Source organism: Xenopus laevis, chromosome 9_10L (assembly GCF_017654675.1).
Source record: "Xenopus laevis strain J_2021 chromosome 9_10L, Xenopus_laevis_v10.1, whole genome shotgun sequence".
NCBI classification, from domain to species: Eukaryota; Metazoa; Chordata; class Amphibia; order Anura; family Pipidae; genus Xenopus; species Xenopus laevis.
Window position 1 is genome coordinate 96,052,600 of NC_054387.1, and position 221,923 is coordinate 96,274,522.

At 38.3% G+C, this 221,923-nt stretch overlaps 7 protein-coding genes across 22 annotated transcripts; 2 read left to right on the top strand and 5 right to left on the bottom strand.

The window, feature by feature from the left end:
- Positions 1–1,586: 1,586 nt before the first annotated feature.
- On the bottom strand, positions 1,587–3,318 carry XB5745823.L (uncharacterized XB5745823 L homeolog; the record flags this gene model as incomplete). The annotated part of the gene is given in 3 exon segments (NM_001097906.1): positions 1,587–1,860; positions 2,619–2,841; positions 3,187–3,318. Coding segments are annotated over 3 exon segments (444 nt in total). The 5' UTR covers positions 3,279–3,318.
- Positions 3,319–8,423: 5,105 nt separating this feature from the next.
- LOC108702026 (hemoglobin subunit beta-2-like) lies at positions 8,424–9,734 on the bottom strand. The gene is made up of 3 exons (XM_018237026.2): positions 9,577–9,734; positions 9,048–9,270; positions 8,424–8,634 (listed from the first exon to the last, which is right to left on the bottom strand). Exons 1-3 carry the CDS (start codon positions 9,666–9,668, stop codon positions 8,506–8,508), a joined length of 444 nt encoding a protein of 147 aa, XP_018092515.1. The 5' UTR covers positions 9,669–9,734; the 3' UTR covers positions 8,424–8,505.
- Positions 9,735–19,272: 9,538 nt separating this feature from the next.
- hbg2.L (hemoglobin subunit gamma 2 L homeolog) lies at positions 19,273–21,092 on the bottom strand. The gene is made up of 3 exons (NM_001088028.2): positions 20,940–21,092; positions 20,134–20,356; positions 19,273–19,516 (listed from the first exon to the last, which is right to left on the bottom strand). The coding sequence occupies exons 1-3, from the start codon at positions 21,029–21,031 to the stop codon at positions 19,388–19,390; spliced, it is 444 nt and encodes a 147-aa protein (NP_001081497.1). The 5' UTR covers positions 21,032–21,092; the 3' UTR covers positions 19,273–19,387.
- Positions 21,093–46,591: 25,499 nt separating this feature from the next.
- On the bottom strand, positions 46,592–54,336 carry kctd18.L (potassium channel tetramerization domain containing 18 L homeolog). 6 transcript variants are annotated; one of them, XM_018234557.2, is made up of 8 exons: positions 53,913–54,097; positions 53,532–53,826; positions 51,884–52,078; positions 49,898–50,109; positions 48,400–48,593; positions 48,195–48,289; positions 47,590–47,692; positions 46,592–47,235 (listed from the first exon to the last, which is right to left on the bottom strand). In XM_018234557.2, exons 3-8 carry the CDS (start codon positions 52,044–52,046, stop codon positions 46,773–46,775), a joined length of 1,230 nt encoding a protein of 409 aa, XP_018090046.1. In that variant the 5' UTR covers positions 52,047–52,078; positions 53,532–53,826; positions 53,913–54,097; the 3' UTR covers positions 46,592–46,772.
- LOC108701507 (RNA-binding protein 44) lies at positions 53,607–90,671 on the top strand. 6 transcript variants are annotated; one of them, XM_041575944.1, is made up of 19 exons: positions 53,665–53,744; positions 59,215–59,577; positions 66,624–66,684; positions 70,060–70,166; positions 70,581–70,658; positions 73,511–73,565; positions 73,857–73,987; positions 74,908–75,980; positions 77,040–77,083; positions 79,528–79,831; positions 82,309–82,334; positions 82,665–82,743; positions 82,824–82,881; positions 85,159–85,320; positions 85,524–85,600; positions 86,070–86,143; positions 87,316–88,477; positions 90,172–90,302; positions 90,383–90,671. In XM_041575944.1, exons 2-19 carry the CDS (start codon positions 59,247–59,249, stop codon positions 90,504–90,506), a joined length of 4,077 nt encoding a protein of 1,358 aa, XP_041431878.1. In that variant the 5' UTR covers positions 53,665–53,744; positions 59,215–59,246; the 3' UTR covers positions 90,507–90,671. The 6 variants fall into 6 exon arrangements, with proteins under 6 accessions (XP_018091752.1, XP_041431878.1, XP_041431880.1 ...); XM_018236261.2 differs by lacking the exon at positions 53,665–53,744 and adding an exon at positions 54,215–54,347; XM_018236262.2 differs by lacking the exon at positions 53,665–53,744 and adding an exon at positions 55,695–55,942.
- Positions 90,672–95,810: 5,139 nt separating this feature from the next.
- Positions 95,811–181,416, bottom strand: rhbdf1.L (rhomboid 5 homolog 1 L homeolog). 4 transcript variants are annotated; one of them, XM_041577263.1, is made up of 19 exons: positions 180,721–181,416; positions 143,578–143,714; positions 136,865–136,995; positions 135,087–135,197; positions 125,770–125,983; positions 123,288–123,494; positions 122,596–122,718; positions 120,391–120,557; positions 115,781–116,035; positions 115,254–115,365; positions 113,633–113,707; positions 109,769–109,930; positions 108,734–108,837; positions 106,983–107,046; positions 106,797–106,891; positions 106,017–106,092; positions 104,705–104,805; positions 101,393–101,546; positions 95,811–96,663 (listed from the first exon to the last, which is right to left on the bottom strand). In XM_041577263.1, exons 2-19 carry the CDS (start codon positions 143,689–143,691, stop codon positions 96,244–96,246), a joined length of 2,685 nt encoding a protein of 894 aa, XP_041433197.1. In that variant the 5' UTR covers positions 143,692–143,714; positions 180,721–181,416; the 3' UTR covers positions 95,811–96,243. The 4 variants fall into 4 exon arrangements, with proteins under 4 accessions (XP_041433197.1, XP_041433198.1, XP_041433199.1 ...); XM_041577264.1 differs by lacking the exon at positions 135,087–135,197 and having other exon boundaries at positions 180,721–181,411; XM_041577265.1 differs by lacking the exons at positions 143,578–143,714; positions 180,721–181,416 and adding an exon at positions 140,275–140,592.
- A 26,731-nt stretch (positions 181,417–208,147) lies between these two features.
- mpg.L (N-methylpurine DNA glycosylase L homeolog) lies at positions 208,148–216,459 on the top strand. 3 transcript variants are annotated; one of them, XM_041577269.1, is made up of 4 exons: positions 208,148–208,251; positions 210,712–210,924; positions 213,917–214,088; positions 214,815–216,459. In XM_041577269.1, the coding sequence occupies exons 1-4, from the start codon at positions 208,198–208,200 to the stop codon at positions 215,177–215,179; spliced, it is 804 nt and encodes a 267-aa protein (XP_041433203.1). In that variant the 5' UTR covers positions 208,148–208,197; the 3' UTR covers positions 215,180–216,459. The 3 variants fall into 3 exon arrangements, with proteins under 3 accessions (XP_041433203.1, XP_041433201.1, XP_018091755.1); XM_041577267.1 differs by having other exon boundaries at positions 208,151–208,251; positions 213,917–214,121; XM_018236266.2 differs by lacking the exon at positions 208,148–208,251 and adding an exon at positions 208,263–208,451 and having other exon boundaries at positions 213,917–214,121.
- Positions 216,460–221,923: the final 5,464 nt, after the last annotated feature.

Here is a 221,923-nt window from a genome sequence, read left to right on the forward strand (position 1 = left end):
GCTGTGTGTGTTTGTGTGTATGTATGTAAGGTGTTAACAGTACAGCAATACATCTCTTCCATTTCAAAAGTGATGGCCCAGTCTGAGATAAAAGGGTCTAATGTAACCAATGACCCATCGTGGTATGTGCTCATTAGGTGTATTTGGGTGCTAGCTCCAGGTTTCCAAGAGGCTCCTGTGTCAATAAATCCAGTGCACTTGCACCCAAAGAATCTGGCACAAGTCATTTTGAGCTAGAAGTAGTGAGATCCAAATTTCAGCGCAACTTTCTGCATTTTAAAGCATGGACCTCAATTGTGTCAAATGCAACACCACCATTCAACCACTATTAGGCTAGAATTATTGGGAAAATGCTGCATTGTGAGTAAAAAACATGGCAAAACTGGACTTTGCACATATTTTATATATGTGTGTGTGTTTTTTTTCACTACATTGATGATATTCTCATTATTTGGCAGGGTAGTGTTAAGTCATTTGGTCAGATAGTGTCATATTTGCATGAACTTGTTTGGCTGGTTAAATGTACTGCCTCTATTTTACCAGTGAAAGAGTCATACAATTTTTAGTTCACCAGTGAAAATTCGCTGGCATCAATTTCCGATTTTCACAATTTTTTTGTGAAAGTGTCAGATTTTTTACGATTTTTTAGTGAAAACCTTCAAATTTCAAGATTTTTGAGTGAAATCCTTCAAATTTCAGACAGACCAGACTTAATACCTCGGATGGATACGCATCGATCCGCCATCAGTATGGCCTTTATATATATATATATATATATATATATATATATATATATACATATATATATATAGTGAATAAAGTACCCCCTTTTGTAAAATATAAGGATATTATAAGTTACCGAGGAGTTTCATGACCATATAAAAACACGAGGCCGAAGGCCGAGTGCTTTTATACAGGTCATGGAACTCCGAGGTTACTTCTAATATCCTCATATTTTGCAACTGGGGGTACTTTATTTATTATAATACACATGTTTCAGTGAGTCATGTGACAGAAATGACATCAGAACTCACCGTTTATAACTGATGACATCAGAACTCACCGTTTATAAGGATATAATTTACAGGATATTCATGGCTTTTGTGTATTATATATATATATACACACACATACACACATTACATGGTTTGTACAAAGTATACATAAGCCGATGCACCATTTCAAGAGTATTATTCTAGGGGGGAGAAAGACCATACCTGTAAGACCATATGTGTGTAAACTCCACAACCCTTCTCTGCTATATCTATATCTATCTGTTGTCCCTGAGTGCCTTCAGTAATTTTAACTATATATATATATATATATACATATATATATATATATATATATATATATATATATATATTCATATACACACACATTTCAATATATATATATACACACAATATATATATATATATATATATATATATATATATATATATATATATATATATATATATATATATACATATATATTCATATACACACACATTTCAATATAAACAGGCCTGCAAAATGAGGTGCCCACTTAGGGAAATCCACATTCCAAAATAAAAAATTAAGCAAAGCTCTAAAAATACATGTTTATAAAAATGAAGCATGGTGATGTTTCAAAAGTATGCTTGTTTTTTATATACATATACACGTATTTTACAAACTCATTTTATTTAAAATGATGCAACATGTATATAAAAGAATGCATAACCACAGTACAGTGCTTTATATCATTTAGTTGTATCCTTGGCTGAGGGCATCAACCAGAACAGCAACAAATTTCTCCCAGGCTCCCTGGACTTGAGGAGTAAAGGCTGATCCCAGTTTGGAAGCCAAGACAATGACCAGAACTTCACCAAGACGCTATAAAGCGAGAAAACAAATTATGAGGATTTAATGCACATTAACAATGTCATATCACACATCAGACTGAATTTTTAACAAATACTGAGCATCAGCTTTGCCTTCAGCTTCTATACAGCTTCTATACTTGCAGCTTGCATAAATGCTTAATGATATTTGCTGTCAGCCTCATGAAGCAAGGAGAAAAGAAATATACAATTTATTTTGTATGCTGTAAAAACACGAAACAGTCAAGAATAGGTCTTCCTTTTTAATTAGCATAAACACTTCAACTAAATAGAACTGAAAACTTTATTCAAATACAACGGTCTACTTGAAACTAAAAGTTGCTTTGAAGGTAAGCATTTTTTTTTAGATATAATAGAAACAAAGCTATGAAAACACTGTGAATATGCATCATTTAAAAATAGTCTTACTAACATACTTAATACATATAACTTACATAACTCCTTTCCTGACTTAAAATTATAGCCATATAATGGTGGTGCAAGTCACCCATGGGCAGATTAGTCTATTTCAGTCTATGAATCTATGGTCAATTAGGCCTCACACTAAGAGAACCAAATCGGATGATAAAGGCACTCATCTGGTCGACTAAAAAACATGTTTTGTTGGCTGATGACCACATACTTAGGATTATGGAATCACTGGCCTAGTAGAATTGCCAGCATGCCTGACTGGGATGTGACCAATTCTGAACAGAATATTCACTTAATTTTGGAACGCAGGCAGATTAACATGTTAAAATGTATACAAACCTTGAAGTTCTCAGGATCCACATAGAGCTTGAAGGCGTGGACCACACTGAGGTCATGGAGAGTTCCCTTCACATTGTCAAGATGGGCGATGGCATCACCAACAGCTGAAAGAACCTTCTTGCCATGGGCACGCACCTTGGCATTTCCAGCAATAGCTGTGACATTACTGAGATTTCCAAAACTGCTGAAGTATCTCTGGGTCCAGGGGTACACAACCAGCAGCCTGCAGAGAAAAGAACAAGCAGTATGAATATAAGTTATATGGACTGACATGTGTTATACCTTAGACAACAGATTATTTAAATAAAACAATAACTATATACACAGTAACCTAATCAGAGCTCTTTTGTAAGTGAATACTGACAAATGGAAAAATATGGCATGAATACTATAAGACTACAAGAGAATGTTGAGTTTAATAGGACATACAGTATAAACTAAAATGAAAGTACAACTCCCTTGTGCCCCATTTGCTCCTATTTATCATTCATACCTTTTCTGCATTAAACAAGGTGCAAAAATAGCAATGATTTTGCATCAGGCCAGATTAGAACTTTGATTGCATTACCTTGTGAGTGCATCATGGCCATCTTGCTCCTGGTTGACCTCCTGCCACACAGAGGTGATGGCGGCCTTCTCTTCAGCTGTCCAATGAACCATGGTTGCTGTTTGTGAGTTGGTACTGTTTGTGGTGAGACAATTGTAGGGCTCTGAACTACATGAGTTCCTCTCCTGAGATTTATAGGTGGTTGCGCTAAGTCACTCCCATGTTGGATTTGTGCTGCATCAGGAGAATGCTTTCAGCCTCATGCCTTAGTCACAACTGATAAAGCAATTCTAAAACTGACATTGCAGAATATCGTATCTGTTCACGTCAGTTTTCTTTCCTTTTTGACACTGTGTAACTAAACTACAAGCTGTTCTTAAATGTAACAGTTTTTCTAAATATATGGTTTCTCATACATGTATATGAAAAATACATTACATTTCTCCCTAAGCATTGGTACAGCCTGAATAAAGCAATTTTCCTTGCTTTAGCTGGCCACACTGAATTAGTTACTTTGTGCAGGGATAAAAACTGCATTATGTTTAAATGTTGATTAAACGCTTTAAAAAACATTTTTAAACTTGTCACGCATCAGAAGAAAATTGACATGCAAAAGTCTATTTTTTTTTGTACGGGAACTCGATTCGAATTCGATACGAGTTTTCGGGTCGGGACTATTTGATCACATTTTTCATAAATAACATAAATTTGAATTGTAAATAAAATCTAATTAATGAGAGTTATTAAAAATTACATTACTCTAAAATTTGACCTTTGATAAATAACCCCCTTAATTTCTATCTGTGCTAACACATATTTTCATTTCACTTAGTTAGGACTGACGCAAGGACAATGCCATGATGAGGCACGTCAGCTTATGAATATACACACACATAAATGTGTCTCTTTTAACTAGTGCAGTGCTGGGATGATGTGTATAGCATTTTTATTCAATTTGCAGAAAAACATGATGAATAAATTTAAGGCTTAACATGCTCTACAATCATTCCTGCAACCTTTCTGCAATAGAAACAAATATTTCAATATTTCCTCTTGGTAAGTAAAAGCTATCTAGTTTCTATAGAATTCAACGGGAAATGTCTCTAACAGCTTTATTTGTTAGATTTTTCACCTAAGTTTTCAAATAGTGTGATAGGTCAGAGGATAAAGCATCCAATGATGTGAAAACCTTTGACCGTTTGGGGGCAGATTCACTAAAGTTAAGTGGCTAACGCTGGCAACAATTCACCAGTGTTGCAACGCACAGGGACATCGCCAATTCACTAACAGGCGCAGATGCCAATTCGCTAGTGAAAGAGACCATTACTAGTGTTCGTTCGCACTCTTTCGCCAGGCAATTTTTCGCTCTGGCAAAGGGTTGTTATTCCTCAAATTCAGTAAAGTGCGAATTTTACTGAACGTTACCTCTTTCGTCAGAGTTGACTTTGCCACCTCAGACCAGACGAAGTGCTAAAAAATAGCTAGATCTTCCTCAATCTTCTGTTACTTACATCATATCCTGCATCATAAATGCATTAAAGTTAAAAAAACGCTGGTGACTTTTCCTTTTTGGAAGCAGAATTGCCTGCAAAATTTCTAACAAACTTTTTTGGGGAACCAGTTTTCTCCAGACATTTCATAACATATGGAACATTCATTTTACAGTGGGCTCATGTGTAGGGCATTATATTAACACTCTTGTCTTTTTTTAGGTTCCCTGGACATTTGTAATAAAAAGTGGTAACTTCAAGCATTTGCACCAACATTTATAATAAAGACCTCCATACAACTTTAAATTTCCCACCCTATTCAAATTGACCTAAGCTCAAGATCACTAGCGAAGTTTCGTAGGCGCAAATGAATGCTAGTGCATCTTCTACTGCCAAATTAACGCTAGTGAAAAATTGCCAGCGTTCAACGCCCAGGGTGCGCTTCACATATTAGTGAATTAGCGTAGTGTTAGCGAATTTGCACCTGGCAAAGTGGTGCGATGTGTTTGAAGTAGTCGCTGGCACAATTTGCCCTTTAGTGAATTTGCCCCCTGGTATGAGTTTTTTTTTGCATATTGGATTATATTCTTAATAAATCTATTATTGTTTTGTGTACCAAATAAATGTTTCATGTGTGATACTACCTAACATTTGAATTATTATACCTTTTAAAATCCTCTCTGAATAAAATTTCAATAAATTTCTCCCAAGCAACCTGAATATTCAGTTATATCATTTTATATGTTTAGTCAATATCATCTGCAAGTAAGCAAAGCCTGCTCTAAAAACATAACAGTTATCAAATATTATTAAAGGAGAAATACTGTGTAAAAAAACAAGAATGTATGACTGCATTATACTCCATTATACTCCTCTAAATATAGAAGGAATGTACTGTTGTGTTTCAGGCTTATTATTAAACATTTCTTCAAATATCCCCACTAGTCCCATCCATCCATTCATCGCTTCTGTATGATAGGAACCATCAGCAACCATACAGACCTGGTAGGGAACTGAAGCATATCTTTGCTTGTGTGGATTTAGGGCTGTGATTGGCCATTAATCAGAGGTCATGATTTTAGCTGTAGGGGAGTGACAAAGTTATAATTAACACAATGTGTTTTGTGGACATTGGTCCACCACAAGGTTAGCACTCTAGGAAATTGACTTCTCTCAGTTAGCCAGGCCACACAACCTTCTTAAAAGTCAGCATCACTACTGCACTTTCTCCAGACACTGCCTTTCTCCAGGCACAGACACAGGTCCCTTGGCACTTGCTTTATTTCTCAAGCTCAGGTACTCTCTCTCTCTCTCTTTATCTCAGGCTCCATGGGCCCCTAAGTTCCCTCACAGGCTTCTGAATACAGTCAGTACCTCCAGGTATTTGAGCACACCCCTTACACCTCAACAGGCAGCTCTACTCTCAGCTACCAATTAATTACATGACTGACAGGGAATATTAACTCTATCTGCCCTAGGCATCCCCTTCGACCCATATCATGCACCTTAAATGTACACTTCTCTGTACAGTGTGTTGGCTTCCCAAACACACTGTATCAATAGATATTTCTAGTTTTTGCTGATGATACTAAATTGTGTGGGATATGACATAATTGGAAAACTGGGTTGCAAACCAGAAAAGCAGGTTGATGTTTAGAAGTGGAAAGATATGCACATAGGTAGAAATAATATAAACGTGAGTTATTCACTAAATGGCAGTGTTTTGGGGTATACTTTACTGTAAGGGATCTGGGGATTTTTGGGGGTATCATTCAGTGGCTACAACAGCAAAAATTACGTTGTGTCTTGCATAATAAGGACATTCATGCAAAGGATGAAAACATAATTTTGACTCTTCATAGGTCCCTGGTAAGATCTTACTTTGAGTATGCAGAGCAGTTCTGGGCTCCAGTCTTTAAGAAGGCTATTAATGAGCTGGGGGGACTGCAGAGATGTGCAACTAAACTCATTAAATGGATGAGGGTAAACTGTAACGGTTGGGGTTGTTTTCTCTGGAAAAAAAGGGAACATGATTACCCTGTACAAGAACATGAAAGGGCATTATAGACAGATAGCGGGGACCTTTATTTTCCAATAAAAAGAATCAAGCCAACCCTTTAGACTAGAGGAACAGAACTTTCATTTGAAGCAACGTAGGGGGTTCTTCACAGTGAGGACAGTGAGGTTGTGGAATGCACTGCCGGGTGATGTTGTGATGGCTGATTCAGTTAATGCCTTTAAGAGTAATTCCACACAATATTAGAGTGCTCAGCCTAGTGCAAAATCCTTGAGGACCAGGTGCTCAGCAGTAATTAACCCAACCTGCCACAGGTCAGGAAAATACGATACAGAGTCCAATGACTGCAGCACACTAATAGTGTGATACAGTCATTGGACTCTGAATGCCTTTAAGAGTGGCTTGGATGATTTCTTGGACATACATAATATCCAAGGCTATTGTGATACTAAAATCTACAATTAGTACAGATATTGGTATTTATAATTTGCATATGTGAGTGTATATATAGGTCTGTGCTTTTGTGCTTTCTTACATTGGGTGGTATATCATTTTTGACACTGCAAGACCCTTGGTGCTGTCTTTTACCAGGCCCGGATTTGTGGAAAGTCCACTTAGGCCCGGGCCTAGGGCGGCAGGATTTTAGGGGGGTGGCATGCTGCCCAACCACACCCACATTGGTTCAAAAACACTGGGTACAATCATTTTTTAAATTTCCCGTGCGACAATCCCAATTGCTCCAGTCCAGATGATGAAAATTTGCAAAAATAAAGGGGAGGGGACAGGGACAACGAATGGCAGTGGGCCTAGGGGCATCCACTATGTAAATCCAGCCCTGTCTTTTACAAAACATAAAAAACAAGCATAAATCTCTCCACAGACATCTATTAAAGCATGGGGACATTTTAAGATAGAGAGAATACTCTTGAAACATCACCATGCTTCAATAAAGGCGAGTACTAGACTATAAAATGTGGTTTTAACATTCATGTTTCTTGATAACGGTCTCAGACCAGGACTGAAACCTTGATTTATTTAACGTGTTTTAAATTTTGATAATAAGACATTGAAGTTTTTAATTGTAATTACTTCACCAGGCTAGAGGTGGTATTTGGCATAGCAGCAGCTCCCCCCCATCAAATGCACAACAATGGGTTTGTGGGGTTATTGTGATGTCCAAAAAGACCAGCAACACCGGGATTTTAGTTATGTGTTCAGATACATGAATACAATGTTTTCCTTTTTCACTAAAATCCCGGTGCTGCTGGTCTTTTTGGTTGCTGTATGATATTTTACCGTACACCTGGGTAGGAGATAAAAGAAGCGGTGTACCACCCTGCTGATTATATATATATATATATATATATATATATATATATATATATATATATATATATATATATATATATACACACACACACACATTACCTGCTCCAAGACAATTGTCAATATATTAATATATCAATATATGTGTGTAAACTCCACTCTCCTTCTCTGTCTATATATATATATATATATATATATATATATATATATATATATATAAACACACACTTCAATGGAAGCAGGCCTGCAACTTTAGCAAAATTAGGTGCCTACTTAGGGAAATCCACATCCCAAAATACAAAAGATAACAAGAAAAAAAAAAATAAGCAGATATGTTTATAATAATAACTCTTTCTAAGTCCACAAACCTTTATTGAAGCATGGTGGTGTTTTAACATGTATAAATATAAACTTAACAACAGATGTATTTTACAAACTATTTTTATTTAAAATGATGCAACATGTACATAAAAGAATGCATAACCACAGTACAGTGCTTTATATGATTTAGTTGTATCCTTGGCTGAGGGCGTCAACCAGAACAGCAACAAATTTCTCCCAGGCTCCCTGGACTTGAGGAGTAAAGGCTGATCCCAGTTTGGAAGCCAAGACAATGACCAGAACTTCACCAAGACGCTGTAAAGCGAGAAAACAAATTATGAGGATTAAATGCACATTAACAATGTCATATTACACATCAGCCTGGATTTTACCAATACTTAGCATTAGTCTTGTCTTCAGCTTCTGCAGATGCCTTTTCTTTTTTGAGCTTGCATAAATGCTTAACAATATATCTGCTGTCAACCTTCAATTTGTTTTAAATCAGCATAAACTCTTCAAATAAATAAATGAATAAAACTGTAAACTGTATTCAAATACAAATAAAGGTGAGTTTTAAGGTAAGTTCTGTTTGGCTATGACCACATACTTAGAGCTAAGGAATCACTGGCCTAACAGTATGTCTGACTGGGATCTGATCAATTCTGAGCAAGTATTGACTTATTTTTGGAACAGAGACAGATTAACATGTTAAAATTGTTAATACAAACCTTGAAGTTCTCAGGATCCACATAGAGCTTGAAGGCGTGGACCACACTGAGGTCATGGAGAGTTCCCTTCACATTGTCAAGATGGGCGATGGCATCACCAACAGCTGAAAGAACCTTCTTGCCATGGGCACGCACCTTGACATTTCCAGCAATAGCTGTGGCATTACCGAGATTTCCAAAACTGCTGAAGTATCTCTGGGTCCAGGGGTACACAACCAGCAGCCTGCAGAGAAAAGAACAAGCAGTATGGATATAAGTTATATGGACTAACATGTATTATACCTTAGACAACAGATTATTTAAATAAAACAATAACTATATACACAGTAACCTAATCAGAGCTATTTTGCAAGTGAATATTGACAAATGGAAAAATATGGCATGAATACTATAAGACTACAAGAGAATGTTGAGTGGAATAGGACATATAAACTAAAATTGACCTTTAACTTTTCTAAATTAAAGAATGTACAAAAATAGCAGGTACCCTTTTTCGCATCAGGCCAGATTAGTACTTTGATTGCATTACCTTGTGAGTGCATCATGGCCATCTTGCTCCTGGTTGACCTCCTGCCACACAGAGGTGATGGCGGCCTTCTCTTCAGCTGTCCAATGAACCATGGTTGCTGTTTGTGAGTTGGTACTGCTTGTGGTGAGACAAGTGTAGGGCTCTGAACTACATGAGTTCCTCTCCTGAGATTTATAGATGGTTGCGCTAAGTCACTCCCATGTTGGATTTGTGCTGCATCAGGAGAATGCTTTCAGCCTCATGCCTTAGTCACAACTGATAATTTTAAAACTGACATTGCAGAAAAGCATCTCTGTTCAGTTTTCTTTTCTTTTTTTTAAACTGTGTCACTAACTACAAGCTGTTCTTAAAGGTAACAATTTTTTTTAAACATTGATCTCACATATGTAGCATACATTCAATTTTTCCCTACGTTTTAGTAAAGCAAATTTCCTTTCTTTAGGGGGCCACAATGTGACAATACGTAAATGCGCATATGTGGTTAAGTATATATGTGGAAAACTATCCCCAATTATAGGCTGTAGACTTGAAGAATCACATGCCCCCTAAGAGGTTGAAGTGTGACTAGTTACTTTGTGCAGGGAAAATAACTCCATTGTGTTATTTTTTTTTTTTTTTACCAATGCATGGTAACAGTACATTATGTCTAAATGTGTAAAACACTTTTTGGTATTACTGTTCCTTTAAATAATCAGACAAATATAAATATTTTTGCATAGAAACTATTCTGTCTGTCACAGACTGGGTTATACACCTTGCAACTGTGGGTGTGAGACCCTTGTTTTTCATACTTAGGGGCAGATTTATCAAAGGTCGAAGTTAAAAAAACTTCGAACTTCGAATTCAAAAAGACCAATCGAATGGAGGTCAAAGTTTTTTGGGGTCGAAGTGGCCCGAAGTTTTTTTTATTTCGACCTTCGATCTCCCAAACTCCCCCAATTGCCTCCGTACAGGTTCTAGGAGGTCCCTCATAGGCTAAAACAGCACTTCGGCAGCTTTTAGGTGGCGAATGGTCGAAGTCGAAGTTTTAAAGAGACAGTACTTTAAAAAAATTTGACCTTCAAAGTTTTTTCAACTTCGAATGGAAGTATGACTATTCCCTAGTCGAAGTACACAAAAATAGCTTGAATTCGAAGTTTTTCACTTCGAAACTTCACCTCAACCTTTGATAAATCTGCCTCTTAGGTATTTATTCTTGCATTGCCTTCCACATGTGTATCTGCATTGCCATCAGTCAGATGGTTTATCAGTATAAAATAACTATCAATATAAGTTCTGACTCATTTGTTTGTATAGGGGTTTAATAATGGTCTTCGGGCTTGTATATAAAGGATAACTAATATATATTTGCTGCTATAATCAGTGAACAGCTTAGGTGTTAAAAATGTAACCTTGTGACTAAGGATGCACCGAACCCAAGATTCGGTCTTTTTCAGCAGGATTCTGATTCAGCCGAATTCTTGTACCTGGCCGAATTTGCATATGCAAATTAGGATTCAGATTCAGTTTGGTATATTGGCCCAAATCATTCACCAAGGATTCGGGGATTCGGCAGCTACTTGTCTGCATGTTTCTCTATTCCATGGACACATGACATGGACCCAATACAGAACTTGAGGGCAGAGCCGGGCCAACTCGGCCAGTAGCCCTAGGCAACCTGGGCAGCCACGGCGCCGGCTGAGTGCGTGCTGGAGTGCACATGTGCAAAATTACTCTCAGGTGCGTATGTGTGAAATTACGCTTGAGCGTGCATGCAGAAGCACGATTGAGGAGAAAATATCAGTGCCAGTCGGGGAGAGACAGGACCGGACAATGGTGTAGCCGACAGCGCAGGTACGTGCCTGGCGCCCCCCCAGCTTTGCGCCCTAGGCACGTGCCTACTCTGCCTACCCCTAGTTCTGGCCCTGCATGAGGGACCCCCACTAAGAACCTTTATCAAAGAAGAGAAAGCAAAATTTCTCGACCCGCACATCACTAATGTAGTGTGCAACAATTTAATTAAGACCAACAGCCTTTAGTTTAGAAAGCAGTCATCTGTGGGGCACTGTATCAAACCAAATTCAAACAGATCACATCTACTGCTCTCCCTACTGTCTACCTCTCTACTTACCTCACCATAAAAAAATCTGATTTGTCTGATTTTTGCTGGCATGAGTAACTTGCAGCCGCCATGTTAGAGGGACCTACAGCCAATGCATGCCCCTAAAGGTGGCCATAGATGCAAAGATCCGCTCGTTTGGCGATGTTGCCAAACGAGCGGATCTTTCCCCAATATGCCATTAACAGGCATGGCTATATCGGGGGTAATCTGATTGTTCAGCCGTATGGCCGAACGATCAGATTACGATGTGCCATGGGCTCCGGCGGGATCGGTCGGGTCAAAATCAAACCTGACCGATCGACCAAACGACCGATCTCCACCTGACGAAAGATGTCGGCACACGCCACACACGATCCAAAAATCGGACGAATCCTCAATTCGTACGATCGGATCTGTGTGTTTATGGCCACCTTTACTTACAAATATTAGTGCTTGCAAAACATGCTGTTAAATACAGGTTTCTCGTATAAACACTGTGCCTTGTGCTGGATTTTCTATACAGAGCAAGCTAGAGTGTACCATTTTCTCTGCACAAGGGCTAGGCACAAAAGTAGAATCATTATTATTGTTTGATTCTAAGCTAAACATTATTAATGTAGTCAAAAATAAAAAGTGGTGTGTTGTTAGGCACATTACTACAAAAAACCCATTATTATTTAACAGACTTGAAGTCCACTTATAGTGTCCCTTTATTTGGCAATACAGTACTCCAAATAGCATCATAAAACTAAATACAAAAAGAATATTAGCAAGTTTATAATACAAGGGGCGTCCCCCTTAAATAAAGAGTATCATCCATGTAATCAGCAAGTTAGATTAGCCTAAATGACAAAACGTTTTAAACTGTGAGCTATTGCACAATAATATCAACAATGTGGCATAATTGTTTGCACAAGTTGTGAGTTGTAGTTTAACAGTGTGCGTAGTTTAACACCATAGGGTGTCAGCGAAAATGGTGATGATTTGAAGTTGATGTGAGTAACACACCATCAATATATGTCGTCTGAATTTTTGATATGTAAAGTTGCAAGTGCAGCATTAGTCAAAGAGTTGGGGAGAAAGGTGAGTGAGACAGTGTCTAATTTTGCGAAAAATGAACTGATCATTGTGTTAAGCATGTGACAAACCTGGTATGTGGTTTGAACCAAGCACTCCAATATATACACAATCAAAACGTATTCTTCTCTCCAGAACCTTAATGTGTGTGATACTGGCTGAACCAATAATTATCCTCATTTTCCCACATGGAATAACCGCGTGGGACATTATGCAAATTATGCTGGCATCCATCTGAATATTCATGCATACTGTTAAACTATAACTCACAACTTGTGTTGATAGATTTTGCCTGTGAAGCAGGAATTCTATACCACACGTAGTCATGGAGGAGGGTTGTGTAAAATATTATGCCTGCATATTAGGAATTTAGGACTATATAAAGGCATATCGGAGGACTTAAGAACACATTTTTGGTATTATTGTGCAATAGCTCACAGTTTAAAAGTGTGCTAATAGCTTTTGTCATATAGGGTAACCTAACTTACACTGATTACATGGATGGTGCATTTTGTTAAGGGTATGTCTCTTAATAAATGTTTAAACTTGCTAATATTGTCATTATATTTGCCATGTTTGTAGCTTATTGTCAAATAAAGGGGCACAATAAATCGACTTCAAACCTGTTTAATAGTGATGTTTTTTGTATTAGTGTGCCCACCAATACACCAATACACCACACCACTTCGCACCCCTCACACCACTTCGCCAGGCACAAAAGCTCTACTAATACGCTAATTCGCTAAAATGTTTCATCCCAGGGGACAGATTTACTAAAGGGCGAAGAGACTAACGTTACCGTGACATCATTTCGTTACTTCTACTAATGGGCGCTGGCATAACTTCTCTAGTGAAGGAGATAGACTCTAGTGATAATTCACTCCCTTATGCCTGGTGAAGTTGCGCTTTGGCGAATGGACGTAACTGCGCAAATTCACTAAGATGCGGATTTTACTGAACGATACCTCTTGCGCCAGACTTGCCTTAGCCACCTCAGACCAGGTGAAGTGCAATAGAGACTTCCTCAAAAAATTGTTGATTTTTCTAAGTCCCAAAAAACACTGGCGACTTTTCATTTTTCATGGTGATAGGCTGCAAAAGATCGTATATTTCCTAACATATGGCACATAAACTGTGTAGGGCAAATTAACAACTCTATTTTATTTTATTAAAAAAGGTTTCCCGGGCTTGTGTAATGTAATGTATTGGCTGTAACGCTAATGCAACTTCGCCAGCGTTCGGTGCCCTGGACGCAACTTTGGATTTTAGTGAATTAGCGTTGTCCTGGCGAAGCTACGCCTGGCGAAGTATTGCAATGTGAGCGAATCGGACGTTATCGCAAATTCGGCGCTTAGTGAATCTGCCCCCAGGTGTCGAACACTGGCGAATTTTTGCTAGCGTTACTTCGGCTGTGCGAGCATTCCATAGCGAAGATTCGCTAGCGTTCATTTGAGCCTACTGAAAATTCACTAGTGATCTTGCGCTTAGGTCAATTTGCATAGGGCGGGAAATTTAAAGTTGTATGGATGTCTTTATTATAAATGTTGGTGCAAATGCTTGAAGTTACCATTTTATATTACACATGTCCAGGAACTAAAGACAAGAGAGTTAATATAATGCCCTACATATAAGCCCACTGTAAAATCAATGTTCCATATGTTATAAAATGTCTGGAGAAAATCGGTTACCCAAAAAAAGTCTAAGTTAGGACTTTTGCAGCCAATCCCGCTTAAAAAAAGGAAAAGTCGCCAATGTTTTTTTGAACTTAAATGCATTTTCGGCACACAGGATATGATGTAAATGACAGAAGATTGAGGAAGCTCTAGCTGCTTTTTAGCACTTCGCCTGGTCTGAGGTGGTGAAGTCAACTCTGGGAAAAGAGATAACGTTCAGTAAAATCCACACTTGTGAAGTGAACTTGCGTAACGATCGTTCGTCAGAGCAAAAAGTCGGCGGGCAATAGAGTGTGAATGAACTCTAGCTACGGTCCTGTTCACTAGCGAATTGGCACCTGCGCCTGTTAGTGAATTGGCGATGTCCCTGCGGGTGGCAATGCTGACGAAAAGTCACTAGCGTTAGCCACTTTGCCCTTTAGTGAATCTGCCCCATAGAATGAATGGGAGAATCCTGCAGGATTTCAGTCCGAGTTTTTTTTTAGAAATATTGATTGAATTAATCAAATTACCCCATCAATGAAAAGTAGATCAATTAAAAAAAATATATATTTAGCATTGTCTAAGCTTTCCAGGGAATCAATTCCTTAGACCCCCAAAATATCAACTAGTCTGAATTATTGAATGTGGACAATGTTAATGAAGAAGATCGTTCCATGGTGCTCTCTGGCAGAATCCCAGGTCGGTGCCTTTTTCTGCTGATTGGAGCACCGGCCTATACTATGAGACATCTCAGTAGCCTCGCAGTAGATAGCCGGAAGCATCACTCACACTGATACAAATATTTCTGTTCAGAGTACAGACAAAGACAAGAAATCATTGCACTAATTCATATTACTATAGTCATGATGCTAGGACTATTTGTGCATAAGGCTACACAAAAATGCCCTTCACATTAAACAAACCAGGCCCAGCTGACAAGAGATCCTCTGCACTCCATCCATAATCAATATGCTGAGGACATTTTGTGCATTAAGCTAGCAAAATTGCTTTCCCCTTTAAACAAAACAGGGATTGTAAGAACGTATATTAAAATTGCTTAGTGGTTAGGACAACTTTCCCATTTGCTGTATTTATGTTTATTTTGGATTTTGAATTATATGTGTTTTCATAAATGCGGATGGAGAGGGCAGTTATCCCTTTGGGGAAAAAGATAAGCCTTCCTAACCAACTGTTTCTGGCTGAAGATCATTATATACTGTTTTACAACAATTTGCTGCAGAAGATGCCTGTATTTCTAAAGAACCCTAGACCCCACAAACCATATTTTCATGGAATCAGAACTCAAAGGATTTTACAATTTCTAGCTGCAGAAAACCTCTCTCTCTCTCTTTGTTACACCTAAGGAATACCTACAAAGCATTATGCAATTTTTTGGTTGTTATTGCCCTGCTTTGGACATGTGGTAAAAAAGATCGAGGAAACCCCAAAGTGGACAGGAAGCATAATGTCACATGCCCTGCTAAAAAAGCTGCCTAGTCACTTGGTTTTAGTATAAGTGCAGGCCAGCCCGATACATGTGGGTCGGTGGGTTCGGGCCAACCTCAGAACAACATTTGTGGGTCGCAGGTAGGTTCTGGTTCAGCTCTTCTGCCTCATCTTCCTGCCCCTGACCTTACACTGGCAGCTTCCTGCTTCTGATTTTAAAGGCATGGGTTTTTCTCGACCTGCACATCACTGTATAGGATGTATAATGGGCTTCCCTAGTTTTACTTTCATATTAACTAATGGGGGCTGACTATGTAGGGGAATAAGTAACTTTTGAAACAATTTGAAATGTTATTTGTGACAACACCAACTTGTTTTGTTATGGGAATGCCCTCTGAAAATGCTTGTTGGTGCAAATTCTCAATGGATGAAAACATAATTTTGGCTCTTTGTACAGTAGGTATCACGGCCGGCACCCAATACCAGAACAAGTGCCAAGCACCCTGGTCTCGGCTCGGCTTCACCAGTAGCGTGACCACCGTTGGGCTTCGGGAGGAGCCCTCAGCTTACTTGGGTGCCACCTGGACTTAACGAGGGGTGCAAGGTGAGATGTTCTGGCTGGCAAAGGTGCACGGCTGTTAGCAGAGTCTTTTGGGCCAAAGGTCACGGTACAAATGGAGCAGGCAAGAGAATCGTCAGACAGGCTGGGTCAAGGCAGGCAGATATCAAGAATCGTCAGGCAGCCAGGGGCCAAAACCGGGTAATCAAACAGATGAGATCAGGCAGAAAGAGTAGTCGAGATGCAGGCAAAGTTCGGATATCAGAATTGTCAGGAACAGGCAGGGATCAAAACCGGAAATAACAGATAAAAGCTTTCAGGAACAGACAGCACAGGGCTTCAGGAACCACTAGAATCAAGATTCGACGGGCACTGGCTGGGGGTCAGAATGGGCCAATTCGCGCTGGCGCAATCACGGCAGCGCGCCTGTACCTTTAAGAGGCACGCAGGCGTGCCCCGCACGCGCCCTAAGAACCAATATGGTGCCTAGGAATCTCGCGGTGGAGCATGTTATTTTATTACAGTAGGTCCCTGGTTGGGCCTTGCCTGGAGCAGAAGAGAGTGCAGAGACTAAACTGGTTAAGGGGATGTAGGGTAGACTGTCATTGTTGGGGTTGTTCTCTCTGGCAAAAAAATGCTTGCGAGGGGACATGATTACTCTTTACAAGTACATTAGAGGGCAATATAGACAGATGTCCATCTTTGTTTCCATAAAAAGAATAAATGCACCAGAGGCCACCTTTTTAAACTACAGGAACAGAACTTTAATTTGAAGCAATGTAGGTGGTTGCAGAATGCTCTGCTGGATTGTGTTGTAATGGTTGATACTACAATTAGTATAGATATTTATATATACTTTATTTGAGGGTATGGAGGGGTTGGTGGGGTATGTGTATGTATGGATGCTAGACTTCATTTGGAGAGGTTAAACTTGATGAACTTTGGTCTTTTTTTCAACCAAACTTAATTATGTAACTTATATAACTGAGGACCATGGATAATACATTGATTAATCCTCTCTTTTTGATATGAAAATTGTTCTGGCAAATAAACATTTGATGAATTTGATGAATAGCTATTTGTTATCAGATTTGATCAAACTTCAGTCCATACTACTGTGAATAACCTAGAACCTAGAAGTGTGAGTAAAATGTGAGTAAAGTAATTATAAAAACTTTAAAATAATAAGAATTAAAAAAGGGAAAAGGGTTATGAGCAGAGGAATTCAAAGATGGAGTGGTGGAAAGATAGAGTGACCAGAGGAGAAAGGAGAGGAGAAAATATAAGAAGCAGTGGAAAGAGGAAGCTGGAGAAATGGGATAGGATATCAACTAGAAAGATCTAGAGAAAAGGATTACAACCACCACTATGTAATGATAGGAACAATTATATTACTTTCCCAGGGGTTATTGCTACATGTTGCATAGTGAAAAAGTGCACTGGGAAAAAGGCACAGGTTACATGCCCTTGGTTTTTAGAAAAGAAAAATGTAAATAGCCTGATAAGTTATGTGTGAATGAAAACATGGTGGCTATGAGTACAGGCAGAACTTAGTGCCCAAAACACTCCAGGAATACTGCTGCTGCTTTCATGGAATCAATTTTAGGTGCAAAGTTTTAACCTATTGACAGTGCTGCGGATGCTTTTTCTACATTCTACACAAAAGAAACAGTGGAAGTGTGGAAAGCGTAGAGCAAACAGGAACTCAGAATAGAAAACATACTTTAGAAATGCAAAAAGAGAAGACCGTAAAATAAAGGGGTAGTGGAGAGAACAGAAGAAGAAGGCATCAGTCAAATAGAAGTAAGGTACATGAAAATGGGAATGAGAGAAGATTAGTATTAGAAAAATATATCTTTATGAAAGATAACTAGGGATGCAACAAATCCACTATTTTGGATTCGGCCGAATCTTTCTCGAAAGATTCGGCCAAATACCTAACCAAATCCGAATCATAATTTGCATATGCAAATTAGGGGTGGGAAGGGGGAAATATTACTTCCTTGATTTGTGACAAAAAGTCATGTTTTTTCCCTCCACGCCCTCATTTGCATATGCAAATTAGGATTCGGTTCGGCCGGGCAGAAAGATTCGGCCGAATCCGAATCCTGCTGAAAAAGGCCGAATACTGGCCGAATTACGAACCGAATCCTGGATTCGGTGCATACCTAAAGATAACCCTCCCCAAAAACAGAAAGAAGTGAAAAGAAACATGAAAGGGAGCAGAAAAAAAGATTAGAGAAATGTATATGTTTAAATGGTCAGAAGAAGACATAAGATTAGAGTGATGATGAATGCAGATCAGAAAGGTAGAAACCTTTATTATTTGGTAAATATCCCATCTTCGGCCTTTAACTAGTTGTTGAATACATCAGCCTGGCACGTGTATAACAGCCCAGGGGTTTTATACTGATAACGGAACTGCAGACCTGCTCAGATCATTGTACAAAACCAATCACATTTAGGCCACCACACTGCACACACAGATTTTTCTAATTGTGCAGGGATGATAATTTTTAAAATTAATGGAGATAATCAGGTACTTGGAAACCTCAGAAAGAGATTTTCCACTGAATGGGCCTACCGCTGTCTAATGTGGCTTCAACCCATGATTCTTTGCCAGAAAGTCATGCTTAGTGCATTGTTAAATATGTATATTCAATGTGGTCATATACAAAAACGCTTTACTACTAAAATGCCTCTTGTGTATTTATCATAAGAATCCCTTTTCATATAATGATAGTGTGAGCCCTAGCATTATGTAAAATATGTGCACTGTTTTATATTCTCGGAATTAAAATTGATATCAAGCCTTCCACAAAGAAATCAGTTTTTTCCCTCTAACTACAAATTGACTGCACAACAGGCAATAATATTCATAAGAGTGCTTTTTATTTCAGTTGTTGAAGCATATACAGATGACATTGTATCCATGGTCTTGGTATCATTGTATGCACTATGGCAGTGCTGACTTTGCCAAAAACAAAAAAACATTTAGTTATAGCCCTGGCTAAGACCATCAACCAAAACTGCAATGAATTTCTCCCAAGCAGCCTGAACTTTAGGAGTGAAGGCAGTTCCCAGTTTGGCACCCAAGACAATGACCAGAACTCCACCAAAACGCTACAAAGAAAATGGAGAAAACAAAAAATATAATTTAGACAAGGTGTTTCTCAATCTACAGTACTTGTAATTTTTCTTCACTCATTGAGTGAATGTAATATCCTTTGCAGCTCTCTAGACTGTTACCAGGCAATAACCAATTGGGGGGGGGCACATAGGATATAATGCTTCAGTTATTTGATTGATTATTGGTTATGGCTGATTGGTTACTGACTTGAAACAGGTTAGAGAGCTGCAAAGCAGGAATTAGTGTTCTGACTATTATGTTAGACATCCAGTCACTCCAGCTTTTATACATTTTTGGCTAATTTACTACTGTATATTAGAAACATTTTTTATTTTGCACAGCCTATCTATTTACCCAGTTTAATTTTTACACTGAATTGTTCCTTTAATGCTTAAAATGGCAGTGGTTTAATATGGGATTAGCTAATGCACATACTATTAGAAATGTAGAAGAAGAGACTTTCTTTATATATTTACATATGAGCTGTTAATGCTTTTATTAATAGTGGCAAGTATTTGCCACTTAACTCTGTGGCTGTTGTTCATATTCATACCACCACCTAAGCTGGGTCATAATGGAAAGCTAAATACACACATTTCCAATATCTTACCTTAAAGTTCTCAGGGTCCACAAACAGTTCAGTGGCATGGATCTTACTGAGTTGTTGGAGAGAGGACTTCACACTGTCAATATGGCTAATGGCATTGCCAACAGCTGAAAGAACCTTCTTGCCATGGGCTTGAACCTTGGCATTTCCAGCAACAGCAGCTGAATTGGAGAGGTTTCCAAAGTTACTGAAGTATCTCTGGGTCCAGGGGTACACAATCAGCAGCCTAACAGGAAAGAATTTAGGATTATAAGTACATTCATGCATTAGGCTATGGGACTATGTTTATAACTTTTGTGCAGGACACCAAATAATTTCATAGCTACATGATATGGATGTCTATGTCAGTTGCTTAATCAATAAAATGTGCTAACAGACAAATCTAACAATCCGACTAAGGATTGGCACATTGCAGCCCCTGTTGAACTACATTTCCCACTACCCACCACCAACAACCATCTTTTGCACACGGATTAGCAGACAGGCTGACTCTTGCTATGTATATTTAGTAATGTTCACTTTTAAAATGAAAAATTTGTGTACAATTGTGTATCTCTTAAAATCCCCCACTGTAGTCCAAGGCAAATGTGCTACATTTCTAGTAAACCATAGCATCAAAGGTAGGTAGCATTTCCTATTGATGGGTTGAAAGTGATTGTATGCTATATGTAACTAGACCTGGAGCTTCCCTTGATTGACAGAAATATAATTTATACAGCACTTAGGAGAGTTAATATACAGGGAATTTCTTGATACTAGTGCATAACCCTCTAAACCCTATAACCCCATTAAACTACTGTTTGACTTACCTGCCCAGGGCATCATGGCCATCATGTTCTACATTGACCTTCTGCCATACAGAAGTGATGGCGGCCTTCTCTTCAGCTGTCCAATGGACCATGGTTGCTTGTTGATTAAGGAGTGAGGAGCAAAGACTTCAGAGAAGAGAAGTAATGGGCTCTAAAAAAAAATATTTTAACCTTGTGATTTATAGGGGTGTAAGTTAGTGACGTATTCATATCATTTATGCTGTGTCACCTCATTTTTTCTGTATTTGTAACCAGTTATGACTGATAAGGGCTATTATCCAAGAGACCTTACCATATAATATAACATTTTGTCAATCTGTCATTTTTTTTCTTCATGTGTGCACTTAATTATGCTGATGTAACACAGCTACAATTTGGGTGCACATACGTTATCTATAGATAAGTTAAAAAAAGAAAGTATTCTGTGTGGCAGATACATTTTTAATGTAGAGATAAAGACACAAGTCATTTCTTTCCTTACACGAAAAAGAAAACTATAGCAACTTTGCTTTTGTTCAAGATGTAAGCCAAATAGAACTACTGCTGTTTCCTGAAACAACAACTAGTTGTTTGTAGGGTTAATAAATGGAAAGCTCCGAAATACCTATTATTCCATTAAATTTCCTTGACTGTTATTCCAGTTAGGCATAGGTCATTAAATGTGTTTGTCTTTGAACAAGTATATACCGTTATTACGATATTCTAGAAATATCCATTGAAATGTGGATCTATTTATAAGTAATTAAACATAGCATAGATTTGTACAGGGTATGAATGTATTGGACCTGTTATCCTTATCCTAAATGGAGGTTTTTCTGGATAAGGGGCCTTTCTGTAATTTGGATCAAAACAATATTAAAAAAAATATTTAAACATTAAATAAAACAAACTGGATTGTTTTGCCTCCAATTTTGGGATCAAGGTACTGTTTTATTAATACATTGAAAAAGGCATTAATTTGTAAAAAAAAAAATAATAATAATTTGATTAAAATTGAGTCTATGGGAGATGGCCTTTCCATAATTTGGAGCCCTCTGGATAACTGGTTTCCAGACAAGGGATCCCATATCTGTAGTTATATTGTTAGTTATTATTTACATATTTTCACATAACTCAGTATTATTCTCCCCAGCTATTACACTTATGGGAAGATTTATCAAAAGTCAAGTTAATCCCCGTCTCAATTTTGCTGGGAATTTTGCAGAAAAAAAATGGAAAGCCCAGGCCTGGATTTGTGGAAAGGCCTGGGACTAGGGCAGTAATATTTTAGGGGTGGCAAGGAGGACACCTGCAGCAGCTTGTCAATATGTGAGTATAGGGTAGTAAATTCAAAGTTGCAGCAATAGTGTGTTTGTTTGCTGCATGCAGAGTGATGTAATCGCATGACTACACTTGTGTGCACAATGTTGTTACGTCACTCAACCCACGGTCAGACAAATACACAATTTATCTGCCTGTATCCAATCACAGATGAATCATGCAATTTAATAAAGCCATCAGACAGGGGGCATCACAGCAGCTGGGCCTAGGGGTGCAAGAAAGATAATTCCAGCCATGGAAAAGGTATATTTCTAGGCTCCAGCAAAGTACCTATGGCCAACCACCAGCCCATCCCAGCCTTGGAGATTCTGGAATCCCCACAGCAAAAGTCAATTATGTTGCCATTTGCATTGAAGACAGACAGATAGTGCTGCTCAGTGAGTTAGTAGTGAGTAGGATTGTATAAAGGCAATATCTAATGCTTGGGGCATGGAATATTTACTTTGCATCCACTCATTACTATCATAACTAATAACTTGGTGTAAAAATATATAATCATTGTAACAACCTCATTAGGAACATCAATATGCAGCTTTAGTACCCTTGTTACTGATACTACCCCAAGGAATGCTTCCAGCATAGGTACAGGCCTAGTAAATAGCTTGATGAAGCCTAGGTAATAACTCCCAGGTTTCTTGTCTGGGAAGCAAATAAGCAGATTTGGCTTTGGATTTGGTGTAGGGTGCAGATCTTCAAGCATTTTTACCCTGGAACCCTGCATACCCCCTAGCATGAGGCCAGGACTGGCAATCTGGGTAATAACATGAATGTAAGATGGGGCTGCTGTAAGATGCCATAGACAGTCACTATTTAGTGGGCTGGTCAGGGGCTGTTTGGGATTCCATGTACTTGAAATGTCAGTGTCTATTTTAAATCCAAGTTCAGATCTGTACCAAGTAACTTTGTGAGTGACTCACTGCTGCACCAGTAAACCCAAGCATATTTGCAAATTGCAGAAGGGTTGCAGCCAATACAAAATAAGCCCCACTATGTGGAAATTATTTTCTGGAGGTAAATATGGAAGAGCATTAGTTCCATTTCATATCACTGCCAATAACTGATATTAAGTTTGAGGGGGATATAGAAACATGTGCTGAGCTATAGACAAATGACAGTTTTCCCGCATCTGTCAGCACAAGTGCAAAAGTTAACAGGGGAACTAAGTGGAATATGCAGGGTGGCACCTCTTTGGAGACATATACATTTAATCCTTGCAGCTCTGACACAAACTACTGAGCAGCCTGCCAGATATCATACTATAATATCATTATAATGGCTGGAAATAAATGTAGAGTAAAATACAAATGTTTTTCAAAAGAGCATTCTAAGCTAATTTTGAATTTACATCTCATTTAATACAGATTAGATAAAGTAATACTGTGACACATTTCAGAATTCTAGTACAATTACAAAATTGACCATTGACACCTAATAAGCCTTCCCAAAATCATGACTCTAAGAAAGTAATATGAAATATTAATCCTTCTGGGGGAAAAAAACTTGGTTCTGTAACACTAACAGCATTGCTTTATTTTCTGGAATGATCATACTGCAAATTGCAAATATTAGTTTTAAACTATTGCATGAGGCAAGCCAAGTCATGGGAATCCAAGTACTTTTGCATATAATGGGTGAGATTGCTCATTACGTCCATGATACAGTTTCATACACTGCAGCAACACTAGGTAAAGTATGGTATGTTCACACAGAACGTCTAGGCAATGGTTTAAGATATGGCACTGGTCCACTGGCCTTAGTTGTGGGGAACGGATAACTGAGCCTGAAGGAGACTTGGGATTAGATCTGGAAAGAATAGATTTTTGTTCTTTTATTTTCCAGCATTATTATATTGATTTCATAGATGCATATCCATGCTACACTTTCCTCCCCTTGATCACACAGCCCATGCAAGCCAGGAAGCATTAATTCATTGTCAATGCTAGAAAATGCACAGACAAGGTACCAAATGGAAAGATCAAATGAATTACTATTTATTTTAACTTTTATTTATTAAAGCTTTGCTTGTATCTCCACCACAAACATATATTTGCATGGTGGTTGGTGGTCTAATATTATTAATAATAATAATAATAATAATAATAATACAGGTATGCAACTGTTTGTCTCCCATAGACTCTACTTTAAACAAATAATTCAGATATTTAAAAATGTTCTCCTTTATCTATGTAATAATAAAACAGTAACTTGCCTTGATTCTAACTAAGATATAATTAATCCTTATTGTAGGAAACCCAATCCTATGGGGTTTAATTCATGTTTAAATTATTTTTTTAAGCAGACAAAGTATGAAGATTCAAACTGCAGAAAGATTCTTTATCGGGAAAACCCAGCTCCTGAGCATTCTCAATAACAGGTCCCGTACCTGTATAATACATAGCAACTGATTGTAAATTGAACTTTGCATATTCAATTTAATCAAGTTATGAATTCTTTAGCACAGCCCTAATATAAACAAATGTGATCTCAGAGTCTACTGGTGCCATAAAGCATCAATGCCTTATGTTATACACTGAAACCACATATGCTACAACCAGCCTCTATGGATGGATGATAAATAAAGGACACTAAGGCAAATTCACTAAGATGCGAAGTTGCGCCAGGCGCAACTTCGCCGCGCTTCACCGCACTTCGCCAGGCGTAGTTTCGCCAGCGCTCCGCAAATTCACTAAAATCCGAAGTTGCGCTCAGTGGTAGCGTAAGGTTGCGAAGTTGCGCTAGCGTTGATTCGCTATGTAAAGCGAAGTTACGCTATCGAAGGCTAATTTGCATACGGCGCGAAATTCACATTTCAATGGAGGAATACGTATCAGCACTACAAATGCCTAGAAAAGCTTCAAATCAGCAAATAAAAATTTTATTTTGCCCTACACATGTGCCCACTGTCTAGGTAAGTTGCCATGAGTCAGGAAATGTAGGGGGGAAGGAGGGGAGCCCCAAAAAATTTTTTAATCATTTTCAGCCTATCACCCATCATGTAGAAAACACGCCAGCATTTTTTGGGACTTAGAAAAAAAATTGACTTTTTTTTAAACAATCCCTATCTACTCTATTGCGCTTCGCCAGGTCTGAGGTGGCGAAGGAAGTCTAGCATAAAAGGTAGCGTTCAGTACACTGCGCAAGTTAGTGAATTTGCGTAGTTACGTCGCTAGTGAAAATTCGCCTGGCGTAAGGGTGCGAAGTAACACTAGCGAAACTACGCCAGCGTTTGTTAGTGAATTTGCACAGTAACGAAAATGAAAAACGCTAGCGAATTAACGCTAGCGTTCGTCGCTTCGGCGCTTAATGAATTTGCCCCACTGTGTACTACAAGTAACTATGGAACTAAATTCCATTTGCAGGTATACTAGTTTTCATAAAGGTGAAACTGTAAGCTGGAATTAATGTTATTATGTTTTGCTGTGTGCTCCATATTATGTTTGTGCATACACTAAACCCTGATTTATATCTATATTTTATATATTTATTAAATCCATATCTATATTTTATATTTATAAATATACACTTTGGGCAACATTAATAAGCATTGCCTTACAGCAGAAGTGCCCATACTTTACTAATGCCTAGCCATGAAACTCGTAAAGTGGGCAGCCTACAATATGTTCTGGGAATGCCTTCACCGTTTTTAATCATTCTTCAATAAATTTCTATTTTTTAATGGACGAATAATCGGCTCCTTTGGTGCTCCATTTTTCTTGTGCTCTTGCATTACTACCTTTTGGGCACCCCTGTCTTACAGAATGCTGGAACGTACAGGAATTTCATTAATTATAATGTGTGCTTTATCTTTTAAGAGAAATAATGCTGTTGTGTGTTGTTATAATAAGGATCCCTTTTATTATTTACTGTCTGTACAGTATCATCAAATCTAATATATTTTCCCAAAAGGGGCACAAAACAATATGGTATATCTGAGTGCTACTGTGTTGTTTATAACAGATAAAATAGACCTTATTCAGCCTACATGTATCTGTGTTGAGTTCCTTGTAGAGAATACATAATCAGAGAGAGCAGCGTTTATCTTAGTGGATTTTTGCTGATTCTTCTTCTGTCTGGATTTTTGCTGATTCTTCTTCTGTCTTCTATAGCTGAAGCTTATCTGCTTATGCACAGAGGGAACAATTCTCTTATCCCCATTGCAGACTCTGAGCAGTCAAGTTGGGTCAGTTACTGACTCATTTGTATAGAAAAGCCAGAGGGGGTTCAAAATGATGCGCTGATACACCAAGGGGCACATTTACTTAGCTCGAGTGAAGGAATAGAATAAAAAATACTTTGAATTTCGAAGTATTTTTTTTGGCTACTTCAACCATCGAATTGGCTACTTCGACCTTCGACTACGACTTAGAATCGAACGATTCGAACTAAAAATTGTTCGACTATTCGACCATTCGAAATACTGTCTCTTTAAAAAAAACTTCGACCACCTACTTCGCCACCTAAAACCTACCGAGCATCAATGTTAGCCTATGGGGAAGGTCCCCATAGGCTTTCTAGCCAATTTCTGATTGAAGGAAAATCGTTAAAGCGCTAAATCCTTCGACTTCGATATTCGAAGTCGAAGGATTTAACTTTGAGGGTCGAATATCGAGGGTTAATTAACCCTCGATATTTGACCATTAGTAAATGTGCCCCCAAGGGTTTTATTTACTAAAAATCTATTATTATTTTTTTCTGGTCGGGCTTTTTGGGGCAAAAACTCAAATTTTCGAGATTTATTATACCCTGATGCTGCAAAAAGCTTGAATCAGAAAATCCAGCATCTCAAAATTGTCAATGTCAAGTATAAGTCAATGGCAGATGTCCCTATCTCAATTTGAAGGGGGTGCTTTACTAAAACTGGTCAGGCTGGTCAGGCTTTTTGGTGCAAACACTCAAATTTTTCATGGAAGAATTTTTTTTTTTGAGATTTATTATACCGTGATTTATTATACCCTGCAAAAAGCTTAAATGCGACAACCCAGCATCTCAAACCTGTCGAGCTCATGTATAAATCAATAGCAGATGTCCCTATCCCAATTTAAATATATCATGATCTGCGCTGGGTTTAGCCTGATAATCCGAAAAATTTTGGGTTTTCGGGCAATAACCCAAAAAAATAAAGCAAGTAAAGTCAGAGAAAATTTTATGATTTGAGTTTTCCCTCGATTTTATTGAGTTTTTTCCCAACCAGACTTTTTTTAAGTTATTTTATTGATAAATAAGGTAAAATTGTGAATAGGAGTTTGGTCGAACTTTATTTAATTAAAAAAATGAGATAGATTTGGATTTTAGTAAATAACCCCCCAAGCGCAGTTATCTCACTAATAAAATGTTAAAACTACATTCTTTTAATGTCAAGATTTTGTGGTTCCATCATCTGATTTTACTGGTTACATGGCCAGAATGTTGCCACCCAGCAAAATTGGTAAAATATTGCACTGCATATATCAATAAGGGACAAAGCTACCAAAGCTATCTAGCAGATGTAATAATTATTGAATGGAGCATATCCTAAAAAAAGGAGACCCTTCTCTTTATAGTGATTTGTCTCCTTCTGGAAATCCCTCCCACGCACAACAAAGTGCCTGAAAATACCTTTCCCTCCATATAAAACATTTTGGGGCCGATTCACTAACTTCGAGTGAAGGATTCGAAGTAAAAAAACTTAGAATTTCGAAGTATTTTTTGGACTACTTCGACCATTGAATGGACTACTACGACTTCGAATCGAAGGATTCAAACTAAAAATCGTTCGACCATTCGACCATTCGATAGTCGAAGTACTGTCTCTTTAAGAAAAAACTTCGACCCCCTAGTTCGCCATCTAAAAGCTACCGAACTCAATGTTAGCCTATGGGGAAGGTCCCCATAGGCTTGGCTAACTTTTTTTGATCGAAGGATATTCCTTCGATCGTTGGATTAAAATCCTTCGAATCGTTCGATTCAAAGGATTTTATCGTTCGATCGAAGGAATAATACTTCTATTATTCTATTAATCCACAAATCCACTATTTGCGCTAAAATCCTTCGACTTCGATATTCGAAGTTGAAGGATTTTAATTCCCAGTCGAATATCGAGGGTTAATTAACCCTCGATATTCGACCCTTAGTGAATCGGCCCCTTTATGTGCGGCACACTGGCCTTATTGTTCAAAAATGCCTTCTTTCACAATTTCTATTCATATGGAAGGAAAGATATTTTTGGGAGCTTGTCACTCGTGGGAGAGGAGATTGTCTTTTTATAATTTCAGAGAAAGGTGAAATCATTTTTAAAATGGGAGATGGCCTTTCCGTAATTCAGAGCTTTTTGGATAACTGGTTTCCTGATCCCATATCTGTAATAAATAATGAATAAATAGTCAGCATATTAATGAATAAATATAAATTATACATAGATTATGCTCCATGTACTAGAAGACACAATTCTACGGGGACCCTGCCCCGTAGAATTTACAATCTAAGCATCTGACATTTAGCCAGGGTGCCCCTTAAATCATAATGTGGTTACATATATATTAAAATGTTATTATATTAGCTATTTTACAAATGCTGCAAGATTATACAGGGCAGGGAAATATAAACATAGCCTGATCTGAACTTATCGGACACTCGAGCTGGCCACTGCTTGATGCCCCCTGGGGTAGGAAGCTACACAGTTTAGGAACCCTTAAGCTGGCCATAGATGTTGAGCTTTTTAAAAGATCAGATCCTGATGGTGATACCACGATCTTCTCAGAACGATCGTACGATCGTACAAATTTACCATCAACTAAAAAGACCAATTTGCCAGGAAAACAAAGGGTAGCTGCCTGCTTGGCCCTGCAAACATAGATAGATTGCACTGGGACCCACAAAGATTTTTTAACCTGGCCGATCAATTTCCTGACAGATGTTGGCCGAAAAATCGTAAAATGTACGATCGTTCAAATCCCACTAACCGCATGATAATTTAGAAGGATTGGTCGGACTTCCCTAAAATCGGTCATTCGGCAAGAAGAATCATCGCATCTATGGGGGAACTTTAGGGCAAAGAATAATCAGATGTGCTGCATGCATGCTAATGGTCAGTAGGTATTGGGCCTGTTATTCAGAATCCTCGGGACCTGGGGTTTCCCGGATAAGGGATCTTTTCATGATATAGATCTTCATACTTTAAGGGGGTTATTTAACAAAGTCCGAATTTATGTCAATATTTTCTGCTACAAACTCCGATCAAATCCGCTCGGTTTTTTACGCTTATTTATTATTACATTTTCCTGAAAATTTGCCTTGCAGGAAAAAATCCGATTTTCGCGATTTTTTTCATCAAATTTTCACGTTTATTTCATTCGATTTTCATGAATTTCACGATTTTTACAGAATTTTCACCCGAAAGCTCCGAAAACTTTGGGGTATTGGATGAAACCCAGTACACATCAAAATATCATTGGGATCTTTCCCATTAACTTATACGCCGGATATTCAGATTTGGACTATTCCATCCTCAGGATTTAATAAATTCCAAAAAATTCGTGATTTTTTAAAAGTCCAATTTTATAAAAAAAAACACACATTTTTCAATTTGCATTTCGAGTTTAGTAAATAACCCCCTAAGTCTTCTATAAATCATGTAAATGTTAAATAAACCCAGTAGGATTGTTTTTCCTCCAATAAGGATTAATTTTTTCTTAATTGAGATCAATTAAAAGCTCCCAGAGTCCAGACACAAGCAATGGGCAGGCAGCATACATTATACAAGCAGGGTCAGACAGACGAACCTACCAAACTCTGTAAGGTTGTCCAACAAACTGGTCAAGTACACTGGTGTCAGTGGGGCTATAACGCTTTAAATTTCAATAAGCTTACACCAAGGAAAAAGAAGTAAACTCCCCTCCCTTCCGCACACCGACCCAATTATAGATGAAATAAGTGCTTATTGAAATAAATCTATTTTTAAATCAAAATGATATTACTATGATACTATGAACCGTTAGCAGTAAAGATCTATGCCTCTGAACGCGCCCCCTGTAGCTCCCCATGTTCTTTTCTGCTGATTCACTGCACAAGCTCTGTGCTGCTGTCACTTACTGAGCTTAGGGACTGACTCACAATATACAATACACATATAAATATATGTCAAAATATAAAGCTAATAAGTAATTAATACAGATAATTACTACATGGCAGCACAGAAACTAGTGCATCTAGCATCAGATTTTAACATTCAGCCTTGTAGCATCAGCTTATATTACAGACCAACCTCATTTTCTGCTGGATAATTTGTGACAACCCCTAAACTTAGCTTCTCAACAGCTGCTCAAAGCCCACTGAGCATGTGAGTGTCACAGACACTTTCCAAGATGGTGACCCCCTGTGACAAGTTTGAAGTCCTGAATCATTGCTGCTATTGAGAAGCTGATGAGCACTGACATCACTCACTCCATAAGATCTGCTGCCTAATGGACTGGCCCATAGCACTATGGCACGACAGTCACTGAGCCGAGTTGAGTAAAGGTATGGCAGTGAACTGGAGCAGTCGAAAACCCCACAGCATTCCAAAGTATTTGTGTGAAAGCAAATTTACTGATGTATTGTTAAAATATAACTTTACCAATTTTAAGGAAATATTTAAATGCACCTATTCCCTGTCTTACAACTAAAATAATTTTTCTACTACTTTTAGAAATAAATTATAAAAATGATTTACGTTAACAAACCTAATTTAAACTGCAGGACTCGTCTGCTGGCTGTGGATAAAACATGTGCTGTATGCAGAAGAAACTGCTGGAATATCTGTTAAACTAACAGAAGTTATGTAACCAACATACATTAATGAAAATTATTTGTAAATATATCTGATATAACAGCGATTGAAAGCAGTATCTGTTCTGACTATTGAAACAATGTAACAGAAGCCATCTGATTAACCGACCTGTGAACAAGCATGCAAGTGTTCAGAAAAGATAAGAATTGTATAAACGAAGTCCAATTTGCCTGTGAGTGAGGGAACTGATCAGGGATGCCTCCTATTGCACATAGAGTAAGATATTTACACTAATTAGTAGTGATGGATGAATTAATTTGGCAGGCACAAATTTGCTGCAAATTTTTGCGTTTCCCGTCAGCGAATAAATTCTCGAAACTGCGGTGCAAATTCGCAGGCGAAAAAGTCTACTGCGACAAATAAAAGTGTTGTGCATCAGAATAGTCTCGTGTCAAAATTATTCGGACGCCCATTGACTTTAATGCATATGGACAGAACAGTCGCACGTATAAAAATTGTCGTGTGTCAAAATAATTTTGACGCCCATTGACCATTGCGTTTCGTGTATTTTTTGCCGTTTCGTTCAGCCGAAAAATTTGTGAAACGGCAAAAAAATTGTGCAACAGTTTTAATACGTGTGACTATTTTGTTGAAATGCATTAAAGTCAAAGGGCGTCCGATTCGCCCATCACTGCTAATTAGACACAGACCCCCATATGTAATACAGTTGTGCGTGTGACATGAGGTTTTATGGATAATGGATCTTTCCGTAATTTGGATCTACATACCTGTCCTTAAGTCTACTAGAAAATCATGTAAACATTAAGGGGCAGATGTATGAAGGGTCGAATATCGAGGGTTAATTAACCCTCGATATTCGACTAGGAACTAAAATCCTTCGACTTCGAATATCGAAGTCGAAGGATTTAGCGCAAATGCTGCAATCGAACGATCGAAGGATTATTCCTTTGATCGAACGATTAAATCCTTCGAATCGAACGATTCAAAGGATTTTAATCCAACGATCGAAGGAATATCCTTCGATCAAAAAAACTTAGGCAAGCCTATGGGGACCTTCCCCATAGGCTAACATTGACTTCGGTAGCTTTTAGCTGCCGAAGTAGGGGGTCGAAGTTTTTTTTAAAGAGGCAGTACTTCGACTATTGAATGGTCGAATAGTCGAACGATTTTTAGTTCGAATCGTTCGATTCGTAGTCGTAGTCGTAGTCGAAGGTCGAAGTAGCCCAAAAAACACTTCGAAATTCGAAGTTTTTTTACTTCGAATCCTTCACTCGAGCTTCATGAATCGGCCCCTAAATAAACCCAACAGGCTGGTTTTGCTTCCAGTAAGGATTAATTATATCTTAGTTTGGATCAAGTACAAGCTGCTGTTTTATTATTACAAAGGAAAAAAGGAATCATTTAAAAAAAAATTAATAATTTGGATAAAATGGGGTCTATGGGAGACAGCCTTTCTGTAATTCGGAGCTTTCTGGATAACAGGTTTCCGGATAATGTATCCCATACTTGTATAAGTCACAAAGTTTGCCCAGGAGCAGTAACCAACAGCAACCAATAAGATGTTTGCTTTTAAACAGGAGACCTCTATATGATACCTGCTGACTGGTTGCTATAGGTCCATAAGTGACACCCAGCAAAACATCTGTTACCTAGCTGTTCTCATTTAAGTATACCTCCTTTGTGAAAAAATGATACAAAGAAATATTAACCTCTGTACTCTAACTGTAGCTAACACTACTACATCAACTTGCTGTAAACTGCACGCCACATATAAGTGACGTTCTGAAACAACAAGACCATATTCACGAAATAGACTTTTTTTTTTTTTTAATTTGACATACTTTTAAATCCAGTTTAAGAGGTTTTTCATTTTCAATTCAGTTGTTTTTAGATTGTTCACCAGAAATAACAACATTTTAATGGAGAACTAAACCCTAAAAATGAATATGGCTAAAAATGTCATATTTCATATACTGTACTTATTGCACCAGCCTAAAGTTTCAGCTTCACAATAGCAGCAATGATCCAGGACTTCAAACTTGTCACAGGGGGGTCACTATCTGCGAAACTCACGTGCTCAGTGGGCTCTGAGCAGCTGTTGAGAAGCTAAGTTTAGGGGCCGTCGCAAATTATCAAACATAAAATGAGATTAGTCTGTAATATAAGATGATGCTAAAGGCTGATTATTTGATTATTAAATTCTGATGCTAGTTGCACTAGTTTCTGTGCTGCCATGTAGTAATTATTTGTATTAATTACTAATCAGCCTTATTTTGTGACAGGTATATTCTGTATATACAGTATATATTGAGTGGGTCCCTAAGCTCAGTAAGTGACAGCAGCACAGAGCATGTGCAGTGAATCAGCAGAAAAGAAGATGGGGAGCTACTGGGGCATCTTTGGAGACACATATCTTCCCTGCTAAATGGCTGTGGTTGCCTTGGGCTCGTACAGAAGCACAAAGCATAATGTACAACATTTCTAGTCTACTTCTTTAGTTAGGCTTTAGTTCTTCTTTTATAACCCTTTCCATATTTTATTTTTCCAAACCTGAAGTTTAAAGTTTGAAAGGGAACTATAGCGAAAAAAATATATAATATGTTTTCTCATACTGAAGTATATAATATAAGTATATAATATAATCAATTAAAAATGCTGCATTGTTTCAGAAATAATCAAGTTTATATTGACTATTCCTCTCTCAGTATCTGTTTCTCTTCATTCTGTCTTCATGTAGCAGTTGGGTGTCAGATGAATGATCCAATATATCTTATAGGGGGGCTCATTTTGCCTAGCAGAAGTATTAGAACTCGCTCAAATAACTGATTCCAGTACAAACAAAATGTAACAAAATAACTGCCTTTTGCACAAATTGTGCGTGTAGAGAGACAGGATTTCTGGTGATTTTATTAGAGTGAGCTCTAATACATCTTTTAGGCAAAAGGATATAATATATAAGTGCTGGCTCTTTCTGAAAGCACATGACCAGGCAAAATGACCTGAGATGGCTGCTTACACGCCAATATTACAACTAAAACAAAATACACTTGCTGGTTCAGGAACTACATTTTATATTGTAGAGTGAATTAAATGCAGTGTAAACAGTATAATTTAGAAATAATAACTTCGTCTTATGCCAGACGAAGTTGTGCTATGGCGAAGGGATGTAACTACGCTAATTCACTAACCTCCGCATTTTACTGAACGTTAACTCTTGCGCCAGACTTGCCTTCACCACCTCAGACCAGGCGAAGTACAATAGAGTAGATAGGGATCTTCAAAAAAAGTTGACATTTTTTCTAAGTCCTATAAAATGCTGGCGTCTTTTCCTTTTTTAAGGGTGATAGGCTGAAAAAGATCGTAATTTTTTTTGGGGATACCCTCCTTCCCCCCTACATTTCCTAACATATGGCACCTAAACTATACAGTGGGCGCATGAATAGGGCAAAATAACAACTCTATTTTACTTTATGAAGTTTTCCCAGGCTTGTGTAGTGTAATGTATTTGCTGCTACATATACGTCCATTCAACTTTAACTTGGCACCGTATGCAAATTAGGTATCTCTAGCGTAACTTCACATTGCTTAACTAATTAACGCTAGCAAGCGGCGCCCTGGCGAAACTTCGCCTGACTAGCGCAACTCCGCAGGTTAGTGAATTTGCCCCATAGTGTTTCCTGCACTCTGAGAGTGACAAAAACACTGCCTTATAGTTTAAGGAGAACTAAACCCTAAAAATGAATATGGTTTAAAAGCCTAAAGTTTCAGCTTGTCAATAGCAGCAATGATCCAGGACCTCACTCTTGTCACAGGGTGTCACCATCTTGGAAAGTGTTTGTGACATTCAGGACCACCATCAGAAATCGCAGGGCCCCATACGACAAAATTTCCTGTGCCCCCTGAGCTGCACCCACCTACAGGTCCACCCTCCCCACCCCACAGTAAAAAAACAATATTGGTCAGGTGGCCAGGGCCCCCCCATTAAAAAATATTGGTGGCCAGGATCCATTGGTGGCCAGGGCCCCCCCCCCCACATTATGAGAAAATTGGTGGCCAGGGCCCCTTAAACGTCCATGCCTTCCCGAAGTCAGCAGCTCTCAGAAAGATGGGGGGGCCCAGCTAATCAAGTAAGTGTGGCGTGGCCGGGCCCCCCTTTACCATCGGGGCCCCCTACAACTCTCCCCCCTGTCCCCCCCTGATGGCTGCCCTGGCGACATTCACATGCTCAGTGGGTTCTGAGCAGCTGTTGAGAAGCTAAGCTTAGCAGAAAATTAGTTTGACCTATAATATAAGCTGATTATTAAATTCTGATGCTAGTCGCACTGGTTTCTGTGTTGCCATGTAGTAATTATCTGTATTATTTACCAATCAGCCTTGTATTAATTCTTAACTAATTACTAATCAGCCTTATATTAATTATTAATTAATTACTAATCAGCCTTATTTTGTGACATTTATATTCTGTATATACAGTATATTTTTTGTATTAATTACTAATCAGCCTATATTGTGATATTTATATTCTATGTGTACTGTATATTGTGAGTGGGTCCCTAAGCTCAATCAGTGACAGCAGCACAGAGCATGTTTCGAGACACAGATCTTCCCTGCTAAAGGGCTGTGGTTGCCTTGGGCTGGTACAGAAGCCCAAAACAGAATGTAAAAAATGTCTAGCTACTTCTTTAGTTAAGCTTTAGTTCTCCTTTAATGCATTGGAGTAATGCTTGCTTGGGACTGCCTACTGAATTTCTTTGAGCTAGCTCCATGGAAATTGCTGTTTTCCTTTGGCATGAAATAGTAACACGCAATTACTGTATAGTACATGACAAGACCCCTTGCAGATCCCCATTTTGTTTACTGCTGAGTTCAGGTAGAGCCCCAAAAAAGTAAAGATTGCACACTCAGTCTTGAATAAAGATACAAAAAATATTTTATTGTTAAACACTTACATAGTAGCAGGTCGCCCTACGCGTTTCGACCACCAAGGTGGTCTTCATCAGGGGCCAAATATTGTACAATATTATCCACCCCCCTTATGTTGATGTTCAATAGACGTCACACGCCGAAATACACGCGTTTGTGGGGAAGAAGCTAGCTCTCTAAGGTATTTAAACTGTCAACTACTTACAATCGTTCTGCCTTTTTATCCTTTTTTTGTATGTGTACAATATTTGGCCCCTGATGAAGACCACCTCGGTGGTCGAAATGCGCAGGGCGACCTGCTACTATGTAAGTGTTTAACAATAAAATATTTTTTGTATCTTTATTCAAGACTGAGTGTGCAATCCTTACTTTTTTTTGGGCTTGTAAATGTTAGGAGGGTTCTTTTGGGCGGCCCCTTAGGCATTAGCACCTCAGCATTTTTCCTTGGGTGTGCGCTTTCCAAGTTTAACTTCAGGTAGAGAACAGAGGGGAGCAGAAAGCCTTTCCTTGCACACTGATGGTGATAGATAGAACTTGGCACCAAACTACTATGAGTGTTTTGGCACTGAGGTTCACCTGTCATTTCTTTGTGGATTCTCTTACGGAGGGCAGTAGCAGACAACTGACATTTGTTGACAAAGTATTTAAGTTAGGAGTGTGTCAGTAGTTTTCAGATACACTATAGTCATACCATTAAGCATAGACAACCTGGCACATCCTCTGAGCAGGTGGAATCAAGCCGACTTTATTTAATGCAGGGTGCAATATGTCCTGGGATTTCCCTTGGGGGATAATTCCATTTCTAGTTTGCATTTCATTTGCTATAAGTGTGTGCCTGATTTTTTATATGATTTGCACTCTATAGGTGGTTTATATTAAACATTCACTTGGACAGCTGTTAGTAGTGTTCAACTAAAAACATCAAATTGCCGAGGAACCCACCCATCATGTCTGCATGGAACTATGATTAAGATACAAAAATAATAATGTAAAAAGGCAAACTGCTTTGATATGAATAGGTTATTGCCATGTTTCATACCACAGCATTCTCTGTCATTACTGGAGTAGTCTTGTTCTTTTTCTGACACTGCCTAACAATAATAATGTTTTACTGGGGCAGTAAAAATGTCAAATGCAAAAACATTAAACCAAAAAAGAAATCTTTTATTTTATTGGCACAGTGTGAGACAGACACTTACAGGGTTTCAGAGCTGCACAATAACATTGTTTTAGGACCCCTGATTTGCAAACGTTCAATGACATGCTTATCATTAATTATTTTTTATAGTTGCGTTATTTACCTTCATCTTCTGACTCTTTCCAGCTTGCAAATAGGGGTCACTGACCCCATCTAAAAACAAATGCTCTGAAAGGCTACAAATATATTGTTATTGCTACTTGTTATAATTCATCTATGTATTCAGGCCCTCTGCTATTCACATTCCAGTCTCTTATTCAAATCAATGCATGGTTGCTAGGGTAATTTGGAACCTGGAAACAAGATTGCTGAAACTGCGAACCGGGGAGGCTGCTGAATAAAAAGCTAAATAACTCAAAAATCACAAATAATAAAAAATGAAAACCAAAAGCAAATTGTCTCAGAATATCATTCTCTACATCATGCTAAAAGTTAACATAAAGGTGAATAACCCCTTTAATACTGTACTACTAAGAGCTTATAAAATGATTTCACACATTCAAAAAAAAATAAAAAGGGAGAAATTATGTTACTTATTACATGTACGTAAAACAAAAAGCCAATGCAACAATAGTTTCCTTATTGCTGATTCACCTTTACCTCCACCCGTCTTTTCATGTCTGTAGAAAAGATAATAAGAAATGCGTAAGACTCTGCCCCTATCTTGTACTTCTACTGAAAAGCAACACCCAATCCCACTCCACCCTGTTACTTATCTAACACAAAAACTAAGATCTCTCTGTGTTCAAAAAAGAGGATTATTCACTTTAAAATATATGTCAAAGGTAAACTGCATAAAAGAGTATGTGAACATAAAAAAACCAGACTTAAAAATGCAACGATTTATTTATTATACATTACACCATATATTGTTTAGGCTTATTTTAACATAAAAACGATTATGCTCTATGGTTTTCCTCTGGATTGTAACATTGATGTAATTCCAGTATTTAAAAAGGGATTCTGATCTCAGCCTGGCAATTAAAGGCCTGTAAATTTGACATCCGTAGTGGGGAGGTTATTTGAAGTCTTGTTTAGTGATCACATTCAAGATTTTGTTCTGTGGACTGGCATCATGCTTTTCTGAAGTATAGGTCTTGTCAGAAAAATGGGGTTTTTATGATGCAGTATGTAAGAAGTTTGACAATAGGGTTGCAGTAGATCTGTTTAGAGTTAATACACTGCCACATAAACCCCTGCTTTCTAAACCAGCTCTGTTTAGTCTTAGTCTTAGTAATGTTGTTTGTATGTAGATAGGAAACTGGCTACATGATTGGGTAGAGAAGGTGGTTGTTAATGGTACATTCTCTACTTGGAGTAGGGTTCTTATTGGGGTCCCCCCGGGCTCTGTATTGGGTCCTACTTTCATTTGATCATTAATGTATAGGGTATTGTAACTAATGTATCAGTGTTTGCAGATGACACAAACCTATCCAGCCCAATTAATTCCATCCAGGATGTGGCATCCTTGCAACACGATCTTGACAAACTGGCAACCTGGGCAGCTAAGTGGCAAATGAGATTCAATGTTGATAAATGTAAAGTCATGCACCTTGGATGTTAAAATATGCAAGCCAATTATACCCTTAATGGGACTGCACTAGGCAAATCCAAAATGGGTAATGATGTAGAGGTACTTGTAAATAATAAAATTGGCTGGAGCAAGCAATGCCAGCAGCTGCAAGGGCAAACAAGGTTTTTTACAGTATTAAAAGGGGTATAAATTTGGGGTAGGAGGGGGTTATTCTTCCTGTCTTCAAATCAGTAGTAAGGTCCCATCTAGAATATGCCATGCAATTTTGGTCTTCAGTGTTCCATCGCGATAGTATTGAATTAGGTAGAGTTCAAAAAAGGGCAAGCAACACAGGGGAGGGGGGAGGGTTTTTGCGCCCACTGGGTTTCCTTCTCCTTTAAGGGGAGATAAGATAACTTTGTATAAATATATAAGGGGACCAAATAATAATCTCTCTAATGCTATATTTACCAGTAGGTCCTTCCAGCTGACACAAAGGCACCCATTCTGATTAGAAGAAAGGAGGTTCCATCTAAATATTCAGAAAGGGCTTTTTACAGTGGGAGCTGCGAAGTTGTGGAATTCTCTCCCTGAATCAGCTGTACAGGTTGATATATTAGATAGCTTTAAGAATGGATGCCATTGATTAAACTATGATGCCACCCATATAGATCAATGGCCAAAACCCAAATATCAGTGGCTTCACATTGTGATTACAAGTTTTCAGTCTATGACTAAGGCAACATGCAGCTTTTTCACAACTACTTTGAGAATAGCTTTTGGCAGAAATGGAGCAAATATCTCCCGAAATGTTAGAACTCGTGTGTATCCAAAGTATCTCATAAAATGTTGGATAAAGTGGTAAGTGCTATGAACTTCAAATTTTAAATTAAAAGCATCCGTCCTGAAAACTGAACCACTCCAGTCAGTCATTGAATCCAATCAGTTGTTGAATCAGTATTCAATTACGTGTATGGGACCTGTTATCCAGAATGCTCTGGGCCTCGGGTTTTTCAAATAATGGGTCTTTCTTTACACTAGAATATAAGCTCTCATGGCCAGATTTGCACCATGTATTTTTTTACTCTGCTACTTCTGAGTGACCCACAAACAAGTCTTAGGACTAGGGCACATGGCATTTGACTGTATGTCTGTGAGGAATAAAGGCAGTGGGTAACTACCATACAGCAGATGGGGGAACCCAGTGTCTGAAATTTACACTACTGAGCAGCCTGTGAGCACTAGTGTCTGCCATAGGCACATCATTTCTCATGATTTGCAATGGAAAGTGATGGCAGATGATTAGAAGGCATTTTGAGCACTAGCAAGAGCATCACAGTGTCAGCAGCCATACGCCAAGCTATTTACCCATTTTAACACGCAGTTTCCTAGACCCATCCTGCAAACAAAACGTACTGAACTTATAAACCTTTACAGTAAGGCAACACACTATATATACTATATTTATTTGGAAATGTGATGTCCTGGAGAATTCAGAATGGATAAATATTGTTTTTATAGGAATAACTAGTGAACAGCAATTATTTTCTATATAAAGTGAATTTACAAATCCGCATATTTCTCAGATGAGCAGCTCCAATCTTCAAAACAGGTCTGCACCCAGATCTCTATGGATGTGCGGATTAGTGAACATATTATTACCTTTCATGCAGGGTCCCGGTGTATACCCAAACCACAGTAAAAGACTGTTGAGCTGAATATTTGAATATAACACTTCCATGCATTCTTTCCCCAAGCTCTGGTAATTTGGAGAATCTATCCATCATCCATTGGATCCATTATCCGGTAACCCATTATCCAGAAAGCTCGAAATTACAGAAAGGCAATCTTCCATAGACTCCAATTTTATCCAAATAATGCAAATGTTAAATGATTTCTTTTTTCTCTGTGATAATAAAACAGTAGCTTGTTCTTGATCCTAACTAAGATATAATTAATCTTAACTGGAGACAAAATCAGCCTATTGGGCTTAATTCATGTTTAAATGATTTTTCTATCAGACTTAATTTATGGAGATCCAAATTACAGAATGTGAAAGTGGTATGAAATACAGTCCTGAATAGAGACTGTCGCAGCAGGTCACTTGTAACACTTATAGAAACAGTTCCCTTTTTTCGATAGAAAAATAGCCATTTGCTATTTTAGATAGATCAAAATAGTGGGGCCCATTTTGAGAAACATACAGTATCTTAAATAAATATAACCTATTAGAGGATCATGTACAACTATTCATAATTGTCAGCATGTGGTGAGGTAGTTACCAAAGCCACCAGAGGCGTAAATACAGAGGAAGCAGACCCTGCGGCTGCAGGGGGGCTCAGGAGGTATAAGGGCCCCCGTGAGGCCCTAATTAATGTGCTATATGTTCATAAAAAAGGATAATCTCTGGGGGCCCTAAAATGTATTTGCTGTGGGGCCCAGTAGCATCTAGTTACACCACTCATAGCCACCTTGCAGTCCTGTATTCAGTTTCCAACCATCTGTTAGTCCAGGGGTGTCAAACCCGCGGCCCAGGATGGATATGAATGCGGCCCAGCTTGAAATTCCGCCAATGCAGGAAATGTTGCAATGTCACGCACAGAGAGAGTATGTATGCGGTGGCTAATTGTGTGCATGTGTGCTTTACATTTTACATGGGGTGTGCGGTTACATACAAAGGCAGGTAAGCATTCTTCAGTGGCATTGCCCGCTATGCTAGGGATATACAGTATGCAGCGCTTACATTTGTGAGCAACAATTTTCAAGAATGAACACACTAAGGGGCACATTTACTAAGGGTCGAAGTGAATTTTCGAATTTAAAAACTTTGAATTTCGAACAAATTTTTGGGTACTTCGACCATCGAATAGGCCTAAATTTGACTTCGGTTCAACTTCGAAAATCGAAGTACTGTCTCTTTAAAAAAGTTTGACTTCGACACTTCCCCACCTTAAACCTGCCGAATTGCTATGTTAGCCTATGGGGACCTCCTAGAACCTATAGCCAACATTTGGCTACGTTTTTAGAAGTCAAAGTAAAATCGTTCGATCGATCGACTAACTCGTTCAATTAGAAGGATTTCATTGTATGATCGAACGATTTGAATATGCCCAGATTCGATAAAAAAAAAACCTTCAACTTTGAATATCGAAGTAATGCAATTCAATGGTTGAATTTCAAAGTTTTTTGCACTTCGAAATTCGACCCTTGATAAATCTGCCCCTAAGAGTAAAATTAGAACCAAATTATCTGATGAGCACCTTGAGAATTCACTAAGAATTGCAACTACTTCCATTCAACCAGATATTAGTTTCTCAAACACAATGTCAAAAATCTCACTAGGTTTACAAAACCCTCTTTTCTTTTACTTTTACAATGAAATAAATCAAAAGCCAGCTTTAGTGTGTGTGTATTTCGAGTGTGGCCCCAGAACATTTTTCTTCTTCCAATGTGGCCCAGGGAAGCCAAAAGGTTGGAAACCCCTGTGTCTATTAATGCAGTGTAATTGTAGAGATTGTGTTTACTCTCTGCCTTTAATCCGTTTCAGTATAGATGCATCAATCCTCTTAAGGGCTCTTGCACACGGGCGTTTTTGCTGCGCTCCCCTGCTTTCCGATTTCTTCCGTTCAGGAATAACGGCACTTAATTATTGTCAAGGAAGCTGTACTCATACAGATGAATGTAAGCACCAAACGCAGGTAGAATGCAACATGCTGCGTCCCACCTGAGTTTGGGGCTTACATGCGTCTGTCAGTACAGCCCCCCTTGACAATAATTGAGTGCGTTTACACCTGTGCTCCCCTGCGGTTGAACAGAAGAAAACGAAACGCAGGCGAGTGCAGCAAAAAAAAATAAAAAAAGCCTGTGTGTAAGAGCCCTAAGGGTTACCACTTTCCCAATATTTACTCTTTAGATAAAGGGTGTAGTCTTGCTTTGATCAGAGCGGTTTTGCTCTCTGAGTGCTCTCCTCACCATTTATTAATGCAGTGTATTATATTAGTATTTTCAAGGAGTTACGCAGTTATTTTATGGAGTTATACAAGTTAACTTGGCCAGCAGGTGCTTTGTGTTCAGGTATGGCAGTGAGTCCCATATAGATAGGGGTTGTGCCTATCAATGTTATATATATATATATAGGAAGGGAAGTGCATTATGTGAAATGATTGCTCTGCCAGTTGCATAGAGGCAAGAAAGACAATGTATGATTAACTGTAAAGGTGAGAAACCTTTAACACATGGATTTTTATTCTGGAACACATGGATTTTTATTCTGGGTAGAGGCATGTGCCTAGGACACAACAATGAGGGAGGGGATGGGAAGGGGCAGAATTTCTCTAATTTCGGCATGTTGGTAAGTCCAGGATCGGGTGCGTGAGTCACATGTGCAGGGAGGTTTTTATTGATTGGAGCAGGAGCTTGCCTTGGGCACACTCAACACAAGGCCTGGCACTATTGTGCATTAAGTACCAACTTCTCTTAGCAGTAAAGGGGTAAAAAAAAAGACCATAAAATATACAGTACCTCAATTATTAGCCCTCAGTCATAATAATTATCTCCAAAAAGCAAGCCACAAGATGACACCAAATATGTATCCAAGGGTGTTGTGACAATACCCACAAAATTCCAAGATACATTAAAATTGTAACGGGTCTTTGGGGTAAATGTGGGTAGAAGTCTCAATTTAGTCTAAATATGCTCTCAAGTGGCACATACAGAGATTGTGGAAACAGTTTTTGAAGTCCAAAATGTACTGCTTTAATCACACGTTTGTAGTATTTAAAAATGTGTTTTGTATTATCTTGGTAAAATTTCATTTGAATGGGAATTGGAAGCTATTGTTTTAGCCATTATTAAGAGATGGATGGCACAGCGGGGGTAAATACACAAGTTACAGTGAAGTTGATATGCATGCCATTTCTGTATGAAGATGTTTCAATGGAATTATAATTCTAAGGTACCGATGGTGTGGCCCTGGGTACCCAAGCCCCACCCCTTTAATTTATGCAACCCTGGAAAACACCCATATGCTCATCACATTGATGGAAAGTTGAATAGGTACGTGGCCTGCATTTCTGGCAACAGTTGCTTATATTTATCAGCAGGGGGTACGTTATGCTATATTTATTTGTCACTTTGTATAATCAGAAATATGTGTGTATTTTACATACCAATATGAAAATGTTTGTTGTATAAAGGTCATAAGAATGTTTATTTATAGAGGGCTTTCTGTTTGTAGAACCCTCCCTCATTCTCCCCTTACTGGTTAATTTGTAATGTACAGTAGTAGTATTTTTGCTTGGTTTTTTTAAGGGCTCTAGTGCCATCTAGTGACTAATCTGTGCTACTGCACTTTATGAAATGCTGCAATGTGAACTGCTTCAAATGACAACTTACCAAAATGAAATCTTTTTTTTTTTTTTTTTTTTTACATAAAAAGGAACTTTAACAAGAAAAATCATATAATGCTTTTTCCGGCCACATAAGCTATATGTGTCTGAATCAGTGTTTCCTTTTCACAAAGGGGCGAATTTTGGACTCAAAAGGCTCCACCATGCTTTGCGAATACAACCTTTACTTAAAATCATTTATTTATTTGTTTGTTTTCTTCATTGTTTCAAAAATCTCAATCACAGTAAACAGCAATGTTGTGGAAGTGTTGCTCAGGCATTACCCTTCAGTCTTGTGTACGCAGCTGTGTGAGAGTATATAGAGTGAAAAGGGAGGAAGAATTTAGGAAGTGGAGGTTAAGTTCATTAGGTGAAATGATTGCTCTGCTAGTGGCCTATGGGAAGGAATTCTATAGATTCCATTTAACTCATAAAATAGAAATGATAAAAATTATATTCTTTTAACAGTACCTTGTACTTGCTTCTAAATAATACACCATTAATCCTTATTGGAGGAAAAACAATACTATTGGGTTTATTTAATGATTTTTAGACTTTAAAGTATGGAGATCCAAATTACAGAAAGACCCCTTATCTGGATAACCCCAAGCATTCTGGATAACAGGTTCCATACCTGTATTATGTTATAGATCTATGATGGATCTGTTTGCTTTTGTGAGGACACTTATAGAGGTAGGCAGAGGTGGCACATGCCTAGGGCACAATGGTGAGAGCAGGAGGGGGTGTTGTCCTGCCTTCGCCTAATTTCGACATGTCTGTAAGTCCAGGATCAGGTGTGCAAGGTACATGTGTATTGAGTAGTTCGGGTGATCAGGTTGCCTTGGGCACCCTTAACCTTTAAAATGGATGTTCATCTTTGAGATAACTTTTAGTATGATGTAGAGAGTGATATTCTGAGATAATTTGCAATTTGTTTCAATTTGTTATTATTGAAGGTTTTTGAGTTATTTAGCTTTTTATTCAGCAGCTCTTCAATTTGCATTAAAAGCAATTTTGGTAACTAGGGCCCAAATTATCCTAGCAACCATGCATTGATTTGAATAAGAGACTGGAATATGAATAGGAGAGAGTCTGAATAGAAGGATCAGCAATAAAAAGTAGCAATAACAATACATTTGTAGCCTTACAGAGCATTTGTTTTTTTAGAAGGGGACAGCGACACCCATTTGAAAGCTGCAAAGAATCAGAAGAAAAAGACAAATAACTATAAAAAATAAATAATGAAAACCAATTGAAAAGTTGCTTAGAATTGGTCATTCTATAACTTACTGAAAGTTACTTTAAAGGTGAACCACCCCTTTAACCATAGGCATGGTACTGATTCCATCTGAGTGGTGTGCATTTATTACTGATTTTTCTTATCAGTTACAGGATCAATGCAACATAAAAAAAAACCTAAAGTACAGCTACCAAAATATAGATATATCAAAAAAAGAAAAGAACCGATACATAGAACTGCACCCTTCCATCCATTATATCCGAGGGCTCATGTCTTAAAATAAAACGTAACTTTTAACATAAATTGTGAAAACAATGTGAAGTGTGACAGTGACACACTACAGGTATCAAACTGACAAACTATGCTGTGCCTCAGACACAAACCGGCAGTTAAATGTACCACTTAAAAAGCACTGACCCTCGGATCCATTCGAGTCACCAACCCCTTCACCCACATTGAGTCCCCTAAACTAAACTAAAATTGCTCCTGACGCTCTTTTCAACCGCCACTTGCGAGCTTTGTCAAGGGCTGCAAGTGGCGGGTGAAATACGTGTTAGGCGCAATTTTAGTTAATGGTTAGGCAAGGCGATCGAATGCAATCGACTACCAGGTTATACCTTAGTCTGCAATATAGCATATTTGATAAGTAGGTTGGTAACTTGATTGCAGAATAGCCGCATATCTATATGACCAACCCATTGCCTCCTGTTGATGTCCCCCTGCTACCAGCAACAAGCAAAAAATGTTTCTTGCACTGCCTTTGTAGCTTGTCAGGAATGCATCAATCTTCTTCTGGGTATGCTATCCCAACATCCAATATTTAATTTACAAATGAGGAGAGCACTTCACGGTAGTAAAAAAACACTATGGTTGTGTTTATTCAAAGCTACTATACAACATGTTTCTGGTCATTACATACCATTTCTCATACCCTTTTCTGCTACTAGCCTCAATTTCAATTGATGCACACTGGACATTTTGTTTCAACAATTTATTAAAAGTTATTAATTAATTTTAATAACACATGAGCCTAAGGATATAATGGATGGGAGGGTTCTTTTCTTCTTTTTTTGATATATGTTTAATCTACTTGACCCTGCACACCATCCTCTGTAATCTATAATTGATGGTTGGTGCTCCCTGATCTCTAATCTTTACGCACAATACCAAAATATAAAGTCACTCAATTATGGGCACTCAATCTCCATAATTATAACTTAAAAAAAAAAAAAAGCTACCCCCAAGATAACACCAAAGGTAATATTGATCAAAGGCTGTTGCGACAAGACCCACAAAATACATTACAGTTGCAAAGGGTCTATTGGAAAATTTTGTGTAGAGGACTCAATTCAGTCTAAATATGCCCCAAAGTGACATATACAGAAATTCCGGAGAAAGTTTTTAAAGTCCAAAATGAACTGCTTTAATGGCACCTTTGTAGTATTAAAATACATTTTTAAAAAGAGTGTTGTCTTATCTTGGCAGAATTTAATTTGCATGGGAATTGGAAGCTATTGCTCCATCCACTGGTAAGAGTTCACAAGCAGGTGTTGCTGTTTGGTTGAGAGAAGTCCTCTTCAGTTTAATTGCACGGCTTGATGATTTTTCTGATGTCAAACTCTTTGTGTCAACCTGCTTTTCCTTTCTTCTGTCATTCAGTTCGCTTTTAGATTCTGACAACTGTTTGTGCACTTGGTTAGAAGTCCCTAAGTCATAACTGATTTTTTTATATTTTGACTCCGTTCTTTCAAAATCTAAAACAAATGTAGCTGACCTCTTTTGTGTAATCCCATCTGTAGATTCTGATGTCGGCCTTTCCTTGTCAGATTTCAATGAGTTCTTGATTCGAATCTGTGTATTTGTAGATGGGCCAGAATACCTTATGGGTTTTGGACCTGACTTGGATGTCATTGTATTTTCTTCTTGTTCATCTGCATATTCTACCAGTCTCCTAGTAAACAAGAAATAACTGTCACATCTGGACTCTTTAATCCTAATATAGCATGAACCTTAATCAGCAGCGCCAGGGAGGGTGATGGAGATATTGAAAAAAAAAATCAATAACCAGGTTTACCTATTCAGACTAAATGTTTCTACATACGCTATGAATTTAAAATATATCGAATAGTTTGTCAAACTGGTGCAGTTATTTAAAAGAAGCAAAGAGAATATTACAATTATATCATTTATCCAATTTATTTTAGCAACCAGGCAGTGGATTGGCCAGTGGTGCTTGCACAGATGTACCCTGGGCAGGTGCAGTTTTATACTAACATGAGCAAATCTGTTAGCCATCATTCTGTACCTTCTTTTCACAGGAGCCATATTCTGTTCATTCCCTTGTATTGAACGTTCTTCAAGAGTCCAACACTCAATTAGTTCCTGAGGCACACGCCAAAAGCTGAAACCTGCAGTATAATAAGCTATTGTACTTAGTTTGCAAACTATAAGAAACCATATTAATTCCGAAATGCCATAGCACACAGAAGCAACAAATTGACTTTGAATTATATCAAGTGTTACATTTTGGAACAGAAATTCATGGCATTCTTTAAAGGAGAAACAGTACATGCATAAACTAGGTTTCTATTATGTTTACATTTCCATAAACAGGAATGAACATTATGGTGGTGAATAACCTCTGTGTTTTTTTCCCCCACTACTGATCCCACTGAACTACACAGGGTTTGAAAGTTGCTTGCACACTACATGTGCTTATCTATATATATATATATTTAGCGAGATGGTCAAAATGACCAAATATATTTTTGCTTCACATGTGGTTTTAAAAAGCATACTGATGTTGTTGCACATTACTTCCAGTGCTATCATAAGAGACATATAGTTCCAGCAGAGCTAGTTGCAGATAACAGCAGGTCTTTTCAGCTAATAAGAGAGTACTGTTCTTACCTCTTCCCTTCCAGGTCTCAAAAGCATCCATCATGTTTTTCAGCTCGGATACACTGTAGTAGCTGAGAATATACTGGATATTACCGCCCGCTTCCCTGACAGAACAAGTGAAAACCAATGAAAAATAACACCTCTTCCGTAAACTTGAATATTCCAACAAGAATAAAGACATTTGCATCAGGGAAGTATGTTTGGAGTCAGTTACCTTTTATACATATTAATATGATGAATCCTGTCTCCAAGCTGTTTCTCAAGAGCAATCTTTCCATCCTTCTTTGTGGCATACACCCCAATCACTTTACTCTCACAGCTAGAGCCACAGGTATGCAAAAAATGTAACACCCAAACTGTGGGTTTTGTGCAAAAGAGGTTATAGGAATCACAGAAATCAAGCAAAACCTGAAAGTACAAATACAAAAATGAGTAATCTGATGATCCTGATCACGGATGCCACTTAAATTTGAAATTCCTGCATACTAAGGATAGTAATAAAAATATAGAACCTGGCGTTTTATGGATAACTAGACATTAAGCCCGTTAAATTAACGGGCGCGAGACAGTCTGTGGGGCACATGCGCAGTAGCTTCGCCAGAGACGGTCCGTGGGGCACATGCGCAGTAGCGCAATCCCACGGACACAGGGACTGGACAGAGACACTTCAACTTTATTATACAGGATGGATCTTTCCATAAATTGGATCTTCATACCTTAAGTCTACTAGAAAATCATGTAAACATTACATAAACCCAATAGGCTGGTTTTGCTTCCAATAAGGATTAATTATATCTTATTTGGGATCAAGTACAAGATACTGTTTTATTATTATAGAGGAAAAAATGCAAATGATTTTTAAAAATGTGAATTATTGGATTATAATGGATACTATGGGAGATGGCACTTGTACTTTCCAAAAATATATTATTTTTGGGGGGGGGGGTCAATGTATTATTTTGTGTATTTAGCCCATAAAAAATCATTTCCAAATGAGTTGAATTTTTGTGCATAAAGTAAAATATTTTTCTGGTATAAATCCCTATATCATGAAAAATATAACTTTTTAATTGTATTTATATTTAGAGCTCTAAATCTTGTTCCAGAAGTGGAACACTTAAACACTCTTTAAAAAAGGTATAGTTTTCCTAGGTATATTACCACCCCCCGGGAGAGAGCACAAAATTTTCAAAAAACCTACCTGCCCTTATCACTCTGCCTGTCACTTAGGGCTGCCACCTCACCCCTTTAAAACCAAACAAATATGAAGGGCTACTGACAGGATGATTATTTATGGGGATTATATGGGATACGTGTACCTAATATCAGACAAGGAGACAACACTTCAGTCCACGTGTAAGTAGGCCTACTCATTCACAACACAATGCAAATTTCTTTATACACATATATTACTACAGAATATAGTATATTGCTTTCCTCTTCATCAGTCCACTGCTATAGCGTACATCTTTTGGTTTACCTTGAAATGTATGGCAGTGTAACTAAACCATCCTTTAACTGCCCTTTACTGAATCATAATGCATTCTTAACTTCGCTCTTTGGGCAACTGAAATGTTTGTAGAGTGTCACAATAAAATAAATGGAGTCTTTCGATTTTACAAAAATTAACTAAAATATTTGTAGAGTGTCACAATTAAATAAATGGAGCCTTTTCGATTTTACATAAAGTAAAAGCAAGATATCTGTAGCACCTTTTTTAACTCTAAGTTTGATTTTAATGAGTATGTCTCCATTTCATTTGCTAAGTGGTCGGTCAGATTGTAAGGATATGGGATTCCAAAGTAATCGGCCTCCTCCTGAAGAGCAGTCCTTGTCTGTTCATCCTCTGGAATCTGGACTTCCCCATGCAGGTAATCTAGAAGATATTTAAAAAGCTCTCCATTCCTATCAATAACGCAAGAACCTATATAACATAAGAACAAGACAAAATGTTTTAGAAATCTAAATTACTAAACAGTAATGAAAATAATTAATAATCTTTCTATTACTTCACAGAAGTGCAAAACTGCATAGAAATAATGAATATAACATGTTTTATGACAAAACGGTTTAGAAATTGATTTGAATACAACTACTAGATAGTAAAGAAAATAAGCAAGAACATGTATTACTTCACAGAAGTGCAAAAAGTGCATAAAAACTTATATAAAAAGTTTCAGTTTAAAAGAACTCTGCTGCAAAAAAACTGATTTAATAATGATTTCTGAATATGCCAGAGCTACTGTTCTGCTTGCATATTTCCTGATTAGCATGGACCTGTCTGCTTTCTCCCAGTCACGTGAGTTTAGTTTAGAGTCAGTGGCCTTATATAACTTAGGCCCAAGTAATACCAAGTGTTTGCTTTCAGGCACATTTCCATTCCTGAAATTTCCTATTGACCTTCCTGAATTAAGCATTTCAGCTTGAAAACACTCACATGCACATTGGGGGTTGCCACTTAAAAGGGACCTGTTACCTTTAGAAATAATTCCAAATCCTATAATTTACTTATACGTAATCGATTATGTCCTTCATTCTTTTGGAATGCACAATTTGAGCATACAGGAAGGTGCCATTTTATGGAAATGTATCAAGGCAAACTTTGCTTTATCCCAAAATCTATTTCTATATCTAAGGCAGGAAAAGATATATATGACTAACATTTAAGATTTTAAAGATTTGTAAGATTAAAGGGGTTGTTCACATTCCAAAGACTTTTTTCACTTGCTTTCCATGTTTTATGTTGGACCTCTTTCGTAGAAGCTTAAAGTTCTATGTCTGTCTGACAGCTCAGTAATCCAGGCGCAGGTTCTGGACGGTAACAATTTGCTACATTAGTTGATACATTTCTCAGCAGCATCTGTGAACAACTGAACTGAAAAAAAGTTTTGGAAATTCCTTTATTTTGAAAAGGATTTTTATTATTCAGTTTTTTATGTCTGGGTGATAGGTCCCCTTTAAGGCTATTTCAGGCTACTTGGGTGACCATACACCTTGTCTTAAGGTGAAACACAGGATATTTTGCCCCCCAACACTGATCTACCAGAGAACCACAGTGGTCAAGATGGCTTTAATTGCCTGCTATGACTTCCTATTGCAATTGTCTACATTTGCTTCTCACTGATAAATTTTGAGCCTGTGGCAAACACTGAGATGTGGACAACTCTTTATACTGAATTGTTGTTGTTTCTGAGCTTTGTCCACCTGTAACTGTTCATTCTTAGCAATAGGAAGCAATAACATGTGATTTCAACATACTGCCTCATGGTTCTTTGCTAGGGCAGTGGAGAAGGCAAAGGGTCCCCTGTGCTATTGGCACAATTCAATCCTGGCATAATATTGCAACCTAATGATTCATTTAAACAAGAAAAGGGGAGAAGAACAGTTTAAATTAACATTATCTTTCTAAAACGAAGCAATAAAATACATGTTGTTCTGCTTTAGGAGAATAACTTATCAGAGCAGTCAGTTATCTTGCTAACTGTTTGCTAAAAGTTTATTTTCAGGTAACTTTCCCTTTAATCATAGTTAGAAATAATTTCTCCAAGAAACTACAGACATGCACGAAAGATGCAGTTTTCCAATAGATGGACTTCCCAGCTAAGTTTTCTGGCTGGAAGTGCATAAGAGCCAAGTCAGATATGATCACCTTGTCACATGTTTTATCCACCCATGTTAAATAAAAGTACACGATTTACCAGATTTATCAAGTTTTAGTGGAAAACGACCGCTGAACATTGAAGACAGCATGGAGTCTTTAAAGCGGCAAAGAGATTCCCGCCTTGCTGTAAAAATGCAGCCTCCCACATTGAGTCGAAGTACATCAGACATTTCTTTAGACGTATTTCCTTCTTCCATCATGACATACAGTTGTCTTGATACTTCATGAGATACTGTAAATGTTAAAAGAAGACAAAACCTATCAAGATGCATTCTCTCTCGCTCTATATTTATTGTTTTCCAATCACGGCCATGCCAGTGAGTGTCAGCTAACACTTACTAGCCTACTGCAGCTCATCTTGCCACTAAAGAGATGCTAATAATAATAAATAAATGATCCTGTTCTACAAGTCCATCTCTCTCCCCAACAACTCTCTCTTACAAGCCTCACACAGGTTCAGTGTATGATTGATTAGGTAACCAAGTTCTCAAAACTGTATTCTGTACTTCCATGATCACTCATTCACTTAAAGAACTCAATCAGCCTGGTGGAAACCCCATGTAACAATAGAGTAGCAATTACAGCTTTTGCTGCGACACCCAGCCAGCATTAGACAGCTATTATTTAGCGCAGCAGGTATTTCACTTATATGTTTGTGTGACATATCTATCAGAATGCAGATTTTCATTTTTGTTGGGACAGTCGGATTCCTTTTAACAAAGACGACATAGGCGCTACTCCGGCATCTGAAAAACACAGGCAGGTATATGCCCCATCTGTCATAGGCTTATGGATCACTGTATTTTAGGGGTGCACCGAATCCAGGATTCGGTTTGGGATTCGGCCTTTTTACAGCAGGATTCGGCCGAATCAAATCCGAATCCTAATTTGCATATAAAAATTAGGGGTGGGGAGGGAAATCGCATGACTTTTTGTCAAAAAACAAGGAAGTAAAAAAAATTTCCCTTTCAGGATTTGGCCAAATCTTTTTCGAAGGATTTGGCCGAATTGAAAATAGTGGATTTGGTGCATCCCTACTGGTTTTAAGTCATTAATTGTAATGGGACCAATACCCAACGCAGAACTGCCATCATAATTAATAACACAGCTGTTTTCAGAGGGTCTCAGTACATGGGTAAAATTTGGGGTCCCGGGACCCTTACTAAATAGTGGGGCTCATTTATCAACACTGTTTATATTTGCCCATGGGCAGTTACCTATAACAACCAATCTGTGATTAGCTTTTGAAGCCAGCGGCAAGTAGAGCAATGAATGCAGCAATTTAATTGGTTGCCATGGGTTACTGCCCAGTGTTAATAAATGAGCCGATTATAAGGGCCACACTATAGCACTTTGGTATCAGAAAACACCAGAGAGAAGTGTAGCATGAAATGACATGTGCCAGGAAGAATAAATTGATACCATTGCAGGGAAGTTAACTAAGCCCATGTCATTAGGCGAGTTATACTAGTTATATTATGATATATTATGATATGATACACAAACAGGAAAGTGGACTATACTTTGCCTAAAAAAGCTGCTTGGCTATAAAGAAACCGGCACAAACGTAGTCATCACAAATCCAACGCCTGAGAAATATGAGGTGAGATATTAACAGGCGCTGTCCACACAGAGCTTGACGTCGCTGTGGCTACTAACTTATCCGTCATTAACGCTGCCCGTACCGAACAATAACGACAATGACGAAACTGCTGACCGAGATACCAGACAGGCTCCGGTAGGCCGCGGTTAGGAGTAGCGTCACCAGGGAGGCGCGGCCTAAGTGAGCGCATTGACCAATAGGAGCCTTTGGGGGCGGGGTTTAGTCGCTTCGGCGTGAGGATGGAGCAGTGAATTGATTTAAGCGTCAGGGTTTCTTTCGCCTGCGAAATCGGCAGGTACTGTTGGCACTTCGCAGAAATAGTTTTTTTCCAAGTTCTGTGGCAGTTATTCGTAACATTTGTAACATATAGAAGCGTTCTGAGGAAAAAAGGAGAGATGAGGCGGTGAAGACATGGAGGGCAACCATAATAAAAGAAACTTTTTTATTGATTTTGATCACTTACTAAAATAGAAGATGCAATCAGTCGATAAACGAGTATTAATCGCTGCTTTCCGATTGTGTAACTTTAGAGTTATCCTATGGATAAAAATGATGCCAATACCTGTAGTGGTCTGTTCCCGGTGTAATTATAGTGCTGTACATACCCGGGACCTTGCGTGTGTAGAACACCATAAAACTGGGAACAACACACAGGTCTTGCTATCTTTATTCATAGCATACTTACTACTGGCGAGGCAAATACCTTCATCACCATTTGAGTGTTTGTTGTTACTTATGCCGTCACTGCTCGTCGCTTCCACAAGGCGGCTGACGTGACGCGTTACTGCGCGAACTTGTGCTCGTGACGTCACGGTCTCGCGCGAACAGACTTGTGGCGTCGTAATTTTCTGTAAGATAGGCGGCGAGGAGCTTGCAATTAGCAGCATTGAGGGAACGTGTAAGTATAGCCGGGACTGCGGGCTGTTGTTGGAAAGTTAGACTTGTGGCCAATATGTGTTTAAAGTAACGGGCCTCTGACTCATCCAATAAATGTCTTATTACTTCTGTATTAATAAACCACGCGTCATTATATTTAACGTGCTGGCTTGGCAGGAGACCCTGCTTCACATTCCACCCACATTGCTGTAATAGTGGGCCGAAAATGTGTTTATTAAGAAAATGATGTACTTTTTAAATTTGCAGGTAGCTTATCCTTGATACACTTAGCATCGTTTATTTGCATGGTGTTAGGCTTCTAATTTATGTTCTTACACTAATATATGTGTGTATATATTGTAAAATATAAGAATATTATAAGTTACCGACCATATAAAAACACTAGGCCCGGTGTTTTTATACAGATCATGGAACTCAGAGGTAACTTCTACTTAATATTTTTCAACTGGGGGTACGTTATTTATTATAATACACACATTTCAGTTAGTCATGTGACAAATGACATCAGAACTCACCGTTTATAACTGATGACATCAGAACTCTCTGTTTATAACTGATGATATCAGAACTCACCGTTTATAACTGATGACATCAGAATTCACCGTTTATAAGGATATAATTTACAAGATATTCATAGCTTTTGTTTGTGTGTGTATATATATATATATATATATATGTATATATATATATATATATATATATATATGTATATATGCTGTTGCACTCTAGGGACTTTTGCAAATAAAATGAAATTTATTTAGATGGACGTATCTTGATAAAGACCCCAATATACACACATGTGGGCAGCACTCCGCTCTTAGAGTTTCGACTCGGGTGCAAGGTAATTCAATTAGATAATGGAGAAATGACCAGCAACACCGTGATATTTTGTGAATAGTTGAAAGTGTATTATAAAAATGTGATTTTTTTTTTTAATACACTGTCAACTATTCACAAAATATCTCGGTGTTGCTGGTCATTTCTTATACATATATATATATATATATATATATTATCCACAACTTTATTCATCATCATTATTAGCGATGATACACCCAATGCCTAATTCAAAGCCTGGCACTGCCATAGTCGTGGACTGGTCCAACCCCCTTACCTGTGTGATCAGCACAAGACAGTACACACACGTGTGCCAAATAAGTAGGACACATGCTGTTGATTATATATATATATATATATATATATATATATATATATATATATATATATATATATATATATAAAAAGAAAAATCCCATAACTGCTCATTCCGTAAAAAAATAAAACATTTATTCAAAATTCCATTTAAGAAAAGAATGATACATACTGATCCCATAGTACTCCGCCTTACGCATTCTTCCAGCAAGCACCACGGATCGATTTTCCTGTTTCTGTCTTCAAATTTCCTGGGCAAGACGCATGCACAGTAGAATGAAATATGCAGCTTTTAAGTTAACATTCGGCATTTCGCTTTACCGGGCATGCACAGCTGTGAGAAGAAAGAAGATCCCGGAAGATGATCGCTTCAGGGGGGTTGCTGGAAGAAACCCAGGACCAGTGCAGTTTTCTCCTGATAGGTGCACCAGCCTGGGGTTTCCGGTAAGTAAATGCGATCACTTGGGGGTGCCTAACTTGGTACCCCCAAGTATAACAGGACTTTCTTTCTCCTTTAAATCCAAATGTCTCCTTCCCCATTGGATAACAGCGACCCCAGCACATCATTTAAAGGGGACCTGTCACCCTAAGAAAAAATTTCAAATTCTTTTCTATCATGTTAGTTGAGCAAAATAAACTTTACTTACACTGTATTTATTATTAAAATTTTGCTTCCTTCTGTCATGGAATTATACAATCACAGCAAGCAGGCAGCAGCCATTTTGTGGACACGGTTATTAAGGGAAATTGTGTATCACCCCAAAATCTTGTGTATGCACCAGAATGGGGGACCTAATGCCCATGTGCAGTGCCCTACACAATTATAGAGCTTGAGGAGGGAAGGGGGAATGTGAGGAGAGCAGTGACATGTAGGAAGTGCTGAATGGAAAGTGAAAGTAATTGATTGCCCCTCCTCTATGCCACGGGCATAGAGGAGGGGCAGGTAATATTTGATTGACAGTTTAGATATTTAAACGCCTTTATAACAGGTATGGATGTTTTAATGAAAATTTTTTTTGGGGTTTCATATTTAATTTGCAAAGGACTTTCATTATGCAGATTTTTATGTGTAGGTGACAGGTCCACTTTAACACAATAGGGGCCCCTAACAACAAACCCAAATGCTAACAAACCTCCAGAACAAAACCTACCAGGCTTATGTCCCACATGTAACGTAGGGCAGGCAGAGTATGGCACACAAGGTAGCATAGGGCAGGCAGGGTATGACACACAGGGAGCATATGGATGGCAGAGTATGGCACACACAGGAAACATACGGCAGGCAGAGTATCTCACACACGGAGCATAGTGTTTTTGGATATTTTAGATATTCTTACCCTCTGGCTGCTGTTTTTTGTTTACAATATACGCACGATGCACTCAAATTTATGGATATTGTTAGTGTTTCACAGTCAGAAATTTAGTATGTATTTTCATATTAAGTATAATGAATGCAGCTGTGTTTTTTATATATTTAGTATGTATAGTTTAATGCATTGCACTGTCATTGTATATTGTATTCAAGCACTATTGCACTACTTATTTTCCCATGAGTATACTGTTGTTTATAAAATTACACCGTTTTGGAATGATTAGGGTACATTTCACGACAGGTAGTACTTGTATAACTTTGTATGTGACAAATAAAGGAATCTATGCCACAAAAATGTATGTTTGTGTGTATTAGTGTAATAAGCGTGTGTGTAATGGGACACTAATTGTATGAGGCTGTATGATGCATCTTCACACATGGAGGGCCTGCAGGAACTGTACGAGGCAGGTTGCTTTGTTGGATCTGGTGAGGGGGGCCTTCTGGGGGAGCAGGAGGCCAATAGTAGCCACATGCCTACTGCTTCCTATGTGTCCCCTGGGCAATCTCGCTTCAAGTGCAAACAGTTGCCCCATCTGCTCATTGCCTAGGGTGGGGGAAGAAGTGAGCAGCGTAGGCTTTAAAAGGGCTCCTGTGCTCGCATACCCAGAAGTACTGCGGATCGTAGAATCTACATTTTGTGGCACCTAGGAACTTTTATCCACAGAACGTCAATTCTAGGATCTGTGGCACTTAAAGGGTTAAGTCTGTGCAAAATTCTGTACTTGCATGTGCAAGTATACGTGGCGCTACACATGCATTTATACACCAATCCATTTATTGTGCTGAAAGGGGATGTTCACCTTTATTTTAAAGGAAAACTAAACTTAAAATCACTGGCAGGGTGCCAAATGTTAGTATTATAATTGCTTACCTAGTACCCTGGGCTGGTGCTCAAGTTACCAGAAAACTGGGCTGGGGTACTTCTTTATAGGCTGATCCTCCATAATATTCTACCTCTTCTGTCTTCAGGGTGTGAGGTGCATACTCAGTAGTGTGAAAAGCCTGGCTTTTTTTTTTCTAAGTTGAGCTTTCACTTTACTGTGCATGTGCCTGCCCGGAATGAACAGAAGACATAAAAAATTGAAAAAAGATGAGAGGACTTCTGCAGCAATACTAAGGGCTGTGGCAGTTTTTATTGAACAGGAGCACAAACTGGGATATCAGGTAAGAGATTTTTAATCATTGGGTGTGACTATCGTTTTGGCACTCGCAGTAATTTTAAGTTTAGTTCTCCTTTGAGTTTTAACATGTAAATGGGCCTATATTCTAACTATTCATTGTTTTTTGCCTGACCCTGGTAGCATTTTCTTTAGTCCCTCCTATTTGTTTTCAATGGTTTTTAAATCTACTCATTGGTTGTTATGGTTATTAATGCCTTAGCAACCAGATCGTTGAAATAAATGAAGACCAACTGCAAATTCTGCTACATATACTGTAATAAAAGTTAATTCAAATTGAACAACTCTTCTAAGTAAATTGTAAAGATTGTTTTCACTACAGGAACAAATCCTACAGATATGGGACCTGTTAACTAGAACCGTAATTTGGATCTTCATACTTTAAGTCTACTAGAAAATCTTGTAAACATTAAATAAACCCAGTACGCTGGTTCTGCTTCCAGTAAGGATCCATTATATCTTGGATAGACTCACGTACAGTAGAAACCCCATTTTACGTTTTTTAGGGGACCATAAAAAATGATGTAAAATCTGGGAAATGTATTATGCATAATATATAGGTGGGACCACAAAACAACAATATAAAATAAGGGAAAACTTAAAATCAGGGTATGTAAAATGGGAGTTCTACAGAGAAAAAGTAAATTATTTTTAAAAAATTTGGATAAAATGGAGTCTATCGGAGACGGCCTTCCCGTAATTCAGAGCTTTCCGGATAATGGATCCCATACTTGTATTTTTTTTTTCTAATAGATGCCTTTGCCATTCTTATGTGAGGTGCCGTATATTTGTCCATGTTTGTGATAGCCTACCTATTGGGTATTTTGGTATACATGACAACACAACTGAGCATTGGGAATGCTTGTATTTGTGTTTTTGCCCCTTTTATGTTTTTGTTTATAGCTTGCTGTTTTTTGTTTGAGGGATTGATATGTACCAGTCTTCTTTTATGAACATGTGTTGTAATATTTATTTAAATAGACATGATTATGTGCATGTTGTTGTTAATCAGCACTGGAGGCAATGTGCATTTTTATTGCTTTAATAAATTGTGAAAATAGTTTTCATGAGGGGTGTGTGCCCTCTGTTTTTTTTTTTTTTTACTGTATTTTATTGTGGACCTTTAATGAGCTCTCTCAACTGTGCTTCATCTGTTTGCATTGCAGGAGCCTGTGAGTGTATGGTTTTGTTTTAGGTCATGCAGCAGCCTGTTATCTTGAACTACTGCACCTTCCATAATGGAGATTACAAATGCTTTCCAGGGACACATGTGTTCCCTACCACCACAAGGAACATGGTTATGCATTTACACGATGAGGTTGATTCCTCATATCTTCCTGTATACAACCTACAGGGCTTAAGTAATTGCAGGTACACAGGAGGACTGCAAAACTGTCACCAGGTTTTCAATCCTGTGGCTACTGACCGTGCTACAGTAGGATGTTCTGTGACTTTTCCTACTTTCCCAGTTCAGGATATGTGTCATCAAAGCATCCCTGCCCAAAATGAGTTTCTATGTAGCAGTGCAGGTGAGTGCTTCTTTTATGCTGCAATGCAGGGTTATTTTGTCATTTGTATTGCAATACACATTTCAACAAGTGGAAACTAATATACGGTAACTCAATCAACTTTGCATCCTTTCAACAAAGCCAGACTGAAGCAGAATGTTTGAACTATGACTGAGTTTCTTAGATTACCCTGCTTTTTCAGAATAACAAAATTCAGTGCATGTCTCATGTTTTCCATAGTATCTACAGCAAGCATTGTCTTAAGAGTCAAGTGTTCTTCTTACCCTTATGCATTACCACTATTGTATCTAATATTTTTGTGAGTCTTACTGTTTCATTGAACAGCAAAAATCTCCCTGTGGTGTAATTTCTTTGAGTTTTCTCACTTTAGTAACCCTACTTGTGATTTCCTCACTGGGAGCATAGGGTTCACTCATTAGCTTTGATATGGTATAGTATGTAGGGCAGTGGCATCAAACAGGTAAAAACTCTTATGGAAGAGTAATATGTGGAATAATAGATATTTTCCCAGTAGAGCAGCCTGGAAACAGCAAGGACCAGTTTCCGGTTCTTACTACCGATTTTTGGCAGAAACTGTTGGTACTTCTTTTTTTTTTCCCCCCTGCAAATTATGCCGCAACTTACCATATGACATTCTACCTACATCTAGAATTGCTTGAATACAATATTCGTCAAGTTCATAACTTTTTGGAAATTAACTTCAGATTACTTTCTAACGGTCAACACTGCCTAAGATTTCTATGAAAATCTTCTATTGGCTCATCCCAACCAATCAAAGGTTATTACTTAACCACCACACCCACATATAGCCATGCTATTAAAAGGAGTTGCTTTTCAAAATACTCCATTATGTATACCAAGGAGTGAAGGGTTTTATAGTCTGCTTGCCATGGCCAGATCTAACATTAACACTTTCAGATCTGGGTTTTATAAACAACATTGAAAATTGTAGCTTTAGATAGCTTTAGACTTGACAGCTTTAGAATGTGACCAATAACCCAGAAGAGAAAATATATTGACGTGAGACTGAACATTATAGTGTTTTTGGCAACTGAATACAAATTGTCAGGCCCTTTCCAAGTCAACTTGCAGTCTGATATTTCAGACACTGGATGGTTGCTAGGGTCCAGAAGAAATAAAGTGATGTAAATATATCTTTAAAAAACAATGATACATTTGAAAGTACTTTTGTTAATGAAATTGACATTGGCGTAGTTGTAACTGCCTTTAAGACACTTGTATGATAAGGTGCATGTGTTAGAATAGAAGTATGAACAAGGGCAAAAAGGCTTTAGTGAAAGAGCATTTCCTCCAGTTCAAGGTGGCATAAGGGAAACCGGAAAATAACCCAAAAGCGGTTTCAGGTTGGATTTTAAAAAGTAAGCATTAGCTGCACTTTCAATGGGCTGTTAGCTAGCAAAAACATAGGAAACGAAAAATATATTGATTAATGCAATGTTTTTAGCGCAATGAATTGCATAGTGGACACACGACATGGGGCACTTAGCATACAAAATGTACAATATCGCATTAAATTGAATTGAGCTCATTGAGTCTTAAAAATAAGGGTGTTTATGTCTGTGACTTTATGTGATTGCAGTTAACCTATTGGATTTTTCTTAAATATGCCTAAAATTGTAATTTGATTTCAATTGCAAAAATTGCAGTAGAAATTACTCATGAATATATGTAATTTTTTGGTAAAATTTGCTCCTTAGCGTTAAATTTATAGAAGGTCAAGATCAAACATTTATACAACCTTCCTCTTATGTATATAAATAAATATTCTATTAAAAATTTGTACTAAAAATAATCGAGTTACTCACACTAACAGAGCCTGCACTCTGGTTGGGGAAAGCAATAGTATTTTTCCAAGAAAAGCCAACCATCAAGCACTCTGACCTCTACAATGGGAAGGACCTCCTAGTGTGGGTGGCCATGTTAGGGCACATACTCATAATGATAGTGTGTGATAGCTCTCTACTTATGCACAAGTGTGAGACATAGGACCAGGGTCAGATAGTAGCTCCAGGGTTCCCACATCGCTCTGTGTTAATAAGAACAGCATAGAATCGTACAGGCTGATATATTAGCTTTAAGTAGGGATTGGATGGCTTTTTAGCAAGTGAGGAAATACAGGGTTATGGGAGATACTGTAGCTCATAGTACAAGTTGATCCAGGGACTAGTCCGATTCCCATTTTGGAGTCAGGAAGGAATTTTTTTCCCCTCTGAGGCAAATTGGGTTTTTGTGCCTTTGGATCAACTAGCAGTTAGGCAAGTTAAAATAGAGTTAAAAGTTTGAACTTGATGGACGTGTGTTTTTTTTTTTTTTCAACCTAACTTACTATGTTACTATGTGTCTGTCGGGTGCACAAGTCACTTTTATGCCAAATTTCAGAAATTACAGAAACCAGACTTTGTTGTGTCTATTTTGCTTGGAAGTGCAAGTGTGTTAAATGAAACATATTAGCTGCAACTTCCCTGGTAACAGCAATAGCATAGTATTATGTCCCACAGGTCATTAAGTATCTACAAAACACATCCTAAATATGAATGCCAAGAGTCTATTGAACAATTTAATGCCCACTCTGTGCATAGGTTTGCCAAAGTATGGAGATGTACAGACCCCAAAATATACTTTCTGTGTACTAATTTCATGGTTTATGTTTCTTTGCTTTGCAAACATACTGGCTAATTTATGTGGTAAACCTGCAAAAAAGTATGTGGAATTAATAAATTAATACACATTACCCTGAATCTAGCATGGGTAAAGACATATTTCTATTCTAAAGAACCAATCTGTAATTAGCTGTTATTTAAGAAATTTGAAAAAATCACCTCAGCTTGCATTTTACCCCACATATCACATAGACCAACACCAGGAGTCTGCTGAACAGTTTAATGTCCAGTATCCAAAGTATATGCCAAGTAGAGACCCCCAAATGAAAATAGTGCATATCAATTTTCATGCAAAATAAGCACCTGTATGTGTTGTCAGACTCGCTAAGAGCAAGAAGACCACAGATAACCATATGTTTTCATAGAGTACACATTTCCCTGAATCCAAATGGGTTAATATGTATTTATACACTACACTAACTTTAGTGGTTTTTATAACTGTTTCTGAAAATTGCCTCAAAGCTTCCATTTTATTCCATCATGTGCCCCAAATATCTCAATGTACCAACATAAATCATTTTAGTTTGATGCACAAAATGCATAGGTTTAGCAAACTATGTGGCATGTAGATGCTCCAGAATGAAATCAAGTAGTCAAGAAAAATGCAGAATGCATTGCCAAGTGAATATTTCGACTAATGAGATATGTAGTCAAATTTGTTCTGTTGTGCAAACTTTATTTGCACAAACAAGCAATAAACCGCTATGCAGAAGCAAAAGTCTAATAAAATCACTAAAAATTAAACTTTAACAACACTGAAATAAAATAAAGGATTTCACAGGGTGGCTAGAGGTTAGGCATTAGATGCAATAGCCTTTAAAAGGAAGGAAAGGCTTTTTATACCCAGAATTTTAAATTGTATAAACAGCAGCAGGAAAGCAGTTAAAATAGTATGTGTTTAAATGTGTTTTTCTGAAATGCATTTTTAATTAAGGGGCAGATTTATTAAGGATTGAGTTGTTTTCCTCAAATTCGAGTATTCAAGGTTTTTTTTGGTCAAATACCGATTTTTCGGGTTAAAAAAAAATAAAATTTTTTCAAGATTTATTATACCCCGACCATGAAAATAGCTCAAATCTGAAAATACACCATCTAAGACCTGTTAAGGTCATGCAGGAGTCAATGGCAGAGCTCCCTTGAACCATTTGAAGATATTAATAGCCTTCATGGTCGAGTTTGTTTCCGAGGGCTTTGCCTGAAAACTTGATCAATTCGAGTGATTCAAGTTTTTTGCTGTGCTTTAATTATGTCCGTAAAATAGGCATCCCTGTGAAAGATATACATTTGAGAATGTAGAACAGAATGCTACAAAAGTGCTCATCTGTAAAGAGCACTGAGAGCTGCATATTCTGCTAGATACTTTGAACATTTACTTTGCTTTTTCATAATTGCTTATCATATTTCACTGAAATGTTTTAAGTTACAAGTAGTTCTCAATTAGAAAATGCAACAATAAAAACAAGCATTGTTAACACATGGTCTTGTGTTTTGCATTTTTTTAACATCTAATTATTTTTTATTTTTTTTGCATTTCTTGATAATGGTTAAAACCTGGTGATGTCGGATAGCTTGGTTACTGTCTACCTTGTGTTTTAGTGTAGTGCGTTTAGTTTCTGTTTAAATGGTTGGGTAGTGTGATAGACTTGAAAGTTAGTGTGTTTGCTGGCTACCTATTTCAAAATGTCTGCCTTCACATTGTCTATAATGAATGATAAACCTGTGTTGGTAGTATGCCGTTGGCTCTTCTGAATTATCTTGAGCATGCCTTGGAGGCTTGTTGTAAAGGTGGCCATTAATGCCTAGATCTGGCCAGTCTATTTGGTTGACCTCAGGACCTATTTAGATAGTCCTTTGGATTAAAAGTACTCATCCTTATGTAACATTTTTTTAGTTGGCCAAATGCAAGTTGCTGAAGCTTCCTTTTGTTTTGATCAATTGGGTGGTAGGGCAGTCATTAATAGCTCTATAATTTGTCAATTAGAAGAGATTTTGGAAGCTTTCTTCACCATCTGCTTTTTTTTAATTTATTTTTTTACATGTAAAGGCATTATAGTTGGCACTCACATTTGGGGTTGTTTTAACTATCTTTGTTATTTGTACTGAAGTTTGGTCAGTCTCTGTAAGTGTATTATATATTTCCAGATCCTTATTTTCCAATGCATTAGATGCCAGATTTACAGTAAAGTAAATGTAAAGAACAATTTCTTACCTATGCTTTTGGGCACAAAGGCAAAATTTCAATATTTTAAAAGCTTGGATAAATTGATACCACATGTTACTGAAAATATGTGGCTTCAAGAGACCCCAAAATGTGCATTCTAATTTTAATAGCTGACACTTTAGCCCCTTCAAAAGCAAAACTCTCACTGTGATTTATGTTTGATGCAACCTCTTAATGGTAAGATAACCCACTAAAACCATATATGCAATAACTTTTCTGAATTTTATGTTTTCCTGGAATGTGTGCTGTTTTGACATGTCCCCCTAGTGAAAGTAAAATCATAATCGTAAAATCATAAAGAAAATACACTGGCGATTTGAGATAATTGCCAGTCAACATGATATAGTGGCATTTTGAGTGTTTTGCTGTTTGCCCATGTAGTTCAAAAACGTCAACATAAAACTCTAAACATCGCCATTATTCCAGAAGAAAGTGGAATGACCTGCTGGATTTAGTATATGTATTGTCCAAGGTTTATGAAATTTTATAATCAGTATGCCTTTGCATGTGTTGGTTCTTGTTAAAAGAACAGTAACACCAAAAAATAAAACTGTTTTAAAGTAAATAAAATATAATGTAGTGTTGCCCTGCACTGGTAAAACTGCTGTTTGCTTCAGAAACTCTACTATAGTTCATAAAAACAAGCTGCAGTGTCGCAATGGTGGAAATTGAAAAAAGGCTATATGGCACAAATTAAATAGTAGATAACAGATAACACCATTATGTTCTACAGAGCTTATCTGCTGTGTAACCTGAGCCTTTTCTCCTTTGAATGGCTGCCCCATGACTACACAGCAGCTTATTTATATGAACAGGGATGCACTGAATCCAGGATTCGGTTCGGGATTCTGGCTTTTTCAGCAGGATTCGGATTTGGCCTAACCGAATCCTAATTTGCATATGAAAAATTAGGGGCGGGGAGGGAAATATTATGAATTTTAGTCACAAAACAAGGAAGTCCAAAATGTTTTCCCCTCCCACCCCTAATTTGCATATGCAAAATAGGATTCGGTTAGGAATTAGGCAGAATCTTTCGCGAAGAATTCGGGGGTTCGGCCGAATCCAAAATAGTGGATTCGGTGCATCCCTAATAGAATATACTTTCCACCAGTGCTAGATAAGTCCCAAACCTGGAGTCTGTCATAAGTTTTTATGAAAATACTTGTCAGTTGGTGGATATTGGTTAGAATACCGTGAAACCTCAATTTTACTTACCCTGCTTTTAATTATTTTTTTTTTACCCTGAAAAACGTCCCATCCACATACAGTATAATGCATTCCCCTGATTTTACACCATTATTTAAATAGTTCTTGAAAATCCTAAAATGGGGGTTTTTACTGTATCTGTTTTCTGGAAAAAGTCCATATGTTACGACTGACGACAGGCAATTTCCAACTTCATAGCAGGACTGGGCACTTCTCTTGTCAACTGAAAAGTACATCTTATGTGCCATGAGCCTTAAGCTGGCCATAGACGCAAAGATCTGATATCGTACGATTGCTGTCAGGGGCAGAACATTGCTGATCTGTTCTTTAACTAATCTGACTGGTAAGACTTTGATCTGAATGGTTAGTGGCGGGTCGGGAGTTGGGAAAGTCCGATCGTACGTTGATTCGTAGGATCGGATCTTTGCATCTATGGCCAGCTTAAGTCATTTTGATGAGACTGAAATATATATATATCTATATATATATATATAGATATATATATACAGAGCGATAGTGGGACGCACATCCATTCAAATGGACAATGTCTGGGTGCCAGTCGTAAAGTAAATAAATATATCCCAGCAGATGATGGCACACCAAAAAATGTAGCAAAATGCAAAAAAAGTTAAATTATATCGGGTATATATATATATATATATATTCGCCATAGGTATCCCGACTCCTTTAGGCATTGCTCTCACACAATACCCGGGTGCTGCTTCTGGGAATCTTGTATATATAAACAAATGCAGTAGTGCACTCATGGGCTTTGATTAAAACAGAATCAATGTTTCGGCTCACGTATATATATATATATATATATATATATATATATATATATATATATATATATATATATATATATATATATATATCTTCTTTTATTTTCTCTCCTACTAACATTTAGTGTTAAATCTTAACATTTTTTCCTAAAGGGAACTACGTAGAGAGCAAGTGCCAAAGTTGTAAGGAGAAGAAAAGAGAAATACTCAGCAGGTATCTGCTATTTTCTTTTAATAAGATTCTGTGTTACCTGCATGTTTAATATTTTGATCCAAACAGTGTTGTAAAATTAACTTCACATGTAAAAAGTTCTGGTGTTACATATAATGTGGATCACCATACGTTTTGAATTGTATACAATTTGGATCTCCATACCTTAAGTCTACTAAATATCGTTTAAACATTAAATAAACCCAGTAGGATTGCTTTGCCTCCAAGGCAATAAGGATTCATTGTATCTTAGCTAGTTAGGATAAAGCACAATGTACTGTTTTATCTTTACTAAAAGAAAACATTTTAAAACATTTGTTATTTGATTAAAATTGAGTCTATGTGAGATGGCCTTTCCATAAGTCAGAATTTTTTGGATAAAGAGTTTCCAGATAATGGATTACATACCTATAACTGTTGAAATAAATATTTGATTAGCAGGTGCTGGAGAAATTTGAATCACAGCACTGCAGTGCCATCTTTACTTGCTTACCCAGTTCCCAGTCAGACTTTTGATTTTGCTTTACACATGCATAGTAGCACAAAGTACTCAGTGATTTAACGCTATTGCACAGTATATTGCTTTTGTTATATGTTAAAGGAGAATTAAACCCTTTCTACTAAAATCCCCTACCCTACATAGACCCCCCAGCCTAGGTGGCACCTTTGCTAAATGCCCCTAACTCTTTACTTAGCCCTCGGTGCAGATTCAGAGCATCAGAGTTCACGGCAGCCATCTTCTTCTCTTTGGTAATCTTCGGGAAGTAAGTAGCGTATTGGCACATGCGCAGTTGGAGCAATTTTCTGTTTCGTGACAACTACGCATGCGCAGAAAGTCACGGAAATTACCAAAACACTGGAAGAAGACCTGAAGATTCCCAAAACAGCTGAAGATGGAGCCCATGAACTCCGCTGGGTAGAATCTGCACCGAGGGGTAAGTAAAGAGTTAGGGAGTTTAGGAGTTCTAAAAAAACATGCATATACATACAGTATGTATATACATAGTATATCACTGCATTGCATTCTGCTCTTGTAAGTGCACAAATACCACATAATGTCCAATGTGGACAGATAAGTTATTTCCATTAAGCATTTGTAGATTATTTAATACATTTCTTAGCACTAGAAATGTGATACACAATTAACAGCATGCCTGGCCTTTTTATACCTGTCATATCAGACTGTCCCTTCTTTTTTCTGACCCTGAAAGATTTTGATAAGAATGTGATCTTCACTGACACATTATGAAGTTCAACTATGATTTGATTAGTGATTAATGCAATTGGCCTGATACTCATGGAAATCACAATTTTTGTTTTCTTTTTGCATTAAACAAGTAGGACCAGCAGAAAAGCTTTACTGAGAATGAGAACATGAAAGTTTATGAAGATTCTGTGTAAAATACACATTAAGTGGCAGATTTATTAAGGGTCGAATAGTAAATTAAAATGTTCTGATTTTTTTGGTGTCAAAAAAATTTTAATCCCCCGACTCGAATGTAAGATTTATCACACCTCTACCATGGAAACAATTCTAATTTGAATATACAACACCTAAAGCATGCCAAGTTAATTTACAAGTCAATAGCAGATGTCCTATTTGAATATGTTAATAGCCTTCCTGAGATTCAAGTTTTTTCTGGAGGGAAAACTCGTTTCGAATTAGATTAGTATTTTCGGGTCAGGACTATTCGATCGAATATTAGACGTTCGCATTTTTTTCTTAAATAAACTCCCATTCGATTTGTGAGTATATTCAAATTTATTAGAGTAACAAATAATTCACATCAATTCGACCTTTGATAAATCTGCTTTGATAAATGCTCATTAAAGTGCCATTTTTATACAAATTCCAAGTTTTTTTACTTAGTTATACTAAGAATCCTGTTATATTCTAATCTTGCTAAGTGCTTTGCATCATCAGTTAGGAAAATCTTTTTTTTACCCATAAGCAATTCATTCATCTTTTCTAGTTAGCAATACATTATGGAGAGTTTGTACAAAATGAAATCAAAAAGTTTTTCTTTTGTTTTGTGTATGTAACACAGGTATCTTGGTGTTATCCAGAAAGCTCTGAATTCTAGGAAGGCCTCCCACAGATTCCATTTTAAGCAAATATTCTGAATTTTAGGAAGGCCTCCCACAGATTCCATTTTAAAGGAGAAGGAAAGGTTAAAGCTAAGTAACCCTTATCAGAAAGGTTCACCTAAATATACCAGTAAACCCTCAAAGTAATGCTGCTCTGAGACCTCTTTCAAAAGAAACAGCATTTCTTTCCTTCTGTTGTGTACACATGGGCTTCTGTATCAGATTTCCTGCCTTCAGCTTAAACCTCTTTGCCCCAGGCGTGAGCATGCTCACTTTGCTCCTCTTCCCCTCCCTTCACTGCTGTAATCTGAGCCCAGAGCTATAAGTGACAAGGGAGAGACTTAGGCAGGAAGTGATGTCACACCAAGTTAATACTGCAGCTTTTTTCCTAAACAAACAGAGTGCTTCTAGAGCTTTTTTTCGGTATGGTAAAACATTCTACAGAATAAATATAGCATTCTAGCTTGCACTATTGCAGCTAATCTATTGGCAATAAAATGCCTCCGTAGCTTTCCTTCTCCTTTAAGCAAATATTTGTAATTTTTAAATATGATTTCCTTTCTCTATGTGTTAATAAAATAGTATCTTGTACTTTATTGTAAGTAAGCTGCATGAAACCATATTGTTGACAAAACAATCATAGTGGGTCTATTTAATGTTTACATTTTTTTTTTAAAGCCTTGCGGTATAGTATTCCAAATTACAGAAACTCATTCTGGATAATAGATCCTGCACATGTAAAAGCTTGACACTCTGACTCTTTTTACCAGCAGCTAGTATCGGCAAAACAAATAAGTGACAACTGTAGGAACAGTTAAAATAGGCTTACAATTGATCATTAATGATTTTTTTTTGCTCCTGGACCTTTGTTTGGATAGAAACAGATAAAAATACAGGGATTAAAGGAGATCTAAAAACTGAAAATAATAATTTATATGACATCATGACACCAGTGTTCCAGTATATCTATAAAAAATTATGTTTCTTTTCTACTAGTGCATGTTTGCTCCCTCTTTACTCATCTCCTTGTTAGCAAGAGATCAACTATTCTTTTTGCTTAACAAGGTTCAGAGATGCAGCTAATTAGAAACTTAAATAGCGTGTATAGTTTAAGTACTGTATACTGCTTTAATAGGTAAACATAACATCACTGCATTTATTTGCCTGCTAAGGAAACCCATTTGAAAGCATGATACCCAGCAGATCCTGCCATTATAAATGTAACATTTGCATTATACCATAATACTAAACATTCTCATCAGATGATGGCATATGTTTTCTTATCTGTAGGCAGGTGGTTGACATAGTTAGACGACATGGGTGCCTTGAAGTCAACAGTAAGGAGATATTGGGATGGTATATAATGCTTTCTGAGGAAGACCGTAGAATAATAAAAGGTATGTGTATCTTTGTTAGTAGGAACATTCTGTCATTAAACCCAGGTTTACACTTACCATTGGGAAGGCTGTGTGCAAAGGTTTTTTTTTTTTATCCATTTTTGTATTCAGTTGCAGAGTACAGGCAGTCCCTGGACAGAAGTGCTCTGTGTTTTTGCAACCCTTAAGGCCACCAGAGTTCCCTTACTATCATGCTGAATAATAACCTGCATTTGAATGTGTTGCCACTAAACTTGTCTAAAATGGCCTGTTATAAATTAGGTCCTAAGTACTTGTGTCATCCTTGATATAGCTCCTAACAGGGACTGAAGTGCTGGAATGATTATTATACTTCCATTGCTCTAGCACACATACTTAATTTCCTGTTTAAGTGTGGACAATTAAGAAAAGTTAGATGATATTTTTTCCTTTTAGAATCTGGTTCCCTTCATAGATTTCTACAAGAAAGTACACCCCTTCTCCTAGTCAAAGACACATTGGTGATGCTTAAAGGTAAGGAAATAAACTTACTGTTTTGGACTCAAGGTCCTTGAAAATCCCCAGTTCTGCAAGTGACACATTTTATTTAGTTTTAAAAACATTTAAAAAGCGCAAAGATGCAGGTGGAAATAAATAGAAGTTCTGTCTGTTTCCTTTTACAAGAATAGCTTCTAAGCTAGTCTTAGGTGATAATTTTTGACCAATGAACTGAAAAACATGCACATAAAAATGATAACATCTTATTATAACTTGATAATACTGTTGAAAAATGATTTATTTATAAAATCGTTTTCACAAGTCCTGTTGAGTGCTAAGAATAAAGTGTCTTAAGTTATCTCTATGCACCCAGGCCATTTAGTATTAGAGAGCTGAAGTGCACCATCCTTACTGTTTGTGTCTATATACAGCAGGGCAAATAAGCATTGAACATGTCAACATTTTCCTCAGTAAATCTATCTCTAATGGGGCTATTGACATGAAATTTACACCAGATGTCGGTAACAACCCAAGTAATCCACACATACAACTAAATCAAAACAAATAAATCCATAAATTATGTGGAATAAAGTGGAATAAGGGAATAAGTATTGAACTTGTGAAGAAAAGGAGGTGCAAAAAGCCATGGAAAGCCAAGAAACCTGCTGAAAGCTGTCAGTATTTAGAAAGCAATCCTGTCCACTATCAGTGCAAACTAATAGCTGGTTTAGTCCTAATTGATGGCCTATAAAAAGGTTTCTCAGTACCAAGGTATAACACAAGAAGCATCTCATGATGTGTAAAAGCAAATCTCTCAAGACCTTCACAACCTTGTTGTTGCAAAAACATACTGATGGCATTGGTTACAGATGTATTTCGTAGCTATAGATGTTCCAGTGAGCACTGTTGGTGCCATAATCTGGAAGTGGAAAAAACATTGTTTGACCCTAAACCGGCTATGGCCACGTGCTCAAAAGAAGAGTTGTACAAGAGCCAAGGATCACCTGCAGAGAGCTTCAGAAAGGCCTTGAATTAGCAGGTACAGTTGTTTCAAAGAAAATAAAGTAATGCACTCAACTGACATGGCCTCTATGCATGCACACTGCTGAAGGAAAATAGGCTTGTTTAACGTTTGCTGCACACCATTTGGACAAGCCAATAAAAATCTGGGAGAATATAGTCTGGTCAGATGAGACCAAAATGTAACTCGTTGAATGTCATTGCACACACCATGTTTGGAGTAGAAATAGAACTACCCATCACTCCAAAAACAGCATACCAACAGTGAAGTTTGGTGGTGGGAACATAATGGCGTTGGGCTGTTTTTCAGCATATGGTACTGGCAGACTTAATATACCGTATATACTCGAGTATAAGCGGACCACAGAGTATAAGCCGACCCGAGTATAAGCTGAGGTACCTAATTTTACCTACGAAAACTGGGGAAACTTATTGACTCGAGTATAAGCCTAGACACAACTACAGCCCTCTCTCCCAGCAGCGCACATTCCACCAAAGCGACCCCCCAGTGATCACCCGGACTTCTTTGCAAAGTTGATGGTGACAGAGAATTGCCAAATGGATTACTGTGTGCATTGTCCCACTACCATGTGCAGAGGGTGCTGTGTGATATTGCCATCACGGTTAATCTTTCATATAACCAACAGAGGGCGCTGTGTGATATTGCCATCACTGTTAATCCTTCATATAAACCACAGAGGGCGCTGTGTGATATTGCAGTCACTGTTATTCTTTCATATAACCAACAGAGGGTGTTGTGTGATATTGCAGTCACTGTTATTCTTTCATATAACCAACAGAGGGCGCTGTGTGATATTGCAGTCACTGTTATTCTTTCATATAACCAACAGATGGCGCTGTGTGATATTGCAGTCACTGTTATTCTTTCATATAACCAACAGAGGGCGCACTGTTATTCTTTCATATAACCAACAGAGGGCGCTGTGTGATATTGCAGTCTCTCCCCAAGCGAACTGTTGGTATAGGAATTATTAAAAGTGACTGCAATCTCAGCTATTGCCCGCTGACTCGAGTATAAGCCGAGGTAGACTTTTTCAGCACATTTTGGATGCTGAAAAACTCGGCTTCTACTCGAGTATATACGGTAATTGAAAAAGGGTGAATGGAGAATGTACAGGACATACTTGAAAAGAATCTGCTGCCATCTGCGAGGATGCTGAAGATAAAACAAAGGTGGATATTTCAGCAAGACAGTGATTTCAAACACACAGCCAAGGAAACTCTCAATTGGTTTCAGAGAAAGAAAATAGCTGCTAGAATGGCCCAGTCAGTCACCGACTTGAATCCAACTGAAAAATCTATGGAAAGAACTGAATCATAGTTCATAGAAAAGGCCCTCTGAACCTTCAAAATAAGACAAGTTTGAGTGAAATAATGGGCCAAAATAACACCTGAGCAATGCATGCGACTAGTTTCTCCATATAGAAGGTGTCTTGAAGCTTTCATTACCAAAGACTTTGCTATTAAGTATTAAATAAATTTAGAGTGTTTAATGCTTATTCGCTGTATCATTCCACTTTATTACACACATCTTAATTTATGGATTTATTTGTTTTGATGTGTGGATTACTTGGGTTGTTACCTACAGCTGGTGTAAATGGGAATAGCCCCATTAGAAATATATTTACTAAGAAAACCGTTGACGTGTTCTATACTCCTTTTCCCTGATATACACATAGTGCCGTATGATATTATAGTACTGTAATATATTTGCAGTCTCAGTCAAATGTTTGGAGTTTAATGAGCTTTTTAAAAGTTTCCTCTTTAACACCTTCAACGGCTTCACACAGCAAGAACGGTGTGTGTGTATATATATGGTTGTGTGTATATTTGTTTATTTTTTTAAGGCTACACTTTCAAGAACCTGGAAGAGAACTCTGCAAAGGGGCACAGCTTAGACAAGTAAGTGAAGGGACTGATCTATCAGTTTGGCACTTGGGCTGCCAGTCTTGAATCTCTACTAATAGCATTTTCAAAATTGCTTGTTGAATCAGTTCAACACGAAAAATAAATTGTTAAATAGTAAGAAGTGTGGAATATTTTTATGAGCAATTTAAATCTTTACCCTTGTAAAAAAGATACATAATAAACACAATGAAATATTTCACATAATCTAGATTAAAAAAACAAACCAAGCAAGTTCAGTTTTAGAAAACCTTCTAAAAGCAAACAATACCCTCTTTTATTTTTTAGATCACGTCGGGCAACATTATACTGTGTTTGGTCTTGTGAAAACTGTGGGTTCAGTAACAGTTTTGATATGGCATTTTGCAAACGGTGCCACAATGCTGTAAGCGGGTTGGAGGAGAGCAGTATCGGAGCAGGTGAGTCACTTATCTACTTCCGGTAGTTTTCTGTTGTATGTTTGTATTACAGTACTGATTGTCTTTGTTCTAAACCTATACATTAAACACAATTATCATGAAACCGCAAGAATCTATCAAATCATTAGGATAAGCTTACTGCTTTCCAGGTTGGGCCCGGGTGCTCATGCCCCAGACCTTCAGCATAGGGGAGTAATTCACGACAAAAATAGCAAATAGGCTGGTACCAAACCGGAACATCCACAAAAAAAAAAATATGGAATCCAAGAGCCAAGAAATTAAATATAAAAATATATTGCTTTATTTTACATTACATCTAAAAGAGTGTTGCCTGACGCATTTCGTGTCACACATGGACACTTAATCATAGGCTAAAACCTGCTTTTTAGTAGGCTATGGCCCAGGGATCCGTAATTTGGATCATCATACCTTAAGTACACCAATGTGTTAGCTTAGTAAGGAAATCATTTTAAAAATTAAAATTGCGTGAAATATACTGACTGGAACATAGCCTTTATGTTTTGGAGCTTACTGGTTAACTCGTTTTCTAAATAAGAGGAACCTGAACTTAGTCTGTTTGATACCTCTGATTTTCTGTGTCATGCCCACTTGATAATAGTGTTATCTCCAGTATTTATTTTATAATCAGTGTAGTCTGTTAATAGTCCATAGTGGTTTCCCTTCTCTGCTAATTACCAGACAAAAAGTACACTGATATTTTAGATTATTTATAATTCTGGATAGATTTTACAGTGTACATCTTTAAATTACAGTGCAATGGGAATTCTGTCTTGTGCTACAAAGTACCACATTATTTTGCTCTTGTTAATCATAGAAAATGTCTACACTTCTAAATAAAAAAAACAATTGCAATCCAGTTTTGATTGCTGCTACTAAATTACAATTTTTTGTCTTGACAGATGACTTTGCAAATTCTGCCCGCAAGACTAATGACTGTGACTACAGATCTTCAACTAGTGTTTCCACCAATGTAGATAAAAATTTGGCACAAGAAAACAGCAAAAGCAAAGCTGCAGTTAGCGCTGAACTGACGTTTTGCACCAGCAAAGCAGAGGAATGTTCTACTGTGTCAGAAGAAAAGTGCCAAAGAGAAAGACAAAGTCCTACGGCCTTTGAGCTGAAAGAAATGGAAACCTGTATGCTAAAGAAGGCTTCCAAAAGCATGCAGAATAATGATGCAACTAAGTCTGTTCAGCTAATGGATGAACATAGGCTCAAAGAAAAATATGTCATATCTAATACTAGCAAGTTTAGTTCTATAGAGACAATTTATACCACAGTTGGCAAACTGGAGGAGAACCGTACTGATCTGCATTTAGATACCTGGGACTCAGAGAAGTGGGAAGAGATTATACTTGCTCCTGATTCAAGGTACTTATTACAGACAGAGTCTCATAGGGAAACCCCAAGTATCATCAGCTATTCAAAAGTGGAAAGTCTGGATATTTTGAGTGAAAAAGGAAGGACCTCTAGTCCTCATCAGTGCAAAGAGGATGTCTTGGAAGACTCAGGAATCACAGGAGATCAAGTGTTGTGCGCTGAATCAGGCTGCAAAGAATGTCATGGGGACCCTGAAAAGAAAGACAAACCTTCACTGCTACATAAATACCACACCGATTATATTGCGAAAGATGTTGGCCAAGAGTGTTTACCTGGTGACAACATTGATGATACTTTCTTTTCTGTTCAGAGTAGTAGCTGTTGTAGCATATGTAGCAACTCTAGTTTACCTTTCTCACTCGATGATCTCAATGATACTGAAGGTGTGAATGCCGAGGTGTCTGCTTTGAACATGCCTGGTTTGGAGGAAGTAAGAGCCAATAGTAAAAGAACTGTATCCTGCAACACAGAACCTTCATGGATATTAAACTATATAACCGAGGAGAAGGAATCTCAGACTATAAGCACAGAAACACAAGATGTTTCTGTAAATACTGATATATCACTAACCTTTTGCAACCCAATGGCTCAGGTAGGACGTTTGTTTATTTAATCATATAAAATGTTGTTTTTCAGTGTAATGTTAATATCTATTCATCTCCATTTCATTGCTAGTTCACCACTGTATCCCCTACACATGTTCTTCCTATCTCCTCTGATTTTCAGATTTTTCATCTATTTTCTTCCCTATTCTGCATCTTCAATGTCACTTCTCTTACCAGTATTTATTTTCATTTGAAAATGTGCCTGCTTCTGGCTGCCTCCTGCCTCTAAATTCTTCATCACATTCCCACTCTTTTTTTTAAAGTTCTGCTTAATCCATCCTCTTCTATTCCCATCAATTTTGTCACAGTGGCCTGCAATTCCTATCTTTCACCACTACACTATTACATTTATTTCTGCTTCTTCTAAAATAGGATTCAGTACAAATCATGGTGTGTAAAACATTGGAGAAACACACCACCCGTCAATAGCAACCAATCAGCAATTTGATTTCCACAGTCACCTACAAGTTAGAAAACAAAAGTAAAAGTCTGATTGGTTGCTATGGGCAACATCACCATTGATGTTTTTCTGTACTGTAGCACTAAGTTTCCCTAGACATTCAACTAATCCATGTTAAATATGTGTAATACCTAGTGATATCTGTGGTCTATTTAAAAAATATAGAATCATTAACTGTAAACCAATATGCATGTTATTCTGCAACCAATAGGAAATAAGCAAGGGCAAAGAGTCTCTACTAGCAGTGTACTATGCTGCGAACCAATAGTCCACAAGCAATGCACACCAAGTTCTTTTAACTTAAATAAAGCTTTATATGGTACATACATTGAATGCATGCCTGGCAACATGCTCTCTGAAAGTGTTTAAATACTTATACATCCCCTTTAATTCACCCTATGCATCTGTGCCTGAATGGAGATAGCAATCCTATATAGATTTTCTGGGTAAATTAATACCAATCTTCTTTATAAAACTTTAGAAAATGGTTGAATATTTTACAGTTCATGTTAACTAATGCCTATTTATACTTATCCCCGTGTATATGTGTAAAATGTTTTTTTTCCATATGTATTTTGTTTTATAGAATGTGCTGAATGAAGGAGCAGGTGATGGTTGTGCTAAAGTTGGGTAAGTAGAGAGGGAAAATAAAGCAATGAATTAGGCAAGAAATATTTTATTGTATTAAAGGGGACCTGTCACACCAAGAAATATTTCCAGATTCTTCTCTATCATGTTAGTTGAGCAAAATAAACTTAACTTACACTATATTTATTATTTGAATTTTGTTTCCTTTAGTCTTGGAATTACACAATCACAGCACACAGACAGGAGCCATTATGTGAACGCTGTTTTTAAGACAAATTGTGTATCACCCCAAAATCTTGTGTATACACCAGAATGGGGTACCTAAGGGCCCATGTGCAATGCCCTACACAAGTATAGAGCCTGAGGAGGTAAGGGGAAATGTGAGGAGTGCAATGACATGTAGGAATTGCTGAATGGAAATTGAAAGTAATTGACTGCCGCACCTCTATGCCTCAGGCATAGAGACGGGGTAGGCAATATATGATTGACAGCTCAGGTATTTAAACACCTTTATAACAGGTATGGATGTTTTAATGAAAAAAAGAATTTGGGTTCCATGCTTAATTTGCAAAGGACTTTCATTATGCAGCTTTTTATGTGTAGGTGACAGGTCCACTTTAAGCCCTTTAGCAATGGCGATCTCTACCTGCAAAGATGCTCACAGTAGCTCTTGGTATACTTTTCTGATGATTAACAACACAAGGTCTGGGCTTAGGGACCAGACCAACTATATTCATAGTAATTAATTCAGATCGGCATTATGTGGCAGCATTCAAACCAGGTCATTCTGCATTGTAATTGATTATAAGCCACATAGTATCTGCTTTTATGATAGCTGTCACCTAATGTTTTAATAATTTCTGACAACCTGTTAGCTTAGCTTCTTTGTAGCAGCACTGCGCATGTGCAGTGCCAATAGCACTCAAAAGATGGCCTAACAAGATCCAACAAGAGGACCTGCTATGGTCAATTTTGAAGGCATGGATTATAACTGTTATAGGGCCTCTGGACTCGTGCAGTAAATAACAGCATTTGCTAGCCACACTTTTATATCTGTTTATCATTTAATCTCTAAAATGAAATCCCAATATTGATGTATTTTGTTAGTGGTACCCTGAGGCTATTAGGACATGGTTTACATAAACCAAATATACTATATGAGTAATAAAGGCCACCCTGTGCCCACTACTATGATCAGGATAACAAATTGTATGGTCAAAGTAACCGACACAATAATTCACTCACACTTTACAAAGTATCACACACAGACTGCAAAACGTTTAGTGTGTTTTCATTAATGCAGAACTTCCTCAGGCTACAACCATCCAAAACAAAAAAAAGGAAAAATGTAGAGCACACAGCTTATAAAGTAAAACCACTGTTTATTAAAAACCACTGGTGGCTGCAGTGGAATAAAGGGGGAAAAAAAAGGAATTACCCTCGCACACACTGGCCTTCCGATAATTTTGAATCCCCGGTGCTTGGTGCTTGATGACAAAGGGGTTACGCCCAGAAACTTTGCATCCACAATAAACGAGCACGGGTTCTCACTGCTAGTATTACCCAAGTTGTGCCTGTGATTTTCTGTTCTTCTGCTGTGGAATAAACACTAACGCATTTCGGGAACACCCCTTAATCACAGGATTCCTGTAACACAGATGTTTATTCCACAGCAACCACTTGTGTGTTTTAATGTAACAAACAGTGGTTTTAATTTGAGCTGGTGTGCTCTACATTTTTCCTTTGTTTGTTTATCAATAACAGAAAAGAGCTTCTAAATATGAAAAGAGGATTTTAGGAGCACTCCAGAGCATAATAAACTTAAGTACAGGTATGGGATCTGTTATTCGGAAACAATTATCCAGAAAGCTCAGAATTACGGAAAGGTCTCCATTATAAATTATTAAAAAGTATTTCCTTTTTCACTGTAATAATAAAACAGTACCTTGTACTTGATCCAAACTAAGATATAATTAATCCTTGTTGGAAGCAGAACCAGGTTTATTTAGTGATTACATGATTTTCTAGTAGACTTAAGGTATGAAGATCCGTTATCCAGAATACCGCTGATCCCGGGCATTCTGGATAACAGGTCCCATACCTCTATAATAAAAGTGTGATTGATCTGGCCAAAGTCATCCCATTCCCCCATGTATTATATTTTATTTATTCTGTGCCTACATTTTCAAAAAGTCTGAACATTTTTAGTTACAAGTTTATGATCGTAAGACCCCACACCAACACCCATTTTTGAGGCACCTTTAAATGGACAGACTTCCATGTGGTTGTAGCACCTCCATACACTTGCCTCTTAATGGTGATTTTTTTACTTATTAAAAGACTTTGCTGGCTTAAGAAATTTCAGTAGTTTTTTTACACTTAATGTCTTTTTATATTACACATAAATATAAGGGAGAACTAACAGGATTAAATATGATGGGACTTAATATAGGGGAATATGTTATACAGCATATTTTCACCTTCAGTCTTGCAGTGAATTGGAAAGCAAAATCCAGTGATGCATTAATGCAAAGAGCAATAAAGGCAGAGCTGCAACTTCTAAATACTCAGCGTATGTTCTGCAGGCAGCTTTGCTGCAAAGCTCATCAGAGGTCTTTGGAGAAGCAATGTGCCCTCAGCCTGAATGGAGCACCGTTGGAACAGTTAACAGAAACGTCTCCTTTAAACTTGGTGTCTGCTCTTGCTGAAGTTGAGGAAATCTATGAAAAAATCAAGGCAAAAATACTTTCAGGAGTCGCTCTAGATGACATGGTTTCTTTGTCTGCTCAAGTAAATATCAGCTAAACATCTTTTATTCTGCAAGTTATTGCTTTTGTGTTCTAGCAGTGGTTTCTTTCAGTAGCTATTGGTATACAGCTTAATATTAGGTAAACCTCTTATATTTGCACATGTTTTGCTGTTGTCGTCTAGCAGTGGTTTATTTCAGTAGCTGTTGGAATATAGCTAAATATTAGCTAAACCTGATATTCTGCTAATTTTTTCTTTTCTAGTAGTGGTTTCTTTCAGTTGCTACTGGTATACAGCTACCCTGTTGCCCTTAAAGGAGACAGTGCATTTAAAGATCACCCTCATCATGTGATCACTTTTAGATAATGTATTGTGCCTGACTTAAATTTGGCATACATCTGCTATGTTTTAAAATGACATCTTTGTTGGATATCCCCATTGATCCTGTTTTTTTCTTATACATCAATTGGGAGTCCACATCTGATTTCCATTTAGTTAAGCCTAAGGGACTCGCCCCAGTTCTCAGGCGATAACATATAAGAGAATCCTTTATCCAAAGATAACTGTCCCAAGGCTTTTTTCCATAAAAAATGTTATTTTATTTAAATTAGCATTAAAATTCAGTTACAAACAACCCCACCAAGCCCACCTTACGCGTTTCGCACCCTCCGGCGCTTAGTCATAGGTGTATCCACACCTGGATACACCTGTTTTTTTCTTGTCTGTATTACCATTGAGTGGTGGGCATGCTCTTATTGGTTCTTCCATGGAAGCGCAGTAGATCATGAGTACCCAGTCACAGTTCTGCCTTTACACGAGAAGAGACAAACTGCAATACCAAGTCCGGTCCAGCTAGTTGCTTGCTGTCCACCAACTAGATAGTGATTGGGTGCCACCAACAGTCCTAGATGCCCCCATATTAGCACGTTTTGGGGGGAAATTTTTATTAATGCAGTCCAAAAATGGGGAAAAAAAAAAGGGAAATGGCACATGGGGTGATTGCTGGCATTTTGCTATCTGGGTTCCACCCTGTTGTGGGGGTGGCAAAGCGCTCAGAATTGCCTCTCCATTGACTTGGAGCTGTTGCACCAGCAGGGTTCAGGTGGTCACTGTAAAAGTCTATGCAGAGCAAGTTCTGAGCATTTTTGCTACAGCGTGCTGATCTGGAATCCACTGATAGCAAAACACTAGTAATTGCTGTATTTTCCTGCTCTGTTAAAGAAATATTTCTTCTATTTTTAGAGGTGTTTAATTAAATGGCAAAAACTTGTTCGACACAATATGCCACATCATTTTTGAATTAAAAGTTATGTCTGCATATTTACAAAATTATCTCCTATACACTTACTACCCTATCCTGCATAAAATCTGCATCAATATTAGCAGTTTCCACTTTCCAGCTGCATTTTTCTTCCGTAAAGGGTGACTAAATGTTTAAGAAATGATATTTTAATTTCAACCGACCAAGCTGTACCACTTCCCTCAGACTTTTGGACTCTCATTCATAGGGGTTGCCAACTTTGCCAGTGGCACAAGCCAAACAAAGGGGTAGTGATGTAAGGGAATGGGGCTATAATATCAGGCAGACGTTCGGTGCATTTTTTATGTGAAATCCAGACAGAGAAAATTGAACTGGACATCTCAAGAAAAGAAAACACCACCCAGCTCAAAACCAGAGAGGGGACAATTCATTCTTAATTACCTGTTTTCTCCTGGTGTAGTTTGGCTCCTTTTTAATACCTGGAATACTTTTTTGTGGAGCGTTTCCCATTGGGGCAACGAGGAGGAACTTGTAGGATAGTGGAGGGTTGACATGTTGCTGAAACTATTCATGTTCATGGGAAATGTCATATGAGCTCAGTGAATTAATGGTAATAAAATGACAGCATGTTTTAGAACTTTATCTTGAATATTGCCTTGAGATTTACATATGTTGTTTAATCACTTCTCACAAAACCTGTGCTTTTTATAATTCCCTATTTCTTATTCTCTTTCTTTTGTCTGTATTATGAGTGCATTAAAGGGGTGGTTAACTTTTAGTATGTTATAGAATGGTCAATTCTAAGCAACTTTTCTGTTGGTTGACAATTTTGTTTTTATAGTTTTTGAATTATTTGCTGCCTTCTTCTGACTCTTTCCAGCTTTCAAATGGGGTCACTGACAAATGCTGTGTAAGACTACAATTGTATTGTTGTTGCTACTTTTTCTTGCTTAACTTCCTATTTAGGCCTCTCCTATTCATATCCCAGCCTCTTATTCAATTCAGTGCGTGGTTGCTAGGGGAATTTGCACCTGAAATAAAAAACTCATAAAAAAATGAAAACCTATTGCAAATTGTCTCAATATCATTCTCTACAGCATACTAAAAGTTAATTTAATGGTGAACAACCCCTTTAAGTTGATTTTCAACTGCCTTACTTATTATACTAAAAGTCTGTATAACAGAGACACTGCTTATTTTACATTTTCTTCTCTGATGCCGATATCAACACATACAATACTTTTTTTTTCTTTTGCAGCTTACAAAAGTGGATATAGCAGCAGAGTGAGTACAGTGTCTGTGTATTTTAATTTCTTCCTGCGCTTATTGTCAGAGGGTAGTGTTTCAGCATTCACATTAAGGGTGATTACTTTTGCTCACAGTAGCTAACTAGATTCTCATTCATCTGTAATGTCAGTTATATGCCCGTACTCTGACCATATTCCATCTTCATTTCACAGATTCAGATTTGTCAGTAGCCAGGGCAGAGGTTGGCATAACATGTAAATCCAGTCTAGTTGGTGCCTTGTGACTTGGATGAAATGTCAATATGATATTAGATAGTTTAGTCAATTAACTGAATTGTTTCATTCTTTCCTATTCTTTCCTATTCAGGTCTTTGACAGGCAGTTTTCAGCCAAGTGTCGTAGAAGCGTTCAAAAGTATTAGTGATGTTTTTGTTGACAAGAAAGAGGTAACAAAATATGACAATTTCTGATCAACTAAATTTTGTTTCTGTACTGAAATTGAAATGCTTTTTTTGCTTTGTCTCAGGATACTTTGATAACCAGTTTGCCAGCTAAGGCTCAAGACCAAAGTATGGAACAGAAAAGTTAGTTGCTCTGCAATTTATTACAATGTTTTACTCTCACCAGGGGCATTTTCTGGCCAAAATAGTATTGTTTCACTCAATTGTTTGTTTTGCTATTATAGGTGCCCTTTAATTTAAGCACATATTTTATTACATAAGTAACACATTCACTATAATGTATTGTAAATAATGTTTCTGTACACATTAATGTTGTCCAAAATATGCTTCTTACAGGCGTCTGTGGGACACAGGAACCATGGGGCATATTATCCACTAGCAGGAGACAGGGCACTAGAAAAAGTCCCAGCTGCTATACCCCTCACCACTTTCTGATAGTGACATTTTTTCTAGTGTGCTCAGGTGACAATATTACTTCACTTACTCTCTGGAATTTCTAGTATCCACTAGTCTGGCACTAGGGGTTGACCCAGAGATCTCAATTGCGGAGTTCCTCTTTTCTGGCTTTCCCCTTTATGGGTCTACAGTGCTGGGGCCAATAAGTCCCTTGGAGCAGGCCACACAGAAATTCTTGTCTGAGATCCGAGATCTCCAGTGAAATGTTCTGGACCAGTGGAACTGTACCAGCTAATCCCAAAGACTTGGTCTCCTACCCAAGTCCAGGACAGTCGTCACATGGAGACTAAGCCCTACCCATTTATCCAACTGGGAATCTTGGTGACTCCTGCTAATCTCTGACACCATCCTTCATAGCTGGGGAGCAGTTCTCAAACCTCACATGATACAGTGGGCATGGTCCCCAGAAAAGGCTTGTCTTCCAATCAGCTTCCTGGAAATCTGAGCGGTCTGCTTGAAGCTTCTCCACTGGCAAAACCTGTTGGCAGGGCAGGCAGTCATGAACCAGTTGGACAATTCTACCACGGCCGAGTACCTCATTCACCAAGGGGACACAAGGTGTCGACAAGCCCTGAAGGAGGTCAACCGCATTCTCCAATGGGCAGAGTCAAGAAGGTACATCTGTCTGCAATCTTCATCCCTGGTCTAAAAAACTGGCAAGCTAATTTTTTTCTGTTGACAAAAAGTAGACCTGGGAGAATGGTCTCTGAATCCTCAGGTATTTCTAGCAATTGTAGATGGGTGGTGTCTCCTGGTAAAAGACCTCATGGCTTTTTCTCTGACCCTGTTACCTAGGTCCTCAAGGATTAAATGGGAATGGGGCATGGTGATTATTATAGCTTCCCATTGGCCCAGAGCTTGGTTTAATGGCTGGCCAGAAGCTAGTTTCGTTCAGAGCCTTCAGGGCTTTCTCTGGGACCCCTCAAGTCACAGGTATCGGCTCTCTTCATTATCTTACAGTGGAAGATAGCAGCCCTGCCAGATGTCTGCACTTTTCTCCAGGGCATTACTTGCTTACACGCTCCCTATAGGGATCATCTGCCACCATGGGATCTCGATCTCATACTATTGGCTCTCCAGGCTCCCCCTTTGAGCCTCTAGCATCAGTCCCCTTGGCTTGGCTTAACGGGAAAACTGTTTTTCTTGCCATTGCTTCGTAGAGTCTCAGAGTTGGGCATTCTTTCTTGCAAACAGCCTTGCTTGGTTGTTCATTTGGATTGTGCTCCTTCCTTTACTCTGAAGGTAGTCTCTATATATTCACATTAACAAGGACTTCATAGTCCATACAATCTGCCTCCAGCCTTGCTCTCCCAAGGAGGTTGCATTACATTCTTTGGACCCAGTCGAACCTCAATGTCCGTTCTACTAGTAGCAGCTGAACAAGTTTGTAGGGCCATCTACTTGTTTACAAAGTTCTACAAAGCCATGCTCTTTGTGGCATCTGATGGTCACTTTGGTTAAATGGTTCTGCTGGCCACAGTCAGTTGAACTGTGAGGCTCCGCTACTAACCCCCACATAGGGATTGGGAACAACTTTGGTATGGTCCCTGTGTATAAAAGACAGCTATAAGAGAAGAGGATATTTTGTGTTATTCAGTGTTACTTCCTTGTGGGACACAGGGCTTTCCCCCAGATTGGGGGGGGGACTCCTAGTTAATGTATATAGTTCTTATTCTTCATTGCTGTTAGTTACCTCTCTTTGGTAGACAAAATTGACACTATTAGGAAGTGGTGAGGTGTATAGCAACAGGGAGGAGGGGTCTGCTAGTGTCCTGCTTCTTGCTAGTAGATACTATACCCCATGTTCTCTTTGTGTCCCATAGACGTGTGAAGAGAAAAGGATTTATAGCTATGCAATAAAAGTTTTGGTAGATAAGTTGATGTGCCTGTTTAGTATATCAATTCTTAATACTAAAACTCTGCGTATGAAAATCCTCTGTCTAGATACAAGCCCAACTTCAGAAGTCCCTGAGGACTGGTTTGATGCACAGGAGAATATAACAATGGAAAGTCCCAAAGATTTGTCAGAATGTATCAAAGAGCTGAATAAAAAAGATGATGTTACAGAAAATGGCATTGTTATGTCAAGTGACTTAAATGAAAATGGTAAGGCCTTTGGAAATGGTGCATGGTCTGAGGAAATATTTTATGTACTATTCCCAGTATGCCATTCTCTTTGGCCAAATATTGTCAGTAATTTACTACAAGCACTGCCAATCTACTGATGTGTAGCTTGATTATCATGTAAACTGTATGGAAAGTTTAACCTTCGTTTTCCTGTAACTATTTTTTTCACTTCTTTTTTTTAGAAATGAAAAAGCCTGTCTCAACTCAATCAGGGTGTATGTATGTTCATGTTGGAAATATAGCACATTCTATTACAGAGGTAATACAGAGAATAATCTAATGATGGTATTTCAGCATATTGCAGTAGATAAAATACAGTCTAAGATGTTGCATTTCTGCAAGGGAGCTGATGGACAAAGTAAAAAAATAAATTAAATATCAGCCATTTTTTATACATGTGCTTTCTGTCCAAAAATCTTGATATGACGGCTAAAATTTGTAAAACAAGTAAGAGTCCCCAAGTTCTGCACATGCTCTTGCGCATTTGGTTAGACCAGAGAGGAAAGATACTGAATAAATTAAGACAAACACTGTTGCTTGTTTGGTGAAATATAACCAGAGTCCAAATGCTGCTTGTCCTTGTTTATTTATTAGAAATAACAGTAATCAATAAATGGAACACAAAAGCTTTCATTGGTTCTTAATGTTAGTCTGATGAACAGCACTGTCTGGAGAGGGGAGTGGGATACTCAGACCATTTGACTTTTTGTTTTCTATTCTGTTTATAGAAGAATTTGCTGATGTATTTTGAGAAGTACCATGTGTGCAAGGTTTACCTTCAGGAACTATCCATTAAATCCAGGTACTGTTATATGTCTACCTTACCATAAGAAGAACGTTCTATCTATATAGCTCTACCAGGCTATACAGCACCTGGTGCAATAATTAATGCTAAATCACGTGCCAAAGGCAGTACTCCTCAATGGAAGGCCGAAATGGAGCCCCCACCAAAAATCATATGTATTTTTGATTGGATGCCTCAACAATACCAATGGAGTAAGGACTAATTCAGTGTGTATATGTCTGTATATACATCTATGAAGTGTTTTACAGGGGTATTCACCTTTAACTTTTAGTACGATGTAGAGACTGATATTCTGACACAATTTGCAATTATTGTTCATTGTTTATTATTTGTGGTTTTTGAGTTATTTAGCTTTTTACTCCGTAAGTTCAGCAATCTGGTAGCTAGGGTCCAAAATACCCTAAATCCAAATCACCACTCTGGAGAACCAGTATACTCAATCAAATAATTCTTTATTTGGTAGCACTACATGTTTCGGATCTATCTGATCCTTCCTCAGGTGCCAGTGTTCAGTGAACACTGGCACCTGAGGAAGGATCAGATAGATCCGAAACATGTAGTGCTACCAAATAAAGAATTATTTGATTGAGTATACTGGTTCTCCAGAGTGGTGATTTGGATTTATGAAGACAAGGAGAAGTGGCGGCTCCTATACTCTGTTGGAGGAACCAAACACAATAAGGATAAAAGAGGACCTTTACCTACACCTGATCTAACCATCCAAAATACCCTAGCAACCATGCATTGATTTGCATAAAAGACTGGAATATCAAAATCAATAGTAGAGGCTTGAATAGAAGGATGAGGAATAAAAAGTAGAATTTTTTTTAGATGGGGTCAGTGACCCCCATTTGAGAGCTGGAAAGAGTCATCAGAAGAAGGCAAATTCAAAAAATAAAACAAATAAAAACTGAAGTTGCTTACAATTAGACATTCTATAACATACTAAAACTTAACTTAAAGGTGAACCACTCATTTAAAATAATGTAATTTGACACTAAATTTATTAGATGATCTTGGTCAGTTCTGTGTAATAAAGGTTCTTACTGCTTCATTATTTTTTTTATTGCTTAACACTGTATGCCAATCCATCTCATATGCACACCATTGTACTTGCCTGATCAATGTAATGTGAAAATCCAGATTGTTAAATATTTTCATTATTTCAGCTACGCCGTTCTTACTTTTGACGATGCCACCCAAGCACAAGCAGCAGTAAAGGAAATGGATGGAAAAGAATTATGTGGAAGAAAAATTAAAGTCCGCCACATCAAGAATTCACAAGATTCACTATTAAAGGCATTTCAAACATTACTACCTGGTAGTACCAAGACTGAAAACCAAAGGCCTGTGATATTTTCATCTAAACTATCTTCAAAGGACAGCAACACTAAACCTACATTAAGTACACCAGCACATGCTGGTGGTGATGTAGCCCAGAAAGGGTCTTATTATAAAAAATCAGAGGATGCTTCATTGAACACACAAAATTATGGAAGACCTGTGCCTCAAACAATTCCATTCTGGGTACCTCCTGCCTCTCCAAACATGAATCCCCCAGTACCCCCTTGGATGGTGCCATCCTTATTGTCTTCACTGGTGGCTATGCAAACTCCATGGGCTTTTACATATGCTGGCCCACAATACTCATCACCATATCCTCCGTGTGCTCCAGTGTGTGCCCCCTTTCCTCCTCAAGCGTCTTACATCCAACCCAGATCTATGCATAGTTCTTCTGGCGCTATTGCAAAAAATGAAAAGAATGACTTGTGTGCAACCACCAAGTCATCTGAACCAAGAAAAGGTAGCAGCAAAGGCTCTGGTATTTTGTCTTCCAGTGTCAAAGATTTAAAGCAGATAGCACGAAGTCTGAAAGAAGGGCCCGTTTCCAGAGCTGCGACTGTCACTGTGCCAGTTAAAGTGAACACCGCACAAACAGAAACGCCATCCTCTGCATTGAACTACAGCTCTCACAAAGCAAAGGCACCTGCTAAAACATCAACTTCTGCTGGAAACCTCAGTGTGCAGTCTTTAGATCCCATCGGTGTTGCAACAACTGAAGTGACAAAAACTGTAGCAGTGACAAAAGTGACACAGATTTCATCCACAACAGTCCCTCTGAGAGTACCATCATTTGTTCCTCTGACAGTGACAATCCCCAAGCCAGAGACCGGTGACAACGCTCAGTCGTACACAAAACTTCTTTCAGTTTCTTCAAAGGCACCTACAGGTCACGCCAGTTTAAACCATCCTGTAACTGCACCTGTAGCCTTCAAACTTGCTTCTAAGCCAATATCTGCATCAAAGATAGACCAGACCCCCGTTGATGAGGTAAGTATTCTGTTCATCTGAAGACAGACATGGTGGGTTTAGGTGCTTTTTTCTAAATATATATTTACTGGGAACTATTGCGAAAATGTAATATAAACTTCATCATACTGAAATAAGAAACTTTTTAACTACAATCAAATATTCTGCATTGTTTCTGGAATAATCAAGTATATTTTCACTATCCCTCTCTCAGCTTCTATTTCTCTTCATTCTCTCTTCATGCAGCGGATGGGTGTCAGATATTCATTGACAGTTACAATATATCTTATAGGGGGGCTTCCTTTGCTAGCAGATTAATTAGAGCTCACTCAAATAACTGATTCCAGTACAATCTAATAAAATAACTGCCTTTTGCATAAATCCTGCATGTAGAGAAATAACAATAGTGAGTTTTAATACATCTTCTAGGCTAAAGGAGCTCCCCTATAAGATATATTGGATCTGACTGTCAATGAATATCTGACACCCAACTACTGCATGAAGAGAGAATAAAGAGAAACAGATAGTGAGAGGAATAAGAAGATAAACTTGATTATTTCAGAAACAGCACATAATTAGCACATAATTATTAGTTGGTTATATTTAGAAAACTTCGTATTTCAGTATGCTGAAGCATATATTACATTTTCATTTTCACTATAGTTCCCCTTTAAAATGCATTGGATGTTGAATATATCTGCCATTTGATAGCTGGGTCTTAAAAATTGTTGTCTTTGATATGATTGAATCTATTTATTAGTCTAGACAAATCACTTTCTCCATAAACCCAACCGTTTTTTAACCTTATAAAGCCAATTACCGTTGACCTCGGTTAGTAGCTCACTACATGTATGTATTGCATGTAGGGGGGAAACCGTTTCATCTAATTGTGAAACATTTTATCAAACATATACGCCACAGTTACGTTTTTTCCCCCCTTATTAAAATATCATGGGAAAGAAAAATGAAGGAAATTGTAGTAGTCATGGCTTCTTTGCCTCCAGTTTTTCCCTCCTTTATTCGAAATGTCTGCAGTCACTTTTTCTCTTTGTTACTTATTTATACACCATGCAAAAGCGAGACATGTTTCACTTTGGAGCCAAATGTAACAATCTTATTGTTAACTAATAATGTTATAGGCGTAGAATTCATTTTGGTTTGGTTAATGGTTACTAATTGCCCCACCACTACTATAGTGCCCTTTCTTATTATAATTTGCCCTGGCCCACGCCACACATTTTAATTTAACAGAAATAGCTGCAGTCTGACTGCTTCCTTCAACATAAACCATAATTCAAAAAACAACAACATGCAAGGCTAGTTATACTTGAATACGCTCCTATAAAATATACCCAATACAAGGCACGATGCGTTTCTATACATTTTTTCAGTCTGCGGGTGATCAGAAAGGCTGAACAACAGTTCTCTGTGCTGCAACTGATCAGAATACTAGTTACACAAATATAAATATAGCAGTTGGGTAGCACTGGGAGAATATTTGGTGTACTAGGAAGTCTGAGCCTCGAGGTTGTCTGAAAAGATCACCAGCTCTCCATGGGATGCTCATGAGATTCTCAGCCCTCACTGTGATAGAATAATGTCGGCACCATCAAATAATTACAATATAATATATTTACAAAATGTTATATAATTCACAGTGACCAGATCTCATCCAGTTTGCCCAAAAATGGTTATTCAACTTATTTTTTTTAAAGGATCCTAATGTGTTTCCTGTTTTGGACCCATCATCTGAACTCCCCGTACACATCATTCCCAACAGGCTGAATCTCAGCAGCTTCGACAAATTAATGGCCCGTCTCACAGGCTTGCATCCAGGAGTCCAAAGGTATCATCTGAGTATTTAGTCACACGATTCAGCTTTTAGAAAAAACAGTTAATAACAAAGTCTTTTTTTCTTTTACGCAGTAATGAGATCATCAATACATTGCAGGAATTGAGAGCAAGCAGGGGTGGCTTCCTCAGTGGCTTATCCATTGAGAACATTGTGATGAAGGTTTCATCTATGCTGATAAACAAGCCCAAAGTCTAGACATGTAAGACCGAAGTAACCACCAATAATCCCGGTGCTTCCTCCCTTGTCCATGATGTAGTGGCAATGTGCGCCACTGTGTTTCTGTTTTATTTGTGAAATGTTCTGTTTTGCGTTAATGGTTTTTTGGGTTAAGTTGAATTCATTAAAAAAAAGCATCAAATAGTAGTGTTTCCATTTATATTTCAAGCCTTATAGTCATATTAGTCCGCGGGGGGCATATTTATTATGCTGTGTAAAACAAAATTCTCCGGAAAAAAGTAAAAACTGTGTAAAAAGCTGTGTAAAAGCGTGTGTAGTTTTATGACATGTTATCGCCAGATTTGCTGCCATTATTTTACATTGTTTCCAGCGGAAGTCACTCAAAGAAAAAACACGGCGAAGCTTGGCGTATTATCCCTCTGTTTTTACACAGCATAATAAATATGCCCCTAAATGTACATAAGATAAGAGCTCATAGTAATAGCAAGAAAAATAGGAAGTATAAACCATTAACACCATATTTTGTTTCTCTGAACTGCCCCACATCTCTCCCCCTCTAAACATGCCAATTTGTTTAAATAGTGATAAGGAGCTCTGTGTAAACAAACTAGGGATGCACCGAATATACTTTTTTGGATTCGGCCGAACCCCCGAATCCTTTGCGAAAGATTCAGCCGAGAACCGAATCCGAACCCTAATTTGCATATGCAAATTAGGGGTGGGAAGGGGGAACCATTTTTTACTTCCTTGTTTTGTGACCAAAGTCACGTGATTTCCCTCCTTACATATGCAAATTAGGATTCGGATTCAGTTCGGCCGAATCCGAATCCTGCTTAAAAAGGCCGGATCCCAAACCGAATCCTGGATTCGGTGCATCCCTAAAACAAACCCTTCTATAATCTGCACTCCAAGATGGAGAGCTCCTGTGACAACTGAAGGCCTGGATCATTACTTTTAGAGATGGTGAATCTATAAAGCACTAAGTGGGGTTTAAAATATGATGGGGTCTTATTCTTTTTTTTTTTTAATGGATTTTATTTAGGTTTTGGAAAACAGCAAGAAGTAGGGGGAGGATAAAGTTTGAGGTTTACATCATCACATGTACAGTCGGTGTCTTACACAGAAGTGTAGTGCATCATCTTATGAACTTTAACAAAGGTCTTGCCAAAAGAGCTGTTTGAATAAAGAAAATCCAGTGGTGATTAATATATAAACATTCATATGTAGAATTGCTCATGAAGTAGCATCAGTCCAGGTTTCCCTTATGTTGTCATAGTTTTGTGGGCAACACCTAGTCATATATAGGGTTGCCACCTTCTCTGGAAAAAAAAACGGCCTTCCTATATATTTTTTTTTTCCATATTAATAACATTGGGATGAACCATCATTTTTACCGGTCAAGCCGGTCATATATGTTAACTAACCCACTGCTATTGAGCTAAGATATTATATATATATATAGATATTATATAAGATATATAAGAGCTATTATACTTTTCCTGGCCGTGTCCTCCAAAGGGTAAGTAAAAACCATCACATTCAGGACACTTAATAAACACCTCTGGTGAGAGTATTTTGGGAGGCCACTTTATTCTGTAGTACCCCATCACTTTATTTCAAGCTATGTGCGGCCAGTTTCAGATCATGACGCTAAAGTTGACCTTTGGTTCCCCACATCTAGGACATTTATTTGACAATATTCATGTAGTGGGTGTAGGGTAATATACAACTAATGCAGGGGTTTTGACTGGATCAGCCAGTCTCAGGTTGCTATTAGGAATTGGTAGGAGGTACTTTCTTCCCATAAGCCCTCAAATAGAGTGGGAAAGTCTGATTTCCATTTCTCAGATGCCCAGGTAAAGGTTATCAGGTCATATAATCTGTGGCTTGATGTTATCCTTTAGTCACAACAGTTCTGATATAAATGTGATGGTCACAGGAGATCAAGTAAAACTGCCCATAAACCTTGGCCAATTAGAGGGCGAGGGGATTGCTGGGAGGGTGCACAGCTCCTGTACCACCTTTTCACCAGTTGATATAAGGGAGGTGGAAATTGCCCCCAGCCTGTGTGACAATTTTATCAAGAGCAGAGAAAGGGGAATTATTTAGCACTTTTCTCATACGGGACACAAAGTGCTTTACAAGGATTTTTCTAGGAATCAAGACCTTTATATAAGCACATTAAGTGAACCACCCCTTTAACCTATGGAGTTTTCTCAAGTGAAACTACAGTAGTAAAGACATCCTCCCCTGCTTGAAGTTCCTTCATATTCTTACCTTTGCAGGCTTTTCCCATTCACATGAATCCCAATTCCACTGCCTATTGCAGAAGCTGTCTGTGTCCATTAGGGATTGATTAGGTGGAATCTCATTATCATTACCCAGTGCCTCACACTGCAAACATCTGTCATAGTCATAGCAGGGCTCATTTACAAACATAGGTTCCATAGATCTCCTTCCTGGCTGCCACTAAAGTCAACTAAGAGAATCAGCCCATACTCTCTTGAGAATTTGAATTGTAAAAGGTATAGCAAAAAAACCAACAGCAGGCGGCCACCAGGCCATTTTTCTGCGCAATAACGTCACAGTGGGGTGAGCAGAGTTTATCCTGTCACCTGCCTGTGTCCCCCTGATTTCTACAATGTTGAATTTTCTTCTTAACGTGATACTGACACTAAAAATTTTCTTTTCGAAATATCAATCTACATTAAAAGTTACCAATGGGTCATGTTGATCGTTTTTTTGATGATAGTTCTGTTTTTGTAAGTAATTGTTAGTTCCTAAACCTGACTGTCCTTTCTCAACCTGTCAGTTAGAGTTTCTAATTCTAACGGACTCCTGCTGCACAAATATGGCAGCCCCCTCATAGAGGAACAGGGTAGTAAGAAAGGTAATGTAAAAGCATCAGGCAAATACTTCTATGGCAAAATTATAAATAACATTCAATGACAATGTTATAAGTTTACATGATTTTCTAGTAGACTTAAGGTGTAAAGATCCAATTTACAGAAAGATCCATTATCTAGAAAGCCCCAGGCCCGGGCATTCTGGATAACAGGTCCTATACCTGTATTTATAATAAACAATGGTCACATAATAAAGATAAGATCTGAGGGCCCAGACCACATGATCACATTTAGACTGTTTACCTTATTCTATTGAGTAAATGAGTAAAAAGTGAGCAGGGTTATGACATATGTTTGTCCGTAAATCACTGATTCTCATAGGTTGGCTTAAGGCCTCTGACGGGCTTCCCTGATCGATATCTGGCCGGGCTTAAAAATCCCAACAGATCGAAGACTACATTATTTCATTGATGCGGCCCTTGATCTGACTGCCCATTATGATCCAATTGTTGGGCCCACCTCAAGGTGGGCATATTAGGGAGAGTTACAGTCTGACATCAAACCTGATTAGTTCCATATTAAGTGACATGTTTTTCTGCCATTTCAAGGTCACAAGAATGTTACCCAGACATGGGTTCTTTGAAGAGGCTGTGGTAGCATGAACAGCAGGTAAAGATCCCAAAATGGCTGTTGTTGAACAGAAGCCTAAGTTTGCTGATGGTTTCTGTCTGTTTCTGTAAAACTAGTGCTCCATCAAACTCTTCTAGTGAAGCTGATAAAATTGGAGGGGTTGAGAATACACCACTGGAGAGGGTTGAGCTTCCACCACTAGCATAAGAGGTATCACCACTGACCTAGGTGAAACCCACCAAAGGAACTAATAGAACTTGACAGGTAAGAAATACAAGGGGGGTTGTGGGTGCACTCTAAGGCTAAGTTAAAATGTGTTTAAATACAATGGAAGTGCAACTGATTTGTCCAATTAATCAATGCACATTCCCTGGTCCCCTGTGTCATAAGTAATTCAGTATATATATATATATATATATGCAAGTACATGTGTTCATAAAAAAACGGGGTTTTAGTTACAAAGTTATGATCATCTGCCTAGGGCTCCTTTGCCCAAGATGGCTCTGCACATTGTGCCAGATGTTCTCTTTAAGGTGCAAAGACTCTGAGTGGAGCTGCTCTGCTGACAGGCACAATTTTATCACACACTGTAGTTCCTGCTTGGCATGTATAGAATGTAGGGTAACTGTCACCAGAAACAGCACTATACATTTTCTTCTTCACATGTTATATTATACAAAGAGAACAGGGTAAAAAAAAACAATAACAAAACACAGTCGTTATGTTTTATGTATGCATGTGAATGTTTAAACCACCAGTGAGCGAGGACTACAATGAAAATATCTCCTTCCTTTTATGAGTTCATACATACACACTAGGTACAAGCTACGTAACCTAATACTCCAGTCAGGCCGAGAGAATTCTTTTGCACTCAGCTGCTATGTTTTAAAGGAGAATTCAACCCTTTAATTAAAAAAAAAACCGTACCTCCCACCTCAATTTGCCGGTTTGCGACAACTGCGCATACGCGGAACACAGCGAAAATTGCCGAAGCGCCGGAAGACACGCAGACCCGGAAAATTGATGCGTGGAACTCCGATGTCACAATCTGCGCCAAGGGGTAAGTATAAAGTATTGGGCATTTCCCTGGGGGGGGGCAGTCAGGCTGGAGAAAGGGGGTCTACGTGGGGTGGGAGGTATGGGTTTTTTATTAAAGGGTTGAATTCTCCTTTAAATGGATTCTGTCATGATTTTTATCGAGTAGTTTGTATTTCTAAATTACCCTGTTTACACTGCAATAAGTATATTTTTTTAGTTGTAATATTGGTGTGTAGGCAGCCATCTCAGGTCATTTTGTCTGGTCATGTGCTTTCAGAAAGAGCCAGTGCTGCACTATGGAACTGCTTTCTGGCAAGCTGTTGTTTCTACTCAATGTAACAATGAGACATGGGTTTTTACTATTGAGTGTTGTTCTTAGATCTACCAGGCAGCTGTTATCTTGTGTTAGGGAGCTGCTATCTGGTTACCTTCCCATTGTTCTTTTGTTTGGCTGCTGGGGGGGGAGGGAGGGGTGATATCACTCCAACTTGCAGTACAGCAGAAAAGAGTGACTGAAGTTTATCAGCACAAGTCACACGAGGGCACCTGGGAAACTAACAATATGTCTAGCCCCATGTCAGATTTCAAAATTAAATATAAAAAACCTATTTGCTGTTGAGAAATGGATTTCAGTGCAGAATTCTGCAGGAGCAGCTCTATTAACTGATGCGTTTAGAATAAAAACATGTTTTCCCATGACAGTGTCCCTTTAAACAGATGTGTTAATAGTAAATACGTCAGGTAAATGTAGTGTTTGAAAAACGTTCCCTGGTTGTGGCACCCTCTATAGAATAACACGTGCTCTTTGTTTCGTTACAAAGGATGGTAGCTAAAACACTACCTACAGTTTAATTTCTGCAGCCGCTGCAGTTGATACAATTAGAAAAAATGGAACATTTTACCATTAAATGACATCACACTATTGTTCAATAAAAGTGAACCAAAAAAAAAACAGATATTTCTGTTTTTCAGACCATAAAATTATCTGAGATACATTAAAGAGTTTATCAAATGCTCTATATACAGTTAAATTAACAATGTGCACATTACATGTATACGTTCAGAATTCCGAAAAACACATTTCCTGTTTCCACAGCAAAACATTCCAGAAAAAAAAAAAACAAACGAATTGCTGCGGCTTCAAATGGCTACATTATTCCTTCAGTACCTTAAAGAGAATATAATATAATCTTTCTAAAATGTAAAAAAAACAGTTCATCTAAAAATCATTTTCTGAGGGGTCAATGCAGCTGTGCGTGAAGTTCGTATTTTTCACAGAATTTATCTGTAAATGGTATACAGGTTAAATATTCACACCATTCGCACTTGATTGGGTACACTTTGAATAGAACTACTAAGCCGGAAAAAAGACCAAAAAATACTAAAAGGGAAATGATAATCTGGCAGCGTTTCCGGTACATGTCAAACTTGCCGAAGCTAATGTACGGGAGAAATGCGAAGGATAAGAAGAAGCCGCTGACAAAGCCGGCGAAATGGGCAAAGTTGTCGATCCAAGGAAGGAGTCCAAAGGTGAAGAGGAAAATGACCACTGCAAATAGCTTGAAAAAGGCTCTCCAGGGTCTCGCCAGAATTTGCCAGCTCTGAAAGAGTTCCACAAAAAGGCACGCCAAAATTCCAAATTGGGAGCCAGCGGGTCCCACCTGCATAAAGAACATTACATTCTGTTATACGGGTCATATCACTCATTCATGTTGCTATTTTATCAACAGTGTTATACTCAAGGCTCATTATTGGAACCAAATACAGGTATAGGATTCGTTATCCAGAAAGCTCCATATTATGGAAAGGTCCTCTCTCATGCACTCCATTTTATCCAAATAATCCAAATTTTAAAAAATGATTTCCTTTTTCTCTAATAATAAAACAGTACCTTGTACTTGATCCAAACTAAGATATAAATAATCCTTATTGGAAGCAAAACCAGCCTATTGGGTTTATTTAATGTTTACTTGGTTTTCTAGTAAACTTAAAGTATTAAAATCCAAATTGTGAAAAAATCTGTTATATGTAAAAACCACAGACCCTGAGCAATCTGGATAACAGGTCCCATACCTACACATACAGGATCTGGAATACTTAGGAGTTGGGGGGGTTAGGGTTAAAGGGGTGGTTCTCCTTTAAGTAAACTTTTAGTATGTTACAGAATTCTAAGTAACTTTTCAATTGGTCTTCATTATTTATAGTTTTTAAATTATTTTGCTTTCTTCTGACTCTTTCCAGCCTTCAAATGGGGTCACTGACCCCATCTAAAAACAAATGCTGTGTAAAGCTCCCCATAGACGCGACGATTCTTCTTGCCGAACGACCGATTTTAGCGAAGGCCGACCAATCCTTCGAAATTATCGTGCGGTTAGTGGGATTCGAACGATCGTACATCTTACGATTTTTGGCCGACTGTCAGAAAATTGATCCGCCAGGTCAAAAAATCTTTGTTGGCCCCAGTGCAATCTCTCTATGTTTGCAGGGCCAAGCAGGCAGCTCCCCTTTGTTTAACTGGCAAATTGGTCTTTTTAGTTGATTGTCAATTCGTACGATCATTCCAAGATAATCGTGGTCTCACGATGAGGATCGGATCTTTTAAAAATCTCAACATCTATTGCCAGCTTAAATGAATAGTTCAGCGTGAAAATAAAAACTGGGTAAATAGATAGGCTGTGCAAAATAAAAAATGTTTCTAATATAGTTAGTTAGCCAAAAATGTAATGTATAAAAGCTGGAGTGAACAGATGTCTAATAAAACAGTCAGAATCCAACTTTCTGCTTTTCAGCTCTATAACTCTGAGTTAAGGTGGCCATACACGGATAGATCCGCTCGTTTGGCGATGTCGCCAAACGAGCGGATCTCCCTCCGATATGCCCACCTTGAGGTGGGCAATATCGGGCTGATCCGATCGTGGGCCCTAGGGCCCAACGATCGGATCCTAGCGTTCACCAAACGGGCGGTCGGATCGCGGGACCGCATCAACGAACAGATGCGGCCGCGATCCGACGGGATTTTTAATCCCATCCGATCTGGTTGACTTTCGGCCAGATCTCAATCGGGGAAGCCCGTCGGGGGCCCCCATACACGGGCCAATAAGCTGCCGACACGGTCTGTCGGCAGCTTTTATCGGCCCGTGTATGGCCACCTTTAGTCAGCGACTTGAAGGGGGGGGGCACATGGGACATAACTGTTCAGTGAGTTTGTAATTGATCCTCAGCATTCAGCTCAGATTCAAAAGCAACAGATATGACCCATGTGGCCCCCCTTAAGTCTCTGATTGGTCACTGCCTGGTAACCAGGGTAACCAGTCAGTGTAAACCAAGAGAGCTGAAAAGCAGGAAGTAGTTTCTGACTGACATGTTATACATCAAATCACTCCAGCCTTTATACATTTTTGGCTAACTAACTATATAAGAAACATTTTTTATTTTGCACAGCCTATTTATTTACCCAGTTTTTATTTTTACACTGAACAATTCCTTTAAGGCTACAAATGTATTGCTATTGCTACTTTTTATTACTCATCTTTCTATTCAGACTCTCCTATTCATATTTCAATCTCTTATTTGTTTCAATGCATGTTTGGTAGGGTTATTAGGACCCTTGCAATCAGAGTGCTGAAATTGCAAACTGGAGAGCTGCTGAATAAAAAGATAAATAACTCAAAAATAAAAATGAAAACCAATTGCAAATTGTCTCAGAATATCACTCTCTACATCATACTAAAAGTTAACTCAACATCTTGTTACATCTCCACTAAACTGCACTTCAATATTTAATTGCTACCCATTGCATTAAATGTATTTTCTTATCACAGGAATGCTGGGATCAGCATTTATTATTACAGAAGAAATAAACATTATCAATGATATCAAAGCATGTTTAACATTGAGCCCAAACTGTATCACATCTCATTTCTGTCAACTGCCATTTTGGAGCTAAGAAGGTTCGGCTGGACGTTATTCAGGAATTGCTTATTTTTTCATTTCTGAATATTCAAACGAGTAACAATAACTAGGGGGCAGATTTATCAAGGGTCGAATTTCGAAGTGATAAATACTTCGAAATTCGACCCTCGAATTTAAATACTTCGAATATCGAAGTATTTTTCCCCGAATTTGGCCATCGAACAATTTTTAGCGTGTGATCGAACGATTTTACTTCGATGTGTGAAGAAAAATGGTCTAGAAGGTCCCCATAGGCTAACATAGCACTTCGGCAGGTTTAATTTGGCAAAGTCGAAGTTTTGTTAAAGAGACAGTACTTCAATTATCGAATGGTCAAATTTTCAAACGATTTTACTTCGAAGTCGTAGTATCCTATTTGATGGTCGAAGTATCCAAAAAATTACTTTGAATTTCCAATTTTTTTACTTCATAAATTCGCTCGAATTCACTTCGACCCTTGATAAATCTGCCTCTAGGTATCCTTTCATATAACATATCGGTATTAGCTAATACTGTACTTAAATGTACAGGCTTTTGGCATCTTACCTTAAGGTAAATCAAAACTAGCCTGTGAAGACCGATCGATATTCTCTGACTTTTTTTTTCTTTCTTGATATATAAAATATCATGTTAAACATAAGTATAGCAAGCTGAGCAACTGTCCCTGGTCTGTATTATATCTATTTTTCATAAACTTGTAATTCAGAAAGCTCTGCAATATGGCAATGACATTTCCCATGGAGTCCTAGTGAAACATGCAGCTGAACTGTTTACTAAGTTGTCATAAATCTCTACTGATGACAAAACAATCCTGATCTAATGTTTCAGTTAAACAGTTAAATAATGAAGCTCCTCAAGTTCAACCCATCCAAATGACCCAAGAAAAACATATCGAGAAAAACCAAGGTCCCAACCATTCCAGATAGCAGATCCCATACATATAACAGGTGTCAGTAATAGTAGTGATGGTATACATTAAAAACAATATAATACGGCAAACTTCTGCTGAATTAACACTAAGGGGCAGATTTATCACGGGTCGAAGTGAAATCGAGAGAAATTTCGAAGTAAAAAAATTCGAAATTCAAAGTAATTTTTTGGATACTTCGACCATTGAATAGGATATTATGACTTCAAATTCGATTCGAAGTAAAATAATTCGAATATTCGACCATTTGATAATCAAAGTACTGTCTCTTTAAAAAAACTTCGACTTCAATACTTCGCCAAATGAAACCTGCTGAAGTGCTATGTTAGCCTATGGGGTCCTTCTACAGCATTTTTCTAAGTTTTTTGACATTGAAGTAAAATCGTACGATAAAATCGTTCGATTCTAAGGATTTAATTGTTCAATCGAACGATTTTACTTCAACCGCAGAATACCCAAATTCGAGAAAAAAATTACTAAAAAAAAAAGTCCACCAAACGACTCCAAATTAATTGTAGCAGGTCCCCCATAGGCTAAAACATCAATTCAGCAGGTTTTAGATGAGGAATAGTCGAATCCTAAAAGGGGACAGTACATGATAAATTTCGAATTTTTTTTTTAACTCACATCGAATTTGGACTATTCTTTAGTGGAATTACACTAAAATAAACTCGAAATTCGAATTTAAACATTTGAATTTTCAATTCGACCCTTGATAAATCTGCCCCTCAATGAATTAGATACTTCAGGGGGAATTATTGTAAATTTATCAGCAAAACTGATATTATAATTCAAATTGTGGGAATGGTACTGTTGCTTTCTAGCTGCTTCCTACCCATCAGGCTGTATTAATGTAGAATGTGCTTCTAATGCACTAAATGGATGACAGAAGAAGAAGAGATTAGGGGGTTATTTATCAAAGGTTGAGTTTGTGAGGTTTTTCTACCTCGAATAAACTCCCAACTCCAATGTTTGCTTATTTACGAATGTAAAAAACTTGATTGTATGCAATCATGGGGAAAAACTCAAATAATTCAAATTGATTGAGTTTTGAGCGAAAACCAGCGAAAAACACCCGCAAATCATGAAGACAAAAAAAAATCTTTAAATGGTTCAAGGGACCTCTGCCATTGACTTTTCCATAAATTCAACAGGTTTTAGTTGGGAGTATTTTTCAGATTTGGCTTTTAGCAGCTTCAGCGCATAATAAATCTCAACATATTCTAGTTCCAACCCCCCCCCCCCCCCCAAAAATGTGTTTTTTAGTGAAACTACACTCGAAAAACTCAAATATTTCAAGTCGACATTTAATAAATAACCCCCAAGAGTGACTCGTACTGTTCTGGTTTTGCCCAGGTGCTGATAAAGCTCGGGGCAGTACTAAAGACACGGAAGCTGCAAGTTCTAATCCTGAAGCAATAACGATCAATGTCTGCTGTATCATTATATACGTATTGGCCTAAATTAGCAAAGCACACGACTTGTCAATAGAAAATGAGCAATGTTAGTACCTCGGCCCTGTACGGCAGGAAAATAGCACTAGTTAGATTTCCAGTAATTCCGCTCAGTATATAAATAATGGAGATTCTATGCCAACCCGCCAGCTTTTCCAAATCCCGCAGTATTGTCATCTGAAAACACACAGAAACCAAACAGTGCAAGATTCTGAAAAACAAGAGAAAAAAATAAAAAGTTAGAAGCTTCTTAGGCAGGATTGTCAAACACACTATAACAACTGCAGAGTTGCACATGAGAATACCTGCAGTTCTGCATAATGAAATAGATATAATTACATTTTTTCAATGATTATTTGTAAATGTAACTGCACGTTTCCATTCAACATTAATGAAAACAAAGTCAGTGAATTTAAAGCAATTTGAAAATGGCATTGCAATTAAAAGCAGTATATGTGTATCCCTTGATATCTGATAAAGGGTCAGCGGTGCCTGAAACATTGCCCCTTCGGCTGATGTCTATACATATAGGCTAAATAAATCATTTTTTGACACAGCTCAAAGTATTGATGTGCTTTTGGATTTTTTCTCTACTGATATATTGCCCCCGGTGCAAGGGAAGGGTCATCTGGTTAAAGGAGAAGGAAAGGCTGAAATTAAATCAGCTTTATCAGAAAGGTCTATATAAATACACCAGTAAACCCTCAAAGTAATGCTGCTCTGAGTCCTCTGTCAAAAAAAACACCGCATTTGTTTCCTTCTATTGTGTACACATGGGGCTTTTACATCAGACTTCCTGTTTTCAGCTTAAACCTCCTTGCCGTGAGCATGCTCAGTTTGTTCCTCTTCCTCCCCCCTTCTCTGCTGTAATCTGAGCCCAGAGCTATAAGTGAGCAGGGAGAAACAAAGGCAGGAAGTGATGTCACACCAAGTTAATATGGCAGCTGCTATCCTAAAAAACCAAGAGAGCTTCTCGAGCTGTTTACTAAAGTATGTTTAAGTATCTGCAGAATAAATATAGTGTTCTAGCTTGCACTATTGTGGCTAATCTATTGGCAATAAACTGCTTTGGTAGCTTTCCATCTCCTTTAAGCACCCTGCACTTACGAGAGAAATGTGTTAATTTTTTTTTTTACAATAAACAATGAAGCAGAAGCCAGTTTATTAACCAAACTGGAAGAAAATGGACTTCTGCTTCATTGCTTCAGGAGCTGGACGAGAAAGTAGTTTAAAATTACATTTTCTCTTATTATGCAAAAACTGTTTTTGGGTGAACATCCTTTTTAACCAAAAATGTAATATTTGATGAAATGTATCCATGTCTATTTCAAGGGAAGCAATATCTAAAACACCACTGGAATGGATAGAAAAATGTCATTATTAACAAACCATATGCCACAGCGCTTTGATAATACATATTCATTAAATGCCCCTAGAATCCCTACCAGAAAAGCTACAGGTATTTGCTAGAAAAATGTCAGAAAAAAACCAGCGGAAGTTATCCCACAATTTACTATCACTGTTTTTTTTTCCTGTGAAAAAGAATTGTTGGTCGAGCGAGCTAAGGTTTCCCATAATCAGCCATTAAAAGATTTTTTATCTGTTCTGAAACCACATCTGTTCTGAAATACATTTACTGGAAAAAATATTACCAGTGATACAGAGAATAGTATTTTGAAAAGTGGAAAAAAGTATACATTTTTCCACTAGAAATCAAGTTAAATTCTCGAATTCAACTGTACTTTGGGAAAATTTTTGTCTGAAGTCACCTTGGCGAAGATAAACAATTACAGATATGACCTGTTATCCAGAATGGTCAGGACCTGGGGTTTTCCACATAATGGATCTTTCTGTAATTTGGATCTTCATACCCTAAGTCTACTAGAAAATCACGTAAACATTAAATAAACACAATAAGATGATTTTGCTTCCAATAAGGATTTATTATATCTTAGTTTGGATGAAGTAAAAGGTACTGTTTTATTATTACAGAGAAAAAGGAAATAATTATCAGAAATTTGGATTATTTGATTATAATGGAGTCTATGGGAGATGGTCTTTCCTTAATTCTGAGCTTTCTGGATAATGGGTTTCCGGATAACAGATCCCAAACCTGTACTGGTAAATCTGCTTCTCAATGAACAGTGCTTGTAAAAGTGTTTCCATTTATTTTCTGGTGTTACTGATTATTTAAATGTGCTCTTGCTTAAGTTCCACACTAAGGGGCATATTTATCAAGGGTCGAATTTCGAATTGAAAAAACTTTGAAATATGAATTCAAAAAGACCAACCGAAATTAAGTCGAAGTTTTTTTTTGGTCGAATAGGTCCGTTTTTGATCGAATAGGTCCGTATTCAGCCAAATTCGAATCGTACAAATCAAAGGAATAGCGCATTTGAATTAATTCGATTTGAAGTTTTTCCCAAAAAATGTTTTCAAAGTCCACCAATTTACTCCAAATAGGTTCTAGGAGGTCCCCCATAGGCTAAAACAGCAATTCAAATCGAATTTGGACTATTCCCTAGTCGAAGTACACAAAAAATAGCTTGGAATTCTAATGTTTTTCATTTGAAAATTTACCTCGACCTTTGCTAAATCTGCCTCTTAAAGTACAGTTCAGTGTAAGAATAAAAACTGGGTAAATAGATAGGCTGTGCAAAATAAAATGTGTTTCTAATATAGTTAGTTAGCCAAAAATGTAATGTATAAAGGTTGGAGTGACTGGATGTCTAATAAAACAGTCAGAATCCAACTTCCTGCTTTTCAGCTCTATAACTCTGAGTTAATCAGCGACTTGAAGGGGGGCCACATGGGACATAACTGTTCAGTGAGTTTGCAATTGATCCTCAGCATTCAGCTCAGATTCAAAAGCAACAGTTATGACCCATGTGACCCCTCTCAAGTCATTGATTTGTTAACGACTGGTAACCAATCAGTGGAAACAAAGAGAGCTGCATAGCAGGAAGTAGTAGGCTACACATTCAGTCACTCCAGTCTTTATACATTATATTTTTGGCTAACTATACTGAAACATTTTTTTATTTGGCACCACCTATCTTTTTACCCAGTTTTTATTTTTAAACTTGCCGGCTAATGAGTATGACTATGGCCTAGATTAATTTCCAGAAAAGAAAACCCTCCAGTATGGTTTGGAACAAACATTTGGGATAATAAAGTAAATTCTATCCATAACAAAGTTGTGCATACAATGAGCTGTATCATGTGAGCCACATTAACCAGTCAATATATTGTGACTAAAACACGTGTAAATGTACAGACCTGGACACATGAGAACAAGAGCACAGGACAATATAACAGTAATAAAGTTCATAATGTTGTTTTCATTTTAAACCGCCAGACATAACATACCCTGCATGCAGGAACAGAGAAAGCCACAGCCTATAGACCTGATCGGGATATTCTGGGTCCAAGAATTGCAGTAGTCCACACACATCATTCATGCAATGCACCTGAGAATAACAAGTAGAGTAATGTTAGTTATATCTGCGGTGAAAGGAACAGACAATGGCTTACTACTGTCATGCAAAAAAATAACTACACCCCAGGTGCACTCTCTCTTTTTTTAACATACGTGGACATTTAAATATTTGATCTTCACTCAAACAGTAAATACAGCGACAGATAATGTAAATGAACAAACAAACCAGAAAAATTGCCGTCGTAGTGATTTATTCAACCACATATATATGCCATTTTTCTTCTGTGGAAAAAGTAATCATACTTTTGGTCTTGCCCCTTTTGCAGACTCTTATCTCAAGTAGGTATTTCTTATAATAAAAACAATATATTCCACTCCTCCATGCAGAATATCAGCTGTGAGGTGTTTCGGGGGTTTCTTGTATGCACAGCTTGTTCCATATCCCCCACCCACAGCATCTTGATGTTTATACATCTGGACTGTTTCAGAACCCCCATTTCATTTTGAAGACATTCTTTGGTCTATTTACGGATATGTTTCTGGTCATTGTCATATTACAAGATCCACTTCCAGTAGAGGGTAGAGCCTGTCCAACAGTCCATTGCCACTCCACTCTGCACTTCACAGGTATGCCCAGATACATGCGCTTTCTGAATAAACACTTAGGGAATGCGATTTCATGCTCCATAGTGCTCTAGCACTCACATCCAGAACCTTAATACATGAGGCCCTTGATCTCCTACATGTTGCAAAGTACCTTCACATGCCCAGGCTTGCATTTTGTCTTGAGGGTCGATAAAAGCTGCCGACAGACCGAGTCGGCAGCTTATTGGCCTGTGTGTGGGGCCATCCGACGGGCGTCCCTGATCGTTAAAGGCCAAAAGTCAGGCAGTTGCCGATTAGGCAGGTTAAAAAATCCTTTTGCGCCCGCATCTTTCCACTGATGCAGTCCTGCGATCCAAACGCCTGTTTGGCCTCCATTCTGATCCAATAGTTGGGCCCTAGGGCCCGCGATCGGATCACCTCGATATTGTCCAATTCAATGTTGGTATAACGGGGAGAGATCCACTCATTTGGCAACAATGCCAACTGTGTATGGCCACCTTTACAGTGACCCAGTAGTCGCTGTAAGTTTTTAGCTCATCACTAAATTTGAGTACAAGGCTGGAGTGATAGAATCAGTTGGATTTTATGTCGCAACATTCTCCGAATAAGTCAAGTACCTGTAAGCTTTTCTAGTACCTGTGAACACAATGTGGCCTCTTCATGGAAGTACCCTTTCATAAAATCACAGTATTCCCTGGATGTTATTTCACACCTAGAAGAAGAAATAACCATTGTCAGAATTTCAATGATTTATTGCCTCCCTGGAACGGTTCTGATTTGCTCTGTTCCTTCTGCCAGATGGAAACCTAAGAATATATATTCCTACTGTACTGCAACAGTTAAAAGCGACACAGCGAATGCACGATATTGATTTATGATTTCCAAAATAAATGCAGAATTAGAATTATTTTCCTCTATTACAAGACTTATGATTTTGGAAATAATCTAACATATTCAATACATCTGCAGCAGACTGACTCTGGACTTTTCAACTAGAAAGCAAACTAGAAATGCAAATGAAAGCAATATCCGATAATTATAGATAGCTTAATCTAGGAAATATATTATCCAAAAACGCTCTGCCCGCTTGGTTCAGGAAAAGGGTGCAACTTTCCTCAATCAGGTCACCGATATCCTGATATCTATAACTCGATTTAAAAGGAAATGAGGAGAGCACTCTGCAAGCAAATTAATGCTGTGGTTATCCTTTTATTAGTCGACTACCAAGTAGTCAACTAATAAAAGGATAACATACATGACTTGGAACCACATGAATGGCTAGTGCAAAATAAAACAAGCCTGCTCTCGGTGATACTATCCAAATACAGGTGGTCACAATAAAAAATAGGGGATGCTCCCCACCAGCAACATATTTGGTGCGATTCTCTTTCCATTTTCCACTATCCAAATACATACCTTCCTTTTGTACCAATACAACAGGGCCTGCCTGTTATAACACAGTCCATGTGAAGGTGGTTAGGGAAATTTCCACCACTGTTTTTTGTGCAGACCTGCAAACATTTAAGATAAGCAGGTATTAAAGCTGGCAACAGGTTAACTTATGTGTTATTATATATATATATATATTTTGTTTATACATACCGGCCATTTTGTAATGTCATCAGGCCATTCATGTGGGGGAACTGATGCTGGTTCAGCGCAAAACCTTGCAAAAGTAAAAAGTGACATTTATAAAAATCTAAGCAGCAACGTTTGTGTATTTTGTTATATTACCATAAATATATATATATATATATATATGTAGTTTAGATATGTGTAAGTAATACTTTATTACAGCCTTAAATAACTATGTATAAAAGTTTCATGAGTAATAGATGCAATTAACCTACTGCCACAGGGCCTTCCTTCTTAAAATGGTTGTTTCAAGTTTTTCTTAAAAAAATATGCTAGATATGCTTTATTTAAGAGTTATATTATTTCAGACATCAAAGTCATAGCTGCTGTATATACCATTCTACATTAGTCATTAGCTGGAGCTGACAAGAAGTTTCCCAACATTACTAATCAATAAATCATCTATCTATCTGTCTATCTATCTATCTATCCATGTGTCTATCTATTCGTCTATCTATATATATCTATCTACTTATCTATCCATCTATCTATCTGTCTATCCTTCTATCCGTCTATCTATCTATCTATCTATCTATCTATCTATCATCAATCTATTATCTATCTATCAGTCTATCTATCCATCTATCTATCCGTCTGTCTATCCATGTGTCTAGCTATCCATCTATCTATCCGTCTATCTATATATCTATCTACTTATCTATCTGTCTATCCATCTATCTGTCTAGCTATCCGTCTGTCTATCCATCTATCTGTCGTCTATCCATCTACCTATCTATCTATCTACTTATCTATCCGTCTATCTATCTGTCTATCCATCTATCCATCTATCTATCATCAATCTATTATCTATCAGTCTATCTATCTATCCCTCTGTCTGTCTGTCTATCTATCTGTCTATCTATCTATCTATCTATCATCTATCTATCTATGTATCATCAATCTATTATCTATCTATCCGTCTATCTATCTATCTGTTTATCTATCTATATAAATTAGTCCAAAATTATTGTTTTTAATAATTATTATCTGCAATTAGTGTGAATGAAGCATTTCCCAGAAATTAGAGACCCAATATTTTAAATGAAATGGCTCTTAAACACATCCTTCTGGATAAAAATATTATTGAGAATCTGTTTGTGATTACAGGTAACGTACAAGATAGGGTCTGTAGGTTTGTGCTTCAGTTGAATTTGTATGTAAGTTGAAACATATACTTCTACTTATTAAAGGCAACTTAGACAGATATTTGTCTTAACTTAGTGTTTATTGTTACATTTCTGTACTCTGCAGTAGACAACACATGCCAGAGGGGATTGGGGTGGGTGGTTTATTAAAGCTAAATTAATAGCATCTGTTTTTAAGTGTAAGTTGTATGTAAGTCGGCTGTTTGTAACCCAGGGACTCCCTGTACATAACTAGACATAGTAGTGTACTTAGGAAATGGCATTAAAATGATTTTAGCATTTACTTTATAGAATACATTTTTTCAAAACTATGGCATATTATATATTTTGTTTTTGGCCTTTAACAACAGTCACCCCCTCATAAATATTTATAAAAGTCAGCCTTGCTTTGAGGGCTAAAATATTTTTGTGTTGTAAAGAAAACATTCCTGAGGGAATATGTTGAAACAGGCAAATAGGGAAAGTGGGCAAAACTGTCAGGTGTATTTGCTCTGGATGTCACATGTTTGATGATTCAGTTAATGAACATATAACAGCAGTATTTTTTGTATGGGGGAGAAATTAGCAACATACCTGGGATCTTGGTGGCAAACTGATCCAGAATGCCTTACACTTTTGTTTGCCAGTTCTGGGGTACTGGAATGAGTGGGCCATTTTACCCAAACAGCCAGAGTAGACTTTAAAGGAAAAGCACATTTTTATTATAAAAGTAACCCAAGAAATAAAGCAAAGCAATATAAACTGCTTTAATTATCTTAATCCAAACATCTTTGTAACACAACACAAAAGACAGGAATAGCCCAAGCTCATGCTGCTGTAAATAGTTATAGTTCAGCAGATTAATAATAGTAATATTATCGTGTGGTAAATAGATCTTTATGAAAATCCTGTTTGGATACATTTTAATGCAGATTTATTTATCCCATTTAGGACACTTGTCATAACTGTGTTATGTCATCATACTGATACTATCACTGCACAGTTTAATTATTCACAGCAGTCTTGCCCTGCTTTATGGCAGCTGAGATTCTAGCTATCTATGTGCAGTTTTCTATACAAGAGTCCTCTGCACTCAGCCCATTATCAATATATTAAGGACATTGAAACATTTTGTGCCTTAAGCTACTAAAAATGCCTTACCCTTTAAACAAAACAGGGATTGTTTGTCCATATATTGCAATATATTTAAGCTGAACAACTACGTCACACTCACCCAATATATGGCCAGTTTTCTATGCAGGACATGGCAGGCTTTGGGCATCTGTTGACAGGTTTTTATCTAATATTCCCCTGTATAATTGTCTCCAAGGAACGGATTAAAAAAAAATTTGCTCCCAATAAAGACTAATTATATCTTAGTTTGGCTAAAACTACTGTTTTATTATTACAGAGAAAATGAAATCAATTTTAAACATTTGGATTGTTTGCATATAGTGGAGTCTATGGGAGATGGCCTTTCCTAATTTGGAGCTTTCTGAAAAATGGGTTTCCAGATAACCAATCCAATACCTGAAGTGGGCTGCTTTAATTTTTTTTTGCCAGGGCTGCTTTTTTCTCCCAGTCCAGCCCTGTCTTGAGGGTACAGTGAATAAGGGTATAGCTGCTTACCGAGCACTCTTCTTCTGATGTCTGTATACATCCCGATTTGTCATTTCTTACACAGCATGCCGAATTCCTCTCTCTTTCTCTATTCATGTTGATGAATTTGTAAACATCTTGGTCTTGTCTCATGCACGGGGAAAATTTTGCACCCAGGTGTATTAAGGCTTCCTGAAAGCAACATCTCTGATCAACAAATTGTAATGGTCTCATAAAAGCCCTACAGTATTTATTTATAAAAAAAAATGCGTGACTGCTGCTCTCTGTATAAAATACTACAAACATTTGCTACCAAAGGGAAATATCCAACACATGGTGGTAAAGCACCCTTGGATAATTCATTTTTTTTGTTTGAGGTTTATTGAAAAACAAAGAACATACATCAATGAAGAATTGTTGCCACTTATTACAGACATGCTGTTATCATGTTAATTTAAGCACAGTATGCAGTTGGCTGGTTTGATATATACAGTGTTACAATAAAGGGTCACATATGAGTTAACAGACCATTCATCCACTTCAACTTATTTGCATCTTTAAGCAGTCGGTATCTACAGGTGTATATATGAAGAAAGGCTATACAGCTAGTTACCAGAAGGCTACTATAGTGCTACTATAGTGCATATATCTGAGGTGTTTTTTAGGAAGGTGTGACCACTTCAAGTGGGTGGGTGGTCACTAGAGTGATGAATGGTGGGGCAGGGAAATTTACTGATCCAAGGGGACCACTCTCTGTAATACTTAAAGGGATACTGTCATGGGAAAAAAAAAATTTCAAAATAAATCAGTTAATAACGCTGCTCCAGTAGAATTCTGCACTGAAATCCATTTCTCAAAAGAGCAAACAGATTTTTTTATATTCAATTTTGAAATCTGACATGGGGCTAGACATATTGTCAATTTCCCAGCAGCCCCAAGTCATTTGACTTGTGCTCTGATGAACTTCAATCACTCTTTACTGCTGTACTGCAAGTTGAAGTGATCTCACCCCCCCCCCCAGCAGTCAAACAAAAGAACAATGGGAAGGTAACCAGATAACAGCTCCCTAACACAAGATAACAGCTGCCTGGTAGATCTAAGAACAACACTCAATAGTAAAAACCCATGTCCCACTTAGACACATTCAGTTACATTGAGAAGGAAAAACAGCAGCCTGCCAGAAAGCATTTCTCTCCTAAAGTGCATGCACATGTCACATGACCAGGGGCAGCTGGGAAATTGACAAAAATGTCTAGCCCCATGTCAGATTTCAAAATTGAATCTGTTTGCTCTTTTGAGAAATGGATTTCAGTGCAGAATTCTGCTGGAGTAGCACTATTAACTGATGCGTTTTGAAAAACATGTTTTCCGATGACAGGATCCCTTTAAATAATAGACTCTTCTTTTTGGAGATAAGATTCTCCACTGAGGCTAGGTTGGTCATTGAGCTAGTCCACTGTTCCTGGTCAGGCTGTTTGATCTCCAATTAAGAGTTATAAGTCTCCTAGATTGAAACATGGCTTTGCTAAGGAAGGCCTTAATCTGTGGGGTAATTGGCAGAACTGTGAATATGCCCAAGACACAGACAAGTGGGTCAAGAGGTATTGTTTGTTTTAGGACTGTTAATACCACATTTGTTATAACTGTCCAGTATGGTTGTATCGCCATACAGGACCAGATGGTATGCAACAAGGTTGCATACCAACTTGGATTTTTATTATTGAGTGCTGTTCTTATATCTACCAGGGAGTGCTATCTGGTTACCTTCCCGTTGCTAATTGTTAGGCTGCTGGGGGGGGGGGTGATATTACTCCAACTTGCAATACAGGAGTAAAGAGTGACTGAGGTTTATCAGAGCACAAGTCACATCACTGGGTACTCATGGGAAACTGACAATATGTCTAGCCCCATGTCAGATTTCAAAATGAAATATAAAAAAATCAGTTTGCTCTTTTGCAAAACCTATTTCAGTGCAGAAGTCTGCTGGATGAGCACTATTAACTGATGTGTTTTGAAAAACAGACAGTATCCCTTTAAAGAGGGCTTGTTTACAAAACTAGTGCAGAATGTTGGTGCTGAACTGGCACAATTCTGAGCCCTAATATCTTACATCTACTTATTATTACATGAGATTTCAGTATGTCTAAGGCAGCCTATTAAACATAATGTTGTTTCACACAGCTGCTAGTTGCTTTTGATTCATCCATGGTTGTATTTCTGCAAACACACACAGGCTATACTTCCAGTATTAGTACTATAAGGAATTCAGACAGACTGCAAAGTATGCGTAGCTAATGCTGAGTTCAGTCTCTGGAGCTTGACATGCTCTTTTCAAAGATATCGAGCCCTACTAAAAAACAGGAATAAACTGGCAGAGACTGAAGAGGGGGTGAAGTGTTAAAAATAAAAATTGTGTTTCGTATTGAGTAATATGTACTGTATGGCAGCATAGTTTGCCAGCATCTCTAGCCACAAACTACAATAAAATCTAGGATGTTGTCATTTTTATGGATAGTTCCTCAGTGTACTAGCCATGCCCACTGTATGACATTAGACAATCCCCCCTGTTCTACTAAACAACACCCCAATCTGTCTTCCTTTTAGTTTTTTTTATAAACCAATGTGAGATAAAAGATTTTGCACAATGGATGCTTAGGGAAGATTAAAGCTGACCATACATGTTGAGATTTGCTTGCTTGGTATCCAATTTGGCCACCCATGTTCTTGGCCAAATCAGACTGGACCAATTGTTGGTTGGGGAGGGGGGGAGAATGAACAGATTATACTGCATGCCTGTAAATGTCTGTTGGGTGGACCGCATCAATGATATTGATTGGGCAGGCAGCCAGGAGACCCCATACATGGGACAATAAACTGCCAACTTGCTCTGGAGGGGCTGAGTTGGAAGCATATATCAGCCCATTTATGGCCAGCTTAAGGCTAGTGGCACATACTGTGTTTTGACTACTACTACTACCCTCTGGCAGAAAGCAGCTATATCGAATACAATCCTCTTCAAAGATAATTAATCAACTAATGGGGAAAAATTGTTGGGGGAAGGCCTGCTGAGCATTTACATTCCATGATAAAGAATCTTACGTATCTTACTTAAATCTTACGTATCAAAATGGCATTAGTGCTAATACAGGTGATATTTTCTTTCAGGCAATTGCATCACAGCAAGAAATAAATGTAGAATTTGTCATCTTCAGGTTATTAGGTGTTAAAATAGGTGTTAAAATAAGAAGCTTGTTCACAAGGGTCGTGCATATCAAGGACCTTTACATCAGTGCCAGGGAAGTGGAACCAACTGCCATTTAAAGGCCTTTATCTCATACAGTCTTTAACATGTGAGGATATGGGTTATGAGCTCAATAAGAATGGTTAAAATCACAAGGTAGAAAGAACAACCAGTTAGGCAGTAAAGAGAATTTATTTTTATCTTTGTTTCAAGTTTTCTTTATAGATGAAGAGGGAGGTTTGGCATCCATTGCTCAGCATAACCATTCATGCAATCACACCTTATGCACAGCCGTGTAAAAGTGTTATCATTAGTTTAGCAAGAAAAGTAACAAAAGCAAACAATTTCAATGAACCAAAAATAATACTTGCAGCATGCGTAGGTACAGTATGTAAGGCTCTACTGAGATCTTTGCTTTTAGGCATAGACACCTTTATTTCACTAAGGATGTTGGTGATTCACCATTATTATTATTTATAACAGTTTATAGCAATTGTATTAGAGCCTTACCAAAGAACTGAATTCCACCTTCTTCAACAAATATCAGCTTTGTGTCATCAAAATTACCCACGAATATCAGATATGGATCTTATAATAAAAAATATAACTAGTGCCGCTACATTATAAAATGAGAAGACAGAAATGTGGCTTACCGAACTTGGTCCAATCCAAAAGTTTTCTTGTTGAATATATTTGACATTTTCATAAACACCTCTATTTCTAAGAACCTACAAAAATGAAAAATGTACCATTAACACAAAATGATAACATTCATGATATAACAAGCCATAAGATTTAGGGGAAATTGTTTGGCACTGAATTAACAGACTGTTTCCCTCCTAATTGCCCCAGCAATTAGCCAGATTAAATTCAGTGAGAATTATTCTTAAAGACTTTAAGGGCAGAGACACACAATCTATTTCCATAGATTAGTCGACCATCGACAAAACGCTTCTTCGAGCGACTAATCTCCCCAAAATGCCTTCCCGACGGCTACAATGTAAATTGCTCGGAACGCTGCGGCTTTTTGAAGTCGTCCGAAGTTTCCTCGTGAGGCAGCTTCGGACGACTTCGGAAAATAAAGCATTCCGAGTGCCATCCTGCCGTCGATTTAGATTCTAGCTGGTGGGAAGGCAGTTCGGGGAGATCAGTCGCCCGAAGAAGAGGTGATTTGTCGTTGGCGGACTAATCTTCTGAAATAGCAGCATATGTTTCTGCCCTAATAGAGTTTCCAGGTGATATACACAGAATTCAATTGCATCTTAAATTGAATTTCGTCCATGACTTTTCAAGTGATAAACCTTTTTCTCACTGAATTGAATCTGGCTCAATGTGTGATATCAATAGGTATATGTCCTCCAAGATTTTGTTATCAGTGATCTTTTGAGGGCTTTGGTCAGAATAGCGGATCTGCTGATGCCTCTATCCATTGTGTATATACAGCAATAGCAGAACAGTCCTTCCTACTACTTTCCCTGAAACTGACATATCAGTTCTACTGTGATCTACATCTGCTGTCAAATCAGATAATATTTCTGGCCTGTGCTTTGATCAAACACCACATGAACGCATCTCAAATACAAATGACGGAAGACATTGCCATTCCTGGAATTTGATTAATTTATATATTAAAAACGCAGATTAGCTTTGCCTTTCTCATTTCTTCTGCTGGCATCCATTTCCACTGTTCTTGCAAAAGAATTTGTGTTTCAGACAACATAAAGGGATGGTTAAAATGCAGCTGCTGGTTACAGCGATGTAATGAGCAACTAAAAACAAAATGAAGATGTCCACTATACAAAAGTAATTTGGCTGCTGTACAAGCATTTGAAATCAACAGGACTATCACATAACATTTGTTATACAGTGTCAATGTGATGGTAATATCATGCAATTAGATCTGTTGGGGCATTTTATATGGTAGGGGATGCACATACTGTACTTCTACAGAACTGCTATAAATTATCCACTTTACATAGCAGGTACATTATTTTGGGCTCTGGTTGACCTAAAAACTTTCCAGGCAACACCTAATTTGCGCTGCACCAAAGACAAAACAAGTCGATTTGAAAAAAGACCCACCGGAGGAGGGACATCTTTCTTTAACAGCTTTTATTAACGATATTTAAACATAAAATGATTTCTCCATATTGTTGCCTCATCTAAACATGGAGTAATGGAATCAATGTCTTTAGTGTTCACCATCTTGTGCGTGCAAATATCCCCAGAATCATCCAGGTGTGGCCCCCCACCTGGCCGTTCTAAATTACTTACCGATTCTACAGTTTCATGTTGAGAAAAGCCAACTGGAGCAATGCCATAGATGCAGACAGCCAGAATCGTTATTAGTAAATGCACAACTGTAATCCAATAAGTGAAAAAAGGCCTGTCGGGAAAGTAAAAAACATTTAAAAAAAAACATTCCTTATAAGGATCAATGGAAGAAACAATTTAGTATCAAACTGATTTTTTTTCCCCCAAGCTATAAGAAATTGAGCATTGAGCACATCAATAATTACTTATGTTACTAGAAATACAGGGGAAACAAGGGGACTAAATTGTTGCGTCTCTATAAATAATCAGTGAGATTGGCTGTATGGTCATGCTTGAGTAGTGAGGAAAGTTATTATAACTGACAACATAACTAACAATAGCAATTAGAAAGTTATGTTTTACATCGTATTTATAGCTCTTAGCATTATACAGATCTTATACTAATGTGCACATATTTTCATAATGATACATTTCCGTTTCCCAAAAATTTGGTGCAGCTCAAATCTATATGGAAAATGTGTACTCACCTATGATCGTCCATATCTTCTATTTGCCTTTTTACATAACTGTCTATTCTTTTGCGGTATGTTCTGTTAGTCAGTTTTCCCACCATGCCAAGACCATATGGCCTCTTTTCTTTTGCAAAAAGTTTCTTTACTGGAATAGTGATGCGTTGTCCTCTCTTTTGTGGGCCGACACTAACAACTTCCTGACACAGACGCACTTTTGGCTGTAAAATGTGTCCCCCTTCTTTTTGCTTCCGCCATCCCCGTTCCAAAGGCCTAGAATCACGCACACAAATGATTTGCATAGAATTGGTTTAGGGTTATTCAGTTCACAAAGGGACTGTATTGTTTCAATTACGATTAAACGAACAGTAACATCAACTATGAAATTGTTTAAAAGTATTAAAAATATAATGCAGTGTTGCCCTGCACTGGTAGGACAGACTGATGTCAGTGAAACAACCTAAAGGGTCAGTTTACCCCCTTTTTCAACAATGGATTTTTGCTGAATACAAATGTGTACTTTTTTTTTTTGCACCAAACAGGGCAAAATCTGAAACTAAAAGTTATCACATTCTACTTTCGGCCTGTTAGGTTGTGAGACAAGGAGAGAGGAGCTTCCTGGTGGACTGTTGATTTGTTTTGAATGTGCTCTTGAAATTTGACCTTTAAGGTGGTAGCAGACACGGCGATTAGACAAACCTTCTCTACTACGGGCGACTAATCTCCCTCGTGAGGCAACTTCGAGCGACTTCGGGAATCCAAAGTGATTCTTATGCTATCCCACCGGCAACTCTTATTTGTGTCAGCGGGAAGGAATTTGGGGAGATTAGTCACCCAGCGACAATTCTTCTCTACTACGGGTGACTAATGTCCCCAAAGTTTCCTCATGAGGCAACTTCGGGCGGCTTCGGAAATTCAAAGCGATTCATATGCCATCCCACCGACGACTCTTATTTGTGTCAGCGGGAAGGAATTTGGGGAGATTAGTCGCTCGCAGTAGAGAAGATTTGTCGCTGGGCAACTAATCTCCCCATCTTCCACCACCCTTCGTGGGTTGTTGATTATCTTTTTTTTTTTTTAATTCAGGCAAGTTTATTGAAAAGTCAGCACATACAGCCACATTTGAAAATACAATCAGCAAAATAGTGTCAAGATCACAATGCAGAAAAGGAATGAGAGCAGGAATGAAAGTGGATTATATATAGATTATTTCAATTTACAATAAACCAATGTATAACAACTCTAGTTGTCTTACATTAGCTACATAACTTGCCCTATACTAAAGCAGCAAAACTAATTCCTCAATCCGTCAAATCTGACCATTGATCCCAAATTTTTAGAAATTTCTTGTTAGACCCCCTGGTTTTTTATATCAGATTTTCCAATGTATTTAGGTCTTTGATCTCAGAAAGCCATTGAGCATATGTGGGCGGCAGCGAGTCTTTCAACTTTCTAGTAATCACATTTTTTTCCCAATAAATAAACATTCACTAATTAAAATACACTGGTAAAAACATAAAAACGGCAAGTTCGAGGTGAACGTGGGATCTCTCCATCCAGTACTGAATCAAGCTTATCAAGAAGGCTAGTCCAGTACTGAGTTAGAGCCGAGCAGTCCCAGAACATGTGAAGTAACGTAGAATTTTCTGAGTGACACCTGGGACACTCAGGAGAGGACCCGGGGAAAATCTGGTGCAATTTAGCTGCTGTAAAATATGCCATGTGCACAAAAAATACTTGTAACATCCTATCTCTGTAACAGAGAGAAGCTCGAGATGGGGATTCCAGAAGTTTGTCCCATTGCTCATCATCTATGGGCCCAAGAGTCACCTCCCATTTCCCTCTTAGTTTCTCCAGAGGTTTATTAAAGGGATACTGGCATGGGAAAACACATCAGTTAATAGTGCTGCTCCAGCAGAATTCTGCACTCAAATCCATTTCTCAAAAGAGCAAACAGATTTTTTATATTCAATTTTGAAATCTGACATGGGGCTAGACATATTGTCAGTTTCCCAGCTGCCCACGTCATGTGACTTGTGCTCTGATAAACTTCAATCACTCTTTACTGCTGTACGGCAAGTTGGAGTTATATCACCCCCCCCCCAGCAGCCAAACAAAAGAACAATGGGAAGGTAACCAGATAACAGCTCCCTAACACAAGATAACAGCTGCCTGGTAGATCTAAGAACAACACTCAATAGTAAAAACCCATGTCTCACTGAGACACATTCAGTTACATTGAGAAGGAAAAACAGCAGCCTGCCAGAAAGCATTTCTCTCCTAAAGTGCAGGCACAAGTCACATGACATGGGGCAGCTGGGAAATTGACAAAATGTCTAGCCCCATGTCAGATTTCAAAATTGAATATAAAAAAATCTGTTTGCTCTTTTGAGAAATGGATTTCAGTGCAGAATTCTGCTGGAGCAGCACTATTAACTGATGCGTTTTGAAAAAAGCATGTTTTCCAATGACAGGATCCCTTTAAATAACTTTTCATGAAGGGCTGCATATAGATTCGTGATCAGGCCTTTAGAAGAGCCTTGCATGATATGCTCAAGAACTAAAGTGTGGGATAACAGGATAGGCTGCTTGTTGTGCAGACAGAGACTTCTGTATTTGTAAATAGTGCAGCCATTGATTATTGGGGAGGGAGAAGTCCTGCCTAAGGCTTACAAAACTAGCCAATCCCCCTTGCCTCCAAACATCCCCGATAGTACGAATGCCACAGTTTTCCCAGATTAGATTTCTCCCCAGTCTATCAACTCCTGGGAACCATTTGTTACACCAAAGTGGGGTCTGGGAAGGGTGACTGTTAATTGTTAAGAGAATTTCAGATTTTGCTCTGATTAGCGCAAGAAGTGTCTCAGACAGTCTAATTCTAGAGGTGCTGTGGTGGGCTGAAGGAGGGTCTGACAGGACTCTTAACACATCAGAGATTTGTCCAAGACAAAACCCAAGCCCAGCAACTAGAAAAACCAACAGCTCCACATCTGTAAGAGAGCAACAGGAAAGAAGGCTTTGTTTTCAAAATATGGTAGTTTATTTTTTAAGTCTTAAGGAAGAGAGGAACAAATTGTTTTTGTAGCTGTACATCTCTGGCACGTGGTCCATTTTAGTATAATGTGCACCAACCACCCATTACATACTGCATCATGTCTATGTAAGATTAACCTGCAGTCCAGTCACATCTTTATGTTAACAGTTTACAGTGACATAACCGTACAGTCATTTTATTTTACATTTTAGTTATTTTTTTATACAAGAATCTTTTTACTGCTAACTGCTTCTCTATAGTTAAGGAAGGAAATGTAGAGTCTACCAAATACCATCTAATGCTAAGCAAGTCAAGACTGGGGCCTTAAAATAAAATCTGAGACACTGAAGAACTTTGTCTTCTCTTAACGTCTGGCCTTGTGCATTTTTACAATATGAACTATGATCTGGGCATTATCCAGCAACTTTGTTAGCATTACAAAACTGTGATAAGAACCCTCTTTGTGTCTGTAATATTTTCCTGGTGACTAAGGCTCATCAGTGATGCCATGTCTGCATATAAATAAGACTTTAACAAATCTGTATTGTATTCTTTTTGTTTTCTCATTAAATGCTACCTAAATATAGACTAAATAAACAGTAGCCATTGAGCTCTAGCAATTGATATGGACACTACAGCTAAAGTTCTCATGATAAACAGCACACAGGAAAATGTTAATGACAGCTATAGGTTTATGTTAGATGGCTGTATCCTCTGCTTTGATGCTTACAGGTCAAAATTCAAGTTTGAGATAAAAACTGAAATGCAGAAAAAAAACGCCAGCGACTTTTCACTTTTTTCCCTTGAAGGCTAACTTAAGAAAAACTCAAATGGAATAATCACGTTCCCTTTTTTTTGCATGGGAAAAAAGTTGCAACAATCACATTGCTCCATTTATTTTCAATGAGGCTGAAAATCTCAAATGTTGTAGTGAACAGGAAAACTAAATAATAAAATAAAGTTGCTTGAGATTTCCAGTGGCTTCACCAACTTTTAATTGCTGAGTTTTTTATGCCGACTATTTGCATTTTTTGCTCTTTAATAAATCATGACTATCGGAGGTTTCACAAAATACACGGTGTTCACGTTTTTTCACCACATTTATCTGAATCGAGAAAAAGTGCTGACTTTTTGATAAATCAACCCCTTACTCTTCATAATGTGTTCCCCACTTTGTACTTATTGTAACCCATTTACCCTTCTGTTTTTATACTGGGTTTTCACACTAGAGGAGGCATTTGGAAGGAACAATGAGCCAGGCAGTTATTGTTATGTCATCTCCTTAGTCTTCTGTAATCTTCCCAGCCCCAAGACATCTGGTTTGACTGCATCCACATAGGGTCCTCAAAGGATAAATACACATATGGGTCCATTTCACCAGGAAACATGTACAAGCGCTGACCTAGCAGTGCATGTGGCACCTTGGGCAAAGAATACCTAATATGATCAGAAAGTTGAGTGTGGTGGAGACTGTGGCATAACTCAACCATCATAGGGTTTCTGTAGGAAGGAACTGGACTGCAGCCTTCTGATTCAAAACACACATTGTGCAAAATGTTATCAGTTCAGGAACAATCTGATTTTAACTACTTACAGCATCAGGTGACTTTTTTCAAGTTCGCTTTTGTCCAAAGCACTTCCTGTCCGTTCTACGCCATCTTCTGATTTTGCTGTCTGTTCTGCCTCTTTGATGGCTGCCTCAGACGGAGATTCAAATACTTCATCGGGATAACTGGAGAGGTCCTCGTGAAGGACTCCTTCCTAACCAAAGGATATGATTGAAATGATAAGATAAAAACCATCTGAAAAATATATACTGCAGCTGAAACTTCTTGCCAAGACTGTTAATCAAGCTTAATCGGGTTTAAACTATGAACTTGATAAATAGTATTTTATTTTTAAAGGACAAATTTCTATTAACATTCTAAAAAAAGGAAAAAAGAATACCACCTTCCTACCAATTTCACTGTTGGCTAAAGGGTTGCTAAAGCGTTGTTTATAATAAACCCATCTCTCACTGTTAGGTGTCAGTAATAACAGATATAGGGCTGGATTTCCAGCCACAGCGCCCTCATGGTCCTCGTGCACCCCACCCCCCACGTGTACATATGCCCCATATCACTGGGTAACGCTGTGTTCCCAATGCGGCGTGCCGCCCATAGAATTTCACCGCTCTAGGCTCGGTGCAGTCTCTATCCTATATTGCAGAAGGTCCACCAGTGTGATATTCTTCAAGATACCCTTTCGGGTATATACTCACAAGATTAGTATTAGTAGATTATAGTAATGTTCGTTCTTCGCCTGGAGAAAAATTATAAGGCGAAGAACGAACATTACTATAATCTACTAATACTAATACTATAATTACTAATCTTGTGAGTATATACCCGAAAGGGGGAATCTTGAAGAATATCACACTGGTGGATCTTCTGCAATATAGCTCTCCAGGCACCATTTTTAAACACGCTGTGGCTCTATGGGCTTAATTAATTATCTTAATTGAGACAATACTACTCTATGGGGCAAATTCACTAAAGGACCAATCGCCTAACGTTAACGTTAATTCACTAGCGTATCGCATTTTCATTAATTCGACGATTCACTAACGGACACTGGCGTAAATTCGCTAGTGTTACTTCACACCCTTACGCCTGGCGAATTTGCGCAACGGACGTAACTACGCAAATTCACTGACGCACGCATTTTTCTGAACGCTACCTTTTACACCAGACTTCCTTCGCCACCTCAGACCAGGCAAAGTGCAATAGAGTAGATAGGGATTGCTTCAAAAAAAGTTAAACATTTGTCTAAGTCCCAAAAAATGCTGGTGTTTTTTCTTTTTTTATGGGTGATAGGCTGAAGAAGATCGAAAAAATTTTTGGGGCTACCCTCCTTCCCCCCTACATTTCCTAACTCATGGCACCTTAACTATACAGTGGGCACATGTGTAGGGCAAAATAAAAATGTTATTTGCTGTTTGGAAGGTTTCCCAGGCTTGTGTAGTGATGCTACATATTCCTCCATTGTAACTTCAATTAAGCATCCCTAGCGTAACTTCGCTTTGCTTGGCGAATTAACACTAGTGCAACTTCGCAACCTTACGCTTCCCCTGAGCGCAACTTCGGATTTTAGTGAATTTGCGTAGCGCTGGTGAAAATACACCTGGCGAAGTGTGGCGAATCGGACACTGGCGCAACTTTGAATCTTAGTGAATTTGCCCCTCTGTGTGCGCTTCCTTTTGCATTCTATTTTAGATTTCCTTGCTCAACATGAGTTCAATGAATAGGGCTTGCGTTGATCATACTCTATTCCTATTGTTCTCCATGTTTGGTCCTTGAGAGCTGGATAAAGTTATGTTCAGCACAAGCCACACTGAACTCACATTGACCAAGGGGTGTGTAAACTATCCCTTTAGAAATTTGCTAGTATTCAAATGAAATTTCCCATTTATAAAATGCATACATTAAAGTACTCTATATTACATCACACACAATTACCATGACCTGCTTCCCCGTGTGGATCCACTTTAAGGTCTATTCACCAAATCAGATTAAGTTCATACAAATATTACGGCAGAATGCTCAGGTATTACAATCAGTAAAACAATAATATTCAATGTCTATTCTCAATTTATATCCAATATTCATGTCAGGGCTGCTGTTGTAGAAATAACGCAGCAACCCTATGTCTTTATACTTACAAAATGGGGGAAACGTTACTGAGAGCCGTAGTTGCCTTTTAAATTCAATTATCAAAAGATATGTGGCAGATCTTCCACAGTGGGAAAAAAAAGGTTTACCCTCGCAAAAAACGATGTGTCTAATTCATCTGGGAAATCCATTGTATCTTCCTCCATGAAACTTGCTGGGGTGAAGCTCCGCCTTGGTACTCTACGTAATGTACCTTCCCTAATGGAACGACCCTGTAACAACAACAAAGATAAAATCAATGTTTTTGTGGATTATATACTTGACTATATAAAATGACAAATCTTTATGGCACAGGACAAAGTGAACAAAAACATAGATTCTCAGGCTAGTTCTGAAAAGGGACAAGTCCTTCATCACCAGTTGGCAGCTTAGCTCTCTATTGTTTTAGCATGTGACAACTGGCAGAAAAGCAGTGCTGCATTCTCTTGCTTGTTTACCCTCATCCCTCTGTTATATAATACCAAAATGTTGTTGTAGTCTTTCGTACGGTAATACCGTCTTAAGCTGAAAAAAATTTACTGAATATTTACTGGATGTACTGAAAAAGAAATGGAAATTTATTGTAAATTATTAAACTTTTTATGAAAAGCAAATGGTATACAAAACAAGGGCAGACTGTGGCATTATAAGGGTAGAGGCACGCAATGCTATTTGGGGAGATTAGTCGCCCAGCGACAAATCGCCTCTTCTTCGGGCACCTAATCTCCCCGCAATGCCTTCCTGCAGGCTAGAATCGAAATGGCACTCAGAGCCCTTTGTTTTCCCGTATAGAAAAACTTACTTTTACAAGTGCGGCTGCTGCTCTGAAACTCATTTTAGCCACGGATTCCTTTTTTCGTCTTCGAGGATATCGACCGAATCCAGATCTTGAGCTGGTAAACGAGCACAGGGAAGCTGCACCAGGTGTAATGGGAGTATGAGGCATGCTGTAGCCATCATTGTCATCCACCATACGGAAAGCACGTCCCCGGGCCAAAGGATCTATAATCTGAAAAAAAAACAAAAAGCTTTTTTAAAATCTTAAAATAGATAGTACTCTTAAACATGACTTTCAACTTTCATATACAGATGAGGTATATCCAGCAGGTAGGCTACCAGAACTAAAACATTTGAATAGCCTAATGTTTCTGCCTTTGTAAATATATGTTCTCTAATATTTCTGATTTCAAACAATGAGCCATCCTTTAATAAACATAGTACACTTTGTGTGTAAAACAGTATGTACCTTTCATTGTAAACAGCCTAACTGTAAATAAAAAACAGCTACTTGTCTACTAGGACTGCTGCAGTGGTTGGTAAAATCTCTGTAGTCCAAAGGGAAATGTGGGAATCTGCCTTCTGCCGTGCAGAAAGGAAAGCCAAAGATAAAATTAAATAAACAGAAAGAAGAAAATCCTGTATAGGAGCAAACAGGCGCATCAAAACAGTGGAATCTTTATTTGGTGCTTGACAAAAAAAACGGCATTCCTTAAAAAGTCTTTAAATGCTCATTTCCTTCCATATCACGGACTAAAACGCATATTATAAGATGTGTTCATTGTACATGTTCCAACACTTCACACTGCTACATAATATGATGAATAACAAAAGCTATCAAAGGCCCTAGCTGTAAAAAAAAAAAATACAAAAGGCAAAGTGGTAAATAGCTCACCCCCGTTTAAGGGGTTTGTGCAGCTTTGTGAGAACTTTTAGTATGGAGTAGAGAGATATTCTGAGTCAATTTAAAATAGTTTTTTATTTGTGGTTTTTGAGTTATTTCGCTTTCAGTAGCTCTCCAAAGTACCCTAGCAACCATGTATTGATTTAAATGACATACTGCAATATGAACAGAAGAGGGCCTGAATAGAAAGAGGAGTAATAAAAAATAGCAATAATAATAGATTTGTAGCCTTACAGAACATTTGTTTTTAGATGGGGCCAATGAAAACAATTACAAAAAACTATAAAAATAAATAATGAAGACCAATTGGAAAGTTGCTTAGAATTGACCATTTCATTACATACTAAGGGGCACATTTACTAAGCTCGAGTGAAGGATTAGAAGGAAAAAAACTGAATTTCGAAGGTTTTTTTTGGCTACTTCGACCATCTACTTTTTTTTGGCTACTTCGAACTTCGACTACGACTTTGACTTCGAATCGAACAATTCGAACTAAAAATCACTTGACTATTCAACCATTCGATAGTCGAAGTACTGTCTCTTTAAAAAAAACTTCGACCACCTACTTCGCCACCTAAAACCTACCGAGCACCAATGTTAGCCTATGGGGAAGGTCCCCATAAACTTTCTAAGCTTTTTGTGATCAAAGGAAAAATTAACCCTCGATATTCGACCAATAGTAAATGTGCCCCTAAAAGTTAGCTTGAAGGTGAACCACCTCTTTCAGTTCATGTGCATTAAGTGGCACGCATGTAAACTGTGCTCAGCACCTTGCATCCCTGAAAGAGATGTAGCGTACAGGCCTATACGTAACTTTCAGTTAGCTTTAGAACACTTACATGTCAAATGGTTTCGTAGTTTTACCCGTGTAGTGGTCTCCCGCCGACTGGAGTCAAATCAGTAGCGTTCAATAGAGTAGGAGATGAACGGGAGCCTTACCAAACCACGGGTGAAATTCAAAGAAAATAACTTTATTGCCAAGTTTGCATTAAAAACATGAACAGGTATCTATCTTGAGACCCTCGTGATAGTTTAGTTGAGGGTCTAAGGCAGGGGTGTCCAAACTGCGGCCCGAGGGCCACAAGCGGCCCAGGATGCATATGAATGCGGCCCAGCTTGAAATGCTTGGTTCCCGAGGAAATAGGAGGAGGGGGGACCCTGCCCATTGCCCAGTTAGTAATAATAATATAATAATACGTCTATTTATTATCCAGGTGTCCCATATTCCAGTGTATAGCTCCATCTGGTTATCCAACTGGCATTGTTGTTCTTTTCTGGGTATTTTCTTTACTTTTACAAATGAAACGTGTTTGTGTATTTCATGTGTGGCCCCAGACAATTTTTCCTTTTCCAATGTGGCCCGGCGAGCCAAAAGTTTGGACACCCCTGGTCTAAAGATAGATATCTGTTCATGTTTTTAATGCAAACTTGGCAATAGAGTTGAAGGTATCGGCACAGTAAGGGAAAACAAAGAGGCAAAAAGATGAAAGCGATTTGTGCCTATTTTGTGCACTTTGCACTTGCCCTGCCATAATGTATGAGGCCCAATATCTCTTTAGTTCATACAGCACATTATAAAGCAGATTATAAACGTTAACACTACCTTCTGCATATTAAATTGGGTTGGTCCAACGTAGAGTGGGGGAGGTGTTTCTGTGCTTGTTAAGGATATGTTATCTTGACTTGGAAGGTCCATTTCTCGTATAACTTGAGGTTTTAACTTTCCATATCTCTGGCTGCAATGTCTAAGGCTTTTTCTTTGCCATTTTTGTGTGGCATCGTTGTCTTTACTGACTCCGAACCAGTCGGCAGTTCCCCTGCAAACAAAAAAATATATACTAAATCATTTAACGTTTTCTGTTACACTGATAACAACTGCTTTTAATGCAACACCGTAAGTTACAAAAATTGAATTTATTTGCCTGAATCTCTATGTTCCTGGGTTCTCAAGTTGTGGTGGTCCAGCCTGGGCTTAATAAGTAAGTTATAACCAAAAAGTCAGAAGTAGAGCATCTATGAAGCTGTCCCGATAAAGTGATGCAGGTTTTGTCATGAAAAGTCGTCTCTCTTGCACCCCACTGTCCAACTGAGAAATATTTCCCTCTATTTTGTAAGGACAGTGATTGTTTTTTTTAAAAAAAAACTATATACAGTTCTTATTTCCAGGTTTTCATTCTCCAACCCTGGAAAAGTTTTTTTTTTTTTCTGTTGATTAACACCAGGATTGATAAATAGTCTACGGTTTGTGGCACCACTTTTTCTTTGTCAATGTGCAAATGGCACTACTTATGGCATGCCAATGTGCGTGTTGCCAGAAATAGCATTAGCTTATATTAGGTGCAAGTCAGTTGTGTGTAGCCATAACATGCAAAGTAGTTTAAGTAGGGAAGTATTAGCTACTCAATGGAATTTCAGGGCTTCCCTATGCCCGTGAACCACACCGGTCAAAGCAGGTTTATCTGTAGGATCTGTTCAGCCACAAGGAACATGAGCTAGTACAAGAACCTTTGTGAAAATATCAAAAGGGTTAGAACAGAAGGCCAAACCAAAGGCAATAGGAATAATTATTGTAGCTAGTACTGCACAACTGAAAATATGGATAAAACAACTGTAAAGGAAGGAGACTGCAAAAATCCCCTATGCTACAGAGAGGAGGAGGAGGAGGAGGAGGATGATGAAATCAATGGACAGACCAAGAAAAAGTGAATGTTAAGCAGGCTGACTGATGCCAGAATCCTTGCACATAGAAGAGGGGAAAACAGAAGAAAGAGAATATCAACTCTTCTTTTTCCAAGTTCTATATAAAGGTTTGTTGTGGTGCAGACTTTTAGCTGTCTGGGTCTGTTCTGAATATGACATTCTTGACACATAGCTGCAATGCTCAGTGTTGGACACTTTGGACACAAGAAAATGCAGATTGCGCCCACTGACTACAACAAAGTTATATTTATAACTCAACACAATGTTCTTTTAGCATCCAGAGAGGGCAATATAAAGTCAAAAAGCTTAAATCTTATTACAAAATAAAATTGCCTAGTTAAAAAAAAATTTATACTTTGCGATATACATTCATTACAAATTTCCTATGGTTTTTAAGTTATTTGTATATGTTTTTCTATTGAAAGCAGTGTTTGTCTGTCCCTTTCTATTTTCTGAACTGGTGGCTGAGACTGTTGATACAATGTAAGACTGTCAGGCCCGAAGGCTCAGTTTGAGGTGTCGGACCAAGGAGGAAGCAGGCAGGTTACACACCAAGTTCGCGGTACAGGAAGGGATCAAGAGAAAGAGTAGTCAGCCAGGCAGGAGATCAGTTCAGGCAGCAGGTAGTCGTAAACAGGAACAGGCAGAGGTCAAATAACAGGAATCCAAACACAAAAATAGCACCCAGGAACACAATGAAGTAGAACCTATTCACGGGCAAAGGCAGAGAGTGACAAATGGCCATTTAAACAATTCTTTGGCGCCAAAACGTGCGCAGTGACGTCATGCGTTGCGTGCTGACGCTGCGTGTTGACGCTGTACGTTTTGGCGCTGGCGTCTAAGCGCTGGCGTCTTAGTGCATGCGTCTTCGCGCATGCGCACATCCGCCGCGTCCAGACGAGGCGCCGAAGAGGAAGACCCACGTGGCCCGCCCTGGGAGCCGCCATCTTGGCGTGGATGCCGGCGAGGGAGGACGCGCTGGACCGCGCTCCTCACAGTACCCCCTCCCCCATGGGGGGCCTCCGGACCACCAGGACTGGGTTTAAAAGGAAATTTCTTGTGGAACTTTTTTAGAAGAAGTGGAGCATGGATATCAGAATGTCTGATCCAGGAGCATTCCTCGGGTCCGAAACCTCTCCATTCCACCAAATATTGGAGAGTCCCTCTGGACAAACGAGAATCCAAAATTTTTTCCACTTCGAATTCGAGATGACCGTCCACGGAAACTGGAGCAGGAAAGGACGAGGAATGGTCGATTAAAGCAGGTTTAAGAAGGGACACATGGAACACATTAGGTATCCGCATCTCGGGTGGAAGTTGTAGTCGAACCGCTACAGGATTAAAAAGTTCAATTATGGGGAAAGGACCGATGAACTTGGGACCCAATTTGGCTGACGGAACCTTGAGATGGATGTTCCTAGAAGAAAGCCATACTTTATCCCCAATAGCATATGGGGGAGGAGGAATCCGCCTTTTGTCGGCAAAAGTCTTTTGAGCAATAGAACTCTTCTCTAGATTGGTTTTAGTAGCTTGCAAAATTGCAGACATATGAGCCATTTGATCATTGGCTGCAGGTACATTGGGAGAAGGAAGTCTTGTGGGAAAGCCAAAGGATGCTGACCATACACACAAAAAAAAGGGGATCTCTCGGAAGAAGCATGCAGGGAGTTATTGTGAGCAAATTCTGCCCAAGGAAGAAGGTCAGCCCAATCATCCTGACACAACGAAATATGGCATCTTAAGAATTGTTCTAGTGCTTGATTGACGCGTTCAGAGGCACCGTTGGACTGAGGGTGATACGCAGATGAAAATTGTAGAGAGATGTTGAGGGATTTGCATAAGGATCTCCAAAACTTCGAAACAAATTGTGAACCTCTGTCGGAAACAATTTCAGCGGGAAAACCATGGAGACGAAAAATATGTTGAATGAATAATTTTGAAAGTTCAACAGCAGAAGGTAATTTGCGGAGAGGAATGAAATGGGCCATTTTACTGAATCTGTCGATTACAACCCAGATGACCGTGTAACCATGGGATGGTGGAAGCTCCACAATAAAATCCATGGCCAGATGTGTCCAAGGTCGAGCGGGAATAGGCAGAGGTAATAATAACCCCGCAGGGGAGGAATGACTGGATTTCGAGGCAGCACACACAGAACAGGAAGATACAAAGTCTTTGACATCTCTTCGTAGAGAAGGCCACCAAACCAGACGAGACAATAACTCAGTCGTTTTCTTGATTCCGGGATGACCGGCTTGTTTAGAACTGTGGGACTGACGAAGAATTGTCTGGCGAAGATCCGGGGGTACAAAGGCCACACCCAACGGTGTATCAGGCGGTGCAGAGGACTGTGCCGATAGGATCTGTGATGCCATGGAAGGAAATAAAGCAGCCACAATCTTTGCAGGAGGAACGATGGGATCATCGTCTAGAAAACATGAGTCTTCCGGGGAAAAACTTCTGGACAAGGCGTCAGCTTTTTTATTTCTGGAACCGGGACGGAAAGTGATGAAGAAATTAAAACGAGAGAAGAAAAGGGCCCACCGAGCCTGTCTGGGATTGAGACGTTTAAGAGCTTGAATATATTCTAAGTTGATATATCTATGATCTGTGAATATCGTCACAGGAATCGTTGAGCCTTCCAAAAGATGTCTCCATTCTTCAAGTGCCAATTTTACTGCCAAAAGTTCTCTGTTGCCCACATCGTAATTTCGTTCAGGCGGGGAGAATTTTTTCGAAAAGAATGCACACAGGTGGAGCTTTCCATCACTGAGTTGCCTTTGGGAAAGTACTGCCCCAGCTCCTATATCGGAGGCGTCCACTTCAATGAAGAAAGGAAGCTGGGGGTCGGGATGTTTCAGAACAGGAGCAGAAGAAAAGGCTCTTTTCAGAGACTCAAATGCTTCTTTGGCTTGTGAAGACCAGCAGTCGGGTTTCCCACCTTTGCGGATGAGAGCCAAAATAGGGGAAATTCTGGAAGAGAAGCCTTTGATGAACTGCCTATAATAATTGGCAAAGCCGATGAACCGCTGTATGGATTTGGTGCCAGTAGGAAGCGGCCATTCTTGAATGGCGGCAATCTTGACCGGATCCATTTCAAAGCCCAGAGAAGAAATTATATAACCAAGGAACGGGATTTTGGAAGTTTCAAAAGAAAATTTCTCCAGCTTGGCATAAAGTGTGTTTTTTCTTAGGCGAGAGAGAACCTCTCGAACATGGACTCTGTGCTCAGCCTGATCTTTGGAGAAGATGAGTATATCATCTAAATAGACGACCACATAAACACCAAGTAAATCCCTAAAAATGTCATTAACAAACTCCTGGAAGACCGCGGGCGCGTTGCAGAGCCCGAACGGCATGACAAGATACTCATAGTGACCGTCTCGGGTATTAAAAGCGGTCTTCCATTCGTCGCCCTCTCGGATTCTGATCAGATTGTATGCACCTCTGAGATCCAGCTTGGTGAAAATACGTGCTCCTTTGAGTTGGTCGAAGAGCTCAGTAATAAGAGGTAGTGGGTACCGATTCTTTGAAGTGATTTTATTGAGACCCCGATAATCGATACAAGGTCGAAGAGTGCCGTCTTTCTTCTCTACAAAGAAGAATCCAGCTCCGGCAGGGGAGGAAGAAGGACGAATGAAACCGCGTTGCAGGTTTTCTTGAATGTAGTCCTTCATGGCACTGGTTTCAGATGGAGACTGAGGGTAGGTACGGCCACGAGGAGGCATGGTGCCAGGGAGAAGTCAATGGGGCAATCATAGGGCCGGTGAGGGGGAAGGGTTTCGGCAGATTTTTTAGAAAACACATCACAAAAGTCTTGGTATGCTGGAGGAAGAGAATGAGGATTTATTGAAACAGAGGATAATTTCTGTATTGTATTAGAATTTAAACAGTTCTGCTGGCAAAAATGGCTCCAATGGGAAATCTGGCTTTCAACCCAATTGATTGTTGGATTGTGGAGCTGAAGCCAGGGCAACCCCAGGACTATAGGTGTGGAAGGACAATTAATTATGAGGAAAGAAAGTCTCTCAACATGCATGGCTCCAACAGTAACAGACAGTTCTTGTGTGGCATGAGAGATGAATGCTGTGGAGAGTGGTCTGTCGTCAATTGCCAGGACTCGAAGAGGAGTTGTCAAGGTCAGGAGAGGGATGCTGTGAAGGATGGCGAAGGAGTGGTCAAGGAAGGTTCCAGCAGCGCCAGAATCCAGAAAAGCTTGGGTCGAAATTCTCTTGGACGAGACTTGAAGCTGCACAGGAAGCAAAAATCGATGAGGAGTTTGATGGGGAGAAGGAACAATTCCGCCCAGGTGAGTCTCCCCAAACTTACCTAGACGCGGAAGTTTCCCTGCTTCAGTGGACAATTAAAGGCGAAATGGGCCTTGCCTCCGCAATACAGGCACAACCCGGCTGTGCGTCTGCGCATCTTGTCCTCTTCGGATAAGCGGGCTCCGCCAATTTGCATAGGCTCCTCCGAGGAGGTAGACGGAACCGGAGCAGGAATACCAGGAAGCAGTGGTCTCTGAAATCGTGGAGCCAACTGTGGCTGGAATTTCTTGATTCTCTCCCTGTCAGATTGGTGTTCCCGCATTCGAGTAATGGAGAGCCCCTGGTAGAAAGCCGCATGATAAGAGTCGTTGTTCCAGTTTGTTTCGGCTGCAATGGTACGGAAGTCAATCGCATATTCACTGACAGAACGACTCCCTTGGCGGATTTGCAGCAGACGGGAAGAGGCAGTGGTAACTCGGCCTGGAGCATCAAAGATGGTCCGAAAAGACTGGAGAAAGGTTTTACAGTCCTGAATGAGCGGAGAATTCTTCTCCCATAAGGGCGATGCCCATTCCAATGCTTTCCCTTGAAGACGGGAGATGACGAACCCCACTTTAGCTCGCTCAGATACATATAGTGAAGGCTAAAGTTCAAATTGTATCAGGCACTGATTAATGCCGACAAGCCTGGGGGTCTCCGCTGTAGAGAGGTGGAGCAGGTACCTTAGGCTCAGGATTGGAAGCAGGTAAAGGCACAGCAAGTGGAGCAGCCACCGCAGCGGACGCTGGAGGATTGATCGACAGCTTGTCCAGAATGGCCTCCAAGGCTTGGCCAAAATGAGTCTGTTGGGCCTCGTAAGACTCCATGCGAGAAGCCAGCCCACGAAAAGCTCTTCCGAAGTCGGGTAGGGGTTGAGCTTCCTCGGAAGGGTCCATGGCCCGTGAATACTGTCAGGCCCGAAGGCTCAGTTTGAGGTGTCGGACCAAGGAGGAAGCAGGCAGGTTACACACCAAGTTCGCGGTACAGGAAGGGATCAAGAGAAAGAGTAGTCAGCCAGGCAGGAGATCAGTTCAGGCAGCAGGTAGTCGTAAACAGGAACAGGCAGAGGTCAAATAACAGGAATCCAAACACGAAAATAGCACCCAGGAACACAATGAAGTAGAACCTATTCACGGGCAAAGGCAGAGAGTGACAAATGGCCATTTAAACAATTCTTTGGCGCCAAAACGTGCGCAGTGACGTCATGCGTTGCGTGCTGATGCTGCGTGTTGACGCTGTACGTTTTGGCGCTGGCGTCTTTGCGCTGGCGTCTTTGCGCATGCGTCTTCGCGCATGCGCACATCCGCCGCGTCCAGGCGAGGCGCCGAAGAGGAAGACCCACGTGGCCCGCCCTGGGCGCCGCCATCTTGGCGTGGACGCCGGCGAGGGAGGACGCGCTGGACCGCGCTCCTCACAAAGACAAGGCAGCGGATTCACAGATTTGAACCAAGACTTTTGCAACATTTTTTTTAAAAAGAAACAACTGGGAATGAAGCAAATGCTGCTTTCAATGGCAATTATTTTTTACAAATAACTTTAAAATCACTGAAAATGTTTAATAATTGTATACTGGAAAGTTGCTTAGAAATATGTTTTCTTTTATTAGGCAAATTTGAATGTTGGGTTAACTTGCCTGTCAAAGCACAACTTTATTTGATATTGACTACAACTTTATTTCACAAAACATTTTACACACTGTAAAAAAAAAAACAACAACCTTTCAGCATCTGGCTCTAAGAATGATCACAATGGCAAAATATCACACAGTGTGTAAACATATAGGTGTGCACCATCCTCAAATATTTATCAAAATTAGAATTTTGGAATTGCAGGGGCCTATTTATCAAAGTCGGATTTTAGTGGGTTTAAAGGCTTTTGAAACCACGACTAGACTCAAAACTCTAAGGGAGGTATTTACTAAAACTCAATTTTTTTTTATTAAAACAAATTCGACCGAACGCCACAAATTTAACTAATTTATCAAATAACATTTTTAACATATTTCAGTCCACCCCCACATAATTAAGAACATGACATCTACATTGTAGCATATTTAACTATCACGCATATATCAGATGCTAGGTGGACCTGATAGGGAACTGAAGTCTGTCTGTGCTGGTGTGACTGCAAAATTGTGATTGGCTGTGACACTCCTACTGGGCTTCTGGCAGGGACTGTTAGGACACACCCACCTCTTATTTGAAACATGGACAAGGACCTAGCAGATCTATAGGGGGCTCCAAAAAAAAGGGCCATTAACTTTTAGCCCAAAGTGAAACAGGCACCTTATATATTTAAGTATTGCCAACAATATTATGATGGGTTTTTAGCTATGCAATATGTCACCTTTAATAGCTTCAGACTACCTATGCACAAACTTTGGAGAATCTCCTGTGCTTTTTTTCTTTAATGGAAAATCTTCCTTGAGAATGTTCCAATGTTTACTCAAAATCTTACCACTAATTATCATAAGAAATTGGTAATACATAGCAGAGAACTCTGGTGTAGGATGGGTTCATAATGCAGAAGCCAGTCATCTAAAAATGTTTAAATTACTGTAAGGCCATCTCATATCGACTTAATTTTAATAAAAACAAATTTGTAAAAATGTTATTCTTTTTCCTCTATAATAATAAAACAGTACCTTGTATTTGATCCCAATTAAGATATAATGAATCCTTATTGGAGTCAAAATAATCCTATTGGGTTTCAGTAATGTTAACAATAGTTTTTAGTAGACTTAACGTATGAAGATCCAAATTTCAGGAAGATCCCCTTAACTGGAAAACCCTGAGTATTCTGGATACCAGGTCCTATGCCTATCCATTAAAATTGTACAGGTTATCCAGAATGCTCAGGATCTGGGATTTTAGTGATAAGGAGTCTTTCCAAAATTTAGATCTTCACACCTTAAATCTCCTAGAAAATCATGTAAACTTTAAATAAACCCAATAGGCTGGTTTTGCTTCCAATAAGAATTTATTACATCTTAGTTTGGATCAAGTACAAGGTACTGTTTTATTATTACAGAGGGAAAGGAAATCATTTTTAAAAATGTGGATTATTTTATTATAATGGAGTCTATGGGAGACAACCATTCTGTAATTTAGAGCTTTCTGGATAATGGGTTTCCGGATAACGGATCCCATACCTGTAGTGATTTTGGCTTAATAAGCCAGAATATTATTCAACCATGAGTTCTTATAAATGAACCTTTAATCTTAAATTTAAAGAAATCCTTCACAGGGAAATACTTGCACCAGGTTGCAGTATGATTCTCCTCTTAGGTCTGACCCTAACCCTATACTGTAACACTTCACAGGTTGCTGCAAATACACTGGCAACTTTTTATCCAGACCAACCCAAATCAGAATGAGGTTATCTATGTTATGAGCATATAGGAGCAGGTAAGAAACTAGTCATGTTTGCAGGGGCGTAACTATAGAGGAAGCAGACCCTGCGGCTGCAGGGGGGCCCAGGAGGTATAGGGGCCCCATGAGGCCCTAATTCATATACAATTATAATAAATATTGGAGAAACAAGTCAACCTCTAAACATTTTGAGGGCCTGAAAAATAATTTGCTGTGGGGCCCAGTAATATCTAGTTACGCCACTGCATGTTTGCCTACAGATCTTCACTTTGAGACAATTTCAATTGTTTGTAAAGAATGTTATACGTTTGGACAGATATTAATAGGCATGCTTGGAATATAAGTCACGGCAAAACAATTACTTTAGAGCAAGGATGTTCACACTGGTGTCTTCCACCTTTTTAGCTCCCTGCAGGACCATCAGCTGTGGGAGCTTCAAGGTTCAGGTAGGACATCCCTGCTTTAGAAAATGCACATAACATCGATAGTAGATTGGTTGCTTGCAAATCAAAACTCATGCAGTACTCTACATGCACTGGTACCTGCAAAATAAAGTGGAGAGAGCTTGCCTCTTTCTTAAACGTACACGTCTCCTGCCAGCAAGTGGGCCCTTCACAGGCATTGTACTGGTTCTCTCAAACATGACGTGCTTCCTTCAAGGAAAGAGGAATCATAGGACAGGGGAAAGAAAGATAGAAGAAAAGACCATTCTGCTTTCAGCTGCTAGAAAGATCAGCAAAGATATGCAGCAGTGAGATTAGCAAAGCTAAAAGTCAGTGCAGTTGAAGCCTTTAGATCTGTTTGTATAATGAGTATGTAGACCCAAGAGGAAATAATATGACAAATCTGCTTCCGGTACATAAAGACAGCAAAGCTGGTCCTGCTACAGAAGCGTCATACTCAAGTGAGCCATCTTATTGGCAATTTTACTGCCTAGCAACAATATCAGCTGTTATTGGGCGCAACAAAATAACCCTGATAATTAGGCTAATATCAGCAAAAACAGTCGTTCCGTCATATAACTCATGTGGAAATAAAGCCAATTTTGGGTTAAGTTATTCTATGTCTATTTTTTACTATTTCAGTTCATATTACTATACTATATACTATTCTGAAAAGAATGGGAAATAAATATGGAATACGTATGTAAGCAATCATAACAATTTGGAGACTTTTAGGGGGAAAAAGAGAGTCACCAAACAGATATTCCACCTTACATATGCAAACTCATAAACAATGGGAACATCAACAACTACCATTAAGAAGTGTGGGAGTAAAAGACACCGCTCTGCCCATTAATTGGCAGATGTAATGTAACATGTATACACACACTTGCTTTGTGTGTGCTTTGTACTTAAAATGCCAGTTTTTCTATTTGGGATCATCTAATAGCATATACTACAGCAGAAACCTGATTTGACATCCACAGATTTTACAATGTACCTGGAATTGATGCAATCTTGTCAGGCAAGCTACATTTTTTCTTTCCCTGATTTAATATTTTCCTGGAATTTAGGTTGTTTTGATGCAGTCCCCTGGGATATGTAAAATCAGAGTTCTACTGTACTATAAAAGTATAGATTTCATGGAAAGGCTTTATTTTTATGAAACAGTGCTTTACATATGGGCTGTTTTATGTAATTTATAGAATTTAAATTCTATAGAGACCTACAATGTTTTGAGGTACATATTTGAGGTACATATTGAAAATATTGAAATATTGACCTTGGTGCAAAAAACACTTTTGATTTCCAAATGAAAATAAAGCACATGTAAGCCATGTAAATCATATCATAATACCATATTTTTTTTAAATGTTTTTGTTCTTTTACTAGTCAAAAAATTAAATGTTGGCATTACAAGTGATGCTGCAAAACAACAATTCTGTCTCTACTACTATACAATAGGGCACTGTATATAAATTCAGTTAAATGTCATCACTGATACAAGCCTACTACTTCTACAACAATATGAATCCTCCATCGTTATAAAAGGAAGCCCTATCTTATACAAATACATATATATATGCCAGTTTGTCAGCACAGAGGAATATTCATTATTTCATAGCTTTAGGATAGGCAATGTTTGGTACTCCAGCTGTTACAGAACTACAGCACCTCCTAATATTTCTCATAGACTAAGGTTAGAGTAAGTAACACTGTAAGTTAGAGTTTTGTAGCAACTGCAGTTGCTGGTATATAATGGATCCAGGTTGAACTCCTAGCCTAACTCTCGGGTTAACACGTAGTAAAGTAGTAGTAAAGCTAAATTAAATTAAAATACACCCACATCCTCAAATTATTCTAATTTCTGTTTGTACCTTTTAATAGTTTGGGTGATTGAGGTCTGGCGTTGTAAATTGGGTCTCTTCTGTTCATTTGGTGGTGATGGAATTCTTGTATTTTCCACTGGCATACTCACGCTTCTTAAAAATGTTTGTCGCTTGAACGGCTGAAAGGAAGAATCAAATAATTAGGATAAAAGTGTTAATCCAGGAAAGCCATACAATTTAAAACAGGTTTTGTCTGCTTGAACTCTTCAAAGAACTAGCAGGTTTGCCTTTTGTCATCCTTCTTTGTTTTATACAATTATAAATGGAATGGTAATATGGGCATGCTTTGCTCAGAGGGGGAATTGTATTTTGTGGCCACACCCCAATTACATGTCCATTTTACAAAATGTGGCAGGTTATGAAAGTTTGAACATATTACTGTGGTTTTTATTTGTTATTACAGTCTTGCTAATGAAGGTGAATTGTCCTTTAAGCTGTGAGTCTAAGTTCTCACCAGAGACCTGATTATCTTACATTGTTACAAAATTATCTAAGTATCTATTCTGGGCTCTCTGCCAAAAGCCAATTAAGTTAGAAACATGTATCTTTTCTTGGCAGTTCAGTGCAGGAGATCAAAGATAAAGACAGGACATTTCAGTAACAAACCCGGCACTGCGGCTTGAGCTGTCAAAATGGCACTGATGCTACGCTGATCTCATCTGGTGAAAACATTGGTGGACAAAGCGCTCCTGTTCACCTGTCAACACTTCTGTTCTTCACCATTGCAGTCAAAATGCCATATGCCATAGCCCTAAAGCTTATATCACAAAAGCAAATGCAGCCAGATGTGATCAAAACACCAGTCCCTGTTAAAAATCATTTCCTATTAATATAAAACATCATAAGTATCTCCTGCGACCTTAATTTCAGTGTGATATTTACCCTTATGATACATTCTCCCCCTCACCCTCACTACCTCTCTACCCACATCCCCCACTTTCCCTTCAGCGATTCTTTCCTCTATGTCTCCCTCTGCAAATATTTATTCTACAACTGTCTATACAAAATGTACATTTTTAACCTGAATCCAATGCTAAACTTAAAGGGGACCCTTCACCCAAAAAAATTACTCCAAATCCTATTTTATCACGTTAGTCAAAATCAAAGCAAAATTAACTTTAATTACACTGAATAAATTATTTGAATCTTGTTTCCTTCGGTCTGGGAACTCAAAATTATAGCAAGCAGGCAGGAGTCACTGTTTTTAAGACAAGCCTTGTATCATCTCAGAATCTTGTTTGTGCACCAGAATGGGGGACCTGATGTCCATCCCCATGCCCTGGCTACACAATTAAATGGTGAAGAGAACTGGGGGAATCTGAGGAGAGTAGTGACATCTAGGAAGTGCTGAATGGAAAGTGAAAGTAATTGCTTGCCCCGCCTCTATGCCTAAGGCATAGAGGAGTGGCAGACAATATTTGATTGACAGATGAGATTTTTAATTGAGTTTACAACAGCTATGAATGCTTTAATAAAAAAATAATTTGGATTTCATGTTTAATATGAAAAGGACTTTTGGGGGCACATTTACTTAGCTCGAGTGAAGGAAAAGAATGAAAAATACTTTGAATTTCGCAGTATTTTTTTGGCTACTTCGACCTTCGACTACGACTTCGAATCGAACGATTCGAACTACAAATCGTTCGACTATTCGACCATTCGATAGTCGAAGTACTGTCTCTTTAAAAAAAACTTTGACCACCTACTTTGCCACCTAAAACCTACCGAGCATCAATGTTAGCCTATCGGGGAAGGTCCCCATAGGCTTTCTAGCCAATTTCTGATCGAAGGAAAATCGTTCGATCAATGTATTAAAATCAATATTCGATTAACCCTCGATATTCGACCATTAGTAAATGTGCCCCTTAGTATACAGATTTTTATGTCTAGGTGACGGGTTTACTTTAAATAATAATAAGAATCACATACAAAAATCATACGTTCATTTAGTTCAGAGTTAATGCCTGATATCAGGCCCTTGTAAGTGACAGCAAGGATTAAAGGAAAAATATACCTCCAAAAATTAACTTTTCTAGCATTAGGCAAATTTTCTATGTGCGATTGAGTAATCCTGAATTGAAAAATGCCATTTTAAGTACTAAGGGCCACCCCACGGATCTTAAGATTCATGGTGCACACAAAAAAAACAAGGGCAGAAATACATTTTAGGTCACATGAGCCAATTACTGGACAAATTATCTTTTGCTTCCAAATTTCTTCCTGTTACAGTTAGAGCTGCATTATTTTTGATCTGGTGATCTCTGAAGAGCACATAGACCATCTCAAAATGGGGGCTCAGGGTAAGAGATGTAAAATGGTAATATTTATTAATATTCCAATTTACTAAGATTCTTTAATAGGCCACTTAATAAGATATAAACTTTCAGTCTGGTTAAGTATTCAAGTATTAATCCTTTAATGCATTCCAGTGCTGAATGTAATAACTAATGTAATAATTACTAACAGCAGAAATGAATATGTTTTCATTTTGCCTTCTATCAGTCAAAGGTTACTAGCAGTAACAATGATGCAGTAGCCATCCAAAATAAATAATGAAGAATACGCAGATCTACAGATCAATGCAACTGTGCAATGAATGCAGCGTACCCACAGGACTATGAAGAGGGCTACATTTTTAGCTATGGATCCACATACACAAAGTGCATGAAGCTGCAGTTAATAGATCTGGATACTGTACCTCTGCCTAGAAGCATTTAACTTCTTTTTTTCTATCAAATAAACAAATGTCAGAGACTATGTACATACTTGGCTAGGCATGTCTATCGCAATACGTCAAAGAGGTATTGAGGAGTGTATGGTATGTGTGGAAGGGTGCTGGCTTCCGAGCTGTAAGGTTTCATCCATAGCGTACAAGATAAAATTACAATTCCCTAACACAATGGAAAAGCTTGATACAGTAATATAGAAAAGCCATGCAACAATTACAATTATAATAATGTTTGTCTCCCTTTACCATTTCATTTAAGATGACATATACTAGTTAACGCCCCAAATAGTTTTCCACAACAACCACAGCACAAGAATCGCAAAAAATGAGGAAAGGCTATCATTCCCCTTAGGTGTGTGTCTGTTTTTTAGTCTTTCATTAAGTTTTACTATATCATTTAGCTGCTTTTATGAACAGTACACACAGCATGAGGGAGTCCTTATCCCTAAGTCACACATGGAAATGGTATGCTGCTCAGCACTAGTTAAAGCGTTGTCTCTTTCACACCCTTCATACTATACTTTTAAAGCAATTTGGAATCTACAACTATATACTCTAAAACTTCACAGTCAACTATTCAAAAAAGCCACAGCTTCTGCCGCACAATATTTCCTTCTAGGTCTTGGACCAGGTAAAAGTCGAAGATAAAAAGGAAGAAATATTTGCTTACCTCTTACCATTGTGCAAAATAGTTACACATCTCTGATCCTTGACAAAAATATCATATTCATTCAAGTGCATATTTTATAAGAAGGTAATAATTATCCCTCAATGGAGCATATTGCTACTGGCAGCCTTTTGAAGATAAGAGCTATGGAATTCCATGAAATGACGGTACTTGAGACTTGGACCATGGTTATTGCTTCAGATTTGTCAGCTGGTGTTACCCCAAACAAAAAATTACTGGTAAAGCAGTTTAGGAAAAAAAAATCTGCTAAAAGTTTATGTATGTTCCCGACAGCTACCACAGTGCTGTGACATAGAACTATGTTTTTCTTATGGGGTATATATATATATCCGGAACCAAATGTAAGCTGAAAATAAAAGCAAACAGACCTCAGTCTACTCCCACTGCAGGGAGAGGTCTAAGAACATGTAAATATCATCCCTTATGCTGTTTCACTAAACTGAAAGGTGAAGCTTCAATGTCTTGCAAACAAAGGTTTGCTGTACGTCATTGCCTAAAAACACCTTGCTAATTTCAGACTGCTTGTCTCACAATAGAGTGTGTGTACTGTAGGTGAGCTATATATTTCTTACATTTGCTAAAACATCAGGTTTTGTTTAATTTAACATACCAATTAATTCTGCTTATAAGTACTCTTACAGACGAGCGTTTGAAGCTGCGCTCCCCTGCGTTCCGTTTTTATGCGTTCAGCCGCAGGGGAGCGCAGGAGTAGAAGCATTCAGTTTTTTTCAATGCTGCTGTACTCACACAGGTGCATGTAGGCGCCGAACGCAGGTTGCATTTTTCCTACGTTCGGCGCCTACATGCGCCTGTGTGAGTACAGCCCCATTGAATAAATCTGAATGCGTCTACTCCTGCGCTCCCCTGCGGCTGAACGCATAAAAACAGAACGCAGGGGAGCGCAGCTTCCAATGCTCGTCTGTAAGAGCCCTTAAGAAGTTTAGTTTGTAGCACCAGAAAACTTATACACATTAAGGGCTCTTACACATGAGCGTTTTTACCTGCGCTCCCCTGCGTTCCGTTTTTCGGCGTTCAGGCGACGAACGCAGGAAAAATGCAGCATGTTGCGTCTCAACCTGCGTTCGGCGCCTACATGCGCCTGTGTGAGTACAGCCCCATTTGAAATAATGAAATGCGTCTATTCCTGCGCTCCCCTGCGGCTGAACGCCGAAAAACGGAACGCAGGGGAGCGCAGGTAAAAACGCTCATGTGTAAGAGCCCATAGGGACTAATTATTATCTAATGATTATCGGCTGGTAGTAATCATTGTAACAGAGATCTTAATCTTGCTCAAGGTTCTTCTTACATAAATGACTCTATTTTTACCTTGTGGAGACTTCCACTGCATGTTTTCGCAAAAAAAAAAAAAATATCTAGCTACTTAAAACCAACCAGCTTTTTATTTATAAGATGCCAGAGATAAAGAGCTCTGTCGCACATTCTTAGAATGATTATGGATTAGAAATTTTGCCCCCCCTTATAGATATACCATGAAGGTCCTAAAAGAAGTTCTCAAACATATGCAATATTGGCCTAAATAAACTTATACTTTCACGGTTTCAAGTACTGTGAGTCTGCCCTTGTGATGCACTGTGTGGGCCAGTACTGAAGGGATGGGTAGGGCGTCTTTGTATTGCAGCTTTCACATCAAGAATGGGCTTGGGTCAGGCATGGATTACTTCTTATAAACCACAGTGCACAGTAACGTTTATTTATCGAAAATGGGCAAATCTAAACCTTGACAGTAACACATAGCAACTTTTCTATTGGTCTTCATAACTTTTTATAGCTTTTTAATTAATTGCCACCTTCTTCTGACTCTTTCTAGCTTTCAAATAGGGGTCCCTAACCCCATCTAAAAATCAAATGCTCGGCAAGCTACACATTTATTGTTATTGCCACTTTCTACTACTTATATTTCTATTCAGGGCCTCTCCTATTCATTTTCCAGTCTCTTATTCAAATCAATGCATGGTTGCTAGGGTAATTTGTGCCCTAGCAACCAGATTGCTGAAATCGCAAACTGGAAAGCTGCTGAATAATAAGCTAAAAAACTCGAAACACACAAATAATAAAAAATGAAAACCAGTTGCAAATTGTCCCAGAATATCGCTCTCTACATGAAATTAAAAGTTAACTCAAAAGGTGAACAGCCCCTTTAAATGTGTGCTGCAGCTTGTTTCGCCATCTCTCTGGTGTCCATTGGTGGGGCGGGTGCAGGGAATGCCTTGCCAAGCTTGGGTCTGGCCAGGGTTGAGAAGGGGCAGGTGTGGGCAGGGAGGGAGATTCCAAACCTGTGCATCACTAATATATATATGTTGACATATTGATTATCATCCTATCCTTCATTATTTTCATCAGAAAGCTCTGAACTATGGGAAGAACATGTCTGTACTAGGTGTTGTGGATGTATGTGTATATTAAGTAGGCACTTGATTTTAATTATAAAATGACACCCTAATAGAGGGTACCCTTTCCTTTTTTAAAGGGGCTGTTAACTTTAAGTATAATGTAGAGAGTGATATTCTGAGACAATATGCAATTGGTTTTCATTTTTTATTATTTGGAGTTTTTGAGTTATTTAGCTTTTTATTCAGCAGCTCTCCAGTTTGAAATTTTTAGCAGTCTGGTTGTTAGGGTCCAAATTGCCCTAGTAACCATGCATTGATTTGAATAAGAGACTGCAATATGAATAGGAGAGGCCTGAATAGAAAGATAAATAATAAAACGTAGCAATGACGATACATTTGTACCTTTACATTTGGTTTTGGATGGGGTCAGTGATCCCCCTTTAAAATCTGGAAAGAGTCTGAAGAAGAAAGCAAATAATAAAAAACTATAAAAAAATTAAATACTGAAGACCAATTGAAAAGTTGCTTCTATAACATCCTAAAAGTTAACGTGAAGGTGAACCACCCATTTAACATAAATCAGTGCAGTGCTATGCTAGGTTGTATAAAAATCTAACATTCCAAAGGTAATCCAGAAAGCTCACAATTTAACATTTTCACATAAAGTTGATAAACTGGTTTACTGTGCTCTGTTTTTGGGGTCAAGATGCACATATCTTGGAAGAAAACAAAACAAAAGGGAAAGAACAGTTAGCCAACAACCACAACCATGGGATTATATTAAGGGTAACCAGTAGTCCAGCACTTAAACCAAACAATGAAATGAATGCAGTTTTGCATTCTTTTTCATGCAGCGGCGACTAAATGATAAACACATGTTCAGGAAATTTTTTACATATGCATTCATTCAAAATATAACACTGCTGAGACACACCTGCACGAATGTAGGTTCCTCGCTTGAAATAGTTGCAGTTGGTATTTCTAACTTTAGCCATGGTGGTTTTTTTCTTTGCAAGCTGCTTGTACTGTCACGTCGAACTTCCGACATCTTTATTGATTTACTTCCTAAGCCTGTGATGGAAAGACAAACAATATGCATCATTGGAATGTGGAGAGCCATTTAAACACCTCGCAAAAAAAAACAACACAATATCATTGTACTTTTATTTCTTTCAATCCGTGTGGTCAATATTTAATATGAACATATACAAAGCAATACAAAAGAAGAAAAATAATCCAAAAAGGATATATATACAAATGCAAGGAAGGTGAAAAGCCTGATGGAAATTTGAGAAATGATTTGTTATTGTTGTCACACTCCCTTACATGTTTTCCCTTGTGTTATATTTGTATCATTACCCTTATTTTTCTTTTCAATAAAGGGTTTCCATTATGAAATCATATTTTATCTATAAAGTAAGTTCATTGCTTTACCAAAAACTGTTATCTGCAGTGGCAAAATACCGTAAGAATTATTTCTGTGGTATATTTTATCTGTAAAAATGAAAGGGATAGCAATAACAGAAAATGAAAATGACCTTAAAAGCATGTACACACTTAATGGGTTATTCACAATGCTCCACACAGTGCGAAAAAAAGGCTGCAAACCCCTCCTGTCCTTTACCCAGAGACCTTCTGGTTTTGCTCTCATGAATGAGTGCCGGATTCTTCATCCGGCACCTAGTGCAGATCGCAGCTGGCAGAGGGGCATAAGTGCTTCCTAACTGGCCCCTTAGTACTCCTGTGTAAATGACCCCTATAATATTATCTTTTTTTTGATAATTCTAGAGAAAATTATTTGTATTTCAGGTACTTGTCTTGTAAGGACTTTTAGGAGTTCTAATGAAAAAGCCCCACTGAACAGCATAAACATTTTGATTTCAGCTAAAAGATGGTGGCACACATCAGAGCTGAGCAGAAAGACACTGCAATTAAAAAAACAAGGCTTCGTCTCAAGGATAAGATTTTCACAAATACAAAACTTTCATTTTATCTTATTTTTGGGGTTACTTGCTTTCAAACACAATATTCTAATCTGACTATTAAGAAAATTATTAGACAGGTAGAGGCTCAACTTATGTTGTTAGTGCCAATGGCCATCCTAAGTGTTTCCAAAAACATCTACAAAATATTTTGTATGGGAATCTTTTATCTTTTTTTTATGTTACATATGATGAAAAAGAATCCCATGCAAAATATTTTGGGATTAATTTTGATTTGACATATTCCACAGTACCGTCCATTAGTACAATTAAACAGAATACAGACGATCATTTGAATACTTCAGGCTTTAACAAGATACGGTACAGTATAATTTAGTGCAACTGACAGGTTCAATAGTGAGTGTATTATAAGAACAATTATCTAATATTTATATGAAAATCTAATTGAAAATCATATTGTCCCTCTCAAAAGGTTACATCAGCATGTTTTTTTCTACTGACTACTAAAATACAAATGGCTTGTGGAAAAGCTAAATAATATTGCATGTATTACAATATTATAATACTAAATATTCAGGGGGTTATTTACTAAACTCCGAATGCAAAAATCATGAAAAATTGGGACCTTTAAAAAATCATGAATTTATTAAACCCCAAGGATGGAAATGTCAGAATAAAAAAAAAAATCCGGCATCTCAGACCTGTCGAGGTTGCATATGAGTCAATGGGAGAAGTCCCAATGATTTTTTGATATGTGCTGGGTTTCGGGAATAATTCTGGTGAAAAATCCGAAAAAATCATGCAAATCAGATGAAAATTTTCAGGAATGCGTAATAAATAAACTGAAAAAACACGTGCGGATTTGGTCAAAGTTTTTTTCAGAAAATATTGAGATCAATTCAGACTTTGATAAATAACCTCCTCAGTATTGCTTAATTCATTAGAGTAAAATGAATCCTATCTATCCTATCTTAGTTTAGCTGTTTTCACTATCTAGCTGCATTTTTTACTTATATTTATTTTCCATGCATTCGATGGAATTGAAAAATTGTCTTAATCAAAACAGCTGCAAAAGATTTTAAAAATTGCCAATGAATTTGCTTTTACTTGTTATTCTAGGGAGAATAGGGGAATTTCACATGTGTATTAATTTAAAGGACACTTTTTAAGCTTTCACTGAAGAGATCTTTTTTTTATGATATCGTCATCAAGGATCCGCTTCCTTTGTGATGGTCTGTCTTTCTCACAGATTTGAACACTCCATCTTTCAGATCACTGCCTTGTTAGCTTTTTTCTCTAACATTCCTCTCTCTTTCTCCATATAATATTTCTTAGCTGTGAACAGTTAATATGTTGGCCTACGACTTGTTGTGAAGCAGAAACAGCTGTTAAATCCTCTAATTGCTGCCGATTTATATTGACTTACATATGCATCTTCAGATTCGATGGTTGAGCTTGTAATTCCCAAACATGTCCAAATATGCTGTAATAAGCAGTTGTATAGGAACATTTTATCCACTAAAAATATTTGCTATTGCTCATTTCACAACAGGGCCAAACCTATTCGTTGCTGCAAATCAACCCTTTACATCTTTTTGACTCCTTTATCCACATTGTGGGGCACATTTACTAATGGTCGAATATCGAGGGTTAATTAACCCTCGATATTCGACCGTCTAAGTAAAATCCGAAGTCGAAGGATTTACCACATTTCCTGCGATCGAACGATCGAAGGAAAAATCGGTCAATCGAACGATTAAATCCTTCAAATAGAACGATTCGAAGTATTTTAATCCATCGATCGAACGATTTTCCTTCAATCAGAAATTTGTTAGAAAGCCTATGGGGACCTTCCCCATAGGCTAACATTGATGTTCGGTAGGTTTTAGGTGGCAAAGTAGTTAGTCCAAGTTTTTTTAAAGAGACAGTACTTCGACTATCGAATGGTCGAATAGTCGAACGATATTTAGTTCGATTCGAAGTCGTAGTCGAAGGTCGAAGTAGCCAATACAATGGTCGAAGTAGCCAAAAAAAACATTCGAAATTCGAAGTATTTTTTCTTCTATTCCTTCACTCGAGCTAAGTAAATGTGCCCCTGTGTGTCCCCTGAATACACTCTCCTCAAGACTTTGAAGGTGTTTTCCAAAGCAAGGTCAATTCTGAAACTTGCCATTTATGTTTTAAAGGACCAGTAACATCAAAAAATGAAATTGTTTTAAAGTAATAAAAATATAATGCAGTGTTGACCTGCACTAGTAAAACTGCTGTGTTTGCTTCATAAACATTACTATTGTTTATATGTGTAGCCATGGGGGCAGCTTTTCAAAGGAGAAAGGGCTCAAGTTACACAGCACATAGCAGATAAGATCTGTAGAACATAATGCTATCTGTTATCCATTATTTATCCTGTGCCATATAGCCGTTTTTCAATTTCCGTCATTGCTACTCAGCAGCTTGTTTATATGAACTATAGTAGTGTTTCTGAAGCAACCACATCAGTTTTACCAGTGCAGGGCAACACTACATGGTATTTTTATTACTTTAAAACACTTTCAGTTTTTGGTGTTACTGTTCCTTTAAATAATGTTGTTCCAGTTACTGGTACAAACTGCGACTGATAATTTCACTTTACTGTTTGCACACAGTGTCACAAAGGTACTATTTTTTTTTTTTGCAAGCCCATACATTCTGAAATGGTGGATGAAAACAAAAGATTCTCACATCCACCTGTTAGTATCACAAAGCTACAGAAACAAGTCTGAACAAGATGCATACATTCTCTGCATTATATTCTTTACAACAGGTTAGTCTTGTTGCCAAACCTGAATTTACAGCTGTGAATTGTGTCTGACAGAAAGAATCCTGTGTGATCCTCAGATCTCATCAAGCAATGTAACGTTTATTTACTTCTCAATCAAGCACCGACACTCAAACACCCATGTAATTATGTTTATTCAATGATCTGTATCATGTTGCTCTGTATCACTCTGCTTGATAACACACTTATTTAATGCAGCAATTAAATATAAAAGAGCCAAACCTGTGAACAATGTGCCAAGAAAAGGAATTGTTCAACTAGACCTTGTAGTGTGAATGGGCTCGTTTTTTGTAAATGTTCTTTTCCAGTAACCATGGCAGTAATAATGTAGTTACTGTTTTGGTTTATATTAAAAACCAGTCTATTGCACACCAATACAACTTTTTCCTAGAAAATATAAATGGTTTTACAGATTTTTCTTAAATCCTTTTATATCATTACTTTACAAAGAGTTATCTAGCGTATTACTATAGTCTCATGAATAGGTAAGCAAAAAACTCCCATGATATTTTATTATACATATTTGGAGACCTTTCTTACAAAAACTTACAAAAAGAGGGACCTGAATTATTATGTAACAGAAAAACCTTTGTTACACAGAAGGGGAATCGAGAATGTATTAAAAAGTCCACCTTTGAATTAACTTTTAGTATGATGTAAACTGATATTCTGAAAAAATGTATGCTAGGCCTTTTTTTAGTCACTTAGCTTTTTGTTTAGCAGTTCCCCTGTTTGGTATTTCAACATCTATGTGGTTGCAAGGGTCCAAATTACCCTAGCAACCGGGCAGTGGTTTGAACGAGAGACAGGAATAATAATTGGATAGGGCCTACATATAAGTAATAAAAAGCAACAGCATATTATTATTTAAAAAATACTATTTTTTACTAAATTAGTAATTTTTACTAAAAAATTTTTTTAAAAAAAAGTTATAGCCTCAGAGAGGGCAAGGAAGGCAAATAATGCAAAAACTATACAAAATAAATAATAAAAAGCAATTACAAAGTTGCTAGAAATAGGGCATTATATAGGGCATTATATAACATAATTAAAGTTTGCCCACATCGAATAACCAATCAATGGTTTATTTTGAAACAGCTGACTAGTAAATGCTACCTGCTGATTGGTTGCTATACCAGAGAATTAGAAAACTGAAGACTATTTTTTACAATAACTTCAAATTTGAGTTTAAAATATGGCTGTCCTGTGCCTCAGACTGCACTGTAAAGTCAAAATGTAGCCCAGCCAGGAATGTATTAATAAATGTTACAACATATCTTTGATCATGTAATCTATGTCTCTTTTTTTCTCACAACCAAGGGCCAAGCAGTACTGTGAATGGCTGCCAGGGGGCCACAATGGGGCCTTTAGTGTTTGGTGTAGGGACCAATGAAAATGCTGGCTGGAAAATAGGCAGGCACCCAGAAGATAAACAACAAACATTGCTTTTATTCAGCAAGATCTACATAAGAGGCAGGAACAAGCACAAGAAGGGTGGCATAACTAAAAGTCCCTGGCCAAAATCGCAGGTACCCCTGCTGAGTGTGAAATTGTGGATCACCCACAACTCAAAGAAAATACAAATGTACAAATAATACATTATTTACTTAAATGGGTAATATCCCTCCATGTTCAACATGCGTTCAGTGAATAGGGCTTGCCTGAATATATTATTCATGATTAAAACAAAAGGTACAAAGTCTATGGTTTTTGTTATTTCTTGATCTAAAGAGGGCAGGCAGTGAAAATAAAGCTATTTCATGTTTGGTCCTCATAGAGCCTTATTGTGTTTTTGATTCCAGGGTTAGTGGCCACCATTTGAAAGCTGGAATAAGGCAGAAAAGATAGGCAAATAATGTAAAAGAAATATTAGGAATATTATATTTTATATTACAAACCTATATAAATATTTAAAAAATTAAGGCCAATTGAAAGGTTGCTAACATTTGATAACAAACTAAAAGGTAATTCAAAGGGAAATTAACCCTTTAATAAACAAGAAGGTGGCTGCTGTATTTTTCAATGGTTCAACTACAGAAGAAGAAGACCTCATGGCTACATTGGGGCTTTACTCATTACATAAGAATACTTGCATCCCACCTTTCACAGAGTTACTTTCACTTCTTATATAAGTCAGCAGTATTAGTTACAACATTCTAAATATGGCCAAGAGGCTCAAATGGCAGTTAAGGTCTATATAAAGCGTATATAAATACAAAGACATTTTTCATCCGATCCCTCAATACACCTTTTACTAACATTACCATGAGCATTTACTAATCCACAACATATTGTTTCAGACTCAAACACATACAGAAGTGTTTATGTAAACACAATTTAACAACTTACCCATTTTGTATTATATAAAAAAAACTGAGGTGCAAATAAACACTAAATTAATTTAATTAAATGGTAGGGAACACTGTTCTGTCTCAAAAATGAGAGAACAATGAGGTAGCACGTGACAAAACTTTTTAAAAATCTGTAAATAGGACTAGTCTTAAAAAGAAAATGTTATCAGAAGCAAAAAAACTGCATTTTTTAACTAAATACACAAATGAAAATCTATTTGTATGTTAGTAATTTGGTGTTGCCTTTACTGGGACATCCTTTGACCAGTACTAAATTACCTTCGATTATCGAGCTCTGTAATCTCCCAATAAGAAAGCCTTATGGAATCAAAGCAAGGACCACGGAGTAAATAACATTTACTTGCTAGAGATTAGGTAACAATACCCTGAAGCATTACTTTTTAAAAGTTGTTTTATTTCAATAAAAGCATCTCTGAGGAAATCAGGTTTCCTGAGAACGGTATTTGTGCTTTTGCACTCTGTGGGTTTTCTTCCTGTAAAGGATATGGGTCTCCTGTTTTTTATCTTGTCTGAGCATAACAGTCCTTATCTGAGGCAGAAAGGGGAAATGAGTACAACATTTTCAAGAAAGAGTGAATCAAACACACAAACCCACACATGAGTAGCCTGAATAGCAAGAAGAGCAGCAGAAATAATTCATTCTGTTTCAGCACAAAATATTTTCAATAGGCCAGGTATTTGCAACAAATGCCACTTTCTGCCAGCACTCTAGAATGACCCTGCTAATAACTGTGGGGAGTGTAGTAATCTTTGGTTTATGGGGCACTGGTATAGCTGGCTGAAAAACAATTTGTCGCCTTCTATTAACTTTAAGGAGAAATGCCTTATGGCCAGCACAGCCTCAAGGCCTAAATATTTCTACTTATTTGAAGTGCAAGAAAATGGTTTATCATTGGGGGTGCAAATTTGTTAGGTACCATCCAGTGAGTAAAACTGCTAACCTCAGACCCATTGGGTCAAGAAGAGATGAGGCATGGTAAAGAGGGCCAGCATGGGGGGGGCCCAGACAGCCTTTACCTTGGGAAGTGTACCCACAAAGCCACAGGTGCTGGAATTGCTGTAATAAATAAAGGGATAGGCTTAGTGATTTCTTGGACAGGGTCAGCAGATTGTTCTCAATTCATTCAGCATAATTTTGCTTAAAATGTCGGAAGCCCCCACACATGGGCAGATAAGCTGCCGAATCGGTCTAAAAGGAACGATATCGGCAGCTTTACTCTGCCAGTGTATGGCCACCTTTACAGTATAATAAATATATTATTATCCAAAATGCTGGAGCTGTGGTGGAGATGGACAGGGAGTGTTTTAAGGGAGTGTGCTCACGAGTTAACTACAAACACCCAGCCACTATAAGGCAATTACTCATGGTCCAGGATGGGAAATAACGAAAACTATGATGAGTAGAGCCAATTTTCTTCTGCCCTGGTCCTTAGGCCAATGACACACTGGGCTTTGCCTTGACTTTTTTCACCTACATTTTTTCCGTCCTCCCCACTGCTCTGTGTATCCATCCATCTGACAGATTGAGGAGATATCATCATAAAAATGTAAAGTTTCACATATATGCGATGATATCCACTCCATGTAGTCAGTTGGGCTCTTTAGCAGTGGCTGTTCAAATTAACTAGAAGTTTCTTTTAAAGACTATTTTGGATTACAGTATTCTTCTATCAAGACACTATTTTGGATTCATCACTGTTACGAAAAATGTGGCTATTATATTGTCATTTTAACACACTATGTGGCTGGTTTAATGCTCACTTGACAAAGGGTGTAGGTCCCGAAACATGTTGGGTGTAGGGTTTCAATCTAATACCACTGCTTTAGTACCACTTTTTCATTTTTTTTGTGACTCACTAACTCAGATAGGTTTGAAATTCATTGTATAATATGATGGTGCGAAGCAATGGATTGAGCTCAGTGAAGACCACACAAGCCTAATAATGCAAGTATAACAAGCTGTGGGACCCAGTGGGTACAAAGTTTACTTAGCAAGATAAGTAAACTTTTTAATACTGTACTTTTGTTTGCTTTGTGCTGTCATTCTGCTTAAATGTTATTATTTCCATGGGAACAGCTGTTATCTTCAAAGGCAATATCACAAGATAACGTTATTATCATAATCAAATCTTAAAAGAGACTAGACCCATTTCATGGTTACAAATATGTGGTGGATATTTCTTTGCCCCTTATATTGCTGCTCCCTTATTTACCAGAAATAGGTGTGACAGAAGAATCAACGGTAGACACGAAGTGCCCAGAGAAAAATACCATTTATTGGTCAGCTGTTACTAGAGTAACTCTCTGTCTCCACCTCTCCTGAGCATGGCCACCATTTTCAAAACCAAGAACCTCAACCACAACTCATGGTATTTTCATATTGCCCTTACTACTTGCGGAATGGGTTTTATGAGATATGTGTTTTTATTTGCTATGTGGTCTTCCCAAATTAGAGGAGACCACAACAACAGACCAAAATACACACCACAAACTTAGTGAAACATGTAGCCTTCTCATATCTTATAGTTTCACTTAATCCCAGGGTGAGTAACAGACTGACCCTTCATAATGGAGCATTACTCTGCAAAAAACATGGCAATGACACATGCCCTGATTGTGTGTCCCTAAGAAGGTAAATTAGGAGCCAGTCCTTGTATCAAAGGACACCAGCTGGATCCCCAAAGATTGACACCGTCTGTATGAAATTAAATGAAAGACTGAAACTCAATATCTGGGTATGCTGATTTCAAAATTCAGAATATTAATGCAATGTGGCTGCAACCATGCTACTACAAGTATGTTTTACCCTACCTTAAACAAAAAGATGCCTTATACTGGGCCCTGTCCAAGACTCTCCTTTCGTAACCCCTCTTTGATAGTTTCTCATAAATACCATTCATTGGTAGCCTCTGTATTAGGGGTTACTTGCAGCCTTTATTCACATGGGAACAATAAAAACTACTATAGTGTAAAAGCTGGTAATATCAATTGGTCTAGAATATAAGCCTGTAGAAAAGCTGCCATTCTTCAACACCAGCACATCTAGATGAGTGATGCTTCATCAGAATATATTTAAAATATAAATTAAGTATTGCAAATTATATATATATATATATATATATATATATATATATATTCATTCGAAAATGCTGACGCACACCAGGGTTTTTCTTCAACAATGCTTATTTTATTGATCTTTATTAAGGATCAATAAAATAAGCATTGTTGAAGAAAAACCCTGGTATGCGTCAGCATTTTCGAATGAATATACAACTATTCTGTTCAGCACCCAGGTAATTGGCACTATAGCGTGTGCCCAAGTCTATGCATATATATATATATATATATATATATATATATATATATATATATATAGAAGAAGTGGAGATCGCACTCGCAGGTCTTAAGTGTAGTAAATCAAATTTTATTGAGGACAATCGCTGACGTTTCGGCTGATACAAACAGCCTTTCTCGAAAACGTCAGCGATTGTCCACAATAAAATTTGATTTACTACACTTAAGACCTGCGAGTGCGATCTCCACTTCTTCTATTGATTTTCTTCAATGACGACTGCACCCAGGCACAGATTACTTCGATTTCGTGAGTGCCGGTTCCTTACTCTACTATATATATATATATATATATATATATATATATATATATATATATATATATATATATATACACACACACACACACATACATACAGGATATATATAACGCACACACACACACCCTATATTGCATAGAACTGTTCATGACTGACGTTTCAGTCTGAGAAAAACACACTGCCAGCATTTGATTTCATAGAGGTACCTAAACAGTAAGTTCACCCAAAACCATATATTTTTAGAAAGTCATAATCTGATCACTTCAAAATAGGTAAATATGACCAAACTGCAAATATTCTCTTAATTTAGCAATCCTTACAAATTTTCTGGATATCCTCTCAAACCTTGCATGTTATGCAAAACTAAATATAATATATATGTTCTTTAAAACATTGTACAAATTGGTGTAGTTAGTAAAGTTAATAAAGCAGCTAGTTATCTCTTTCATTTGGCATACACAGATGTCAAAATATAAATAGTGCATATGAATTTTTATTGCTGACACTTTGACTATTGCAAATACAACATATTGCCTGTGTTTTATGTGTCATAAAAGAGTTTACCCAGAAATCCATATGATTTTTACAAACTGCACTTCAAAAAGACTTAATATGTTTTTCTACTTGACCCCAATATGTAAATAATGCATATGGATTTTAATGGCAAACACTTTGACCCCTGCAAACAAAACCACAATGAGCATATTGTATGCATCCACAGAATCCCTAACAATACAGTAACCCACTGGTATCACATTTAGGGACACATTTACTAAAGGGCGAAGTGACCAACGCTGGCGATGATTCGCCAGCATGACATCTTTTCGTTACTTCGCTGATATACTAACGGGCGCAGGCATCACTTCGCTAGCAAAGGAGATAGACGCTAGAGTTGCTTTGCACTCTAACACCAGGTGAATTTTTGCTCTGGCGAATGGACGTAACTCCGCAAATTCACGAAGATGCAGATTTTACTGAACGTTACCTCTTGCGCCAGACTTGCCTTCGCCAGCTCAGACCAGGCAAAGTGCAATGGAGTGCATAGGACTCAATTTTTAGTGGAAACATTTTCTAAGTCCCAAAAAACGCTGGCGTCTTTACCTTTGATAGCCTGCAAAAGTCCTTTAAAAAATTTTTTGGGTAACCAGGTTCCCCCTTACATTTTCTAACATATGGAACACAAACTATACAGTGGGCTCATGTGTAGGGCATTATAACAACTATATTTTCTTTATTAAGGTTCCCTGGACTTGTGTAATGTAAAGTATTTGCTGCAACATATACGTCCTTTAAACTTTATAATTTCCCTCCGTATGCAAATGAGCCTGAGCGAAGACCTCTAACGAAGTTGCGCTAGGCGTAATTGAACGCTACCGCATCTTCTCATTGATTGCCAACGTAACGCTAGTGAAAATTCGCCAGTGTTCGGCTCCCTGGATGCAACTTCGCATTTTAGTAAATTAATGTTGTCGGAGCGAACTTTCGCTTGGCGAAGTGTAGCAATGGGTGTGAAGCCGTCGCTGGCGAATTTTCTAGTGCCAAGATAAATGGAGTAATGTATTAAAATATGTCACAACAAAGCGTCATGATATGCTATTTGCTGAGGTTGATGTTGGTGGGTTGCAGTACTAAACGTGTGCAAACGTTTATTACATTACAATAAAGGAATCACCACTCTACTATTTTCCAAGAAGAAATTATACATTGTTAAAAGGGGATATTGTAGATCACCGAGTAAATTGGTGTTGTGAACTTTCCAAACCCTTTCTTCAGTTTAGTTGTTTTCAGACAGTTCAGCAAAAATTAAGACTTTTTTCAATTGCTTTCCATCTTTTATATTTTACAGTTTTTCCAAAATTGAAGTATAAAGTTGAATGTTCCAGTCTCTGGTGTTTCAGTCTGGCAGCTCAGTATTTCAGATGCAGATTGTGAACTGTTATTATTTGCTCCATTAGTTGATACATTTTTCAGCAGCATCTGTGGAATATTAGCAACTATTGTATCAATTTAGGACAGTTTACAGAGTCGGTCACCCCCTTCCTAGAGCTGCTTTAGGCTAGGGACAGGCAATGCAGTTCTCGACATGCCTGCACTCAAATACTTTGCTTTGGTTTGGGTGCAAACAGAAACACAAAATTTTGCATTTTGTGCCGAAATCCACTGCATCTGTCTGCACCTGAGCTGAGGCAATGTATTCGGGTGCAGCTACATCAGCCAGCAGTGGAGGAGATCCGCATGGTCTGTCCCTAGCCTAAAACATGAAAAATGAAACTTTAAACTTTAATAATAGAAAATAGACCACAAAAAAGACTTCATTTCAATTCATTAAAGTTGTAAAAAAAAACGCTGGCGACTTTTACTTTTTTAAAGCGCCATTTCCTTCAAAAGTCCGAACTATTAAAAAATTTTGGGGCACATTTACTAAGCTCGAGTGAAGGATTCGAAGTAAAAAAACTTCAAATTTCAAAGTATTTTTTTGGGTACTTCAACCATCGAATAGGCTACTACGACCTTCGACTTCTAACGATTCGAAGTAAAAATCGTTCGACTATTCGATAGTCGAAGTACTGTCTCTTTAAAAAAAATTTCGACTACATACCTCGGCAGTTTAAACCTACTGAGGTACAATGTTAGCCTATGGGGAACTTCCCCATCAGTTTTCAAAGGTTTTTTTGATCGAAGAAAATTCCTCGATCAATCGATTAAAATCCTTTGAATCGTTCGATTCAAAGGATTTCATCGTTCGATCGAGCGATTTTTACTTTGAACGATCGATCGTAGTATTTGCGCAAAATCTGTCGAATTCGATATTCGAATTCGAAGGATTTTACTTTGAGGGTCAAATTCGAGGGTTTATTAACCCTTGATATTCGACCCTTAGTAAATGTGCCCCCTAGTGTTAAAAATTATTTTCAAGACTTTTGAGGGGCATGCCACATTTATTTAAGGGTAGGCTCATGTCTAGGGCATTAGAGGCTCTCTCCTGTAGGGTTGGGCAAATTTGACCCGTTTCCCTTCGCCAAAAATTTGCCGCCAGCGAAATGTCACCAACACCCATTAAATTCTAGGGACGGCAACATTTTTTTGACGCACGTCATTTTCTTTTTTGACGCATAATGCCATACAAGTCTATGGTCGTCATTTTGCGGCGAAACAAGGCGAAAAAATTCACCCATCCCTACTCTTCTGTCTTTATAATGGTTCCTTGGACCTTTGTTATAAAAAGTGGCCACTTCAAGCATTTGTACCAAAATCAATAAAGACGTCCATACGACTTTTATGTATCTGCCCTATTCAAATTGACCTAAGCACAAGAGTACTAACAAAGTTTCGCTAGGCAGAAATGAACGCTAGCGAAACTTCAATATGAAATTCTCACACTGGCGAAGTAATGCTAGCGAAAATTCGCCAACTTTCGGCTGCTGAAACGCAACTTCTTATTTCAGTGAATTAATATAGGGGGGGGGGGTTGCCTGTGCAAGTGTGACCAAACTATTCCAACATTAATTGCATAGCTTCACCATAATTTTTTTTTAAAATAAATATATGAAAAAAAAAGTTAAATGACCTATTAATGGGGACAAGTACTTGTGAAGAAGAAACTAGAGATAAGAACTGAGAAGCAGCATTACGACATCAGGGAAAAATACAGTAGGAGGGGAGGGCCTATTTGCCAGCTTCATCTATAAAAATACATCAAATTGCCCCTGTGCTCTGTAATGTGAAAATATGCTTTGTTCACTACAAAGAGATATCATGTTTTTTTTAATCTAGCATTTTTTTAAGTATCTGACAAAAAAAGCAAACATGTCAGACCGTGGGAATCGTTGAAAGTGCTAAGAATAAAGTAGGGAACATTACTCGACCAGCAAATGTGTCGGATGTGAGCTCCACACAGGAGTTATAGTCAAAAGATCTCAATGTCAATATACAGTAAATATCAGTTGGAGGGGGTGGATAGCAATGTAGAATAAGTTGTTCCCACAAGACAACATTTTCACATTTGTGTGTTTTTATTCCAGCAAAGTTCTCCAATGTAAACAAAGCAACACACTGGAATGCAGCACAATTCAGTTGTTTTTTTTTTTTTTTTGCCTTGGAGGGTTTTTCAGCCTCTCCCAAGGGTATGTAGGGAGTTGCAGTTAAAGGAACAGTAACACCTAAAAATGAAAGTGTGTCAAAGGAATGACAATATAACGTACTGTTTCCCTGCTTTGGTACAGCTGGTGTGTTTGTTTCAGAAAGACTACTATATTTTTTATAAGCACGCTGCTATGGGGGCTGCCATTCAAAGCTGAAAAAGGAAAATAGACACAGAATACACAGCAGATAACAGATAAACTATGTAGTACACAATGAGATTCTTCTGAACATACTTCTGATCTACTGTGTATCCAGTGCTTAAATGGCTGCCCCCATGACTACCCATCAACTTGTTTATATAAACTATAGTTGTGCTTCCGAAGCAAACACGCCAGTTTTACAAGTGCAGGACAACACTACATTATATTGTCATCTCTTTAAAACACTTCCATTTAGGTGTTACCATTCCTTTAAACAGAAGCTGAGAGCCTAAGATTCCTGCCACCGTGCGTTCGGCATTTAATAGAGAGGGTAGCCAATGGTGTGTGGTAATAAAGGGAATGGGATCAGTATTCATGTTTGGTATCAAATTCTGTATTACTGAAAGGATATACGTATAGTGAGTATCGCAAAAGCTGATGAGGATTTAGTCTGCCAGCAAGCTGTGGTTTCCTGTATTTTAAGTTTGTTGATGGTAACTCATTAAACTTAAATGTATTCGATTTTTTGGCCAATTAATACAATAACAGTCTGCTTCTTTCATTGTTACAGGGCTTTCCCCGAACAAGCCAAGACATTCTTTCTCTACAAGCTCCTTTTTCTCTCTGTCATATTGAATGAGTGTTAGAAATGTGCCAAGGCAACATATAAAAAAAAACAGTTTGCCTGCCAAGAGAAGTGAATTACACCGGATTCGGCTACATTAGAGGCTAAGAAAGCTGCCTTGATTCCATGCACAGAATAAGTCAGTATTTGGGGATCATACTGATCTGAGCACATAACTCTTGCCTTTACTCTCTGGGTAGGTACACTGCAGCAGCTATAACGTAACAACAAACAATCTTCTACAGCGCTTCGAAATATGTTGGCACTATATAAATACATAAAAAATATATATATCACAGATATATGTCCCAAGGCTCAATTATAGTAAAAATCAAAATGTTTATTAAAGTTCACATATAAAATGGTACATACAGACCCCACATGGCCCACCTTACGCATTTCATACCCTCCGGTACTTAGTCATAGGTGTCTCAGAGACAGTATGTACCATTGTAAATGTGAAATTTAATAAACATTTTTATTTTTACTATAATTGAGCATTGGGACATACATCTTTGATATATATATATTTTTTGTATTCCTGCCTTTGGAACCAGGGCAAATCCCTCTGGCTCAGCTTGGGATTTACAGGAATCAAGAAACAACACGGATTGGTGTCCCTGTGTGTCTATGTAGATATATTGAATCCTTATTTAACCCAAACTATAGGTGGAGGTCTGACCAAGTCAGATGAAAAAGTATTAATATAGTTTGAGAAAAAAGAAACCCCACCAAATAGAAGTTTCTATACCTTATACCAAGTCAAATTGAACCGCAAATTGCAAAATCAGGCTAATTAATGATAATAATAATTCATTAATAAAAGTGCTAGTTATTAAACTTTACTTAACTTAATAACTAGCACTTTTATTAATGAATTATTATTATCATTAATTAGCCTGATTTTGCAATTTGCGGTTCAATTTGACTTGGTATAGGTATAGAAACTTCTATTTGGTGGGGTTTCTTTTTTCTCAAACTATATTTACAGGAATCAGTTACATAGATTTCCCATCATGAATAGAGGCTATATAAACACATGTTAATGATGATAATAATAATAATAATAATAATACTTACACCATTATAAACCCATTATACATGTCTCTATATGCAATAAATGGCTAGTAAACATACCATAGGATAGCATAACTTCATTATTAGCAACAAGTAAATAACAAACTCTCAGAAACAGCTTTTCCTATTTCTGTGCCTCAAGAATTTAAATCCATATTGTTTTCTTCTGTGTTCACCCAGGTCATTTGGTATTACTAAGCACACTAACGTATTCCTTCTTTTTGAGAATGTAATTGTTGAATTGGCCATTACTAATATTTACACTATCTCTCTGATAAGTTTGTTTTGTTTTTATGGCCTAATAATGGCCACCTTTACTTATAATGACAGCTTTTTGGACCTCATATCAAAAGTTCACATTAAAGGAGAAGGAAACCCCCAGGGCGCTAAACCCCTCCCCCCCTCCCCTGTGCTGCCCCCCCTCCCTCCTCCCCCCTGGCCTACCTGTCCCCCTGGGCAAATGCCCCTAACTTTTTACTCACCCCTCTGCGCAGGTCCTGTCCACGGAGTACGCAGTCGCCATCTTCTCCCACGCGCGTCTTCTTCCTGCTCTGATCGGCGTTTTCTGGCGCATGCGCAGTAGGAACAGGTACCGGTACGGCTCTACTGCGCATGCGCCGAATGTCACGAAGTGAAATCGGAAAACTTCGTGACATTCGGCGCATGCGCAGTAGAGCCGTACCGGTACCTGTTCCTACTGCGCATGCGCCAGAAAACGCGATCAGAGCAGGAAGAAGACGCGCGTGGGAGAAGATGGCGACTGCGTACTCCGTGGACAGGACCTGCGCAGAGGGGTGAGTAAAAAGTTAGGGGCATTTGCCCAGGGGGACAGGTAGGCCAGGGGGGAGGAGGGAGGGGGGGCAGCACAGGGGAGGGGGGGAGGGGTTTAGCGCCCTGGGGGTTTCCTTCTCCTTTAACAACTTCCAAATGCAACTTCCTTGCTTGAAAATAACTCCAGACCTTTTACCTACTTAACAGTATGAGGGAACTGCCTATACCCAACAATGGAATTCTATTCCCTTCAAAAAGACATATATATATATATATATATATATATATATATATATATATATATATATATATATATATAAAGTTGCTAACCATTCACCCAATTTGGATGTAAATACTCTAGAATGAAAGTAGAATCCACATCCACTAGGTATGGGATCTATTATCGGGAAACCCATTATACAGAAAGCTCCAAATTATGGGAAAGTCATTTCCCATAGACTCTTTTAATAATATAATTCAAATATTTAAAAATGATTGCTCTTTTCTCTGTAATAATAAAACCGTACCTTGTACTTGATCCCAACTAAGATATAATTAATCCTTATTGGAAGCAAAACCAGCCTATTGGTTTTATTTAATGTTTAAATTATATTTTAGTAGACGTAAGGTATAGAGATCCAAATTATGGAAAGATCCCTTTGATAAAAGGTACAATAACTGTGCATGTAAAATACCAATATTTTTGTGTAAAAGCTAAAATAACAATAATGACATATTTATGAACCTTTTAATTCATTTTTGTGTGTATTATGTCTCAAACACACATTAAAATGATAAAATGGATCAAGTACAGATCAAATATGCATGTATAGATACTGTATATATTATACATACAGATGTTACACATGTAAATGGTTCTGCAATGATAGTGAGAACAATTACTCATAGTACTATAGTACAGTTCCTGTATTGTGTACCTAAACATAAAATGTCTTCTATTAAAGAATTCAGCAGTTGCTATATCTATAACCATATCTGTATGTTAAAAATGCATTTCTGTCACACATAGCTAAATTGTCTCTTTAGTGGTCTTTAGGGGACATTTAGGGGGTTATTTATCAAAAGTCAAATTTTAAAACTATGTGAGCTTTTTTAGACCTCGAATGAACTCAAATAAACGCTCAACTTGAATGGTTTCTATTTTACGAAAAAACTTGAATCAGCGAGTTCAGGGTTAACAACCCAAAAACTGGAATCGATCTAAATTTTGGTGGAAAAAAACTTGAATCGCTTGAATTGATTGATTTTCCAGCAAAACCCCAGATAAAGCTTGAACATCCTGAAGGCTATTAACATCTTTAAATGGTGCAAGGGACCTCTGCCATTGCCGTCTACATGACCTCGACAGGTTTTAGATGGTGTATTTTCAGATTCTAGCTATTTCCAGAGTTCAGGTATAATAAGTTTTTTTTTTTAAACCCGAAAAAAAATTAAATTTTTGACTCGAAAGCTCGAATTTTCCATGGAAAAAACAACTCGACCTTTGATAAATAACCCCTTTAATGTGTGATTAGTAGTAGAAAAATATAAGTATATGGAAACCATTAAAATGTTCAAGTGAGACTAATTTTGGAATGTTCTTTATATACATAGAACTACAGAATCACATTGTGAACATCTGTGAGTCATGCAAAAGGTTAAAGGGCACAAAAACCAGGAAAGAGTTAGAGAAGATCAAGGACGGCCCCTGCTTCCTTTTTCTCTGTTATAAACATACATTCTCAAAAAAGAACTTTAACCCTTTAAGTGCCACCCCACGTAGAATCTACGTTCTGTGGGGATGGCACTTGAAATGCCACAGAACGTAGATTCTACGTTCTGCAGCATTTCAGGGTTAGGGAACGGAGGAGCGGCTTTTCAAGCCGCTTGCTCCGTTCCTCTTCGTTCCCCAGCCCCCAGGCAATGAGCAGGGGCCGGGAACGAGTGGCCCCTGAGGCGCGATCGCCCAGGGGCCCCAAATGCAGCAGCAGACACGTGCACACTGCGTGTCCTGCTGCTGCTTTCACTTCCTGAGCCGAAGCTCCGCCCCCTCTCAACGGATCTTCCTGGGTGATGCAGCATTTTCTTCCTCCAGCCCTGCACAACGATCTGGACCTGCTTCCCCCAGGTTAGTGCCCATCCACACACAGAAACACACACAAACACACAAACACACACTTATTTTCCCATTACACACTTACATTCACACTTACACACAATCACATACATTTTTGGGGGATCAGGGGGGTCACACACATTCACAGCACCCCCACACGCTTGCACACACACACAACATGCAATTGGTCAGTTGTACACACACACATACACACTTGCACTGTTGTGTATTTTTTTTTTTTTTTCTTATCGCATCGTCTGTTTTTTTTGCTGAAAAAACTGTTTTATTGCAATTGCGAATAGCGTATTCGCTAATTGCACTGCGCAATACCTTTTGTATGTTATTTTGGTGATTATACTGCAATTTGGGTGATTTTGGTGCATTTTTAGACATTTTATTGCATGTTTTGCCATTTTATTACATTTTCAGCTTTGCAAAGGTGTTGTTCCCCTTTTTCTGTCTGTAAAACCTATTTGGCCATGCTAAAATTATCAAAAATTGATTCTGACTGCTGATTACAGTAGGCGAAAAAAAAAAAGCATTGATTTTTGCGGTTTTGTTGGATTTTAGGGATTTTTGTTACTTCATTTTGACCTTGGAAATTTTGTCTGCTATATAACCATTTGGAGGTCTCTGTGTACAAAATAGTTTGGTAAATCTTTTCATATCAGGCATCAAACTGTTCAGTACACTCCTTGCTTTCATATTTAGGATGACTTTTGCTGGTACGTTACAAAATGTGGGGTATATAATGGGGTAAAATGCAAGCTTTGTGACTATTTTCAGAATTTCCATAAAAAGCGTTATGTTTAGCATTGCTTTGCGGTTTTGTAGTTTGCAGTAGAAAATTGTAATTACCTGCTTTAGATTCGTCTGAATGTGTACTTTCAGAAAATATATGGGTTTCTAGGGTCTCCATACTGTTAGGGGGTCTTATGGTGCATAATGCACATACCAGGTGTTGTATTGTAGCAGTCAGAGTGTCATATGTGAAAATTCATATGTACTATTTTCATTGGGACGTCTCTGTATGCCACCTAGTTTGGTAAATCTTTTCATATCAGGCATCAAACTGTTCAGTACACTCCTGGTTTTCATATTTAGGATGACTTTTGCTGGTACGTTACAAAATGTGGGGTATATAATGGGGTAAAATGCAAGCTTTGTGACTATTTTCAGAATTTCCATAAAAGAGTTATGTTTAGAATTGCTTTTTCAGTTTGGTAGTTTCACAATAGAAAGATGTAATTACCTGCTTTAGATTCGTCTTAATGTGTAATTTCAGAAAATATATGGGTTTCTAGGGTCTCCATACTTTTAGGGGGTCTTACGGTGCATAATGCGCATACCATGTGCTTGTATTGTAGCAGTCAGAGCGTCATATGTGAAAATTCATATGTACTATCTTCATTTGGGCGTCTCTGTATGCCACCTAGTTTGGTAAATCTTTTCATATCAGGCACCAAACTGTTCAGTACACTCCTTGCTTTCATATTTAGGATGACTTTTGCTGCTACGTTACAAAATGTGGGGTATATAATGGGGTAAAATGCAAGCTTTGTGACTATTTTCAGAAATTCCATAAAAAGCATTATGTTTAGCATTGCTTTGCGGTTTTGTAGTTTGCAGTAGAAAGATGTAATTACTTGCTTTAGATTCGTCTGAATGTGTACTTTCAGAAAATATATGGTTTTCTAGGGTCTCTATACTGTTAGGGGGTCTTATGGTGCATAATGCACATACCATGTGCTTGTATTGTAGCAGTCAGAGTGTCATATGTGAAAATTCATATGTACTATTTTCATTTGGGCGTCTCTGTATGCCACCTAGTTTGGTAAATCTTTTCATATCAGGCATCACACTGTTCAGTACACTCCTGGCTTTCATATTGAGGATGACTTTTGCTGGTACGTTACAAAATGTGGGGTATATAATGGGGTAAAATGCAAGCTTTGTGACTATTTTCAGAAATTCCATAAAAAGCGTTATGTTTAGCATTGCTTTGTGGTTTTGTAGTTTGCAGTAGAAAGATGTAATTACTTGCTTTAGATTCGTCTGAATGTGTGCTTTCAGAAAATATATGGTTTTCTAGGGTCTCTATACTGTTAGGGGGTCTTATGGTGCATAATGCACATACCAGGTGCTTGTATTGTAGCAGTCAGAGTGTCATATGTGAAAATTCATATGTACTATTTTCATTTGGGAGATTTTTGTGGGGTAAAAACACAGAAATATATATTTACCCCCCAAAACCATATATTTTTGGAAAGTACACATTCTACCGAATCTAAAATGAGTACCCATGCCTTTCTGCTCCAAACTACTGAGTCGCAAGGCCTTCCCAAAATTGACGGTTTTGGTGAAATATCTGAAAATTGCCTCAAAGCTTCGACTTCCCAGCACCATATTACCCATGTATCATTACGTACCAAGAAAAAGCACCCTAAATATGATTGCCAGGGTTCCTCCAAACAGTTTGGTGGCCATTGTTCATAGGTTTACCAAAGTATCTTGCATTTAGAGGCCCCAAAATGAAGTTAGCGCATATAAATAGTCCTGTAGGTAACTTCAGCTAAATCAACACATTGACTGCATTTTTTGTGGGGTAAAAACACAGAAATATATGTTTACCCCCCAAAACCATATATTTTTGGAAAGTACACATTCTACCGAATCTAAAATGGGTACCCATGCCTTTCTGCTCCAAACTACTGAGTCGCAAGGCCTTCCCAAAATTGTCGGTTTTGGTGAAATATCTAAAAATTGCCTCAAAGCTTCAAATTCCCGCACCATATCACCCATGTATCATTACGTACCAAGAAAAAGCACCCTAAATATGATTGCCAGGGTTCCTCCAAACAGTTTGGTGGCCATTGTTCATAGGTTTACCAAAGAATCTGGCATTTAGAGGCCCCAAAATGAAGTTAGTGCATATAAATAGTCCTGTGGGTAACTTCAGCTAATAACTTCATTTCGGGGACTCTAAATGCCAGATTCTTTGGTAAACCTATGAACAATGGCCACCAAACTGTTTGGAGGAACCCTGGCAATCATATTTAGGGTGCTTTTTCTTGGTACGTAATGATACATGGGTGATATGGTGCTGGGAAGTTGAAGCTTTGAGACAATTTTCAGATATTTCACCAAAACCGTCGATTTTGGGAAGGCCTTGCGACTCAGTAGTTTGGAGCAGAAAGGCATGGGTACTCATTTTAGATTCGGTAGAATGTGTACTTTCCAAAAATATATGGTTTTGGGGGGTAAACATATATTTCTGTGTTTTTACCCCACAAAAAATGCAGTCAATGTGTTGATTTTTCATTAGCTGAAGTTACATACAGGACTATTTATATGCGCTAACTTCATTTTGGGGCCTCTAAATGCAAGATACTTTGGTGAACCTATGAACAATGGCCACCAAACTGTTTGGAGGAACCCTGGCAATCATATTTAGGGTGCTTTTTCTTGGTACGTAATGATACATGGGTGATATGGTGCTGGGAAGTTGAAGCTTTGAGACAATTTTCAGATATTTCACCAAAACCGTCGATTTTGGGAAGGCCTTGCGACTCAGTAGTTTGGAGCAGAAAGGCATGGGTACTCATTTTAGATTCGGTAGAATGTGTACTTTCCAAAAATATATGGTTTTGGGGGGTAAACATATATTTCTGTGTTTTTACCCCACAAAAAATGCAGTCAATGTGTTGATTTTTCATTAGCTGAAGTTACATACAGGACTATTTATATGTGCTAACTTCATTTTGGGGCCTCTAAATGCCAGATACTTTGGTAAACCTATGAACAATGGCCACCAAACTGTTTGGAGTAACCCTGGCAATCATATTTAGGGTGCTTTTTCTTGGTACGTAATGATACATGGGTGATATGGTGCTGGGAAGTTGAAGCTTTGAGGCAATTTTCAGATATTTCACCAAAACCATCGATTTTGGGAAGGCCTTGCGACTCAGTAGTTTGGAGCAGAAAGGCATGGGTACTCATTTTAGATTCGGTAGAATGTGTACTTTCCAAAAATATATGGTTTTGGGGGGTAAACATATATTTCTGTGTTTTTACCCCACAAAAATGTGGTCAATGTGTTGATTTTTCATTAGCTGAAGTTACCTACAGGACTATTTGTATGCACTAACTTGATTTTGGGGCCTCTAAATGCCAGATACTTTGGTAAACCTATGAACAACAGCCACCAAACTGTATGGAGGAACCCTGGCAATCATATTTAGGGTGCTTTTTCTTGGTACGTAATGATACATGGGTGATATGGTGCTGGGAAATTGAAGCTTTGAGACAATTTTCAAATATTTCACCAAAACCGACAATTTTGGGAAAGCCTTGCGACTCAATAGTTTGGAGCAGAAAGGCATGGGTACCCATTTTAGATTCGGTAGAATGTGTCCTTTCCAAAAATATATGGTTTTGGGGGGTAAACATATATTTCAGTGTTTTTACCCCACAAAAAATGCAGTCAATGTGTTGAATTTTCATTAGCTGAAGTTACCCACAGGACTATTTGTATGCACTAACTTCATTTGGGGGCCTCTAAATGCCAGATACTTTGGTAAACCTATGAACAATGGACACCAAACTGTTTGGAGGAACCCTGACAATCATATTTAGGGTGCTTTTTCTTGATACGTAATGATACATGGGTGATATGGTGCTAGGAAGTTGAAGCTTTGAGGCAATTTTCAGATATTTCACCAAAACCGACAATTTTGGGAAGGTCTTGCGACTCAGTAGTTTGGAGCAGAAAGGCATGGGTACCCATTTTAGATTCGGTAGAATGTGTCCTTTCCAAAAATATATGGTTTTGGGGGGTAAACATATATTTCAGTGTTTTTACCCCACAAAAAATGCAGTCAATGTGTTGAATTTTCATTAGCTGAAGTTACTCACAGGACTATTTGTATGCACTAACTTCATTTGGGGGCCTCTAAATGCCAGATACTTTGGTAAACCTATGAACAATGGCCACCAAACTGTTTGGAGGAACCCTGACAATCATATTTAGGGTGCTTTTTCTTGATACGTAATGATACATGGGTGATATGGTGCTAGGAAGTTGAAGCTTTGATGCAATTTTCAGATATTTCACCAAAACTGACAATTTTGGGAAGGCCTTGCGACTCAGTAGTTTGGAGCAGAAAGGCATGGGTACCCATTTTAGATTCGGTAGAATGTGTCCTTTCCAAAAATATATGGTTTTGGGGTGTAAACGTATATTTCTGTGTTTTTACCCCACAAAAAATGCAGTCAATGTGTTTATTTTTTATTAGCTGAAGTTACCCACAGGACTATTTGTATGCGCTAACTTCATTTTGGGGCCTCTAAATGCCAGATACTTTGGTAAACCTATGAACAATGGCTACCAAACTGTTTGGAGGAACCCTGGCAATCATATTTAGGGTGCTTTTTCTTGGTATGTAATGATACATGGGTGATATGGTGCTGGGAAGTTGAAGCTTTTAGGAAATTTTCAGATATTTCACCAAAACTGACAATTTTGGGAAAGCCTTGCGACTCAGTAGTTTGGAGCAGAAAGGCATGGGTACTCATTTTAGATTCGGTAGAATGTGTACTTTCCAAAAATATATGGTTTTGGGGGGTAAACGTATATTTCGGTGTTTTTACCCCACAAAAAATGCAGTCAGTGTTTTGATTTTTCAGTAGCTGAAGTAAAGTCCTGGACAATTTGGATGTGCTAACTTCATATTGGGGTCTCTAAATGCCAGGTACTTTGGTAATCCTATGCACAATGGGGATCAAACTGTTCAGTGGACCCTGGCAATCATATTCAGGGTGCTTTTTCTTGGTATCTAATATAGTGTGTGATATGCGGAGCAGCAATATAAAACCTTTGAAGTGATTTTTCAAAATTTTGATACATTTTGATAAAAAACGCTACGTTCAGACAAGCTTTGATGTTTGGTAGTTAGGAGTAGAGAGACACAGTTACCCATTTTGGAATCGGCAGAATGTGTACTTTCCAAAAATATATGGTCTTCTGGGGTAAACATACTGTTTCAGGATTTTGTGGCCTTGGAATCAAAAGTATGCCGTTTTCTGCCTTCTGCTTTCAAAATTCGGGAATATACTGCCGGTAGTTTTTGCTGTACAGATGTCCTAAATCTTCCTAAAACTATACATATTTGGTATTGGCATGTTCAAGAGACATGAGGCTTTCCAAATCAGTTGGATTTTCATGCGTAAAATGAAATATTTTTCAGGTATAAGTTCATATATTGTGAAAAATAGGAATTTTTCATTTTTTTTTTGTATTTAGCACTATAAATCTTTTTGCAGAGGTGGAAATACAAGAAAACTCAGGCAGATTTAGAAAGCTCAGTTTCTCCCGAAAAAAACAATGTATAGTTTTCCTAGCTGAACTATAGGTTTCCCCTCAGAAAATGCCCCTAAAGTGAGAGAGCACAGAATGTTTCAAAAACGTCTGGCATTTCGCGTAACCAAATTGGTCAATTCTGCTGGCACTTAAAGGGTTAAACTTAATGATTTCCATTTCCAGAAGAAATGATGCAGACATAAAGGGAACCATAGCTCCTGGAGGAATAAATTGACTGAAAATGATCTGTGGCATATAACAAATAGTATGTTATGTCTGCAGATTTTGTTCTGAATTCAAAAGGAATTCATGCCAATGTTATTAATAGGGACTTAACATAAAAACATAGGATGGCTGGTATTTTTTCTGGCAACCGCTGGAAGAGGGGGTGGAGCAGAGCCAATGACGTTATGGAACAGAGCAATGGCGTTTAGGGGAAGGCAGTGACATAATTGGTAAATTCTATACCGTGGTTGGCTGGGTGCCACATTAGTAAGGGAAGAGTCTTATTTGGTTATCAAAGCTTTGAAATCAGGCAGTCAGTTTTAAACCATACAGCCTGTATAAAAACAAGACTGTCCAGATCAAAACTGGACAGTTGGCAACCCTTCATAAACTTCATCCCATGTAAATAAGAATATTTCTAAAAGTATCAATTAAAAATTCTATTCTGTTTCTGAAATTATCATATTATTATCCACTATCCTTCCCTCCTATATCTGTCTCTACATCCTGCTTTGGTACAGTTTAATATTTTGATAGACGCCCTACTACATCATAAACACGTAATTTATTTGTACTTGCCCCGTTAGTCATAATATAACTCTGACTCCAGCATGAAAAAACAGACTGCACAGAGAGGATACTGTACACATAACGGTACATGGTTGAATTTTATAATGTTGGTAATATTTAGGTGTATTCTAATTTCCATGAAGTAAGTGTTAAATATTCATTTTCATGATAGTTCCCCTTAAGACTAATGGTAGGTGTGTACATATACCAATGAAGAAACAGCAAAGGATCAGCCTGTTAATGCACACACGGAGCAGATTTTCTTGCAAAAATCCTTTCTTTGTGTGCACAAACAGAATGATTCCATGTCTATCTATCTATACATACACATTAGATGTGAGGAAGGCATCAAACCAGCTCTTATCCTTATTTCTGGTGCATAAAACAGGGAAACATTTTTGCAGGGAAAACAGCCAGTGTGCCATTAACCTTAAAGGGTCATCAACATTTAGACCTGGGGTTTTCCGTATAATGGATCTTTCCAAAATTTGGATCTCCATACCATAAGTCACTAGAACATCATTTAAACATTAAATAAACCCAACAGAATGGTTTTGCTTCCAATAAGGATTAATTATATCTTAGTTTGGATAAAGTACAATGGACTGTTACAGTGCAAAAGGAAATGATTTTTAAAAATAAGAATTATTTTGATAAAATAGAGTCTATGGGAAACTGCCTTCCGGTAAATCGGAGCTTTCTGGAAATCGGGTTTCCAGATAACATATCCCATACCTGTACTAGGTTCTGTACCTTGGCAAAATGAAAGGGGAAGAGAAGAATTCAAGGAGTGTTAAAGTTTAAAAAGCCCTTTAACAAAACACGAAGCTTCAAATAATGCAGCATACTAAATAAGAGCAACCATAATGTCACTGCTGTTTTCCTTTAAATGTTTATGCAAAAAAAAGAAAGCATTAATGGATTGTAATGTGTCAAGGTAAATTCATACTATCAAGCATACATCACTTGTGTCCTCTTGATTCATTATCTTGGCTTCTTCAGCCATAAAACCCTCTTTCAAGATGCACTGCAGGTATTAGGGCTATTCCACACGGGGAGATAGCGACGCGTTTGCGGTCGCGGCGACAAAGCGCCGCGACAGTCGCCGCGACCGGCGCAGGCGACAGTTTTGTATGGGAGCCTATGTAAAAACGCCTGTGCTAACCACACGAGGCGATGCGCTTTTCAACAGTCGCCTGAAAATGCCTCGCCAGGCTTTTTCAGGCGACTGTTGAAAAGCGCATCGCCTCGTGTGGTTAGCACAGGCGTTTTTACATAGGCGCCCATACAAAACTGTCGCCTGCGCCGGTCGCGGCGACTGTCGCGGCGCTTTGTCGCCGCGACCGCAAACGCGTCGCTATCTCCCCGTGTGGACTAGCCCTTAGTGAAATGGATTTAGGCTTACAGTAGCTAGCAATAGCCCCATTCCAATAATCCCTGCACTGGTAGAGAAGATAAGCAAGATTATCCATGCACACAACTGGTCTCTTACCAAACTTAAATGAATGCATCTTGTTAACTGCTTAAGACTAATTATTGTTGTGATCAGCTCCTACTCGTGGCTAGAAAGACTAATATTGTAAAAGAGTTTAACAATACAGAATAAATACAGAATTTTACAACATTTTTAGGTATTTAAATTATTTTAAATCATATTGCCAAGCTTTCAGCTACATCTGGGAGGCCCTAAAAAAACTATGCAGCAATTACTGGCACAGCCGGTTATTCACTTGTGAACAAGCTTTAAGCTAGTTGCATCCTCACAAATTCAGTCTTCTCTTGGAGATGTCTTGGAGATGCTAGTTTGCTGTGTGAGAAGGGAGGGATAGAGGACTATTACATTATTTTTTTTACAAATAGTATAGGTCAGACATTTACAAAGGTTTTTCAATCTGTCAGAAAACCAAAAATAGTTGAGTCCCACCAAAAATCTATCTGCTGTGTTACCTGAGCCTTTTCTTATTTAAATGGCTGCCCCCATTGCTACACAGCAGCTTATTTATATAAACAATAGTAGTGTTTCTGAAGCAAACACAGCAGTTTTACCAGTGCAGGGCAACACTGCTTTATATTTTTATTACTTTAAAACACTTTCATTTTTTTATGTTACTATTCCTTTAAGTAAAAGCCAACCAAGCTCCTTTATATTCCATAAATATTACTTAAAATTATTTTTCTTTTTTAAAAGGCTGTAATAACCACATATATGTTTATAACACTGAATATCTTAAGAGTCTTTAATGCAGATGACAACACATGATCTTATTCAGGAAGCTAGAGGAAACTTTTTTTTTAAATTCAACTTCACATTTCCTATTTAGGAAAGTATTGTTCTATGTGTCTGCACTAAGTACAAACTGCAAGTGAATCATGAAGTGACAGGGGTAAATTAGGCCTTCGTCAAATTCAGATTCATTTTCACTTTAAGGAGATTTTGAAAAGAAAACAGGCCATTATGGTAAGAAGATTGATGTATTTTGGCTATTGGAAAATACTTAATAGCAAGATTTAGATTTTGTTTCAAACGCAGGAGAATTGTCGAGTGCATGGCCATGCAATGGAGGATGAGCTGAGAATAAATACTGAAAATATAATGCTGATTTTACCTAGACCTAGGGTAGGTAATATAGAGTTAAAAAGTCCAATCCTGAGCAGGCATATAAATTGTTTCTTTTTAGTGTATAAACAAAACAGAACCTTATAAATTCCACAGCGAAAATGGGAAGCAGTTCAGCTCTGTATTTAAGGTCAGCGTCCTCTATACATGTTGCATACTCTGAATCTGAATGCAAAGTTTTATAAAATGGCAGAGACTTATTTTATGCTGTCACATCCATTTTTCCACCATTTCCCACTGTGTGTCTTTCAGTTCAGGGCTTTGCCTTCAAATGCATAGGAAGCCGATCTGCTTAAAAGGGACTTTGTACTACTGACAAAGGATATGAGCTTCAATACTATATGGCCAGCAACAGTCTTTTCTACTACACGGTATTTGTAAAATGTACATTTTATTCATTTAAAAACTGAAACTTATCATCAATCTGCTGCAGCAGCATAGAATTAAAAAGTATTTTGCGTTTGATATAATTCATCTGCTTTTACCGTTACGTTTCTATTATTCCTAGTAACTGAAAGTACTTTTCTGCTGATACAATATGATTTAAGCACATTAGCACATTGGTTTATATTGCTTCCTCGCAGTGCTGGGCACTTGGGTTCAGTTCTGACCACAGTACTGCTTGGAAACTGATTTTTAGTTTGCAATTGGGCAATAACCCATAGCAAACATTGATTTGATCCACTTTGCAAACTGAAAGATGAACTAAAGCTTAAAGGGATTTTGTCATGATTTTTATAATGTAGTTTTTATTTCTAAATTACACTGTTTACACTGCAAATAATTCGCTCTACAATATAAAATTGCATTCCTGAACCAGCATGTGTATTTTTTTTTAGTTGTAATATTGGTGTGTAGGCGGCCATCTCAGGTCATTTGCCTGGACATGTGCTTTCAGAAAGAGCCAGTGCTGCACTATGGAACTGCTTTCTGACAGGCTGTTGTTTCTCCTACTCAATGTAACTGAATGTGTCGCAGTGGGACCTGGATTTTTACTATTGAGTACTGTTCTTATATCTACCAGGCAGCTGTTATCTTGTGTTAAGGAGCTGCTATCTGGTTACCTTCCCATTGTTCTGCTGCTGGGGGAAGGGAGGTGATATCACAAGTCGGATGACTAGGGGAAGCTGGGGAAACAGACAGACATCTAGCCCCATGTCAGATTTCAAAATGAAATATAAAAAATTCTGTTTGCTCTTCAAAATTCTGCTGAAGCAGCACTATTAACTGATACGTTTTGAAAAAAAAACATTTTCCTATGACAGTATCACTTTAACTAAAGAAGCAGGGTAGGAATGTGTACAATATGTTTGGGCAACCACAGCCCTTTAGTTTTGTGGTTCTGTGCTGCTGTCAGTTACCGACATACAATATACTGAGTCGGCTCCTGCGATGCCCCTTCCCACCTTGCTCCCCAGCGTTTTCCTATTTTATGCAAGAGCAGGTCCAAGGGAGCACATCGTGAGTGCAGAGAGTGCAAATTACGGTTTTATGGCGGCTTTTTGCTGCCCCTGTAACCCAGGAGCTGCTGCCACCTGAGGCAAGTTTCGCAACTCAGTTTCTCATTTTCTGCAAGGAGTGAATGACAGGGCAGAATCTAGGATAACCCCAAGGCACCGGCCCTGGGGAGAGGGGGTGATAGTGGAATTGTTAGCTACTTCCGGGATGTTACTGGTGTTAGTTGGAGGAAAGAGAACCATTTCAGTTTTAGAGAGGTTTAATTTAAGGTAGCGTTGCGACATCCAGGTAGAGATAGCGGACAGGCAGGAGGAGACGTGAGTCAGGAGTTTTGGGTTGAGATCAGGAGATGAGAGATAGATCTAAGTATCGTCAGCATAGACGTGGTAGTGGAAACCATACGAGTTGATTAATTTGCCGAGGGAGGAAGTATAGAGGGAGAATAATAAGAGTCCCAGGACAGAGCCTTGAGGAACCCTAACAGAAAGAGGTAGAGGAGAAGATGCTACTCCATTGTAGGAGACACTGAAGGAACGATTGGTGATTTAAGAAGAGAACCAGGACAGGGCTGTGTCACGAAGGCCAAGCGAATGGAGGGACTGGAGGAGGAGAGGGTGATCTACAGTGTCAAATGCAGCTGGGAGATCAAGCAGTATTAGTAGTGAGAAGTGATTGTTGGCTTTAGCTGCTAAAAGGTCATTAGTTAGTCGGGTCAGGGCAGTTTCAGTGGAGTGTTGTGGCTTAAAACCGGTGTAAATTTGCCATATGTTAGCAAATGTAAGTTCCCTTGTGCTTGACTGGTTTTCCTTCTGGTGTTCCCATTTATTTGTACAGTACAGAATATACTGGTAATATGTCTTCTAAATGTAATATTACTGGACAGAAAGACTGGTGCTTTTGGGAGCTGGGAGGGGAGATAATGGCTGATCAGAGGTGGCTGGGACTGATGCACTAGTTATTAAAGTTTAAAACACTGCCAGTAAATTTATAATTCTAGACCTGGCTGGGATTTTACCGGTTAGGATAATTGCAATAGTGCTTTCCACATTAGCGACTGCGAATGTTGGATAATGATATATCCAAAGCTGCAATGTTTATGCTGTACAGTGAACTGCACTTATAACTGCATCCACATTCATCTTCACATTCAGTGCATAGAAGCAATATCAAAATAGTGTTATCCATGGAAAGCATTGTGCATGTCTGCAGTTTGCTGAGATACAGAACTTTAAATCAGTGAAATTAAATCAGTCATCCTGTCCGGTTTCACTGCAAGTGATGACTGTTATCTGAAAATATGCATCAGTTCTTCTGTAGAAAGATGGAAAACCATTCCAATATGATGGTCTGATTACTAAAGTAATTTTATAGAATCCAATGAAAGAACTTGATTATAACCTCTTCCAAGCAGGGCCCTTCCCTATTCTCTCCTAACAATAACTTATATAAACAAAATTGGAGTGTATATCTACTCCTAAGGAGTAAATAATACATATAAAGTTGCCAAAAGGATACAGATACAGATATGGGACCTGTTATCCAGAATGCTTGGGACCTGAGGTTTTCCAGATGATGGATCTTTCTGTAATTTGGATCTTCATACCTTAAATCTACTAGCAAATCATGTAAACATTACATAACCCCAATTTTGCATCCAATATGTTTTTAGGACATAGCCTAACGCTTTGCTCATCCAAATGGGCACTTATTCATAGGCTTCGGCTTATAAGTGTTAGGCTATACATGTCCTAATAAACATTTTTAAATGTTACAACAATAACCTATGGCAACCGCGATTCAATTGTGATGTTTTGTATCGCTTCACTCTGTAAAGCGGTGTAGGGAAGAATGGCACTATATAAATCATACAAATAATAATAATGGTAGCTAACACCTGTAATGTGTATAAATCACAAGGCTATGTACATGAAAGCTGTACCACTATTTCATTACTGTCCCGTCTGCCCCCTGGCCAATGGAAAGGCAGGAGGTTAGCAAAAAGGACCAATATATTTTGAAGCACCAACATGCATAAACAAAAATCTAAAAAATGGCATCCTGTATTCACCATTAGGTTGACTGCACAAGGGTCATTTTGTGTGAAAATTATTTTTAGCCAGTGAAGAAACATATGAAAGCTTTCCTGCCACCTCCCAATCACTTGGAACATGCCGGAGCATCTTTAGACTGAAAAACTGGCAGTACTGGTACTGACAAGCATTTTTCCATTAAAGTGAATTAGTGGCGGCAGACACCCTGGGTGCCATCAGACTTAGAGCAGTGTTTGGGGTTTATTGCATTGTCTATTTGTCTATACATACACAGCAACAAATTGTTAACCCCACTAGTAGAAAGGACTGACACATGACACAACAAAAATGATAGTGCACATGACAGAGACAGCTCTGTATAAAGCATTTAGATAAAGCCAATAAAACATAGATTTCAGCAGGGGCATAACTACAGAGGAAGCAGACCCTGCAACTACACGGGGGCCCAGGAGGTATAGGGGCCCCATGAGGCCATAATTCATATACAGGTTCAATAAATATTGGTAAAACATGTCAATCTCAAAACATTTTGGGGGCCTGAAAAACAATTTGTTGTGGGGCCCAGTAATATCTAGTTACGCTACAGGATTTCAGTAAAACAGAATCAGGGCCAAAACTAGGGGTAGGCAGATGAGGCAAGTGTCTAGGGTGCAACAGTGGTTGAGGCAGTATCAATTGGGCAGGTGTGATTTTCCTTTGGGGACCACATAGGCTAGTTGAGGGGGTCCTCGTCCTGTCGGTGCCCATTGCCATTGCCCAATATCGCTCTGCCTTTGGTAGGCATGTCGGGGAAAGATGGTTGCCAAACGACCGGATCTTATATTACATGGCCACCTTACTCTATGCATTCACAGATGAGTGAGCAGGCATGGTAAGTGGCAAGCAAAAAGGGGTCAAAAAAGTGGCAAATGAGTGACAGCCATTGGGCGTTAAAAGATTTTTGCCCCTACTCTAAAGAGAATGCTAACTTCCTTCTTTTGTATACAACATCTCATCACACTATGTGAAGACAACAAGTCATCACACAGGACACCTCCTGTTTTACTCAACAAGAACAGCTACATAAGACACTGTTGTTTTTAAAATTCACAGTTGGTCAGTATAATATCCCTTTAAGGCTTAATGGGTTTTTTTCTACATTTTCATAAGGAAATGTAAAAATAGATCCTAATAAAATACCAATTCAAGACTTTTGGGTTGGGAGAAGTTGAAGGAAGTTTTTGCTAAATAATCTAGTTCCCAGACAAAAAGTGTATTTGTGACAAGAGAAGGAGAAGTCACAAGCTACAGCTGGGAGCCAATGGCATGCTGATTCTCATATGAAACTGTTGTGACAAGGCTGAAATCCCCAGACAGGCAGTATTCTGTGCAAGATTCTCATGCGAAACTGATATTTATTTATATAATTGCTGGTGAGCTCAGCTGACTACAGACTGAAACTGGCTTAGACAGATCCACAAATGGGTGTGCTCTTACTTGCCTGCTAAGCATTTATGCAACATACAGAGAAACAAAATATCCATACAGGAGTAATTTGCTGTTTATTGGGAAGTGTGAATGGCAAAAGACCGGATTAAATTACAGAGATAGTCTGTAACATTGTGAATAAAATAATTATATGAGCAATCCCTGAAGGCAAATGCTTATTTACTTTAGCTAATAATCCCTGGAAGCCAAGCCTGAAAGTAGGGATGCACCGAATCTACTTTTTTGGATTCGGCCGAACCCCCGAAATCTTTGTGAAAGATTCGGCCGAATAATGAACCGAATCCGAGCCCTAATTTGCATATGCAAATTAGGGGGGAAGGGGAAACCATTTTTTACTTCCTTGTTTTGTGACCAAAGTCATGTGATTTCCCTCCCTGCCCCTAATTTACATATGCAAATTAGGATTCGGATTTGGTTCGGCCAGGCAGAAGGATTCGGCCAAATCCGAATCCTGCTTAAAAAGGCCGAATCCTGGTCGAATCCCGAACCAAATCCTCGATTCGGTGCATTCGGTGGAGTAAACACTTATTTATATTACAAGATATTAAAGCAAGGACTGCTCACACAATGGTTTTATATCTGCCAACAAGAGAAGTGGAGCCCTGTCTAAAGTTTTTATCTAATACCAGAACAAAAATGTGAAAAACATTGGTCTAGGCCAGTCCTGGAATGGCAATCTCTATGTGCCTGCAATGCCGATATATATACGATATATATCAATATATATATAATTTTTTGAGGGTGTGAAAAAGACTAGTTAAGCTGTAGCTGTGTATATATTTCTTTTTATATAACACAGACAGTACAAAATGCTTGATTATTTAGCATACCCACTCAGTATAGTACAGTATCTGTTTTCTGAGTCTATTTGTGTGCATTTAGATGAAATACAAAGTATGTACAGAATAGCAGTTTATTTTTGTGTTTATGTCTCATGTGCTTAGCTCTGTGCATACCAGGGTATTTTAAAGTGTATACAGCTACAATACACATACATGCACACTAACACACACATTATATATATATATATATATATATATATATATATATATATATATATATATCCTCAAAATGCATTTTATATAGTAAACAAAATAAATAATCTATTACCAACATGTATGACATACAGGACTGTATAAATCACACAGTCAATCATTCCCCCCTGAACACTGCGCCACCTACACTGGGAGCTACTGGTGTGGATATCCAGTTGGGGAACACACGTTCACATAATGAGCACATAATGAGCAAGTGTCCAAACTCTATCATTATGTGCATGCATGTGATGTAGGACTGGTCATTGCATATGCCAATCCTATGGCACACACATGAGCACTCACTTACACTGGGAGCTCACACAGTGCTCACAAGAAGGGTTTCCCCCAGTTGGAGTGCGGGCTCCATTAGCCAGCACTTTTGGTGGGAGAGACAATTTTTTTATATTAAAGATGCCCTTTAAGCAAATATACAGAGGGCTCCAGCCAAAGGAATCCCAAAGAGATTTGAAATCACTCTTGAGGTAGCATTCATGCTACTCTAAGTATTGAACTGTCATTTTGACTTTAACCTTTTATAAAGTGACTATTATTATTGTTCATGATATTCTTGTGGAAAGGCTGTCTGGATGCAACAATGTCTGTGGAGTTCGGTTAGACCCCTGAGGCCATCTCTTTAGCAGCATTTGATGTGCTCTGAGATATAAAGTTACCATTCAATCATAAGTTAGTCTGTGATCTGTACATTCCTAGTGTGGCCATCCCTAGTTGTTTTCAAAGATTAAACAAGATCAGTGGTTCCCAAACTATGGCCCTAAGAGGGGATACACCAGAAAGTTACTTATGGTAAGGTCAGTTAGGTTACAGACTGGGGTAAATACTTATTTCCTGTCATAAATTGACAGCTATACATGCCTGGAATCTGTTAGGCAGTCTGGCCTTACTGTCTGACCATCTTGGATGGTATCAGTTCATCTGGCCTCCAGTCCTATTGGTCAGCTACTTTAGAGGATCACATGTTGATATTGTTGAATCTATGATTGTTTTGAAGGAGGACTAGACCAAGGCAACCACAGTCCTTTAGAACAACGAAGAAAACTGGAGAGCCTTCCAGTGTAAATAAATGTAGTTTTTATTGACGCACTACATGTTTCGTACCTCAAGGGTCCTTCCTGTGGTGCACCAGAGGAAGGACTCTTGAGGTCCCAAACATGTACTGCGTCAATAAAAACTACATTTATTCACAACGGAAGGCTCTCCAGTTTTCTTCATTATCCTATGATACTACTGTGGAGATGGCTACTCTTCTAAGCTGTTGATGAGCCTGACCATAAGTCATCTGGATCGGTTGGGAATTAATTGAATACACTGAACAACAGTCCTTTAGCAGGGAAGATCTGTGCCTTCAAAAATGCCCCAGAAGCTCCACGTCTTCTTTTCTGCTGATTCACTGCACATGCTCTGTGCTGCTGTCACTTACTGAGCTTAGGGACCCACTCACAATATACAGTACACATAGAATAGAAATGTCACAATATAAGGCTGATTAGAATCAGTTACCTGAGCCAGATGCACACTTTGAAACACCTGACTGTATAAACTCAAAATTCACTGGCCTTTTGATACCCAACATTGCTACTTGGCACACCACATGCCATTGGTAGAAATTAATGGTCATTCGCACAATACTTAACAGAACAATATAGACACTTTTTTACAATATTAGTTATACAAGTGTGTGCCAATTGTTCACACCAAACATGATCTATTAAGCCAACTACGGATACACCAGATGAATACTAAACCCTTCCTAATACAGGGCACTTCAAAGTTTGTATCCCAATTTACATATTAAAACGTAAGCACATAGATAAATGTCAACAGTTCTCTGTCCTATGTCCAGTGCGGGAAAGTTTGGTCCGAATCCGGTCTCATGGCATCATTATACATTAGTCATATCCCCATCTTCAGCACTCATCCACAAGTGCACATGATAATCCTTGTAAATATGTGTGAGTGCCTAACTTTATAAAGCGCTACAAGGATATGCAGTGCTGTACAATCTTACAATGTACTAAAGTACACGCAGGGAGGGCTAGCAATAAATTTGTAATAAATACAAAAAGTAAGTATCTACACAAATTAACCACCATCTCATAAAGGACACGGTAATCAGGTGGTCCCTGCTCCGTAGAGCTTACAGTCTAACAGAACAGCATATCCCAAAGTCCCATGTTTGCTAAGGTCAGCCCAGTGTCTATAGCACATGTCCTGTGCTTTTGGGTTTGGGTTTGTTTTCTGCATTCAGTATAATAAGCGGCTTGTGTGTGGGTTTCACACACACAGTATATTATCTTCTGTGTTTAACCATTAACCTTAGCAGCCAGTCACATTAGCTGGAAGGCATGTAGCCTAGAAATGTGCTACACTGTGCAGTCTCTAGACTAGAGTGAAACATGCAGAATCATGAGAGGCCACTGGCACCCACTCCCCCCCAGAGAGACAGAGAGTGGGATTATAAAGTGACAAAGTCACATGTGTTGCTTCTTCCAGTCCTGAGCCCTGCGTTATACTGTAATATACTGTAAGGGGCTTGTTCCTGCCGCTGAACTACAAATTCCATCTTGTAGCCCTTTAACTGCGTCTTGTTACCATAGAATAAATAGTATATACTTTGTAGGAAGACAGAAAGTTCTAACCTCTCAGCTCTGAGCATCATCCAGCTGGATCGGAACCTGCAGCCTTCCCACGCTCCCCTGCCAAGCCCAGCGCCTCCGACCAAGTGGGCAGACGGGCAGAAAGTCAAGGAAAATCCAGTGGCATAGTTTGGGAATTCCAGGCAGTGGGAACTTTTTTTGTGCGAGCGATGGGACACACTCCGGCTCCACCTATCAGCTGAAGCAGCCGGGACTTTTCCGCCTTCCCCGAGACACCCAGTGGGAGGGGCCAGCGAGCCTTAAATGTCACATTGTTGCAGCGGCCTAACCAGTTGAGCGTGTATCCTGTGCCCTGCCAAGTGCATGAGCGAGTCTCTGAGACTGACTCACTGGGAGAGAATGCTGAGAGGAATGATCCACATTCTGCCACACGGGGGGAACAGGCCGGAAGGAAGAAATATATGTTCATACCCCCCACCAGCATTGGCCACACTACGGCCCTTCAACTGTCAGATAGAGCTCGTCGCACCTCACACGATTTTCTTTATTATTCTCCATTTTTTTTCAATTTCCCCCAACAGAATTAAAAGTATCCATTCGCGCTGGCTTCACAGTTGCTAATAAACAGTTTTGGTGCCGCTCACTGACTGTGGGCATTTTACGTGAGAAGCGACGTGTAACTCAGTTCAGACATGGCTGAGAAAACAAATCAGTCAGGACGCGCAGTGCCGGGGACAAACTTCAAACAGATCAGAGAGAGAAAGTGACAGGAGAGGGAAGGGGGCGCTGCTTCTGCCTTATTCCGAGTCATAACCCGTGTGACAGCCTCACAGCTGACTACAAACAAGCCAGGGAGAGTGCGGACGGGTGGGGTGGGGGGGTCAGAGTGAGCTCCTAACAACAGGAGTGCCTATACTTTGCTAAAGCGACGTCTACTTTTAAGGTAGTACTACATGGACGTTTTCGGAGCGATCCAACGCGCTGCGACAAGTCGCATGCGACAGAAATAAGGTAGGAGAGAAATGTCGGATGAAGACGCATCGTTGATCCGATGCGACACGACTGTCGGATGCAGACGCGACACCTGCATCTGACAGTCGTGTGGCGTCCTTTCAATGCTGCGACACCATCCGACGTTTGTATATCTTGCCGTATTTCATTCGCATCCGACTTGACGCCTGCGTTTTTGCGCAGCGAGTAGGATCGAGAACGAAAACGCTCGTGTAGTCCCACCCTTAGTGATGTTGTCCCATTAAGATCTACAGCCGCAAAATCATTGTTAGGCTTCTGTTCCATGGAAAATATTACTTAAATAATGATTTATGAGAAAATGTATATTGCTACATTTATTAAACAACTATTTCTTATGTAACCATAACATAATAAATATCTGAATAAAAAGCATGAAACAGGAGGGTGTTTGTTGACTGTCTTCAGATCTACTGATCATCTACTGATCGGGATCTACCTTTCGGGCACCGCCTTAGTATATATTCCTATGTAGTGATGTATGGCCCGGGACCCGTGGGTCGTGCAGGTTCGGGCGGACCTCGCACTCCTCTTCGCGGGCGGGTGCGGGTTGAGCTCTTCTCCTGCTCTCTCTCCATGCCACCTTCAAATGCCGGCTTCCGGCTTTATAGCTCCGTACCTGCTCGCCCCGGCCCATTTGTAATGTCATCGGTGGGCTGGCGCGAGGGAGGGTGGGTTAGGGTCGTGAAAAACCCGACCCACACATCAGTATTCCTCTGCTCTGCAGATACTACTGAACTACTGCAGCCAGCTACTCAGCCAGACTTTAGGAGTCTGAGATTAGGTTTGGCTGAAGCATCTCTGTAATAATAAAGAGGCGTTTTTTTCTTCCAGCTCCAGACCCCCCTCTTTATCACTTATTGCTCTGCTCTGCATTATTAGCCAGACCCAAGCCACACTGCAGTTCAAAGCTGGTGAAGGAAAGAGGGAGGGGTCTGGACCATTATGAATGAAGTGCTGGAAAGCAGTCTGTACAACACTGGTTTCCTTTATTTACATAAAACGATTTACTAGAAGTTTGCACACCTTTAGTAAAGACTAGCAACCAATCATGTTTGTTTTCAAAAAGCTGACCACTGTATGCTACCTGCTCGTCAGTTGCTATAGGTTTCTAGTGACATCACGTTCATGTGTGCTGCACCATGACATCACAGAGGAGCACTCGCAGGTACTGGGTGTTTTAAAGGGCAAGGCAATCAATCCCAAAATAAGAATTTGCCTAATAAAAGAAAACCTAATTCTAAGTAACTTTTCAATATACATCTATTAAATATTTCGAGTGCTTTTAAAGTTATTTGTAAAACAACTGCTATTGAAAGCAACATTTGTTTAACTTCTGGTTGTTACTGTTTAAACAATGTTGCAAAAGTCTTAGTTCCCCAGCAAAGTTGGGTCTGGTAATCAGCTGCCTTGTCTTACATTATAACAACATTCTGAGCCATTAGGACAGAGAATAGAAAGGGACAATCACTGATTTAAATAGCAAAACATATACAAATAACTTAAAAACCATAAAACATTTGTAATGAATGTATATTTCACCCACAGAAAACATTTGGCACATGAAACAAAACATTCGAAATACGACCCAGAACTGTTGGGCAGCTGAAATCCTATATCAGACAAGATTGGGATAGCACAAGAGTGTTGAGGTGATGCACCAGAGTGGGAAACATGCCCCTGTCCTACCTTTTTTGAAATATGTTGCTGCTGTCAAATTAAAAATGAGCATATCTTTTTCTGAAAACAATAATATTTCTCAGTTTCAACATTTCATACATTTCTTTGTTCTATCTGCAATTAAATATAGGGTTTACACAGTGACCCAGCTTTTGGAAGTAGGGTTGTAGCTTTAAATCTTACAGGTACTATTCAAGTCAGGTTTTAGTGATCCTTCTGAAAATATCCCAGGTTGGGGATAGAGACAAAGGTTTGTGAATCTGTCTTGGAATATTGGTGCAAATGCTACGAATGTTGGTAATTCCACCCAATTGTAAGATATATAAAGTATCCCTCTTGACACCCCCCCCTTGACACAGTGTGGGACAGCTATGATCTGACAAGTAGCACACTCCCATGCACAGTATTTTTCAAGTAAAATCTTGGTGCCTTCAACCTTACATTCAGTTCCAATCTTACAGTGAGAAAAGCAGAGAGGCCTGGACTGGCAATCTGTTGATTCTGACAAATATTAGATGGGCTGCTTTAAGATGCCATGAAAAGGACACTATTTAGTGTGCTGCAAAGTCACCGGAAATTATGCCAGGCATACTTGGAAAATATTTGACACAACTGTGCCTGATTTGCAGCAAAGCGCACATGCTGTCCAATTTATTTTGGTGAAATGGACGCAATTGTGGCAGGCACTGCACACAACCACTGCATTGTGGGAAAATCGCATGGCAAATGTGCTTGAAACTGCACTTTGCTCACTGCACTTGTTGATGTACTTTTGCCATTATATCTCTTATTTATGGACATAGCTCTGATGTAAGTGGTGTATTTGCCCAGCTAAAAGGTGTCAAAGTATCAACAAGAGTGCCTCAAATTTACTTATTGTCTGTACAAAGACTATGCAAAGTTAAATACTGTTTTTAATCACACAAACCATTTCCTGAACAGTTTCCCAGTTTTCCCCTTTCTCTAGGTTTATATCCTCTTTCCACTTCAATTCTTTGTTGTTTCTAGCTAGTTACAATACTTCTTCTATAGTACAAAAATAAATAGAAGGTGGATTGCAAAAACCAATATATTTAAAAATACAATTTATTATACAATCACTAAAACACTGGCCGACCAGGAAACACAATATATAATTTATGAATAAATAGTAGTAAAATCAGTAATAAATACAATCCAGGTGGGCAATCACTTTTCCTGTAGGGAAAAATTTAAATTGACTAATCCTTGATGTTGGTATATGCTTGTAATTTAACAGGACAAGAGAAAAGTTGTGAGTTGTAGTACAACAAGACAAGGGAATTGTTTCCCAGAATTAAGAGCCGGAATTCCTCGAATATGGTGAAGCAGTGGAGTGTGCAGAGTACTTAGCTAAATATATCAAACACGATGATCCAAGATGTTAGTTTCAGTGCGTGCGCTCCACAGCGGAACGCAACCTCCGATTCCTTTCGAACTAGCGGATCACGAAGAGCCGGCACCTTCTAACTTTTCATGATTTTATCCACCCCAAGGAGTGATCCCACCTGGATGCTGCAACGCATTTCGCCACACTAGGGCTTTCTAATTGTACTTCTTCTATAGCCTGTGGTTATTTTAGTCCCTGTATTTGTCATTTGCTTTCCTATCAAGATTTTCTTGTTTGTACACAATTATGATGTTTCCATGTTACTATGTAGTGTAAACACAGTTTGGAAGAGGTTTCAAAGTACCAGCAGAAAGTCACTACTCAGCTGTACAGGAATGTAAAGTGGAGCTACAACTGAATTGTGCATAGAAACCTCCACCAGCTGACAAGTAGTTTATAAACCCCTTTACCATATATTTCTACTTCCAAGTCATTTTCAGATATGAGGCTGCATCTGAACAAAAATGCTTCTATAACACTGTACCATTTTCAGCCAATTTGTATCTTTCTTTCACACATCCCTTCCCATGCCAAAGATTTTAAAGCTGTATCTGTTTCATCCAGTAAATCATTTACTGCACACCTGCTTGTTTCAGTTCAGCTCTTGCATTTTCTTTTATCAGTTCGTGACCTTTTACCTGACTCGAAAACTCCAAACCCACGTGGGCCTCATTGATAAAGAAAGCTCACAGCACTACATTCATTATTCATGTCATGCCACACCAAAGTGTGGCATGACATACTTTGTGTGTAAGTGAATATATACATAGTTTAGAAGAGGGATAAGCCAGAATTGGTTTTTACCTCTTAGTTATAGCAAACAGTAGTTACAAGGATCAAGTGTAGCAGGTAATTTACTGTATTGTGCCCTCTCTGTTATAACACTTGAAAAAAATATTTTGGCCCCCCCTCCACATCATGTTATCACCTTAACCGCTCGAGCCAGGTGAAAGTGTAAGGTGGGTTTCAGATCCTTCCTGGGCCACCCTTTCCCCAGGGCCTACAGTTGCTAGCACTACTTAGTATTTATGGCACTGGCTGTTGTTATTGCACACAAAAAACAGCAATATATGCATTATAAATGAGATTCTATCTGTCTTTCTAACAGAACTGTAGTTTCCACCTCCCAGCATAATCGCAAAACTTATGCAGATGTCACAAAAATAGGTACCATCAATCTCATCCACACAACAAATGCAACTTCAAAACACCAGCACAATTTTTACATACCTGCCACTGGTCACTCCAGACACTGAATGCGTAAAGATTTAAATGAGTTAATGAATTATGAGCATTTGGATAGAAGTTGTGTCTGTGACATTAGGGGTGAACTTACCATTCAAATGCATTATATTTAGCTTGTGCAAAATTGAGCAATTATACACAAAGGGAGCCCAGTACTTGCCACTTACAGAAGGCAGGACAATTGCAGATTGGTGGTATAGCTTTTGTACAGGTAGGCATATCTGATTTGTGTGTTGCATATAAGTGGGCACAATTGTATGTCCTTCTTTCCACCTTGCTCCATGCCTGTGAATCATAAAGGAGCCCTCTAAATTTCATGCTTACACTGGAATATTGGATTGGAGTATGGGATATTACATCCGTTTACATTAAAATATGATTCTTACTGTTCTTATTGAAAGGCAGTTCTGTGTTTTGTTGTATTAACATACCTCTGGAGATTTAGTTACATAGTTAAATTGGGTTGAAAAAAGACAAAGTCCATCAAGTTCAACCCCTCCAAATGAAAACCCAGCATCCATACACACACCCCTCCCTACTTTTAATTAAATTCTATATACCCATATCTATACTAACTATAGAGCTTAGTATCACAATAGCCTTTGATATTCTGTCTGTCCAAAAAATCATCCAAGCCATTCTTAAAGGCATTAACTAGGCATTAACTGAATCAGCCATCACAACATCACCCGGCAGTGCATTCCACAACATCACTGTCCTGACTGTAAAGAACCCCCTACGTTGCTTCAAATGAAAGTTCGTTTCTTCTAGTCTAAAGGGGTGGCCTCTGGTACGGTGATCCACTTTATGGGTAAAAAGGTCCCCTGCCATTTGTCTATAATGTCCTCTAATGTACTTGTAAAGTGTAATCATGTCCCCTCGCAAGCGCCTTTTTTCCAGAGAAAACAACCCCAACCTTGACAGTCTACCCTCATAATTTAAGTCTTCCATCCCTCTAACCAATTTAGTTGCACGTCTCTGCACTCTCTCCAGCTCATTTATATCCCTCTTAAGGACTGGAGTCCAAAACTGCACTGCATACTCCAGATGAGGCATTACCAGGGACCTATAAAGAGGCATAATTATGTTTTCATCCCTTGAGTTAATGCCCTTTTTTATGCAAGACAGAACTTTATTTGCTTTAGTAGCCACAGAATGACACTGCCCAGAATTAGACAATGTGTTATCTACAAAGACCCCTAGATCCTTCTCATTTAAGGAAACTCCCAACACACTGCCATTTAGTGTATAACTTGCATTTATATTATTTTTGCCAAAGTGCATAACCTTGCATTTATCAACATTGAACCTCATTTTCCAGTTTGCTGCCCAGTTTTTCAATGTAGACAAATCACTCTGCAAAGTGGCAGCATCCTGCATGGAACCTATAGTTCTGCACAATTTAGTATCATCTGCAAAAATAGAAACAGTACTTTCAATGCCCACCTCCAGGTCATTAATAAACAAGTTGAAAAGCAAGGGACCTAGCCCTGTGGTACTCCACTAACATCACTGGTCCAATTAGAAAATGTTCCATTTACCACCACTCTTTGTAGTCTATCTTTTAGCCAGTTCTCTATCCAGGTACAAATACTATGTAATACTTTTAAAAAATAGTGATGAGCGCAACTTTCCCTTGTTTGTTATAGTTTATACAGGAGCAGTGACCAGCTCCATGTTGTAGCTCCCACCCTTCCCAGCTATAGTCAGGTGATCCCACTGGTGTCTAATAAAAGGGCAGCAAAGTTTGGGAGTTTTACTTTGAAAGCAGCAAGTAAGTTGCAGGTAAAACTTAGTCCCTTTGTAAAATGTATAATGAAGCAATAGAATTCTTAATGAATCAGATGAAAATTGAGCGTAGGACTGGCCAGATATGGGATGACTTTGACGTAGTTGGCCAGCTTAAATATATTGCAATATATGGACAAACAATCCCTGTTTTGTTTAAAGGGTAAGGCATTTTTCAGTAGCAGTATGCACAAAATGTCTCTGTCTTAAATATATTGATAATGGGTTGACTGCAGAGGACCTCTTGTATTTATCTATATGTAATACTTATATGTATATAAGTAATGGACAGAGGAGCTGCTATAAGACGCCATAGACAATGACTATTATTTATCTGTATACCTGAACTGCCAGGGCATATTTTCATTCTCAGTCCGGATCTGTATGTGAACAATCTAAAGTTTAGTTCCTGTATGAGGAAATACCAAAAGCAGATAATTATGTTTTGCCTCTAAACTACAACAACTTCATAGGTTGGATAGAAAACTTATTGCTATGTAAACTATTTTATTATATTGTGTAAATACATGAGAAGGATGTGGGAAATTTTGGTTTGCCTCTGGCTAATCCTTTTGTATGACTTAGTGTACAATGCTAGTGTTACATTACCAATGCTCAGTTTCTGAGAACAGGGTAAAATTAAAATGAAAGAGAATAACTTTACATCAACAAATGCTGCATTCGTATTAATGTCAGGGCCACCCAGGTGAAAAAAGATTTGCATACATAGAATGATATGGTTGGGCAGTGGCATTTCAGCCAAGTGCTCATCTGTTCTTATATGTCAGACTTCTAGGCTATGTTTTTGGAAGACAACAATGCAAACAGTTTACAATCAGTGTGGTGTGGTGGGGCATACAAATTTGCCTGCCAAGGCTTCCCATTGGCATACAGTATGTAGAAGCTGTCTAGTCTGAGGTAGGGGGGAGAGAGGCTGCAAATACAGAATATCCCACTTCCATTCAGATAACTTCAGCAATACTGGATGACTTCTATAGCTGTGTCACTTCTATTCATCTTAGTGATCCATCTTAGTGATCAGCAAGCAAGAGCATGCACACTGGAAAATGAACTGAAACCCTGGCCTACTTTTCATGTTATTGGCTGTGATACATGCTGGGAATAGTGGTTTCAAAACTTGCATTGCATTGAAGACTTGGATGTGCTTTGAATGCACTATTGAGTTGGGGCAAGGGTAAGTGATGTGTTTGGGGAGGTGTTGGAAGATTCTGTATGTATGGGGTCAGAGGATGCTTCCCTCAATTCTGTACTGGATGCTTCCCTCAATTCTGTACTGTATGCTGTAAAGGGCCGGAATTAGGAGTAGGCAGCTGCCTAGGGCACAATGATTGGAGGACACTGAGCAGATAACTCTTCTGCCTACCCCTAGATCAGACTCACCTGCCACTCTGCTTGCAAGTGACATCACCGCACATATGAGAGCAATGTCACTCATGAATGGGGAAGTGGGGGCAAGTTGGCTGGCCGGCAGGGTTGCCTTGGGCGCCTGGCCTACCTCTGATGCAGCATTATTTCAGACCAACCAGCCCCTGTGCCTTTGCCTTAGCTTCCTCTGCCTGTAAGATCATCTGACCAGGTTAAAAGCAGGGGAACAATCCAACTGGTTGAGAGGTGGGAGAAGTGCCTGGCAGCTAAAGAAAAAAAAATATGGCACACACATTTTGACAAGTAAGAAAAATAAAACACATACATAGACAAAATACAATAATAAAAGTAAACACCTCATAACATAACAACAAAGATACATGCTTTTTCTGTCATAGGGCTAGCAGGGATATTTTCATCAATATTGATCACTTTTGGAAGGTTTGGATTAGGTGTCCATCTTCTCTGGTAGCCAAATCACTCATCCAGCTCTAAAAATATATCTAATCGCTTACATGAATGTTTTACAAGCATCATTTTCATTAAAAGTAAGCCTGGAGCACAAAGACAGCTGGGAAGCATTGTCTGATTACTTCTCCACTGTCAAACTAGGAACCAATAAAAGCACAAAGACAGCTGGGAAGCATTGTCTGATCACTTCCCCACTGTCAAACTAGGAACCAATAAAATTGGTTTTCTAGGTTTGTGGTCTTCTCATTTGTAAAAGCTCTCATTTCTGGAGCTGAGAAGTGGAACCACATGCTCTTCACTGAAGCACATGTTCCATATAACAGAAAAATGTTGGTGGATCTAGAGGACTGAAGGGTACAGTGTCGGACTGGCAAACCAGAAAACCTAAAACCGTGAGCCCTCCAGAAAACCTTAGACAGTGGACCTTTCCAAACTATTATTTCTCCTCTACTTACTCAACCACTTTATTCTCCTAGTCTTTTTTTTTATACTTACAATATTCTCCCATCATTAAGCATTTCCTATAAAGGAATAGGGAATGACAATGAAATAGGCCAAATGTTTAGAAACAAGAGGGCCTACTAACACCTGGGCCCACCAGGAGTTTTCCTGGTATCCCAGTGGGCCAGTCCGACACTGGAAGGGTACATAAACAGTTGTCCTGAAAATCCACCAATTCACTGTTAAAGGGTCAGGTGCCAGACATAAAACTGGTGGCAGCTGAAACGAATTTCTGTATGTCCTTTATGTGACTGCCAGTCCAAAGAGAGTTAAACTTAAACTTCATCATATAGTTAAAACCTAGCAGTTACATATGGTGAAAACTTCCTGGAAAATGGAAGATACATGTGCAGTGATTTTAAGTAAATGCCCACAGTCCATTATTTTGGCTAAATATACACAGAATCATAAAACTAAAATATTTATATGAACTACAATTTTGTAAAAAATTTAGAAACTAACTGTATAAAAGCAAGCAAGCAAATAAACAAGTGGTAGGTTACTTCTCATAGGAATCAATTCAGGGATACCATGAATCTCATTTATTGAAGTGATGCGTTCTGCAAAATCACTGCTTGGCTTTGCCCTAATAAATGTAATATTTTAGTTTGCCAAACCTACATCAGAGTTTAGTTAGATCATGTAACTGTTTAGCTAACTATGCACATCTCTGCCCATATTCATGTACCTTGGAGTTATAAAACTGGCCAGAGTTTGTAATTTTGTTCATTGTCTGTCAAGGGCAGTTGTAATACATACAATATACACGAGGTATAATCTCTGGAGGGGGGGAAGGTTAAATTACTAATCTTTCACCCTTTCACTTAAGGTGATAAATTTAACCTAAAAATAAAATTTTCCATAACGAAAGTAAATGTTATGATAAGTAAGACATACATAGTTCCTGAGATTGAAAGGAAACCATGACAGTCTGCCTCTGACTTATAGGGATAATTTCCTCCTCCCCTTTCTTTATGTTGAGGTGAGTTTCCAGTGAGTGTTTAAAGTTCTAGAGGAATGAACAAGATGAAGAAGAGAGGATCATAACCAGAATGAATGTTATAACTAATGGTGAGCTAATGATGTCATTTTAAATTAGTGAAGTGTTCAATTACTGGGAGCATTGTAGGGGTTTTTGAACTTTTGACAGGCAATATGGAAGGGACTGGAAAGGAGGGGCAGCGTTGTGGAGCTTTGTAAGTTTAGAACTAATGGTCCCAATGGATTTGAGTTGTGTCAGCTTGCACTGCAGTATATCACATAAAAATGTGTTGCAGTTGTCTAGATGCAATATAATTAGGGGATAAATAAGCATTTTGATTGTCCATGCATGAGACAGATAAGTGTCAGATAAGAGCAATATTTTCTACGTGAAAGCAGCAGGATCTTGTGAACATCTGGACAAGGGAGTGGATCCCGATGAAATCAAATTGTTCTCTGTAGTGATAGTTATTTCAAACAGGGGAATGGAAACTGGAAAAAATAGTTTCTCATTATGTATGAAGCAAAGAGATTTAAAGAAAGACATGTAGTATGTAATGTTAAGACAAAGCAAGGGCAGAAATGTGGGGACAGACCTGCAAAAGGGCATGTTTGCAATCACAGAACAAATCACGTTGCGTTGTGAGGTTCACAACTTTGTTTAGACCCAAATTTGTTAATTATTTCAATTTAATTATTTCAATGTAATTATATAATTCACTAAATTGATGAATGCTTAAATCTGCACACTCTACCTTTCAATTCACCATCACTTACAGTCATATGAAAAAGTTTGGGAACCCCTCTTAAAGGAAAACTATACCCCCCCCAAACAATGTAGGTCTCTATAAAAAGATATTGCATAAAACAGTTCATATGTAAAACCCTGCTTCATGTAAATAAACCATTTTCATAATAATATACTTTTCTAGTAGTATGTGCCATTGGGTAATCATAAATAGAAAATTGCCATTTTAAAAAATAAGGGCCGCCCCCTGGGATCGTAGGATTCACTGTACTCACAAACATACCAACAAACCATACATGTTAGGTCACATGAGCCAATTAACAGACAGAGTTCTGTCTTTTGCTTCCACACTTCTTCCTGTTACAGTTAGAGTTGTAGTATTTCTGGTCAGGTGATCTCTGAGGCAGCACACAGACCATCACGAAATGGTGGTTCAAGGCAAGAGATATAAAAGGGCAATATATATAATATATATTCCAGTTTGGTACGATTCTTTAATATGCTACTTAATATGATATGAACTATCTGTTGCTTAAGTGTTCATTTTGGGGGTATAGTTTTCCTTTAATTCTTTGGAGTTTTGGTTATCATTGACTAAGCTTTCAAAGTAGCAAATTCCTTTTAATATATAACGTGCCTTATGGAAACAGTAGTATTTCAGCAGTGACATAAAGTTGATTGGATTAACAGAAAATATGCAACCTGCATCATAACAAAATTAGACAGGTGCTTACATTTGGGCACCCCAACAGAGATATTACATCAATACTTAGTTGAGCCTCCTTTTGCAAATGTAACAGCCTCTAGACGCCTCCTATAGACTTTGATGAGAGTCTGGTTTCTGGATGGTGGTATTTTTGACAATTCGTCCATACAAAATCTCTCCAGTTCAGTTAGATTTGATGGTTGCCACACATGGACAGCCTGCTATAAATCTTCCCATTGATTTTTGATGATATTCAAGTCGGGGGACTGTTATGGCCATTCCAGAATATTGTACTTCTCCCTCTGCATGAATGCCGTTGTAGATTTAAAAGTGTGTTTAGGGTCATTGTCTTGTTGTCTTGGCCTGCCAGACCTGGGTTTTCCAGCAACTGTGCCTGTGGCCTTCCATTTCCTGATTACAGTCCTTACAGTTGAAACTGTCAGTTTAAACCTCTGAGATAGCTTTTTGCAGCCTTCCCCTAAACCATGATACTGAACAATCTTTGTTTTAAGATCTTTTGAGAGTTGCTTTGAGGATCCCATGCTGCCACACTTCAGAGGAGAGTCAAACAGAAGCACAACTTGCTATTGGCCACCTTAAATACCTTTCTCATGAGGGCTTGTTTGGTGGCAGTATGCACATTTTTAAAACTCAAAAAAAATGAATCTCTGTCACTTTGACAACCAGAACCAGATGCCAGCAGCCAGTAACCCATAAAAAGGAAAAATAAAAATTCTTTATTTACATTTAAAGATTTGTTGTCAGCAGCTGGTCTAATAGATAATAGTGATATCTGAGAGGTAGAAAGACCATGTGGCACAGTTAAATAGACTCCTGTACCCCTCCAAAATAATGTTACAGTGACATTCCGGAGCTGTTTCAGATTGCATTCCTAAGTTAATGGGCACTGTTTATTATTCAACAAAACATTGTAAAAACCTACTTTCTCCTTACACACACATTTCATAATGTGCAATGATCTACAATTAATAAGGAAGGCAAAATAGAGGTATGAATTAAATAACTCGCGATATATGGGGTGGGTTTTTGGAATAGGTTTGACATAGCAGGCTTAATTTTCTATAAGACCTTTTTTAGATTCAGGCTGCTTTTTGGCTTGAAAAGTGTAGGAAGGAAACGAATGAATACTCCTTTGTGACAGAATTTGGCCGTACGAGGCAACGCAATTACATAAAAAAAAGAATGCAGTCATTTTCTATGGACTGAATTGCCCTTAAAGAAATAAAAAATAATTCCTTCCTTTCCATAAAATACTTTATGTATAAATATGAATTGTTCCCTTTTGAAACGGTCTAAAAGCATGGGTTTTTTGTAACTTACATTCAGTATATTTTTTAAGCACAAATTATTTATCATTAAAAAAGCATGATTTAATATGATCGAAAACAAACTCGATAAAATTTTTTTCCCGAATCATACTTTTCTCCTGAAAAGCTATAATTTTTTCCTGAAAAGTCTGAATTAGTTGGATTTTCGGGCAAATTCCAGCGCAGACCACAGAAACTTCCAAGTGAGATAGGGACCTCTCTCATTGACTTATATACAACCTCAGCAGGCCTGATTATTTTATTCTGACTTTTTCCATCCTCGGGGTATAATAAATCTCGAAGAAATTCGGATTTTATAGTAAAAAAAAAAAACTAGAATTATCCTGTTTTTGGCATTCAGACTTTAATAAATAACCCCCCAAGGGTCCCATTTATTAAACCCTTTCTTGTGAATAGAAAAAAAAAACTTTTTTTGATATCTGTAGAATAAGTCAGATCAACTGGACTTGCTGTGTTATTCTTGAAGACATTTCACCAGTCATCCGACTGGCTTTCTCAGTTCAAACTTTCCAAATTTAGTAAAACATCTTCAAGAAAAACACAGCAAGTCCAATTGATTTGACTTATTTCTACAGATATACCATGACCTGGATGAATGAGGATCTTCACAATCACATTTTTTGAGATTTATCATGCCCCAAAGCTGCTAAAAATCAGATTCAGAAAATACGCCATCTCAAACCTGTTGAGGTCATTTAGAAATCAATGGCAGTGTCCCTGAAGTTGTTTCTTGACATTGTGATCTGAGCTGGATAATCCAAAAAAAAGTCAGGGTTGTTTGTCTGACAAAAAAAAGTCCAGTTTTTGCAGTGGAAATTCAAAAAAGTCAAGTTTTCAGTGCGTCAATTGTACAATACGAATTGATACTCGATTTTGCACAACGTTTTATCGTGCCGATTATTTTGAGAAAAATTATGCATGAGTTAAATTTGTGGAAGGGAGTTGGGTCGGCTTTGTTTTCACAAAAATTTTTGATAAATTCGAGTTTTAGTAAATCAGCAACTTAATTAATTCAAACAAATGGGCAAGTAAACTCCAAATACCTAAATGTATCTTGTCTAACAGTGTATATTTCATTTAATTAATAGCTAAATACAAACCTTCCTGTTGAAGTATTCATAAGCAATATCTTTCATTTATTTAAAACACCATTCCCAATCCCCCTCCCTGTGCAAAAAAGACACAAACAAATTATTCCAATAAGCAGGAGGCAAAGAGAGTGTAGGTGCACTTCACAGCTAAATGAATGTATAAAAGCGAGTCAGGAGAGGTTTTGCAGTAAAAATAATATTTGTATACCTGTTCAGGGGAGCATTTTAAAAAGGGACATAGTAAAGTTTATATCACTTATAGGGGCAAATTCACTAAAGGACGAAGCACCTAACGCTAGCGTTAATTCGCTAGCGTAGCGCATTTTCGTTAATTCGCCGATTCACTAACGGACACTGGCGTAAATTCGCTAGTGTTACTTCGCACCCTTACGCCTGGCGAATTTGCACAATGGACGTAACTACGCAAATTCACTGACGCGCGCATTTTTCTGAACGCTACCTTTTACGCTAGACTTCCTTCGCCACCTCAGACCAGGCAAAGTGCAATAGAGTAGATAGGGATTGCTTAAAAAAAGTTTAAATTTTTTCAAAGTTTCAAAAAACGCTGGCGTTTTTTCTTTTTTATGGGCGATAGGCTGAAAAAGATCTAAATTTTTTTGGGGGCTACCCTCCTTCCCCGCTACATTTCCTACAGTGGGCACATGTGTAGGGCAAGATAAAAATTTTATTTGATGTTCTGAAGGTTTCCCAGGCTTGTGTAGTGCTGCTACGTATACTTCCATTGTAAATTCAATATGGCGCCGTATGCAAATTAAGCATCGCTAGCGTAACTTCGCTTTGCCTGGCGAATTAATGCTAGTGCAACTTCGCAACCTTTCGTTTCCACTGAGTGCAACTTTGGATTATAGTGAATTTGCATAGCGCTGGCAAAAATTCGCCTGGCGAAGTGCGGCAAAGCGGACTCTGGCGCAACTACGAATCTTAGTGAATTTGCCCCATAGTATGTGTCTCAGCTGTGTATAAACTAAAATAGTATTGGAGTATTGGAGTTGAGTTAAAACTGTACATTTCCTAAATAATTTTCCATAGCAATAAAGTAATGTGTTTTTTTAACTGTTTTGTAAATAACCTCAGTTTTCCACATACAATAAAAAACCCACTTGGTTTTGTTATTACAGACTCACAACCAAATGCCAGAAAAAACAAACAGTGCTTGGAGTTTCAAATGGAACATGGAAATTGTGACCTCCTCCATGTCTGATTTACAAAGAGAAAACATGTTCCAAACAGATGGGGCATCATATTATAGAATCATGTGAATAGAAAAGGTCATTCATCTACCATCTACTTGTTAGTCTATTTAGGAGTAAATCAGGACAGGCTGCAAACTCAAGTTTATCTTTGCCACAACAAAAAAAACAAAACACTTTCATGTATTCTTATTGTTCAACTCAGCTCGATGCCCTTCATCTTATAATTTGTTATATTCTTTCATCTCAATTGTTATATTCTTTTTGTTTTCCTATTGTTCTTTTACACTTAGTTCTGGTGGGCAGGGAGAATCCACCAGCTGTCCAGTGAGAGGTTTTCTGCTGTCAGATCACCCTGTCAAAGTGGGTGAGGATTTTAACAAAGCAAACAGAGGAACATCATTTTGGCTCTGTAGTGTGTGCTGCTTTCTAAAGCATTGCAGTATAAAGCCATAAATTTGAAAGGAATTGTAAAACTTCAAAATGTAATGATTCATTCCTTAAAGCCAATTTGGATTGTACCTTGTACCGTTTGGATACTAGCGGTAATACTGCTACATTTCCTCCTCCTCATAGTTACATAGTTAAGTTGGATTTCACAGTGGATTTCAGATCTGAAATGCGTAATTTTTAGTTTTTCACACATTTTCTGCCCACAGTTAGAAAGACAAAGGGAGCAGCAGGGCAGTGGATTCTCTGCCTGCGGAGAATCCACTTTTGTAAGGATTGTCTGGCCCTAGCCTAACGTTGGCCATACACAGAGATCCGCTTGTTTCGCGATTTCACCAAACAAACCTTGAGGTGGGTGATATCAGGCTGATCCGATCGTGGGTCATACGGGCGGTCGCATCACAGGACCACATCAACAAACAGATGATAGCCCTGCCCGATCGACATCTGGCCAACTTTTGGCAATAGATCGATCGTGGAAGCCCATCAGTGGACCCCACACGGGCCAATAAGCTGCCAACTCGGTATTGGATTGTGCCTCTTTTATCAGCACAGATAAGACCTGGCTCCTGCCAGGTATCTTGGAGGAAGGGGTTATAAACAGAAGAGTGCACTGAGACTAGATTTCTCCTGCACACTTAGGGTGGTGGCAGACAGGGAGATTAGTCGCCCAGCGCAAAATCTTCTCTACTGCGGGAGACTATTCTCCCCAAAATGCCTTCCCACTGGCAAGAATATGAATTACCGGCGGGATGGCATACGAATCGCTTCGGATTTCCGAAGTTGCCTGAAGTTTCCTCGTGAGGTAACTTTGGGCAATTTGTTTGCCATCTCGCCAGCGTTTCGTATTCTTGCCAGGGGGGAAGGCATTTCGGTGAGATTATTCGCCCGCAGTCTGGCAATCTGTGGGTTCGGGAAAATGCTAGATGGGCCGTTTGCTTTAAAATATAAATGGAGTCACCTAAAATGCAAATTATGTCTGTCTTTAATATGTAAATGAGCCACTGAATTTAGAAATGTAAATAAACTGTTGCATGAGGCAGCCTAATCTCTTCAAGTATGACACACTTTGGCCTTCTGACACACATGGTAATTGAAGTCCTTTTATCTGTCAGGGTGCATGGTCTAGCTGGGGGCACACAAAGGAAAATTTAGAATACAGTATACTGTAAGTAAAGGGCCACTAATCCATCTGAATAGTTGTGATAGAAACTAGGGTGAGATATTTGTTGCAAGGGCCAGTTCCAGCACATAGGGTGTATAATATTGCTGGGGATTATATGGTAATGGACTCTTAAAATATCTATTAATGAACACTAGTTCTAGTTAACCTTGGGGTTGGAAATATATAATCACATCAATTATCCAGCAGACTTGACACATTCAAAGATTTTTCCTTCATACGGTTCCCGCAATGGACCCTAATATCTTTTTTTGAGACATTGAATGGTTATTTACCAGCTTTGAAATTTACCTTGCATGAGGGGAAACTAGCGACAGATCTATATGTGAAACCAACAGATAAGAACACGCTGTTACTTTATTCTTCATTTCATCCATCCCATATAAAATATGCAGTACCTAAATCACAATTCTCCAGAGTGAGGAGGATAGTGTCAGAAAAGGAGAATTTGGTGGAAAGGTTGGATAAGATGGAAAATACATTTTTGACAAGGGGTTACCCGAAGTTACTCGAAGAGCAGTCGGCGACTGTGTAGAGATTTTTATTGGATTTTATTTTTGCCTTTACATTCCCTTTACTGTTTCCAACTCCAGCTGCAGGGACAAAGATCATGGATCCAAATTTAAACATATAAACTGGGATTCTATTTGGAGAATTGTTTTGCTGAAAGTTGGAGAAAGTTTGTATTAAACAATACAAAAACGATCAAATCCACATTAGATTACATAACAACACAGGACCCAGTGCAGTCTGCCTATTCTGATTATTAATAAGTCTTGCTGTATCGGCTTCTGGCAGATATAATTTGACTTGTTTTGATCATTTATGATGATCCTTAAGCAGCCCAGACCACACTGAGCATGTGCACAGTCTTGGTCTTGCAAAGTTGGTAAATTACAAAATGGTGACCCCCTGTGGCCAACTTCGAAAGCATAAATCATTTGTTTGATTAGGCTTGTGGTGCAGTAAGTTCATGTTTATGTTTAGTATACAAAAAACAGCATTTCTAGCCTTATTCTATTTTAGACTTTACTTCCCCTTTAAGTCCTACCTTATTCCCCTATATTAAGCATACTGGATAATCTCTGGTTAGGGTTAAGCATCGGGTGATGAAATTCTCCACAGGGGCCCAGGCATTTTCCTAGAACCAGTGTTGGACTAGGATACATTGGCCCTTCCAGAAACATGGTATTCTTGACCCACTCGTAAAAAAAACGCTCCTGACATGAGGCAAGTCTAGGTGGCAATGAGCGGCCAGTTACCAGGGGTGGCAATAAAGCCGTAGTTCAGAATAGTGAATATTTATTAGTTTAAATATAGATTTTCATTATTTTCTGTGCAACTGTGTGGCATGCAGCCAGACTAATCAGACATGCAGTATGTGTATTTTAGAGGTGCCAAGCTGACCTTGCAGTTCAGTTCCCTTAAAACCTAACACCAAAAAAATCCATATACTACAAGGTTCAGAGACTCCTCAACTAACCTCACGTCATTAATGCGTTAATAATCCAGTTCTGGATTTTTTAAGTCTCTCCATATTAAATGGTAAAATAAAATAATGTCTCAATTAATCAGTTAATAATTATGAACTTGCTGATTTTGGATTCCTTGATCCAAAATATTTCAGACATAAAAGCATTTTGTTGGACTCCATCCAGCTGGTTAGGAAACTGTAGGTATTTCTATTTGTTTTTCTATAAATATAAAGATAACTAATGTGTAACTGGCTAGTCTGCATTACTTAAATGACAGGCATAGTTGAAATAATTTGCAGTATAATAAAAAGAAATGAGTAAATATTTACGTTCCAGTACTGCTGAAATTAACTTTGCTCTTGTAGAAAAGATGTAATGTAACACTACTAACAAAAATGCCATTACGTTGACTATTTTTGACAGGCACTGGGTATTTATATATTTTAATAGTTTCCATGAACACTTGAGCTTCTGGATGAGAGGCTATTAGTAACGGGGGTTGTTAAATGGCTGAAAGTTTTTTGGCTTGGTTTGCACTATAAAGTTTAATCATTATACATTCATGCATACCTGTGGTTGTTATTATATAGTTTGCTATTATTGCCTGTTCTGTTTGCATTTTTGGTTTGTATGCATGGTAATGACAGAGAAGGGATTTTCTCAGTAAAAAGCCCACTTTAAATACTGGAGGTTTGTGTACAGAACATTACCTGTTCAATAAATCTTACAAAACTGGTGCCCAGTAGCGTAACTACCTGGCACTATTCTCCCCCCCCCACAGGTGGCCAGCACACAACTCCTACCTGGACCCCCAGTTACCCATCTGCTAGCATTTCCAGCTCACTTTCAGTAGGTGGCTCTGTTTCTGATGTAAACCAGTAGTGTAAGTACCAGTGTGATAAAGGGTGAGACTGCACCAGGCCCCCCTCCAGAGGTTGTCAGCTCAACAAGGACAAAAAACATTCCAGTGGAGCAAACCCCAGACACTACAAATATTCATACAGTTTAGGGTTAAAACATAAAATGTATTTACAGCTATCAAGAAGGGCCTAGCCTATGCTATTTGGAAGAAAACATGTAGATTGTTCTATATTTAGAGGTTTTACATGTATATTTACTGATGCAAGAGGCCTGTTGACTAAAATAGGAAATAATGCAAGACATTAAATAAATGATAATGGTTACTGGCATTGCTAAGATATGGCTGGATGACAATGCCAGACACTGATGCATGTAATTCCAATATAAGATGTAATTCCAATGTAAAATACAGTCCTGTACTAGTAATTATAGACCTGTAAAACACAGGTAGTATGGTATTAAGGGGTCACGTTTAGATTATCTTGGGGAGAATTAACCAGTATTATATTTTACAGATCCTATAAATGAAGATGGCCCGAGTTCAGAGCTAAAACGTTGAATAAATCACTGTTTCTTATCTAATAAGGCCTCTAAGTGCAGTCTATTTTTTGAACGTAATATATATATATATATATATATATATATATATATATATATATATATAAATATATGTACGACTTTTTTATTAAAGCACTAATAAATACATAGATAGAGATGTGCTATGTTTGAGACACGGTAGGAAAGAAGTCCCTGACTTCTAGAGCTTACAGTATTAAGCGGGTGGATAACATACAGTCAAAAGTTTAATACAAGAGTTCACAATTGGTGTGGACTCTGTGAAAAGATGGTGGCTAGCAGTTGTAGAAGGATTTTGTATGCTATTCTTTGATTAACAGGCAGCCGTGATAACGATTTTGCAAGGGGGTGAAGAAGATCCCTCTTAGGAGAGAGCAAGAGGATTCTAGCAGAGCAGTTTAAGACTGATTGTAGGGGGAATTGGATCAGTATTGTTTGTGGAGTACCGCAGGGATCTAGTACTTGGTCTTTTCCTTTTTAACTTATTTATTAATGACCTGGAGGTGGGCATTGAAAGTACTGTTTTTATTTTTGCTGATTGGCAGCAAACTGGAAAATGAGGTTCAATGTTGATAAATGCAAGGTTATGCACCTTGGCAGAAATAATATAAATGCAAGTTATACACCAAATGGCAGTATGTTGGGGTTTCCTTAACTGAGAAGGATCTAGGGGTTTTTGTAGATAACAATTTGTCTAATTCTGGGCAGTGTCATTCTATGGCTAGTAAAGCAAATATAGTTTTTTCTTGTAAACAAAGGGCATTAACTCAAGGGATAAAACATATTTTTTTTTGGCTCCAGCCCTTAAAAAGTATATAAATGAGCCGGAGAGAGTGCAGAGATGTGCAACTAAACTGGTTAGGGGGATGGAAGACTTAAATTATGAGGGTAGACTGTCAATATTGGGGTTGTTTTCTCTGGAAAAAAGACAATTGCAAGGGGACCTGATTCTCTTTATAAGTACATAAAAGGACATTATAGACAGAAATAGGAGATCTTTTTTTCATAAAAAGGATCAATGCACCAGAGGCCACCCCTTCAGACTAGAGGGGCTTGGATGATTTCTTGGACAAGCATAATATCCAAGGGTGTAGTGAAACTAAATAGAATTAATATAGATATTGTTATATATAGTTTATGTGAGGGTAACCCAACTTATTTATGTAACTATGAACAGGTGGGAGTCTGAGAGAATGGTTAGTAGGAGGCTGCAATAGCAGGATAGGAAAAGAACATGGATGATGTTTTAGCAGTTGCTTGAGAAAGAAACTATCTTTGTGATTTCATGAAGGAAAATCAGCAGGTTTTGGCAGTGGCATGAAAGTGATTTGACAAGGGATGACAAGGGATGGGTCAAAGATTGCCAAATCAACAGAGTTAATGATCATGCCATCAGTAGTAATGGTAAAATGGGGACAAGGGCCTTATTTGAGTGGAAATATGATTAGCTGTGTTACAGCTAGGATCAGTTTGAGGTGGTGTTGATTCATCCCATAGGAGATAGTGAGGAGGTAGTTAGAGATGTGGATCTAAATGTTAGTGGCTAATAAAAGGTTGTCTACACAGATCTGGATTCCATTTGCATATAAGTGATACTTAAGGCCAAAAGAAGCAATATGGTATCATAAAGAGAGAGGGCCTAGTACAGAATACTGAGGCACTCCCACACTAAGTTGAAACAAAAGGCGGATTTGTTAGCAAAGCAACAAAAAGATCAGTTAGAAGGGTAGGAAGAGAACCAGGATGCTGATTTCTTTGGCTTTGGCATTCTAAAGATTGTGTCTCTACATAAGCCACCCGAGTGAAATGTGAAGGTCAAAAACATCAGGTCCAGCACAGCAGACTGTGGATGTGGAAAAATGATTAATTCAAGAAAGAACAAGATGTTCCATGAGGTTAAAGGCTAGTGGTGAAAGAGAGACATAGTATTAGTTAGCTAGACAGGATAGGTATGTGTCAAGATTGGGTTGACACTTGCCTGATTGACTAAAGAAGGGAAAGCACTAGAAGCTATGGAGGAACTGAATATATTAGTGACATGTGGAGTAGGAACAGGAACACACTGTTTAAGTAAAGAGGAGGGCACATGATCAAGGAAGAGAAACATAACAAGTATGAGCTGTTATTTTAATGTCAAGGAATAAAACATTATCCTGCAAGTGTAACAGACAAACTACTGACATGATATTTCCATGTTGTATAGATACACTGAAAAAGGATCCATGCGTTCTGAAACATGTCATGTTAAATAAAATATTTCCAGCTGCGGCTTATGTGCCCCCTTCGTTGATTCAGTATAAGTCTAAGGTCGGGTGGTGTGACCTATATGGAATGAGAGCACGTTTAACAGGTGTAAGAAGCTGAGCATTTTGGCTTTACTTAGATACTGTACACTGATACATTGCATGTGATTGCATGTCATGAATCAGTGCACTGTTCCTCAGCTTACTGGAACAGTTACATCTGGTTTATTACCACTCAGTATATATTGAATTTGAGTACCTTTATGGCAAATCCTGACTCATTTTTCCGCTTCCATCTGAACCCACACCCAAACACTTGCTGCTTGGGAAACATGAGGCCTAAAATTAGCTTCACAATTTTGACTATTTAAAGCAGAAGCAAAAGACAGAAAAATTACAAACTGAGAATTAAATAGTGTATGTATTAAATAAAGCTGAAACATTGAAATCTGTAAGGAGTGGGGCCCTCTACTTACTGTATTATTGAATATTTGTATGTAATTTTTATGTTTGATAATGTAGTTTGTATGTTGGTAGATCGCAAGCCCTCGTGGGCAGTTCCCTTATTGCCTAATGTACACGTATGTACAGTTCTGTGGAAAATGTTGGTGCTCCAAACCCTCCCACTCTAATGATCCAAACCCTCCCACTCTAATGATCTTATCGACAATGGAAGCCAAAAACAGTTGTAAATTAGGATCAGGATAATATTTTGGGCTGTTGTTGATACTGTTACAAGGTAAAATAGACTGTTATGGCCCCATTCTATGTATCTCTTTCATGAGCTGAGTGAGGTGGGTTGTGAACAAATGTTTGATCACAAAGGGACCTTGACCTTTAAAAGACCAAAGGTTTCTGCCCTAAATTAATTTTACAAAAAAAATTTACAAGATGTTGAGCTATTGAGTGTATTCTGCCAAAAACACTTATTTATAGGGTTATTTATCAAATGTTGAGTTTTAGGTTTGTGAGGTTATTTATACCTCGAATAAACTCTCAACGTGAATATTTTTTAATTTAAGAAAAAACTTGAATGGAAAAAACTCGAATCAGTAAATTCAGGATTAACAACCCGAAAACTCAATTTAATAGAGTTTTCCAAGGGAAATCGCAGTTTAAGCTATTCTGTTTATATTCTATTAGAAGAAGCTGTTTTGAAGTTAGAAAACCACTTCTCATAAAGTTTATGTTTTGGGTCAATCTCCCTATTGATCTCCAGCTCTTCCCAATGATTTCAGTTCCTGTTTGTAAGTCTTGCTTATAAAATATGTGAATACATTTCTACAAAATACTCATACGATTATTAATAATCTAATACAGATCCATTATCCAGAAACCCGTTACCCAGAAAACTCCAAATTATGGGAAGGCCATCTCCCATAGAGTCCAGTTTAAGCAAATAATTCTAATTTTTAAAAATCATTTCCTTTTTCTCTGTTATAATAAAACAGTAGCTCATCAAATGAATCCATATTTGTGGCAAAACAATTTTATTAGGTTTTTTTAATGTTTAAATTATTTTTGTCAGACCTAAAATATGATTATCCATATTACAGATTATCTGGAAAAATCCATGTCCCAGGCATTCTGGATAATAGATACTATACCTGTATAACAAATAAATATGTTCATATAACCATTTAGTGGAGTTTCTGGATTTTATATTAGCTCAAGTTTGGATAGCCATATAAATGCATACATTGCTCAAAAACAGTGTTACCCCAATAATAAGTATTTCCAAAATGGTATGGTTACCCCAGTCTTTCGAAAACAATCAAATGGATTCTTTAGAATTTCACCTGAACAAGCAGTCTCTTCTCCATCCTTTTACACTCAGAATACTTGAAATCTTTAATAACCTTATGTACTGGAAAAGTTATTAACCTTGAAACAGTTTATCCACTGAAGAACTCCTAGTAATTTCCTGTCAAATTCATTTGCTATCCTAAAGGTTTAATCACATTTTCCACTGCTGCAGAATCAAATAATGAAATTGGTTCCAAATCAAGTCCCCCCTTTTCAGACACTTCTGACTGAACCTCGTCAAGTAGTTTCAATTTAGAGGGTGAATTATAAAAAGATTCCCTAATCCTGTTATTACAAACACTCATGTTGTTATACAATTTTTTTCATGATTTCCACCCCTCCCAAGACAAGGGATCGACCGCATTTCGCAGTTCAGAAATCTTATTACCCATTTTTACACAAAGAATAGCTAGGGGATGCTCAACCCTATTGAGGAATGCTCACTACTGGATGATTGGATGGTTTTAAGGGATTCATTATGGTTGTTTTTAGAAAGGCACCCTTTGTGATCAGAAAACACCACAACGTGAATACAAATCGAATCATCAAAATTTTGATAATGTAATTGTTAAAGTGTGAATTACAGAACTATTGCATATGTTGTAGATTGCTAAACTTCACCAGTATGCAGCCAATCATTCTCCTTGTGTGTCCAGTTTAAAGGGCAAGGAAAACTCAGTAAACTGGAGGGGAACATGTGCAGTACACTATGTTTAGGCAACTGTGTACATTGTACTGTATCAAAATATTTGCACTTGGCTTTATAATACTATGCAAAACAAAAGCTGATATATATATATATATATATATATATATATATATATATATATATATATATATATATATATGCACAAATAAGATCCGCACTCACAGGACTTATGAAAATTATAGAAAATTTATTGCAAGAGTCTAACGTTTCGACCTCATCCGGGGTCTTTTTCACTTTGAAAAAGACCCCGGGTGAGGTCGAAACGTTAGACTCTTGCAATAAATTTTCTATAATTTTCATAAGTCCTGTGAGTGCGGATCTTATTTGTGCATGTGGAGATCGAAACTGTCGATATTGCACCCAGGCGTTTGAAACTATTTTTCGAGAGTGCTGGCTTCTCGGAGGACTATATATATATATATATATATATATATATATATATATATATATATATATATATATATATATATATATAGTGAAAAAGGATTGCGGCACTCACAGGGTTTTAGTGAAAAAACAAAAAATGTTTTATTATTAAACCCTGTTTGTTTGTTTTTTCTCCTGACGAAGATCCCTGTGGGGGATCGAAACATTGAGGCTTAATAATAAAACATTTTTTGTTTTTTCACTAAAACCCTGTGAGTGCCGCAATCCATTTTCACTGCTTATTTCCCATGCTGGCACCCAGGTATTAATTTTGTCTACGGAGTGCACCATTCCTTTGGTTTTATATATATATATATATATATATATATATATATATATATATATATATATATATATATATATATATATATATATATATACACTCTGATATAAGGTTTGAAAATTGTATCCGCCAATGCATTATGTTGGTAAGTTTATTATGTATCAGTAGAATAATAAGGGAAGAGCAACCACAGCGCCACTGTCTGCTGTTCTGATTGTTCGGACAGTCGGCCCAAATGAGTAGAACAACAGAAGGGTTGCCATGCCATTTTTTTTTTACAGTTTAAGCCAAGCAGAGGGAGGCAGAGAGACTCAAGCAGTGTGGTAGCACTGAAAAAGTTGGTATTGCTATTGCAGGAGCCGCAAGGGGCAGAGCATTGCCGCTGTATAAAGGTATTTAAAAATCTCAGCCGTCAGTCATATATTGCCTGCCCTGCCTCTGGAAATTATTTGCACTTTGCATTCTGCACTTCCTTGATGCAACTGCACTCCTTGCATTCCCCCACCCTCCTCACTGCCTATAATTGGGGACCTGGGCATCATAAATCAGATTTTGCATGAGTTGGCAGATATTTTCTTAACAGCGTGAATACCAGTGGCGGAACTACCGGGGGAGCAGGGGGTGCGATTGGGCCAGGGACCGCACCCCCTCAGGGCCCCCCCGGCAGCACGCACACCGCTTGAAGCCGCTGATGCGCACTGAAAAAATCACGTACGGAGGGGGGCGGGGGGCCCGGGTGCACGTTCCGCCCCAGGGCTTGCCCCCCTCTAGTTACATTACTCCCTCTAGTTACGTTACTGGTGAATACATACCTCCCAACTGTTTCTTTTTCAGAGGGACAGTCCCTCTTTTGACAGCTCAACCTGCAGTCCCTCATTTGTACTGGAAAGTCCCTATTTTATCTGCACTGAACAGCCAGAAAAAGAAACAAAGTTTCTCACTTAATTGGCTTTTAGCAGAGAGCACAGAACAGTTAACAGGTACAAATAAGATAATTTGTAACAATTTTGAGACACAAAAAAACTGTTTAGAAAGGAGAAATATTTTCAAACTTTCATAACCTGCCGAACAGTGTCGGACTGGCCCACCGGGATACCAGGAAAAGTCCCGGTGGGCCCAGGTGTCAGGGGGCCCTTGTGCTGCTAAACATTTGGCCTATTTCATGGTCATTCCCTATTTCTATGAGAAAAAGAGGCTAAATAGGTGGAATAATCAATTATAGTGTGTAAAGAAAAGAGACTATGAGAATAGAGGTTGAGTGAGGAGAGGAAGAATAATATTACTTAGAGTGGGCCCCTGGTCTATGGTTTTTGGGAGGGCCCCTAGTGTCCCAGTCCGACACTGCTGCCGAATTTTGTAAAATTAACATGGTAATTAGGGGGTGTGGCCACAGAAAAGGCGTGGTCAAAAATATCGCTGTTCTACGTGAGGAAAAAAAATTTTTGTCCCTCTTTTTACTTCCAAAATGTTGGGAGGTATGTATGAAATGACACCTGCCTTCTAGTTGTGACTGTGAATTCTATGACTAAGGGAAACAATATTTAAATAACTGATATAGTGTAAGTAAAGTTTATTTTGCAGCACTAACACCGTAGTAAAGAATTTGGAATCCGTGTCCCCTTTAAGCCAAGTAACATTCACAGGGAGTATTTCCTATATATTAGGTACTTGTTTGTTTTATCACCAATAACAAAAAGATTTACAGCAGAATTTCATGTACACAAATGACTTTTAAAAAAATTAAAGACATTCTTTCTTTTTTAAGTTTTTGTAAGGAAATCCTATTTACTCTGAATAAGTCACGTCACAGTCTCACTATCCGGGAGGTGACCGAACCCCACACCTATTGGACTTCTAGCCTAGTCATCTGATTAAAAAAAACCCAGCCGGTCCTGCGCACACTACATTTTATAATGGAACTACAACTCCCAGAAGGCCTCGTTTCTCCTGGAAGAGCTTTCACTTCGGTTAGTGACAGGCGCACTCCCTGTTCACCAGTATCACCGCATTGCGCTCAACAAGTGATTATAGAGGAGACGGGTGAAGGCTCGAAGCATATCTATGAGCCCAGGCCTAAGATCCCCGTCTGCATTCTCCGGTTATTAGAGCCGGTAGAAGCTTTCAGGCTTGACGGGAAAAGCCGCAGCACCAGTACGTAAGGGGGAGGGTAAGTACCGACAGATGACTGGCGTCAGCGCGAATGACGCTGCAGAATCCCGCGACTGCTGTTGTTGCGCGAAACTCCCACTACTGGGAAAAGGCGGGAAATATAAGGGGCGGGGTTAGCAAGGTGTGAGACCTGCACTTGAGTACAGTGAACATAATTAGACATAATTAATAACATGTACATTAGGACATCCACCAGCAATTACATTGTCACACATGCACCTTTTACTGTGTCAGGTCTGAGTTGTCAGTATTATCTATAATGGTACCTTGTAAGGACTGGACTGGGATTTAAAATAAGCCCTGGCATTCCTAGTACACAGAGGCCCAAACAGCAGCCCACTTAATAGTGAGTGTCTATGGCATCTTACAGCCGCCCCTCTGGCACTTGCCAGAACCCACAGATTGCCAGTCCGGGCCTGTACCTTATCCACACACTGCAATATGTTCTGCCCCCTTTCTGTAATTTGCATCAGTTGTCAGTGCTCATAACTTGCATGTCATGATACCAAAATGTAAGCATAGGTACATACTCACACAGACCTACGCGTGTGATTGTAAATACTTTAGGGATGCACTGAATCCAGGATTTGGTCTTTTTCAGCTGGATTTGGATTCTGACAAATCCTTCTGCCTGGCCGATCTGAATCCTAATTTGCATATAAGTAAAAAATGTTTTCCCCTTCCCACCCCTAAACTTGCATATGCAAATTTGGATTTGGCTTCTGTATTCGGCTGAATCTTTCGTAAAGGATTCGGGGAGTCGACCGAATCCAAAATAGTGGATTTGTTGCTTCCCTAAAATACTTACACACACAACACCATACAGAACTTCACACATACAACCACAGGTTCCACTGAATGCAGAGATATGAAAACCCCATGCAGTATGCACACACACACATCTTCACATATCTATATGCACAATCCCATACCCCACGGACACACACCCACAGAACCCCCCTATATATGCACTTACTACAGCCATACATACCTCTGTGTACACACACACATTATACATACCTCCCAACATTTTGGAAGTAAAAAGAGGGACAAAAATGTTTTTCCCGCATGTAGCGCAGCAATTTTTTGACCACACCCCTTTCTGTGGTCACACCCCCTAATTACCATGTTTGTTTTACAAAATTTGGCAGGTAATGAAAGTTTGAAAATATTTCTCCTTATCTAAACTGTGTTTTTGTGTCTCAAAATTGTTACAAAGTATCTTATTTGCACCTGTTAGCTGTTCTGGGCTCTCTGCTAAAAGCCAATTAAGTGAGAAACTTTGTTTCTTTTTCTGGCTGTTCAGTGCAGAGAAAAGAGGGACTTTCCAGTACAAATGAGGGACTGCGGGTTGAGCTGTCAAAAGAGGGACTGTCCCTCCGAAAAAGGGACAGTTTGGAGGTATGCATTATATACCCCAGTGCATAATACTGTATTTGTGGTAGAGTTTGCTGAAAATGAAATGCTGAGCTTAGAATCAACACTGATCTTGGGGCCCAGATGCCGCCCTCCCTTTCCCGTTCCATGCTTAAAAATCAGCGTCGGAGTGGGTCTATGCACTAGCAGAGCCGAATCTCCGGTTTAAAACCAGGAAATTCAGCTCTTAAAGTTACAAGAGTCGGCTTTTTGCCGCCCCTTGTAACTGTCTGCTTGTTGCCGGCTGAGGCAAGGTTCTCACCATGGCAGGAGCAGCACTGCTTAGAATTACACTTAAAACACAACTGATAAAGACATGACTGCCCTTGAATATATTGCTCACATTCTATTGAACAATGTTCATGCTTTAGGCTAAGGCCACACTAGGCGATAGGCGTCTATGGGGAATCGCGAAAAATCGCCAGCGTAAAAACACACGCGGCGATCTTTTCTCTACTGTCGCTCGAAATTGAGGCGATTTCGAGCGACAATAGAAAAAAGATCGCCGCGATTTTTCGCGATTCCCCATAGACGCCAGCGCAAAAGTTTCCCCAGCGATTGCGGCTTAAAAGTCGCGGCGAAAAGTCGCCGCGAGTCAAATCGCGGCGCTATCGCCTAGTGTGGCCTTAGCCTTACAGTGCATTCAAGAGGGGATAGGGGAGGAGTTATGCGGCAGGGGGAGTGTAAGGAATCATTGGCAGTGGGGACAGGAATGGCTGGGCCTTGGGTGGCAACAGAACTTGGCCTGGCACTGGTACACTCTCTAAATAACTTACTTGAAACAAACATGCATGTTTTTTCAAATCATTTTACCAAGATGTCATTTTGTTTTTGTTTCACAGATGCCTAGAAAACGACAGAGAGTACAAACATTACATAATGCCCCATGTAAAATGGTTTTGCTTGAAAGCACAGAACAGAATGAACCCCCTTCTTCATGCAGTGAAGAGCAGAATCCAAAGATGAGCAGATATTTCCAAAACCTTAAAGTTCGTCTTCCGTCTGAGTTTTATAACCAACCGTGTATTGAACTGGCCAAATCCTTTCTTGGACAGGTAATATAATAAAATGGAAATGCTAAATTTATTAAGATATATGCATGGTTTTGTGTGTACGCAGATTTATAGTTAGGTAGAAGATAAATCACTGTATGCTCATCTTTTTAAATGCAAAAATCATTTATTGAATAAATGGATACTGTTTTTTACTTTTGATTGAAATGGAATGAGTAGTATTTTATAAAGTACTGTACAGTAATTTTAGAAAAGATATTCCTTTACAAACAACAGCAGTCCTGTCTATACAAAATCTCAATATTACAATCCCTGTCCCACAATACACAGAAAGATCAAATATCCTTTATCCGAACGGTTCTTCAAAATTTACTACAGCACTGCTATGGCTGATTTAATGAGTGTGAAAGATAGATAAATCCTAGGACCATGTCAGACATGCTGCTTTCTCCACTGGTGTAGCTACAACATAGGAAAAAGCATCCTTCTGCCTCAATATCACTGTACAATGACAGACACAGCATTAGTTTGTTAGTGCAAAGCAGCGGCATATTTTTGTGATAAATGCACCACTTCTGTGTTTTAACACAGATGCATGTTATATCATAATCTAAATATTTGAGAAGTTATAGTAAACAGGACATTAACAGTTAAAACATCATACCAGTTAATGTATAACAGTAGCTGGGTTAAATATGAGAGTAAGAGGAAGCACACTATTGGTTGCTACTTTTAGTTATATGCAAAGTACCAAGTGCATGGAATATCAAAGGTAGCTATGTTTTTGTATGTATTTTAAGGAGAACTAAACCCTAAAAATTAAAATGGCTAAAATGCCATATTTTATATGGCCTAATTGCACCAGCCTAAAGTTTCAGCTTCTCAATTGCAACAATGATCCAGGACTTCAAACTTGTCACAGGGGGTCACCATCTTGGAAAGGTCTGCGACACTCACATGCTCCGTGGGCTCTGAGCAGCTGTTGAGAAGCTAAGCTTAGGGGTCGTCACAAATTATCAAGCAGAAAATTAGGTTGGCCTGTAATATAAGCTGATGCTACAGCGCAGATTATTAAATTCTGATGCTAGATGAAATGGTTTCTGTGCTGCCATGTAGTAATTCTATTGTGACAGTTATATTCTATGTGTACTGTATATTGTGAGTGGGTCCCTAAGCTCAGTAAGTGACAGCAGCACAGAGCATATGCAGTGAATCAGCAGAAAAGAAGATGGGGAGCTACTGGGGCATCTTTGGAGACACATATCTTCCCTGCTAAAGGGCTGTGGTTGCCTTGGGTTGGTACAGAAGCCCAAAACATAATGTACAACATTTCCAGCTACTTCTTTAGTTAGGCTTTATTTCTCCTTTTACAAGTCCCTATTGCAAAAAAGGATTCTGACAATATGGAATTTTCACCAAATTACTGGTTTCCTCTGAATAATTAGCACTCAGGAGGAGGTTGCCGACCTCTGTCTCCACTACTTTTCCTCAGAGATTAGCATCAGCAGTTCCTGTACATTCCCTGTTCTTTTAGTGCTCATTTGCTTAGCATGAATAATATTGACTGGCAATATGATTCATTTTATGCAAATGACCGAGGAGGAGGTATTCACAAGAGGAATCTGAAAGAAACTTTGTTGAACCCTCTGGGAAACTTGAACTTCTTCAAGTAAATGAAAAATGTAAAGTAAACCAGTGATTTTGTTTACAAGTCCCATCCTCATAATACTTATTTTAGCAATAGGGGCTTGTTAGAAATAATCTGGACGTCACTTCAAATGGGCAGAATACTCTGGTCAGCATGAATTCAGTGAAAAGGTTTATGCTGAACATTCTTTTTACTATTGCTGTGGTCATAAAATAAATCAAAGGGTTTTGTTATTTCCTAATCAAATAAAGGGAAACTGATGCTATTCCATGATTGGTCCTTGCAAGGTAAATAATGAAATTACCAGTATATACCCTCCTTTTCCCTTTTGTTATCACTGTTAGAATGGGCCCATTATGCGGGGGGGTTAGCTGTGCACTCATAGATTCAATCTCCCTGTGTGCCCAAGCAAAATAAAAAAAACTTTTGGCTATTTAGGGCAAGAGGAGTGAGTGTTGGCTTTGCTGCTCTCAGTCAGCAGTTTTTCTGCAGGTGGAGAGAAGTGAATCCATTCTCTTCCACATCTCAGTGTATCTGCACTGAAAAGTACAGCTTTCACCTGAGTGCAGGAACATAGAGCAGAGATCAGCCCGAAAATGCCCGCTTATACGTTTTTTGGGCCAATAACTGTTGTGTGTTCCTGCACTCTGGCGGGAGCTGTACTTTTCCATGCAGATACACTGAGATGTGAAAGAGAACAAATCCGTTTCTCTCCACCTGCAGATAAAAGGCAAAAGTGTTTTCAGAACAATCCCTATTGATTGAACTCATGTTGAACAAGGTGGTGAACTGCATCTTTAAAATAAGTTCTTATTCCAATCATTCTTGCTCTTGTGTTTCCCTGCATCAGTAAGAACATTTGATTTTCTCATACATTTCTCTTGTGTTATCCGAAAACCCGTCCAAATTATGGGAAGGTCATCTCCCATATTTTAATCATTTCAAATTTTACAAAATGTTTATCCTTGTCTTCTGTTGAAGTTAAACAGCACATTGTACTTTATTCCAAATAATATATAAATAATCCTTATTGGAGGCAAAACAATCCTATTGGTTTTATTTAATGTTTAAATAATTTTTTAGTAGACTTAAGGTATGTAGATCCTAATGACGCAGTTTTTTTTTAATCCAAAAAACATCAGTTTCCATGCATTGGGAATAACATGCCCCATACCTGTTTTTGAATATGGGAGTTAGGTATTTCATTTTGTTAGGTATTATATCTTTTGTGGAGGATTTATTTGGCCAAATACAAACATTTTGAATCTTCCAGGTTGTGAGAGGTAAGTTCTTAACCTTAGCAGTGATGTCAATTATAAGTTCATTACTTACCGGTAGCACAACATAGTTTTAAATATGTCTTGCATTGTTTCTGTGGTTTTGGAGGTTTTGGTCCATAAACTTCCGGATGGTACAGAACTTAGAGGCAGAATTGTGGAGACAGAGTCTTATTTGGGGGGAGAGGACGAAGCTTCACATTCAAGAGGAGGAAAGAGGACAGAACGCAACGTTGCAATGTACATGAAGCCTGGAACCATTTATGTATATCAAATCTATGGTATATATTTCTGTATGAATGTTTCAAGTAAGGGTAAGTGCATGCACACGGACACATTTGTTCTTAGACAACAAAGTGTTAGGAAAGGGGATTTAGAGATTTTTCATTAGCTTTCTTCCTTACTTACTGCATTATAGATATCCAGTTGCTTTTTTATTGTGAACTTGGGTTGTATTAAATAAATAATTATAATATAATGTTAAAACAACAGAAATGTTAAAAAAAAACAAAAGAGGAATTTTACAGATGGGTTCCCTTAAAAAAGATCAACATAGAAAACAAAGAAAAAAATCCCAATACTGCAGTAACAATTACAGTGTATATAATTTTGTTTTTACAATATAACAGTGATACCAAAAGTAATGTTATTTTACATATTTAAGAGCACTATAGAAGAATTGGATAATTTACATGCCAACATAGAGGTATGGGATGAGTTACCTGGAAATCTGTTATCTAGTAGGATATAAATTGCGGCTTAAAAATTGATTTCCAATTAATATAACATGATAATAATAAAACAGTACCTTGTTCTAACTAAGATATAATAAATCCTTATTGGATGCAAAACAATCCTATTGGGTTTATTTAACGATTTTTTTAATGGACTTACAGAATTACAGAAAGATCCCTTATCTGGAAAACCCCAGGTCCAGAGCATTCTGGATCCCATACCTATATTTAAAGCAATTTTTTTAACGTATGATTATTTTACTCAATTAACAGGAGATGGAGCTGCAGTTCTTTTAAGGTCCCTTGAGCCTTTAGAGGGCCTTGATATGATGAGAAATTATAGGAATGGACGCAGACATGAAAAAGCAAAACCTCTGAAAGACTCTGAACTTTGTAATGGACCTTCCAAGCTTTGCCAAGCCCTGGATTTGAATAAGAATTACAACAGAAGAGACCTAAGCGATGACCAAGATACATGGATGGAGGCTGGCAGCAAAATACTGGATCAGGACATTGTTTCTTGTGCACGAATTGGAATTGGGAGTGCAGGAGAATGGGCAAAAAAGCCTTTGCGGTTTTATATAAAAGGAAACAAATATGTCAGTGTAAGGGACAAAGTTGCAGAGGCAAATTCATGACATCTTAAAGGGGACCTGTCACCCAGACATAAAAAGCTGGATAAAAAAAGTATTTTTTAAAGTAAACATGAAAACCAAATTATTTTTTTAATTAACACATCCATACCCATTATAAAGGTACTTAAAAATGTCAGCTGTCAATCATATAATACCTGCCCCATCCCTATGCCTTAGGAATAGAGGCAGGGCAGACTATTACTTTCACTTTCCATTCAGCACTTCCTAGATGTCCCTGCTCTCCACACATACCTCCTCGCCATCTAATTGTGTAGCCAGTGTATGGACAATGGAATTAGGTCCTTAATTTTTGTGCATATAAATGGTTTTGGGATGATACAATGTATCCAGTATCCACAAAACGCCACCTGCCTGCTTGCTGTGGCTGTGAATTCTAAGACTGAAGGAAACAAAATTTAAACAATTGATATAGTGCAATTAAAGTTATTTTTGCTTGGCAAGCACAATAGAAAAGAATTTGGAATTTTTTCATATTGTGATAGGTCCCCTTTAAAATACCAACCCAGGTTGTCCTACAAACTAGTCATTCCTTTACATTAAAATAACTGTAAAATTACCAGGGGAAGTTCACGTTTCAATGTTCCTGCTGCACGATGTACACTTAAAAAAAACAAAAACGTTTTGACATATAGTAATCAATTTTAGCATTTAAACAATTGTCTGGTTGCTAGGATCACTGACCCTACCGACCACACACAGGCTAGACAAAGAAAGTTCTACATAGGTAGCACACCTGAAAAACTTATCTAAATCAGCTGTTCTTTGATGGAAGCTTTTCAGTGACAAAACTAGAACTAGTCTGTATATAATCAACTTCAAGTTTCTCAAACCAATCAGTCTGTTCATAAAATGCATGTTTATTAAGCAAGGGCTATAAATTACACATAACCTTTTCACACAAAAGTATTATATATTTGTACCTCTTGATTACCGGTTTCTACAAATCCTCACATTCTTGTACTTTACTCGTTAGCCTAGGATGATCACCCATTACACTGTATCCAGGAGCTTACACATGGTTGATCTTTCAAACTCAAGCCCAGATTCATGGCTTGTATATTACAGAATTAGGCTCTTCAGAAAAAATCAACAAATATGCCAACTGAATTACTGTATTAAAAAGCATAATTACTGTATTATAGTTATGCCATTGTTAAAACTTAAAGGGGAACTATCATGAAACTCTCACTTAAACTTTCTATGTATAGTCAGTTACAAATTCTGTACCGTTTCTGGAATAATGAGTTATTCTTCCACTTTCAGCAAGCTGCCTCTCTTCATTCTCTCTTCATGCAGTAGTCGAGACCAGATTTCGATTGACAGGTCTAATACATGTACAGGTATGGGACCTATTATAAAGAATGCTTGGGACCTGGGGTTTCTGGATAAAGGGATCTTTCCGTAATTTGGATCTCCATACTTGCTAAAAATGTATTTAAAGGTTAAATAAATCCATTAGGATGGGTTTACCTCCAATTAGAATTCATTATATCTTCGTTTGGATCAAGTACAAAGTACTGTTTTATTATTACAGAGAATAAGGTAATATGCTTCACAATTATTAGATTATAATGGAGTCTATGGGAGATCCCTAATTCGAGACAGATTTCCAGATAATGGATCCCATATCTCTATTAGATTTAACCATCAATCAAAATCTGAGAGAATGGTGAGAGACAGTTTGTGGAGAGAGGGGGAACATGAAAAGTAACTTCATTACATGTATGGAATCCATTATCGGGAAACCTGTTATCCAGAAAGCTTTGCATTAAGGGAAGGTCATCTCCCATAGACTACATTATAATAAATAATTAAACACTTTTTTCTGTAATATTAAAACAGTGCCTGGTACTTGATCCCAGATAGAATTAATCCTTATTGGAGTTAAACCAGTCCTATTGGGTTTGTTTAATGTTTAAATAATTTTGTAGCAAAGTATTGAGATCCAGATTATGGATCCCTTATCCAGAAAATCTCTGGTCCAGAGCTTTCTGAATAACAGGTCCCCATACTTGTATTTCAGAAACAGTACAGAATTTCTAATTGATTATATATACAGGTATGGGGAAACCCGCTATGCAGAAAGCTCCAAATTGCAGGAAAGTAGTCTCCCATAGACCCCTTTTTAATAAAATAATTCAAATTTTTAAAAATGTTTTCCGTTTTCTCTTTATTAATAAAACAGTAGTTTGTACTTGATCCACATTGTTATAATTAATTCTTAATGGGGGCAAAACAATCCTAGTGGGTTTATTTAATAATTAAATAATATTGTAGTAGACTTAAGGTATGGAGATCCAAATTATGAAAGATCCTTTAACTGGAAAACTGCATGTCCCATACCATGTGTGTGTGTGTCTATATATATATATATATATATATATATATATATATATATATATATATATATTAGGGATGCACCGAATCCACTATTTTGGATTCGTCCGAACCCCCGAATCCTTCGCAAAAGATTTGTCCGAATCCAAATCCTAATTTGCATATACAAATTAGGCATGGGAAGGGGAAAACATTTTTACTTCCTTGTTTGGTGACAAAGTCATGCGATTTCCCTTCCCGCTTCTAATTTGCATATGCAAATTAGGATTTGGTTCCGCCGGGCAGAAAGATTCAGCCGAATCCTAATCCTGCTGAAAAAGGCAGAGTCCCGAACCGAATCCTGGATTTGGTGCATCCCTAATATATATCATCCATCCATCCATACGGGTATGTATATACCGTAGATACGTTTCTTATTTCCATGAGATAAAGCTTATTACATTTTTATTTTCACGATCGTTCCCCTTTAATTGCTTTTGCTTTTTGCAGTGCATGAATCCGTTACAGCACTGGTTCATGACTCAAACCTATCATATGAATTACTAATATGCAAATTCAGTAGTAAATAAGTTCTTTTTTTCCTACCTGCTTTTAAATGGAATACAACGTTTGCTTTTATATTTAGAAGTCATCGGAAGATATTGTGTATGTGTGTGTAATCAAGTGCTCCACACCCACGAATTTCAAAGTGAAGGGTTAGCAGAGGGAAGTGGTGGGAGGCGGTTACAGGACACGGTGAAAACTTTGCCAACCTATTCTGTGTGCAGCTGGTTTATTTTAACCATATCTTAAAATTAGAACAATAGAACGTTACAAAATGCTGCTGTGTAGCGACGTAGCACAGGCTGCTGGAAAAAGAACTCTAGTTGTCATAAGATCATAGTGTGAACAACAGATTCTTTGTACTTGTCCTCTTCCAACAAGAATCTACTGAGACTTTAATGAAATACAATCAGATGTTAAAGGGGAAAAACAAACCTAAAATACCAGATGTTGAACTTGTGATTCAGATTTGCTGTGAAGGTAATTAGCCGACAGATATTAAATATTCTTGTGTTCTTCTCCTCAACACAAACATGGCAGGACTAAGAGTTTGCAGCTCCCTGTGGATTTAGTGCGTAGCAGTTCTCTGGCATTAAGTACATTGCAAGGGTGTTACCCTGAATCTCCTCAGACCTCTCATTTTTCACTGCTCTTGGATGCCGTCCTTCGGAGGAACAATTCATTAATTCCATATAAGTTTGACCAAGTACTGTTTGCTCACTTAAGCTATCCAGATGTTAGTCTCCACCCAAGATTTCCACTTTTTAAATCTCACAATTTTTTCAAAACAAAGTTGAAAGCTTCCCAATGCCCATCTTGCACAGAGCTTTTATATATTACATCACACTTGGAAAGCTGGAGTGGCACTAACTTTTACAATGAAATCATATTTCAAGTTTTCTGGCTGAGATCAAGCAACCAAATGAAGACTAAGGGAATAGACTAGTTACAGAACAGAAAAGTGAGCCGTTCAGTAGGAACCTTATTGTGCAACAAAAAAAATAAACCCAAAAAATTCATTACATTTTTTTTTTAATGAATTGTGTATATCAAAAATTTCAGAAATAATGCAACCCCCCTTTTGACGTGTAAAAAAGGTGCATAAACTGAACTGCAAAAAAAGTTTTTTTTCCTCCACAAACATACCTGATGTTGGATTGAAAGGAAAACGGGACCGTCTGTCTCAGGCTCATAGGAACCATTTAGAGGCACATTTATCAAAGGTCGAATTTCGAATAATGTGAATTATTTTTAACTCTAATAAATTCGAATATACTCGAAATTTCGATTGGGGGGTTATGTTATGAAAAAATCGAATATCTAAAACTTGAACCCATATTACCGACCCAAAAACTCGAATCGAAAAAAACTCGAATGTGAGGAAGGCTAGTAACATGTTCAAATTGGTCCCTGGACCTCTCCCATTGACCTGTACATGAACTCGGCAGGTTTAAGGTGGTGCATAGTCGAATTCTAATTTTCAAAGGGCCAAGATTTGATAGATCTTGGAATTCGAATTGAGTTTTGATTATTCACAATTCGAATTTGAGAGTTTGGACCAGTGGTGGAACGTACAAAGGATTAACCGCAGGGGGGTGCAAGAATAAGCACCCCTGTGCAAGGGCCCAATAAGAGGCCTGGAGGGGCACTGCTATAAAATTAAATGCTTGTAGGTTTAGTTACGGCATATCAAGAAAAACAAGTGTTGGCTCCCATAGCAACAGAATCTAATGTGGAATGCTAGGTTTAAAGGGCACCTGTTGGGTAAAAATGTTATCCCCAGCCAAAGTTGTGGGCTAATAGAGCCTGCATTCTGTTTGGGGATAACAGTAGTTTTTTTTTTTAAAAAAAAATGCCCCCCGCCAGCACTGCGCTAGTCGCACCGTGAGGGAGGTCCCAGTGCGAGCAGCCATGTCCGGTCACTCACATGCGCATAACGAGCAATTCGTGGCACATTTTCATTATGCGCATCGAGTGACCAGACATGACTGCTCTCTCACGGTGCAGGTAGTGTAGGGCTGGCGGGGGGCATTTTTAAAAAAAACTACTATTATCCCCAACCAGAATGAAGGCTATTAACATGCACCTTTGGTTGGGGATAACATTTTTCTCCAACAGGTGCCCTTTAAGCTGGCCATATACACTAAGAATATGTCGTATGAAACGAAGGTTTATACAATTTTCGGACCGCGTGGATCGTCCTGACAGTTTTCGTGCCACGTCGATACGTCGTTTAGTAGATTGGGCAGGTTAGAAGATTTTTATCGGCTAATGATAATATCTCTGCATGTATTGCCTATCTGACGATATCAATGGGAGACATAACTTCCATATGATTGCTGTCTATCAATTAATGGCCTCAACATTGTCTGATTTATTCTTTAAACTACTTTTATTCATGATGAAATGTGCACGTCTATGGCCGGTGTTAGGAAAAGTTAAAGCAAGCTAAACTCTCCTGGGAAAGAATAAAACTGCCTGTATGGAGTGTAACAGATACATTCTGCCGAGCCTTGTTTGTAATATTTACACCTGTAAACTAACTGCCATAAAAAGGACACACAAGGCTCAGCAAACGGCTTCCATTGTATTAGGTGGAACACCAACCAATCTACCCGTGACAAAGTGTTAGGCCCTGTATCAGTGAATAAATAGCAATTTTGCCACTAATATTGCTAGGTTACTGCTTATGGCAGCAGAGAGACATCATATGGCCTTATATGCCCATTTTAGTGTTTGTGATGCTTTGACTTTAGCAATGATGAGCAGAAATTTTGGAAATGAGTACTTGAAAATGAATTTGAGTAATGACAGCAATGCATTCTTTTTATGTGTTGAGTGTGTTTGTGTAGTTTTATCCCCATATTGTTCCCTGCTGGGGTGGGGTGATGCTGCTGTGTTTATGTCGGGAGCATCTGTTTTCATTCAGAATTCATTTTATTTCTACTGGGCTTCCACCACTTTGCCCAGGTCAGTCTGGGGGCTGAATCCACACAGGGATATGGGCTGGAAACATAAAAAAAATCATAATAAAATTTTGGATTTATACAACTGAGCCTCAGTCAGAGCTTTAGTCACTTTCATTTCCCTCTTGGGCAATCATGGGCCAGGCTCTTCACCAGTTTCCCCTTTCAGACAGTGAGGGGTTTATTTTTGCCAAAAAGCCTGGAACTGCAGCTCCGTCCTCCCCACTGTTATTCTAGCCTGAAACTTCTGCTCACAGAGATCCTGTTCTGTTAAAATCTATGGAGAATACCTCCAATGACGCACGCTATATGCCAACACCCAGTTTATGCATATTTCCAACTGGGTAAATAAATCCATTTTGTTCCCTATTACTTTCCTCTGAAGTAGGGGATGTTATTTTAGTGTGCAGGTATGGCATCTCTTATCCAGAATGCTCAGGACCTGGGATTTTCTGGATAATGGATCTTTCCATAATTGATTATATATATCTGGTATACCTATGTTTATTTTTGTTGTACAGCCTATGATTAAGTGCCTACTGGTACGTATAAGTCTATGGGGCCTATTTACTTAGCTTGAGTGAAGAAATAGAATAAAAAAAACTTTGAATTTCGAATGGTTTTTTTGGCTACTTCGACCACGACTTTGAATCGAACTAAAAATCGCTAGTCGATAGTCAAAGTACTGTCTCGTTAAAAAAAAACTTTGACCCCCTAGTTCGCCACGTAAAACCTACTGAAGTCAATGTTAGCCTATGGGGAAGGTCGAAGAAAAATCGTTCGATCAATGGATTAAAATCCTTCGAATTGAACGGTTCGAAGGATTTTTCGTTCGATCGAACTATTTGCGCTAAATCTTTTGACTTCGATATTCAAAGGA

What these genes read in the sequence shown, in the direction of transcription:
- LOC108702026 (XM_018237026.2), bottom strand. Translation starts at nt 9,668, where the DNA reads ATGGTTCATTGGACAGCTGAAGAGAAGGCCGCCATCACCTCTGTGTGG. An exon ending in GGCCATGATGCACTCACAAG is followed by an intron (nt 9,271 to 9,576) that starts GTAATGCAATCA and finishes TTTTCTCTGCAG; the next exon opens with GCTGCTGGTTGTGTACCCCT. An exon ending in TGGATCCTGAGAACTTCAAG is followed by an intron (nt 8,635 to 9,047) that starts GTTTGTATTAAC and finishes CTCGCTTTACAG; the next exon opens with CGTCTTGGTGAAGTTCTGGT.
- hbg2.L (NM_001088028.2), bottom strand. Translation starts at nt 21,031, where the DNA reads ATGGTCCATTGGACAGCTGAAGAGAAGGCCGCCATCACTTCTGTATGG. An exon ending in GGCCATGATGCCCTGGGCAG is followed by an intron (nt 20,357 to 20,939) that starts GTAAGTCAAACA and finishes CTTTCCTGTTAG; the next exon opens with GCTGCTGATTGTGTACCCCT. An exon ending in TGGACCCTGAGAACTTTAAG is followed by an intron (nt 19,517 to 20,133) that starts GTAAGATATTGG and finishes TTTTCTTTGTAG; the next exon opens with CGTTTTGGTGGAGTTCTGGT.
- kctd18.L (XM_018234555.2), bottom strand. Translation starts at nt 54,336, where the DNA reads ATGCTGCTAATTGCAAGCTCCTCGCCGCCTATCTTACAGAAAATTACG. An exon ending in CATATTAATATGTATAAAAG is followed by an intron (nt 48,290 to 48,399) that starts GTAACTGACTCC and finishes TTGTTCTGTCAG; the next exon opens with GGAAGCGGGCGGTAATATCC. An exon ending in ATGGCTCCTGTGAAAAGAAG is followed by an intron (nt 47,236 to 47,589) that starts GTACAGAATGAT and finishes CTTGTTTACTAG; the next exon opens with GAGACTGGTAGAATATGCAG.
- LOC108701507 (XM_041575944.1), top strand. Translation starts at nt 59,247, where the DNA reads ATGCAGCAGCCTGTTATCTTGAACTACTGCACCTTCCATAATGGAGAT. An exon ending in GGAGAGCAGTATCGGAGCAG is followed by an intron (nt 73,988 to 74,907) that starts GTGAGTCACTTA and finishes TTGTCTTGACAG; the next exon opens with ATGACTTTGCAAATTCTGCC. An exon ending in GATGGTTGTGCTAAAGTTGG is followed by an intron (nt 77,084 to 79,527) that starts GTAAGTAGAGAG and finishes TTTCACCTTCAG; the next exon opens with TCTTGCAGTGAATTGGAAAG.
- rhbdf1.L (XM_041577263.1), bottom strand. Translation starts at nt 143,691, where the DNA reads ATGTCGGAAGTTCGACGTGACAGTACAAGCAGCTTGCAAAGAAAAAAA. An exon ending in CAGCAGCCGCACTTGTAAAA is followed by an intron (nt 122,719 to 123,287) that starts GTAAGTTTTTCT and finishes TTGTTGTTACAG; the next exon opens with GGTCGTTCCATTAGGGAAGG. An exon ending in TGTATTGGTACAAAAGGAAG is followed by an intron (nt 106,093 to 106,796) that starts GTATGTATTTGG and finishes TTCTTCTTCTAG; the next exon opens with GTGTGAAATAACATCCAGGG.
- mpg.L (XM_041577267.1), top strand. Translation starts at nt 208,198, where the DNA reads ATGGAACTACAACTCCCAGAAGGCCTCGTTTCTCCTGGAAGAGCTTTC. An exon ending in CCAAATCCTTTCTTGGACAG is followed by an intron (nt 210,925 to 213,916) that starts GTAATATAATAA and finishes GTGGTTTTGGAG; the next exon opens with GTTTTGGTCCATAAACTTCC. An exon ending in TATGAATGTTTCAAGTAAGG is followed by an intron (nt 214,122 to 214,814) that starts GTAAGTGCATGC and finishes CTCAATTAACAG; the next exon opens with GAGATGGAGCTGCAGTTCTT.